This window comes from Lontra canadensis, unplaced genomic scaffold, assembly GCF_010015895.1.
Source record: "Lontra canadensis isolate GAN:19392208 unplaced genomic scaffold, GSC_riverotter_1.0 scaffold2, whole genome shotgun sequence".
NCBI lineage: Eukaryota > Metazoa > Chordata > Mammalia > Carnivora > Mustelidae > Lontra > Lontra canadensis.
In genome coordinates, this window is record NW_022630996.1 from 44,718,950 (window position 1) to 45,007,307 (window position 288,358).

At 38.4% G+C, this 288,358-nt stretch overlaps 2 protein-coding genes, 1 long non-coding RNA gene, 1 other non-coding gene and 1 pseudogene across 10 annotated transcripts; 2 read left to right on the forward strand and 3 right to left on the reverse strand.

The window, feature by feature from the left end:
* The first annotated feature begins 50,843 nt into the window (after positions 1-50,843).
* FAM126A (family with sequence similarity 126 member A) lies at positions 50,844-177,694 on the forward strand. Of its 6 annotated transcripts, XR_004384493.1 has the most exons (13): positions 50,846-51,063; positions 99,892-99,970; positions 107,291-107,392; positions 112,805-112,984; positions 113,802-113,882; positions 114,479-114,594; positions 114,969-115,064; positions 125,417-125,533; positions 128,713-128,800; positions 129,494-129,653; positions 145,705-147,224; positions 150,577-150,659; positions 177,430-177,694. XR_004384493.1 is itself a non-coding variant. In XM_032873434.1 (12 exons), the coding sequence occupies exons 2-11, from the start codon at positions 99,920-99,922 to the stop codon at positions 144,895-144,897; spliced, it is 1,260 nt and encodes a 419-aa protein (XP_032729325.1). In that variant the 5' UTR covers positions 50,844-51,063; positions 99,892-99,919; the 3' UTR covers positions 144,898-144,924; positions 145,705-145,816. The 6 variants fall into 6 exon arrangements, 5 of the variants coding, with proteins under 5 accessions (XP_032729325.1, XP_032729297.1, XP_032729324.1 ...); XM_032873434.1 differs by lacking the exons at positions 150,577-150,659; positions 177,430-177,694 and adding an exon at positions 144,629-144,924 and having other exon boundaries at positions 50,844-51,063; positions 145,705-145,816; XM_032873406.1 differs by lacking the exons at positions 150,577-150,659; positions 177,430-177,694 and having other exon boundaries at positions 145,705-150,566.
* A 37,080-nt stretch (positions 177,695-214,774) lies between these two features.
* On the reverse strand, positions 214,775-218,064 carry LOC116877001. Its single transcript, XR_004384511.1, has 4 exons — positions 217,997-218,064; positions 216,157-216,190; positions 215,324-215,377; positions 214,775-214,943 (listed from the first exon to the last, which is right to left on the reverse strand). It is a non-coding gene; the product is annotated as an uncharacterized LOC116877001 (long non-coding RNA).
* On the reverse strand, positions 216,030-216,100 carry LOC116878931. Its single transcript, XR_004384914.1, has one exon. It is a non-coding gene; the product is annotated as a small nucleolar RNA SNORD93 (small nucleolar RNA).
* Positions 218,065-231,691: 13,627 nt separating the features above from the next.
* Positions 231,692-233,022, reverse strand: LOC116878692 (annotated as a pseudogene).
* Positions 233,023-240,689: 7,667 nt separating this feature from the next.
* Positions 240,690-249,972, forward strand: TOMM7 (translocase of outer mitochondrial membrane 7). Of its 2 annotated transcripts, none has more exons than XM_032873468.1 (3): positions 240,690-240,883; positions 244,142-244,190; positions 249,757-249,972. In XM_032873468.1, exons 1-3 carry the CDS (start codon positions 240,706-240,708, stop codon positions 249,770-249,772), a joined length of 243 nt encoding a protein of 80 aa, XP_032729359.1. In that variant the 5' UTR covers positions 240,690-240,705; the 3' UTR covers positions 249,773-249,972. The 2 variants fall into 2 exon arrangements, with proteins under 2 accessions (XP_032729359.1, XP_032729350.1); XM_032873459.1 differs by lacking the exon at positions 249,757-249,972 and adding an exon at positions 244,391-244,487 and having other exon boundaries at positions 240,691-240,883.
* The last annotated feature ends 38,386 nt before the right edge of the window (positions 249,973-288,358 follow it).

Consider the following 288,358-nt stretch of genomic DNA (forward strand, 5'->3'; position numbering starts at 1 on the left):
ACTTGTGTGTAAAGGATTCATAGGAGGAGCCGTCTTTAGGGATTCCACTCATGACTTTCACTATTTGGAATGTGTGAAATCAGTTTTGGCTGCTCAGAAACCTCTTTTTGCTCACCAACTAATTCCTCACTGAGGTCTATTTAGGCAAAATGACTGTTCCCTTTCTAGCTGCCTTTACTGCCAATGCTGCCTCTCTCCAGTGCAAGAGCCAGAGGACTATTTGTAAAACCAGGACCAAGAGAGATTGTGGTAGTAGGGATTTATTTTTCCTTTTTACTTTAAAAAAAGAAATATTTCTTTATTTGAGAGAGAGAGAAAGAGAGAGCATGAGCATGAGCAAGGGAAAGGGCAAAAGGAGAGGGAGAATCCCAAGCAGACTCCACATTGAGTGAGGAGCCCAACTTGGGGCTTGATTGCACAATCCCGAGATTAACACCCAAGTCCCCAACTGGCTGAGCCAGCCAGGCACCCCCCTCCTTATCCCTGAATCCCTACTCCTAACATAGGGTCTGGCACATAGTAGACATTCAGTAAATAAAGTAAGCATATATAAACTTAACTAGACTATGATTAATGATCTGTCCATGAACTTTATCCAATACTCGAATGTGATGAAATTGGATAAATGGAGTTTGTGAATTACCTGTTCAAATTTCAATATCTTTTCAGAAAGGAGGACATCCAGGTGTCCATCCTAGTAACCTCACCCTTCTTATGTAAAACCTCTTATACATTCATCCTCCTGCATTTGTCAGGCTAAATACCTCAAACTTTTGTCCTTATAAATGCTTTAGAAGAGACAGTAATTTGAATATGTTTCCAAATTTTGTTCTTCTGTGGTTTTTAGAGGATAACTTCTCTTCCTTAGGGGCAATATTAACTTCTCAGTGATCAGGTATGAAACTAGCAATTTGTTGCCTCATACTCGCTTGGTATTTACTGCAAATTGCTCCAGACAAGCAGGGAAGAAGGCCTTTTCAAGAGTGAAATATAATATCAGTCATAGACCCTATAGTATTTCCACAAAGTTTGTAAAAATCATTTGAGTTTATTCTTTACTGGGTAATCTGTGACACAGTCTTAGGAAGAATCTTATTATAATGCAACAACATTTACTTAGTTTGTGTGTTTGCATGCACACAGACTCCTGTCTGTGAAGGAGAGAGAGCGAGCACTTAAATGTTTGGAAAAATCTAGATTTTTAGAGAAAGGTTGGCTAAGGTTGGCTAAGGTTACGTGAGCTCTGTGCTAAGGCAAAATGAATCCATGGTAGCAGAACCCTAATCTCCACCCTCTGGCTGCCTTCCAAGAGAACTGGGAGGATGCTGAGCCCTCTAACTCAGATGTGGTTGTATTTGATGCTTAGATCCCACAATCTCACATTAGTCATGGTTCCTAGCCCTCTGGGTAAGGCAGGATACAATTTGTTCTGATGAAATCTGCACCTAAGAGGAGGAAACTCAATGGGGAGTTAAGCTGGTAAGATGAAAACTCTTTAGAATCAAGTGATACCTAATTTTTGTAGGCAAGCTGAATCCCCCCTTCTCTCTTCCCCGCCCCAGCGGAGTAGAAAAAAATTGTATTTCCTGCTTTCCCTAGAGAAAGCTCTAGGGGTTTGGAAGCCACAGTTACAGTGTCCTTGGAGAACACTGACTTCTCTGTTGTTGTTAAGGAGAAGGTTAAAATGAACATATACTTCATCTAGTTTGGGGACCCAGTTTGAACCCAGAGGAATGGAGATTGTTTGAGACAGAGTATTTGACTTCTTGTTCATGGCTCATATCTTGTCCTCATTTTGTCTCTAAAGCAATTTTCCCAAACTGTTTTCCCTTCTCTGGTTCTATGTAAATAACTACCTAACAAGAGTAGAGCAAGGAAATAAATAGCAATTAAAATACAAACCTTTGTTTTGCAGCCATCCCCCAAACCCTTCCTCTTTGTATCTGGAAACCTATGTTTCTGGATGTTTCTATGGGTTTAACATTTTTTTCCTTAGCAGAACCATGGTAGAATGTCTCAGAGGTCAGTAAAACCATGGCCTGTAAGAAAAGTAGGACATAGTAACTTAATATACTTGGGAAAATCAGTATGAACTCAAGACTTTTTTTTTTTTTTTTTTAAGATTTTATTTATTTACTTGAGAGTGCAGGGAGAAAGCACAGAGGGAGGCTGAAAGGGAGAAGCAGACTCCCCTCTGAGCCGAGAGACCAAGGCAGGGCTCTATCCCAGGACTCTGAGATTGTGACTTTAGCCGAAGGGAGATGCCTAACCGACTGAGCCATCCAGTTTCCCCAAATTCAAGACTTTAAAGAGCTGTGTATTTTCAACTCTGTGACCTCTCAAATGCCCCAGCTGGCAGTGGTGTTTGCTCCTCACCAACTCTCCTCTGTTTAAATGCTCAGATTTGCGTCTTCGATACTTTTCTCCGCTGAAGGAGCCTGGACTCCTTGGAATGTGGCAATTTCCAAGATTGGGGTGTGGGGAGGGGGGGGATTTAATGGATCAGGAATATCCTTCTATTGCCAGAAAACAAAGGTTTCTTTAAAAACACATAACGCGGGGCGCCTGAGTGGCTCAGTGGGTTAAAGCCTCTGCCTTCAGCTCAGTCATGATCCCAGGGTCCTGGGATTGAGCCCCGCTCCATGCCCGGTAGGGAGCCTGCTTCCACCTCTCTCTCTCTGCCTACTTGTGATCTCTGCCTGTCAAATACATAAATAAAATCTTAAAAAAAAAACAAAAACAAAAACAAAAAACACATAGCGCTGGTGCTGAAAGGGCAAAAGAGCCAAATTAAAGGTGTTCCACTGACTAAATGTTGAAAAATTAAAAATGAAATTATTATTTTTAGGAAGTTCATAATAATGCTCAAAAGAAGGTTAAAGTAAATATTTAAAAAGGTGAATAAGGGATGCCTGGGTGGCTCAGTTGTCAAGCGTCTGCCTTCAGCTCAGGTCATGATCACATGATCCTGAGATCAAGCCCCACGCTGGGCTCCCTGCTCAGTGAGAAGCCTGCTTCTCCCTCTCGCACTCCCCCTGCTTGTGTTCCCTCTCTCACTGTCTCTCTTTGTCAAACAAATAAATAAAATCTTAAAAAAATAAAAATAAAAAAGGTGAATAAAAGAATGGTAAAGATGAACAGATTTGTTCAATTTTTACTTTTTATTGAAATTAATTGGTAAAGATAGTTGGTAGTACTTTCTTTCAATTTCTCTGTCTTGCTAAAAGGTAATTTTTTTTTTTTGGTAATTTTTTTTTTGAGATTTTACTTATTTATTTGACACAGAGAGAGATTACAAGTAGGCAGAGAGGCAGGCAGAGGGAGAAGAGGAAGTGGGCTCCCCACTGAGCAGAGAGCCTGATGCAGGGCTTGATCTCAGGACCCTGAGACCATGATCTGAGCCAAAGGCAGATGCTTAACCCACTGAGCCACCCAGGTGCCCCTAAAAGATAATTTTTAAATGAGGGCATTATATTTATATGATTTTCTCATGTAGATATACATAAGTCTATGAGAAAGAATTATTTACTCATTAATTAAAGAGAGAACCAGCCCCATGTTACTACTTGGTCAAAGGAGAATGCGAAGAACCACATATTATAGGCAATAAGGAAAGCTGAAATGCATTTACAGAGATGCAAAATGGGTCTATTTAGAGGTAATAGTAAATTGCCTTCAACTGTTAATTTGCATTTACACAGACAAAAATTATTTGTACTACTATTAGTTCACTGCAATTTACGGAGTTGTAAAATAGTTTGTAGTGGAGGGAAAATATGTTATTCTTCTATCTTTCTAAGTTCTAAGTTCTAAGACCTCTGAAACAAAAGACATTGACAAGAGTTTATTGACTATAAATTCTTTGCAACAAGAGAGACTTCATAAGAAAAAGAAGGCCTGAAGAAATGGTTATACCTGAGGGTTTTAGTGCTGGGTTGATGAAGAGTGAGAGAAGTAGAAAAATGTGGTAGGACAAAAGAAAAAGGGCATGAGCTCAGTATAGTAAACTGTGGTAAACAGAAAGACTTGTTTGTTCAGATTCTTCTTGGAGTCTTGGAGATAAGGATGTTCTTTTCCTCAGTGTATGGGGGGAAGCAGGGAACAACCTCTTACATGAAGATTTTATGACTTGCTTCAGGAGAAGGTCAGAAAGTCCTTCCTACACACACCATTGCTCAAATTCCTCCAGCTTAAAATATTCCATATGTCAAGATGCCCTATTTTGGGGTAGTGTGTCCTGAGCCCCATCAAGTTCAAAGACAATGAAACTTGGAAAAGTATGCTAGACAGGAGAGCCAGTAATTTTTATTTTTTGCCTATTTCAAAGTCTTTTACAATTTTTCCTGACAGTCTGTCTAGAAAGTATACAAATGTCCTTTTTTCTATGTCTACTGTTAACCTTAAAAATAAAACTGTCAGTTATTTTCCAGGAAAAATGGGTTTATTTGGAAAAAGCGGAGAATCGCCATCCAGGACAAGCAAGCTATGGCAAGAACGATTAGCAGGCATGCCAAACAAAGAAGTATACTCTTTTATGGAAGAAAGAGGGAAGTTGAAGAAAGAGGGAAGAAAGAGGGCTGTTATAAACAAAAAGTCCATCTGAGTAAATTAGGAGTTTGAAGTATAGTGCCTTTTCATTGGCTGAGCTGTGAGCTGTGACTGTCTCTCATTGGCTGGGTTATTGCGCAGAGGAGGAAAGCCTTTTTTCCTCCTACTGAGATAGTAAAGTAGCACTGGCTTGTAAGGTACATCTCCTCCTGTTGGAGTTGCAATTGACTACTAGTGGTAAAACAGGAGCGCTCCCTTGCTGAAGCTCCTGATTCTATTTTATTTTATTATTTTATTTTATTTTTTTGCTCCTTCTATTTTAGTGAGGTTTCCCATGATTAATTTTCACATAGTATACAGAAAAGAATATATGCAGGGAACATCAGAGGAGGTGAGGTAGGTATTATTCCTAGAAAGAGAAAAAATTGACCCAAACCACCAGCTACATGGGGTAACAGGAGAATAGAGATTTGACATTTATTCAGCACACACCACAGCCATGCAAGAGGATAACATATTCCAAGAAAATAAAGAAGTAAAATTATCCCAAAGAAGAGAATTAACTAGGTAGGCTTAATCCCTCACCACCTAGAAGAAAATAACTCTACATCCTTGCTCTGCAAGATATGGTTCAAGGGCCAATAGCATCAGCATCACTTGTAAGATTACTGGAAATGCAGAATCTTGGGGCGCCTGGGTGGCTCAGTCATTAAGTGACTCTGCCTTTGGCTCAGGTCATGATCCCAGCGTCCTGGGATTGAGCCCCAAATTGGGCTCCCTGCTTCTCCCTCTCCATCTCCCCCATGCTTGTGTTCTCGCTCTTGCTATCTCTCTCTATCATAAATAAATAAAACCCTTTTTAAAACAATTTTTTTGTCAAAGACTTTACTTATTTATTTGAAAGAGAGCACGAGAGAGAGAGAGCACGAACAAGGTGAAGGCTGGAGGGGGAAGACTCCCAGCTGAGCAAGGAGCCCGATGCCGGCAGTCAGCCGCCGGATCACACAGGTGAACAACTGATCCACTTAGAACCATTCTGCACCCATACAGCTATTCTGTTTTTCAGTTTCTGTATAGTAGTCAATACATTACATGAGACATTCAATACTTTATTACAAAATAGGCTTTGTGTTGGATGATTTTGCCCAACCTGAGGCTAATATAAGTGTTCTGAGTATTATAGGATTTCTCAGCCTTTAGTGCCCGTGGCTCTTGGTCATGCCACTTGGAAGAATGAAGAGGTAGAAGAAGAGTGGTGGGCAGCAAAGTAAAGTGTATTGAGCGACAGTACAAAGCTCCAGGAGAGGGAGGGGACCCAAGAGGGCTGCCATTGGAGTTTCTAAGTTTAGGGGTTTCTATGAGCTCCTTTGTGGAACCATCTTAAGCAGTCGGGGTGTGCTGAGTTGTGCCAATCAGGGCTTTGGTCACGTATCTGTCTACCTATTCGGCTAATGTCTATGTGCTGATGGTCTTTTTTGCTGACATCTGGGGGCTGATGTCTTAACTGCCCTTTGCCCCTGGTAGGGACAAATGCTTTGTGGTTGTCTTATTTTGGGATGTTTTGCAGAAGTCATTTCTGCAAAGGTTGCAAAACAGAATGCTAGTGTGGGTGTGGGCTTGCCTAAGCTGGAAAACAGGATGTCAGTGCTGTTTTATCTTAGTTGTTCTGACGCCATATTTTCTTCTTGGGGACCCTAGCCCTGACTTCGTAACGGTCCAACTAACTCCTAATATGAGTATGATTTTTTTTAATTTTTAATTTATTTTATTATTTTATTTTTTAAGTCAATTTTAAAAAAAGATTTTATTTGTCAGAGAGAGAGGGAGCAGGAAGCCTGATGCAGGACTCCATCCCAGCACGCTGGGATCATGACCTGAGACGATGGCAGACGCTTAACTGACGAGCCACCCAGGTGTCCCGAGTATGATTATTTTTTTTGAAAGATTCATTTATTTCTTTGAGATAGAGAGAGCGAGAGATCTCTAGTGGGAGGGGCAGAGGGAAAGAGAATCTGAAGCAGACTCCACGACTCCACACTGAGCACGGAGCCTGATGCCCACTCGATATCAGGATCTCGAGATCACAACCTTGAAATCACAAGCTGAGCTGAAACCAAGAGTCAGATGCCTAAACAATGGTGCCATGCAGGCACCCCTGTTCTGAGTACGTTTAAAGTAGGCTAGGCTAAGGTATGATGTTTGGTAGGCTAGTGTATTACATGCATTTTTTATTTTTGCTATTTTAAGATGTAACCCTACTGTAAGTTGAAGAAGATCTGTATAATAGAGATTTAATTTTTTTAGATTTATTATTTATTTGACAGATCACAACTAGGCAGAGAGGCAGGCAGAGAGAGAGGGGGAAGAAGGCTCCCCGCTGAGCAGAGAGCCCGATGCGGGGCTCAATCCCAGGACCCTGGGATCACGACCTGAGCCAAAGACAGAGGCTTTAACCCACTGAGCCACCCAGGTGCCCCAATAGAGATTTAATTTAATAACTAGTCTTTGCAGTAGAATCATCTGGACTGTGTGATCAGATTCCAAATCCAGTTGAGAAGTAATCACTTGACTACCCAAAACCTGCAGTGCTGGTAATCAATATAATATTACGCGTGTGTTTTGTTTCTAAGTTTTTTAAAACATTTATATGAATTGATATGTAAAATTTGTGATTTTAAGTAATTATTTAGAGAGTATACTTCAATAAGTTTATAATCAATGTTGGAATAACTGGGAAATTTTAACTTCTTACATCTGTCATTTGGTTTATCAGTTCTATGAATAGTGTGTAAATATTTAGGATAACGTTAGTCACTTAGTATTTAAAGAAATGCTAAGGGGTATCTGAGTGTCTCAGTCACAGTGTCTGCCTTCAGCTCAGGTCATGATCTCAGGGTCCTGGGATGTAGCCCTGAGTTGGGCTCCCTGCTCAGCAGGGAGTCTGCTTCTCCCTCACCCTCTGCCCCTTCCCTCTGCTTGTGCTCTCTTTCTCTCTCAAATAAATAAATAAAAATTTTAAAACAAAATAAATAAATGATAATTGCTTAATGCAATGCATCAGTCAGTTTTCTCCTGCAGTTCTGAGGTATAAAATGTAACCCTCCAATCACTTATTTCATATTCATGGCCTTCAGGTGGGCCGTGTGTGTCTCTCCTTCAGATTGTGAGTTGAGGCTAGGCATGTTCCGTGTGTTTCTATTGTGGCACTAGTAGCTACTCAGGGCTTTTCTTAAGGCAAGTGGCAGAAGTGCAAGGGAGGAGAGAGGAAACATGTGACTACTTTAATTCCTTGGCTCAAAATTGACAGGCTCTCTTTTCTGTCCACATTCCATCATCTAAAGCAAGTCACAGGGCCAAGGCCAATATCAAAGAGGTAGGGAAGAATGCTGTGCCTACAGTAAACTGTGTCAAAAGAGAGAGGGCAGGAAAATTCTGAGCAAATAACATAATCACACTTAATGTATATATTAGATCAAAATATTGGATATGAACCAAAATAGTAGTTATCATTTTCCATGCACAAAAGCCTCTCATAAATAAAAGACTTTAGCTACAACAAAATTCTGAGTAGTGAATAATCATTTATTTTTACGGGGTCAAATGCAATATGATGTGAACTTAACATTATTTGATCTTAGTGTTTTTGAAGCAGGATTGCAAAATTACTCATGACATAGAAATTTAGAAGAGATCTAGTTTCTTTATTCTGTCTATAGTGATTTGGTCTTGTGGCCTGGTAGGTGGCAGGAAAGATAAAACAAAACCAAACAAATTCAGTTTAATCTGGTTTAGAGTGTATTGTGATCTAGTAATTTAAGCTACTTCATTAGGTGATTCTTAGATTCTCATATTTCTCACATTTTTACTCCTCACTGATCTTTTATCAGTGTACATAGGGCCCCTTCTCTGAAAGCACATGGGGAAGGAGTATAGCTTACTGTATTCTTATAGTATGGGTAGGGAGCGGGGTCGCTATGACCTTGTCCCGGTTCTTGATTGTGTACTGGTCTGTTCATTCAAGCTTTAGTTGAAAACTTCAGTAGTTGCTCAAGTTGTCTCTCTTTTCCTGGTTCAGTCAGGCCTCAATACCCTTGTCATTGGCTTGACCCCATTTCAGTTCTCTCTGGCTGTAGAGCTTTCTAAGTCTCCTCCCATCCAGCACCTGGACAGGCTGTCCATCCTGAATACTTCTACTGTGGGATCATCTCTCCCACTGCCACAACAGTCCCAAGGCAGGCTGCAGACTCTCACCTTGGTGTCCATGTCACCAAGGCAGGCTTTGGAGTATGAATTAGGTTCTCTCCTTCCACCTCCCCACTTCTCCCAGGGACCCCAGCACTCCAATTTCCTAATCATGCTGGGGGGATCTCATGCTGAGAGGAAGTCAATCAATGTAGCTCCTCCAGAATACCTCACAGGTAAGATGACCACCTTGGAACATGAGTTTCTCACTTTTATGAGAACGTGAGTTTCATGAGTTTCACCTTTCCCTCCCTCTGACTCCTCTTTTCTTTCTCATGATCCTGTGGATCACAAGAGAAAGGTTTATTTCCAACTTCTCCTCTATCACATTCTTTATCCACCACAGAGTATGAAGTTCCTTGTCACAGTTTTATAGACAAAAGAGGAAAAGCTCTATGATTTGGTGTGCCATATCTAGTTTTTAACATGTTAAGTGGAGCCAAAGAGATGCAGAAAATCTCTTTCACCTTGACAATTTCTCATTGCAAAATTCTAGCTTACATATCAGAAGCTGACTGTTACTTCTTTCCTTCATAATTACTGTCCTCCCCACAACAGGCACCCAGTTGGATGCTTTTAGCTTGTTCAAGAGAAAGTCATGACTAGGAAAAGCAAAAGGGAAAAGCACGTGGATGTTTCACAGGCCCGCTGTTGCCCTGACACTTCATATTTGTCAGGGCTCAAGTTGAGTAATATTTTAGGAAATCAGATCTGTTTCCACTTTTAGATCTATTATCTTCTTAGGCAACATGGTAGAGAGGAATCTAGAGTATATATGACATGAAGGTTGATATTCACTTGTAAATAGTCATTAGCTTTTTGTACGTGTGTAGTTTGGGCGTTGGGGGAGCAGCCAGGGGGTGATGAGAATTATCTAATAGGAAAGAAAAATAAATCGCTCATCTCAAAATCACCTATCATTATAGGTTAGACTATAGAAATCCTTGTCATGTCTATCACTCACCCTTAATCTCCAATCAAAGGAAGTCTCATTTGCATTGTCATGATTACCTGTTCCCTCTCTCTGTGGCCAGACCCTGGGATATGCAACACTGGTACAATGAACTGCTGCTCTGTGGCATTAAGCACCTCTGAAGGAGATCCCATCACTTCCCTTGGTGGGTGGCCCCCTACTATTCTAGCAGGAGCCATACCTCACAGAATTAATGCTACTCCCGCTCTTCAGAGCTTTTAAGAAATAGAAAATGCTTCATAGGTATCATTCAGCTTCTCCAATCCTATCCAGAGTAGAATCTCTTGGAGGAGATTTCACCACAATCCCCATCTCCACCAGGATTTGCTAAGATCTGGAAGATGAACTGATATCTCCAATGAGAAGGAAATACCACATCTACTTCTCTTCTATAACTGGGTTGGCACCCAGGCTAACAGAGACACCCTGATAGCAAGACACTTTGATAGCATCATATCCTGCAGAGTGATACTCTGAGAGTTACAAGTGTCTTAGTAGAAGACAGTACCTCTCTCAGCTATCTCCCAGGACCCTTAAAATCCTTTTAAAACACAGAATCATATTGGTATACACTTTACAGGAAAATCTGGACTCTGAGATTGATTATCCAGTCAACAGAAGAGCTGCAAGTATTTTAGAACCATTCTTGGACAAAGGGAGAAACAGCACTCTAGGGACCACTATCGTATTACTACTCTCTGCAATAGGAACCCAGTTGGCATGAGCACAAGGCCAGTGGGACTGAAGTTTCATGTTCAGATCTCCAGGATACAGTTATCTTGAGCCTACCTCATGGCCTTATATGAGCATCCCAACCTCAAGTTTCTCCTCATAGGGAAAGCAAACAAGTGATTGGAATGATGTCTCAAAGCTCAGGTCTTAACTAATCCTGAGATGGATTTTGTCTAGTCCTATGAACCTAAGGGACCCTAATAGTAGTAGGGCCTAAGAGTCTCAGTATTTTCAGTTTTTGCTGTAAACCTTGTCAAATTCAACCACCATTTATAGCTCACCAAAGTTAGATATTTTATTATATCTGGGAAGAGGTCCCTACTGATCTTTGATTCCAGGCACTGAATTTAAGTGGATTCAATGATGCCTGAAGCCCCAAGAAGAACCTCAAGAAAACTTAATATTTTTTTAATGTATAAAATAGTGATCTTCCTCAACTAGATGGGTATACCCCCAGAAATGGTATTTAAGAGTCTCTGAGAGAAGATATTAATTTTTGAAACTTATTTAATATTCTAGTATACTTTGGGAATTGGATAGTAAGTGAAATTTTCCTATTATTTTTGGAGTTTTAGCGGAAGCTTCAAAGGCCAAAAAGAACATGATACCAAGTGCTCTCACACCTTAAAGAAAAGGCTAGGCTACCTCAGGATGGCCTTATTCTGCTGCCATCAGCTCATGACCCCACTCCCAGACTATTTCAGAACATGAGAAGCGTTCAAGTTTGTGGATACTTGGAAAGAGGAGCAGGAAGCTATGCATTTCTTCTTCTTGCCTCCAAGAAAGGAGGATGCAGAAGGGACAGATTCAACTTTCATCTGAAGCTAGGTGAAATAAGCTTCAGTGGAGCCATTTGTAGCACTTGTCATGTTGGGGTTGGAAGGACATAAGGCTGATGTTGGACTCACAGATGAACAGCCTGCAGCTGAGAGGCTGGGCCTGGGTCTGACAGGGTAGAAAGTCTTCAGCTGGTCAAGAACACCAGCATATTTCCTCTGGGCCAGGATGGGCCCTGCAGATTAAACCTGGGTGTGGGTTACATTTATATCTTGAGATGGACTATATGTCCCCCAAGGCCTCCTGATAAGGGTGAGGCAACCACACCAGAAGGAGCTACAGATGACCCTGGCAGTGGAGGCAGGTAGCCTGAGGAGGTATCAAGGGAAATGGAGACCACTGATCCCAGAGGTAGGAAGGTGCAGAGAAGATAAGGGCTGGAGCTTCACCAAAGGACTCAACATAGTATCCCAGAGACAAAGAGCATGCATTGGGAAACTAGCACATTCAGATTATAACTCGATTGGCCAGGTGGGACCATTTCTGCTTCTTATCTTGCTCTGTACCCCCAGCTCCATACCTGTACTGTATGGGGTGCTGAATGGCAGCCAGCAAATGCGGGAAAGGATAACCTGAGACAGAGAAGGGAAACTGAGGCAGCACCCCTGAAGGTCCTGATGCTAATTCCACCTGAGCTGAAAGGAGGGACGGGAGACGTTCCCAATTAGATGAGAGTTCAGGGTTTAGATATTTCACTGAATTGTATTACTTAAGATCTGAGAGAGAGAGAGAGAGAAAATATTCCTTTATTGCCTGAGAAGGGTAAGAAAATGTATCAGATTTGCTAAAGATTTTATCCAAAGGACAGAAAAGAACAATTTGCAAGGAAAGTGGGGAGAAAAATTATGCTGTTTTCTGTTTGTTCTCCATGGAGTCTGGATTATTCAACAAACATTGTAATTTTATATTTGGAAAAAATTTTTTGAAAGATATTTATTTATTTATTTATTTGAGAGCACATGTAAGCACATAGGCAAATGGGGGGAGGGCAAGAGGGAGGGGGACAAGAAGACTCCCTGCTGAGCGGAGCCTGATGCAGGCTCGATCGATCCCAGGACCTTGAGATCATGACCTGTGCCAAAATCAAGAGTTAGACACTCAACTGACTGAGCCACTCAGGTGCTTTCAGATGAGAAAGCTGAAGTTGAGTGAGTTGTCCAGGGCCCACCAGCTGGTTAGTATAAACTCTTTGAAGATTGATACAGAGTCTTAAAAATCATCGGAATCCCAGTGCATGGCACAATGCTAGATACAGGAGAGGTTATTAGAGAGGATGTGGAATGAATAAACAAATGTATGACATAGGGCAGAGAAGGCAATGGGACGCTGCTCAGCCCACTTCTAACCGAGTGTTCTTTGTGCTCGCCGGAATCTGGATGCACAGTTTATACAGAACTTAAAACCAGGGCTGGTTGAGGCTTTTAACGTTCTTGTGCAATTTTGGTGACCAGAGCTTGTTTTAGGGCCATAGTATGCCTGAGGGCAAATCGGGCTGGGTAGATGCTGGGGTTATCCATCCAGTGCTTCGAGGTGGAGTCGGAACGGAATAGCCCGAGACTTAGTGGCCTGGCTTCCCCCAGGGCTGCTGGCCGGCTCAGAGCGGGTGGGTGGACAGGCTTAGGGAAGTTCATGGCTGTGGAGGGCAGTGGGGCCTGTGAGCTTGCCTGGCTGAATCCCTGTAGAAGGTGAGCTGGTCAGACTTCTTTCTAATTCACTTATTACCTTTATTTGGTAAAACTGCATTGAGAATTCACTACATACCAAACACTGCTTAGGAGAAGGAACACTGTCTAGGATTAGTAAATATTTCTTTCCCTGGCGTTCCCGTCATCTCCATTGTTTCTTCTCTGCTTTTGGCCAGGGAAGATGCGGCTTAAGGCCAGAGGCACAGGTCTTTGTCCCATTTCTGTCACCTCCTCCCTGGGTAAGGCCCTGGGTCAGATTTCTTTGAATGTCCTCTACTGCTTTACTTTCTACTCTCTTCTCTCGGGCTCCCTGCATTGGGAGGCTAGCCTGGATGAACTGCCCTAGAAAGGGCTCCCTTTCTCTTTGGCTTTTGTTGAATTCAGCAAAAACAGGACACTGGCTGGAGATAGGGAGGAGGACGGTGAGGTCGGGGTATTTATTCCTCTAGCCCCTTCCGCCCCAAGAGTCCAAAGCCGACTGGTAGTCCTTTCCACACAGGCCTCTGGTTTTAGTAACTCCTCCCTTTTCTCTCTCCTTCAGAGCCTGGATGGGAAAACTTCTCCATGGATACTGGCTGTGTTGCTTTTCCCAAGTCCTGGCCACAGCTTTATGATAAATAGAGTATGTCTGCCACATTTGGGAGAGAAGGTAAGTCCTGGTGAGGGTTTAGATGTGGGCTGTGGTTAAGATTGGGGGCTGGGGGTAACATCTATCACACGAGGGGAAGGACAGGGAAGGGGATAGAAAGGCAAGAAAGTGGAGAAAGGAGACAGCAAGAAAAAGAGAGTTCAGAATTAGGCAAAGCCAGCAGAAGTCCATGGTAGAAGCCTAACCCAGGAGTCTTTTAAGAACGATGTGCCTTAAAAAAAAAAAGAGAGAGAGAGAGAGAATGAAGTGCCTTGGTGTAAGGTCTCCCTGTCTCCCCTGAAATCTTAGGCAGAATCTACTGTATTCTGGAACATTATATGTGTATGATTTTGGTTTTGATGCTGTGGAACCTAAAGAAGGTCACGGGTTTGACATGAGAGGTAACAAGGTCTCGGGTGGGAGCAGCTCAAGAGGTCACTGGAGACTGGACCCATGTGGTCCTGAGGTGGAAAGTCACTGAAATCCTGGAGAGGGATCCGAGCTTCTCTTGGCCAGGAAGGTGGCAGGAAGGGCTGGGAATACCCCCAGCCATAAATGGAATTGCATGTAAAAATGAAGGATTTCAGTAAGATTATCCCTAAATTGATGAGGGATAGACAGAAAAAGAGGGAGCTGAGGACAAGGAAGGGAGGTCATCTTCTTTTCATCCTTTTTTCATGCTAATATATGAGGGAATTTGGGGTTATATGACAATATTGTTGGGAAGAGCCTAGTTAGATTGTGTACTGCTTATTGCCCTGTAATATATCCTTTACATAGAGGGCTAATTTCACACAAAATGGGTTTAGCTTAGAACCAAATGGATTTTGGCTTGGATTAATTGAGTAGTTGTAAGTAACAGATTATCTGACTAACCATGGCTAAACAATAGGGGTCTTCTATCAAGCATAAAAAGAAGTTTAGAAGTGGGAGGTCTCAGAAAGCTTAAGGATGCTTGAGCTCTTGGTCAGAGAGGCTGCAGTCCTCTTGGCTTTCTCCTCATGGTTACATGATAGCTGCCACTGTTCTAAATGTTCTGCCCTCATCTGATAATACTTAGAAAGGAAAGGGTTTTCTTTTCATGTGACTTTCTCTTTTATCAGGAAAGAAAATCTTTTTACTAACTCCCAGCTGATTTTTAAAAAAGATTTTATTTATTTATTTGACGGAGAGAGAGATCACAAGTAAGTAGAGAGGCAGGCAGAGAGAGAGGGGGGAGCAAGCTCCCCGCGGAGCAGAGAGCCTGATGCGGGCTCAATCCCAGGACCCTGAGATCATGACTTGAGCCTAAGGCAGAGGCTTAACCCACTGAGCCGCCTAGGTGCCCCCACCCAGCTGATTTTTCCTCACAATTAATTAACCTCCATTGTGTTACACTCTCATCCTTAAGCCAATGTAAGTAAAGGGAAATGGAAATGACCATGATTGGCTTTGGCTGCTTATGATTCATTCCTAGAGGCAGAATCCACCTTCCTTGAGCATATTGCTCTCTGGTACTTGAACACATCTGACATTCTGGTAGTGATGAAGAAGGGAAGAATGCAGTTGGATCTCCAGTGTCTGTTATAGGAGCCTATGCCAAAGGTTCATAATGGTGGATCTGTGTGAGCAGGGCTACTCTGATGAGTCACTGTTCTTCTGTGTTCGAAACGATTCTCCTTAATAATTAAGGCTCCTCTCTCATCCCTGCCACAAGGGTTAATGCAGAACATTGTATTCAAATTTCTGAGTTTGCACTTGTGATAAATAACTCTCATTCTTTGGTACATGGTGTTTTAACATAAAGCACACTATTGTTCCAAATTCCCACTCTTTGGTTCAGATGTTTTTGAGAAAGAACAATATGAGTCATTTTTCACAGGATTGAAAATCTGAGTACCTCCCTTTGGAATAGCACATAAATATATAATAAAAATGGCAAACATCCTCACCGTCATGTTTTGTGTTCCTGGTATAATAATAACACAGTAATATAATCACAACAGTGATGATGATGATGATGATGGTGGTGGTGGTGATGGTGATGGTGTGTACCATTTATTGAATGGTGCCAGACACTGGGCTGAGAATATTTATGCATACATGCATTTTAATTCTCACAACAATGAATGTAGGGTTAAATATCCTCATTTTACAGATAAGAGAGCTGAAGGTTAGAGAGGTTGTAGGACTTGCCCAATTTTACACAGCTGGGAGCTAAGCTCTGAATCCTACTGCTGACTCGAGTGAGCCTGCTGGATGACTACGATGTGCTGCATTCACAAAGTTCATGACCTCACCTGCTCCAGATGAACAACTAGGATGGGGAAATGCAGTAGGAAGATAGATGTTTTCCAATGGCTAAAACTAATCCTTACTTAGGAGGAATTCAAAATTCATTTGTAAGAAGATCTTTTTTTTTAAGTTTTTATTTAAATTCCAGTTAACACATGCCGTAATATGAGTTTCAGGTGTACAATATAGTGATTCAACACTTCCATACAACACCTGGTGCTCATCACAGGTGCCCACCTTAATCCCCATCACCTATTTAACCCATCTCTCCAACCTCCCCTCTGGTAACTATTCAATTTGTTCACTATAGTTAAGACCCTGTTTCTTGGTTTTTCTCTATCTCTTTTATGCCCCCCCTTTTCCTTTTTGTTTCTTAAATTCCACCTATGAGTGAAATCATATGGTATTTGTCTTCCTCTGACTGAATGACTTTACTAAGCATGATACTCTCTATGGATCCATGTTACTGCAACTGGCAAGATTTCATTCTTTTTATGGCTGAGTAATATACTTCTTTATCTATTCATCAATCAAAGGACACTTGGGTGATAATCACCATAATTTGGCATTGTAGATAATGTTGCTATAAACATCAGGGTACATATATCCCTTCAAATCATTATTTTTGTATCCTTTGGGTAAATACCTACTAGTGCAATTGCTGGATCATAGGGTAGCTCTATTTTTAGCTTTCCAAGGAACCTCCATACTGTTTTCCAGAGAGGCTGCACCAGTTTGCATTCTCACCAACAGTTCAGGAGGGTTTCCCTTTCTCCACATCCTCGCCAATGCGTGTTGTTTCTTGGGTTGTTGATTTTAGCCATTCTGGCAGGTTTGAGATGATATCTCATTGTAGTTCTGATTTGTATCTCCCTGATGATGAGTGACGCTGAGCATCTTTTCATGTGTCTGTTAGCCAACTGAATGTCTTCTTTGGAAAAATGTCTACTCATGTCTTCTGCCAATTTCTTAACTTGATTATTTGTTTTTTGGGTAGTTTGATAAGTTCTTCGTGTATTTTGGATACTAATTTTTCATCAGATATGTCATTTAAAAATTTTTTTAAAATTTCTTTTCAGTGTATCAGAATTCATTGTTTATGCACCATACCCAGTGCTCCATCCAATACATGCCCTCCATAATACCCACCACCAGGCTCACCCAACCCCCCATACTCAGATATGTCATTTGCAAATATCTTCTCTGTTCTGTGGGTTGCCTTTTATTTTTGTTGATTGTTTCCTTTGCTGTGCAGAAGCTTTTTATTTTGATGAAGTCCCAATAGTTTAGTTTTGCCTTTGTTTCCCTTGCCTCAGGACACATCTCTAGTAAGAAGTTGCTATGGCTGATGTCAAGGAGGTCACTGCCTATGTTCTCTAGGATTTTATGGTTTCAGGTCTCACATAGATCCTTAATCCATTTTGAATTTATTTTTGTGTCTAGAGTAAGAAAGTGATCCAGTTTTATTCTTTGCCGTGTTGCTGTCCAGTGTTCTCAACATCATCTGTTGAAGAGACTCTTCCCGCCCCCTCGCCCACTGGATATCCTTTCCTGCTTTGCAAATATTAGTTGACCATGTAGTTGTGGATTCATATCTGGGTTCTCTATTCTGATCCATCAATCTGATCTACGTGTAAGAAGACAAATCTTGAATTTCAGTTTAAGGGAAGCATTATTGTATTTTCAAGGTTACCTGGAGTCAAGTCCAAGCTTTACCATTTACTAGTTGCAAATTATTTCAGCTGCCAATTCTTTAGTGTCTTTATGTGTAAATAGAGGTAATAATGTTATCTTCTTCACAGAGCTGCACAGAAGATTAAAATGAGTTAATGGATATAAAGCATGTAAAATTGTGGCTGAAACTTGATGAATCATTGAGAGGATGGAGAAATAATGTGGGCTTCAATCACATGGGCTTGGATTTGACTCCTGACTCTGCTCCTAAACAGCTTGAGCCAAAATTCTAGACTCTCTGTGCCTAATATATGCTTGTGTTAATAAATGGGTTTTAAGAATATGACCTGCTTGTAACATTATGTCTACAATACTGCCTCTCCCTGCGTACTCATTTCTTCCTATTTTGATAGGTCTGATTGATAACAAGTGACCAGTAAAATCAGGTTGATGCTGCTTTGAGTATAGTAGCTCAGACTTCTCTGCCCTGAAGATAACTAGACCTGAATGCAGTATCTGAAATTAACATCTTGCTGAAAGAGTGCAGCAAGTAAAACGTGGTTTTAAGAACTCGAAGAAGAGGGAAATGTTGGGTGAGGAGATTGCAGTTACCCACTAGGTATTTTATCTTCTGAATTTCTCAGTAAAGGAAGCTGGTACTAAGCAGGGAGCAAAGATGCATGGCTACTTGCTGCTGCTGCTTGTAAAAACGTCTTGAAACAGAATGGCTGTGACTATGGTGCATTGGGCAATTCTCCAAGGGTCCCAATTCTTTCTTCTTCCAAAATTACTCCTCCTCTCTCTTCAATAGATATATAAGAGATGATTACCCAAAGAAAAGAAAAACACTAATTCAAAAAGTTACATGCACCCTTATGTTGAATGCAACATCATTTACAATAGCCAAAATATGGGAGTTATTCAAGTGTCCATAGATAGATGAATGGATAAGAAAGATATGGTACACACACACACACACACACACACACACACACACACAGGAATGTAACTTAATCATAAAGAAAAATGAGATCTTGCCATTTGTGACAACATCAGTGGACCTAAAGGTTATTATGTTAAGTAAGATAAGTCAGAGAAAGAAAAATGCCGTGATTTCACTTGTATGTTGAATCTAAAAAACAAAACAAATGAGCAAACACAGACTCTTAAAAACAGAGAACAAACTGGTGGTTATCAGAAGGATGGGAGATGGACAAAATAAATAAATAAATGGGATTAAGAAGTTCAAACTTTCAGTTATAAAATAGAAAAGTCACAGAGATTAAAAGTAAACCAAAGGAAATATAGTCGATAACACTGTAATATGTTCCATGGTGACTACACTTTTTGTGATGAGAATTGGATAATGTATAGAGTTGTTGAACCATATGTTGTACTCCTGAAACTAATACATTTTATGTTCATTATACTTCAATAAAAAAAAGAAAAGAGTATGTGATTTCTTTAGGGTTCCATTTCTAGCCAGATGCTACAGAAGAAGGAAATCTGACAAATGAATTCACCCAAGAGCATTAGTGACTTCTATAATTACAATATATAACGAAAAACCAGAAAGAATGGCAATTTACAAAATAAGATAAATAAATGGATTTCTAACCAGAGTTTAGGCTGCCAGGAGACTTTCTAAGGCTCCCTACATCTCATGTGGTCTACTTCTCTTCCAGAAGCCCCGGTAGACTAGGCTTTGTACATGCCCTAGGGTATGCCCGAGCAAGCTAAGTGCAAAGTTGGCCTCCAGTGGGGGCACAGAGATTCACTTCCTTTGGTTTTATGTCTTCATTTGGAACAGAACTTTTTCCTAAGACACAAACCAAGCACATTTAATATCACGAGACCAAAATACTATCTTAACCTGGATAATATGAACAGCTACAGCCATGACCTTATCTTACAATGATTTTTTCCTGCTCACTCAGTTTAGGCCTGCTCGGTCCTGAAGGCAGAAGGTTGTTATTTTGTGAAATATTTATTATCAGACCCAAACTCCAAAAAACTCGGGCCAAAAGACAAAGTTCTTTCTTGAGTCCTTTGCTCAACAAATTCTTTGCTCAAGCCATTTCTGTAAATGCTACCTGCCTTTGAGTTTTATGGAGATGAGTGAAAAATATTTCCCCTTTGGTAAGTATCAGGGGTTCAGATGAGGGCATATAGAAATCCTGATTTGCTGGACTGCCATTCTGCTTTCTGGGATAAAATGGTAATCAATTTTAAAGCCCAAGACTTTTTACAATGGAGCTGACAGGCCAAAAGCAATTTTCGTTTTTTCCCAAGGATTCAGGAAGTAGAACTCCCTACCATACTATTAAACATTTGTTGGCAGGGCCTTGCTAGATGTTCCTGAGAGCTCTTGGCAGAAGCTATAATGGAATCATCCTTTTTCCCTTTATCACCCCAGCAATTCACGGTTGATTTATAGCACTTTCTGAGAAAGGCAATTCTCAGTCCTAAGGGACGTCAAAATGAAAAGCACACCAAATGAAATGTTTAATTTCATCAACCCAAGGATTGAGTAAAAAGTCTTTTTTTCCTTAGGGTTTATAATAACAAAATAAAATAACCTTCTGTTGGAGAGACTTGCTTACACAAACACAAAATAAACTTCTGGCATTGATTATGTGTCATTTAAAATTGTAGCAGAGCAAAACATGGGAATGTAAACCTGTTCGATTCATTCCTCATAGGGTCATATGCATTTTTTCTGTAACAAAGAGATCCTAGAATATGTCTCAATAGATATCAATAGATATCAATAGGATAAAAATTTATTTCTTATTATCTCTTAAATTACTTGGCTATTTTAGGTTTACAGAAAAATCAAGCAGAAAGTAGAGAGTTCTTATATACTTCCCTTCCTCCTTACTAACTCCCTCCTCCTCACAGTTTCTCCTGTTAAGAACATCTTGCATTAGCGTGGCACATTTATTACAATTAATGAACCTATATTGATCTATTATTGTTAAAGTCCACAGTTGACATTAGAATTCACTTTTTGTTTTGAACATTCTATGGATTGAACACACGTATGATGACATGTGACCACTGTTACAGAATCACACAGAATACTTTCACAGTCCTAAAGATCCCCATTTTTCACCTATTCATTCCTCCCTTCCCATTAACCCCTGGCAACCACTAAACGTTTTCTGTCTCCATAGTTTTGCCTTTTCCACAATGTCGTATAGTTGGAATTATAAAGTACGTAGTTTTTTCAGACTGGCTTCTTGCACTTAGCGATATGCATTTAAGTTTCATCCATCTTTTCGTGACTGGACAGGTTTTCTTTTATTTTTTAAGATTTTATTTTTAAGTAATCTCTACATGCAACATGGGGCTCAAACTCACAACCCCAACATCAAGAGCAACATGCTTTGCTGACTGAGCTAGCCAGGTGCCTTGTTTATTTTTATTACTGAATAGTATTTTATAGTGTAGATATGTAAGTTTGTTTATCCATTCACCTACTAAAGGGCATCTTGGTTACTTTCAAGTTTTGGCAAATATGAATAAAGTTGCTGTCAACATTCGCATATGGATTTTTTTTTTTAAAGATTTTATTTATTTATTTGACAGAGAGAGATCACAGTAGGCAGAGAGGCAGGCAGAGAGAGAGGAAGGGAAGCAGGCTTCCCGCTGAGCAGAGAGCCCGATGCGGGGCTCGATCCCAGGACCCTGGGATCATGACCCGAGCCGAAGGCAGAGGCTTTAACCCACTGAGCCATCCAGGCGCCCCCGCATATGGATTTTTGTTTGGACATAAGTTTTCAACTCTTTTGGGTAAATACCAAGCAGTATGAGTGCTTGGTCACACATAATAAAAGTTTAGTTTTATAAGGACTGTCAAACTGTCTTCTAAAATGACTGTAACCCTTCACATTCCACCAGTAATGAGAGTTCCTATTGCTCTATATACTTGCTGTCATTTGATCATGTTAATGTTTTGGATTTCAGCCATTCCAATAGGCACCTAGTGACATCTCACTGTTGTTTTAATTTGTTTACATGCATTTTAAAGTGTCCTAAAACATATTGGTACCTTCTGATCTGGGGTTTTTAACCTAGAATTGACGGATCAGAATCAGACCTTCGTGTGATTGTATGTAAAATTGTGTGTGATTTTTTTCTTTTTTGGAATGTAAGACTTACTATTTTTTAAAGATATTATTTATTTATTTTACAGAGTGAGAGAGTACAAGCAGGGGGAGCAGAAGGGAGAGAGAGAAACAAGCTCCCCATTGAGCAGAGAGCTTGATCCCAGGACCCCGGGGTCATGACTTGAGCCAAAGGCAGATAGTTAACCAACTGAGCCACCCAAGACTTATTTTTATTGTTAGAATTCACAGGAGGTTTAACAACCAAAAAGACAAAGAGAGTCCATTTTAGACATTTTACTATTATTATTTTTTAGTCTAATTAACCCTTACAATATTGCTTTTTAAACTATTAGATTATGGGCAATTATGTTCGTGATCATCCAACACATTTTAGAGCATCTTTAATGTGACAAACACAAATATTAGGCCCTAGAGATAGCTTAAAAACACGTGATCTCTGTTCTTAGGAAATTCAGGCTGTTGTAATTCAGGTTATCAGTAATTATAGAGCAAGACCCAAAACTGCTCTGTCATTTTGATGATCAACCCTGGGTGCTTAGCGCTGGTTGTGCCAGTAGATGTCATTGTGGTGTAGGCCAACTAACTGATCAGCGGGTGTGAACACGTGGAATTCAGAAATGCCTTTTTTTGTCTTGATGCATGATGTACATATATATTAAAAAAGGCATCATGTGGATTTTCTTTTCTCTTACTGACACAGACACAGAGCTGTCATAAGTATAAAATTGTGGTTATTTTGAAAGCTAAAGGAGATTTTGAAGCCTAAATAAAAAATATTTTTGCAGGCCAAACAACAGTATAACATCTAATAGTGTAGTTGGCAGGTTGAGCCTGTTAAGCTTTCAATGTGATCTTGAGGTTTATTACAACCTCCATGTAAAGAAAGCCCAATAATAAACATTACTTACATCTAGTAACATTTGGCTTTTCTCCCATAAAACCCAAAGACAAATTGAACGCTTCTAGTAGCAGTGAAAGATTTACATTTTAGTGTTTATGACATATATGTTGTTTCAAACAGTAGTCTATTGTGAAATGAAAAGAACTTTGTACAAGAAAAAGCTGAACTAAAGATCAAAAGCCTGGTTTTCATTCTTAGAGTGCTCATTCATTTATTAAATAAGTTATGCTAATGTCCAAGATTTTCCAAGCCTTTTATGAGCAATGCAAATACAAAGTGAATAAATTATATGCCCTGCCCATAAGGAGATTTTATATCTAGTGAGAGTGAGTTTTGTTTTTGTTTTTGGAAACAAAAATTAGATTAGCAATTACATAGACCCAGACTCAATCTGATTTAACATGTGTTTTAGCTAGTAAGCCAGTAAGAAATCAATGAGGTACACTAATATGCAATTGTGCTGAGGCTTAGAATTTTTCTTTAATACAGAGGGGTTAGGGTTCTGGAGCCAGTTACTGAACCAATAGGTATGTCTACCTTACTGTTTGGTAGCCATATCTTAAAGAAGTCTTGCCAAATGCACACTCTTTTTTCATATGGAGAGTCACCATGAAGAGGCTGCTATGTTTTAAAATGTTCATCAATGGGGCGCCTGAGTGGCTCAGTCATTAAACGTCTGCCTTTGGCTCAGGTCATGATGCCAGAGTCCTGGGATTGAGTTCCGCATGGGGCTCCCTGCCTTGGCAGGTAGTCTGCTTCTCCCGCTCCCACTCCTCCTGCTTGTATTCTGTCTCGCTTTGTCAAATAAATAAATGAGATCTTTTAAAAAATAAAATAAAATGGTCATCAAGTAAGTGGGTAAAAATCGAAAAGCTGTCTGATTTCTAGTGGGAGTAAGAAATGTAAGAAATGTAAGAAAATTATTTTTTAAAAAGATTTTATTTATTTATTTGGCAGACAGAGATCACAAGTAGGCAGAGAGGCAGGCAGAGAGAGAGGGAGAAGCAGGTTCCCTGCTGAGCAGAGAGCCCAATGCCGGGCTCTATCCCAGGACCTTGGGATCATGACCTGAGCTGAAGGTGGAGGCTTTAACCCACTGAGCCACCCAGACACCGCAGAAAATCATTTTTTGAGGTCAGCATTATCCTGATACTGAAACCAGACAAAACCAACACAAGAAAATAAAAACTAACAACCATTATCCTGCATAAACATAGACCCCAAAATCACCAACAAAGTATTAGCAATCAAATCCAGCAAGATATAGAAAAGATAATGCATTCTGAACAAGGGAAGGCAAGGTGGCTCAAGATTGAAACTAAATCACTGCAATTCACCATATCAATAGACTAAAGAAGGAAAACTATTTGATCATCTCAATAAATGCCCAAAAAAGCATTCAGCAAAATTCAGTATTTATTCATGGTAAAAACTCTGAGTAGAAATAGGAGGATCTTCCTCAGTTTAATAAAGGACATCTATGAAAAACTTATAGCTGACATTATACGTAATGGTGGAAGACTGAATGCTTTCCCTTAAGGTCAGGGATAAAGGAGAACTGTGTGCTCTCACCACTGCTATTTAAGCACCTTATTGACGGTCATAGCCAGTGAATAAGGAGAGAAAAAAAAAAGTAAAGATATTGAAAAGGAAGAAATAAAACTGTCTCTATATACAGATGATATGATTGTCTAGATAAGAAATTCCAAAGAACCTATAAAATAGCTACTGGAACTAATAAGTGAATTTAACAAGATTGAAGGATACATGCTCAATACACAAACCCAGTTATATTTCTATATATTGGCAATGAACAATTGAAGTTAAAATAAAAAATCACTTAACAATAGGACTGAAATCATTAAACACTTATGTATAAATCTAACAAAATATGGGTAAGATTTGTATGCTGAAAATTATAAAGCATTGATAACAGGATAAAAATCTCTAAAGAAAGAAGTATCTGTGTTCATGGATTACAAGACTCAAAAGTGTTAAGATGCTAATTCTTCCCAAATTAATGATCAATTCAGCACAATCCTAATAAAAATTTTTAGCAGAGTTTTGTTTTTGTTTTTGTTTTGGAGAGGAAGAGGGGGAAGGGCAGAGGGAGAAGGAGAGAGAGAATCTTAAGCAGGTTCCATGCCAACCACCCTGCGATCATGACCTGAGCAGAAATTGAGAGTTGGTTGCTTAACTAACTGAGCCACCCAGGCGCCGCCAGCAGACTTTTTCTTTTATAGCAAGTGGCAAGTAAATCCTAAATGTAAATGGAAAAGCAAGGGATAACCAAAACAATTCTGCAAGGGAATGGCTGAAACAAAGGAATGGTGGAAACAATTCTGGAAAAAAAAAAAAAATTGGAGGAATCACTCTACTCCCTGATTTCAAAACTTATAATAATCCTGTTAAAAAATGGGCAGAAGACATGAATAGATATTTTTTTCCAAAGAAGACATACAGATGGCTAACAAACACATGAAGAGATGTTCAACATCACTCATCATCAGGGAGGTACAAATCAAAATTATCACCTCACATCTGTCAGAATGGCTAAAATTAACAGTACAAGAAACAACAGGTATTGGTGAAGGTGTGGAGAAAGGGGAACCCCCTGTTGGTGGGAATGCAAACTGATGCAGCCACTCTGACAAACGCTATGGAGTTTCCTCAGAAAGTTAAAAGTAGAACTACCCTATGATCCAGCAAGTGCACTACAAGGTATTTACCCAAAGGATACTAAAATAATGATTTGAAGGGATATATGCGCCCTGAGGTTTATAGCAGCTTTATCAACAAGAGCCTATTATTGGAAGAGCCCAAGTGTCCATTGACTGATGAATGGATAAAGAAGTTGTGGTATATGTATACAATGGGATATATTCAGCCATAAAAAAGAATGAAATCTTGCCATTTGCAAACATGTGGATAGAGCTAGAGAGTATTATGCTAAGCGAAATAAATCAGAGAAAGGCAAATACTATATAATTTCACTTATATGTAGAATTTAAGAAACAAAACAAATGAATATAGTGGGGGATAAAGAGAGAGCCAGGGGCGCCTGTGTGGCTCAGGTCATGATCTCAGGGTCCTGGGATTGAGTCCCGCATCGGGCTCTCTGCTCAGCAGGGAGCCTGCTTCCCTCTCTCTCTCTCTCTCTCTGCCTGCCTCTCTGTCTACTTGTGATCTCTCTCTGTCAAATCAATAAATAAAATCTTAAAAAAAAAAAAAGAGAGAGCCAAATCATAAAACAAATTGTTAACTATATGGAACAAACTGAGGGTTGTCGAAGGGGAGGTGGGTGGTAGATGGGTTAAATAGGTGATGGGCATTAAGGAAGGCACTTGTGATGAGCACTGACCGTTGTATGTAAGTGATCAATCACTAAATCCTACACCTGAAACTAGTATTATATTGTATGTTAAATAACTGGAATTGAAATAAAAACTTGGAAGAAAAAAAAAGAAAAAAAGAAAAGAAAACCCCAAAACCTTATAGGCCACAGTAATCAAGATAGTGTAGATTGATAAAAGGATAGATATCGATTAATGAAATAGAATACAGCAAGACTGGTCAAATTATAGCCTGAAGGTCTAGTCTAGCTTGTTGCCTATTTTGCAAATAAAGGGAGCCTGCTTCTTTCTCTGCCTCTGCCTGCTTGTGCGCTCAATCTCTCTCTCTGTCTTTGACAAATAAATAAATAAAAAATATATTTTTATTTTATTTATATATAAATATTTTATTTATATTTTATTTATATATAATTTATTATATTATATTATTATATTATATATAATTTATTTTATATATAAATATTTTATTTTATTTATTTATTTGATAGAGAGAGAGGTCATAAGTAGGCAGGGAGGCAGGCAGAGAGAGAGGGGGAAAGCAGGCTCCCTGCTGAGCAAAGAACCTGATGCTGGGCTTGATCCCAGGACCCTGAGATCATGACCTGAGCCGAAGGCAAACTCTTAACCCACTGAGCCACCCAGGCACCCCTGGTCAATTGATTTTTGACAAATTGTTGAAGTAATTCAATAGAGAAAGGGTAGACTTGAAATACATGCATACAATATATGCTGGACATATAAGAATAGGAACCTTGACCCATATGTCAAAGCATTTAAAAGCATAACTCCAAATAGATCATAGATCTAAGTGTAAAACTTGGATTATAAAATCTCTAGAAGAAAACATGTGAAGATCTTTGTGAACTTGAATTAGGCAAACAGATCTCAAATAGCATCCAAAAAGTGCAGACCAGAAAAGCAAAAGTTGATACACTAGACATGATCAAAATTTCAAACACTTATTCTTCAAAAGACACTGCTGAGAAAATAGAAAAAGAAGCCACTGGAAAAAAAAAAAAAACATTTACAAACACTATCTAATAAAAGACTGATTGCTTTAATATGCAAAGAACTCTAACAACTCAATAATAAGAAAACAGAGAATCGCATTAAAAAAATCAACAGCCTATTTGAACAGACATTTCACAAAACAAGAGATACAGATGGCAAATAAACACTGAAAGTATCTTTAGTCATTAGGGAAATGTAAATTAACACAGTGAGATCTTACTACAGTCTTCTTAGTGTTTCCAAGGATTCTGTGCCACTGGAGCTCTCATACATTGTGGGTAGAATATAAAATGGTGGGGACACTTGGAAAAAAACATGTGACGGTTTCTTATAAAATTAAACATGTACTTACTACACAACCTAACTTATCTTCTAGGTCTTTATCCAAAAGAAATAAAAACATGCAAAGACTAGTACGTGAATATTTATAGAAGTAGATTTATTCATAACCAATCAAAACTGTAAACAACCCAAATGGTCATCAACCTGTGAAGGGATAACTGTGGTATCTCCATACTGTATACATCCATACAGTGATGCATTCTACACCACAAATTCCATATGATGCAATAATACTCTGCAACAAAAAGGACAAACCTTAATTGCATTATCCTAACCAAAAAAAGCCAGTCTTATAAGGCTGCATGCTATCTGTTTCAATTTATATGGCACTCTGGAAAATTTAAAACAATAGGGACAAGCATAGGCTGGGGACTGACCACAAAGGGGCACCTGGGAACATTTTGGGGTGGTAGCAATGTTTTATATGGTTATATGGCTGAATGTGTTGGTCAGAATTCATAAAATTATACATCTGAAAAAGGTGAATTTTACTCTACATAAATTACATCCCAATAAACCTGACTTAAAAATAGCTATCAAGGGGTGCCTGGATGGCTCAGTTGGTTAAGTGTCTGCCTTCAGCTCAGGTCATGATCTCAGGGTCCTGGGATCAAGCCCCACATCGGGTTCCCTGCTCAGCAGGGAGTCTGCTTCTTCCTTGCCCTCTGCCCCTCCCCTCTGCTCATTCTCTCTCTCTCTCTCTCATAAATAAATAAAAATCTTAAAAAAACAATAGCCATAATGAGGAACCTGGGTGGTTCCGGTAGATTAAGCATCTGCCTTCGTCTCAGGTCATTATCTCTGAAGTCCTGGGATTAAGCCATGAGTCAGGGTCTCTGCTCAGCAGTGTGTTTGCTTCTCCCTCTCCCTCTGCCTTCTCTGCCCTACCCCACTCGTGCTCTCACTCACCCTGTTGCTCTCTCTCTCAAATAAATAAATGAAATCTTAAAAAAATACCTATCAAGTAAGAAAAAGATTTTGAGTAAAAGTTGAAAAGCCGGTTAACCTGTCCTAGGAGGAAACTCAGCATTCAAGCTAGAAATTTAACTTAGAAGAAATCCGGAACCCACATAAACATTTGCATATTCAAACATTTGATCTGTGAGATCTCAGAGTGTATACCTTGGGAATATTAAGGAACTATGGCAGGTACCATAAAGTGTAAGAGTCTAATAAGAATCTATTTTTCATGTAAGAGACATATAGGCATCCAAGGGAGCAGGTAGTTTACTGTGCCTAGAGTCTCAGGCAAGCCTAACAGATAATGACATTACCTCCTGAGTAGCTTCTTTAAGGATGAGACAGGAATAAGACTGAAGAGACAAACATTCTAGACAGAAGGGACAACCTAAGAAACTAAGACTTGAGAGAGCAAAGCACCTTCTAGGAATAATGAGTGTTTTTGAAAGTTAAAACACCGTTATTCATTGTATCTCACATTTATTAACTTTTCTCTTGCTTCATTTGTTCCCTTCATTTATTCCACACATTCCTGAGAACCTACTTTGTGTCAGGTACTAGGTAAGGCTTAAGGAGATAAAAATAATTTATAATTTCTGTTTTCCAGGAGCTCATGGCCAGTAGCACACACACACTCTCTCTCACACACACATGCGTACGTGGGCACACAAAGAACTGTTGCAAGATTTTTATATAAGGGTATGTGCATGCATCTGCAAGGTGCTCAGAGACTAGAGTCTAACTCAATATGGTGGCTGTGGCAACCAGTAGTGAAGGAGTAAACTTGAAAAGACAAAGGATATTCAAGTTGAATCTTGAAGTATGAGCAAGATTTGTCAAATAGACTTGCAAGGTGGAAGGGACAGTATAGGCAAAAACATAGCTGCGGCGCAGAACATGGCCCTGGGAGAAAATGATGAGTTGTTTAGTATGGCTAGAGCGCAAAGGACAACGTGCATCTGAATGCATAAAAAAGAGGGGTGGCTAGCAGAGTGGACAAGGGCCCGACATGCTAAGGCATTTGGACTTCTATAGACAGTTGGGAGCTGCTGAAGCATTTTACTCGGAGTAACGACATGATCAGATTTGGGTGTTAACAGTGCCGTTTTGCCAGCTTTCTGGAATGTGATTTGACAAAAGAAGAACCCAGAAATAGAGAAACTGGTTTTACAATTGCTGCAAAAATGCAGTTGTGAGTTGCTGAAGACCTGGCCTGTGACAGTGAAAGTCTAGGTAAGGGGCACTTTCAAAAAGATAACTGATGGACATGTGAATCAGTTGCAAGTGCATGGGGGAGTGGAGGGACAAAACAGAACTTGGTGTATCTACCAGAGCTCTGGTTTGAGTTGTGGGATTGTGAAGACATTAACTGGGTTAAGTTATTACAGGAGAAAGAGCAAATACTAAATGCAGTTGTCTAATAAGGATTCATTTTTCACATTTTTCACATTGGAAAATTCACAAGGATTCATTTTACACATCTAAAAACATGTAAATTTGGGACGCCTGTGTGGCTTAGTTGGTTCAGCATCTGCCTTCAGCTCAGGTCATGATCCCAAAGTCTTGGGATGGATCCCTGCATTGTACTCCCTGCTCAGCGGGGAGCCTGCTTCTCCCTCTGCCTGCCACTCCCCCTGCTTATGCACTCTCTTCTATCTAACAAATAAATAAACAAAATCTGGGGCACCTGGGTGGCTCAGTGAGTTAAATCCTCTCTCTACCTTCGGCTCAGGTCATGGTCTCAGGGTCCTGGGATCGAGTTCCACATCGGGCTCTCTGCTCAGCAGGGAGCCTGCTTCTCCCTCTCTCTCTCTCTGCCTGCTTGTGATCTCTGTCTGTCAAATAAATAATAAATTAAAAAATAAAAAAAAATCTTTTTTTTTTTTTTAAAGTAAAAGTGGTATAAATTTAAATTAGGGAAAGATGTAGAAAAATATTCTGGATCCTGTCCTCCTCTTCGTCAATCAAGGACATATTTTTTTTTGCTCATTCTCATTCAAATACAGACTGAAACAGAATGGAATCTGAGACCTCACAAACCATGTGCAATTTACTCCCAAACTGTTTCACTAGTGATACAATGGTTACCTTAGAAATGAGATTAAAAAAAAAGTTGTTTCCTTTTGTGTTCCGAATAATTGCCTTGTTGCCTAGGAAGATAAGTTCTAACCTCGGGCTCTCTGTGAAAGGCTACTACCTTTTTCTTTGTTGGTTCCTTTCAATCTGCTTTGAGATTTCTTTTGAAATCTCTGAATATGTCATTCCAAGTTTCTTTGAAATGCCTGTCTTTAATATTTTCTCTAATTATAATAATAGTTACTGAGTGTCTAGTATGTGTCAGGCACGGTGCTAGGTGTCTTAGAAGTGTTATTTCTTTTAACTAAAAAAATTTTTTTTTTTTTTCAGAGACAGAGCATGTGCATGATCAGGAGGTGGGTGGGGCGCGGTGAGGGGGAGAGGGAGAGACAATCTCAAGCAGGTTCCACACCCAGGGTAGAGCCTGATGCGAGGCTCCATTTCATGATGCTGAGATCATGACCTGAGCCAACATCAGAGTCAGACACTTAACTGACTGAGCCACCCAGGTGTCCCGCGGTATTATTCTTTTAATTCTCAGTAGCATTATGAGATAAAAGGTAGTTAAAAGATGAAGAAGAAGCTCTGTGAGTTTAAGAATCTTGCCCAAGATTCCCTGACTGGTTAGTGAAATGAACCACTATTTGCACCTTGATCTATCTGACTCCAAAGCCCTTGAAATTTCCATTGTGTCATACTGATTCAATCTATGTATAGAAAAATAAAACTTTTTAATGGAAGAGTTTAAACAGAAACAAAAGAATAGGGGATCATGTAATGAACCTCCCTGCACTCTTCCCCCAGCTTATCCAAATATTATCTCATAGCCAATCTTGTTTCATCTTTACCTACCTATTTTTCTCCACTCCCTCCTTCTACCATTGAATTATTTTGTACCAAATCTCAGGCATCATATCATTTCATCTGTAGACATTTTTGTATGGAGATTTAATACATAGGTATTCTTAAAACATCCAACCATTATACTGTTATTACATTTAAAGAAGGAGCCAATAAAGTCCTTAACATCATGAAATCTACAGAAAATTTCCCTATTTCCCTGATTGTCTTATACATTCTTTTAAACTGTTTGTTGTTTGAATTAGGATCATCGGAGCTAATTTTTACTTGAGAAACATAGTTTCTTTAGTTAAAGCACCAGCTTTTTGGTCTATCATTGCATCCACGTGCATAGAAGCTAAGGGGAATTCATTAACAAAATGTAAATGAACTACTGAATCAGTGAGTGATATGTGGGTCTCTATTTCTTTTTTTTGTTGAGATATAATTGACACAATATATTAGTTTCAGGTGTGCAACATAAAGACTTGGTATTTGTATATATTGTGAAATGATCATCACAGTAAGTCTAATTAACATTTATCACCACAGAGCTACAATTTTTTTCCTTGTGATGAAAACTTTTAAGGTCTACTCTCTTAGTAACTTTCAAATATAAAATACACTATTATTAACCATAGTCACCATGCTGTACATTATATCCCCAGGGCTTATTTATTTTATAACCTGAAGTTTGAACATTTTGACCCCCTTAATCTATTTCTGATATAGACCAGAACAGACAAGACTGGAAGTCAATTCCATTTGTGATCTGTGTGAAATGAATCATTACTTTGACACCTTAACCAACATGCAAAGTTTCACAGTGTTTGACCACCTATGACAAATCCAATCATCTTCAATTTCTTTGCTAACTGCCTCAGAAACAAGATGGAGAATTGAATAAGTGTAGAATTTTAATGTAGATCTTCTATCAGATTAAAATGTCACACAATAAAAAAATGTAAGAGTTGTACACATTTAGTTGCTATACCATATCTGGTGATGCGCAGGTATTATAATGTATTTCATGGTGGTCGTGTTTTTGGAATAGATAATGTTTGTCCCTAGTACCCTCCTTCTCTTTTCCCAGTTTCCTTTTTGCTGGGGGTCCATATTTCCCCATGTCTTCCTAGAGATGTCTACTAAAAACAGGCTTGATCTGATTCCAAACTCACTCATTCTCTAATTTGCCAGTACTTTACCTCATCCTCCAGTCAAATGCCCTTTCCTCAAGGAAAAGCAAAAGTCATGGAAAGCCTGTAGGCTTTGGAGTCAGACAGGAATGAAGTGGAATCCCATCTCCGCTACTCTGTGATCTTGGCCAAGTTGGTTAACTTTTCTAAACATGGGTTTTGAGATTAAACATTGGGTTGTTGGCAGACATAGAACTTGCAGGTAGTTCATTCAACCAAACTCTTTTTTGTATGATCAATCAAAAAGATTGGTGGCTCAGTGGATACACAGACTAATGGTAGAGACTCAGAGGTGAACAGAGAGAAGACATGCTATTAACCAGTCTTTCTTCATTTTGTTTTATTTTTTTACTTTTACTTCAATTTTTAAAATACTTTACTTACTTATTTGAGTGGGGGAGGGCCAGAGGGAGAGAAAATCTGAAGCAGATTCCAGAGTGACCACGGAGCCCAACGTGGGACTCAGTCTCACCACCAAGAGGTCATGATCTGAGCTGAAACCAAGAACTGGTTGACTGACTGACCCCACCCAGGTGCCCCTTGCTTTGTTTTTAAAAAGACCAAGACTCATATGCCATCTTCCCACAACTATTTCTTCAAATCACCAAAACAAAGTAGGCTGAACTCCCTTTCCTTGCTCCACACACCCCTTTTGGGCTATATGTTGCCATTTTGTGACTTGTAATCCCTTTCAAGATCCCTTGGGAAGTTCCCTGAGACCTGATTTAGAGGCAGGAGGATGGTAGAGAGCAGAGCACACAGTATGGTTTGCTTCATTTCACCCGCATTTAGAAAAGGTGCTGCTTACAACTATTCATATCAGGAATTAGAGGAAAACAGTCTTTTAAATATCCAGTTAACTGGTATTTCACAGCATGGCCATGGGCAAGCAGAGGTCAATCAGGGGTTGCCTGAGTGAAGTTGCCTATTGTATGATTCAGCATATTGTTCTGGGACCCATCCTATAACATTTGAAATACACCTTCTTCTGGCAGCCACTAAGTGAGACAAACAAGTTCTCTAACATCTTACAGGCAGTTTTAAAATGGTGCTCTGGGAAGGCCTGGAGTTCCAGTGATGATGGAGAAGAGGGTAGGAGAGCAGAAAGGGCTGTGGCACTCCATTTCTGTTCTGTAAGTTCTGCTTTGTTCAGTCTTATTTATTCAGTCTAAAGGAAATATTTGGAAAAAGAACAGAGGCTGCTCTTAAACACACACACACACACACACACGCGTGCACACACACACACACACACACACACTGGGAAACCAGTCTTGGATATTCTGTTCAAGAAGAAGTTAAAGAAAGATAATGGGAGCGGGAGTAGACAAGGAAGAAGTAGCAAAGCCCTGAACTTGTCTTACGAAGAGATTGTATTACTAGTATTAGGTGTTCCCAATGAAGTTAAGAAAATATATGTGTTCATGCTCATGTGTGGTTGGTAGAACCTTTTGTGTGGTTCTCAATTCTGTGCGCACACTGTAATCACCCAAGGAGCTTTAAAAAGAATACCGGTGCCTGCATTTCACTCCACAGAGATTCATAATGCTTGGTTATTAACTCACTTCTGGTGTCTAGTAATTAAAAACATATATCCATATTGTAATATGGATAAACAGATAAATGTATATATAATAATACACACATATAAAAATATATGTATATTGTATATAAAAGTTTTATAGGGAAATTTTACATAATTATAAAGTTGAATTATTAAAAATGACTGCTGATAATGTCATCTTTGGATATTTCCTCAATTTTATATTCTCCTCTGCTCATGAAGACACAAGATAAATGGCCATAGGCTTTCCTGGCATTGTGTTAGATAAAGAGAGGCCATAAAACAAACTTTTATCATTTTGTGTTTTCTTTATCAACCAGAGGGATAATAACATACATTCATCTTCATGATCTATTCCTGACTCCTGGTTACAATAAAGGCATTTTAGAGAGTTATTCTCTGGGTGAATTATCTGATGTCAAACATTTGCCTCAAAATATGACTATAAGGGGTATTGGTCATGGTCTTGGAAAACACAAGTCCATAAATGTCCACTCTGCTTAAATAACTTAAATAATGTTGTAGGAAAATATAAGTATTAAATAAATTCAGAAGCCATTTATCATAAATTTATTCCAAACTCTCTGTTATTTTCAAGATAACAAAATTAAACAGCCCACAATGAACTATAGCATTAGAATATGAAGCAAACATGGATGCTTCTTACTTTTCAAGTATTTGAAAGAGCTATGTTTCCTAAATATATTACTTTTCACCATTAAAAAGGATGTGATGATAAAACCATGAAATGATTTGTCCTGAAGAATCCTTTAAACCTCATATGGGAGTGAATCATGAAATATTTACAACACATACCCTTCTGAACTCAGAGAGTAAAACTCTTCTATCCTTAATGTAGTTGTTTTAAAGAGAGCATTCTATCTTCGCGAGCCATGGACTTTGTTGTCATGAGCCAAATAACTTCCTCCAAACTCTGCCTGTGGGTGCTGTTACCCCTCTATTGCAGGGTGGGTTGGGGGGTAGCTGTGAAAGGAGAGAGTGGACTCCTTACTCCGTGGAATCTGTTCTATTTTGAGATTAACACAGGTTAAGAAAAATAGTTCTGAACTTAAAAATGTTCTTCTAAATTCATAGCCCACTTGAAAAAACTCTGGGAAGAGATTGTTAGGATAGCATGAATATGGGGGTGCTGACAGAAGGTCTAGGATTGTTCTTGTCCTTGACAAGTTCCTCTTACCTGGGTTCTTAAAATGAGAAAAGTTTTAGTCAAGAAGTCACAGATAGAATTTTTCCATTCCTAGTGTTATTTAATAAGGTCACTTTTGAATGAAAATATTTGGGAAAATAAACAAACAAATAAATAAATAAATAATCCAAAATGTTCCTCTTTGTTTAGCAAATAACAGTTGCCATCAAACAATAGGGAGGGGGAGAAAATGTACATTTATTGAATACCTATTGTAATCCAGGCTCCGTGCTAAGTGCTATTGTATGTATTATCTCCTTTTATCCTTACAAAGGTCATGCAAAATGTTATTTTACAGATTGAAAATTAAAGTTTCAGAGAAGATAAGTAACTTTCCCCAAGTCATAGATCAGAAGAGTGGTGAAGCCAACATTCAAATTATAGCCTGAATTCAAAGTCCATTTTCTTTTCATTATACTAAACTGCATCTTTCCTTAAAAACAAAATAAATTAAACCATATGAAACCAAATGAATTATAGTATTACAGAGTTAGTTTGGTGGGGGTAGGGGAAAGTGAGCCAGGGAAGAGTAGTGGTTTAGCAAATGGACTCTGGGACCAGATAGACCTAAATCCCAGATTTTTTAGTCAGCAGGCCACTGAATTTAGGCAAGTTACATACTTCATAGGGGCTAGTCTTAGTATTAAATAATAGATGTGCTAAATAAAATCATTGGCAGTGCATGGCACACAAGTGCTCAATAAATTCTAGCTACAATTATTTTCATTTTCAGGAATTTAAAGACTCTGTTCCAATACATTTAAAGAAGTAAAAGTCGGGGTTCTGAGAGTCTAAGTAAGTTTTTCAAGAACATAAAGCTCATCAGAGGCAAAACTAGAATTGGAACTCTGCTCTTTGGGGTCCTGATAGAGTCTTGCTGTCTTTCCATGTCATGGTACATTCACAGGAGGATTTCACGAAAATGTTTTGAGTTATTTGAATGATGACCATATTTTCTAAACCCCATGGAACAGAATATTGGAAATATAGGAAAACATTTGAAATATTTTCTTTAAAAAACCCTCTGATATGGATACTGTTAATATCTTAAAAAGCATATCTTCCTCATCCTACTTCCTAACATAATGCCAGTTTAGTCCAGGTGTCCATCCCTTTCCCATCTCTTGGGGTGGATTTTACATAGTCTAACACATGGACATGGAATACATGGAAAATGTATTTTATAATATATGGAAGGTTTGCTAAAACTCAGATTCTGGACTCCAACTCCAGCATTTCTGATTTGATAAAGCTGGAGTAAAGCACAACAATTTGTGTTTCTAACAGAGTTCCAGGTTCTCAGAAGCTTCAACTGTGGATGTGGGATGTTTGAGAATCACTGGTTGAAATCAATCAACGTCATTCCTTTTTTCTGGGGATGGGCAAGTGCCATGAGTTGGTCCAATCTGACTAAAGGCAATGATTCATATTCCTTGGTTGGAGGACTTAATTTCTTCTGTTGAAGATTATTAATGAACAATCATTGGTTGCTGGCAGCCATTTTACTACCATGAGGACAGAACCATGAGTAAAAAGGCAGGGCTGAAGAGGGCAGAGCAGAGAGAAGGATAGAGCCCAAGCCTTTCATGACATTGAGCAGCTGAATCAGCCAAACTAGGGGCTTTAATCTTCCTCCTTACTCCCTGGTATGAGAAGTTGTGTAAATCTGCCTTGTTTAAGCTACTCCAGATCAGAGCTTCTGTTATTAACTACTTAATGTCAGATACATTCCTAAAACTCAATAAAATGAAAGTAAATGTATTTGAAATAACTAACATTTTTATTTAATGCCAACATTTCCTTTTCCAAATAACTGACCCCTTTTTTCTTTCATTAATGAGATAATAAAAATATAAATAGAATTTATTACTGGGCTTTAAATCATAGAAAGTGCTGAGTAAAAAGCCTTATTCTTAATGCTTTCGTGATAGACTATTGACAGGAAAACAAATTTTCTTTCAAAAGCTTGGGTGTGATTATTTAGTAGTTGTCATAAGAAACATATTTTAGTACATTTTTAAATTAGGAAACACTTGCAATTCTTAGACAAGATAAATTCCTTCTAAGGGTGTTGATCCACATAATCTTAGTAATTGCAGTTTGTCAGTCTCCATTCTGTTCTCTAAGTCCAGAAAGGAGCAGAAGTGAAATGAATTACTTTACCTTTTCATGTTCAAAAGTCTTTATGTTTTACATTATTACTGTAAATAACCGCAACCGTGATAAGGATGTTAAAAATTAAAAAACAAAACTCTCAAGTAACATATCAACTCTTCCTTTTAGCATCACGGAACTGAATTTTTTCCTTACCCAATTCATCCCTTCCTTGTAGAAACATTCCATTTATTGTTTGTGACTGTAAGCAAACAAACATTTTTGTCTGTGATTCTGATACATTTCCATGTAAGTCTTCTCTGTATGGAAGGTTATTTTATTGTATCATGATCAGTTGTTTCCAGAAAATGTATGTTAACTAGGGACAGAGCCTATCTAAGTCTTGAAGTTATTTTGAAGGGGACCAACAATAAGTTTTAAGTTTTTTTGTTTCCTCTAAACCAAAGATCATGATGAATAGTAATAATAGCATTTGGTGCTACTTACTCTGTGTTAGGCATTATGCTAAGGGCTTTACAGGGATTTTCTTATTTCATTCAATCATTAATTCATCCAACAAACATTTGCAGAACTCCTAACATTTGCCAGTCTGGTACTACAGACTGTTTTTTGCTAGAACCTTCATCAGGGTGGAAAAGAGCAGCAGTCTGATTTCGGATCCCAGGGCAAGAGCCACATTGTTCAGGAGGTAGGAGATGGAGAAGATAGAAATCATATTCTCTCAGGGGTGCCTGAGTGGCTCAGTCGCTTAAGTGTCCAACTCTTGGTTTCAGCTCAGGTCATGATCTCAGTGTTCTGAGATCGGAAGGAAGTCTGGTTCCTCTCTCTTTCCCTCTGCCCCTCCCCCTGCTTGTGCACTCTCTCTTTCTAAAATAAATAAATAAATCTTTAAAAAAAATCATATTCTCTCCCTTTTATTCCCCGAGGTTCTGCTCCTGCTATGATATCTCCTGTTTATCAAAGTTTGTTCCTTGATAGTTCCATAAGAGAATGATAAGTAGGTATTATTTTAAAAGTTTCCGTGACTAAAAATTTTGAGCAGAAACATGGGAATTCAACCATGAAACACAATTCTTGTCTAAAGAAGTTCTCTGTGCCTTTAATATGCTTCAGGGCTGTCAAAGAAGGTGCCTTATTTTTTTGCTTTATGTCCCAAACTTATTTGACCATAACCCCCTCCCATCCCTATCCACCAGAGAAGGCACAGGGTCAGGGTTCCATGACACACATTTCAGGCAAGCCTGAGCCAAGCTATTTTTGCTTTTAAAAGTTTTTTTTTTTCCATTCCTCCCTCCAAGTCAAAGCAGCTCTCTAGTGCTCAAAAGCTCCAGAATTGCGAACTCTCCAATCCCATGCCAATCTTCTGCATCTCCAACACATCTAGTTTTCAGACCTCACAGACATTTCTAGTTACATTTGTGATAGGTATACTAGATGATGCACTTCTCAAATCCCTTCCTTCCTGGATGATATCGTGGCCTTGTTCCACAATGACTAGGGGAGGAAGGAAGAAGAAGACAGAGGGAGGAAGGCTCTAACCAGGAAGGAAAAAAAAAGTACATTTCAGTGAATAAGTGAAACTTGGCATGGCCCTTCTGAAAAACTGCCAACTCCTGACTGAAAGCAAAATGTATAAAAATTAAAGTCATGAATCGTGTTTATCCTGGATGCAAAATGAAAGGGAAAACTTGGAAACTGTCTGCTTAATCTTGTCATGTTTCAAAGTCAAGTCCAATAATTCTTGGAGGAGGAGGTGTGGAGAGGGAGGAAATGGTCTTTGGAACTTGGATCATGTAATTTGGCATTTATGTTCATTAACTAGCTTAACCATTTCAAAACCCGGGTTTCTTTTGTGTGGGGTCTGTAGCTGTATATTGTTGTGAGTTACTGCACTAATGAAGTCCATTTGGGAAAGAGCAGGATAAGTAGCAACAACAGAAAAAGGAAACCTCTTAACTCTGGATATCTTTCCCTCCTCCAAGTTAATACATGCATCAGACCCCACCATTCTCTGGAAATGAGAAAAAAAGTAATAGCCTCAAGTCGGGGAGGGGGGGGCTTGTGAAGTTCTGTAAGTCATAGCTTTCTTTTTGAAGAGAATTTTTTTGCATGAGCCAGGAACCTGGTAGGAAACTGAATTCCCCATCCAAAATTGTTCATTGGAAGAGGTTTTAGAAAAGGGTGTATTTATGAGGATGAGGGTGTGGTTAAGGGCGCCAGCAATGATGTTGTAGTACTCAGGGACTAGCAACAGTGAGAAGTTATTACCATTAGTAGGTCTGAGAGGGCAAGGAAAGCAAAGGTGTTTGCTGGAGGAGGGGCCACCCCATAGAAGCTGGACTTCTAAATATAGGGGACCAAAACAGAAAGGAGGCAGGAAAAGAAATACCTCTATCTCTCTCTTTCAGCCCTCAGTTCTCCTTCAAGTTTCTTCCACTGGCCAAACTCAGAACTAGAGCACGAGAGCAAAGGAGGTCAGGAGATGTAGTGTGAGTAGTGAGACCAGACCAAGCAAGGCTCTGGTGAGGAAACGGAGAGTAACAAGGCCTCTAACCTCTGGGTGAAAACTTTGAGCAAGACCTCATTATGTCAATAAAGAGGAAATTTTACATTTGGATCAGTCCAATTCCCTTATTTTATAGACGAGAAAACCGAGAACTACAAAGATTATTCAAAGTCACACATCTTTTGAGATCAATGTAGGGTTTCCGCCTGATCGTGACTTCTAGGTTTGTAATGCGTGTTTTCCATTCTCCCACTCTACATATTTCAAACCCTCTGTGTCTACTCATTATCGTACTTCTGTCTCAAAATTCAGTTTCTCACATCTCCTGTGTCTTTTAGAGAAGGAAAAATAGAGATGAGGATTTCCTTTCCAGGCAGACATATGCCACCAACACTGGGCTATCCATCTGAATAAGGTGCACAAGACACAGGAATGAAAATATGATTATATTCATGCCCAGCTACATCTCTTCAGGCCATCTGGATGGAAAAGAAAAAAAAAACTGGCTCACCAGCAGAGGTCAATTGATTCTTCCAAATGTACCACAGGTGTGTTGTGTGACAGTCTGAATGGGTAATCAATGTGGTTGAAAGGTTGCATCTATTATTAGGTTCAGTGGTGGCTTTGGCCTTCCAGGGAATGCAGGGCACTTCAGGTTTCAATACTTTAGGGTCAGCCTCAGGGAAATTGGGAAATGGTTGATCTTTGCCTTAGAGTCACCTGGTGCCCACCCCTTTATCCAAGGTTCTTTTTTGCCTATTGCCCTGAGCTAGTTCCCAGCTTAGCCAGGAGCTGGCCCCCCCCCGCCCCCCCGCCTTCCACCTGCACTTTGAGTGTGACTTCCTTGAATGTGGCCCAGCATTTCAGATTGTGCTTGGCCCTTTGTTCAGTCAAAGCCCATCTGTCCTTTATGGTTTCTCTTTCAGTGAGATTTCAAAAGGAGTCTCTAAACAAAGCTTTGTCTAACTGTCCAGAGTTGTAACTTAGTTTTTTAACGTGTTACCCTTCTCAAATACTCTCCCCATATTCTCATTCCTGGCCACTGCTTCCACATTTAGAGAGTCTCCACATTCAGATAGAGTCCATGATGGGGTAATGGGGTTTCATAGACTCCAGTCAACCCATGGCAGAGGCAGCAGGGGGAAGATCATCTAGCTATCACCTCTTGGTTAAGAGGAAAAGGATGGTAATTCGCAACATGCCCCCCCCCCCCCCCCCCCCCCGCTTTTTAAAGTAGGCTTCACACCCAGGGTGGAGTCCAATGTGGGGCTTGAACTCATGACCCAGAGATCAAGACCTGAGACAATATTAAGAGCCGGACACTTAACTGACTGAGCCACCCAGGCGCCCCTCACAGCCTCTTTATAAAACAGAAAAGAGCTTCTCATCAGCTCCTGTTGCTAGTGGGAAAATAGGGGGAAAAAAAAACACTAAAAAAACAAAAACAAAAACAAAAAACCCCACAAACCCCAAACCCCCCAAAACCTCTGTCAGGTAGAATTTGAGGTCAAGTAAACCTTTCTTTGGTCATCAAAGAACATCATGTTATTAGAGGTTCATCTACGTTTTCAGGGAACATGCTTTGTCTACGAGTCATTCAAAGAAAGATCTTTCTGGGAGATCTTTATTTCACAGCGACCAAACACCTGTCAAAGTTCACTTTTCCCTTGCTTAAAAGAACTAGTATTATCTAGACCACTATTAATCATCATCATATTTTATGACTGATAGCTTAAGTTATTTAGTTGGAGAAACTGCCTTCAACTGTTTTCAAGCTATAAAATTTGAAAATCCATCTGTTTTTTACTCTTTGTACTTAACCTCTTTCCCATCCCTCTGTCCCAGCCTCTGTTGGCAGATTCTTCTCCCAGAAGTGTTATCTCAGTAATGTTAGTGACAATATACTGGAGTTCAACAGAAGGACTGACCAGAAATCACCTAGTCTAGAATCTCTCACTGCTACTTTCAGGCCATGTACACATAGTTAACTAAGACATGTAGTCTTTGGTTCACAGTAGGGACTTAATAACTGATTGTTGATCTTGCAACTAGTAGACAAATAGGTCCTGGAGATCTGATACACAGTATAGTGAATATAGAAAATATTGTATTATAATCATCAAACTTGTTAAAAGTCTAGATTGTAATTATCCTAACCACAAAAAAGAAATGATAAGTATGTGACATGATGGAAGTTATAACTGTAGCTACAATGGTCATTATATTACAGTATGTAAATATATCAAGTCAACATGATGTACACCATAATTTGTATGTTATATGTCAAATATATTTCAATTAAAAAAAGATTGTTGATTCTGAATCAGGATGTGGCTGAGCAGTGATTTGCAATGAGACATGCAAGGATGCTTGAAAATTGTAGAGCATGGAAAAATCTGCATTAGTCATCAAGGAAGGGCAAATTAAAACCACAGTGAGATTACTTTTACATATCCACCAGAATGGCTAGAATTGTTTTTTAAAAATTTTATTTTTAAAATAATGGCAGATGGAAAAGCAGGCTCCTGACTGAGCAAGAAGCCCAGTGCGGGACTTGATCCCAGGACCCTAGGATCATGACCTGAGCCCAAGGCAGATGCTTCACTGACTGAGCCCCCCCAGGTGTTCCTGGAATGGCTAGAATTTAAAAGACTGGTAATATAGATATTGACAAGCATGTGGAGCAACTGGAACTCTTGTATTTCACTGATGTCTGTGTAAATGATACAATTACTTTGAAAAGTGGCTTGACAATATGTAAAGAATAGCATATGCTGATCCTAGACCCAATAATTGCACTCTTGAATATATACCACAAAAGTGCACATACATGTATACTGAGAGTCATGTACAAGAACACACCCAGAAGCCTTATTTGTAATTAATTGCCCTTCTCTGAAAACAATCCAAATGTCATGAGCTGTAGAATTGCAGATACCTTATAACATATTCATATAGCGGAATACCATACAACAATGAAAAAGAATATAATTACAACAAGAAATATGGATGGACTCCACAAACATAATGTGGACAGAAAAAAAGACTCAAAGTATATATTCTGTATTATTCTATTTATGTAAAGTGTAATAGGCATAGATACATTAAAGCAATAGGAGTCAAAACTCCTATTTTTGAGGTTGTCTTCAGAAAGGAGGGAGAGAGTAGTAATTGGAAGCAGGCCCAATATAAACTGGATTGTTGTCAACCTTTTTTCCTTTTTTTTTTTTTTTAAAGATTTTATTTATTTATTTGACAGAGATCACAAGTAGACAGAGAGGCAGGCAGAGAGAGAGAGACAGAGGAGGAAGCAGGCTCCCCGCCGAGCAGAGAGCCCGATGCGGGGCTCGATCCCAGGACCCTGGGATCATGACCTGAGCTGAAGGCAGAGGCCTCAACCCACTGAGCCACCCAGGTGCCCCCCCCTTTTTTTTAAGCTTTTTTGTTTATTCATGTGTGTGTGTGTGAGAGAAGGAGAGAGACCACGATTGAGGGCAGGAGCAGGGGTGAGGACCATTGGGAGAGGGAAAAGCAGATTCCCCAACAAGCAGGGAGCCTGATGTGAGGCTCAACCTCAGGACCCTGGGATTATGACACGAGCTGAAAGCAGCTGCTTAACCAACAGGGTCACCCAGGTACCCCTGTTGTCAACATTCTTTATCTTGACCTGGCTCAGTGGTTGCAGGGTTCACCTGTGACAATCTGCTGATGTAACCCTATATTTTGTTTTTTCTATTTTTCTACCAGTATGCTATGTTTCGATTAAAAAAAAATACAATTACAGAACTGGAAGACTGATCCATGTTAACATGGCCTGTCCCTCCTTGATCCTTTTAGCAATCAGTCCCTCTGATTGTTTTCAGCTCCTGACACTGTCTTATAGCTCATGGTCTCCAAAGTGGGACACCTTCCTAGGTACTGTCCCCAGGCTTAGATATCTACATCCTTCCCTCTGTCCTCTCCACTTTCTTTTGTTAGGGGACATGGTCAATTAATTTTTTCTAATTTTCTGATGACTTCTCTTCCTGGTAAAATTCAAACTTGAAAAAAAAAATCCTTAAGAGTGATTTTTAGGGATTAGTATCATGATTCAGCCCATAGAGGTAGAGGTTTTTAGGGGGAGACAACACCATTTAAATAACATAGGGTAATTGGGCCTGGACATGTATCCCAAGCCTCTATTGAAGACTTGCCTCAGGTGAGCAGAGAAGTCCAGACAAGGTGTTCCTTGGTTCTGCCAGGATAACAGGTATCAAGAAAGAACAGCCCAATGACTGTCTAGGTCACTTCAACATGGTGGTAGAGGAAACAGGTGCTGGGCTTGTCCTTGCTGAACACCAGTGATGATGTCGAATTCGCTCACTGGAATTTTTTTCTTTTCTGGCATAAATATCAGGGTGTGGTGCTGATGACTAAGTACAGGAGGACAAAATTGAAAAATGGAAGTATTACTCATACATCAGATTCTCTAAAGCCAAGAGTTACAGACCAGAGTGAATGGGCTGGCAAAACTCCTTGAGGATGTGCCTTTTCGTGCCATTCTTTTTCATCCTTCTTCTTGCAACTGAGCTTCAAGTTCCCAGAATCATTTACCCTTCAACCAGTATTTGTGCTTGTTGAATTGCTTCTGGGGTGCCACTTGGCAAGGAAACCAACAAAGCATGTGGCCCAATTGCTGTTTCTGCTCTCTGGGTGAGAGGTTAAAACAAGGGAAACAATTTTGGAAACATGGGAGGTGGTACACAACGAAGTGTTACATTGAATATGATTGAAATACTTTGTATCTGATGAATACCGTGAGTAGTCAGAAAGGGGAGAAATCATGTTTCCATTTGGTCTATGGAACCTGAAAATAATTCATAAACCAAACTGAGACTGAGGAAGAAAACTGACCACTTTTCATGTTTGCCTTTAACCTGTGTTTCTGAGGTTCCTCTATAGGCCAAGCAATTTTACTATTGCGGGATACCCAAAGATGACAAAACACACTTCCACTTCCTCTGGGGTGGAGTGGTGGTGGGGAGCAATGGGGGACTATCACTGTTTCTCACAGTATTCTACAGATTTTTTTTCTGTGTTTTCTGATCTCCGGGTCTCTGTTTGGAAGAGAAAAACCTACAAAATGTTGTGCTTTTATACTAAATACTAGTGAAGTCTTCTGCTTGTCAGCAGTAAGAAGAGCTTCTCTGCAGAATTTATGACAGCATTTTAAAGAGTTTTGAATAATGCATTGGCTACAGGTAAAGGGAAGAATGTTTGACTGAGGTTTACCTAGGCAGAATTAATAATAGGTAGTGTATAGCCAGCTGCCTATTCATCTTAAAAAATAATGTACGCTTCTTTTCCTTCTTCTTCTCTTCCTCCTCCTCCTTCTTTTTGTCATAAACTCTACCTGTTTTATTGTAGAAGATTTGGTAAATTAAAAACATGTATGAAGAAGAAAAATAAATTCACCCATGATTTCCCCAGGCTTCTGTATAGCTGATTTATCCTTCTGACATGAACATTTGAAAACTGATCCTGTCATCTATGCTGTTTTGTAACCATATTTTTTGTCTCCTTCCCATGTCATAAAATGTTTGCAAAAACATAATTGATAAGAGCTACAGAAGAAGATCCCCCAAACACAATTCTTCTAGAAGACATTGGTTAATAAAATGTCTTAGGAGATCTATGTGGATGTTTTTCATTTCCAGTCACTTGAGTATAGCAGCTACTCATTAGGTTTTCCAGCCCTACCCACCTCTCTGACTTTCTCATAAATATGAGCCAGCTTGGCTCTATCAATAAGAGATAAGAGAAAGGAGACTTTTCCCCTCAAAATATCTGTTATAAAGATACTGAAATTTCAATTTCAATTTGTGACTCTTTTTTAAAGATGTAGAGAATGTTTTCTTCTTTCTGGGATACTATTTCTTTTTTTTTTAAACTTTTTTTTTTTTAAAGATTTTATTTATTTATTTGACAGACAGAGATCACAAGTAGGCAGAGGCAGGCAGAGAGAGAGGAAGGGAAGCAGGCTCCCTGCTGAGCAGAGAGTCCAACGCCGGGCTTGATCCCAGGACCCGGGATCATGACCTGAGCTGCAGGCAGAGGCTTTAACCCACTGAGCCACCCAGGTGCCCCTGGGATACTATTTCTAGAGAAACTTGTAACCTACCGTGAAGGATAAAGTTCTATTCGCAAAATGCAATTGATCTGGCTTCTTTCACTGGGCCCACAATTCTGGGAGTCTACTTATTGGCTTATACAAGAGTGAAAGGTACAACCATTTACTTAGAATATCTTAGGTAATACAGATAGGAATCTTAAAGACTCTGGGAAGAGCTGGGACCTCACAGATGTTGAACACAGATGGGAGTTGGCGTGATTCAGTGCAGAATGGGTTATCGCATTGTCCTCTTGACAGCAGGACTTCATTGATCCCTATCTTTATACAGTGACTCATCCTACTCTTTCTCTACTTCTACTGTCCCTTTGTTACCAATTCATCCTCTCTATTCTTCTTCTCTGCCTAATGGCTTCAGTTCACTCATAACTTGCCCTGCTTAGGGCTTCTCAGTGTGTCTTTCTGCTACCTGACTTTTTAATTTCTGCTCCCATCATGTGATTGATTTTCTCTTTACATTTCTGGTTCAAATTCTTGAAAGAGAATGGGCATAGGTAGCCACCATCCCTGATTGGGTGGAGTGTTCTTATCGGGTCACCTTTTAGGCCTGGCTGCCTGAGGTTCTATGGTTCTATGAAGGGGGTTTTAATGCACAGATCATATCTCAGCCTGCTGCCTCAGCTGGGGGTTCTGGCTGGAGTAGCTCTCTTAGAATGGGAATCTGGCCCAGCAGGACAGAATGGCCTCTTAGGCACATTCTTCTTGTTTGTTGCAAAAAAAAAATTTTTTTTAAATATACCACTAAAATAATATATTTTTCAAGGATTTTTTTTTCCAAGACAAAATTCTCCTGACTCTTCCATTTTAAATAGTCATGTTGCATAGAAACAAAGAGTCAGTTGGTGATTGTCAAAGGCTTGAGGCTGGGGAAATGGGGAAGATGTTGGTCAAAGGGTACAAACTTCCAATTGTAAGATGAGTAAGTTCTGGGCCTGTAACGTACAGCAGGGTGACTTTAGTTAACAATACTGTACTGTAGTCTTGGAAGTTGCTGAGAGAGTAGATTTCAGATGGTCTCACCACAAAAAAACAAAAAAAGGTAACCATGTGAGGCGAAGGGTGTGTTAACTAACCTTATTGTGGTAACCATTTCACAATATATGTATATGAAATCATCACATTGTACATCTTAAAGTTACACAAGTTTCTGTGTCATTTATATATCAATAAAACTGGAAAAAATATTCATGTTACCTAGCTATTTTCCAGCTGACTCTAATAGAAATATATTTGAGCTAAGTCTTTCTTAAAGTTCTTAAATTTAATATTATGGGGAAAATGTTCATACTTTATAATGTTCAACTGGCATTTTAATAAGTTTATTTGTAAGAAGGTAAATGCATTTTAATAGTTAATATAGAATTGTGCCTACAGATATCAGAGATTAGCAAAGATGGGTAGGGAGGGTCTGGAATATGCTGACTTTCATAAAGAAATTTAAAAATATTTCCTTTTTGAAACAACATTCTCAGGCATTTTCCTGGCACTTTGGTGCTAAAATATAAATGGTTATGTGCAATGGTTAACTGCAGACTGTTATTGTTGGAAATTACTTTTATATGCACAAACTGTGGTGGTAAGGAGAGTGGATTGCAAACATAAATTTGTGTTTTGGTTTTATTCTGACTTAGAAGGCAGACTTAACTTAAATTGTCTTCTATATCATCTCACCACTGTAAAACAGGAAGTGAAGTCGGGAAAAACTGCTTCCTGTCTTGTAGAAAGGAAACAAATATGTAAATATACATAGGTGGTTTTCAGTCTCTCTGTGTCTCTACTCAGCAGATCCTATGCACAGTCCTGATTTAGCATGAGTAAAATATGATGTCATTCCCCTATTCTCAACTCTGGCTGTATGTTAGAATCACTTGCAAAGCTTTTTAAATAATCCCTATTTCCATGCCCCACCTTCCAGTTTTCTGATTTATTTGGTGTGGGTGTGGTTTGGGCATTGATATTTTTGAAAGGCATCCTAAGCAATTCTAAGGAGCAGACCGGAAGCCACTAGGCAAGAAAAAAGACTCTGAACATTTGCATTTGCCTTCAAGGTCAATTTCTTATTATCATTTCCCCCCACCTCCCCAGCTTGCTAAGTGCTAGGTAGCTCATCTAGCTTCCCACGCTCTATGTACATTTCTTGTGCTTCGCTTCTTCTATTCCTTTTTACAGGCATTCCAAGAGTCTCCTTCTCACACATTTTTTTCTGATTCAAATTCCTGCCCGTTTTTCAAGATAAGCTCAATTTTTACCTCCTCCATGAAGCCTTCCCTGACTGCCTTTGACTAGAGGTCTTGCTCCCTCTTCCGAACTCACAAAGCAGTTATTGCCTAAAAAATAATCTAAATAATGCATCAGTCATGTTCTGCTTCGTGTCTTCTCTTCTACTGTGTTAGATTATTCTCACTTTTTTATGTTTGTTATCCAGCTACTTACACTGTAAACTTCTAGCATTACTTTGTATCTTTGACGAGCTGAAGGTTTTGCACAGTGTAGGAAGTCAATTGATATTCTTCCCTTCCTTCCATTCTCACTTCCACAGGTGTGGTTCAGGCCTTTGTTTCTCCTGGAGTCTTGCTTTGGTCCTACTGTGCTTTTCTAATGTCAGTCTCTTTGGCTCCTTAAATCAAGCCAATGCACCAGTCACTCACATGGCCAATGGCCAGTAAAACTAATTGTATATTTGTACCCTGCTCATTCTTGCTCTCTTCCTATTTTTTACTCTACATGACCCTTTGGCTTCCTTTCCCCCTCTGTCTCCTAACTCTTCTACTCCCTCTTCTGCCAGGACTTAGCAAAATTCAGTTTCTCAGGTTTTGACTCATTGTGTTCTCTAAGATGTTAGAGTATAACGTACTTCCTGAATCTTCCTGTCCGTATTCCTTTGGGCCAACACTTCCCCTGGCCAGGCTCTGGCCCAGGTGACCTAAATTATTCTGCCAGCAGCCCACATTTGATTTGTCAAGATTCCCCTCAAAGAGAATAGACACTCTATACACTGTTTTTAGGATTCTCACTCTTTAAAGAAAGCTGATTGAGTTGTCTGCATGATTAAAAGCTTCTGTTTGTCCCTTATTGCCTAAGAATGAGGTCTAAACCTGGGATGTCCAATATGGGAGTGATTCACACCCAGATAAGAAAAAGTGAGTTCCTAATGTCAGAACAATCTGGCTGTGACATCTGCCATCCCACTGATTGCTAGGGTTAATTTGGCCGATCTGTCTTCCCGGGTGGGTGTCCTCTTCCCCTCCCAAAGCTGAATGTAGGTCAAAGAGGACAACTTGCACTGAGAGAGGAAGCTCATTCTTCCAGTAGCTGTGCTCCCCTGTTAGAACCTACAAACAAGCTCTCAAGGTCCATTTATAGGAGAAGGGAAGGTAGTCAAACTTCTAAGACTCCAGACACATCCAAATGAGGTGCAGCAGGTGGCAGTCTGTCTTTCTTAAAAAAAAAAAAAAAGTTCCTCCTAGCTATGCCATAGGTAAGTGGCTAGTGGCTGTCATATTGGACAACACAAATACAAATCATTTCCATCACTACAGAAAGCTCTGTTGAACGGTGCTCTTCTAAATACCTTAGTATATAACTACACTTAGAAGTGTAGCTCATGAGGCCTTTTAAAATCTCATCTCAACCTTTTGCTCTACCTTTTTGGCTGCTACTTACCTTCAGTCCTACCCACTTTCTCAGTGTTCCCCAACACCTAAGTGCCCTTTTACAATTCAATGCCTTTGAACATGCTGTTCCTTTTTACTGAAATGCCCTTTGAGTTTCTTTTCTGGCAAACTCCTATTTACCTTTTAAGATCCAACTCAAACATTACCTTCCTTGTTAAATTCTTTGACCTTCCCAAATACAATAATTTCTTCGTGTTTCCCTTGCTCATTAAACCTAGTTTTATTGCCCTCTCACTATATTTTGTTATTTGCTTATAAATTTGGCTATGCTCTTGGAAAGGAGATGCTGACTGCCCTAATGGTTACCTGAAATTGTTTGCTTGATGCCTGTTTGATATCAAGTATTTTCTTATTTATGTGCTTGTTATTCGTGTATTTGGCGTGCTTAAAAAGATCATTTGGTGCTTGCTTTAAAGTCTTTCCTCTTTGTGGTATAAACCCAGAATGACTTGCCGTCTTCCAAGTTGAAGTCCATTTCTCTTCTAATTAATTCTGACTGCACTTGAGAGGGATGTGATAGGAGGAGTTGACAAGGTCAAAAAGAGGATCCATATATGTAGGAGCTGGTTCACATGTGCTTAGGTTCTGGTAGCCACACAAATATTTAGTATGTGTTTGGAATAAGGGTGGGGAGGGAATATGGAGAAAAACAGCCCATGGAGAGAAAGTTGGGGAATTGTGCTTGACTTTTTTCAGGTCAAGGCCAAAAGCAATGTATAATAAGGTGGGAAGAATTTTAAAGACCATTTTGCAAAAGCATACATTTTTTTCCCTCTTGGTATTTGATAAGATTTTAATAAATTCTTGTGACTCGAATTACTGGGAAGTAAATCCTCCCGACCAAGAAATTAAAATGTTAGTTTATCTTCCGTGATTAGGGTTAACATCACTCCGAAAGGCTTATTTTCTTCTGAGAGGGCTATAAACCGCTTGGCTCCGGGTCTGAGAGACCCGAGTTGATCACTCTCACTAGCCTTGCCGCAAATCCTACCGTCGATCATTTTCCCTTTGGCACCCCGACCACGCCCAGTGCTCAGACCACGCCCATCTAAGTCGCCCTCCCTCCCACCTCATGGCTCCGCCCCAGGCCTAGCAGAGGAAGATTCTCATTAGTTAAGAAGTTGTCCTGGTCCCGCCCCAGGACACGGCGATAGGCCGAACTGGAGTGGGGCGGTGGTGGTTGGCTGCCTGGAGACGGGTCCCTCGCTCTGCCTGTCAGAGTGGCTGGCGGCAGTGGCGGCTCTCGGGGCTGGCTTGTCAGTCAGTGAGCTGAGGGGGAAGATGGCTCGCCGGGACGCGTTCTGTTAGGAAGAAGGGGGGCAGGTGGTGCTGCTACTCGGGAGAAAGCAGAGCAGCCGCTGTCGCTGTCGCTGCGAGCCAGACAAGTCGAGATTCTGGAGGTGGAGCTCGGGGAGCCGCTCTGGTGAGTCCGACCGAGCGACCCACGCCGGGCCCCCAGGGCGGCCGGCGACGGATAACTTTTTTGTCAGGGAGGAGCCGGGGCGAGGCGGCGGCGGGGAGGGGACCGGGACTTTGTCCCCGGGGCGGCGCCTTCGTTGGGGGTAACGGCTCCCTCGCGAGGCGCCGCGGGTGGGCGCGAGAAGGCACTGGGCGCTAGAGACGTCGGAGGAGCTGGAGCAGCGGGGTCCGGTGAGTGGGCTGCGGCCGGCGGCTGCTCGCCCCGAAGTTGAGCTCAGCCGGTTTGCTGACTGGGCGGCGGCAGCTTTGTAAGCGTGGACTCGGGTCTTTCTTTTTCCCAGCAAGAAGCAGTCCAGACTCGGGGCGTGTCCAGGGTGCAGCCGCCTCGGCCGGACCCGCCGCCCCTCTGCCGGTGGGGGGGGCCACCCCCATCCCGCCGCGGCTGATGCTCCGGCCTGGCCTCTCCCACTTCAGGGAGGTTACCGCTATCCGTCTAGTCTAGCGACCAAAATGGTCACCGTCGACACCGCCCCCCCCACCCCACTGCCCCATCTTTAAAAGCAGCTTTCGCCTGGGTCTTTGGTGTGTCTCCCAGGGCGGTGAGATTCAGAAAGCAGCTACGATTCCTTCCTTGGTTATTACACTGGAGATCCCCTCTTCAGCACTTGCTCCCGTCTAGGAGTTATTCCTCTCCCGAGGTTGATTTTTAACGTGCTCAGGAATCGTCGGGGTTTTGTCTGAAAATGGTTGCTTTAAAAAACCCCAAGTTTGCACGCTTCAGCAAAACTGCGTATCCGCCCTTCAACGTGCGCAACTGTGCTCTGTGCCCCTAAGTTCAGGCATTCCTGAAAGATTTGAATTTTGCCCTAGTGGTTTCATACTGCACAGGATCGAGTCTCTGGTAAAAACGTTATCACACGCCCGGCAGGTCTCCGCTCTTCAGGTAGGGGGAGTTTGTTCCACAGGCAGCTACTAATTTCAGACACCTTACGAGAGGCAGTAGGACCAAGCTGTCCTTTTACAAATTATTTGTCCTTTGGGTCACACAGTAGTTTTGGGAGCCGATATGCCACATCTTTGGTTCGTGTAACACTTGACAGTTTGAGGTTTTCAGCTTTTAAAATCTTATCTGCATAGAGTCGTAAGGATCGGTGTAACCTTGAGTCAATGTGATAGACCCAGGAGGGTTGTTTTCCGTAAGAACATTCTCCTAACACCCACGGACTGGCTGGCCCTCCCTTCAGTTTCTAAGCATCTTTTGTTTGGGTTAATACATTTTAAGGTTTACAAGATGAATATTAGTCCCAAACACCTTTTTTTTTTTTTTTTGAAGCGCAGGGAAACGCAAGGAAAAAATTTTAAGATCTGCTTGGCCAATAGTAGCTTTAAAGTCATTTATTCAAAAAATAAATAAAGTGGCTAAGGGGAAAACCATCACATATTTAGATTAAAAAATTCTGGATTTGGCTTATTTTATTCTTTTTTTTGATTTACTATAATTTTTATTGTAGAGGAACTATAAAACCTCTTAATTATCAACATTAACAGTACTTGGATATAGATACCCGGATAAGGTGTTGGTTAGGTCAGTATGTTATTCCTGCTATACTTTCTTTGTTGTGTTTCTATTTTATGAAATCTAATCTTGGTTGCATTTCTTAGAGTGGTGTTGTTTTGACAGAGTTTAAACATATCTTTTAGTTAACTGTCTTGTTCAGGATCCTGTTGCATGATATTTATTTTATAATGAATATTTAAAATCTTTGAAAAATGTTAGTTTTAGTACCATTTTGGGGGTATCAAGTTTACGTTTTGTAAAGAATTGAAATTATGTCAAACATATATTTATTTTACACTGCCCCAGGCTGAATATGTTCTAGGGCAGAAATGAATGTCATAATGCTTGTCATCAAGAAATTTACTCTTTGATATACAAGACAGATCAAGTAACTGTTATAATACCATGGGATAAATGTGAATTGAGATATGCTTAGTGTAGTAAGGGAGCAGAGTAGGAGATAGCTAAATCAGTTTGGATGTAGGGGGAGTCAGGAGCACACAGTGCAGTTTTGAAATATAATTTAGCCAAGTGTAGGAGGTCAGTAACTTTCCAAGAGGAGAGTAAGTGAGAAGGCAAGAAGGCATGAGAAACTATGGCAGTTTGGAGAAGTCATTGTCAATGACATTGACATTAACATGACCTGAATGCAGGGGTTAGATAAGGAAACAGTGGAAGATGAGAATAGTGAGGATGGTAGACCAGGGCATGGTTTCCTTGGCTATAGGGATTGGATTGAGGGCAATGAGTAAGAAGCCATTTAATGAATTTTTGTTTGAGATTCTTACCCTGGCACAGTGAGGAAGAATCTGATAGGTTTTGTCACCTTTGGAAAGAAAGGAGAAGTCAGGACTCTGAGGATTTTACTTGGTTCTAGTAACTGGAAGTGAGGGAAAATGGTTTAAGTTCTATTTGCAGTTTTTTGAATTTGAGGAAGCTGTGGAGCATTCAGGTCAAGATGTCGATTAGCTGTTGGATCCATGGGTGTGGAAATCAGGATTACAGGGCAGATTGGGGGTTGAATTGAAGCTGTATTGATTTGGTTATATTGAAATGATTCAGAGAAAGCTTTTCGTATGATCAAAGCAGCAGCTGGAATACAGACTGATACAAAGCAGAAATGGGTAGAGTAATAGTGTGAAAGAGAAGAGTGGTAGTTAGAAAGGTAGGAGGAACATCAAAAAAGGTGCTAAGGAAGGGGAGAATTTCAAATAGAGAGGGAATGGGTCAACAATTTTGAATGCTGTACAGAGGTGTCAAATAAGGAGAGGACTCCAGGGACCAGGGAATTGGTCAGGATTCCATAGGTGACTTTAACAAGTACAGTTTTTGACTGAGTAGAGGTTCAGAAAGCAGTCTTGGGAAGATTGAGAGGGATGGGTGATGATAAGATAGACATACTTGAGTGAGGTATTTCAAGAAAGCTGAAGAAGGAAGAGAGTGATTGCTATAGAGCAGTGGTTCTCATTCCTAGCTGCACATTTACAATTATCTGGGGAGCTTTTAAAAATCTTCATTTCCAGGGGAAAGCCCATCCCAATTTAGGGTTGAGGTGGAACCCAATTGTTATATTTATTTCAACAGCTTTGTTGTAATATAATTGGCATGTAATAAACTACACATATTTAAAGTGTGCAGTTTAATGTTTGACATAGGTTTTCATTTCTAAAACTATCACCACAATCAAAATAATGAACATATCTATCACCTCCAAAAGCTTCCTTGTGTCCATTTGTAATTTCTCCCTCTCATCCTCAGGAAACCACTGATCTACTTTTTGTTACTATAGACTAGTTGCACAGGTATATTAAAGTTCCCTGGATAATTGCAAAGTGCAGGCAAGGTTGAAAACCACTGAAGAGGGATATAAGTTGAAGGAGTGTTACGTTTGTTTCTTTACATGCATAAAGAAAGTGAGAAGTAAGAAATTTAGGGAAGATGAGATATTTACAGGAACTGAATCCCTGAGGAGATGGAAATGGATGACACTCAGAGCTTTGGTAAATAACAAAGGAAGACAATTTGGAAGCAATTAGAATATGATGTTAAAGATAGCACATTTCTTTGTTATTAGCATCCACATTGTCATCATGTAGTATCAAGACTGATTTTTTGAGTACTCAAAAAAACTAGAGAGCATCTTAATATTGTGGAAATGGATGCTGCTCTGGAAAACTCCTTAAATGGAGCTTGGGACCCCTGGCACCACCATGTAAGGCTTTGTCATTTTTTTGGAGGGGAGCAGATGGAATTAACAGTTTGACTATTGCTTATTATGGAGAGCCAAGTACTGCCAGAGTGTTTTTGGTCCTATTGGAGTTAGGCTGCATATCTGCACTGACAAAGAGAATATTTCACATTTAAAAATCATCTTTATCCTCAGAAGAAATCCTGTTTGCTTGCCCTTTGGATATATGCTTTTTAAATACATTGGAGGGTAAAATCATTGCTCTGTCTCCCAAATGAGACTATGAAGAGTTGTGATTAGAAGTTGTCAAAGGCCCATACTTTCTATGCTAAGGAAGATAATATTTATATTTCCCCACCCCTCCCTCAACTCCCTTCCTTTCCCCCCCTCCTTCCTCCCCCTTCCTCCTTTCCTCCCTCCCTCTCTCTCCCCCCCTTCTCTTTTCTCTCTCTCTTTATTATTTCTGGCTCAGTGTTTGGATATATTTAAAAGTTGAACTCTACCAGTTCTGATGTCTAGGGCTCATTCCTCCCTTTTGATTTTTACCTCTGGCAGGGGGCTGAAAGCAGAATGGTTAATTCTAAATATTGTACATTGTACTTGATCATAAATAAAATGGAGCAAACACTTTTGTCTGATTTTTAAAGTTCTGAAAATTTCTTTCACTATGATTAGAATATCAAAGTATGATCTGACCTAGATAGTAGACATCCCTAATTTTTGTGCAGCTTAAAAGAGCGGGAATATCAATGTTAGCATGATTTTAGATACAATTGTTACTAGAGTGACAGCAGTTTTGTAAACATTCTGTGTTTTCCTAATTACTAATGTAAGATATAATAACTGTAGGAAATTTGGAAAACTTAGGGATGCATACATGATAATGTATGCCTCTACCCTATAATGCCTCTACCCAAAGATAATTATTAACACATTAGTGAATATCTTTATAAGTTCTTTTTAATGGGTATTTACATTTTTTTGTTAAAAAAAAAAGAAACCATAGTGTATATACTATGTTTTTTTTGTTTGTTTGTTTTTTGTACATGCTGTTTTGTTACTAGCTTTTTTCCACTTAATTGAATGAATGCTTATCTGAGTCAATAAAATATTCTTTTATGGAAAAAGATCATTTTAAATCTATGGTTAATATTCCAGAATATGGATTTACTATCATTTATTTCAGGTGTTGAAAATTTAAGCTCTTTCCAATAATTTTGAATGAATAGTGTAGCAGTTAGCTTGATAGATTAATCATTGCCCGTATCTTTATTTCCTTAGGATAAATTCTGACATCAAAAGTTATGCATATTTTAATAAATAGTAATAGATTGCTTTCCAGAAAGGGTTAATATCCATTTTTTTGGTTATGCTTGAGAATGCTGACAACTTCTCCATTTTCAGCACTATGAAGTAAAAAAGTTTTTGATGTTTTTGACATGAAAAACTGTATTTTATATATTTTTAAATCTCATTAATTATTAGGGACATATATATATATGATTTTTTCCTAGGCTTAGTGATATATATATATATATATATATATATATATATATGTAATTTTTTTCCTAGGCTTTCTATTCTACTTCTTGGGGCTGTTTATTTTTTTGTTCCAGTAATTTCAAACAGTCTTACTTTATTGTAACTTTTTAATGTACCTTACTGTATGGTTGTGGGAATTCCTATTATCTTTCTCAAAACATTTTTTAGCATTTCTCATATATTTCTTTTTTCAATTTTGCCTTTAATTCATTAAGATCTCAAAAAACCCCAGTGGGATTTCAAATTAACTTTTTTGAGGTAGATGTGATATCTTTACAATATTTTCATCATTTCTTCAAGTCATTTTTTAAAAAATCATTTTTTTTTTATTAAGTAAATTCTACCCCCAACGTGGGGCTTGAACTTATGATTCTGAGACCAAAAGTCACATGCTCTACTGAGTGAGCCAGCCAGATGCTCCCAGTCATTTTTTTTGTTAAAGATTTTATTTATTTATTTGTCAGAGAGAGAGAGAGAGGGAGAACACAAGCAGGCAGAGCAGCAGGCGGAGGCAGAGAGAGAAGCAGGCTCCCCGCTGAGCAAGGAGCCTGATGTGGGACTCAATCCCAGGACCCTGGGATCATGACCCGAGCCGAAGGCAGCGGCCTAACCAGCTGAGCCACCCAGGTGTCCAACCCCCAGTCATTTTTAAATGACTCTGTGTTTTATAGTTTTCTTAATGCGGTTCTGCCTCTTTTTAAAGTAAATTTTTTATTTTTTAAAACTTGCTTTTGCCAATGGAATCCTTTTTCATTGTATTTTAAAGAGGATTGCATCTTTCCAATGCAAGATAGAAAAGTTGGCGATTTATGTATATTATTTTCTAACTGGTCATTTTATGAAATTATTAATTCTTACAGTTTTTTAAAAAGATTTAAACTTATTTATTTGAGAGAGAGCAAGAGAGAGAGAGCAAACACAGTATGGGGATGAGGAGCAGAGGGAGAGGGAGCGAATCTGAGGCAGACTCCCTGCTGAGTTAATCCCAGAACCCTGAGATCATGACCTGACTTGAAGTCAAGAGTTGGATGCTCAACTGACTGAGTCACTCAGGTTCCCCTTAATTCTTAGGTTTCTATTGGATTTTGTAATACAGCAGTTATAGCATTTGTAAATGATGATAATTTTGTCTTGCCAATATTTAATCCTTATTTCTTGTTTTACATTAAATGTCTAGAGTAGGGCGCCTGGGTGGCTCAGTGGGTTAGAGCCTCTGTTTTCAGCTCAGGTCATGATCCCAGGGTTCTGGGATCGAGTCCCACATTGGGCTTTCTGCTCAGCAGGGATCCTGCTTCTCCCTCTCTCTCTGCCTGCTTCTCTGCCTACTTGTGATCTCTGTCTGTCAAATAAATAAATAAAATCTTTGAAAAAAATGAAGAAAAAACGTCTAGAGTAATGTTAAATTTTATTAGTGAATAGCGAGCATCTTTGGCTTATTTCTCCTTTGAGTGAGAATGCCTTCAGTGTCTCACAGTTGTGTATTCTTTACGAAAACTTTCTTCTTCTTCTTTTTTTTTTTCATATTAAGAAATTAGTCTTCCTTAACTCCTTTTTGGAATTGAGATTTAACTGGAAAAAGATACTAAATAATCACATACCCTCGTTGATATACATTGAGATGATCATATAGTTTTTCTTCTTTTACCTATTGGTTGATGAATTATGTTGGAGGACTTCCTAATAGATTTCACCAAACATTTGCTGTCTTTGTAAAGACAGAGTTGTCTTTGTAAAAACAACTTGATAATAGCATTCCTCTTTAGAATAGTGCTAGATTTGATTGCTATGTAAGATTATCTTTAATATTCCTCTTACATTACCTTTTTCAGGTTTCGGTTTCTGAATGTACTAACTTTGCAAAATAATAAAAGGGAGGGGCACCTGAGTGGCTCAGTCAGTTAAGCGTCTGACTCTTTTTTTTTTTTTTTTTAAAGATTTTATTTATTTATTTGACAGAGAGAGAGAGATGACACATAGGCATAGAGGCAGGCAGAGAGAGAAGGGGAAGCAGGCTCCCCGCCGAGCAGAGAGCCCAACGTGGGGCTTGATCCCAGGACTCTGAGACCATGACCCGAGCCGAAGGCAGAGGCTTTAACCCACTGAGCCACCCAGGTGCCCCGAGCTTCTGACTCTTGATTTCAGCTCAGGTCATGATCTCAGGGTGATGAGATTGAGCCCCAAATATGGCTTCCCACTATGCAGGAAGTCTACTGGAGATTCTCTCCCTCACCCTCTATCCCTTCCCTCCATCAAATAAATAATAAATCTTTAAAAGAGAGAGAGAACTGTATGGTGACTAACATAATGTAATAAAAAAGTTATAGAAAAAGAGAGAGTCTTTCCATCTTTTGTATGCTCTGGCAATTAATCTCTTCCTTAATGTCTGAAATAATTTAGCTATAAAAATGACTAGGCCTTTTGGATTGAATACAATTTTTGAGACTTTCATATGTGCTACTTTCTAAGTACTTTGCATAATTAATTTCATTTAATCTTTGCACAGGTTTGTGAGATATATTATTATCCTTAGTCTATATAGATAAAGAAACTGAGACTCAGAGTGGTGAAAATACTTGTTTAAGTTCAGCAACTAGTTAGGGGTAGAGAGTTTAAGCTAAAGTCCTATCTGATACTGTAGCTCATGTTTTTAGTACCCTAATTTTTTTTTTTTAAAGATTTTATTTATTTATTTGACAGACAGAGATGACAAGTAGGCAGAGGAACAGGCAGAGAGAGAGGGGGAAGCAGGCTCCCTGCTGAGCAAAGAGCCCGATGTGGGGCTCGATCCCAGGACCCTGGGATCATGACCTGAGCCGAAGGCAGAGGCTTAACCCACTGAGCCACCCAGGCGCCCCAGTACCCTAATTTTTTCCTCATCATATTCTTTCCTTATTCTCAGTTACTGAGAAATAAATCTAATTATTTTATTTGAGTGTCTTATTATTTACCTTTTTTCCAATTAATTTCAGTTTTTGGTAAACTTGTCATAATTTTTACTGGTCTATTTTATGTGATATCATATCTTCTGCTATTTTCTAACAAATACATCCAAGTATGGTTATGGTAGAAGGTTCCAGAATGGGAATGGGATGATAAATGTATAATGTATAATTTACATTTTAATTTGTTGGGGATTCAAGATCAATTTGCATTCCTGAATCTAGTTTGTACCTTGTAAAGAATGTTAAGTGCAACACAGATAAAATTTCCAGAAATTGTGGAAATAGTACTTCTCCATTTTAGTTTAAATATTTGTCATTATTGAGGCTTGCATCAGGATAGCCTTTTAGTAGTAAATGTTAAGTGGTATTTGTTTGGTGTGTGTTTTCCTGAACAAAGAGTCTTTTTCATTAACTGTTGAACATTAGTTGCTTTCTCATACAAATGCATAAGGATTCATTCAGTTATTTGTACTTGACTTAATGAAAACGTTGTATATGAGTTCTTAAACTGTACTATGAAGATTATTTGAGGCTTCATCTATTGGAAAATTTACATTTACTCTTTTATAGAATGATGTTTAGGCTTGGAAATTTGAGAGAATAATGTAAGCCCTAAAGGTGCTTAAATTGGGCTAGCAGTTATGAACTCTATTTAAAAAAAAGAGAGATTTTTAAAAATTTATTTGAGAGAGAGAGAGAGAGAGAGAGAGAGAAAGAGTGAACCATGGGGAAGGGCAGAGGGAGGGGGATAAGCAGATTCCCTGCTGAGAAGGAACATGGGGCTTGATCCCAGGACCTTGGGGTCATGACCTGAGCCAAAGGCAGATGCTTAACTGAGCCACCCAAGTGCTCCTTATAAACTCTATTTGAATCTTTTTTAGCTTGCCTGGGTTTTCTTTCCCTTTCAAATGTAAAGGATTCATTTAGTTTAGGATATTGATTGTGATCCATGTACACATCATGTATTCCCCACCTCTGCCCGTGGGGCTATGAGAAGTTGCCAGTCTGACCTCTTTAAACTTGCCAGATATATATATTCCCTTTTGGACTAAAATTTCAATGTTCTTGCTGATTTGTTAATCCATAGATATTACTGTGGTGGATGGAGTGGCAACATAGCCCACCAAGCAGTGTATACTTTAGTAGTGTAGAAGAGGGAGAGACTATTTTGGGAAATTATGAACCTTCAAGTGGGTCCTGATAAAGGAATGGAAGGGAAGGTGGAAATATTCTAGAAATGAGTTGGAGAGAGAAGTGTCTAAGTAGGGGAGGTAGAAATGTGCATATCAAATGGACTGTTCAAGAAGTACAGAAACTCAGAATGGTTATGTGGGTGATAGAACCAGGATATTGAGGACAGTGAAGTCTTCTTAGAGTTTTAGAAAGGAAGATGCTTGTGGCAAGGTTAAAGAGAGAGAATATTGAGGAAAAAAAGCCCAATAGATTTGTCATTTCTTTTTTTATTTTTTAAGATTTTTAAAAAAAGATTTTATTTATTTATTTGACAAACAGAGATCACAAGTAGGCAGAGAGGCAGGCAGAGAGAGAGGGACTGAGCAGAGAGCCCGATGTGGGGCTCAATCCCAGGACTCTGAGATCATGACCCAAGCTGAAGGCAGAGGCTTTAACCTACTGAGCCACCCAGGTGCCCCAGATTTGTCATTTCTAAGGTGATGGAAAGTATGGATGAGAACCAAATACATACTGTAAAGTGGGATAAGGAATAAATTGATGGTGAAATAATTGGAGGCAGTGGCAAGAGATTAGGCTACTAAATCAAAAGTTAATCAGTGAAGAATAAATAAGGATGAAAGTAGCTGGAGAGCATTAGAATATAATGAAGCCTTCCTCCTAACCACAGCCCTGCAATCTCCCCTCTTAGGAACTGTAAGCTTCTGAAATGCATTCTCAGTTGTCCAATTGATAAATCCTTTGTTAGTAATAATTAGAGCTATGATTATTGAGCCTCTGTGGTGTGCTTTATTTGTATTATTTTTAATCCCTAAAACATTCCTGTGACGCAGACATTATCACTACTTTTCACAGTGGAGAGATTGAGATTGGAAAGTTTAAGTAATTTGCTGAGAATGAGCACAAGTGTTTTGGACTGTTTGTTGTGTCATGTTGCTTTTTTTATTTGTTGAGGTGTGTTAAAGCACTAGAGGGGAAGGGTGCAAAAGGACTATAAGGTATGATTACTCTCCAAATAGAAAGAAGTGGAAGAGAAATTTTAGCTATGTTGCTATAATTTGTGTTAACAGCATTTTGTATTTAAAATGTTTTATAAAAGGATTCCCTTTTTAAAAAAAAGATTTCATATATTTATTTGACAGAGAGCGAGAGAACACATAAGCAGTGGGAGCACCAGGTAGAGGCAGAGGCAGAGGGAGTGGGAGGAGCAGACTTCTCGCCAAGCAAGGGCCCCCATGCAGAGCTAGATCCCAGAACCCCAAGATCATGACCTGAGCTGAAGGCAGACACTTAACCAGCTGAGCCACCCAGATGCCGCCCCCCCTTTTTTAAAAGATTTTATTTATCTGTTTGAGAGAGAGAGAGATTGTGAGAGAAGAAGTAGGGAAGAGGGGCAAAGCAAAGGGAGAAGCAGGCTCCCTGCTGACCAGGGAGCAGACATGAGGCTCCAACCAAGGACCCTGGGATTGTGATCTGAGCCAAAGGCAGACGCTTAACCAACAGAGTCACTCAGGCACCCCAAAAGAATTCCTTTCAATAAGCTTCTCTACCATATGTGTAACATTTAATCTTTAACAAGTCCCTTTCTTTGGGAAGATAAAGTGCTTTTTTTATCCATAATATGATAGGTTGAGAGGAAAGGAAGAACTGGCCAAGAAAGGTGACATCAGGAAAAGTAAGGGTAAAACTTGTTCTTTTCACTATGAGAAATATGCTACACAGGTGTATGTTTTAGGTTGCACCTCAGGAAGTCCAGCCTCTTCATGGAAATGGTGTTGAGCTGGTCACTGATGTAATCAGGGTAGATACTTTCCATGTCAACAGACTGTAAAGCTCCAGAGTTCATAGTTATATAATGTGATTTATGGCACTTAGATTCCATTGGTCAGGAATTGGTTATTGGTGAAAGGGTCCAAACAGATGTTTAGTTTTCTGTTATAAATCCTTTCTTCAGAAACAATGCATAATTGAAAAAGAAATGCTTAAACTACTTTAGGGATTCTAAACATTCTTACAGTACTTTTCAAGTACTTGGGGAGGAACCAAGATAGAAATTTTTGTTGTACTACTTTTAGTTTCATAATCAGTTGCAAAGCAACATCTAAGCTACATTTTGTTAAACTCATATAAAACTTAATATTATTGAAAACTTAAAAAATGTATAATTCAGCCTCTGCTGGAACAAATTCACTGTTACCCCAGTTAGTATGAATCAGCATGATCATACTGAACTATTTATTGCAGATTTGCATCCTGTAATTTTTAAATCAAGATAAACAACTATCTTAATAAGATCCACTAGGTTTCTGACTGAGACTAATTAAGCAGAATTTTATAGTACTGTCAAGATCTGTTGCTTTTATTATTATGGCTCGACTACTACACATTACCTTCATTGTGTTTACTTGTATTTCTTCATTGCACTCTCCCTTTGCCCCCATCATTTTCGAATTGAACATCTGAGCCTCTATTGGCAGACTTTATTAATGGTTGAGAGTTTCATTCCAGTTCACAAAAGGGCAGTGACTCACTCTAAGACATCAACTCAACCCACAAGTCAACTGGAATTTGGTTTTCTTAACATTTCTCTCTTCCTTTGTTCCGAACATTAGAACAGGGAAAACTGCCACTTAGAATGCAAAAAGCTTTAAAGAAATTAAAGTAGAGCTGTGCTTTGGAAAGTGTATGTCTGTATGCTATAATTTTGGGGAAAGAGAGAAGAAAAAGGGGCAAATGATAGCAAAATGATTGCAAGATAAAGTTTACATTGGGCTTTCTTTTGCATTCCTCCCCATTTCCTCAAAACATTTGTTTTTATTTGCTTATACCCTGATTTGCCTTGCTTTATTTCATAAGGGATTAAAGGACACTTAATCTTGCTATGTTTTAGGTTTAATTTGTCTCCCTTAGTGGACTATGAATCCTTTAAGCCAGGGACTATGTCATATTCAGCTTTGTAAACCTAGCATCTATGACATAGTACACATTCAATAGTTTATGAATAAATGGATAATATTTAGAAACCTCTAGAACAGGAAAAGAGTGAGATTACTTGCTACAACCCCAGTTTATTACAGCTGAATAAACTGCATCATGGGCTGAATCAGGTCTCCTGACCCCCTTTTTATATGTTGAAGCCCTAATGCCCAGCACGTCAAATGTAACTGTAATTGGAGATGGGGCCTTTATGGAGGTAATTAAGCTAAAATGAGGTAATCAAGATGGGCCCCAGTCAAATTACTGGTGTCGTTATAAGAGGAAATTGGGACAGGACTTGGACAGACTGAAGATGATGTGAAAACACAGGGAGAAGATGGCTACAAGCCAAGGAGGAAGGACTGGTGCAGATCCTTTCCTTATGACTCTCAGTAGGAACCAACCCTGCTGACACCTTGAGCTTGGACTTCTAGCCTCCAGAAATGTGAAAAAATAAATTTCTGTTGTTTAGGCCACAATCTGGTACTCTGTTACAGCAGCCCTAGCAAACCAATATGGGTGACTTGTCTGCTTGGAAGTAGCAAAATTCCAAATACACTTAATTTACCTATCCCCAAGGAACAGTTTGCAGTGCTCAGTGCCAAAACCTTAAAACTAATTGGGATGGTTCAATGGAGAAAGTAATAACTATTCATCTCTTTTTCATCTCCCCCCACAGTACAGGAATGGCAAGCAGCTGGCTTATTCTTTAGTTCAACTGAATTTGTTTGGTTTGGCAAGGAGAAAGTGTTTATGGAGTATTTGTGTTCTTAAGTGTTCAAGAGCCTCTGCCAGTAGACCTGGTTGCTTTTTCAAAGTAGAAACTGGAAGAAGACTGAATAAAATGCTTTTTAATACAATGCTAATTTGAACTAATTGCTTGTTGCATAATCTTAGCAACATTACTTTGCCTGTGTTGTAATCAACAGGGGCAGAACAGTATATCTTTTGGCTGGTACCTATTGCTTTGATAGTTGCCATATCCTCTGATCATCAACCAATCCTGCTGAGTTGCCTTAGTTATTTTCAACATTTTTCACCACATGCTTTAGCCATAATATAGATAGATATGCATTTTTTTTGGCCATTTATTTCTTTTTTTTAATTGGACTAATATTAAGTAGTTCTGTGTTTAGTCAACTCCTTTATACTGTTTTGAGATACTTTGCTGAAAGAGAAAAATTTTGAACATATACACAAGTAGAACACTTACTATTTCATCATTTGGAAGCAGTTATCAGAGTTTTGAGAATAGGATTAACTAAATTAACTAGTGAACTGTGTGTCACTCTGCTAAAGATGATTTTGCTTAGCATCCTATAATACTGTGTGTGTCCATCAATCCTAAATTCTGGCCAACAAGCTATATGTGTATATGTGCTGCCGAAGTGAGCACTACTATGTATGTAAGTTAAAAGGGGCCCAGGAGAGGAGGACTCCTTAAAAGAAAGAAGGAGAACATCCTCTTTCCTCCTTAACTATTTTCCTGGAATGTAAGCAGGATAGCTATGGTAGCCATCTTGAAATGTGAAGTAGCCTTGAGGATGGAAGGAAGGATTTTTCTAGGATAGTAGAACAAAACAGACAGCTGCTACCATACCAGCCCTGGATTGCCAGCCTCTTCCTATTAATTTTTAATGAGAAGGAAATAAACTTTTTGTTTAATTCATTGTTATTTGGATTTTACTATACTATGCACTTAATTTCTAGCCAATAAAATCACTTAAATTATAGTAATTAAAAGTGTGGTAGGAATAATAAAAAATAATAATAAATAATAAAATAATAAATAATATAATAGGAATAATAAAAAAGATATTGAAATAAAGAGTCCAGAAACAGACCCAAGTATATGACAATTTAATGTATATTAAATATATTAATTCTTACCTCTGGGAAATGGTTGAATAAATGGTGTTGGCATAACTGGTTATTCATTTGGGTAGAATAGGTTAGATTCACACTGTGTGTGTGTGTGTGTGTGTGTGTGTATTTAAAAAATCCAGAAGAATTAATGATTTACCACATAAAAAATAAAACAGTAATAACTTTAGAGGAAAACATTGGAGAAGATTTTTATGAAGCAAAATTCAGTATTAATAAAGGAAATAATTATCAGACTTGATTATGTAAAAATATATAACTTTCTATACAATGAAAATACCAAAAACAAAGGTAAAAGAGAAATGACAAAACTGGGAAAATATTTGTAACATTTAAAAAAGATAGTCTGTGATAAGCTCTATATTTAATTTATACATTTATTTTTTATTTGTTTAAAATCAATTTAATTAACACAGAGTATATTATTAGTTTCAGAGGTAGAGTTTAGTGATTCATCAGTTGCATATAACACCCAGTGTTCATTACATCAAGTGCCCTTCTTAATGACCATCACCCAGTTATCCAGTCCCCTATCCCAACTCCCTTCCACCAACCCTCAGTTTGTTTCCCATACTTAAGAGTCTCTTATGGTTTGTCTCCCTCTCCAATTTCATCTTATTTTACTTTATTTTTCCTTCCCTTCCCCTATGTTCATCTGCTGAATAGGGAGCCCAATGTGGACTCAATCCTGGGACTCGAGGATCATGACTTGAGCCGAAAGCAGTCGCTTAACCAACTGAGCCACCCAAGTACCCTCTGTTTTGTTTCCTTAATTCCACATATGAGTAAAATAATATGATAATTGTCTTTCTCTGACTTATTTCAGTTCACATAATACCCTCTAGTTCCATCCACATCATTGCAAATGACAAGATTTCATTCCTTTTGATGGCTAAGTAATATTCCATCATCTATATATGCCACATCTTCTTTATCCATTCATGCGTTGATAGACATCTGGGCTCTTTCCATAGTTTGGCTTGTGGACATTGGTGCTATAGACATTGGGGTACGAGTGTCTCTTCAAATTACCATGTTTGTATCCTTTGGAAAAATACCTAGTAGTGCAATTGCTGGGTTATAGGATTGTTCTATTTTTAACTTTCGAGGAACCTCCATACTGTTTTCCAGAGTGGCTGCACCAGCTTGCATTCCCAACAGTATAAGAGGGCTCCCCTTTCTCCACATCCTCACCAACATCTGTTGTTTCCTGACTTGTTAATTTTAGCCATTCTGATAGGTATGAGGTGGTATCTCATTGTGGTTTTGATTTGATTTCTCTGATGCCAAGAGATGTGGAACATTTTTTCAAGTGTCTGTTGGCCATTTTTATGTCTTCTTTGGAGAAATGTCTATTCATGTCTTTTGCCCATTTCTTGATTGGGTTATTTGTTCTTTGGGTATTGAGTTTGATAAGTTCTTTATGGATTCTGCATACTAGCCCTTTATCTGCTAGGACATTTGCAAATATCTTCTCCCACTCTGTCAGTTGTGTTTTGGTTTTGTTAACTGTTTCCTTTGTTGGGCAAAAGCTTTTTATCGATGAAGTTCCAAGAGTTTATTTTTGCTTTTGTTTCCCTTGCCTTGAAGACATGACTAGCAAGAAGTTGCTGTGGCTGAGGTCACAGAGTTTGCTGCTGCCTGCGTTCTCTAGGATTTTGATGGATTCCTCCTCACATTTAAGTGTTTCATCCATTTTGAGTTTATTTTTGTGTATGGTGTAAGAAAATGGTCCAGTTTTATTCTTCTGCTTATGGGTTTCCAATTTTCCCAACACCATTTGTTATAGAGACTTTTTTCCATTGGGTATTCTTTCCTGCTTTGTTGAAGATTAGTTAACCATAGAACTGATGGTCCATTTCTGGCTTTTCAGTTCTGTTCTATTGATCTATGTGTCTGGTTTTGCTTGTTTGTTTGTTTGTTTTTTGTTCCAGTACCATACTGTCTTGATGATTATAGCTCTGTAATAGAGTTTGAAGTCTGGAATTGTGATGCCACCAGCTTTGGTTTTCTTTTTCAACATTTCTCTGGCTATACTGGGTCTTTTCTGTGACCCAGCATAGCTAGATTTTAGGATTTAAGATTTTCCAGCTCTGTGAAAATGTTGATGATATTTTGGTAGGGACTGCATTGAATTTGTAGATTCAATGCGGGGGCGGGTGGAGAGAAAAGGAAAAGGGGTCTTGCAAGGCTCCTGTCTTTTGCTGGGGCCCTGCTCCAATGATAGTCGCCCTACCGTGCCAGGGTTTGTGGTTTATGGCATCACAGAGCATAAAGCTTGTGCCTAGACTTGCAGTTTTCAGTCAGCTTTCCCGCTCTGATGCTTGGGAACTCTGCCTCAGTCAGGCACCTCCATTCTTTTTGTCACCCTGGGAATACTGAGACCACACTGTCCTATCTGGGATTCTGCCCTGCTTAGCCACCTGAGCACCTTTAGGCCAGAGATGTCAACAACTGTAGCAGACTTCTAACAGTTCCGATTTTGCACACCACTCCTTATCATACTTTCTAATAGCCTCCTAATGCAAGCTCCCTACCCCCAAGGTTTATCTTCTAATATATTGCCCTGGATTCATGTCTCTGCTCCTCCTACCTTGCAAAAAGTGGTTGCTTTTTTATTTGCAGAATTGCAGTGATTCTTTTCTCAGATCGCCAATTGATTTCACAGGTGTTTAGAATGATTTGATAATTAGCTGAATCCCTGGGACCAGAAGAAATGAGGGTCCCCTACTCCTCCATCATTTTAACTCTTCATGTACATATAAATTTAAAAGAAAACGTAAGCAAAGTATGAGTAGGAAATTCACAGAAGAGGAAATAGAAATAATAAACATTTGAGAAGATTTTCAAAGAAATGCAAGTAGAAGTCTGCACTGTGACTTTTTTGGCCCATAAAATTGGCAATAATTAAGAATATTAATAATGTCTACAATTGTTTAGGTTGTAGGGAAATGAGCACTTTCATCTATTCTTAGTGATATGTAACATGATATAACCCTTTTGGAGGGCAATTAAGAATTTATTTATTTATTCGATGGAGAGAGATCACAAGTAGGCAGAGAGGCAGGCAGAGAGAGAGAGAGAGAGAGGAGGAAGCAGGCTACCTGCCGATCAGAGAGCCCGATGCCGGACTTGATCCTAGGACCCTGAGATCATGACCCAAGCTGAAGGCAGAGGCCCAACCCACTGAGCCACCCAGGTGCCCTTGGAGGGCAATTTTAATCACAAGTAACCTTTGATCCAGCATCCTTAGTCTATCCTATAGAAGTACTTGCAGAGATATGAGAAAGTTTATCACAGCATTGTTTGAATAGCAAAAATTGGAAACAATCATTTTAAAGGACTGGAAAAAAATTTGAAGATGGGTACTAACCCCTAACTTACTAGATTTAACTTAAGTTTTAATATTCAGACTTTTTTTCCCCAAAAGATACCAATTTCTCTATGTATGTTCTATTAGTTATCTGTTGCTGTGTGACAAATTACCCCAAAACTTAGTAACTTAAAAATGACACAGATTTATTATTCTTGCGATTTTATGGGTTGACTGGGTTCAGTGGGGGCAGTTCTGCCTCTGTATAGCTGAAATCAGTCTAGCTAATCACTTGTGCAGCTGCATTTACCTGGGAGCTTACATGAGGCTAAAATCCCCAAGATGGCCTCTCATTTTCCAAGATCTTTCTCCCTGTGGCTTCTTAGCCTCATGTCTGTCCCTGAGCTTTTATAGCCTGGTGGCTACCTTCTAAGAGGAAGTATTTCTAGAGGGCATACCCCAAGTGCAAGCACTTACTAAGCCTCTGCTGGCTTATGCTTGTTAAAGTCCTTTGGCCAAAACAGATCACATTGCCAAGCCCAGTATCAATGTGGGAGAGAACTGCATGAAAGTGTAGATAGTAGAAGGGTATGTTTGTTGAAAGCCATAAATACAGTGGTGATAGGCTGCCACACATGGAAAAAATAAAGGTAAAAAGATAAATTCTTGGTGGAGAGTGATTCCTTTTTTTGGGGACGGGATGAAAAAAATAAAAAAACAAATTGACTATCCTATTATATACCACTCTTCTCAATAACTTTGTAGGAAAATTATTATATTTATTTATTTATGATTATTTTTTGAGTATAGTTGACACACAATGTAACATTAGTTTCAGGTGTAGAACTTAGTGATTTGACAACTTTATTCACTATGCTATGTTCACTGCAAGTGTAGTTACCATCTGTCCCTTACATTGCTATTACAATATCACTAACTATATTCCTTATACTATGCTTTTTATTCCCATTATTTATTCATGGAAGATTTTTTTTAAAAATATTTATTTATTTATTTATTTGACAGAGAGAGAGAGAGAGAGAAATCACAAGTAGGCAGAGAGGCAGGCAAAGAGGGGGAAGCATGCTCCCTGCCGAGTAGAGAACCTGATGTGGGGCTTGATCCCAGGACCCTGAAATCATGACCTGAGCCAAAGGCAGAAGCTTAACCCACTGAGCCACCCAGGTGCCCCTAGTAAAAATGTATTATTATGTAGACATGACTGGGTTTATAGTAATAAGTGTTTAAAATTTTGTCATTAAAAATTTCAAATATATTAAGTATCAGTAAATATAACCACCATAGTCAAAAGCTGTTTGGAATTCTCAGTAAGTTTTAAGAGTAAAGAATTTTCATAACTGTCGCTTACATGGTATATGCATGGAAAAGAGTTTGAAATAACTCAATAGTCTGACAGTGCTTTCTTATGAAGAGTGGGATAGCAGCATTGAGAAGAATGACATTTCTTTTAATTATGTGGAAAAGATGCATTTAGCAATTTAAAAAATCTCCAGTATAGAAAAATATTAGTGGAGATGAGAGATTAATAGTCCACCAAAGTGTTTATAGTTTTTTATTGTTTTCTTTTTTAATAGAAATTCTGAAGTTTTTTTTCCCTAGTTGCATAATAAGCAGAACCCTTGTTTTAGCCTCTGCATTGCTGATTTTGTATATTTCTGATGATTTTATCATGATTCTAGCACTTGTAATTATTCCCCTGGAAAAAATAAGGTGCTAACTTGATTTAATTTCCCCCTCATCTATCTTCCTCACTTCCTTTGCCATCTGGATTATAGGCTTCTATAGACACAGACCATATCTTACTGTTCTTTGCTATTAGTACAAAGTAATGGACATGGTTTGCATTCTACTCAGTAGGCATTCGTGGCTTATTGAATTATTAATGTTGCAATTTGAATACATAGGAATATTAACTTTATGCATAAATAAAAATATTGAATGATTTATCCACATTACCTCCCATTCCTAAATCTGTTTTTGCCTAGTTTTGTTCTCTTTCTTTGTTGCCTCTCTGGCACTGACTGGCCTATAGTCTGGATAAATTGTATGAGCTAGACTATAGACAGGGCTTGAATATTAAATTTGCCAACTTGAGGTCCTAATTTACTAACTATGTAAAAAACATTATTTAGCACCATATTAACTGCTTATACAGTATCATGAATATTGATATTGAATGTTCAATGAATTGTATTGAGGTAAGTTTTATAATTTGAAATGTTTATACTTATCTCTTAAAATCTGTCAACACAAATTTTGTAATTTGTATCTTAGTTATTAGAGTTTCATGGACTTTGATTTACTGAGGTAATACTTGAATCATTTAGTATATACTATATATTTTGTTAAAGATGCTACAAACATTTTGGAAAATCTTATTTCAGCCAATAATTGCACTTATAGATTTCTATCCAATATTAAATGTAAAATCATTCAATTTGTGATACTTTTATTCTTTTTTTTTTTAAGATTTTATTATTTATTTGACAGAGAGAGATCACTAGTAGGCAGAGAGGCTGGTAGAGGGAGAGGGGGAAACAGGCTCCCTGCCGAGCAGAGAACCTGATTCAGGGCTCCATCCCAGGACCAGAGCCAAAGGCAGAGGCAAGCTTTAACCCACTGAGCCACCTAGGCGCCCCTGTGATACTTTTATTCTTAATGAAATGCATACCTTGTATTAATGGGTGCTTCAGAATTCTTATAAAAATCTAGTAAAAGATTTTCTAAGCCAAGATCAATCAGTTAATCAGTCTCTGAAACAATCAATCATATTTTGCTTATGTGACTCACAGTACAGTGCCATAGTTCTCTCCTGACAATCTGCTTTTCCAACCCATATACTTCATCAGCACGAGTCCTGAGTTTTTCCTGGGTAGGTTTTAAAAAGCAGAGAAGTGAAAGGAAAATATGGTAGAGAGGAAAAGAACAGGCAAAGACATGAAGGTTGGGAAGGCATGATGTATTTTGGAGAATAGCAATAAGTAAAATTTAGATAGGTAAATTATGGCCATATTATAAGAGGAATTTAAGGTGGAAGATCTGATAGAAATGATGTGGAAAATTATCTAGTATGTTTCTGGAGAAAAACAGTGTTTTAGGAAGATTAGTCTGGCAGTAATTGTGCATTGTACACTGGAGAAGACACAGGATCAGGAACACTGTGTGAGCTGAGTATACTGAGGCAATACAGCCTCCGACTGAGGATGTTGCTGTAGAGATGAAGAGCAGATGTTAAATTTGACAGGCATTATGAAGGATGAAATGGATTCCTTTATTCAACAAATATTTATTAAATACTTAATGTATATCTATTTATGCTTCTGATATCTGGGTTGAACTTTGCTGATAATCACACCAATTTATTTATTTATTTATTTATTTATTTATTTGAGAGAGCATGAGAGAAAGAGAGAGATCACAAAGGGAGAGGGAGAAGCGGACTTCCTGCTGAGTGGAGAGCCTGTTACAGGGCTTGATCCCAGGACCCCAGGATCATGACCTGAGCCAAAGACAGACCCTTAACTGACTGAGCCACCCAGGTGTCCCATCATCCACATTTTAAATTTTAAAATTATGAACACTGATGGTGAAGTTCTTAACATTCTCTTTTCTGATGATTTGTAATTTAAAACAATTTTTTTTTTTTTTTTAATTTTAAGTGGGTTCCATAGCATGGAGCCCAGTGCAGGGCTTGAACTCATGACCCTGAGATTGAGACCTGAGCTGACATCAAGAGTTGGATGTTTAACTGACCGAGGCATCCAGGTGCCTCTAGTGATTTGTAATTTTAAAAATAATTTTATAGACATTTTTAAAATCAATGGCAAATATTTTTTTCCTAATCTTCCAAAAGAATTTGTACTTTGTTTGATTAAATACATTGGCCAAATGTGGAGAAAGCCAAGTTGCCCTTCAATAGATGAATGGATAAAGAAGATGTGGTCCATATACCCAATGGAATATTACTGAGCCATCAGAAAGGGTGAATACCCAACTTTTGCATCAACGTGGATGGGACTGGAGGAGATTATGCTAAGTGGAATAAGTCAAACAGAGAAAGTCAGTTATGTTATGGTTTCACTTATTTGTAGAACATAAAGAATAGCATGGAGGACACTGGGAGAAGGAAGGGAAAAACGAAGGGAGAGAAATCAGAGTGGGAGATGAACCATGAGAGACTATGGACTCTGGGAAACAAACAGGATTTTAGAGGGGTTGGGTATTAAGGAGGGCCAGATTGCATGGAGCAGTGGGTGTTAAATGCAAATAGTGAATCATGGAACACTACATCAAAAACATAACACAATAAAAAAAAAGGAATTAAAAAAAAAATAAACACATTGGAAGGCAGCTACTTAATATGAGAAATGCCCTGGCAAGGAAATGGGCTTTTCTTAATTAGAGTGCTTTATTTTTAAAAAATTATTAAAGAGATTTTTTATTTACTTATTTGAGGGATAGAGAGAGAGTAAGAACGAGCAGGGGAATGGCAGAGGAAGAGAGAGAAGAGAAGCAGACTCCTGGCTGAACCAGAGCCTGATGTGGGGCTTGATCCCAGGACCCAAGATAATGACCTGGGCCAAGGTTAGTCACTTAACTGACTGAACCACCCAGGCACCCTGAAGAGTGCTTTATTTTTTGAAATATCTTACATTTATATTTGTACATAATTAAGAATGTTCTAGTGCCTACGAAAGTCCTTTCTTTACAGTCTTGTAATGCCAACATCACTTTGTGCCATACTTTTAGCATCTTGTGGATCTGATTTCCACATCAAGTAATACTTAAAATAAGTTGTTAGTTTAAAAGAAACTGAAAAGTTCTTTAAGTTCAAGGCCATTTTCTCTGGTAAAGCCAAGAGACATGAAGTATAGATGCATCCACTCAAAGAGCCACATTAATTATCCTTATAATATAAAAGAACACTTTCTTTAAGTAATGTAGCTAATACATAATAGTTTGCATGCCGGAATATAAATATAAGGACATTGGGACGCCTGGGTGGCTCAGTGGGTTGGGCCGCTGCCTTCGGCTCGGGTCATGATCTCAGGATCCTGGGATCGAGTCCCGCGTTGGGCTCTCTGCTCGGCGGGGAGCCTGCTTCCCTCTCTCTCTCTCTCTCTGCCTGCCTCTGTCTACTGTGATCTCTCTCTGTCAAATAAATAAATAAAATCTTAAAAAAACAAACAAACAAATAAATAAATATAAGGACATTGTGAGGCATTGGAGATAAATCATCATGTTATAAATAATTTGCATCTTAGTTTGCTGATGCGGAAGTCAGATGTGAAAATTTAAACTTAGTGGTATTGTCTCCATTTTCAAGAAGTAAAAATATTTTGTCGAATTATCTTTGTAACTTTAAGTATACTGCCTACATCATTGCTTTTCTTTTTCTCTCCATTAGATCCCATTGAAAGCCTGGGCTTTCAGTGATTCATTCCATTGGAATTAAATTGTTTTTGGTTTCATCTTCCTGAACCTTCATCAGATTCTTTGTTGTAATTCTTATACATTTTTATTGCTTTCCTCTTTGATATTTCTCCTGGTTTTTGTTTTAGAGATTTCTATTTCATTGGCCCATTTGGAACCTTTCTCAGCCTAGACCCCTATTCCTTCTCTATACTAAAAATGGCTTTCACCATGAATATTGACTTAGTTTGGGGCCTCCTATACTTAGCCTATGTCCACTTTGGGAAAAGTCATTTATTGTTATTTCACTCATAATTACTTAACACATGGACAGCTTTACAACAGATCTCTAGCTCTGATTCCTTACTTTTTCTTTAGTACAAAATTCCTTCCATTCAGGATGACTTACTGCATACTGCATATCATAATGTCAACTACAGTCAATGTAGAATTCAGGGCCCAAACGAGTAGAGATTCACAAGTTTGTTCTCTTATTCATTTAATGGGCAAATGTTTATGAACCTGTTATGTGTGAGCCAGTTTAAAAAGGCCAAATGTGACTTAGGTTTTTAAGAATTGGTTGGGTCAATATGAAAAAGGTCTTGGGGTTTGGCTGACTAAGCCTAAAATGAGCTCTTTCTGTTAGACTTGATTGCTAAGGAAAGTTAAAAATATTGAGGTTTTCCTGATTAAAATGTTGTGCCTTATATTCAGTTTGTTAGATTTCTCCTGGGATATTATATTTATGGTAGATACTAGATATGTTTACTATTTCTGCCCATGCACAGCCGCTTCTAAGTAAACCTGTATCTACATGAGTCTCTATCATTGATCTCAATCCACTGGACCTAGGGGAGGTATCTGTTCCATGGATGGTCAGTCTCTGGGCTGGCTAGTGAGTTGTAGTCAGGATCAAAGTCAGGATCTGGTACAATAAAAGGTTTATTTAAAGAATTTAGATTTTGGAAATTGAGAAATACAGGTTTGGGTGCAAAGGAGAGTGTATGTACACTTGGAGCAGAAAAATCATGATAGTTGGGACTAGAATAGCCAAAATGGACCGTAGTATGAGTAAGTTAGGAAGCCATTCAACAAAAAAAAGAATGGCACTGAGAAAATCAGAGAAATGAAAATAGACTGACAGCCTTTAAAGATAAGGATTTAAGTTAATAGTTTCTAATTTTTAGATTCAATTTTCTTAAGCCCCTTTTGTGCTACAGTTCTTTCCCTTGGATTTCTTCAGGATTTTCTTTTTTTAAGCTAGCATGAAAAGAGCCTTGACTAAAGTAACGTGTAATTTATTGACAAATTGGATTTCTTTTAGGTGAGAGCAGACAAGATGGTAAGATCTTTGAGAACCCCATCACTGGGATGAGCCTTTTGACAATAACCTAACACATGCCTCAGTGGTGCAAGATTATTTTTAAGTGTTCTGTTTTATACTGTGGTTTGTGATGGTTTTTATGACCTGTGGCTTCCTGACAGAGTGAAAATATGTTTCTTGGTGGTTTTATTATATAGTTACCATTTCTGTAGTCTATCTTTCCTCCCACCTTTTGTAGAATGGTAGAGTTTGTAAAACTCCAGTATTCAGGATTATTCAGTTTAAAGGCATTTTACATAGAATTATGCTCTGCATTTTGCCATCCAATTAATGAAAATCATACCTTTGGAAAATAGCAACATTATATTACTTTTATGCTTTGAGATATGGGTATTGGACATAGGGGTTCTGTGGTCTTCTACATATATCCCTATCTAACATTAAGATAGCACATTATCTGAAAATGTCTAACAATGTAACAACATTTTACTAAACTTTCTTTTGAATAATTTATTTTTATATATGAATGTGAGATGAACAGGGACTTAAGAATCTTTTAGATTATTCCCTAATTTTCTTTTTAAGATTTTTTATTTATCAATTTGAGAGAGTGTAAGATTGAGACCATGAGCAGGGGGGTGGGTCAGACGGAAAGGGTGAAGCAGACCCCCTGCTGAACGGGGATCCCGCCTGATGCAGGGGTCGATTCCAGGACCCCAAGATCATGACCTGAGATGAAGGTACCAGCCAGGCGACTAAGCCACGCAGGTACCCCATCCCCTAATTTTCATCATAAGAGTTTTACTTAAAATTTCTAAAATTTCTAGACATAGGAAAGATCTATCACTCTCTTAAAGAATTTTGGAAATTTTGTTTTCTCTCAGGAGGCTTTTATATTGAAGTTACCAGTAATAGAATTATTAATTATTCTGCCAACCCAAATACCTTAGTGTATCACTTGCCTTAAAAAATTTGTATTATATTAATTGTCTCAAAATTTGCAAATATCTTACACTATAAAGCAGAAAATCAAATGAAACCTCATTTTTCTTAACTGAAAGTTTCGATGGAATCATTGACATCTCAGGAAAATTTTAAGGTGCTGGCATCAGGATGTTTGCAAAATAAGATTGTTTATACCTAATGGATAAGAGGAACTTATTAATAGAGTGGCAGCTCTGATGGTTACTATGATATATTGGTTTCATTGATTCAGCATAGCATTTATGATAGGGTCAATACTAGTCAGTAAGTTTTATTTCTCCACACTTAAAATTCTAGCCAACCAGTGCACCATATCTGCTGTTCTTAACAATAGGATCAGGCAAAAAGTTATATATACACAGAATATAATCACATTTGTTGAACATTCATAGGTTATGTCCTATTTACGATAGATTTTACTAATTTCAGAGAAAATTCTAATTCCTTGATGGCAGGGACCATGTTCTGATCAAGCTAATATTCTCTGATAGGTGGTAGCACAGTGCCTTTCACTAAAAAGTATACCCTAAATGTTTGATTAAGACAGTGTTTTGGTTATCCATTGCTGCCTAACAAACCATCCCTAAACTTAGTGCTTTCAAACAGCAAATATTTTTTATGTCTCACAAATCTGAGATTGACTTAATTTAGCTTGGCAGGTCTTCTGCCCTATGTTGTCAGCTGAAGCTGCAGTCATCTGGAGACTTGACTTGGCTGGAATGTCCAAAATGGCTCAGTCACATGACTATTACTTAGTGCACTCTCAGCTAGTGTTCTTTTCCATGTAGATGTTCATGGTAGTTTGGGCTTCTTATGGTATGGTAGCCTGATTCCAAATGCATGAAAGTAGAAATGGCATTTTTCTTAAGGCCTAGCCTCAAAGTTTTACAGTATTTTGTTTATTCCATTCTTTTGGTCATAGCAACTCATAGGGCCAGTTAAGATATCAAAATGGTTGTTGACAAATAGTTTTTTTCTAACTTCTATTATTTTAGTTCAAATCAAATATTCCTTCTCTAGATAAAATATTCTCCTGAAGTCCAGGAGGATTTGAGAAGAATAATAAGATGGAAATAGGAAAGGGGGAGAGGGATTGCTATATTTCTTCTAATTGTCCTAGCTTTTCCAACAGAAACACCCTGGCCTGGTTGTCATAGCACATTGGTATCCCAATACGATTTTATTTGTTCTTGGAGTAGAGAAAAGATGCTTTAGTCAAAAAACATTTCCCATAGGAAAAATCTCTGCTCTGTTTTTGATAACCAGACATTTGTTTTGTGATTTATGGGGAAAATAGGCCTAAGTTATAGGTCTTTGGAATGACTTCCCACACCTGGTCCCATAAATCATATTTCTTCTCCCGTGCCTTGAGAGGAAGTTTTATTCACTTGAGGTAGTGAGGCAATGGACAACACTTCTTTTTAAGCAACAGCATAGATACCCTATTTTTTCATAGGATATTCTAGCTGACTGGTCAGTTTCTAAGCAGTAAAATCCCTAAGATTAAATTAATTTTATTCTGTAACATAATTTAAGCATTTCCTTCTGCTCTGTTTTCCTGAAATTCAGCTAACTATATTTTTTTTAAAGATTTTTACTTATTTATTTGACAGAGATCACAAGTAGGCAGAGAGGCAGGCAGGCGGGGGAAGGGGGGGAAGCAGGCTTCCTACTGAGCAGAGAGCCCGATGCAGGGCTTGATCCCAGGACCCTGAGATCATGACCTGAGCCGAAGGCAGAGGCTTTAATTCACTGAACCACCCAGGCGCCCCATCACCTAATAATCTTCATAATCTTCTGGTGGTGCTTAATTTACTGCTATGACTTCATTTCCTAAGACAAAAGTTTAAAATTTCATGATGTGTTTTATAGAAACTTGATTTGTTGATTTATAGAAAGATTTGTAGAAACTTGATTTTCATAATGATATAAAAAAGAAATGGTTATAAATGATTTGGTAGTAATTTACAGTTAATACTTCATGATGAAGGGGATGATGTAAAATAATAGTAAGGAAATTAGAGTTTTACAGTGAACATTGTAAATACATTTTTTCTTTTTTTTAAATTAGAGTGTAGTTAACATATAATAATATATTAGTTTTAGATATACAACATAGTGATATAACAGTTATATACATTACAATATGCTCACCATGATAAGATAATTATCCTTTGTCATCCTAAAGAGTTGTTACAATATTATTGACTGTATTCCTTATGCTATACTTTTCATCCCCATGACTTATTTATTTAGTAACTGGCAGTTTACATCTCTTAATCCCCTTCACCTATTTCACCTATCCCCTCCACCCGCTCTCCTCTCGCAACCACTAATTTGTTCTCTTATTTAACTGTCTGTTTCTTTTTAAAGTTTGTTTTGTTTTGTTTTTTAAATTCCATATATAAATGAAATCATATCATATTTGTCTTTCTTTGTCTTTCACTTAGCATAATACCCTTTAGGGCCATCTGTGTTGTCACAAATGGCAAGATTTTATTCTTTTTATGCTTGAGTTATATTCCACTGTACATATGTATGCCACATCTTTATCCATTCATCTATTAATGGATGCTTGGGTTGCTTCCATATTTTGGCTATTGTAAATAAGGCTGCAGTAAACATAGTGGTGCATATATCTTTTCAAGTTAGTGTTTTAATTTTCTTTGGATAAATGCCCAGAAGTAGAATTATTGGGTTGTATGGTATTTCTATTTTTAGTTTTTTGAGGAATTTCCATACTGTTTTCCATAGTGGCTGCCCCAATTTATAATCCTACTAACAGTGCACAGGGGTTCCCTTTTCTCCACCTTCTGCCAACACTCATTATTTGTTGTCTTTTTGTACATTTTTTTTCTTTTTATGTTCTTCCATAAGTGGATTATAATAAGAAATTATAATAAGTTATATGTCTCTGATGATAGCACTTTTGTGTATGCTTTCTGGAAAGCTTCTTTGGGAATCTGGGAATTGTTGTTAGAGTTAAAGTAAAAATATAACATGGGGACTAAAGAATAAGGCACTATATAATATATATATTATATAACATAATATATATTAATATATATTATGTTATATTATATTATATGTTATATTTTATATGTTATTTATATTATATGTTATATATTATATGTTATATTTTTAATATATATTAAAAATATATTTAAAAATTCACAGACTGTCTGCTTGTGAAATAGAATCCTAGAAAGCTTTCTAATATAATTTTAAGTATTCTAATCCAAGATATATTTGATAAAGATAGGAAGTTAGTTACATAGCAGAGAAATCTATGATGTTTTATTTATTTAAAAAAAAATTTTAAGGGTTTTATTTATTTATTTGACAGAGTCAGAGACAGCAAGAGAGGGAATACAGCAGGGGGAGTGGAAGCAATTATGGAAAGAAGGGAGGGAGAAGGGAGAAGCAGGCTTCCTGCTGAGCAGGGAGCCCAATGCAGGGCTCTATCCCACAGCCATGGGATCATGACCTGAGCCGAGGGCAGATGCTTAACGACAGAGCCACCCAGGCACCCTTATGATGTTTTAAATATGAGAGTGTATTTTGAATATTACTTGAGACATCTAATTAGGTTTATAAAGCTGCAAAGTTACATAATCAAGACTGTCATAAATGTTAATAGGTTACATATTAGATATGAAATGTGGGGTGGGTTAGCAACTATAGAGAGCCTCTTGCTGAGTGTTGGTAGAGAGAAACAGTTTTTTAAATCATAGTTTCTATTTTGTGGACACTTTGCTTCTTGCCCTACCTAGTCTTTAGTGGTACCTTTAGTCATAATTGTTATTTATCTTGGAGACTAGGGCTAATGGAGAGAACATTTTTTAAAATAACATTACAAAGTGGTAAGGACAAAGAAAAGCTTTATCACCTGGGAAACAGTTTTTCACCTATCTCTTTAAATCCTTATCCTACACTTTATAAAATTCCATTGTTCTGTTTCCCATATAATGCATTGATATTTCCAGTCACATTAAAAAAGTTTTTTTAATTTAAATTTTTTTTTTCTTCCAAGATTTTATTTCAATTCAAGTTAGTTAACATATAGTGTAGTACTGGTTTTAGGAATAGAATTTATTCATCACTTACATGTAACATCCAGTGCTCATCACAAGTGCCCTCTTTAATGCCCATCATCCATTTAGCCCATCCCCCCATCCTAACTCCCTTCCAGCAACCCTCAGTTTGTTATCTCTCTTTTAAAAGACTTTTTATTTCTTTGAGAGAGGGGGAGAGAGAGCATGCACGAGTGGGAGGGGCAGAAGGAGAGGGAGAGAGAATCTCAAGTAGACTCCATGCTGAGTGTGGAGCCTGATGTGGGGCTTGATCTTATGACCCTGAGATCAGGAGCTGAGCCAAAACCAAGAGTCAGGTGCTTAACTGACTGTGCCACCCAGGTGCCCCCTTCAGTTTGTTCTCTATAGTTGAGTCTCTTATGGTTTGCCTCCCTCTCTGTTTTTATCTTATTTTATTTTTTCTTCCTTTCCCCTATGTTCATCTGTTTTTAAAATTCCACATATGAGTGAAATCTTATGGTATTTGTCTTTCCCTGACTGACTTCACTTAGCAGAGTGTACTCTAGTTCCATCCATGTTGTTCCAAAAGGCAAGATTTCATTCTTTTTTTATGGCTAAGTAATGTTCCATTGTGTGTGTGTGTGTGTGTGTGTGTGTGTACCACATTTTCTTTATCCTTTCCTCAGTGGATGGAGATTTGGGCTCTTTCCATAATTGGGCTATTGTTGATAGTGCTGATTAAGGTACATCTGCCCCTTCAAATCAGTATTTTTGTATCCTTTGGATAAATACCTGATAGTTCAGTTGCTGGGTTGTAGGGTAGTTCTATTTTTAGTTTTTTGAGGAATCTCCATACGGTTTTCTAGTGTGGCTGCATGAGTTTGCATTCCCACCAATAGTGTAAGAGGGTTCCCCTTTCTCTGTATCCTCACTCACATCTGTTGTTTCCGGAGTTGTAATTTTCAGCCATTCTGGTGAGGTGTGAGGTGGTATCTCATTGTGGCTTTGATTTGTATTTCCCTGATTATGAGTGACATTGAACATTTCATGTTGTCTGTTAACCATTTGTATGTCTCCTTTGGAGAAACATCTTTTGCCCATTTCTTAATTGGATTATTTATTTATATTCCAAGTCACATATTTAATAATTATTCATTTTATATTTTTCTTAAGATACTTTTATCAAATTTTAAAAACTTGTCATTTGAAAGGATTTTTGGTAAGTTTTATCATATTTAGATTTGCTTTGAACTACCTTGACTTGGTAGTCTAAAATTATATATCTAAAATTGACTTGGTAATCAAAAATTATACTAAAATTATATTATAAATATAATATAAATTATATTATTTCACTTATTAACATTTTATGGCATAGTTTAAAATTTCTCTGAAATTGTAAATTTAATTAAAATATTTCAACATTGTACTGAAGATTTTTGACTCACTATAAAGACAACTAAAATGCTTAAGTATGTTGCTGTCCTAAAAAAGCCAACTAGTGACAAGTCAGCATGACTTGATTTTTCATTCACATTTGTAAATCAGTACTATAATGATTTTCCTTTTTTAAATTACAGCAACAACTGGAAAAGAACTAGTGTGTCTCTTTCATAAACTTGTTTGTCACCTTAGTTTAGTGCAGAGAGTAAGGTAAAATGGAAAATAATGTGCCCCTTTGGCAATAATGAGCTCTTTTGGCAACAGTGTACCTCTCTAAGAAGCCCTTGTGTAATCAAATATCATGGAAGTATTGAAATCCAAGCTTTATGTGTTCTTACATATTTTTTAAAATAAGAATGATATAGAATGTTAGCAGGGGACATGAATATCTTTGAAGTGATCTTAATCCCATTTTTGGAAGGTGCTTTCAAATTACATTTGTGGCAGATAATAGGCTACATTATTCTATATTTGCTACAATAAATTTACCTTTAAAAATTAGAAATGTCTATACTAATTTTCACTGCCCTATATTAGCCACTGCCCTTTACAGTGGCTAATATCTTTCTGCAGATTTAGAAATGAAGATCTTGAGTATGATCTTGCAGTTAAAACATTATGCAGACAGTGAGCATCAAATCAACTAGTCATTAGAGAAGTGCATATTAGGACTGCAGTGAGATAGAACCACATGCCCATTAGAACAGGTAAAATGAAAACTAGTGGCTACCACATGCTGGCAAAGATATGGAGAAACTGAATAATTTGTACATGATTGGTGAGAATGTAAAATGCTATAGTCTGGAAGAGTTTATATCTGGATAATAGCTTGGCAGTATCTCAAAAAACTAAATTTGCAACTATCATATGAACCAATAATCACACTTCTGGACATTTATATTATGGAAATGAAAACTTTTATTTGCACAAAAACCTGTATAAGAATATTCATGGCAGCAATAATCATAAAAAATGAAACAACCCATATTTCCTTTAGTAGGTCAATGGTTAAATAAACTGTGGTATATTCATAACATAGAATACTAGTTTGCAGTAAAAAGGAACAAAGTATTGATACATCTAAGAACTTGGATGGATCTTGAGGATACTATGCTGAGTGAAAAAAGACCATCTCAAGAAGTCATATAATATGTGATTGTATTTATATATCAGTCTCAGAAAGACAAAATTGTAGAGATGGAGAACAGATTAGGGCTTTCCAGGAATTAGGGATGATGGAGATGAAGAAAGTAGGTGTGACTCTAAGGGGGATAGCACGAGGTAGATCTTTGTGATGATGGAGTAGTTGTGTATCTTGATTGTGTTGGAGGTTACAACAATCTACACATGATAAAATGGCATAGAAGAAAACACTCTCTTTGTACCAGTGTCCATTTCCTAGTTTTGATATTGTATTATACTTACCTAAAATGTAACCATTGAGGGAAACTGAAAAAAGAGCACAAGGGCCTCACTGTACTATTTTGTTAATGAAGTAAAATTTCACTTAAAATTAACTGTTTCATATTGTACAATTCAGAGACACTTAGTATATTTAGTCTTGTGCAACCATTAGCTCTATCTAATATAAAAACATTTTTATCCCCCCAAATGGAAACCCATACCCATTAAGACTCTCTGCACCCACATCTTCTTTGTCATAGGCTCTGACAAACACTAATTTGCTTTCTATCTTTATGGATTTATCTATTCTGAATTTTTCATATGAATGGAATCATATATGTGATTCTGGGTTTGAATTCTACTATTTAGTATATTTTTTTGAGGTATAATCATGTTGCTCATGTGTCAATCTTTCATTTCTTTTTATGACTGAATAATATCCCATTGTACAGATATTCCACATTTTGTTTATCAATTTATCAGTTGATGGATATGTGGGTTAACACCTTTTGTTTATTGTGAATGGTGCTGCTGTGAACATTCGTGTGCAAGTTTTTGTTTGAACATCTACTTTCTTTCTTTCTTTTTTTAGGATTTATTTATCCAGGGTCACCTGAGTGGCTCAGTGGTTAAGTGTTTGACTTTGGCTCAGGTCATGATCCCAAGGTCCTGGGATGGAGCCCCTCACTGGGCTCCCTGCTTGGCGGGAAGCCTGCTTCCCCCTCTCTCTCTGTCCCCCGGCTCGTGCTCTCTCTCTTTCACATTATCTCAAATAAATAAATAAAATCTTCCCAAAAAAGATTTATTTATCCATTTAGAGACAGCAAGGTGGGGAGAGGGGCAGAGGAAGAGGGCGAGAAATCCCCAAGCAGATTCCCTGCTCAGTGTTCAGTCTGATACCTCGGTCCCAGGACCCAAAGATCATGAAATGGCACCCCTGAACATCTACTTTCTGTTCTTTGGGGTATATTCCTGGGAGTGGAATTGCTAGGTCATATGGTAATTCTATGTTCAAATTTTTGAGAATTGCTAAACTGTTTTCCATAGTGGCTAAATCTTTTTACTTTCCCTCTGACAGTGTACAAGGATTATAATTTCTCTACATGCTTGCCAACCCTTGTTATTTTACTTTTTGAAAGAAAGCTTGTTACTGCATATTTGAAAGTTGCTAAGAGAGTAGATCTTAAAAGTTCTCATAATAAAAACAGTTTTTTGGGGGGCACCTGGGTGGCTCAGTGGGTTGGGGCCTCTGCCTTCGGCTCGGGTCATGGTCCCAGGGTCCTGGGATCGGGCCCTGCATCGGGCTCTCTGCTCGGTGGGGAGCCTGCTTCCTGCCTCTCTGTACCTGCCTCTCTGCCTACGAGTGATCTCTCTCTCTGTCAAACAAACAAACAAACAAACAAAACAAAACAATTTTTTTGGTAACTACTAATGGTGATGGATGTTAATTAGACTTACTACAGTGATCATTTCACAATATATACAAATATTGAGTCATTATGTTGTATACCTGAAAGTCATATAATGTTATATGTCAGTTATATCTCAAAAAATTATTATGGTCGTCCTCATGGATAGGAAGTGGTATCTCATTGTGGTTTTGATTTGCATTTCACCATAGACTAAAGGTGGTGAGCGTCTTTTCTTAGGCTTGTTGGGTATTTGTATATTCTATTTAGAGAAGCATCTATTCAATTCTTTTTCCATTTTTAAGTTTGGCTGTCTGCCTTTTTTGTTGTTGTTGCTGAGTTGTAAGAGTTCTTTATACATTCTGGACACTAGATCTTTATCTGATACATGATTTGCAAATTTTTTCTCCCATTCTTGGGATTGTCTTTTCACTTTTTGATAATGTCCTTTGATGTGCAAAAATTTTAAATTTTGATGAAGTCTATTCTTTTCTTTGGTTGCTCTTATTTTTAGTGTCATATATAAGAAATTATGGCCAAAAACAAGGTAATGAAAATTAACCCCAATGTTTTCTTCCAAGAGTTTTAGCTTTTATATTTAGGTCTTCAATTTATTTTGAGTTAATTTTTTTGTTTGAGGTGATGTAAGGGTGCAGTTTCATTCTTTTTCATGTGGATAGTCAGTTGTTCCAGTACCTTTGTTGAAGAGACTATTCCTTCCCCATTGCATGGTCTTGGTAACCTTGTTGAAAATCAACTGAACTCTCAGTTCAATTCCACTGATCTATATGTCTACCCGTATGCCAGTACTACAGTGGTTTTAGTTGCTGTAGCTTTAAAGTATATTTTGAAATTGGAATGTTCATTCTCCAATTTCATTTTACTTTTTCAAGATTGTTTTTACTATTTGGAGTCCATTGAAATTCCATATGAATTGTAGGATCAGCTTGTCAATTTCTGTGAAAAGGCATTTGGGATTTTGAGAGGGATTACATCTAAATTGCTTGGGTAGGTATTGTCATCATAATAATATTAAGTCTTCCAATTCACAAACATGAATAATTTCCATTTATTTATGTCCTTTTTAATTTCCTATAGTAATGTTTTATAGTTTTCAGTGTACAAGTCTTGAGTTTCTTTTGTTCAATTAATCCCCGTTTCTTTTGTTAAAAAATTTTTTTTAAGATTTTATTTATTTATTAGACAGAGAGAGCACAAGCAGGGGGAGCAGCAGGCAGAGGGAGAGGGAGAGGGAGAAGCAGACTCCTCAATGAGCAGGGAGCCTGATGCGGGACTCAAATCCCAGGACTCTGGGATCATGACCTAAGCTGAAGGCAGATGCTAAACCTACTGAGCCACTCAGGTGCCCCTCTTTTGTTAAATTAATCCCAAATTATTCTTTTTGATGGTATTGAAAATGGGATTCTTTTAATTTCATTTTCAGATTGTTTATTGTTATTGTGTAGAAATAGAATTGATTTTTTTTAGTCTTGATCTTTTATTCCAAAGCCTTGCTGAATGCATGTATTAGCTCTAATATTAGCTTTTTTGTGTGGATTCTCTAGTGGATTTCCCTACATAGGATCATATCATCAATGAATAGAAATAATTTCACTTCTTCTTTCCTAATTTGGATGCCTTTAATTTCTTTTTCTTTTTTTTTTTAAATATTTTATTTATTTATTTGACAGAGATCACAAGTAGGCAGAGAGGCAGAGAGAGAAGAGGAAGCAGGCTCACCGCGGAGCAGAGAGCCTGATGTGGGGCTCTATCCCAGGACCCTGAGATCATGACCTGAGCTGAAGGCAGAGGCTTAACCCACTGAGCCACCCAGGCGCCCCTTAATTTCTTTTTCTTGACTAGATGTTCTGGGAGTAATGAATGTAAATGACATTTTTGTCTTGTTCCTCCTGATCTTAGTGGAGGATTTTTTAGCCTTTCACCATTGAGTATGCTAGTTGAGGTTTTTTTTTTTTTGTAGATGCCCTTACCAGGCTGAGGAAATTCTCTTCCATTCCTACTTTGTCAAATACTCTTTTCTTCATGAAAGGGTGTTGAATTTTGTCAAATGATTTTTTTTTTTTTGCACTAACCAAGGTGACCTTGTGTTTTCTTTTCTTCATTATATTAATGTAATGTGTTATATTGCTTGATTTTTGTAATGTTGAACCTCTCTTACATTCCTGTATTAAATCATACTTGGTTATGATATATCATCTTAAAATGCTGCTGGATTTGGTTTGTTAATATTTTCTTGAAGATTTTTGCATCTATATTCACAAAGGATATTGGTCTAGAGTGTTCTTATGATGTCTTTGTCTGGCTTTGGTATCAAGGTAATGCTGGCTTCATAGAGTTAGGAAGTATTTCTTCTATTTTTGGAAGAGCTTGAGATGGATTGCTGTTAATACTTTAAATGTTTGGTAGAATTTACCAGTGAAGAGGGAGCATTTAAAAGCCCTATCTACCCACATATCTCCTTTCTCAACAGCTTTCTTCCCAGTCTTTTTTTTTTTTTTTTTAAGGTTTTACTTATTTATTTGAGAGAGAGCAAGAGAAAGGGAGAGAGCATGCACTATTGGGTACTCCTCCTTCCCAGGATTTTTAGTCTGGCTGTTGCTTTTCCTGACCATTATCCCTAGTTCCAGGCTGCTCTGGTCCAATGCTTTTGCCTTTAAATGCTTCCAGCATATGCCACTTAGGAAGCTTCCTAGCCCAGGGCATATCACTATATATTGGGCAAAACAAAAGGCAACCCTTTGTACCAGTCTTTTAAGGAGCCACCAGACAGATTGAAGCAGTTACAGTTCTTTGAGAATAAGGTCCCTATTGCTTTCTGTGTCACTAGCAACCTGCACCAAGAATTCAGGCTTCTCTGTCTTCATGGCCACTGCTGGTTGGAGAAGTTTGGGATTGAAGATGAGTGATTTAAAATGTCCCAGTGCTTGCTTACCACAATACAGAAGCTTCTTTCTTCACCAATCTTAAGAGAATTCTACAACAGTTTATTCGACAGTTTTTGGCAGCTTATTAGTTTTTGTGGAGAGATAGAGCTCTGAAATTCTCCACTCCTCCATTTTTGGTGACATTATTTCTGTACTATAGTTTGCAACTTCCTATAAATCTATGGGTGTTTTGAAATAAGAAGTTTAAAAAATTATCCTAATTCTCTGACCTTCTAAGGGAACAGGCTATGATAAATTCATAGAAAAATAGTCTTTGTGGTTGTGTGCAGATATTAGCTATAGAAAGTACTTTCTTCTCTTCTGAATAATTTGGTTTAGAATATGACAGCAACAGAGGAATTGATAGAAGGAGGTAGAGATTATTGGGACTATTGGGTGGCTCAGTCAGTTAAGTGTTTGCCTTCAGCTTCGGTCATGATCCCAAGGTCCTGGATCTAGTCCCATATCAGGATCTAGTCTCCTTACTCAGCAGGGCAACTCCTCCCTCTGCCTGCTACTTCTCCTGCTTGTGCTCCCTCTCTGTCTGATAAATAAATAGAAATAAAATATTAAAAAAAAGAAAGAGCTAGAGATTATTACCCTAATTTGAAGATCTCTAAATTTTAGTGTGTCCTTTCTTGTGTTCCTAGTTCTTATCATATTTACATCTCGTTTTGATGAGATTAATGTCAGTCTTCTTTGTCTTAATTTGGGCATCACCTGGATATACCCTTTTGTGGATCTTGAAGAGGTAGTTATGATATGGTAGAATGGAATTTGAAGGATATTTTATGACTATCTTCTATATTGAAAGGAAGGTAAATAGATATGACTAGCTAGTCAGGCAGATACAATTGGATTTAATTAGAACCCAGCATGGGGCACCTGGGTGGCACAGTCGGTTGAATGGGAGACTCTTGGTTTTGGTTTAGGTTGTGATCTCAAGGTCATGAGATCGAGCCCCATGTGGGGCTCTGCACAGTCTGCTTAAGACTCTCTCCCTCTCTCTTTGCCCCTTCTCCATCCCTGATGTTCTCTCTCTTCCCTATCCCCACAAATAAATAAATAAATCTTTAAAAAAGAACCCAGCTTAATTACTTTTCATTAGTGATTATCCACATTTTTTTTTAACTTATCTTCTCCCTTAACACTTGCCACTTCTTTGTAGAGAATAAAGTAAAAGTCCATAGTTATTCATTTTGGAATTAGCTTTCAAATTCTTGGTTCAAGTTGGAGTCAAGAAATCTGAGCGATTTTGAAAACTTGTTGAACTTGCTTAACTGATATGTGTCAGCTTTATTATATTGACATTAGCTATAAAATATGCATAAAATATGATAGATTTATTTTTAAAAAGAGCTTGCAGTGTATGTAAATAGGGACTATTCATTAACTTAAGAGATCTTTCTGGAATATCTCCTACCTGACAGGTACTGGACTAGGTGCTAAGAATAGAATGTGGGCAAAACCAGATTTAGTTTCTGCTCTTAAAACACAGTACAGGGGTACCTGGGTGGCTTAGTCAGCTAAGAGTCTGCCTTTGGGTTGGGTCATGATCCCAGGGTCCTGGGATCAAGCCCTGCATTGGGTTCCCTGTTTGGCGGGGAGCCTGCTTTTCCCCTCTCCCTCTGTGGCAACTCCTGCTTGTGCTTGTTCTCTCTCTCTCTCTCAAACAAAATCTTTAAAACAAAAACAAAACAAAAATAGTACATCTCTGCTTAGTATACTATGTTACAAAAACAGAGGGCCCATTAAGTCTCTCCAGCAACAATTTATTTCTTGCCTGTATTACCTGTAGGTGATTGTTAATTAGTTGTCACTTGGTCTACATGCCTCTCATTCCAGGATAAATAAGTAGCCTTTATCTGGGACATTTGGGTGTTCCCTCATTCTCTGCTCTCTAGCCATATGGATTTCTTTATTTTCCTTGAACAAACCCAATGATTCATTCTCCAGAGCCTTTTCCTGTAACATTCAATTTGCCTGGCACACTTTATTATACACCATACAACACCATCTCATCATGTCCTAGTTAACTCGTACTTAGTTAAATCTCAGCTGAAGTGTCAGTTACTTAGGGAAACTTTTACTGACCCCCAAGTTTGTCTGCTTACACTAATTCAAAGTGATCAGCCAGTAATTGAATTGATTATTAGAACAAAAATCAGTACTCTTTAGAGGATTGTAACACTCTTTAGAGGATTACAACAGCTCTATAATTTATCATCCATAATGTCCAGTTTGTAAGCAAAGTTCATAGTCATGCAAAGGAGGAAGAAAATGAAACTCAAGAAAAAAGAACAGCCAATAGATATCAACTCCAAGATGGTTCATAAATTGGACTTAGCAGAGAAAGTTTTTAAAGCAGCTATTATAAGTATGCTGAAAAAATAATGCTTAAAGATTTAAAGGAAGATAAGACCTTAATGAATTAATAGATACGGAATATCAGAAAAAGAGGAAAGTGAAAAAAGAAAACAAAATGGAAATCCTAGGTCTGATTTCCAGTGAGAAATTCCTTTTATGAATGTGAGGGTGATCTGGTTGTGACTAGGCTTGATTTGGCTGATCTGACTGGCTAGGCAGTGTCCTTTTCTTCCCTTACTGCTCTGAGTGCATCCCTCACAAAGCTGTGTGCTCTGTCGAAGAGGACGACCTTCCCCAGTAGTGGAGGACCATTCTTCTGTCAAGGGTATACAAGTAGCTATGCTCCCCTGCTAGAAGTTCCAAATAATCTCTCAAGGTCCATTTGTAGGAGAATGTAGAGTAGTCAAGTTTCCAAGACTCTAGACACATACAAATGAGGTGCTGCATATGGCATTCTTCCTTTCATTAAAAAAAAAAAAAAAAAAGAAAGAAAGAAAGAAAAGAAAAGAAAAAGGAAAAAAGAAAAATTTCTTGTATGAACTTAATAGATTGGAGATAGCAGAATAAAGAGTACACATCAGTAGAAATCATCCAATTTAGGAAACACAGGAAAAAAAGATTGAAGGAAAATTAACAAAACCTCTGGGATCAGTGAAAAAATATCAAAGAGTCTTACATATGTGTAATTGGAGTCCCAGAAGAGGAGAGTGACAATGATAGGAAGTATATTTGAAGATATAATGAATGGGATTTTCTCAAATTTGATCAAAAACATTGCTTTACTGATCTAAGGAACTCAGCTAGCGCCAAGCAGGATGAATTTAAAGAAAAACACACATAAAGGTGCAGCTGGGTGGCTCAGTTGGTTAAGCATCTGCCTTCAACTCAGGTCTTGATCCCAGAGTCCTGGGATCAAGTCCCCAGCTGGGCTCCCTGCTCAGCAGGGAGTCTGCTTCTCCTTCTGCCCCTCCCCTACTTGTGCTCTCTCTTACAAATAAATAAATAAAATCTTTCTAAAAAGGAAAGAAAAACACACAGAGGCTTGTCATAGCTAACCTGCTGAAAACCAAAAATAAAGAGAAATGTTGGTAGGAGCCTATTTCAGATATTCCATGGCACCCGTGTATTAGATGATTCACTGGAACTCAGAGGACTCAGAGGCAGTTATACCTGCTATATTCTATTACAGTGAAAATATGTAAAGCTGGATCAGTAAAGGGAAAAAGATGCATCAGCTAAAATCAGAAGGCAACCAGGTGTAAACTTTCATAGTTCTCCCTCCTGGTGGTAGCATAGAACACACTTTTTTCTCCTGCACGGTATTCTAGCAACACATAGGAAGTACTTGTCCCCAGATCACCAAAACTGCCACAAAAAGAAATAGAAAATTTTAAATAGCTCTACATCTGTTAAAGAAATTGAATTCTTTGCGTAGGTAATGATGTTTTAGATAAGACCCAGAAAATACTAACCATGAAAGAAAAAAAATGACAAATTGGACTTCATCATAATTAAAACCTGCTGTTTTAAAAAACACCATTAAGAAAATAAAAAGGCAAGTCACAAGCCAGGAGAAAATACTTGCAAAATAGAATTCATTTTATATTAAGAACACTTAAAACTCAATAAGACATATAGTCCAATTAACAAAAAGTCAGAAACCTGTAAAAACACTTCACAAAAGAAGATAAATTATTGGCCAATAGGTACATGAAAAGATATGCAACATTAGTCATCATAGAACTGTAAACTAAAACCATGAAACACTAGAATAGTTAAAATTTTAAGACCAAATATTGAGGAAGATTAGAGGTATTGAAAATCTTACAGTTTATTGCTGGAAGTATAAAATGGTAGAGCCATTTTATAGTTTGGTACAGTTGGCTGTTGGTGGTGTTGTGTATATGTATATAAAGTTAAAACATATGTTACTATATGACCTAGGAATTTTACTCATAGGTGTTTCACCATAAATAAAAATGTTTCCACAAGATTTGTATATAAATTTTTCCAGTTGCTATTGTTGTGTAACTGTCACAAATTTGACATAAATAAAGCCATTTTGTCACACTCACGGATTCTATAATTAAGAATTTGAGGAAAGACAGATGAAGATGGCTTTTCTCTTTTCCTCAATGTCTGTGGCTTTAGCTGAGAGGGCTCAAAGGCTAGGGATGGCTGGGGGCTGGAATTACCTGAAGACTTGCTCACTCTTAAGTTTGTCTGCCAGTTGATGCTGACTGTTAGCTGGGATCCAGTAAGATTGTCAGCAGAGAATAGCTACATGTGGACTCTCCATGTAAGTTAGTCCTTGGGCATTTTCATAATACAGTGGATAGATATCAAGAATGATGGTCCCCAGAGAATCAGGTGCAAACTCTATCAACTTGTATGACCTAGCCGTAGTACTGAGCTTACTTACATTCAAGGGAAGGTTACATTGATTCCACTTCTTGATGAAAGGTGTGTCCAAGTTATCTTTTAAGGAGATTATGTTGTGGTTATCTTCAGAGAATACAGTCTGCCACATGAATGTTTATAGTAGCTTGATTCATAATAGCCCGTATGTCCATCAGGAGGTAAATAGGTAAAATTTTGTGGTATAGTCATGCAAGTCAGCAATGAGAAAGAACAAGCTATAGATACACTCAACAGCATGAATAAATCTCAAAAACAAGCTGAGAAGATGAAGCCAGAATCACATGTACATCGCGTATGATTCCATTTGTTTGAAGTTCTTGTGCATGCTGAGTAATCTATAATGATAGAAATCAAATCAGTAGTTCCTTGGGATGGGGGTTGGAGGATTGACTGGAAAGGATGGATATATAGAACTGAATGTTGTAATGTGTATATTTTATTATATATAAATTATACCTCAAAGTTGATTTTTAAAAACTAAAAAAAAATTGTAAGGGCAGTTAGGAATTAGAAATGAGTATACAACTCTTTTGAGGAGTTTTAATGTAAAAGAGGAACAGAGATGTGAAAATAGCTGAAGAGGAAATGAGGTAGAGAGGGAGAAATTTAGGGAGGAGAGGCTTGTTAAAGTGATTTTGTTAGGTAGGCAAGAGAGGATGTTTGTAGTGCATCTTCAAAGGCTTGGCCTCAGGATCACGGACAATTCATTTAGTTAACAGAAGGGAAGATGGAGTGTAAAGATACAGATGCTTTTAGGTAGGTAGACATTTGAGAATTCGTGGAAGTTCTCTTCTGATCAGTGAGTTAGGAATTAAGATTATCATCTGCGAGTAACAATGGGAAGAAGGTTTTAGAGTTTTGAGTATCTGGAAGAATGTATTAAACAATTAAGTAGGAAAATGGGAAAGTGAACAGACTGTAGGGAACTGCATGATTGCCAGGCAACATTAAGGGTATACTTAAGGTTCTTGGTCATAACTTTTTAAGTGTTGTTTTAGTTGTTTTTTCCACCTTGTTCAGCTGCATGGTTGCTGACGTGCACCACGTGGAGAGTTGCATTTCACCAGGGTTGTATTTTTGCCAAGGGAATAAAACAATCAAGGGCAAAGTAGTTGAAGGAGTATATTCAAATGGTGATTAGAATTAACCAAAGAATTTGAAATGGGCAAGGAGAGAAAGGAGAATATTGGGAAGTGACATTATATCCTGGTATGGTCAAAAGTTTTTGGGGTCTGAGTGCATAAAAGGATGTATTGAAAAGATAGGAAAGGTCAGAGGTCAGCGGGGGAAGACAATGGTTTCTCAAAGTATCATTTGGGGACTTTTGGGGGTCCCTAAAATCCTTTCGTGTATTCTATAAGCTTAAAACTATTTTCATAATATTAGGACTTTTATTTGTCTTCTCACTCCTATTAATGGGTATACAGTAGTGCTTTCCAAAGGTTACATGGTAAGTGATGACTAATGGGATATATGCTTATAAGTTCTTGTGTTTTAAAAATTTCTGTTTTATTTTTGAATGTAGTAAATACCAATAGATATTAACCTACATAAATAAAAAGCTGTTTCAGAGCCTCAATAATTTTTAAAAAATAACTTTATGAACAACTTTAGATTTATAGAAAAGTTGCAAACATAGTACAGAGTAGTCCCATATATCTCATACCCCAGTTCAGTTTCTCTTAATGTCATTCAAAGAATGTGCATTTGTCATTACTAATTACATTGCTCTTAACTAAATTCCAGACTTTATTAGGATCTCACTAGTTTTTTCATTACTGTCTTTTTACTTCTAGGATCTAATCCAGGTTACCATATTGTATTCAGTTGTTTTCATGTCACCTTAGTCTCTCTGGTCTATAAGAGTCTCACAGTCTTTTTCTGTTTTTGTTTGTTTGTTTTTTAGGACCTTGTTACTTTTGAGGAATATGTATCAGATATTTTTGTAGAACATCCCTCAAATGTTTCTCTAATGTTTTCTCATTATTATACTTGGTTTATAGGTTTTTTGAAAGAATACCACAGGGGTAAAGTGCCCTTCTCATCATATCAGGGGTACATAATATTCACATGACATCTCAGGTGAGGTGAATCTTGATCAAATCAGTGTTTGCCAGATTTCTCCACTATAAAGTTACTATTTTCCCCTTTTGATACTCTATTCTTTGGAAACAAATCACTATGTCCAATCCATTGTCTGTAGGAAGACAGGGACTAAACTCTTCCTGGATATATCTTTTGGAATTCTTCTGAGAGGAGAACTTGTCTCTTGCTCTCTAACTTTTGTTTATTTATTTATTTCATTGTGGACTCATGTATGTTTATTTTATACTGTGGGTAATAATTCAGTTCTATGTTATTTGTTATGTTGCTCAAGTTATTCCAGCTTTGGCCATTGGATATTCTTTCAGGTTGGTTTAATATCTTAAAGTGTAAAATGGCCCTGACCAAGTGTTTGAGAATAGCTGGTCTAGGTCATGATCATAGGGTTGAATAGCTGAGGCAGGGAAGAAGACAATGTGGTTGGAAGAGATTTTTAGGAATTAAGAGTTCAGGGTGTGAGAAAATAACCAACAAGAATTCCAATTTCTATCTATCTATCTATCTATCTATCTATCAGAGAGAAAGGAAGAGAGCACAAGTAGGAGGGGCAGAGGGAGAAGGAGAGAGAAACTCAAGCAGACTTCTCACTGAGTGCAGAGCCCGACTTGGGGCTGGATCTCATGAACCTGAGATCATAACCCCAGCCAAAACAGGAGTTGGATGCTTAACCAACTGTGCCACCCAGACACCCCAATCACCAAGAATTTAAATAGGAGTAGTTTGAAAGATGGACAGTGAGCCAGAGTTAAAGTCATTTAGAAATGAAGGGGAGGTGATGGGGCATTTGACTGATAGATGCAGCTACATGAGTTCAAAGCAACGTTGGGTGGATGGTTTGAAAAGAGAGAGGAAGAATGATTTGAAAATGATAATAAGGAGAAAGAAGGAGGACAGTTACTTTACCTTCAGGCTTAGTGGTTTCTTCCGGGGCTACCTGAGGAAAAGCAGTCACTCTGAGAAGATCACAGGGAAAACTGTTTTCAGAGAAGAACTGGGTTTCATATTAGAATAAGAAGAAAGAAAGAAGGAAGAAAGACATTTAGAGAATTGTTGAGGACACAGAGGATTTTACTGCTAACAGATTGTCAGTTTCAGAAGGCACAGTGAAAAAACCTTCCAGAATTTGAATGGGATAGGAGAGGAGGGTAAAACAGATGTGCAAGAGTTATGTAGATTAGTGTGTGAGGGCTGAGTGTAACCTGGGAGCTGTAGTGATGTCCAACATAAACAGGGATCGGGGGTGAAGGGAATGATGACTGCCCTTGGTAGACCTGAAGCAGATAGTGGTGGTAAGGCTGTGAAAGTTTCAAGAGTAGGGAGGTAGTTTTAAGCCTCTCTTTTGAGCTGTGTGGAAGAAGGTAAAGAGGTATGGGCAGGGACAATTTTACTTGAGCTTGAATGCATGCTGAACAAGTGAGTATTCAGATTAACTCAGCTATGCAACTGAGGATTCCTATATGATTTCTGTCAAGTGGAAGAAAAGAGGCCTGGAGCTGTTACTATTGTATAATATACACACAGAAAAATGCACAAATCAGTGTGGAGTTTGGTGAATTTCCACCAAATGAACATACCTGTGTAACCAGCCCCTACATCAAGAAGCATAACATTACTAGAACCCAAAAAGTAACTCCCTCAAGGGCGACCGTTATCCTAGCTTTTAACACAATTGATTAGTTTTGCTTGTTATTGAAGTGTATACAAATGTAATTACAGGAAAAAATATTTTTCTGTCTCCTTTTCCCCAGTATTGTGATATTAATATAATTATATTTTGATATAATTATATATATACACAATTATATATAATTATATATCATATTATTATCATTGTTGTATAGAACTCCACATACGGTATACCATAATTTATCTATTCTACTCTTGATGAATATTTGGTTTGCTTCTACTTTTAACTATTTACAAAAACTGCTGCTGTGGAAATTCTTAAGCACATCTTTCAGAAAACATATGTTCACATTTCTATATGATATTATTTTTTATGGGTGGAATTGCTGGGTCAGTGGAACATAAATGTGTTCAAGTTTAGAAGATATTTGCCAAAGCATTTCCAAGATATTGTACCAGTTTATATCCACATCAACTTATATGAATATTCTGTTTGCTCCGTACCTTTGCCTTTCACTCTAGCCTCACTTGATCCCAGTATCCCAAGAGCATGACCTGAGTGTGTGTGTGTGTGTGTGTGTGTGTGTGTGTGTGTGTGAGAGAGAAAGAGAGAGAGAGAGAGAGATTTTATTGTGGATTTTAATTGACTAACAAATTCGAACACTTTGTTTTTCCTATTGGGATTGTTTGCCTTTTTCTTAGTAATTTGAATTCTGTACATATTTTGGATATGAAGCTCTTGTCAGACATATGAAATGCAATATCTTTTCTGACCCTGTGGCTTTGCTTTTTCATTCTCTTAGTGGTAACTTTTGATGAATAAAAGTTCTTCCTGTCTTATGATTAGTGCCTTTGTGCCTCTTGTTTAAGAAACCTATGCCTACTCCAAGGTTATGAAGGTATTCTCTTACGTTTTCTTCCAAATGGTTTATGTTTTACCTCTTTCACTTAAATCTGTGGATCCATGGAACTGGTTTTTGCACATGGTATGAACTAGGAGGTCATGGTTCTCTCCCCACTTTTTACCCTATGTCACTGTCCATTGACTTAGCCTCATTTAATTTAAAGACTGTTCTTTCCCTTCTGAATTGGTGTCACTTTTGTCATAAATCAGATATATATATTTCTGGCTACTCTGTTTCTTCTTTTTTTTTTTTTTTCCGGCCCTTATGATAATACCAAACTGGCTTAACTACTACGATGTTTATTTATTTGACAGACAAAGATCACAAGTAGGCAGAGAGGCAGGCAGAGAGAGGAAGGGAAGCAGGCTCCCCACTGAGCAGAGAGTCCAATGCAGGGCTCCATCCCAGGACCCTGGTATGATGACCTGAGCCGCAGGCAGAGGCTTTAACCCACTGAGCCACCCAGGTGCCCCCCTCTTGATTCCTTTTAACCTTCTAAAAATTAGTCTCAATTTTAACTAGAGAGTTATTTTGAATTTTTGTAAAAATTTTACCTCCCCCAATTTTCTGTAATTTGACGTAGCATGGTTTTATTTGTGATAATTTTCTGCCCTACTAGATAAACATTGGATAATTTTTTTAAAACCCTTATTTGCATTTATATTTACTTTGCTTCATTTTGCTTCACAAATAAATATAATATAACAAGAGAAAAGCAAGTAGATCCAGGGGCAGGATCTACCTAGTGGATGGCTTGGTTGGTTAAGTGCCTGACCGGCTCAGGTCATGCTCTTGGGATACTGGGATCAAGCCCTGCATCAGGCTCCTCTTGGCCTGGGAGTCTGTTTGTCCCTCTCCCTCTGCTTCTACTAACCAACTCTGCCCCCACCAACTCATGCGCTCTCTCAAATAAATAAAATTAAAAAAAAAAGTAGATCCAGGCAGAAAGAAAATAAGAGTATAATATGAAACAAGAAAAAGGATTAACTCAGGTCTGCTTTTTTTGTGTGTATAGAATTAGGGCAGAAACTGTGACTCCCACTTTATTAGAATCAAAGTAAAGAGAATCTGTTATGAGAGTCACAGTATCCATATGTAAAAGCAAACCAGTTACTCTAAAGGAGAGTTTTTCCTGGTAGTGAAAACTGAAGATGTGGATTTTCTCTTCTTTTGGATTTTAAAGGTGGTAACGTGATCTAGCAGGATTTTTGGTAACATTTGGGACACAATTCCAAAGCCCAGCTTATTCGAGTGGATAGTTCTATAAAATCAATAGTATGGTACAAACATGTGTTTTTTGATAGTTTGACTTGACTCAAGGATAAAATTTGGATTAAAAAATAAATGGGCTATTTTTGTTCTAAAAAAATAACATGCATATCTCTCAATTCCTAATGAATGAATGAATGTGTATGTATACACATTGTGTATGTATATGTATACACATATTTTTTCTTAACTGTGGTTTTATTTTTTTCTCTATTTTTTTAACCATGTTTTTAATGGCAATTAGACAATAAAACTTTTTATATTCTTAGGCAAGAACCTACGTTGTTCATTAAGGCATGTCTGTATGCTTTGATAGACAGCTGAGCAGAGGCTATGTGAGTTGATATTCCTCAATAATAATATTGCATAGTATTGGGTGCCTAGGTGGCTCAGTGGGTTAAAGCCTCTGCCTTTGGCTCAGGTCATGATCCCAGAGTCCTGGGATCAAGCCCTGCGTCCAACTCTCAGCTCAGCAGGGAGCCTGCTTCTCCGTCTCTCTCTGCCTGTCTCTCTGCCTACTTGTGATCTCTGTCTGTCAAATAAATAAATAAAATCTTAAAAAAATAATATTGCATAGTATTAAAACTTTATTGCCAGGTACTTAAATAAGTACTTTTATTTGCACTTTTTAATTTAACCCTAAATCCTAACAATAACCCCTTGAAAGTAGGTGCTGTGGCTATCTGTATTTCACAAATGAAAAAAGTAAGATAAATAAGTTGCCCAAGGTTGTACTACAAATAAGTAATAGAATCAGGATTCTGTTTCTGGCAATTATGCCTCTCTTTCTACTATACTATAAGGCTGATGAAAATTAAGAAGCCTAATGCAGGATTTGTGCTTGAGTTAGGAGGTTAGGAAATTCAGATAGAGCTAAGGTTTTCCTTCAAGAAACAGTTTTTAGGTCTACTCTCATACAGATGGGTGAAGAAAACTACTTTGTACATTCACAGAAGTTTTGCTTGAGATAAGTTTGTTTTGCATTTTCTTTAGCTTCCTTTTCTCCTCATTTTTACCTAGCTAAATCCCATTCTTCTGAATATCTATTGTTGAATATGATCATTATCTTGAATATTATCACTTTTATTCTTATTTTATGATTATTAAGCTTTCAGGGAACAAGTGGCTTGTCTAAATAGATTATAAAGAATCAAAATATAAGCAAATAGAATTATTTAAATACTTTCTATAAAGTCAATTTTGCAGCATGTCTTTTTATATTTTTACAATTTTAAAATATCTTCTGTAATTTTCTTAAGATGCATGATATTTTGGAATTATTTCATTGAAACAAGGGAAAGTGTTCAGTATGTTTTGCAGCTGGCATTCCTAAAAGCTGAATGAAAACTGCAGAGCCAATTTCATTATGATATTTATACTTTTATTAAAATTCTTGTGTTTGAATGCTTGTTTATGCACACTGTTTTGAAATGAGCCTAGTAATTTATGTTTGAAACTGCTTTAATTTCACAGATAAGAAGTAACTAAATTTTATAGGACTAATTCTATTCATAGTAATCTGACTTTAACATATGTTCAAAATTTTAACACTTTTCTATGTTAACTTTCAGGTCGAAGGTCTAGAACAGATGTGGAAAGATGTTCACTTCAGAGAAAGGGGCTGTGGAGGAATGGTTGTCAGAGTTTAAGGTAATATTTAGTGTTTCAGTATAATAATTATATTCCAAAGAAGTTTTGTTTGGGGTTTAAATCCCAGTGGCTGTTTTTAAAATTTTGTTTTACTTTTTATAATTTTTATTTTTTATGACTGAAAGTCTAAGTATCTATGGAAGCAGAAATATGTTCCAACAAATCTTAATAAGGAATTTTTACACATAGTAATTCTTTCCAGGAAATGAATTCCTTTTTCTCCCAAGTGGTTAAAAGAGTTTGTTTTCTCCTTTTCATAGCAACCTCACAAAGAATGGTTAAAGTTTCTGAATGTTAATGTTACCCCCTCCAACCATCAAAGATTCAGTGTTAAAATGTTTCTCCCAATTTGGAGGGGAACAGGAGTGGGTATGATCAACAACGGGGAGAAGATGGGAAGATATTTACCCACCTTTCTACCAATGGATCCTTCTTTAGGTGGCTAACTTTTGTTTTCTTTTCTTATGAAGTTTTCTGTATAATAGCTAAAATTGTGGGGTTTTTGGGGGTTTTTGTTTTTTGTTTGGTTGGTTTTTTTTTGCCCGGGGGGTGGTACAGAGGGAAAGGGAAGGAGAGAGAGAAAGAGAGAACCTTAAGCAGGCTCCACGTCCAGTGCAGAGCCTGATAGGGAGCTCTATTTCACAACCCTGAGATCAAGACTGAGCCAATATCAAGAGTTGAACCGTTAACCAACTGAACCACCCAGGGACTCCTCAAATTATATTCTTTAACCAGTAAATTACCTTATCCTTGTCCTTTAGATCTTGTTACATAATTATGTAAACTTCATGATCCTAAACTATAGGAATGAAGGGTTTGGGCTGTAACTGTCACTTTTTTGTCCAGCCTAATCAGTCCATGACTTTCAAGGACAAATGTATAGTCTGAAAAAGTCAGACTTACTGGCTTGTTTCAAAGAGGGAGACTACAACAGGCACTATGTGAGCATCTCACCAAACAGAAGAAAAGATAAAATCATGGGATTTGGAGGAAAGGTGAAGTTTAGGTGAAATTTAAATGAAGCAATATTTTTATGGGCTTGATCAAAACAAAGCAGAGCTGTATGTAATGGATTCAAAATCTGGTGTGGACTTCAAAGTGGACCCAGGGTCATGTTGTCTTGGAAACTACAAAATTAACATCTATGTGGAATGTTATGCACAGAAACCCTTTATCTGAAGCTCTGGCTCTGTACCTTGGTTGAAAATCAAACCCGCTTCTCTGTGTCAAGGTGACTTAGATCCTCCAGGCAAGAGTGGGATGTTTCATTCTTAATGATTCATGTTTATACAGCCACGGTTTTGATATCTGTGATTTTAGATAACAAGCCTTCTCAGTGAATAAGAATATAGTTAATCACTCAAAAAGGGAGGTTGTTATGAAACTTAAGCTGCAGTGTGTCCTTGAGAGAAGCAATGTTTCCTGTTAATTTTGCAGCTTGCCTTATTAGTCATTATTATCTCATCCTGACAAATGCCTGGGCACATTTTCACTTTGTCAGTTATTATAGTCATGAGTTGAGTATCCTTCTACAGATCCCCTAAGTCATCATAAGTGATGTAGAATCTTATAAAAGTGCACTGTATATAGTGCCTTCTACATATTTTAATGATTTGATTAAACATTCTGCATATGTTGTTTTTCTAAGTGTTCGAGTTGTTTTGAAGCCTTTTTTTGCTTCTGGAGTATTTAACATGGTTCATTATATCATGATTTTAAAAAAATACTTATTTATTTGAGAGAGAGAGAGCACAAAAGGGGAAAGGAGCAGAGGGAGAAGCAGACTCCCCACTGAGCAAGGAGCCAGACGTGGGGCTTGATCCCAGGACCCTGGAATCATGCCCTGAGCCAAAGGCAGATGCTTAACTGATTGAGCCACCCAGATACCCCATGATGATTTTTTTGACAGGTTGATGGAAATGGTGAAGTTTAAGAGTTGAGTACTACTTCTAGGGCATTCTTATGTTTAATAGTGAAGTGAAATTTGCAAAAACAAATACAGCCAGCCTATTAGCTGTTTTTTAATATGGGAGTTGTGGAAAGGGGGCATGTTAAAGATGGGGGAAGGGTCAACTATTAAGGCAAATAATCGAAAATCATGACTGATCCCCTTACCTTCCTGTCTGTTTATTCCCTTTCTCTCCTAGCTTGGATATGTAGCACTCTAGCAAGTGTAGCAGTGAAGGGTAAGGGGGCAGTGCAGTAAGTAATATGGGCAACAGTATGCCTAGTGTTTGAGGAAGTGGGTAGTTGGGCAGAGGGTTGCAGAGGTGACATGCAGAAGACTCAGCCAGACTGGTTACATTGGTAGGTTGGTTACTTTGAGTAAATAAGTAAATACATGGAGGATGATAGTGAGAGTTAGGTTTCTCTATGTCTGAGAAAAGAATTAGAAATATGGAATGAGGAAATTCAAGAAAGAACACTAAGGTGTTAGCTTAGAATTGAAAGAATCAGTATGAACTCATGGATCTAAATATGTATATGATAAATTTATATATGTAAAACCGTAGATAAAGGCATCCATGTATTTCCCAGCTTTATTCACTGGGGAGGGCCAAGAAACAATGACACCCTGGTAGTAATGAGTACACCATGCACCCAGATCTTGTTTTCTAAATACTGTCTTCCATTAAAAGAAACTAGGATGTGAATAAAGTATTATCTGAATAATATTTTAGCAATATAACATATATTATGTGGGTAGCACTATTTTATCAAAATTTTTATGAGTTTAATTCAAGGATAAGGAAACTTTTCCATTGGAAGAAGGGAAGTAAAATCCTGGGCCCCATGAATTAAAAAAATAATTTTCCTCTGGCCCCCCCAAGATTAAATTTACCCAATTTTCTTTTCTTTCTTTCTTTCTTTTTTTTTTTTTTTTTTGAGATCTTATTTATTTATTTGACAGAGAGAGCATGAGCTGGAGGGAGGGGCAAAGGAAGAGGGAAAAGCAGGCTTCCTGATGAGCAGGAAACCCATCCCGGGCTTGATGCCAGGACACTGGGATCATGACCTGAGCCAAAGGCAGACGCTTATCTGAACAAGCCACACAGGCACCCCTAAATTTAGCCAATTTCCAATCAATTTAATATAATGAATGTTTTAAATTTACATTATAGCTAAAGAGAAGATACTTTCTATTCGTTGTTTAATTTTGTAAGTGTTCCTGAAAATTATTTTAAGTGTATTCTGAATTCTGTTAATATGTATTGAATTCAGCTCTGTTTATGTTTGATAAACAGATTAAGCTTATCAGGCAAAATCAGCAGTATATTAAAGGTAATAGAAAGTAGAGAAGTGTTGAGAACATATTTTAAGTACTTTTTAAATTAGAGTGTCTTGTCTTTTGAGATGATTTGTGATGTTAGTTACATGTTTTGGTTAAAATATTTAAGAAAGGAAGTTTGGATGTATACACACACACACACACATACATACACATAATAGAGAGAGAGAGAGAGAGAGAGAGAGAGAGAGATTGAGGGAGAGAAGAGGGGGGAAGCCTCTGTTTGGTTATTTAATTTGATAACCATGATACTATTAAAGCTATAAGATCATCAGATTGATGAAGTAGTCCAAACACATAGGTACTCAGAAACCTTTTGATGTAATCATTATTATTCTGCTAGGTGGTTTTATGATGTTGGAAAAATCACATTAACTTTTTTATGTTTCAGTATCCTCATCAGAAAGAGTGAAGTGAGCGGTCTGTGAAGATGATTTTAGTTCTACATTGTTCTATGGTCACAGTCCGAACTTCCAGCCCTATATTCGCCATGCTCACAAAAGCACAAGGACAACACAATTTGTTTTGTGCAGTTTTTTTTTTTTGCCTTTGGAAAAACTACTCATACCTACCCTAGCTATGGGTCCTCATTAAATATTCTCTTTGTATACCAACAAAGTGATTAGACTTGAGACTTCATTATTTTAGTATTTCATTAATAGTTCAGTTTCTTTTTTTTTCAAGATTTTTTTCAGGATTTATTTATGTTAGAGAGAGAGTGAGCACAAGTTGGGGGAGGGGCAGAGGGAGAGAGAAAGCAGCAGAATCCTGGCTGAACAGGGAGCCCCTTGAGAGCTAGATCCTAGGACCCTGAGATCATGACCTGAGTCGAAAACCAAGAGTTGGTTGCTCAACTCACCCAAGTGCCCCTAGATTTTATTTATTTATTCATTTGAGAGGGAGAGAGTACACCCACATGCATGAATGGGGGGAGTGGTGGGGAGAGGAAGAGGGAGAGAGAGAACCTCTCAAGCCAACTTCACTAGAGTGCAGAGCTGAGAGAGGGGCTTAATCCCAGGACCCTGAGATCATGACATGACCTGAAACCAAGAGCCGGCTGCTCAACCAACTGGGCTACCCAGGCTCCCCTCAGAGTCTATCTTTTTAAAGATGTATTTGTAAAGTATTATCTTTTAGATTGCATTGTGTTTTTCTTAATGTTATATGTAGATTTATCTAGCAGATTTCTAGACTCCTAATTTTTTCAATTTTCTGGTAATCATTGAATCTTAAAATCTAATCTATGTAGAATGTTAAATCGAGTTGTTTTATTTATTGGCTCTCTGTCATCTGTCTTCATTAATTCTCTTCTACCCAACCCATATAACCTCCTTATAGTTTTAAAAAACCATCTGCCAAATGATACTTTAGTATGAAGCATCTGTCTTCTTCAAATTTTGCCAAGACTAATTTCCCATTATTTTATTTTATTTATTTATTTTTTGTCTCCACTTCTGCCTTCTGAAAAGTGAGCAAGCTTAGGTGGTATTTAAGAAGGGCAGTACAGGGGTGCCTGTGTGGCTCAGTGGGTTAAAGCCTCTGCCTTCGGCTCAGGTCATGATCCCAGGGTCCTGGGATTGAGCCCTGCATCAGGCTCTCTGTTCAGCGGGGAGCCTGCTTCCCCCTCTGTCTCTGCCTGCCTCTCTGCCTACTTGTGATCTTTGTCTGTCAAATAAATAAATAAATAATTTTTAAGAAGGCCAGTCAGTAACTTTGAACTAGTACAGTGCAAGAAAATATAAAGGTTTGCTGTAATAGTATTTAAATCCATTGGGCTCTGTCAGATCTTAAGTTTTTCAAAGCACTGTTCATAAATGCAGCAATTATATTTTCTCCTTCTTTAGACAAAAATGGCTTTTCCACATTTACAGAATGAAATAATGACAGAATTGTGCACTAATTTTTAGAAGACCCTTCCTTATATTTAGCAGCATAGTGTCCTAGGCCCAGGGTATTTTCTGGGGTTTGTCAGAGAAGAGCTATTCTTTTGCCTTCAGCTGTTCACAGAAAATATTTTACCTCATAAGGGTTGATTGGTACATAAACTGAAAATTGTAATTCACATTTTTAAAAAGATTTTATTTATTTATGTGTGAGAGAGAGACAGACAGATGGAAATAGTGACAGATAGTGAGAGGAAAGATTGAAGGAAACTTCCCGCTGAGCAGGGAGCTCCACATGGGGCTCCATCTCAGGACCCTGGGATCATTACCTGAGCTGAAGGCAGACACTTAACCAACTTAGCCATCCAGACCCCTGTAATTCACATTTTTAATGAATGTTACAGTTTTAGCCTAGATAGTATATGTAATATTATAATAATCTTTCTATTCACTAATCTTTTTTAAAAGATTTATATTTCAGTTCACTAAGTTTTAAATTTTATATTTAGACACACACACACACACACACACACTAGTATATTTCATATATATAACTCAGGTTCATTTTCATTCAGGGAGTTAAAAATCTGTTGTTTATTTGGCCGTTATTCCCTTTTATATAAATTCCCCTAGTATTAGGTTACTCTTGATCAAATAACGGAATTGAAATGTTGCCTGGAGATCTTTTGTTACATGCTTTTGAAATATTGAAGAATGCCCTAATCTCCTTTTTATGTAAGCAGTTGCAGTGAAACTTTTTTTTTACTCTGGAGAATGGTGGAAGGTTTCCAGATAGTTCACATTTACTTACCATTCTGGTAAACAAAATATCTTATTGACTTAAAAAAAGAATCTATTCAGTTATATATCTTAAAATGAAATGTGACCTATTTTTAAAGAATCTACTGAAGTGTAAACAGTGGCAGTGTTTGTTTCTTATTCTGCTCATCTCTATTGAATCCCTTCAGCAAAGGTTTGAGTATGAGGGCTTATTCTGAGTGCCATAAATGGAGAAATTATAAAATAGTTCTTGCCTTTAAGGAGCTCATGGTAAAGTTAGAATGAATCATATATCCTTAGTATAAACATTTATGCTGTTGAATTTTCTGTGTCTTTTTATGCACATGTACACCTATATACATTAACCGTAACTGTTTTAAATTACAAAATACTAGGAGATGGGACATGTAAGAAATAGTGTGTATCTTGGAATGACTTTTAGCAATATCTTGAGACACTATGTCTACTGCAGGGTTAATATTTGTTCATTGATTGAAGTAATTTGCATGAGAAAAAATAATGACTTGGAGACAGATATTAAGGAAGGGATATCCTCTAGAAAGGTAGGTTTTTATCATTTGTTATGGTCAAGTGTTTTGTTTTGTTTGTTTGTTTTGTTTTGTTTTCAGATTTCCCTACTCCTTATACCCAAAACTATCTTACTGGAGTTTTATCTCTTCCCATTCCTTTCTGGTTGTGAATGAATGAATGGTACTGGCAAGCTGTAATTAGTTGTCCATATTTTAAATGGCATTAGGAAAGTTAGTTTGCTGGTAGTGTGGCTATCTTTTTCTCCAATTCTGAGAAGTCTACAAATTTGCCCCCAATTCCTAACTTAATAGTCACTATATGTAACTCAGGAGTTACTTTGATAGATGATCTGTGGCCTTAAGGTTTGAAACATTATTCAATCCTTATACAACATGTTTATTAAGAAATAGGATCAATACCACTAGTGAGATTTGTAACTTCTATAATGCTACCAAAAATGTATCTCTGGCTTTACACATGTTTTTTATCCTATTTCTAACCTGAGACTGTGATCAAAGATGAAATGTTAATGTTAATTTATATCCTTGTTCATGATAAGAAAATTAAATATATTTTTGTTGAGATATAATTCACATGACATAAAATCCATTGTTTCAGAGGGAAAATATAGTGGTTTTTGGTATAGTTACAATGGTGTGCAAATAACACCAGCATCTAATTCCATCACACCAAAAAAAAACCTCTATGCCTATTAGTCACCCACAATTCCTCCTCTCCCCCAGTCTCTGGCAACAATTAATCTACTTTCTTTTTATGAGTTTCCTTATTCTGGACATTTCATAAAAATAAAATCTTTTTTTCTTAAAATTTATTTAGACACTACCAGAAACATCTTTATCAAATTATGCCACAAATTTGAAAGACAAGAGTTCTTTAGTTTCATCTCTGTATAAAGTTATCCAGGAGCCACAAAGTGAGGTAAGTACTCTTAAAGTTTATTGTGCTAGTAGCATTCAGTTGGTTGATTTTTAATTTTTTATTGTGAAATATAACACATATATAAAAGAGTAAGAAAAAGTATATGTTTAAAGAACTTTGGTATATATTATGGATTGTTTATCTGATTACATTTGAGAAATGGGGTGGTGGGGGGGGTAAGAGTAGAATACTATATGTTCAAAAAATGGTAGAGTAAAAAAAAAAGAGCTATAATAAAATGAACTTCACTGTACCATCTCCTAGGCCGAGAAATAGAATTATTACCATATTCTAAAAACCATCTCTGAACATGTTCCTTCTCTTCCTTTATCTGTTTGTGTGTCCGTTTATCTCTCTTGTTAGAAGTAGCCTAGAAAGTCAGGGCCATTATATGTATTGATTGATCCAACAAATATTTGTTTGCTCATTATGATCCAGCTTCAACACTAGGCAATAGAAAGTCAAAGATAAGTAACACATCGTCTTTATACTGAAAGAAGAAAGGGAGAGAAAATAAGTAAATACATACATTCAAGGCAATGCCTAGATGGATATGCACAATTCCAGGTATGCAAAGTGAGAGGACATTCCAAACTGTTGGGTTAGTGTATGGAGGCCTAGAAAATGCAAAAATATTTAAGGAATGGCAAGCAGTTTGGCCCAGCTGTTGTTTCTCTGTCCTTCTTTTCTCTTACCCCCATCTTCTTTTCTTTTTTTTAGAAAGAAAATTTAGTTTGAAGGTGATAAAATGATCGATACTCCAGATTCTGGTGCTTACAAACCCCATCATTCACAGTAGAAATAGAAAAGGGTTGGAAATAGTGTGGAAAATAAAAGCCATGGTACTTAGAAAAAAAGCGAATAGGCTAATGCAATAGTTAACAAGAGAATAAGACTGGTACTGAAGCTGGAAAGATTAGTTTAGTCTGTAACCATGGTGAGTCCTTCATAAGCAGTTTAGACTTTTTTTGCACTGAAGGCATGAGTTGGTCAGATTATTGTTTCAGGAAGTTGGCTATGTGGGGGATAGATTGGAGAATAGAAAAATTGAAAGCAGCAGATGCTGGGACAATAGCCTGGGAGGGAGCTGTTGAGAATGGAAAGAAGTGGAGTAGAGGGGAGGGATATGAGGTATGTAGTTTTTTTTTTTTTTTTCTTTTTTGTTTATTGGGTTTCTTTGTACCTTAGTTTGGTAGATCACATGGCAGCTCTAACACCACTAATGTTATCATTCATTGGTAAAATAACTTATGCCCTTAGTCCGGTCCTGTGTAGATCTATGTGCCTTTTGGATGAAGCTCTCAAAGCTTCTCAAAGCTTTGGGAAAGGATTCTGGACAAATCCAGCTTCTGATTATGCTATAAAGTACATCGTGACTTTTGCACGCTGAAGAAAAGATTGGGGGTGAAATTGACAAGCCCCAAACTTTACCTGGAATCACTGAATAAAGCAATCATATTTTGCCTCTCCCTTCCTTCTCCCCAAAGCTTTCCAATTTCTATAGTATGTGTAGGAAGCTTGTTTTCTTGAAGGGTGTTAGTTTTTAAAGTATTTGGATAGAAGGTATTTTAAAGTTTTCCACGTTTGAGAATTATTTCACCAAATAGAATAGGTATAGGTATACGCTTTATTTTTAAAAACAAGTTAAATCTTGTTTCTAATTTACTGTTTAGTATTTTGAAAGTCTTAAAAATTATTCTGTGATGAATGGTGTTTTAACCAGCCTACTTTGGATATAGTTTATAAGGTAAATTTCTGATAGACTAGTTTGGTTCATAGCATTTCTTTTGTTCAGAGTGATTACAGCTCTCATGGTTCAGACCAGTATTTCTCAAAGTGTTTGTGGTGAAGAACCAGCCTTTTAAAAAATTGTAGTCTGTCACAGACCAATATGTGTACATAATGTACACGATGAACATGTAACTCACATCATATATGAAGTACCACACAAATTTCATAACCCCTAACTGATCTATACTATATCCTGTTCAGTAAGTCTGCTGATCACCTACTTGAATGTTGTAGTAATATCAAGTTGCTGCAAGTTTCTAAATGTTTCCAATTTCTGTATTTACATTGTTGGGCACTGGTAACATTTGTGGATAGTCTTTGGTCCATGGACCACACTTTTAGAAGTGCTAGTTTAGGAGGTTTTGCATGTTAAGTTTGTTTTATGTTTTTAGCTTGATTCATGTGGTAAAGATAATGTGTATTCTGTATTCTTAAAACACAACTCAATCTTTAAAAATATACTTAGAAGCGTTTCTAAAGTATAACAGTGTAATTTACTTCAATATCATAACCCACCTTTTCCTCTTTATTTTGTATCTTAATTTGGAGATATTCTTAAAATGTTGATATCATCCATTTTCTTTTGGCATTTTTGAAATTTGGGCAATGGTTTGAGTGTTATTTGAAGCTTGGTAAATTTGTTATTTGGATTTTATTAAGAGTACTTTTTCATTATTCAGTTTATTTCATTTAGTAAGTATTGATTGAACCCATATAATATGCCAGAAATCCCTTAGAAATGTAGCAGTGAACAAAATAGACTAAATTCTTGATCTTTTGGATTAGAACTTGTATTCTGGTACGTGAAGTAGACATTAAGCAAATACCTAAATGAACAATACAGTGTTAGTTAGTGATAAAACTATGAAGAAAAATAAAGTGGAGTAGGGAGAGTATGTGTTGAGATTCTGGAGGTATTGGTTGAATCAGCTCTGAATGAACAAGGGGGGAAACATAAAACTCAGGGCAAGAGTTTTCCAGGAGATGAAATAGTAAATGCAAAAACCCTGAGATAGAAAATGTGTGGTATGTTCAAGAAATTGTAGACAGTTTATGGGTACAATGCAGTTTGCTTGACTAGTCCTTTTAACTGACTATAACTTTAAGACATCCATATGATTAGAGGCTAACAGAGCTCAACTGTGTTATGAAACCAGCTGTTTTGTGAAAGAGCCATATAAAATCTCTTTGGTGCTCCTAGGCATAGGGAGCCCAGACTAAGGAGAGATCATTCAGGGGATACTGACACCTGAACAGTGGTGTCCTTCCAACTTTTCTGTATCTTTTTTCTACCTATGCTCCTGAGTAATAGTTAAAAGTAAAAAAATTAATTTGCAAGATTTTCTTGTAAATTTATGCAAACTAAACTCTTTTCCAACTTCTATCCCTGCTTTAATCATTCAAAGGCATTTTAATGTCACATTTCTATTACCATTAGAAATCTCTCTTAGGATACAGACTTCTTACTTACAAATGGATTTTTTTAAAAGTTTATTTATAACTTACTTGCTTTAGAATCCAAAATGTATTTTAGAATGGGAAAAAGGTACATGATGATTAGGTTCTTATTAGACCCACAAAAAGCCCATTTAATACTTGAAAATATACTTGAGATACAATTCTCTCTTAATAATACTGTAAAATGTACCCACCAAATATAATAAGTTCATGAGAAAATACATATAAAAATTCAAACCAAACACTAGTTAATACAGCATGTTCCAATGCTCCATTGCTTGTCTCAAATATATTCAAGTTAGATATGTCAAATACTGCCTGTATTTCCCATGTTATGTATTTGTCTATGCTTTTCTGATATTTTTCAGGTATGTTTGTAAAGGAGTCAAAAAATGTTAGCTCCAGTTCTTACATTTGTGAGCTGCATAATTTTGGCCATAGTAGATAGCCTCTGTCTCAATTTCCTTGGATAATGATATTCTACTCTACAGTGGTGTGGGAATTGAACAGGTTCAAGTCCTTTGAAAGTACTTTGCAAGTTGTAAAACACTGCACAGATATTGGTATATCTCTCTCTTGGTTTGACATGCATAATTTCATCTAACCTCATTGTAACATGATTTCTCCACCCCTTTGAAGCTGTCTTCATTTGGTCCTGCTTTCATAAAGCAAAAACTCTTTTAATTTTGAATTTTAAATTGGTTGTAAGATTTTTTGAGGGTGTTTTGATTAAAGTTGATTATGTTTCATGCAGACTATTGAATCAATTTTCAACATAAGATTTCATAATTTTGCAAATTTTGTTTGGTTATATAAATTACTTTAACCAAAGATTTCCCAGGTATTTAAGGATGAGGGCTGTTACACAACAATACAAGATTGCTGACATTGGTCCACAAAGAAATTTTAAAGACTCTACTCTGAAAGCCAAACATTTCCTTGCCAGATTTTCTTTTTTCCTACTACCCCCAACCTAGTTATTTCAAATTCCTACTTTAAAAACATCTCTTGTTATCTGTGAATGGGGTTACTTTGCCTCTAGCTGTCCAGTTTCCTGTTACCCTTGCCATGCCCTCTGACAACCATTTTGGGAATGAAAAAAATATTCCTTAACTGTCAGTAGATAATTTTTCTATAGGAAAAATTAATTAGACAATGTTTATTGCAATGTAATTTCCACTATACCTTGTATATATAATACTGACTTTAATTATACCCAGTATATTTTACATATTTAGCATATTTGAAATCAGAACATCCACCATATGTTAGTTTCTGTTCATTACAATTATTGGAAGTAGAGATTTTGTTTAGTAAATTAACTTAAATCTATTGCCTAAGTTAGTGAAGTGAATGAACTCTAGTTCATTGAAAATATAACAGCCTGAAAAATTTCTGAAAAATCAGTACCCTGTGAATCTCTTCATATATTTATGACTTGTGTGTGATCATTGTATATGCTTTAAGATAATCCTTACATATAAGAGTATCTTAGTTAACTTTCTGTTTTTAAAAAAGTGTCTATGATATAGATACAGTTACCTCTATTAACTGGGTAATGCTGGCATGTGGTGGGAGAGGAAAAGGTTATAGATAACTCCAGATTGTGTTTCAGATAAAATGATAGCAATGTTTAGATTATCCAGGGACAATGAATCATGGTTACAATAGAGATCTAGATCTAGGGGTGCTGTAATTACTCAGCTATTCCACACACATTGCTGTGGGGTGCTGCCTAATTATAAGCTCAGGAGGGTAATGTGATGATTCCCATTTCAATTTCTCCAACCCTGTATGTAATCATGTATATATTGGCATGTTTTATCAGGAAAATAGGAGATTAGGGAAGAAACTTCTTACAACCTAACTATTTTAATAAGTTAAAAAGCTGGTATGATAACAATACCACTTTAGAGTTATAGATTATTTTAAAGTTTACAGGTGCTTCCAAATACATTTATTTTGAACTGTTTGGCCTTCCACTAGAAGTAAACTTTCAAAGGTTTGCTAAATAACTTAGCAGTGAATAGTTTTGCTTTAAAAAAAATGAAAACATTTATATATTTCAGTAATTACCAATCAGGGAAAGCCATTTTTATTTCGTGTGTCAGTGTCATTCAAATACAGTCTAATCCTTGAATTAACACTTCATCTTTTTTCCAGTTGCTAGAACCTGTCTGTCACCAGCTCTTCGAATTCTATCGCAGTGGAGAAGAGCAGTTGCTTCGATTTACGCTGCAGTTTCTTCCAGAATTGATTTGGTGCTACCTTGCTGTCTCAGCCAGCAGAAATGTGCATAGCAGTGGATGTATTGAAGCTCTTCTTCTAGGGGTTTACAATTTGGTTTGTATTTAATGTAATTTGTTTGTATTTAACAAATGTTTGTCAAAACCAAATATATAACCTTTTCAGCAAACGTGAATACATAATATTAACTACTTTTCATTGTAGTCAAGCTAATATTTGTTTTTCATACATCAAATGATGCATAGCTCATTCTCCTAAAAATATCCTTATGGAGGTTGAAGGCCATACAGGCATACATATAATTATGTGAATATACCTTTTTGGATTGATCGAAGACTAAAAATCAGACCATTTCAGTTCTTTTATAGATCTAAAAATATCAATGTTGAATTTTAAATTTTCTAAATTTAAAATTTATTGTTTATAAATTGTCTTTTAGTGGCCTTCACAGAAAGCTGAGGAGATCTAGTCTAATATGTACCTCTAATAATTTCATAAAATCTGGACTGTTTCTGGATTTACATACCATTGATTTAACAGATAGTTTTCATTCTAGATATTTAGGGTTTCTACTTTTTAAGAAGGAAAAGAAATTTAAGGGCCTTTTCTTGACATATTTCATAACTATATTAATTGATTTAGAAAATAGAACTTTTTGCATAAGGATAACCAGTGATTATTAAGACATTACACATCTCTATTTCAGCTATCCTATGTTATTTACATCTTAAAGAAGAAGGTTAACTCCTGGTGTTTAAAAATATTTGATAACTGATTATCATAGTTTATGATTTTAGTTGGCCTTAAAATTCCTTTCATTTCAGGTCTTTTTTTAAGACTAACAGCTTATAATTAGTTTTTAAACTTTTGTATAAGAAATAAATATTTTAAGATTTTTTTTCCACTTTTATAGGAAATAGTTGACAAACAGGGACATAGCAAAGTACTGAGTTTTACGATTCCATCTTTATCCAAACCATCTGTATATCATGAAGTAAGTGACTTTTATCAAAGTAAATTTTTTGGTTCTAAGATTTGAAATAGCTATAAATTAGGGTCTGGTTATTGAGGGCCCCCCAAATTGATTAATTTATTACTACCTTAAAAAGTATAAAACACCAGACAAGGTATTTACTATTCCTAAAGTGAAATGAGAAATCAGAATTATAAAACTTTAAAATCTGATTGTTTAAGAGATCTACTGAAAATACTCATTTTGAAATATTTTTCCTCTCTTTCTGATGGATAAAACTAGTCTAATATTTTTGTATGTGGCAATTATGTATTTCTGGGGTAGAACTTTTTTAAGTTCTTATTTTAATTCCAGTATACTTTACATACAGCATTATGTCTGTACAATATAGTGATTCAACAGTTCCATACATGGCCAGTATTGGTGTAGAATTTTTTAAGTTAAACTAATTTTATTTTTATTTGTGGTTTGGTTTTTAATTAATTGTTAAAACTTTGAGCAGTTGCAATATTTTTAAGATATATGATGTTCATAGTAATCGTTCTTAGTGGTTTATAAAATTTTATTATCACATTTTCAATAGAATGGCTTTTTCTTCTTTATTCAAATGTCTCTAGCCTTCCACCATTGGGTCCATGGCTCTGACTGAGAGTGCATTATCCCAGCATGGTTTGTCAAAAGTTGTGTACAGTGGACCTCACCCCCAAAGGGAGATGCTGACAGCACAGAATAGGTATACTGTGGAGACATAACTTACCACACTGATTTTTTAAAAAATTATTTCAGCATACTTATAAATAATGTTTATGAGCTATATGTACACTTTTAAAAAATACTTGGTCATTTTATACAAGAGAAAAACACATTCGTGTGATTTGTTACTTTATACTTTGGTTCAGATGTCATCTGGAGCATTGAAGTTTTAAGATAATTTGCACATGACTGTGACTTGAGAAGTCTTTTCTTTTCAGTTTTGAATTGTTATTGATATGGTTATATTGTATGGGTCTGTTCTCTAACATAATATCTTTCCATAATGCCTGCCTAATTATGGTTGACTTCTTAGAATTCTAAAGATTTGTAAATATTCTTTTGGTTTGTTTTTAGGTTTGAAGTGTTAACATTCCTTTTGTTGTGTTACAATGCTGCCTTAACCTACATGCCCAGTGTTTCTCTTCAATCATTGTGTCAAATTTGTTCAAGGTAAATAAAAATTCAAATGTTTTTAATATTGAAATGTATGAATCTAAGATTGTGAGTTTGTTACATACCTAAATTATTTTTATTTTGTTTAATCATTTAAAACATTCAAGAAGTTAATAAGAAACTCAGCCTACCCAGCATTTAGAAAGCTCCCGATAAGTGACAGTTCCAAAAAACATAATGAAGAGGGTAAAGCTGAATTACATTTCAGTGGAATATTTAATCAGAAAAGAATCATACTGCATAATTAAAAAGATGGAGCTGTTAAAACCTTTTGATTTTTGGCATGTGGTTTGTTTCTGTTTTGTTTGTTACTTTGTTTTTATTTATTTTTATTGTGCTCTAATTTGGTACCAAGAAACAAGTGAGAGATACTGTTTTTAAATTCTCCTTGTTAAGAAAAAAAATGAACCAAGAGGCTGATTAAATAAATTACAATAGTCCTTAGGTATGCTATGTAAACATTTAAAAATTATGATTTAAATTAAATTAAATTAAATTTATATTTAAATTAAATATATACTACTTAGTGATAGTATATATGGTATGATTCCAGAATTGACTATGACTAGAATATTAATAATACTTATGTCTAATTGGTGGAATTATGGTTTATTTTAATTTTTTCCTGTGTGATTTTTTGTCATTCTTTAAATTTTCTATGATGAATATATTACCTTTGGAAAAAAGAAAACAAAACAGAAGACAGAGAAAATGCCTTTAGTAATACAAGTAAATAAGGGGAAATGGAATTAAGAGATTCTAGAATAATTTAGATTTGGGGAACTCATTTAGAAGATGAAACTTTGGAAAGTTAATAAGAGGGAGGGTATCTAGAGCAATACTTAAATCAACTGCAATTGCACTACTGGGTATTTACCCCAAAGATACAGATGTAGTGAAAAAAAGGGCCATCTGTACCCCAATGTTCATAGCAGCAATGGCCATGGTCGCCAAACTGTGGAAAGAACCAAGATGCCCTTCAACGGACGAATGGATAAGGAAGATGTGGTCCATATACACTATGGAGTATTATGCCTCCATCAGAAAGGATGAATACCCAACTTTTGTATCACCATGACAGGACTAAAAGAGATTATATTGAGTGAAATAGGTCAAGCAGAGAAAGTCAATTATCATATGGTTTCACTTTTTTGTGGAGCATAAGAAATAACATGGAGGACATGGGGAGATGGAGAGAAGGGAGTTGAAGGAAATTGGAGGGGGAGATGAACCATGAGAGACTCTGGACTCTGAAAAACAATCTGAGGGTTTTGAAGGGGCGGGGGGTGGGTGGGAAGTTGGGTGGGCCTGGTGATGGGTATTACAGAGGGCATGTACGTATTGCATGGAGCACTGGGTGTGGTGTATAAACAATGAATTCTGGTACACTGAAATTAAACAAAACAAAACAAAACAAAACCCAGAAAAGCAGAAATTGATACTAATAGGATAGAAAACCATGCAGGACCAGAGGAAGAAAGGAAGTAACAAGCCAGGGGGGTTTCTTAGAGAAATAAGGAAGTGGAGCATCTTTCAGGTGATTCCTGAATTAGAGTTTAGTTATATTTCCTAGACCTTGGAAGATGGCACCAATGTGCCCTCCCTCCCATTTACTGAATCTTTCTAACGTGTTTCTTATTTTAATATTTAAAAGCAGAGATGTCCAGAATTTTGAATTTCATAGATCTGTAAAATTTCAAAAAAATTAGAGTGGGAGGGTATCTATATAACATTGCCAACTTTTTGTCAAATTATCGTATTATAAAATGTATCTACTGTGAACATTATTTAACAAATAGAAGACTATTTTAACACCAAAAGAGGTATGTATGTGGAAGTAGAAGTGAGGGATAACAATTTATAAGTTAAAAATGGGATGTTTAGCTTTTCTTGTTTCTTATTTCACTGTGGTCCAGTGAAAACTTTGTTATAGACTAAAATGAGTGTGAGGACCAACCCTTCATAAACATTTATTTAAGGAGTGACTTGATGCAGTAACTTTTACCTGTAGAACTTAAAACACCCTACAAAGCCCACGTTCTACTCTAAAGCAGTGTCTTACATGATAGGACCCAGGAATAATGTTCTAATATGTTTGAAGTTCTAATGTTCTAATATAGATAGATGTTCTAATACAACCTCCTAACCAAGAATAACTATTGATGTTTTCTTGAAACTACTGATGGAAAAGTTAGGAGAGAACATGTGTCACTGGTTTCTGTCCTGTGTGGCCCCCATGGACTGCCCTCTAATATAATTACTTTCACATTCTTGGTAGAAAATTGCTAATATACCAATTTTAATTAACCAGGGAACTGGGTAATCCTTCAAAAACACAAGTAATATGAGGTTTTAAAACCAAAAGAAATACAGATTAAAAAGTAGCTATAAGATTTTGGCCAAGGAATTTTTTGGTAGAGACATATTAGATTAATTCTATGCCAAGGAAAAATTGAAAAAAAGAAATTTTAATGTTCAGCATCTGTAAGAAAATGAGGGAGGAAAAAGATCTAAATAATTCAAAAGACTTAAGCTATTTAAGTAATTCTAACTCTTAAGCCACAGAAGATGATAGAAGAGGAACTCTAACAAATTTGTCATTCGTATCTTTTTTAGTTTGCTTTTTTTAAATTCTCAGTGGCTTAAAATCCAGTTATTCATTTCTCTTAATTCCTGATTTCCTTAGTCATTTATCAAGTATTCTAATTAAAATATTTTGTACATTTTTAAGACTAATAGAAAAGAATTAGAAAACACTTGTATTTAATCAAGCAAAGCTAGTCCGTATCTATAGAAAGAAAATTGATTACAGAATTGTGATGACAAGTAAGTTATATTTGGTTATGTTAGTTAAAGAACAAGAACTTCCTGATGATTTTAGTCCTAGTGCAGGTTTTTCTGCAGAATCAAGTCACCACACTGTTTTATGGCTAATCCAGCATTTTGGCCACGTGGCAGTTGTTTTAGTTTGCTGCTGGATTTAGTTGTTGATGATGACTATACCAAAATGATTGACTGGGTCATCTAGGAGAAAGGATACATAAATACAACCAGAAAAATTTCATGGAATATTTGAGCTAGATTCAGTGACAAATGTATCCCATTCTTTTCTTAACTTTGTTAAATATTGTAATGAATTGTGGAAGTAATCAAAACAGTGTTGGACACTTCTTGCCCTCCACCCATACATATAAATCCATTCTACTCAACAAAAATCTGGTTGTACTAAGCTTTGCTTCTCTGAATCAGACTTATGGCCAGCTTGATAGCTGTTTTCCTCCTGTACGGCGTGTATGGACCACTCAAAGAAGAGACCTGAAGAGAAGCAAGGACTAGACCGAATGAGTTTTAGTCAATAAGTTTTTATTTTTGCTAGTACTAAACATTATCTACAGCCTTCCTGAAAGGAATATAACCACCAGTACTTCAAATAAACTTTGCTAGTGTATACTGAAGTCCTCTAAACTGTGGGAAATAATTTTCTTTTTTTACTGTTGATTTCTCTTTTAATACAAGGCTGTTTAATGGGTGGCTTATCTTGCCTTTTGGTGTGAAGTATAAATTTTAAAGATCAAACTGTACTAAGCTAGTAAGGTAAATTCTTTCCCATTGTCTAAGGGAGTCTCTTGATTTTGTTTACCTGGTGAGTCTTCTAATTGACGGACTTAGATATGTACTACTATGGATTATTGATCAGTGTATTTGTTCCTGTGTATCTATAGTGAAACCCATCCCTCTCCTCACTACTAAATCCACCTTCCTGACCACCTAAACAGATTTCTTCTAATCTTGTCTATTAAGGATATCCTTTGTGCAATTTGGGGATTAATTCTTCTGACTGATTAAACTATATATTTATATTACATATAATATATTTATGTGTGTATACTTAACACAGCGTATGCTACCTTGTCATCATCCAATAAATGACAGCTATTATATATTGTACACTAATAATGAACACACATATTCACAATGGGTGCATAGTATTTTTTTTTCTTGCCTGTTTGCTACTACTACCAAGAGTTCTGTAGCATTATCTTTTTTTTTTTTTTAAGATTTTATTTATTTATTTAACAGAGGGAGAAACAATGACACAGGGTACACAAGCAGGGGGAATGGGAGAGAAAGAAGCAGGCATCCCACTCAGCAGGGAGCCTGACACAGGGCTCCATCTCAGGACTCTGAGATCGTGACCCAAGTGGGAGGCGGACACTTAACTGACTGAGCCACCCAGGAGCCCTCTAGAGCATATCTTATACTAGATCATTCCTTGTTGAAAAAACCTATAGTTGACTTTTCATTTCTTCTTATTTTAATTTGTAAACTTTTTTTTTTTTTTTTACAAAATCTAAATCTTATCTAAATCTTCTCCATCCTTTACAACCCAATTAAAATAATCTTTTATCTTCCAACTTGAGCACAATTTTTGTGTGTGGTATTCTCTTGAGGAAAGTGCCAGAAAATTCAGAATTTATTAAGCTCCTAATTTCAAAAAGCAGAAGCATGAGAACAAAAAGTGCCCATTACTGTATAGGCAATTATTCTATTTTTCTTTTTTCTCCTTACTTCCCCATTTTCTGTTCACCTGAACTTCTCCTTAACTCTCCTCTCCTTACTACTTAAGAAGCAGAGCAGAAAAGGAAGAGGATTTCATATCTATGTCTGATTATTTCATATCTATGTCTGTTACCCAGGTGGATAGGAAGTAGAACTGGACCAAATTTTAAATACTTCTCAACATTTTTTCCCCTTTTTTTCAGTTAGTTTTTACTTCCCAGTCTGATGATCTGGTAATAGTTAATCTATTTTTTTTTTTTTTTCCTGGTTTAGGTTCTGGTATATTCATGAATCAATATTCTCTCCAGTTAGCCTCACTGGAATTGTGCCTTCTGATTATTTTGTGGCTTGTAATTCAAAGTATTTGGACAACAATCTCAAAAGTTTACTTTTAGGCTGGGAATGAGAATAGTGTCTTTTAACAGAGAATGAGAATCATGGCAAGAGTTTTTCTCACTTAAAAATGGATACTTAGAACTTCTCCAAGAAATGTATTTACAAAATATGCCTTCCAAAGGATTTTTATTTTATTTATTTAATTAATTTTATTATTTTTAAAAATATTTTATTTATTTATTTATCAGAGAGCACAAGCAGGCAGGGTGGCTGGCAGAGGCAGAGAGAGAAGCAGGCTCCCTGCTGAGCAAGGAGCCCGATGTGGAGCTCAATCCCAGGACCCTGGGATCATAACCTGAGCTGAAGGCAGCCGCTTAACCGACTGAGCCACCCATGTGTCCCTTTTTATTTTATTTATTTTAAAGATTTTATTTATTTTATTTTATTTTATTTGTCAGAGAGAGAGAAAGAGAGAGCACAACAAAGGATTTTTATTTTAATGTGGTTTATAAATTTGGGAAACATCTATATGTGACCAGAGGGTAAATTTAATACAGAAATAGGAGTTATACCACTCAGCTGCTCTTTGGTAGATTTGGGTCCCTGTGTTTTGAATTTGTAAAGCAAAATAGAGAACTTCAGGATATTCTTCTGATGAACAGAGGAATTGGGCATTCATGGGGAATTGATACTCTTACTTTGTTCTACATTTTATTTAAATTCAATGAAGGATCTCTGAGAAAAGAATATCCTTAAATAGAGAGATCAGAGAACTGAAGAGTAAATCAGAGAATTCTTGATTATTAAAGGGAATGGAGAAAAGAGGGTCAAGAGGTACTTTCATCAGTTAATGATGCAGCTGGTTAGGACTAGATTATTTTGGGTCTCAGCTCAAATGTCATTTCCTTGAAGAGGCCTTCCATGACCATCATCTTTCTAAAGTAGCACCTTCTCACCCCAGTTTATTTTCTTTTAACATTTATAACACTATAATTACCTGGTTGGTTCATTTGGTATCTAGTCTATCAACTGCTGGAACTTCATGAGGTCAGGAATTTTGACGTTTTATTCAGAGTGTGGAGAAGTGCCTGGCATATGGTAGAAACCTAGTAACTATTTGTTGAATGAATGAAAAATAGATGATCTCTTCAACTTCAGATTTATGATCCATTAAGTACAATTAAGATTAAAGGAAATAAAAAAAAGATTAAAGGAAATAGTTCTATTTTTGCTTTTTTTAAAAAAAGATTTTATTTATTTTTTTGACAGAGCACAAGTAGGCAGAGGGGTAGGGGAAAGCAGCCTCCTTGCTGAGCAGAGAGCCCAATGTGGGGCTCAATCCCAGGACCCTGATATCATGACCTGAGCCGAAGGCAGATGCTTAACCCACTGAGCCACCAGGTTCCCCTGTTTTTTACTTTTTAAAAAAGTCTTATATTGATAAATGCAAAATTCCTGCAGTCAATTGCCACAAATGTGTAAAGTTTTAGTAGTTACGAAAAACTAACTGCTATGGTTTGTTTGTGTCCCCCTAAAATTCATATGTTGAAATCTTAATGCCTAATGTGATGGTATTAGGATGGTATTAGGAGGTGCCTTCATAGCCAAGAGATGCCACAAAGTTCCCTGTTTCTTCTGCCGTTGAGAATACCATGACATTGTCTACTTCCGATGAACTCAGAAGAACCCTTTCCCTGTTTTACTGTGAAAAACCAGGCAGCAAAAACACTTTGTTGTTGCCAGCTGGAGGCCTCTACAAACCATCTGTGGTCATGTTTGTTAGTGTTATTGGAAGAGTACTTAAATATTGGTTTGGCTGTTAAAGATAAATAATGATAACTTAAATGATATTTCTTTCTCTTTCACATAAAAGTCCAAGCTGGTAGATGGTCTGGGGGTAGATTGGCTCTGTTTCTAAGGTATTCAGGCTCCTTCTTGATTGAGATTCTGTCATTCTCTAGGATGTTCCTCTTGTCTGTATGGTGATGGATCACTATTTTTTAATCTACCTTCCATATCCTGCAAACAGGAGGAAATAGAGAGTGGGAGGCATGAAACTGTTTTTTAAGGGAGCAACCTGGAAGTTGCACCATTTCAGCTAGCAGACTGTTGTCCAGAACTAGTTATATTGTCACCCTTAGATGCAAGGAAGGCCAGAAAATGTGATCTCTAATAGGTGGCCATTGTTCTCGTTAAAATTGGTTGGGGAGAGTGGAGGAGAGGGTACCTTACATATGTTATTAAACGGAAGAAGGGAAAAAATAGATGTTAGGGTATTGACCTCTTATCACAGGTAGTTTTTACCACAATCACATGATTATACTTGATGACATAGAGGAAGACCAGTTCCTAAAGGTAAGAGGGATAGAGGTGCTATTAATAGAAGACACTGGGGCGCCTGGGTGGCTCAGTGGGTTAAAGCCTCTGCCTTCGGCTCAGGTCATGATCCCAGGGTCCTGGGATCGAGCCCCACATCGGGCTCTCTGCTCAGCAGGGAGCCTGCTTCCTCCTCTCTCCCTCTGCCTGCCTGTTGCCTACTTGAGATCTCTGTCAAATAAATAAAATCTTAAAAAAAAAAATAGAAGACACTGGTGACAGGGAAAAGTAACATCTATACCATGTACCTACAAACAACATATCAGAAACTTAGCATCTTCCAAAACAGTATGTCTTATTTGTCCAAGTTCATTTAATACCACTATCATCCAGCCACCTATCCAAACTAAATGTGGTAATAATTTTACACTCCTCTTGTTTCTTCAGTATCACCCAAGATTATACTTCCTAGGTGGGAGTTTCTCCTTCTCCCCATAATTACTTCTTTAGTTCAGGTCACCTTCATCTCAGTCATGGAATATTTTGACAGTCTGCTCTCCAGTTGCAGGGCCCTGTTCTAATGTAGCCTGAGTGATATTATTAAAAGACCAATCTGATCATGTCATTCCCTTGTTAAAACAACAAAACAAAAACTTTCAGTTGCTTTCCATTGCCTGCACGATGAAACCTTGCGGATTATAAGGTTTATTATAAAATAATATATTATTTGTATTAACATATTATTAGTTATTTTATTTGTTATAAATAAACAATTATTTGACCCCTACTTAGCTTCTCTGTTATTTTCTAGTGTCTGAGCATTCTATCCTACCATTATTGTCCCAGTCTCTTTGGTGTCATGCTGTTTTATTAAAAAACTTCACTGTTTTTGCCCACTCCTGTATTTTCACCAGGAAGCCTTCCCTAACCTTCTACTTCTTCCACTAGAGTTTACCACTGTCTCCTTTTGCTACCTCCGTAACTTATTCATTGTAGGTATTTGTTTACTCTGCCGTCTCCATGATTAGATTGTGCATCCCTGAGGGAACTACAGCTTTCATCTGTATTCCTAGTGTCTGACACATTATAAATCTCTAAAAATATTTACCGAATGAATAAAGGAATTAATTGAAAAAATCCTATCTTTTATATATCGGTTCTCTGTTATTTACCATCATCCCTATCATAAAGGTATACAGGGTGTAAGAAAATGAAATTTTTCTGAGTTGCCTTTTTTAGATAATAGAGGAGTTTCTAGGCTAGTTTGGGAACAAACAAAATTCAAGTTGGTTTTATTTTATATACAGTTAATTTTTTTTCCAGTTTTTATTTTAGGCATTCAGGCTGCTATAACACAGTACTGTAGGCTAGGTAGCTTAAACAATAGATGTTTATTTCTCACACTTCTTGCTGAACAATCTAAGATCAGGTGACCAGCAGATCTGATTCCTGGTGAAGGCCCTCTTCCTGGCTTACAGGAAACTGCCCTCCTCACTGTGTCATTCACATGGCAGAGAGTGAGATCTGGTCTCTTTTCCTCTTTGACTAAGGGCACTAAACCCACCATGGAGACTCCCATCCTTGTGACCTCATTTAAACGTAGGGTGCCACCACCAAATACCATCACACTGAAGTATTAGGGCTTCAGTATATGAACTTGGGGGAAAACACAGATATTTACTCCATAAATATCCCTGCTCCTTTTTGCTCTCTCTCTCTCTCTCTTTTTTAAGATTTTATTTATTTATTTGACAGAGAGAGAGAGAGGTCACAAGTAGGCAGAAAGGCAGGCAGAGAGGGAGGGGGAAGCAGGCTCCCTGCTGAGCAGAGAGCCCCATGTGGGGCTTGATCCCAGGACCCTGAGATCATGACCTGCACTGAAGGCAGAGGCTTAACCAACTGGTCCATCCAGGCGCCCCTCCTTTTAACTCTTGATTCAAAAGAGTTCTAAGATCTTCTCAATATCAAATAAATTTTTATTTTTACTTCAAAGTTACTTTGAATTAAGGATATTCTTGAGGGCCTGTTTTTGAAATGATCTGTGGTATACTTGAGAATGTTTAAATGAAGGCTTAGATTCAGTCTATTGACTAATAATATGTTAAGTGAGGTTTATTATATCAATCACAAGACATTATGAGAAAACAGCTCTTTCCCAGTTTTATTAAAATTAAAAACTTATTATTTAAAAGCAGTGCATGTTGGTCATAGAAAATTTAGAAAATATATATAAAGAAGAAAATAAGTCTATAATCTCACTCTATGACTTTGTATATGATGTTTTTGTAGTGACAAACAACATTCACCTATTTGTTTATTACAAAATGGGAGCGGGTTTCATGCCCTACTTTGTACAGTTTTTCTCCCGGTGCCATTTAAACAGTCTTTCAAAACATCATGTTTAATTGTTTCATAGTATTCCCTGAATTATTTATATAATTGGTCTTCTGTGTTGGACTTTAGTTGGCTTCCTATTTAATATAGTAAATGCACCTTAACATTTGTACTCCTTAAATATCCTTCACTATAATAAGTACTTTAAATTTCAATTGTGTTCATGGTAGTTTCTTTTTAAAAAATTAGTAAGATTTATTGGTCTTTCTTTAGGACTCTACCTTTGATGTCATGCAAAGATATGTAATGATTTTCTTATGTTTTATTTCTTTTTAACATTAAAAACTTCAATCTATCTGAAATTTATTAATGATGTATTATGAGAGACTTGAGTCTAATTTTAGAGTATTTTCTTGGAGCCTGCACTTTGTGTCAAGAACTTTGTCAGCAATAGAAGATCAGACCATAGATCTATTATGATAATACCACAGTTCAGGTAATGGATTTTATGGTAACTAAAAATTATTATTTATTCAATAGACTGAAATTAGTGAACCAATTCTGAGAATCTGGTTCACTTACTATGTAATAATATACCTCTAGCTTTATACATTTCACCCCCCCCCCCATTTCTCTTGCTCAGGAAAATGTTACAGATGGATGTTCTGTTTGGAAAGATTCTATGTTTCATAGCTGTTAGGTTTGTTATGAGAGCATACCTAGTACATTGTTGGCTTATAAATGTTAAAAAATAAATTACCAGAATTTTTACCAATTTTGCAAACATATTTTGTTTTTTCTAGAATCTGTATTTGTGGCTATCCCCGACAACATGTAAGAAAATACAAAGGTATAAGTAGCAGGATACCAGTTTCTTCAGGATTCATGGTGCAGATGTTAACAGGGATTTATTTTGCCTTGTAAGTTTATTTAGTATGCAAAGTCAATCTTTGATCTCTTTGAAAAATCATAGTCTGTTGTTTTATTGTTATTATAAACTTACTGGTTAGGTAATCAGCATCTTTTTATGAAAGAATATGAATCAAAATCTTTTTTTTAAGATTTTATTTATTCATTTGAAAAAGTGACAGAGATTGCAGGTAGGGCAAGGGGCAGTGGGAGAGGGACAAGCAGACTCCCTGCTGAGCAGGGAGCCTGACACAGTGCTCAATCCCAGGACCCTGAAATCATGAACTGAGCCAAAGTCAGACACTTAACTGAGCCACCTGGGTGCCCTGAATATGAATCTAGATCTTGATAATAATTTTATTACTTAAAATATATCTCAATGTTCTAGAGAATTTGTAACCATCTATAAAACATTTTATCTTTATCTCAAGGACAGAATGAAAATTAGCAACACCCACATATACTCACAGTTTCTTTCTTCATTACTCTTTCTTTTTTGCTGTAATTTCTAAATAGTTTTTTTTCCCAATGAAGACCTTTTTCCATTTCCAGAAAGAATTAAGACTCTTGAAAAACATCTTAGGGCCTCTTTGATCACAAGTAGCTTATTATTACTATTAATTTCTAATATTAATGCTCAGTCTTACTTAAAGCCTTAGATACTAGTATTTTTCTTTAAACCCTATTTTCTACTACACATATCTTATTATACTTTGCCTTATATTCACTTGATACCTTAACTTTTCTTAGTAGATTATAAGCTTCCTGATTGAAGGTAGAATTAATGATCTTTAGACTAAATATGGCCTGCTGCCAGGTTTCTTACAAGTTTTAACAACATACATTTATACCTGTTCACATAATGCCTATGGCTGATTTCGTGCTACCATGACAGAGATGAGTAGTTGCAAAATAAATTGTATGGCCCTGAAATATTTATTGTCTAGCCCTTTAAGAAAAAGTTTATTGACCCTCATGTTAGGCCATTAGTATTGTCCCACAGCTCTTGGATGCTCTAATCTATTTTATTTTCTGCCTTTATTGCTTTGTGTTTCAGATTTAGTAATTTCTGTTGATATATCTTCACATTCATTAATTCTTTTCTTGATGATGTTGAGTCTATTAATGAGTCCACTAGCAGGGTTCTTCATTTCTGTTACTGTGTGTTTTATTTCTAGTCTTTTCATTTGACTCTTTCTATGGTTCCCATCTCTCTGCTGAAATCACCATCTGTTCATACATGTTTTCCATCTTTTCCGCCTTTAATATATTAATCATAGTTATTTTAACTTCCCTGGTAACTATAAAATCTGAATCATTTCTGAATTTGGTTCTATTCTTTGTCTCTTGACAATGGATTGTTTTCTTCTTGATTTTGTGTGTCTTGTAATATTTGATTATCATTTTGTTCATGGATAGAGCAGTAGTGACTGAGGTAAATATTATATATGCCTGGAAATGGCACATCTCTTTTCTTCTAGGCTTCTAGTGGAGTTATAGGCAGGAGTGAGCTGAGGGTGGATTTTGTTGTTGCTATAGTTACCATCATGGCACCACCTATTTCAGATTCCTCTCCTGGTACCTGGCAGTTAGGGTGTAAGCTGGATTGTTGGAGGGTTTTTCTCAATGTTCTTGGTTTCTCCTCAGCTTTTAGCTTTCCCTGTGTGTCTGCACCAAAGAAATGGTCTTTTTCCATGTTCTTTTCCCTCCTTCAGCAATAGAGTGCGGTTGCTTGTTTCTGAATGTGTACTGGTCTGGGTGGGGTGTTTGGGGGAAGTGGTGTTCCCTGCTGTCCTCGTCCAGCCTCAGTTATAAGCAGGACATATGTCCCAACATCTGGGGTTGGGGGAATGAGGTAGCTTTTCAGGGATCCTGTCTCTCCTCCAGTGGTAAGAGACCTCTAGTGGTCTCAACATAGGACAGTTTCCTGATCCTTTCCCACAGGTAGAGGTGTTTTGTTTTGTTCTGTTTGTTTTTTTTTTTTTTTTTTCTTTTTCTTTCCCTCACAGCCGTAGTCAGTCTTCACCTCTGCCCCTTGGGGTGAAAGGGTTTGCTGCTCTTTCCCCAAAGGCTTTAAGACTTTTGTTTCACATGAGAAAACGGTCTGGCTGGATCTTCAGGCCTTTCTTGCTCAGGTGGCCATTCTCCTTTAGGCCTGAACTACCAAGAGCAACTTTCTTTGGTCCCTCGCCTTGCCCCCAGTTTCTCTTATGAGTGCCTAGAGGTTGTTTGTGGAAAAGAGCTTGTAAGTAAGTGTGAGCTCCCCTATGTATCTGCTCCTAGACTTTCTTTACACTCATGCTGGCCCACACTGGGCTTTTAACAGTTTGTTTAAAAGTTTTGCTGAAGTCTTCTTTCCTGCTTGCATTGTAGTCTATCTCTCCTTAGAGGCATCTGTCTGCCCTTAGGTTTCAGGCTACTTGGCTACCTTGTGATTTTAGTTCCTTGCTGAATTAATGGAAAGCTATGATTTTATAGATTATCTGACTTTTCCTTATTTTTAGGGTGGGAGCAATGCTCTTTCCATTTTTTAGGCCTCACTTGCACTCTTGATATAATTCATTTCTTTTCTTTTCTTTTTTTGTTGGCAGATGACCAAGCCATTATTTATCTGTCCATTTTTATCATTTGCCTAATTTCTAGAGTTTTGCCATATCTTTGAAAATTAATATACATACACACTTCCCCCCTCAATATCTCTCTGATATTTGCAGTATATATCATCTGTACTTCTAAATGACTGTCAGAATGCAAAGAAGTTACTACTTAAGATACTGTAAGCCACAGTAGTTGTATATTCTCATGAAAACTGTGGGAGTTACAGAGTAATTTGACCATTAAATGTTCTGAACATTATTCTAAGGTATATAATTTATTATGCTCTGACTTGCTTTGAAAGTGTAAAATCCTTTGAGATTGCCTCACTTTTTTGATATCTGGTCTATAAATAGACATGTTCTTTAGAGAAGAAATATATACCTATAAAATTTTCCTTGCTATTAATATTAATAGGCTTTCAGATGCAATTGAAAGGAATTCAAATATATAAAAATATGTTATTAAAGAGAGTGGAATGCTAAGCAATGTGCTAATGTTATCTACTACTTTACTCAGTAAAGAGTTTCTCATTGTATTTTGTTCAAATATATAGAATTAATTGAAAATAATTATACTTTATTTAATTTTACAGTTATAACGGAGAATGGGACCTAGCTCAAAAAGCACTGGATGATATTATATACAGAGCTCAGCTAGAATTATATCCAGAACCATTGTTGGTAGGTGCCTCACTTTTTTATGTAAATTTTATAATTTAAAATTTCTCAATTTAGAACTATAAATTGAGAAGTAGCCATTCATAGTGCATTAATGTCATTAAACTCAGTGATTTATGCTTCTGTTATACTAGGAAAATTTTATCCTTGAAAAGGTATATATAATTTGAGAATTTCATTAAATTAACTTCTTGGATACTTTTAAATTTATAAGAATGTTTTCCTTAACACGCTAGAACTACATTTATTAATTAGCGTTAGGCGTTTGGAAACATAATTTCAATATTTTGAAATTTTAAATTTCATCATTTACATATTTTTTTAAAGATTTTATTTATTTATTAGAGAGACAGAGAGAGAGCACAAGCAGGCAGAGCAGCAGGCAGAGGGAGAAGCAGGCTCCCTGCTGAGCAAGGAACCCGATGCAGGGCTTGATCCCAGGATTCTGGGATCATGACCTGAGCCGAAGGAAGCCGCTTAACTGACTGAGCCACCCAGGCGCCCCTACATATTATTTTTAACTGTAGTTACCTTCTGAGCTCTTACTCCTTATTCTAGAAGATTTATATTTCATCCTATGAAATACCTTGGAGAAAATATTCTTCTTAAAAACTGTTTAAATTTGGTATTTTGTTTTACATAAGCGTGTAACATATCTGTTAATACCAGTCTTAAACCATATATTTTTTTTCTTAGGTTGCTAATGCCATAAAAGCTTCATTGCCTCATGGTGCCATGAAATCTAGTAAGGAGGGTGCAAGATGTATTCAAGTTGAAATCACACCAACTTCCTCTAGAATATCAAGAAATGCAGTAACCAGCATGTCAATTAGAGGTCATAGGTGGAAAAGACACGGTAAGAAATAAAAAAGTCTTCAAATAGAGGATTGTTGATTCTATCACATTTTTGTCTTTACTTACAGTGCTATACCTTTTAATTTAGTAAATAATATTGTGATGGCATGGAAGAAAAAGCTGTTGGATCACCTTTAAGCCCTAAATTATTATCCACAAGCGATAAGCAGTAAGGCAAATATAGCCCCTTATGTTACATATATGAATGCAAATTTATTCAAACATTGTATTGGTTTTTAAATTTTATTTCAATAGAATAGGAGAATAGGAAAATGAATGTTAAAATTATTCACACATGGGTTTCTATTCAAAACTATCTGCAAATATTCTTTAGTGTTTCTTACTTCTCAGCAAACTCTTTGGCAAGGAAACTTGCATGTTGAAGTAGAACAACTGATAGGGACTTTAACATTTTCTTTTGTACTTCCTGGTTAAGAATGCCATCATATTGATGGCAACTCTAGCTAGGCCTTTCTATTTCCTGGATGTTAATTTTCTTTCAGGACTTTTGTTTTAATATTCCTCCTTGACTGCTTCATTTTATTACTGAAAAATTCTATGGTAAATTAATTTTATGTATCATGGCTTTCTCAATGCTTTCCCACTTCTCTCCCTTTTCTTAATAATTTATTATTTTTATTTAATTCCTTATTCTTTTTATAACTCCCCTCCTACCTACAAGTTATTGTAGTGGCAAGAATCAGTGTAAGATTACCGTCATCTACCTCCGAAGGTAATCAATAGTAGGAAAGAAGCAAAAAGAAGCCAAAAAGCCACTTTTTTGCCCCAAGCAAACACGTATATTACTCTATTTTCTTCTTCCTGTAAACTGGTGAAAATGTAGCTCCTTTTGGTGTATTTGGTTTCCATTGTCTCTATGGTCTCTGCAGAGAAGATGCAGAAGTGAGAAGAATATTATTCATGGTGATAGAGTTGATGAGAACATTGTTCCTACTTAGGAGTTCTAAGAGATAATATGTCACAAGGGAATGATAATGGAAAATTCCAGTTTAACCGATAATTGTTTTTAGTCTTATTTTTTAAAGTAGTATGACAATTCTTGAAATTTCTTTAGGAAGGAATAAAAGAGGTGGTAATGTTTACCATTAGCAAGGCAAATGATGCTATGATTTAAAACGTTCAGAGTCTAACCATACTTCAGTTTCTTTAGTGAAAATATGTTACTGAATGGGACTAGATTATAGGCCAAAAGTCTTTTAATTAGTATGGTGGCATCCTAGAGATCAGTCTTCTGTTTTGGCATTAAGATGTGAAAATAGGCACAAAGGCAATGAACCAGATCATATAGGTCACTGTGGCCATAATTCCTCCCAAGCTACTACGGAAAATGCAAGAATGAATTTTAATTTCTTTCCCACATTTCCTTCTTGCTCCTTAGGTGAATATAGGGGGAATTAGAAAAAAATATATAGGTTATGCAGTTAAAAATGTGAAATATTGAAGTTCGATTAAATTCGTGTATGTGTGTGAGAGAAAGAGGTGTGTGTATGTGTCCATGCATGCATTTAACAGAATAAGATGTTTACCCTGCAGTAAAATAGAAGCAATTTTCTAGAAGTAGTTTATAGGAATAAAGTACAAAAATAAGAGAAAAGACTACTTGAATATGTTGTATTTATTAGATTCTTACGTATCTTCCAAATTCCATTTTGGCTACCACTTGAGGGGTTGGTTCTATGTCTCAAGGCTATAGCCTCATTAAAGTAATCTTCCTTATCTTCCTTATCACCTATCCCCTTACACTCATTCAACCTTAAAACTCTAACACTTGGGCAATTCTGCGGTGACAAAAAAATCACAGATGAGGATTTAGAATAGAGTGAACTATAAAAAAAGCAAGTCAGGTTCATGGAACAGAGGCAGAATATGGCTTATCTTCCTTTTATCCAATGACCAAAATGCTACTCTAAGATACTTACTTATCTCCACAGGTATGTTGCATTCTCCTTTTTTATGGTAGTCTTGGTTTTCCTTCCCAGAGCAGTATTTTTCACTGTTATCCTGTCCTGTTGAATTAAAAGCTACTGTTTTCCATCTTTCTGATCCTGTTTACTACTTTGAACACCTTATTATATTCTGAGCTAACCAGCACTGGCTTCTTGTGGGGAAGATAGGTAACTTTGTGATAGCTGTTAAATACATAGACAATTCTCAAGTTATAAATGGATTTTTAACTTTGTTTATATATAAATTATATTTATTCCATTTATATGTTAATTATATAAATTTTAGCAAAATTTTATTAATACATTAATTTTTGCAGAAATAATGTTAAAGGGTTTGCAGATCCAGGGTGACCCACAAAAGCCTTTCATCCCATAATGTTTCTGAAGCATAGGATGTAGGTTTAGTTTGAGTATGTGAAAACACATTTGGAGTTTCTTTATTTGATGAACCTCTACATTGTTTCCTGTTGCACCTATATCCTTACCACTTCCTTACTATACCAACCCTCCCAGGAGGAAGGATTTCTTCTCAGATGCTGAACTGTATCACTCAGTAGGAACATGGAATATGCAACTTTAAGACTGGTATTGAGAGCTGGGGAAGGAGAAGGGAAAAGAAACATGAACTTTAAGGAATATTCCTTTTATCCACTTGTCTCTTTTTTTGTTATTGACAGTTGCCAGGAAAGAAAAAACCTATTTGTCTTTTTTTCTTTCCTTGGGTCTCTCTCCTTTTTCTTTTTTCTTATATTTATGTCTTTTTTAAAAATTGAGATATAATTGACATACACTATATTAGTTGAGGGTGTACAACATAATTATTATATATATATATATTTATATATATAGCAAAATGATTACTACTCTAGAGTCTATCAAGTCTAGTTAACATCCATTGCCGCACAGTTACACATTTTTTTTTGTGATGAGAACTTTTAAGATCTACTCTGTTAGCAACTTTCTTTTCTTTTTTTTTTAAGGTTTTATTTGTTTATTTGACAGAGAGAGATCATAAGTAGGCAGAGAGGCAGGCAGAGGTTGGGGGAAGCAGGCTCCCCGCTGAGCAGAGAGCTCAATGCAGGGCTTGATCCCAGGACCCTGAGATCGTGACCTGAGCTGAAGGCAGAGTCTTAACCCACTGAGCCACCCAGGCGCCCCAGTTGGCAACTTTCAAATATACAGTATAGTATTATTAACTATTATATATCACCTTATATCCTAACATCCCCAGGACGTACTTATTTTATAACTGGAGGTTTATACCTGTCCACTATCTTTACTATCTTTACCATTTTGCTCCCCACACCTTGCCCCCTACCCCTGCCTCTGGCAACCACTAATCTGTTGCCTGTATCTATGAGCTTGGTTTGTGTGTTTGTTTGTGTTCTACATATAAGTGAGATCTATGGAATTTGTCTTTTCACTTCCCTTAGCATAATGCACTCAAGGTCCATTTATTGCAAATGACAGGATTTCCTTCTTTTGTATGGCAGCATAATATGTCATTATATATATGGTGCATTTTCTTCATCTAATCATTGACAGACATTTAGGTTGCTTCCATATTTATGTGTATTTATTGCCTGTCTTCTTTTTTCTCCTTTTTCTAGACTATCTGGGGAGAAGAGGGAAGGAGTAAAAGAGGCTCTCGCGAGCAGAACTTTCTTTTTTTGTTTACTTTCTTTCCATCTCTTTTTATTACTAAAGAATATAATTAAGCCATATGAACATATTAGTATGTTTGCATATCTGATCACCCAAAATTACAAACACAATAAATGGAACAATTAACAATTATTGTGCTAACAAACACAATAAATGAAACAATTAATCACATATATTCTTTTATTTGTAACAGAAAAAACTTGTTATCCTTATGGCAAAAACTAATTAATACTTTAGTGGTTTTAAACTAATTTGGGGGGTGCCTGGGTGGCTCAGTGGGTTAAAGCCTCTGCCTTTGGCTCAGGTCATGATCCCAGGGTTCTGGGATCGAGCCCTACATCGGGCTCTCTGCTCAGCGGGGAGCCTGCTTCCCCTCCCCTCTCTCTGCCTGCCTCTCTGCCTACTTGTGATTTCTGTCAAATATATAAATAAAATCTTAAAAAAAAAAAGAAATAAAACTAATTTAGAACAGTTTTTATTTCTTTTTTTTTTTTTTAAGATTTTATTTATTTATTAGACAGAGATCACAAGCAGGCAGAGAGAAGGGCAGAAGCAGGCTCTCTGCTAAGCAGAGAACCTGATTCAGGGCTCAATCCCAGGACCCTGAGATCATTACCTGAGCTGAAGGCAGAGGCTTAACCCACTGAGCCACCCAGGCACCACCAGTTTTTATTTCTTACATTAAATTTTTTTTCTGAGCTCTTTTAGAATGTGTTGCATATCCACTATTCTTTTCTTTAAGAATTGTCCAAAATTTATATTTTAATAGAAAGTATTCTTTTGGAAAGTAAAAAAATTATTAGCTTTAACACTTCCACACATTTCAGAACATGCATTCCTTGCCATGGTCTTATTACTATTGAATAACAGCCCAGATTTCTAGGATTATATTTTGACCAGTTTAATTGCTTGGCCCTGTATTTATTATATAATAATGATAGTAGATTTATTTTTTAGAGCAGTTTTAGGCTCACAGCAAAATTGAATGTAAAGTACAATACTCATATACCTTCTGACCTCACCCTCCCAATACACACATATATCCTTCTCCACTATTAACACTATGTACCAGAGTTACATTTGCAAAGCCCTGTAATTTTAATTTGAACCAGACAGTGTATGCTCATATCAACTAAAGAGGGTGGCTTTTAAAGAAAATTTGGTTTCTACTGAGATACTAATTTAGAGAGACAGTTTGACAATTAGTATGTTTGCCTAATTTTCCCTACTTCTCACTTGATTATCTTAAGATTGTACTGACATGGCTTAACTTAATGGTGTGTCTTCAAACTTTTTAAACTTGAGTATAAATTTCTGAGAAAAGTGTAATGACTTTATGATTTCATGCCAATACAAATGGAAAATGAAATTATAGTGTATAACTGCTGCTTTTGACTTTTAAGGATCACAATTTCAGAGATAGTAGTTTTATTTATATATTACTAACTATTTTAAGCATACCATGTTTCACTTAGCGTATAATTTTTTTAAACCTAGATTTTCAGACCACCTAGAGATTGAAGGCTATTTAGAAGTCATAATTTGAAGGTAAAATGCAACTATGAAAGGATAACAATAGAATAAATATTTTAAAAGCATTAAGTTAAGGGAGGAATGAGTAAATTATGACCATAACAAGAATCAAGATGAAATTTCTAATAAGAAAAAGAAGATAAAATAATGAGATAATTTATTAATTTTTTAAAATTAATAACAAAAATGTAGTTCTATTAAACATTTCCTTTTAAAAATAAACAGAAATAGCTTAAAGGAAAACAAAGTATTTCTCTACAATTATGCTTCAGTTCTATAGTCATTCTTAAATGTTACTTCTAAAAGCTATCTTCATCATCCACCATTTCACCTATAGCCCTTTTTTAAAAAATTTAATTTAATTTTTTCAATGTTCCAAAATTCATTGTTTATGCACCACACATAGTGCTCCATGCAATACGTGCCCTCCTTAATATTCAGCACCAGGCTCACCTGTCCCCCTACCTCCCAGCTCCAAAACCCTCAGTTTGTTTCTCAGAGTCCACAATTTCTCACGGTTCATTTCCCCGTCCGATTTCCCCCAATTTACATTTCCCTTCCTTCTCCTAATGTCCTCCATGTTATTCCTTATACTTCACAAATAAGTGAAACCATATGATAATTGACTTTCTCTGCTTGACTTATTTCACTCAGCATAATATCCTCCAGTCCAGTCCATGTTGATATAAAAATTGGGTATTCATCCTTTCTGATGGAGGTGTGATGTTCCATTGTATATATGGACCATATCTTCTTTTTTTTTTTTTTTAAGATTTTTTATTTATTTGACAGAGAGAGAGAGAGATAAAAAATAGGCAGAGAGGCAGGCAGAGAGAGAGAGGGGAAGCAGGCTCTCCGCTGAGCAGAGAGCCTGAGGTGGGGCTTGATCCCAGGACCCTGAGAACAGGACCTGAGCCAAAGGCAGAGGCTTAACCCACAGAGCCACCCAGGCACCCCTGGGCCATATCTTCTTTATCCATTCATCTGTTGAAGGGCATCTTGGCTCTTTCCACGGTTTGGTGATTGTGGCCATTGCTGCTATAAACACTGGGGTACAGATGGCCCTTCTTATCACTACATCTGTATCTTTGGGGTAAATATCCAGTAGTGCAATTGCAGGGTCATAGGGAAGCTCTATTTTTAATTTTTTAAGGAATCTCCATACTTTTTTCCAAAGTGACTGCACCAACTTGCACTCTCACCAACAGTGTAAGAAGGTTCCCCTTTCTCCACATCCCCTCCAACACATGTTGTTTCCTGTCTTGTTAATTTTGGCCATGCCAACTGGTGTAAGGTGATACCTCAGTGTGGTTTTGATTTGAATCTCCCTGATAGCCAATGACAATGAACATTTTTTCATGTGTCTGTTAGCCATTTGTATGTCTTCTGTGGAGAAGTGTCTGTTCATGTCTTCTGCCCATTTTTGACGTGATTATCTGTTTTGTGTGTGTTGAGTTTGAGGTGTTCTTTATAGATCTTGGATATCAGCCCTTTGTCTGTAGTGTCATTTGCGAATATCTTCTCCCATTCCATGGGTTGCCTCTTTGTTTTGTTGACTGTTTCCTTTGCTGTGCAGAAGCTTTTGATCTTGATGAAGTCCCAGAAGTTCATTTTTGCTTTTGTTTCCTTTGTCATTGGAGACACGTCTTGAAAGAAGTTGCTGTGGCCAATGTTGAAGAGGTTACTGTCTATGTTCTCCTCTTGGATATTGATAGATTCCTGCTTCACATTGAGGTCTCTTATCCATTTTGAGTTTATCTTTGTGTATGGTGTAATAAGAGAATGGTCGAGTTTCATTCTTCTATACATCGCCATCCACAATTTTCCAGCACCATTTATTGAAGAGACTGTCTTTTTTCCACTGGGTACTTTTTCCAGCTTTGTTGAAGATTATTTGACCATAGAGTTGCGGTTCCATGCCTGAACTCTCTAATCTGTTCCACTGATCTATGTGTCTGTTTTTGTGCCAATTACCATGCTGTCTTGGTGATCACAGCTTTGTAGTGAAGCTTGAAATCAGGCAACGTGATGTTTTCTTTTTCAACATTTCCTTAGAGATTCAGGGTCTCTTCTGGTTCCATGCAAATTTTAGGATTGTTAGATCTAGCACTTTGAAAAATGCCGGTGGAATTTTGATCGGGATGGCATTGAAAGTATAGATTGTTCTGGGCAGTATAGACATTTTAACAATGTTTATTCTTCTGATCCAAGGGCATGAAATCCTTTTCCATCTTTTTGTGCCTTTTTCAATTTCTTCCATGAGTGTTCTGTAGTTCCTCGAGTACAGATCCTTTACCTCTTTGGGTAGGTTGAATGTCATAAGTCTTGAGATGGAACATTTATTTTGCAAATCTGATTTTATGACTTACTGAGAAAACTATTAAGTTGAGAAACAAAATTGCTGATAGTTATAAAAGCATTTTGAAAAACACAGAAATCATAATTTTAAAACTCAAATGTGGTGAACTTTTAAGAGTTGGCTATTGGAATTTCACATCTGCAAATAGAAATGTATAATACTTAGGTTTTTATTTTAAAAGTTGTCTTACTTGTTAAGGAAATTTAGAAAAAATATTTGGCAGTTTTATAAAAATGTTTAAATGTTTTTAGTATCATTTTGAGAAGCTCCATTATTTTCAGATTCTAAAATGGTATTTGAGGAACAAATTTTCCTTTCCCAATATAGATGGTAAAACATTTGGACCAAAAATAAGCATTTGTTTCTGACCAAAGTTAGCATTGCATGAATTTTAATGGGCACTCCTGATATGGAACTTTATAATCATGGAGGACAAAATAAAATAGGAAATAATAGATGACTCAAAGAAAAAGGACATATTAACCAGAGCTAAAATATCACATTGTCCAATTGATACATTTAAACATTAAACTAAAGAGGAAAGTCTCAGAATCCTGGCTTAGCCAACTTTAGAAGAAAATAAAACAAAACAAAAAACTAAGTTTATTTCTAGGTAAAATACTTTTCTACATAGAGAAGCAAAATATTTCCGAATTATTGATCCTATGAGACAAAAACACTTATTTATAAATTATTGTGTTCTACATTTTTTATTAAGAAGAACTTATATTAAAGAGTTTTTGCTATGGTTAAGGAATTTATTATTTATTATTTATTGTTACTTATCATTGAGCACTACCCTTTCTCCTACTCCCCAGCTACCACCTTTGTAGGAGCATTTGTTACATGTTGCACCCAGAAGAAGAAATAAGCTTTTGTAGATAGTTTTGTAATAGCTATTGCTTACCTGTTTTTGGTCTTTCTGGCTGTGAAGATCTTTAATCATCGTGAAGGATGCCAGCAGGTCCAGCAGCATCCGTATGTTGTAAATATCAACGTTTTTTGTTTTTTTTTTTTAAGATTTTATTTATTTGTTTGACAGAGAGCGAGATCACAAGTAGGCAGAGAGGCAGGCAGAGAGAGAGGGGGAAGAAGGCTCCCCATTGAGCCGAGGGCCCGATGCGGGGCTCAGTCCCAGGACCCTGAGATCATGGCCTGAGCCTAAGGCAGAGGTTAACCCACTGAGCCACCCAGGCATGCCCCCCCCCTCTTTTTTTAACTTGAGACTTAGTAAAGATGACGAAAGAAGTTGTTGAAAGTGACTGAATCCACCTCAGTAAGAACTGTTTCGTTTTTTATATATACAACAAATGCTAAAGACTTGACTGATCTTTACTTAAGGAAACTGGGAATAGCTCCTAACCAATATGTTTTATAAATAAAACATTCTAGTCCATACTGTGTTTTTCTTTGTGCCCAGGTTGCTATTTTCTTACTTGGAAAGTCTACTTCTGGCTTCAGGACTTGTGTTTCTCAGTCCTAGTGTTTGTTAATGTCCTTGCTCAGAGTGCAGTCCTTTAACTTTGGGGGGTCCTTACTTTGTGTTTCTGTGGCAGCTCTGATTTCCTCTAATCTGCCTTGCAAATTACTGGCCCAGGCTATAGATTGTTTAGAGTGCTGTTGTTTTTTTCCAACCCAGGACACACTTCATGCTCAATATTTTGTGTTACACAAATATGACTTCTGTTGCTAAGAAATGCTAATAAAATACACACAGTTTGTGTACCTGTTGTTGGCTGCCCATTGCAATCAGAGCAAAAGCCAAGCGCCATACTTTGGCATAGGTGGCCCTAGTGATAAGATATCTTGCCTATCGCTTTTACCCCCCTTGAAGACCTCTCTCACCTTTCCTTCTAACCTTCAACATACTGAGCCATTTCCATTTTAGGGGCTTTTCCTAGCAACTTGAGATAATTAAGCTGAGATTTGAATGATGAGAAAGTGGCAGCGTGGACTGTCTTCTTCCACATCATCGTGTAGCCAGTACTTTATCATCATTCAGATCGCAGCTCAAATGTCCCTTCCTCAAAGAGGTCTCCCCAGACTACCCATCTAAAGTAGACTTTTCCCTTACCATGCTTCTTACTCTTTCCCATTATACTTATTTCCTTCATTGCATTTTGCACGGTCTGAAATTTTGTTGTTTCCTTAATTTCCATACTGCTGTGTAAGCTCCATGAGGGCAGGTTCTATGTCTGTCTGGTTGGCAGTTGTATCCCCAAGCACCTAAAACACTACCTGGCATATAATAGGTGCTCAATAAATAGGAGTTAAATGCATGAGTGAGGGAATGAATGATAAAGAAATTTATAATATAGACTGAGCAGTTCCTTCTTTTTTTTGAAAAACACTGTAACAAACATGATAGTAAACTGGGTAGAGGGATATTCACTTATAATCCCAGTACTTAAAGAATTATCATTTTATATGTTTTACCCATATGTGTATCTATTTTTCATACATGTACTCTACTTGAAAATTTTTTTTTTTTTTCGGTTAATGTTGTTAAACATTTTCCTAAATTCTCCTAGTAAGTCCAGTTGTTTTAAAGGCTATGTAGTACCACATTGAGTTGATATTCCATTGTTTAACCATTTCCTTAATATGCCAAATAATTTATTTCTAACTTTTTGCTATTATAGATAACACTGCAATGAATAGCTTAATGAATATAGATAGCATTTTTCTTCCACTGAATAGGATAAGTTATAAACATAAACTGACTGGATTAAAAGGTATGAAGTTGTTCAGATATATTATGACATTTTAAATATTTATATCTTATAAATTGTAAAGGAATGTGTATCACTTTTCTTTTAGAGTTTACTCAAATACTTTTCATAATGTCAGAATTGTATGATGCAGACATTTAAGGATTAGATTAATTTTTTAAAGCTTTGGCTTATTTTATTAATTTCATAAAGGAATTTTTAAGTACCTTGTATCATAATTTATTCCTTTAGATTTACCAAAGAGTCTGAGCTCAGAGCTATGTAAATTCTATGAATAAATAAATTATTCCTATATTAAGTTTCACTTTTAGTAAATAAGGTAGCCATAAAAAGAAAAAAAAAAACTATAGCTAGAATAAGGAGTTTCATGAGTGATGTAATAGAACAGATAACTGGGATTATAAAATTACATATGAGGGAAATCATAACTTTTCATGGTGAGTTTTAATGATATTTGCAATTTGTTTTACCTTTTTTTTTTTTCTCAAAGCCAGAAGAAATTTTATAGGGAGAAATGATTTGAGTACCTTTGAGAACAAATTTGGAAATGTCTATTAAAAAAGTATTCTTTAACTCTCCTAATTTCTCTGTGTGGAGAGAAGGTTACCTGTTTATAGAGGTCACACAAATAAAATACTCTCTGAGACGTTTCTCTTTGGATCTTTTTTGAACTTTTCGAATTGTTTGAAGTCAAATGTAAGTATTGTTTTTTATAGGTATAGAACAACCATGACATCTCTTGCATATATTTAAGTTCAAGGGTTTTGAACAGGTTCTATTTTCTATTTATATTCCCTTATAATATCTCCTCTATAATTTTCTTTTTAAAAAAAGATTTTATTTGTTTATTTGACAGAGAGAGAGAGATCACAAGGAGGCACAGAGACAGGCAGAGAGAGAAGGGGGAAGCAGGCTCCCCACTGAGCAGAGAGCCCAATATGGGGGCTCAATCCCAGGACCCTGAGATCATGACCTGAGCTGAACACGGAGGCTTAACCCACTGAGCCACCCAGGCTCCCCTCCTCTATAATTTTCTTAAAGAAAGATTAACTTTTTCTCCTTAGCTATGTTATCCAGAGGATAGCAAAATAAAAGAACTGTAGATTTAAACATATATATGGCATTATTAAGCATTATATATATATATGGCATTATTAAGCATTTTATGAAACCTGCATGTAGAGATGGGTACTTTACTTTTCCAAAACAAAGAGACTTTATTTTCTCTGCCATCTAAAAATTATTATTAGCATAAGCTCTATATTATTTTTTCCTTTTTACCTTGTCAAGTAACACATTCCCAGATTACCTTTCTCATGTCTTCTCCATGTTTTCTCACCTTCATTTATTTTAATAATTTTACCATGTAACAGGAAATTCATTTACTTTATCAGATAAATATTTGTTGGGCACCTACTCTATGCAAACAACTTTTTCAGATATTAGGTATGCAAAAATGGCCAAAAAATCCATGCTCTTGTGGAACTTACACATCCAGTGGACAAGATAGAGAAATAATTGTAGTTTAGAGAGTGATAAGTGCTAAGAAGAAACAAGGTAGAGAAGGGAATTTATGAAATATATTTTTAAAAGATTTTATTTATATATTTGACAGAGATCACAAGTAGGCAGAGAGGCAGGCATAGAGAGAGAGAAGGAAGCAGGCTCCCCAGTGAGCAGAGAGCCTGATACGGGGCTCGATCCCAGGACCCTGAGACCATGACCTGAGCTGAAGGCAGAGGCTTAACCCACTGAGCCACCCAGGTGCCCCAGGAATTTATGAAATATTGAGGATATGGAAACTTGATGGGGGATGATCAGAGAAGGTTTCACTGAGAGGGACATTTTTGAGAAAAAAACTGAAAGAAGTAAGAAGGTGAGCCATGTAGGTAGCTATGTGGGGAAGAGCATTCTAGTCCTAGGGAATAGCAAGACCAGTAAGAAGGTGTGTGCAGGGAGATTGGGTCATATATAGGGGAAGAAGTTGAAGAAATAATAGAAACCAAGATCATGTAACAAATGTTTGAGTTATATAGTTACCTTTATTCTGTAATTTTCCAGAGAATTATATTCGTTCTTTCTAGCTCTATACAGAATCATGTTTTCTTTTTATAAATTTACCTTAATAGCTTAAAATCTTGCCATTTTTACCACTTTCGAGTGATAACATATACAAATTACTCAAAAATTTGTGCTTGAGGAAAGAAACACAATCTCATTTTTCTACTTGCCATTTATTTTAATAATTTTTAAAAAATTTAATATCATTGTTTTGGGGGCTGCAGATGTTGACTAATATCCCAGTACATGTGACTGGCAAATCCCATTGCCTAGTGCTACTTTATAGAATATTCCTCTTGTCATTTTCTTGAAAAATTTTCATCACTGCAACACTATTTTAAATTAATAATTTTCAATGGTGTCTTTTAAAAGCTAAACCTAATTAAAAAAAAAATAAAAAATACTAACCTTGAGAGTTATTGATCTGTTTAAGTTTTCTTGGAGACCTTTATCTGCTCTTGCTCTCTATTCAGCCACAATAAATTATTTGCTTTCTATGAAAAGACCACGCATCTAAGCAAATAAGTTAAACCTAATGGAAGGATGTCAGAGTATATTTAACTCAAAGGACTTTAATGAATTGAAGAGTTTGACTTTGTAATGTGTTAGAATGGACATTTGAAGTCAAAAGATTTTGCTGTTTAGTTCACCCACTGAATAGTTGTTAACTCTTTCTGAACTTCAGTTTCCTTGTCTGTAAATGGGAGTTAAATTGCTTACTTCAGAGAATGTAATTTAAGAATATATATGAATGCTTTTAAAAAAAACTGTTTAGTACCATTCAGTGTAAGTAGTGTTGCTTTCTATTCTATTAGGCCATCTATGCTTACCTTTTATGTTCTTTGGCTTTGCTATGTGTGGATAATTTCCACAGCTTATAATTTTTTTTGGACTGGATGGTCTCTTCTAATAGATCTTTTTTGAAACTGCTTCTGTAGGTAAAGGGACAAGGCTTGCTTGTCACCCAGCAATGCGGTGGTGATTTTACTCTCAGTTCCAGCAGCCTCTGGCATTTTATCTCAGTTAGATATTTACTTGCCCTCACTCTGAAGACATCTGTTAGCAAGGGGAAGTCGGCTTTGTTAGAGCTTTTGAATTTCATTAAACCTCTATTAGAGGTGATACCACCGAATCAACATCCTTTGGCCTGTTTAGGAAGTAAACATTTCACTTAAAGAACCTTCGGTCAAAAGTTTATGAAGCACTAAGTAAATGGGAAATTACTGTACCAGCACATTGACCGACCAGCCCAGGGCAATGTGAAGCTTTCAGGGCCTCCTGAAGTGCATATTGCTGCTAGGTATGGAGTACCCAGGGCATTCATAATAACTTTTGCTTTAAGTTTTCAAAAGTTGAAAGAATTTGAATAGAGCAGTGGTTCCCAAACTTTGCTGCACATTAGTCACTGGGAGCTTTTAAAAATCCCGATGTCTAGGTCATACCTCATACTAATTAAATCAGAATGTCTAGGGTGAGAGCCAGGTATCAGTAGTTCTTCAAGGTTCCCAGGTGATACCAATGTGTAGCAAAGCTTTAGGAATATGTGGCTCTGGCCTTTGTTCTTTTGCTACCTATTACTGTTTCACATGCTTAGCACCACGAATGAGAGCTTGATAATCCTATCATAAGAAACACTTGAAAGTAGTAGGTAATGTCTGTCAAGCAGATTTGTGTTCTACATTTTTTGAGACGTATACTGTTTTACATAGTCTTATGTTGTTTTGAACTTTAATTTTCATTACTGACCCATGGTAGATGTATTTATGTTATTTTTCCCATTTATTACAGATAGTTCCTTGATAATTTTAAATAAAACCATGCTTTGTGACTTAAGATACAGAGTAAAATATCTACAAGTATTAACTAGTTAGGAGTTTCATTCCTTTGTTTTGATTATAATAGCTGCTTTCAGAATAAAAGACCAACAGCCAAATTGTTTTCCAAGTCCATTTTTATTTTTCTCCAGTTTAGTAATAAACTGTTATAAGCTGGCCTAAATTTATGGTATGATTATGAATCTGAAGGAATAGACTATTTAATTGTGTCACAGCTGCATTAATATTTCCTAATATACACAATGATTGGTGTGTGAGATAAAAACTATGCTTGCAGCATTACTAACTGTGATATTATGAGTGAATAATCATTTTTCCAAGATGGTACTTCATTAAGCCAGCCTCAGTATAATCTAATAAAAAAATCGAATTATAAGTGTACAAGGAGAGTTCCTAAGTGTCTTGGTTCCTACTGTTGACAGGAGTTAGATTTTTGGCTGTACATCCTGGAACATTTGCCCAAGGTTTGACCTAAGTTCAAATGGCCACAATGTTATCTTAAAAACAATAGAAATTCTGTTTTGATTTGCAAAAAAATTTCTGTTTCATGGTCCATGTCAAATATGTGTGTGAAAAAATGCAGAACATGAATTGATGCTCTGTGAGTTTTTTCATTGTCATTTAAAATTAAAGAATACCTCCCTACCGTCTCCAGTGTTGTCAGAGCAATGTAAACTATGAAAATGTCTACAGTGCAGATATTTGGCTTAATTCATAACATTCAGTCATCCAGTTTTTGTTTTGGATCTTTTGTTTTTCTTGTTTTGCATTTTTATTTTGTTTTGTTTTCAGCCATCATTTTGTCTTATCATCTTCAATTCTAGAGCAACCTGACAACAGTAATGATACTACTGAATTGGGCATCCTTGTCATTCCTGAGATTAGTGTCACAAATGTGGCCGGAGAGAGAACCGGGAATGGGGAAAAAGGCAGAACACTAGGAGAGATTGATGCTCAGCATATACAGGGTGTGCAGGAAACAGCCACAGATCCTAGAACTGAGAGCAAAAGCTTGCCAGAGATCAGGAGGCAAAAATCTGTAAGAAAAATGATGGAGGATGGAATAAACTCACCTGGCAGAGTGCAGTTTTAGCAGAGCACTTTCTAGCTGCCCTCTAAGGTATCTCATGGCAAAGGGCCACTGCTGCATGTCTTAAGCCACAGTTGCACAGTCACAAAAAATTTGCATGTCATCTAATAATCAGAATGCATGAATTATGCACCACAATTTCTCAATGATCTAATGCTCTTTGGAATGGTCATACCTATATTTTCTCTGAGTAAATTGTTATGAAAACTAAGGCAGAAAATTACTTCCAAAATAATTTTCTGCTTATGTTTTGAGATCTGAAATTATTTTCTTATCTTTGCATTTTTGCCATCCTTGATTTGAACGATAATGTATATAGAATTTTAGCAAGTTTGAGCTTGTGATATATATGTTCTATTTTTTTAATCTAAGTAAAATAATCTAGAATGTAATATGCAACCTTTAAAAAATATTTAAAATATCTTTATACCATTTTTTTAAAGTTACTTAGTAAAAGCTTTGCTACTGGGGGAGAGTTTACCCCTGGTTTTTCTGTGTGGTATTTTTCCTAATTATTTCTGATCTTTTGCATGAATAGTAAGAGAACTCTTCCTAAAAACACGGGTTGCGGGGGGGTGGTTCATGGCATGCTTTTTGTTTAATACACTCTAAATTATTCTTACTTAGTTACAATGAACTATTTTTTCTATTTTATAGAATGTTTTGATTTATCCTTTAATTTTGGTCTATAATCTGTTGCTTTATGTAATTATGCTAAAGTTTAAAATATCATTGATTTGGTATCAATCATGAAACAAGAATTATTTAAAATACTTAATATTAATTAATCTTTGTTATTTCTTTGTTTAGGAAATGCAGAATTAACAGGTCAAGAAGAACTGATGGAGATATCTGAAGTTGACGAGGGATTTTATTCCAGGGCTGCGTCTAGTACCAGCCAGTCGGGTTTATCAAACAGTAGTAACAATTCTAGTAACAAGACAAGTGTAGGAAAGACTCAGAGGCGGTCAGCAGGAAGCAAAGCTGGAGGAAAAGAAAAAGAAACTCCAGGGGAGTCTTGCAAAGATCACTTTGCCCGAAAACAAACTCAGAGAGCCCAGAGTGAGAATCTTGAGCTTCTCTCTCTGAAGAGACTGACGTTAACTACCAGCCAATCTCTGCCTAAACCTTGTAGCCATGGTTTGGCTAAGACTGCCGCAACTGTTTTCAGTAAATCCTTTGAACAAGTCAGTGGTGTCACAGTCCCACATAACCCATCATCTGCTGTTGGCTGTGGGCCTGGGACAGATGCCAATAGGTTTTCTGCGTGTAGTCTCCAAGAAGAAAAGCTTATTTATGTTTCTGAAAGGACTGAACTTCCAATGAAGCATCAATCAGGTCAGCAGAGACCTCCTAGTATTAGCATTACTCTGTCCACAGATTAATTAGTAATCGTTTTCTCACCTAACCAGCGAACCTAGAGGGACAACTTTGCTTCTTTATGAAAGTGCCCAGGGTCTGTCATCCCTATTCCAGACAGGAGCCCTGATGGCTTAAATTCTGAAGGCTACCTTGACTTTATGAAGGGAATAATATGTAGGTTGCAACAAGTTGAAATATGGTTTTGTTATTTCTTGGGTGTATTTTCCCCCTTGATTTGAGTCCTTTTTTTCTTTCTTATTTGTTTCTGTTGCTCTAAGATTGTCAGTTTAACAATACATTTTGGCAGATTGTCTGATCAGATTGATTACATCTCATGAGAGGTTATGAGTTCTTTTTTTTAAATAATTCCTACTTTGGTAGTTGTATGTTTGACCTTCAGAGTCAAAGGGAATCTCCATGTATGGGAACTGTTTCTGAAAGGAGGCAGAGGTGCAGCTCCTGAAGTCTCCAGCTGACGTGCAGCGTGGCAGTCTGAAAAACAGGCACATGAGAAAACAAAAATGATGTGTATGAAAAGTGCCTGATAAAAATGTTTGTAATCAGATTATCTTTGAGATTAGTAGAATCCTTGATATAAAGCACTGGAAAATGCCTATTAACTCGGCACCTAGACTATAATTCCAGGGCCTGCGTAGAGGGATTTCTGTTGTTATCTATGGAACATTTTATATCAAAAATCAGATTGCTAGGAGATGTGTTGTCTTGAAGTATTTGATCTGGATTTAGCAGGTGAAAACCCCCTTCAATTCCTAAAATGTAATAGGCTATGAAGCTCACTTATCCTGCTGCTTGACTTTGGAAACCTAGATAGTTTGGTTTCCCATAATTCAAAGAACACATCATTGAAGACTTCCTGGAAATCAATGTAAATCGTGCAACGCAGGTCTCAAGATACCAGTGTCAACCATATAATACTGAATTATTTGTCTGCAACTGAAGGATATTAGGTAATTTTTTTGTCTATAAAATATTGTGAAAGAAAATATAGAGAAATATGGACAAAGGACATTTATATATTAACTAATTTTGGTTATTTATGTTTGTGGTCTTAAATTTAGAATTATAAAATGTGAAAAATTTAAAACTTTTTTTCTGAATAGGCCTATTTTAAATATTCTTTTTATGATAGAATAATCAATGTAGTTGCCCCCAATTGAAAAATAAAAATTAAAAGGCAGTATGGCAGAAGCTAAACAAACTTGTATGTAGCTATGGAGAACTATGTGACCTCTAGGTAGATGTAAAATTTGGTGTTTGCTAGTGGTAGTTGTTTTGACTATGGTTGAGGTTCCCTGTAAATCAAGTATCCTTAACTAATAATTCAGAGGGAGAGAGAGAAAGCAAGGCTGAGGATGAGAGTAAGTTGACTGAGAAGGAAGGCCTGGGGAGCAGTCCCCTCTTTGTGTCTTTCAGTGTTAGTATATACATAGTGGTTTCCTTATTTGCAGTCCCTCGCTCTGGTCACACAGAACATACTGGTTTTCCTTTTGTACCTACTTATGCAGCACTCAAATGTGAGAAATTCATATGTCTTGAGGAGTGTTAAAGCATACACTATGAATGCAGTTTTGACTGTTAACTGCTTTGGCTACCATTTTAAATTTAATTCTTCAAAAAGCATGAACTAGTTTTCATTCATTAACTCTGAATAGAGTATGGTTTTTAATATAAGTGAATTTGAGTTTTTTAGTTCCAGTAACAGAAATGGAATTAGATTTATTAGCATAAATTGTAGTAGGAAAAAAAAAGACAACCAGACAGTAAAAGTTGATATTGTATTAATTTAAAGGGAATCCTGTGTACAATTTAAAATATTTTAAAATGTCACTGTGAATTTCCTATTGTCTTTTTATAATTCTTTAACAAAGAATTTCCCCTAGGCATGTAGCAACTAATAGTATTAATAGTCTTAAGAACTACTTTAGAAGATTAGCATTTTAAGCAAGTTAAGGTGCTTAGGAAACTTGTAGAAAAAGTTTGAGGAAACAGCTGGCACAAATGAGAGATTAGATTTTAATCATCAGCTGATATAATGGATCTTCATTTTGGTATTATTCTAGATTATTGCTACTCCTGTAGTCTGAGGACCAGTACATAGCATTGGCATCACTAGGCATCTTGTTAAAAATGTAGAATTTCGGAGCCGCCTTTGATCTGCTGAATCAAACCTGCATTTGAACAAGATCCTCAAGTGATTTTTGTTCACATTAAAGTCTTACCTTTATTTACCAATACTAATTTACCAAATTACTTACCTAGTATTTAGAGTTCTCAGTGGTCTCACAACTCTAGATCAAATATGTTAGATACTAAATATTATAATCTTCATTGTTTTTAACAGCTGATGAATTTTTTTATAGTGTCCATAACACTTATTAATCCTCTAATTCTAAATTTCTAATGATTTTCATTTATTTTTACAATAAAAATATAACATTTTGTATTTTTCTTGTTAACTGTAATTGGAATCAGCGCTGGAGATGCCACAATTTTACGTATGAAAGGGGTACCATCCTTTTATACAATGCACAACAAATCTGCATGCATATATTCTTTTAAAAACTCTGAAGGCTTACTCAGTGGAGTGGATCTGAATTTATGCTTCAAATTATTTGCACCAGTTGATTTTCCAGGGTGTGAAGTTATGTTAATATAGTAAAATTATTTATAGTACTTTTGATACTGTTTCAAATAAGGATTATACATTTGAAAATTTTTATAAAAATTATAAATATTGGATAATGCTAACTTTGGTAACAATTACGGTGATCCCTATTGCTCTCTTCCTACTCATCTTTTCAGATTGAGTTGGAGTCACATTTGTAGGTTGTTTTCTCATTAAGATCCTGATGTAACCATTTGGTCACAGGTCTCCTGCATATCCAGAATAATACCCTTTACCACAAGAAGGATTCTGCCCAAATGGGTCCTTGTACCCAATACTTCAAAGGATCTGAACAGAAATTGTAGTTCCATTCCAAATTTTAAGCCCTTAGAGGTTCTTGAACATCTTCCAACCTCTCCCTCTTCAAAACCCAACTTACCTGAGATATTCTGATGAAGCTGGGTCCCAGCATTTGCCTTTGGAATGAAGTGGGGGAGAGAAACAAAGTAGACTTTCCAAGAGGACCCAGGACAAGTGAGCACCATGGAATCCCTTGTACACCACTGTGGAACTTTTTAAGGCAGCTCTGTAGGCTTGAAGGTTAGAAATCCTGAGTCCTTAAATGATGACACAGTTTGTTTTGAATAAGCAATGTTTCATTGCCCTTTTCAATTATGAAGCAATTGCTTAGCAAACATTACTCACATAAAAACAAAAAGTTGAATTAAAGGGGAATATATTTTTTAAACCAAAATAGATAAAAATGATCTCAGTTCTAAGGGATTTTTTCCTGTTTTGGAAGAATATAATTAAAATACTAAAACCTTTACATTTAAATTATAGAGAAAAAGTGTACTCTGAGACATAATTTTAAACAAATATTTAAAATAAGGCTGTTTAAAATTTGAGTCTATAGGCACAATAAATTTATACTTTATTAAAGGGAAGCACACATCAAGGAATCTTTATGATAAATAAGGTGAATGAGAAAATGTTTTTTAAAAAGCCATTAAAGAGAAGAAGAATTTGATGGGTACATAAATTAATCATTGTAGATAGAAATTAATGTATAATAGTGTATTCCCAATCTTTGTATGAAAAATAAAAACTCTCTATTTCTTTAATTAGCATGAATTTATACTTTTAGAATAGTTGCTTAGTAAAATTATACTAAATACTTTGATTGTTCACATTTGTTTAATTTTGTTAAATTCTTTATCAGAACATAAATACATTGTCCTCTGTACTTTGTAACTTGTATGTATCTAAAAAGACTAGCAGTGAACATTTTGGAAGATGTTTTTGTGTTTTTTAATAGTAGAGTTCTAGAGTACCTGTGTCTTGATATGAAGTTTCTATTAGTAAACTCAAGATCTTATTTTGCATACCTTTGCTTCCTCTTACATGGAGTTTTTTGTGTACCTCTTATCTTTTAATCATGTAGTGATACTAATCTTTTCATAGTAAATATACTTGTTCCTAATTGTATTCCTAGAGTTTACATTCCTAAGAATAAACTATGACTTTGCATATTTTTATGTGCTCTCTACCTTTGTAAGGCTATGGAAATAAACTGGAGTTTAGTTTTTTGAAGTTTTGTATATTTGTGTAAATGTTGTCCATATGCAATACTTTATACAACAGTGTTGCCTCTTGTTTTATTGAAATAAAAACTGAAAAAATATTTTTTCCAGATCATTTTACTCATTAAAAACATCATCATAAATTTTTGCAAAAGTCATGATATGGAGGAAGAAAGTAAAAGAGGAAGATTTAGGTGAGTTGAGCCATTGAGAACTTTTGGGAGTAAGCCATAGGATAATAACATCTCATTTTTGGCTTTGTTTTACCTGCCCCAGGGATAGGAAGTGTGATAGGTCCACTGATGTCCATTCAAAAGAAAATGAGCTCCATCGTTCATAAGCTATTGATGCATTATTTATTATACACAAAAAAATATAAATTTGCACAGGCAAATTTAGGTAACAATGCTTTGCCCTTTTATCTTTAATATGAGTCATGAGTCTTGATCTTTTGAGTGCAGAGATTCTATGCCCCTAGTTCTTAGCATAGGACTTTTTGCACAGTAGGTATTGAGACATTTAAGGAATGAGTGAATTAGGCTGATGTTAGTTTTGGGAAAAATCAAGAATAGAGGGTCTCCAATATATTATATTACAGTAAAATTTTAGAATTTCATTTATTGGGTCTAGGAAATCTCTGTGGTACTACTTGAATTGCTTTACTGTGTCTGCTTAGAAACAAGACCCTCTTAGAAACTTGAAAAGAAATTCCTGGTATGTAGTTGATTATATATTTGGATAATTCCATTTAATCGAAGGAGCTAAGTAATTTGGGAAATGTTTCCTGAACTACTATTAGAAGAGTATTCATAGAGAACCACAGCAGTGGTTTTGTGAGCAGTATATTAGCCTTATGAAATACACACTCTTGTAGTGACTTTAGTAATCCCAATAAATAGTTAACTCACCTCCTAGAATCTGACTATACCAACATAATTATTTCTCTAATTATTAAGAAAGGCTTTTAAAAACAATTCTAGTCATTTGCTAATTTTCCATGCATTATTATGGTGGTGGTGGTGGTTATACATAGCTAATATATGTAATGAAAAATATAGTCTTATTAATTTTCAAAACAATTCTATAAAATGAGTAGAATCTCCATTTTACAAAAGAGGAAACTGAAGCTTTGAGGGCAGGCAACTTGCCCAAGATCACATAGCTGCTGGGTGCAAAGCCAGGGCTTGAACACAGGTATTATGGCTCTTACTTTCCTTTTTTATTACTTGGTGAAAGGAGGTACTAAGTAGATACTACATAGTGGACATATATATGAAATTCAACCATCCCATCTGTCTCATAGGTGATAGAGTTAAGTTTTAATGCAAAAATAAAAGTTTTCCAAAAATAAATTATGTTTTGTAGAACTTTAGATAATTATGTTTCAGTAGTAAATTGAATGCTGGCTATTATATTAAAGACATGGTAAGAAGGCAAATTAAGGGGCTCCACCTTAAGGGGCTCCTGGGTGGCTCAGTGGGTTAAAGCCTCTGCCTTCACCTCAGGTGAAGGTCCTGGGATCGAGCCCCGCATCGCGCCCCGCATCGCGCTCTCTGCTCAGCGGGGAGCCTGCTTCCTCCTCTCTCTCTCTCTGCCTGCTTCTCTGCCTACTTGTGATCTCTGTCTGTCAAATAAAGAAATAAAATCTTAAAAAAAAAAAAGGCAAATTAAGATTTTATTAATTTTTTTTTTACCTGCCAGAAAGCTAAAGATGAAAGAGAGTGATACTAGTATAGATGTGGGAAAACATTAATCTCCGAGATAATTGGCAGAACAATTAAGGCAGCTGAGTTGGTGAGCAGTTCAGCAAGATCTATCAAATTTTAAAGTGCACATACCTCTGACCTAGCAATCCTATTCTTCTATATCTATTCCATTCTTTATATTCTATAGAAATTTGAGCATAAATGTGTGAAGGTATTCATTGCAGCATTGCTTATAATAGCAAAAAAAAAAAAAAGGCAATCTAAATGATCATTAATAGAAGACGATAATTACAGTACATGCATACAGTGGAATATGATGTAGCTATTAAATATAATGCAGATCTGTATGTGATGATTATTTAAGATTATATAATATTATATAAGAAAGATTATATAATGTTCCCTGAAAAAATTGTCATTCATTATATGTATGTGTTTGTGTGCATGTGTGTGTGTATATCTATATATATATGATCCTATTTCCATAAGAAGTGGGTGGAACATTTAATATCAGTATTATTTTAGCAATATGCTTCTATAACATATATAAAACATATGTATACATATAATATGTATATAATATATGTGTGTATGTATAATATATACATGTGCACAAACATGTTTGCTGGTATGCATGGAGGAAAGCATTATTTTTCTAAGCATGAGCTAAATATAGCCTGCATTAGGTAAAAAACTGGTGCTTTTTAACATAGAGATTCCTGAACCTTGTGCTAATCCCCCTAAATCAGGAACACTGTGAAACATGAAATATGGAAACCTATATTTCCAACAAGTTCCTTAGTTAATTCTATATGAACTTAGTATTTGGCCTAGTAGCTGATAGCAATGAGTTGATTATTTTTGTATATCTGGTAGTAGTTTGTAGTTAGAAAAGACAAACTTCTTTTTAAAAAATAATGAATTGAGGTGAAATTGACATATAATGTTATATTAGTTTCATCTGTAATGTAATGATTAAATATTTGTATATATTGAGAGATGGTCATCACAAGTCTAGTTAACATACATCACCATACCATAGTTACAATATTTTTCTTCTCTTGTGATAAGAACTCTTAAGATTTACTCTGTTAGCAACTTTCAAATATGTGGTAGAGTATTATCGAGTATAGTCATCATGTTGTACATTACATCCCCAGGGCTTATTTATTTTATAACTGGAAGTTTGTACCTTTTGATTCCCTTTCCCCACTTTGGCCACCCTCTCTCATTCCCACCTTCTGAGTTAATTTCACCTAGCATAATGTCCTCACGGTCCATCCGTGTTATGGCAAATGGCAAAATTCTCTTCTTTCTTTATGGCTGAATAATAATCCATTGTTGACCACAGTTGGCCCTTGAGCAACACAAGTTTGAACTACATGGGTCTACTATATGCAGATTTTTGTCTATAAATACAGGGCTGTAAATGTATTTTTTCTTCCTTACTATTTCCTGAATATTTTCTTTTCTCTAATATTATAAAAATATTGTACATAATACATATAACATACAAACTATGTGTTGACTGTTTATGTTATTGATAAGACTTGTGGTCCACAGTAGGCTAAATGTGGGGGAATTCAAAAGTGATATATGGATTTTCAGCTGCATGGGGTGGTCACCATCCCTAACCCCTGCGTTGTTCAAGTCAGCTGTATATGTTTTCTTTATCCATTCATCCATCAATGGACTCTTAATATTTTATTTATTTATTTGACAGAAAGATCACAAGTAGGCAGAGACAGGCAGAGAGAGAGAGGAGGGGAAGCAGGCTCCCTGCCAAGCAGGGAGCCCAATGCTCCCAGGACCCTGAGATCATGACCTGAGCCGAAGGCAAAGGCTTAACCCACTGAGCCACCCAGGTCCCCCATCAATGGACTCTTAAGGTTGTTTCAGAAAGGACAAACTTCTTGAAGAGATCTTGTTAATAAAGCAAAACTAACTATGAAAACTTTCTGCAGTAGCTGAGTTCACTGCCTTGATGTGCTTAGCCATATCTCAGGACCAGAAAGTTAGATGTTAAAGGTTTGGGAATCTGTGCTCAAATGGTTTAAGGCATATCTGTCAAGAGAGGAAACTGATCAGATTTGACTACATTAATGAAATGGGTTAGGACTCGTGGACACAGTAAGCAAGGACCTTGAGGAGTCTTGTTTGATGAACGAGCTGGATGCCCAGGTAAGCAAATTATTGTCTTCATCCTATCGGAATTTAAAGCAAACAAAAAATTAGGGACTGTTTTGGTTTTTTGTTTGCTTTGTTTACAATCCTCTCCTAGACAAAGATTTCCTGGAATAAACAACTAAATCATATTGACACAGGTGAGCTAAAGTCTTACCTAAATCATATTGACACTGATGGTTTCAGGTCTGTTTCTCTCCATTCAAAGATTGTAAGTCAATATTATAAATACAACATATTGATAATGTCTCTTAGTGACTTCTTATGGTTCTACTGAAAATTTATAAGATTTCTTCTGAAGCTTCTTGACCCCTTTATCACGCTTGGTTCCTACTTGGTAAGTGCTCTAATATAATCTACATCACAATATATTGTGATTATCTTTCCACACTCTCTTCCACACAAGACCATTGCCCTGTGTGTTAGTTTGGTATAATACCTATTACATAGTAGTAAATAAAGATTTGTTTTACTAAATAGAATGTGAATCCAATCCAGAAAATGGCTGGCAGATAGGAGATCTATGTTGTTCCTCTTCCATTCAAAAGAAGTCAGGGAAACTCCTTTGATTCTCCACCATACATCCACACAGAGATAAACGTGAAAGTTGTAAAACCTGACTACTTTGGTTCTTTAAATTGTATCTGCATAAAAGTTTCTTCAGAAGCAAATTATGATACATCATGTTTTGTTTCATTTTACTTAAAGTAATGGATAGCATGAAGATTTTCTGGGCTAGCATTTGAAATTTATTTTTTTCTTCTATCATATTCTTTTCTGTGTATCTATGGTGTACATGAGTGATATCTATACTCACCAGAAAACAAAATAGGAAAGACCGAATTTCAACACAATAAATCCTCATTTCTTGTTTCATTGCTTCCTTTTATAGAGGCTACAAATATATTTAAATTTTATATCCCCGGTCCACTACTATCTAATGAAGGTTGGTAGTATATTTATCTTAAAACTTTTACTTATTTAACTGAGATGCTTCTACTTCTATCTTACTCTGCATACTATAATTTTTACTAATATTTTCTTCTCTAAATCTCTTAATATATAATCTTAAGAATCAACATGTCACCAATTCCTCTTCTGTTTCAATTCTACGCTAGTGTAGAATCTTGTTTAAATATCCATTTATATCCATCAAGTTGAATTTAATGAGGCGGGATGTCTGAAAGAAAGAGAAAACAAATGAGCAAGCCAGCAAGCCCATGAACTATATTTATAATAGGAGAGACTACTGTATTTCCCAGTTCATAGAGGAAGAAAAAATGAAGCCTTATTGTACAAGCAGTACAGAAAGTGGTACTATAACCCTACTCAATGATGGTATGGAAAACAGTAAGGAAAGGAACTCCTTACAGTGAGAATAAATCTAAGCAGTATTTCTTGTCTGTTTTGCACAGAAGGTGAGATTTCTAGGTCTACACCATCTTATGACTCATAGTTGGTGAAGGACATGAAAGTACTAAGCTAGGAAGATGAATGATAAAATTTGGGAGCTAAATGGATAGTTGAATTTCTCAAAATTGTCTCAGATGGTAAGCATAATTGTTTTCCACATAAATACTGCACAAAGGCCCTACTGCGAAGGAGATGCTAAATAACTAGATGGTCAAGTTGATTCTGAAGGTGTTGACAGATCTTTTTTTGATATCACAGTCCTTGCTCAACCACATTATGAACAAAGTGGCTATCCTGGGAAGATTGGGACTATACATGGACTTCAAAAATATGGCCCTGTAGTTAGAAAAGACATCAACTTTTCATCAAGGCTACCCTGGTTACTTCCTCTGCTAAGAGTCCAGTCAGTAAGCAGGGGGACCAATCCTGAGATGTCATGCCCTAAGGTGAGCAAATAGTTGGTTAGCTCCAGGTTTATGATATTAAATCTCTTTTCTTATGAAGAGGCAGCTATTTTTCCTCATAGAATGGGCTATGTGAATCTGGATTTAGACTTGCCTTCCCTATATGCTGTGCTTATGTGTGCAATTTTAAACACTCTATTCATCATGATTTTCCTCAAAATGTTGCACTTAAGGAGCTTATTTTATAGTGTATGAAATAAGGTAGAGGAGGAATTCCACTTCCAGTAATGACAAACTATGTAGTGTAAACATCAAGATTTCCATGGACAACTAGATAATCTGAAAACAATCTTTAAAATATAAAATTCTAGGAAGACAAGACCAGCATTAGGGCCAATTCTTACCTGGAGTTGTTGGCTGATTCTAGAAGAAGCACTTAAGGGGACAAACAGGGTTTTTACTACGTCTGGGAAGAGAGGAAAATAAAACTTGAATAATAGTGCCAGCTAAGTCATGGGAGCAAATGAACTGAAGATACACTCACCCCCCTACACACATACACAGGACTTCAGTGAAGCCTCAAATCATCCTGGTTCCTGAAATTAGATTAAAGTAATCCTTTAGGTGCTGAATGATAAACAAATGAATACTCCATGGTGGAAAAAATCTTCATCGTTGTAAGCCTCAAATTGTATAATTTTTCAAATTAAATTTCCAGCAGAGAAGAAAAAATAGCCAGACACTTGTGGAGCACAGCACAACTCAATGATAACAGCTGTGACATGGATTAAATTATTTAAAACCAGTGTTTGAAGCCATGAAAGAACTTTTAGACAAACAGGACTCTAAGAGCAAAAATCCCAGAGAGAAGGTGTGCAGAAAAGAATTAACACAGCAGGCCCGAGACACTACTCTTACAAAGCCCTGCTTGTCAGGGTGGGCTGTCGCTGGCATCTGAAAACTTGGATTATGAGAATGTTCCTACCATTCTTTAACTGATAAGGTAGCTTACTATGTATAAACTGTTTATACAAACAGCAAGCTTATTCTGAACACCTACTTTCCTTCTGGCAGTCTGTAATTATGATACGTGCTAAGTAGAAGGTGCCTATCACCAGCTTCTAATACAAACCCGTGGGCAATAAATCTAATGAGTGTCTGTGGTCGACAACATTTTACATATGTTGTCACAATTCAGTACTGGAGAAATTAACCACATCCTGTGTGATTCCATAGGGAAAGGATTCTTAGAAGCTTATGCCTGGTTTCCTTCGGATTTCATCCCATGCACTTTATCCCTTTGCTGATTTTGCTTTGTACTGCTTTGCTACACTAAACTAAACCATACCCATAAGTATGACTATACGCTGAGCCCTGTGAGTCCTTCTTCTGAATCATTGAACTTGTGAATTTTCTTGGGGATTTGCAACACAGTAATCAGAGAGGTGAGCAAACATGCTGCAGCTACTTCTTCCTTTATGGGATTGCCAGTTTTTGACACAAATCTGAGTAGAAAGCCCCAGAAAAAAGTTACTGCTAAGAATCAGAGATGCAAACAAACTCTGGGAACACTAGACTGGAGAGACAAAAAGTTTAGGGTCACTTAGCCAATGAGCATTTGGGAGACCTAAGATCCCAATAAAACAGGAAAGTTCAGAGAAGTGAGTCTGACATTCTGCTGATTTTCCCCTTGGGTATTTCTGAATTCTTGGATTGTTCAGAGCAGAAGGACTTTAAAAAAAAAAAAAAGGCAGAAACCTGAAAGCCAAAGTAAAGATTTTTTTTTTTAAGATTTTATTTATTCATTTGAGAGAAAGAGACAGCACAAATGGGGAGAGGCAGAGGGTGAGGTTCGAGAAGCAGACACTCAGCTGAGCTAGAAGCCTGACATAGAGCTCGATCTCAGGACCTGGAGATGATCTGAGCCAAAGGCAGACGTTTAACCATCTGAGCCACCCAGGCACCCTAAGATTTTTTAATGTATATTGCATCATGGTATTGAAGAGGCAAAAAACAGATTTCAGGACCTATCAAGAAAGACCCTAGAACATACCCTAGAATCTCATTTAAGAATTCTGAGAGTTACACTGTAAGAACAGGAGAGAATCTGAGTAAATTAAACTTTATAAAATTGCAACCTAGTTTCACATCCACTGAATTATAGATTGGATTAATGTGATCTGCCTACACTGTCTTCCTAGCAGGGAATAGGGCGATCCCTTTCTGTAGGAAAATAACATCCAGAGACTGTACAGTGTGTCATATACAATACCTAGTATTAAGTAAAAATTACTTAATGATGCCGAACAGCAGAACCATGAGGAAAAATAGGCAATAAAATTGGACCCACAGATGATCTGGTTATTAGGGTTATCAGAGATGGACTTGAAAACAGCTTTGATTAATGAGTCAAGATGGAAAATTTCATGAGAACCAGAATCTGTTTTTTAAAAAATCAATTTGAAATTCTACAATTGAAAAATGCAAACTCTAAAATTAAAAACTCAATATATATGCTTAAGCAGATTGGGGAATGTATTAAACAACCCATTTTAAACAAAAGAGGGAGATTGTTAGAGTTGATTTTTTAAAAAAAATTCTAACTACATTATGACTACAGAAGATCAGCTTTTAGATTCAAAGACACAAAAAGATTCAAAATAAGATGATCCAAAAAGATACACCATGCAAATAGAAACCATAAAAAAACTAGAATGGTTATACTAATACCAAACCATTAGATGTTAAAACAACAACAAAATGTTATGAGATAAATAAGTCATTTTATAATGATGAAACTGTCAATCTATCATGAAGCTATAAAAATTATAAACCAACACTAACAACAAAACCCCAAAATACATGAAGTAAAAACTGGCAGAATTGAAGGGAGAAATAGACAATTCAATAATAGTTTGTGTCTTCGATACCCACCACTTTCTTTTTATTTATTTATTTTAATTAAAGTATAATTGACATACTGTGTTATATTAGTTTTAGGTGTATTCAATAGCCCACTCTCAATAAGGGATATAATGATGAGGCAGAAGATCAACAAGAATTTGCCTTAATAATTCACTGTTGGTGTGTTAATTTCTTAGAGCTGCTATAAGAAACTACCAAAAATTCTGTAGCTTAAAACAACAAAAATTTGACTTCCAGAGGACCCTATGCTACCTTGTCTCACAGATACAACAAGATAACAATTGCATCAGTGTAAATAACCTAGAGAATGCCCTGAAGACTGACAGAACAAATTCCAGAGCGAAATGTAGAGTCGAGGCCACATTGAAAGGGTAGGAGGGTTCTTTCCACAGTTTGGCAACTGTGGCCACTGCTGCTATGAACATTGGGGTACAGGTGGCCCGTCTTTTCACTACATCTCTACATCTACTACATCTGCTACATCTTTGGGGTAAATACCCAGTAGTGCAATGGTCATAGGGTAGCTCTATTTTTAATTTCTTAAGGAATCTCCACACTGCACTCCCACCAACAGTGTAAGAAGGTTCCCCTTTCTCCACATCCTCTCCAACACTTGTTGTTTCCTGTCTTGTTAATTTTGGCCATGCCAACTGGTGTAAGGTGATACCTCAGTGTGGTTTTGATTTGAATCTCCCTGATAGCCAATGACAATGAACATTTTTTCATGTGTCTGTTAGCCATTTGTATGTCTTCTGTGGAGAAGTGTCTGTTCATGTCTTCTGCCCATTTTTGACGTGATTATCTGTTTTGTGTGTGTTGAGTTTGAGGTGTTCTTTATAGATCTTGGATATCAGCCCTTTGTCTGTAGTGTCATTTGCGAATATCTTCTCCCATTCCATGGGTTGCCTCTTTGTTTTGTTGACTGTTTCCTTTGCTGTGCAGAAGCTTTTGATCTTGATGAAGTCCCAGAAGTTCATTTTTGCTTTTGTTTCCTTTGTCATTGGAGACACGTCTTGAAAGAAGTTGCTGTGGCCAATGTTGAAGAGGTTACTGTCTATGTTCTCCTCTTGGATATTGATAGATTCCTGCTTCACATTGAGGTCTCTTATCCATTTTGAGTTTATCTTTGTGTATGGTGTAATAAGAGAATGGTCGAGTTTCATTCTTCTATACATCGCCATCCACAATTTTCCAGCACCATTTATTGAAGAGACTGTCTTTTTTCCACTGGGTACTTTTTCCAGCTTTGTTGAAGATTATTTGACCATAGAGTTGCGGTTCCATGCCTGGACTCTCTAATCTGTTCCACTGATCTATGTGTCTGTTTTTGTGCCAATTACCATGCTGTCTTGGTGATCACAGCTTTGTAGTGAAGCTTGAAATCAGGCAACGTGATGTTTTCTTTTTCAACATTTCCTTAGAGATTCAGGGTCTCTTCTGGTTCCATGCAAATTTTAGGATTGTTAGATCTAGCACTTTGAAAAATGCCGGTGGAATTTTGATCGGGATGGCATTGAAAGTATAGATTGTTCTGGGCAGTATAGACATTTTAACAATGTTTATTCTTCTGATCCAAGGGCATGAAATCCTTTTCTATTTTTTTGTGTTCTTTTTCAATATCTTTCATGAGTGTTCTGTAGTTCCTTGAGTACAGATCCTTTACCTCTTTGGGTAGGTTTATTCCCAGGTATCTTATGGTTCTTGGTGCTATAGTAAATGGAATCAGTTCTCTCATTTCCCTTTCTATATTTTTATTGTTAGTGTATAAGAAAGCAACTGATTTCTGTACATTGATTTTGTATCCTGCCACATTACTGAATTGCTGTATGAGTTCTAGCAGTTTGGGGATGGAGTCTTTTGGGTTTTACATATAAAGTATCATGTCATCTCTGAAGAGAGAGAATTTGACTTCTTCACTGCCAATTTGAATTCCTTTTATTTCTTTTTGTTATCTGATTGCCGTTGCTAGGACTTCTAGTACTATGTTGAACAAAAGTGGTGAGAGTGGGCATCCATGTCATGTTCCTGATCTCAAAGGGAAGGCTGTCAGCTTTTCCCCATTGAGGTTGATTTTCACTGTGGGTTTTTCATAGATAGATTTTATGAAGTCGAGGAATGTTTCCTCTATCCCTATACTTTGAATCGTTTTAATCAGGAATAGTTGCTCTATCTTGTCAGATGCTTTTTCTGCATTGGTTGAGAGGACCATGTGGTTCTTCTCTCTTCTCTTATTGATTTGTTCTATCACATTGATTGATTTGTTAATGTTGAACCCTCTTGCATCCTAGGGATAAATCCCGCCTGGTCATGGTGGATAATTTTTTTAGTGTACTGTTAGATCCTATTAGCTAGGATCTTGTTGAGAATCTTGGCATCCATATTCATCAGGGATATTGGCCTGAAATGCTTGTTTTTGGTAGGGTCTTTGCCTGGTTAGGGGATCAGGGTAATACTGGCTTCATAAAAAGAGTCTGGAAGTTTTCCTTCTGTTTCTATTTTTTGAAACAGCTTCAGAAGAGTAAGTATTATTTCTTCTTTGGATATTTGGTAGAATTCTCTAGAGAATCCATCAGATCCTGGGCTCTTGTTTTTTGGGAGGTTTTTGATCACTGCCTCAATCTTGATACTAGATATTGGTCTATTCAGGTTGTCAATTTCTTCCTGATTCAGTTTTGGAAGTTTATAGGTTTCCAGGAATGCATCCATTTCATCTAGGTTGCTTAACTTATTGGCGTATAACTGTTGATAATAATTTCCAAGATGCCCTTCAACGGATGAATGGATAAAGAAGATATGGTCCATATGTACCATGGAGTATTATGCCTCCATCAGAAAGGATGAATACCTAAATTTATATCATCATGGATAGGACTGGAAGAGATTATGCTGAGTGAAATAAGTCAAGCAGAGAGAGTCAAGTATCATATGGTTTCACTTACTTGTGGAGCATAAGGAATAACATGGAGAATATTGGGAGATGGAGAGGAGAAGTGAGATGGGGAAATTGGAGCGGGGGATAAACCATGAGAAACTGTGGACTCTGAGAAACAAACTGAGGGTTTTGGAGAGGGTGTAGGAGGTTTGGGTGAGCTTGGTGTGGTGGGTATTAAGGAGGGCACGTATTGCATGGAGCACTGGGTGTGGTGCATAAACAATGAATTTTGGAACACTGAAGAAAATTAAATTTTTTTAAAAAGGGTAGGAGGGATAGAGATCTGGTAGCTAGATGGAATGAATAGTAGACTTGAGGAAGCAGAAGAATGAATCAGTGATCTGAAGGACAGAGTAATGGAAAGTAATCAAGTTGAGCAGGGGAGAGAAAAAAATTATGCAAAATGAGAATAGAATTAGGGAACTCAGTGACTCCATCAACTGTAATCCGAGAGGAAGAAGAGAGACAAAAGGGGGCAGACAATTTATACGAAGAAATAATAACTGAAAACTTCCCTAGTCTGGGGAAGGAAACAGAAATTCAGATGCAGGGGGCACAGAGATCCCCCAACAAGGATCTCAAGGAGATCCACACTAAGACACATAGTAATTTAAATGGCCTAAAGTAAGGATGAAGAGAGAATTTTTTTAAAGAGATTTTATTTATTTGTCAGAGAGAGAGAGAGAACATGCATAAACAAGCAGAGTGGCAGGCAGAGGCAGAGAAAGAAGCAGCCTCCCTGCTGAGCAAGGATCCTGATGTGGGACTCAATTCCAGGACTCTGGGATCATGACCTGAGCTGAAGGCAGCGGCTTAACCAACTGAGCCACCCAGGTGTCCCTGAAGAGAGAATTTTAAAAGCAGCAAGAGAAAAGTCAGTTATGTACAAGGGAAACCCCATAAGTCTATCAGTGGATTTTTCAGCAGAAACTTTGCAGGCCCAAAGGGAGTGAAATGATATATTCCAAGTGCTGAAAGAAAAAAGTCTGCATCTAAGAATTCTCTATCCAGCAAAGCTATCATTCAGAATAGAGAGAGTTTCCCAGATAAACAAAATCTAAAGGAGTTCATGACCACTAAACCAGCCCTACAAAAAAAGTGTTAAAGGGGACTCTTTGACTGGAAAGGAAAGACCATAAATAAAAGTAAGAAAAGTAGAAAGCACAAAATCAGTAAGAATAAGTATATCTATAAAAATCAGTCAGGGGACTCACGAAATAAAAAAATGTAAAGCACGACATACTATACCTAAAACATGGGGAGGAAAGGAGTAAACAATGGGTTTCAAATTTAGCAACCATCAACTTAAAGAGAAAGACAACTATCATATTATCTCCCTGATATGAGGGAGAGGAGATGCAACATGGGGGGTTAAGGGGGTAGGAGAAGAGTAAATGAAGCAAGATGGGATTGGGAGGGAGATAAACCATAAGTGACTGTCAATCTCACAAAACAAACTGAGGGTTGCTGGGGGGAGGGGGGTTGGGGGGGTGGGGTTATGGACATTGGGGAGGGTATGTGCTATGGTGAGTGCTGTGAAGTGTGTAAACCTGGCGATTCACAGACCTGTACCCCTGGGGAAAAAATATATGTTTATAAAAAATAAAATTAAAAAAAAAAGAAATATGTTGCATTTCTACACACTAATAATGAAATAGCAGAAAAGAAATTAAGAAAATAATCCCATTCACAATTGCACCAAAAATAATAAAGTACCTAGGAATAAACTTAACCGAAGAGGTGAAAGACCTACCCATACCCTGAAACTATAAAACACTGATGAAAGAAATTGAACACACAAAGAAATGGAAAGATATTCTATGCTCATAGATCAGAAGAACAAATGTTGTTAAAATGTCCACACTACCCCAATCATTCTACAGATTTAATGCAATTCCTATCATAATACCAACAGCATTTTTCACAGATCTAGAACAAATATTCCAAAAACATATAAGGAACAACAAAATAGCCTAAATAGACAAAATGACCTTAAAAAAGAAAAGCAAAGCTGGAGGCATCACAATTCCAGGCTTCAAGTTTTATTACAAAGCTGTAGTAATCAAAACAGTAGGGTAGTGGCACAAAAATAGGCATATAGATCAATGGAACAGAATAGAAAGCCTAGAAATAAACCCTTGTCTATATGGTCAATCAACTTTGGACAAAGGAGACAAGAATTGTATATGTCAGATTGTACTTCTGCACTTATCCTACTTTGAGTTTATTGAGTTTCTTGGATATGTAGGTTAATGTTTTTTCAACATATTCGGTACATATTTAACCATTATTTCTTTAAATTTTTTTTCTGCTTTCACTTTTTTTTTCTCTTTCTGGTGCTCTCATTACTTGGAAGTGTACTTAAAGTTGTCTCATCTTTTTTGAGACCCTTAGTGTTTTCCATTCTATTTTTCTGTTCTTCTGCTTATACAGTCTCTATCAATCTATCTTCAAGTGTACTGATACTTTTTTTTGCCAATTCAAATCTATCATTGAGTTTCTCTAATGACTTCACTTCAGTTATTCTACTTTTCAATTCCAGAATTTCCATTTGGTTCTTTTTTTATCGTTTTCCCTCATTGATATTCCATATTTGATGGAATATTGTCATCATAAATTCCTTTACTTCTTTATGCATCATTACCTTGAATTCTCTGAATATATTTATAAGGGATACTTTGGAAATTTTTGTCTGTTAATCTGACATCTGGTCTCTCTCACAGGCAGTTTCTTTTGTTTCCGTGTGTGGCCCATACTTTCCTGTACCTTTGCATGTCTCAATATTTTATTTGAAAACTGGACATTTTAGGTAGTATTTTGTGGCCATGGATTCTGATTTCCCTCCCCACCCTCCAGGGCTTACTTTTGTTGTTATTTATTGGTGGTGGTGGAGTTGGTGGTGGTGTGTGTGTATGTGTATATGAGATTCCTCTAGATTATTTTAGTAAAGTCTGTTCTCTCTCACTGTGTGGTATCAGTCTTTGGAGGGCACTGACTTTGGCATGGACACAGTCCCTCTGGAAGTGAGGAGCCTGAAGCCTCTGGTATTAATCACATTGTTGGACTATCCAGGATGCTCCAAGGCCCACGGGTAAACAAAGACACTCTTATTAGGCAGGGCATTTCAAGGGCTTAGAGATCAGCTCCCAGGAGCTCAGGGCAAAGACCAGACCTCTCTTTGGGTAACTCAATTCTTTACTACTGTAGGCATGAAGATTCCATGCTGGTGGGAATGCAAGGTGTAGTAGAGGGTGGAAAGATGGCTAGTGGCAGGTTAGAGAATTACTGATGCAGTGACAAATGGAGAGGGGGTAAATGCCATTAACACAAGACATAGATCAAAGACATGCATGGACTTAACTAGCATATTTAAGGAATGCGCTTTTTGTCATTACTTCCTTTAACATAGTGCCAGGAAGACCACAATAGAGATATAACAAAACCAAAATCATAAGTAAAAGAAAAGCTAAGTTATGTCTGTGTGCTGGAGCATTGGGTTATGTTTTACCACAGTGCCATACCAGAATATCTAACCAAGGAAAGCTACTTAAAATGAGCATAAAGGGAATTTACAGCAAAAAGTTACAGCAATGGGCATTGAAGTTTTGTTATCTAATAAACTCTAACCAAATCCTCCAAAAGAAATCTGTCAAATGGACCTTTGTGCTACTACACTAGACAGTAATAATATGTCTTACTCATTTCCCCATTTTTCATCTTAAGCTATTTCCAAGTTTTAAATTATTAAAAGCAAAATTTTAGACTCAAAATTGGGGGCAAGAAATATCTTAAAGATCAATGAAGTGTAATGTTTATTTTAAAGGTAGCACTCAAACTGCCTGCATAAAAATCTTCTGGGCAGATTTCCCAGCCCAGAAGTTTCAGCAGATGAGAGGGGTTGGGAGTGGAGCTGAAGAATCTACATTTTCATAAGCATGTCCTTCTGGATCGGACAGTGTGTCCTTCAAAAATGTTTTGCACACACAATTACTTCCTCATGATGATTTGTTTAGATAAGTCCCAGGAAAGCATTTGTTTCAATGAAGTATCTGACACCTAGAAAGCCCTCAATTAACATCTTTTAAATAGTTAACTCTCCTAACAGATCCCTAGATTCAAGAATTCAGATGGAAGGGCTAAGGGTTTTTGTATTGAGGCCACCTGGACAGACTAATGAGCCAGCCTTAGCTGGTTTCTGCCTAGATGTCACCAAGTGGGGATACTTTTTTGTTGTTGTTATTTTTTACTTTTGTTTCATAATAAAAGTTTGTTTTAACAAGCCCAGGCATGTCTTACCTAAACTGAGTAAGGAGATAAGGGAAGTTTCCTCACCTCTCCTAGATACCCTTGTTCTTTGTTGGGAGCTTGGACCAGATTTGGCCAGGTGATTGACTTGCAAATTAATGTGAGAACCATTTCCTTTTGGAGCAACACATCACATATAGTTAAACAAAGCCAAGAGTTAAATGACTTGTCCAGGGTTATATCAATACTTTGAACACACTGGTTCAAATTATTACCTGTATAATTCCCTAAATGGAATTACCAACTTAAAGACATTAGTTCTTTTATGGTTTATTGCTAGGTAGATTTTCTGAATGATGAAAAAAAATTGCATTGCTCCAAATTATGCATTACATCTAGACATTAGCAACTATGCGTTCCTCCCCCTGCCCTCCAACCCCACTTCTATCAACCAGTGCTTCCAATCTTAAGCTTTAATTCATTTCTAATCTTTTAAAAAAGAGTTATTTATTTATTTCAGAGAGAGAGAGAGAGAGAGCATGCACACACACTGTGTGCAGGGGGGAGGGGCAGAGGAAGAGGAGAGAGAAACTCAAGCAGACTCTGAGTGTGGAGCCCAACCTGGGGCTTAACTGCACCACCCTGAGATCTCAGACCTGAGCCAAAACCAAGAGTCGGACACCTAACCAACTGTGCCACCCAGGTGCCCCTAACTTACTTTTAAATTTTAACAGATGTGTGTAATTGTGCCCTAGAATATCATTTCCTTATTAAAGAAACACAGAAAGATGGTGCATTTTTCATTTTGGTAAGTTGATGTCTGCCAGTTTCTATGTGTAAATGATTTGTTCCTGTTGACCATAAATCAGGTAGAAAAAGACACTAATTTTCGACATTTGAAATTATTGCTCAATAACTTGGATAGTAAATTTTTTTTTAGATTTTATTTATTTATTTGACAGAAAGTGAGTGAGAGAGCACAGCAGGGGTAATAGTAGAAGGAGAGGGAGAAGCAGACGCCCTGCTGAGCAAGAAGCCCAATGCTGGGTTCAATCCCATGACTCTGGGATCATGACCTGAGCAGAAGGCAGTCACTTAACCAACTGAGCCACACAGGCAACCCTGGATAGTAAACTTTTATCAATAGCTTATTATGCATTTATCTCTTTGACTTTCCTTTAATATTGTATAATTTTATAAAAGCTTTATATTTTATATATATCTGAAAATGGCCTCCATTTTGTCATGCATTGGTCTTCACTAGCTGAGATAAATACACCAATTTTTTCCCTTTAATATAAAAAGAATGAGCACTGAGTAATACATAAAAGTAATGAATCACTGAACTCTACCTCTGAAACTAATAACACATCATATGTTAATTAACTGAATTTAAATTCAAAAAATAAAAATAATATTCAATGTTTAATACTAGCCTATTTGGAATTCTTTTCAAATTTTGATGTATTAAAAAAAATCTCTTCTCTGTCTTCTTGAATTGTTTCTGCCTACACTGCCTCTTTGTTTAGAGTGGTATGTGAATTTTCTCTTCTTTACTAAGGAGTCAGTGGAGATGGAAACTTTAATTGATCTGAGTCAGTATCAATGTCATTCTGGAATAAAAGGATGCTAGCAATAAGATTATGAAGATAATATTGCTATTACTACTACTATGATTATTAATCATCATCATCAAATTATAATGGTGCCAAATGATAGTCTTGTTCACTATTCTTTCCAGATAAATGTCATTGTTAATTTATTAAGAAAGTGGGCTGGAAAGTACAACTGGTATGTAATTTAATCTAATTTAGTAAGTCTGTTAATATTTTACTTAGCTTTCTTAGACAGGAACAAGTCATATGTCTTCATAAATTTATCTTTCCTCCCCTCTATTAGAGTTTTGTATTTTCCTGTAAACAAATCCCTTCTATGAGATGGTGAAATTATTAATCAGATTAAAGAAGACTTCCATAACTAATATATTTCATTTTTATTAAATAATGTGTAGAAATGAAACATATTCGATATCCTATGTGAAAACCCAGAATACATAATACCATGTAAAAATATATCTGCATTTGGGGAAAGATTAGAAATAATGATATGAAATAAAGATTTATTTAGGAGATTATGGTAATTTTTTCCTTTTTGGGAAATTTCCTTTAATGATATTATTAAATTCTTATGAGAAGAAATTAAACAAGATGATTTTAATAAAGTCTTTTCTTTTAAAATATGACTTATACCATTTTCCTCTTGAAAGCATGATAAAGCCTGCTCTATTTCACTTTGCATTCCAGAAATAAGCACTATGAGGTCCCAAAGACAAATTATTTTTCATTTTCAGTTACTGAGTTTTCTTTAGGATTTGGAATTTTTACATCCTCTATGTTATTGGTCTTACTATGTTTATTTTCTTGTTTTTGTTTTATCAGCGTTAATATTGTATTTACAATATCCTGGCATTATAGGTAGTAATAAAAAACTTTAGTTAGAGTATAAGAAAATAATGTTCTCCTAATTTTTCTTCTAAGATTTTACAATAAAAATTTCAAATATTAGAAATGTTGATTCCTAGAATCGATGATTATTAATACTTATGTTCACATTATATATATTGCACATGTAAGTCATATTTCTCCTGTTTTAACTCTCTTGTATTTGTTGTCTCTTCTTCATTAATTTGTTCTTAATTAATTTAATTAATTAAATTTTTGTTTTTAATTAATTTGTTCTTATAACAAATATTTACTAAGGCAGCAGTTAATTTTACTGACTGGTGTTTTCTTTTTCTTTTATTATTTGAGTTAATTGTTTTATATCAATTTTTTTTGGCAGAATCAACTATTGGTGCTATTAATTTTAGTTTTCCTTCTCCTCAGAATATGTTTATTCTCAGTTTTACTATTTCCCTTTTCTCTTGGCTTGTTATTTAGTTTGTTTTCTTTCTCAAACTAATGTAGAAAACCAGCTGATGTTTCCCTTTTTTTATTTCTTAGTACTGGAAACCTCTAAAACAATACAGTCTTCCGTAATGTTCTATTTCTACAATATCCCATAAATTTTGACATAATGCATTTGTGTATTGTGTTATTTTATAATTTAACTATGCAGTAGGAAAATATATAGAAATATAATTCTATTTGGACACTTAAAATAAAAAGATTTTATTTTTTAAGTAATCTCTACACTCAATGTGGGCCTTAAACTCACAACCCTGAGATTAAGAGTCACATGCTCTACTGACTGAGCAACCCAGGTACCCCTTCTATTTGGACACTTTTAAATTCTCCTGTTGTTGTTTATCATTTTGTTGTGCTCTGAGTATGTGGTTTGCTGAATTTCTGCTGTTGTGCATTTCCTAGTTATGTCATTGTTCCCCAATATGGCTACTTTTTGTGAAAAACCCACAATAATTTGAATATATATTCTTGCCTTATCTTTAAGTTTTTTATGAGCTAAGTCATTACTACCTAATGTATTATTTTATTCAACTTTTAATTTTTAAGGAAACATTTATGTGTATGTTTTGTCATATTCTTTCCGATAATGGAGTATTGAGGTTTTTAAAGTATATTTTTATTTCCATTTCTTTTTGTACTTCAGGCCTTTCCTAGTTTATGTCTTTTGTTGCTGTATCCTTTGGGTTATATAATATCAATATTGTTAGGTTTTCTCTTTTTATTTTATTTTTTATTTTTTCAAGTTTTTGTTTATATTCCAATTAGTTAACATACAGTGTAATAATGTTTCAGGTGTAGAATTTGGTGATTCTCACTTACATTTGACACCCAGTGTTCATCACAAGTGCCCTCCTTAATGCCTATCACCCATTTAACCCATCCCCTGCCACCTCCCCTCCAGCAACCCTCAGTTTGTTCTTTGTAGTTAAGACTCTGTTTCTTGGTTTGCTTCTCTTTTCCACCCCCTCTCTTTTTTAACCTTATACAATTATATAGGGAGCTTGTTTACTTCATAATGCTTTTGGTAAGAAATCTGTTCTATTCACTATCACGGGTATAATCCCTACTTTTCCTGTATCAAAAAAATTCAATTTTCTTCATCCTCAATTTAGATCATCCTAATTTTTAGTTCGTCTATGTATTTTTGTTTTTAAGATGCCATTTAAAAGCATCAGATTTATTGGATTTCTTTTTAATCCAGATATTTATCTTTTTTAATTGAAGTATAGCTGACACAAAATGTTACATTAGTTACAGAAATACAAGATAGTAAATTTGACAATTTTATACATTATGCTCTGCTCACCACCACAAATGTAGCTACCATCTGTCACCATACAATGTTATTACAATACCATTGACTATATTGTGCTTTTATCCATGTGACTTACTCATTCTATTACTGGAAGGCTGTATCTCCCAGTCCCCTTGACCTATATTGCCCATCCTCCCACCCCTCTTCCCTCTGGCAACCATCAGTTTGTTTTCTGTATTTAAAGGTCTGTTTCTGCCATTTGTTTTGCTTTGTTTTGTTTTTTTAGGTTCTGCATATAAGTAAAATCATATGGTATTTATCCTTCTCTGACTTATTTCACTTAATGTAATACCCTCTAGGTCCATCCATGTTATTCCAAATGGCAAGATCTTAGTCTTTCTATAGCTAAGTAATATCCCATTGTATATATACATATATAACATCTTTATCCATTCATCTTTTTTTCTTTTTTTAAGGGAGGGAGAGCAAAGGGGAAGGGGATAGAGGGAGAGGGAGACAGAATCATAAGAAGACTCCATGCTGAGCACAGAGCCCGATAGGGGTGCTCTGTCTTACAACCCTGAGATCATGACCTGAGCTGGAACCAGGAATAGGGTGATAAACCTACTGTGCCACCCAGCTGCCCTGATCCATTCATCTAGTGATAGACGCTTGGGTTGTTTCATGTTGGCTATTATAAATAATGCTGCCATAAACATAAGGGTGTGAAATATTTTATCTTTTTAAAAAAAGAAGTTTAGCCAAATCACATTTCTTATTTTAATCAATTCCTTTGCATTCACATTATTCCATTATTACAGAAGCTTAAATATTGTTATTACACCTCTTTTTTTCCCTTAAAGGAAACGTAAGCAATTTTCTTGTACCTCTTTAATTTTTTTGAAGATTTTATTTATTTATTTGACACACAGAGAGAACACAAACAGAGGGAGCAGTAAGCAGAGGGAGAGGGGAGAAATCTCCTTAGGATCAGGACCTGAGCTGAAGGCAGCAGCTGAACCAACTGAGCCACCCAGGCATCCCTCTTGTACCTCTTCAAAACATATTCCTCCTGGAATTCTTAGCTGGCTCAGTGGATAGAGCATGGGACTCATGATCTTGGGGTTGTGAGTTTGACCCCCATGTTGGGTGTAGAACTTACTTAAAAATAAAAAAGAGAATCTGAAAAAATATAGATATATATATCTCTCTCTCTCCAATTCCATCAGGAGTCAGTCACTAGTCTGCTTTCTGTCACTAAAGATTAATTTCCATTTTCTAGAATTATATAAATGGAATCATAAAGTACATACTTTTTCTGGCATCTTTCATTCAGCATAATTGTTTTGAATTCATCCATGTTATGGTGGAGAGTCAATAGTTTATCCTTTTTGTAGTTAAGATAGCTAAATAGTGGGGCACCTGGATGGCTCAGTCGTTAAGCCTCTGCCATTGGCTCAGGTCATGATGCCAGGATCCTGGGATGGGACCCTGCATTGGGCTCTCTGCTTAGCGGGAAGCCTGCTCCTCCCACTCCTACTCTCCCTGCTTGTATTACCTCTCTCACTATCTTTCTCTGTCAAATAAATAAATAAAATCTTATAAAAAAAAAAAGATAGCTAAATAGTAGCTGAGTGTATGGGTATATCACAATTTGTTTATTATCTCTTTATAGATAGACATTTTGGTTGTTTCCAGTTTTTGTGTATTACAAATAAAGCTGATATGAATATTTGTATCCAAGTATTTATGTGAATATATGTTTTCATTTCTCTTGCGGATATACATAGGAGTATGTCTTGGTTTGGGCTGCTATAACAGAATACCACTGGCTGGGTAGTTGATAAACAATAGAAAATTATTTCTCACAGTCCTGGTGGCTGGAAGTCTGAGATCGGGATGCCAGCATGGTTAGGTGAAGGACTTCTTCAGGGTTGCAGACTTCTTATTGTGTCATCACACAATCAAGGGTCTTGGAAGCTCTGTGGCATCCCTTTCACAAGAACACTACTATTATTCACAAGGGCTTCACCTTTATGACCTAGCCACCTTTCAAAGGCCCCACCTCCTAATACTATCGTATCAGGCATTAAGATTTTGGCATATGAATGGGGGGGGCAGGGGAGGTATATAAACATTTAGATCTTAGCTGAGTGGCATTGCTGGGTTGTATGGTAACTCTATGATTAACCTTTTGAGAAATAACCAAACTGTTTTCTATGGTGGGGGCACCATTTTATACACTTTCCAGTGGTTTATGGGAGTTGCAATTATTTCACCTTTCTACCAACACTCGTTATTGCTTTTTTTGTGTGTGTGTTTGTTTTTGTTTTTGTTTTAATTCTAACCATCCCAGTTTATGTGAAGTGGTATCTTTCTATGGTTTTGATTTGCAGTTCCCTAATGACTAACAATATTGAGCATCTTTTTATGTGCTTAACGGCCACTGATGTATCTTCTTTGGTTGTTGAAGTACAATTTTTTTTCCCTTTATGATCCATATTTTAGTATTTCTATCTGAGAAACACTGTTTATCCTGAGGTAAAAAATTTTCTCCTTTGTTTTCATCTAGGAGTACTATAGATTTAAGTTTTATATTTATTTTCTGTGATACAGTTTGACTTAAATTTGTGTGTAATTTGAAGAGAGTTGATGTTTATTTTTCTCCATATAGATATATAATTGTTCCAATACCATTTGTTGAAAAGATTTTCCTTATCTCATTGAATTACTTTAACACTTTAAAAAAATCAGCTAACCATATATGTATGGTTCTATTTCTAGACTGTATTCTGTTCCATTGGTCTGTATGCTAGGTCTTTGCTAGTAGCAAACAGTCTTGATTACTGTAGTTCAGAGCTTTTTAATCTCAGCACTATTAAAATTTTGGCCCCAGTAATTCTTTGTGGAAGAGGTAAGAGTTATCCTGTGCATTGTAGGATTTTTAATGGCATTTCTGGCCTTTATCCAGTGCTCTGCAACTACTGTAGATAGTATATAGATAGATCATGTTCTTTTATTCACTCTGCCAATCTTTATTTTCTAACTGGCATGTTTACACCATTTATATTTAATGTAATCATTGATATGTTGGGACTTAAGTCTGCCATTCTGTTTGTTTTCTATCAGTTTCTTGTTTTTGTTTGTTTCCGTTTTTTTCTGACTTAGTCTGAGTTGCTTAAACATTATTTAAGACTTCACATTTTTTAAAAAATTTCTGTTTTCTTTCAAACATATTTGTGTCTTTTTGTTTAAAGTATGCCTTTTGTAGGGAGCATATAATTGAGTCTTGCTTTCTTATTCACTCTGACAATCTTTGCCTTTTACATGATATGTTTAGAACATAAACCTAATATAATTATTGATATGGTTAGATTTAGTTAAATTTCAATATCTCATCTTTTGTAGCCTCTGTTTCTTGTTCTTCTATTCTCACACTTTTGGTTTTTAAAAAGTTTTCTTAGTATTTCATTTAAATTTATCTGCTGGTATTTAGGCTGTACCCCTTTATGTTATTGCTATTTTTAGTCATTGCTCTTGGCATTACAATATACATCCCTAATCAGAATTTTTTTTTTAAATACAGTGGATCAAAAGCTATCCTGGAAGCCCACACAACAGATGTTCATTTATATCTCATTGACTAAAACTGGTTCTTATCTAAAACCGGTTCTTATATTTACCTTTATAGCAAGATAGTGACTGGGTTAGACAAAATAAGATTCATATTCTGGAAATGGTGCAGAAATCCAACTACATTGAAATAGAGGGGTCTCTGCCTGCTACCTGAATGAATTGGCATTTGTTAACAGAGAAAAGGGGAGTGAATATAGGATAAACAACAGTCAGTGTCTGACACAGTGATTAATCTTATATAATATACCTAGTTTGCCAAATTTTAAATCTCAGTACTTTTTAACACAATTCTTTTTTTGTTATTTTTTGTTATTAGTAATTTATTTTACTAAGGAAAGCTACCCCCTTCAAAGTATAACAGTCTCTAGCTGTTAGTATTTGTTGCTACTATACCTCCCATTCCCATTTTGTTGTTTATTTGGGTTAGGAGTGCCCTTTAGGACAAAGTTTGTACAAAAAAAATTGGCCTTTGGTAGATAATAATTATAATCTATTAATGAGTGAGTGAATAATGAATGAAGGCATAGAAGTAGCTGCTTTCTGACTGTAAAAATAAAATTTGATAAAAGATCAGTTCAAATTTATCCTAGAGAATCAGAATTTCTTCCAATGAGATTATTTTGCCATAAAGGAGATAATCACAATTAAAGCAAAATAGAAAAAAAAAACTTAATTTGTACCAGTGGGTTGTTTCCTTTCCTATTTTTAAAGGAAGGTAGGTGTCATAAATAATGTTACCTGTGAGTTTGTTTCAAAAAGGTCACATAGCCTTTTTAGTATCTTTTATTTCATATGTTTTGGTACAATATGGATATACCCGAGAAAATCAGCTTAACTGGGGGGAAAGGAATTGGCATTTGCAAAGTTTAATTAAATATAAAATGCTTGACTTGTGAAAATCAGGCCTGTGGTTTTGAAAACACATTTCCTACTTTCCTCTCTAATGGGATCTTGCAGCTCTTTATTAATGATGATTGAATTATAAATTCTCTAGGGCAGAGACTGTATTTTCTATCTCATTAGCAATTTGTGCATGCAGAGAGACAGGTTGTTCAGCCTCAGGATGGTTTAAGATTTAATAAATGCATACACAGGCCTTATCTTACTGAATTTCCTTCACCTTCCAAGGAAGTAGTCAAGGAAAATTCTTCCGCTTTATGGATATGGAAGCTGAGTCTTAACAATAAATGGAAAATTTAAATCCACATGACTTACATTGTTCTAGCTGAGACTGAGATCTTCTCCTCAGCCCAATGCTCTATCCTCTACACCAGCTTCCTCAGGCCACCCCTCCCAGTGGCAAACTTCCTTGGAGTTGGGCTGCTACAATTTGCATGGAGACTCTCCTGCCACCTACGTGTTTCCCAAAGCAATAGCATGGGCAGTTTGGGTAGGAAATCATTTATTGTGTAGAGCTTTCTTATTTAGCTTTGCTGGACCTCACCCACTCAGTGCCAAGACTGTCTCCCTCTCATTGTGACATCCAGAAATGACCCCCACATTACCAGATGTCCCCTGGGAAGCAATACTGTTCCATAACACTCCACCAGGCTGCTTCTCTGCTGTTATAAATGGCAGGACTGGCAACCACAATGAATAAAAATAGCCTTGACAAAGCATTTTGAACATCTTTGACCAAACACATATACCCTCCTGTATGCAAGGCTGCTCTAGGACACAGGAGGACACGATTAGAGGGGATAAAGAGTATTTGAAATCCCTCAAGCAAAGGGAGTGCCAAAGATTAGAAAAGGAACTGACAGTTGGAGTTGAGGAATTGCCCCCAAATAATCCTGATGATGACAACAATAATGCTGGCATTGAGTTATTGCTATGTACTGGTGCTGTGGTGAGCCACTTAGATGTATTTTCTGATTTCATTCTCCCAGAGGTGCCACGCAGTTGTTGCTGCCATTATCCTCGTGTTATAGATTAGTGGACTACCATCATCTCTTGCCGTAGCCATTACTATGACCTCCTTTCTCCTCTTTTCTGCTTCCATGGTTACTCCCATGTAGTTCATTCTCCACAAAATCAATCTGAGCCATTTTTATAACATGAAATCAGATCACGTCACTCCTCTGATAAAACTCTCTCACTACTTCCTGAGACAATAAAATCTAAGGTCCCACAGTGGTCCATGGGCACATATGCCTGCCCCGCACCCCTCCCCATCCTCACCTCTTGCTCTCCCTCACACGGACCGCACTCCAGCCACACAAGCTCCTTCTACAAAGCTTTGTTCCTGTCCGCAGTTGCTGTTCTCTCCCCAAGACTTGATGCCCTCCCTTCCTGCATTTAGACTCTAACCCAACCTCATACCCAACAGAGCCCTTTCCTGATGGCGTCCCTTCTTCACACTCCTCCCATTGTCTTGCTTTAATCTTCTTCACGGCTCTTGGTGCCACTTGACATTATATTAACTGCTGCTTTATCCAGCCACCCATTGTTTCTTCTTTCATAAGAATGGGAGCTTAGTAAGTGGGGGCTTTGTCTTGCTCACCCTTTAGAAAATTAGTTGGCATATTAGTATGTTAGTACTTATTAGTATATAGTATATATATATATGTAACTCAGTATTTGTTGAATACTCGTGGCTTAGAGAAGTCAAGTCACTTGCCAGATAGAGCTATTAGGGGCGGATTTATACTGTGAGCTCCCAGAATGTCAGAGAAGACTCTTCTTTGGGAAGGGAAAAACTACAGATGGCAGAGAAGCTTTGGATGGGAGATGGGAACAAAACAAGAACAAGGTCTTTCTCCTCTCTGCCAGGGAATGTTCAGAGGAATTTTTTTTTTTTTTAAGTCCATGCAATAACCAAAGAAAATTTTACAAAAGGCAAAACTAAGGCGCAGACACTTTCAGAGACTTCCAAGTCAGGAGTCTCCAGGTAAACTGAAACTAAAGCCCATTTCTCTCTCTGGCTGTGCATTTTGTTAGATGGTTGTATGCTTTAGCCTTGCTGCTTAATTGTTATATGAAAGTAATGCATGCAACTGGGAGCCGTGTGCCCTTAAAACAGCTCTGTAGGGGTCATTTTGAACAAATTAATTCAGGCTTAGTTCAAGAATAACCAAACCAGAATTGCAGTCTGCCCATTAATTTTTGCTTTGTTCTATTGCTTTAGAGTTATATTCAGTTTATGAATTTTTCTCTTCCAGTTCTTGGCATTGTATCTTTTTGTCCCTTTCTCCTTTTATACCATGAATCCCAGGGAGTCTAAGTAGCTCTATGTTGAATACTTAAAAAAATTTTTTTTAATTTTACAAATTTTTAAATGGTTTATCTTTTTGGCTAGGGGGAAGCAAGGGAAGTCGACAGAATAGATCCTCAAGTGATGTGGACTCAGTTTCTTGCTGGAATTTGCAGAGCCGATTTAAATATGATCTTAGTTGTCAGAAGATTGCTTTTAAAATGTAGAAATTCAAGAAGACAGCCTCTGAGAATGCAAATTTTGAAGAACTTGGAATCTTTTTCATTTCAAATATAATATTAACCACAGAGCTCATCTGGCTGGATATCACAGAGCGTACAACATAAGGAAATCAAAATAATAAAAACAGCCTCTCTACCTTGCTGGTGTTCGGTACTATCTTTGCCCTACACCGTCTCCTGCATGTTACTGTTTAGAGAAAGAGCAGTGATCATAAGAGATCTAAAGGGTAGAATATTAAGTCACAATGACTGGCTCAGAAGCAATGAATGGATTTCAGCATTCACAATATGAGGACTTGCAATATGGAAATGCTGCTTCCGGGGTTTGCCTCACTGTGGGGCAGGGTGGGGGGGTGGGAGCAAAGTTTGTGAGGGGAAAAAAAAGTGATAAGAATGCCTGAAAGTCACAGAGTGTTTAAGAGAAAAATGCAGAGCAGTTCATAGGGAGGGTTAAAGAAGTAAGGAAAGCCTTTGATCTGAGGTGGCCCACACATCTGTGGGATTCAGGGGTCTGGGTTTACAAAGGGATGACCTGGTGAGCTTCAGCACCTGTGGGACTGTTTGCAGAGTTCTCACATTTCTGTCATTTCCCCAACACCTCTGGAGATGTCTTGGCAAGAAGGCATTTACCTAAATGCCTCAATTTACCTAAATTTTTTTTACCTAATTTTTTTTTACCTAAATTTACCTAAATTACCTAAATAAATGCCTCAGATAGAACTACATTTTAACAGACTGGTACTGTGGAAAGGGTTGCAAATGAATAAAAATGAGGAAGAAGTAACATCAGACCTGTTAGTTAATTTCACATATTCATCTTTCCATCATACCTAGAATGCTCTATTTAGTCACAGGGGAAATGAATTGTAATTCTAAAGAAATTATTAAATACACAACACACAATATAAACATGCATTTTTAACGATCTAAAATGAAATTTGTTTTCAGTAATTCAAATAGTTTCACTTAGAAGGGTAATATCAAGATTAAGCCAGTGAGAGCTTTTTCTAACATGAAGTTAATATGAATGGAATGGTTTCTCAGAAAAGGAGTGCATAGTGTACATATGGAGTATTTTTGAGACTATCAGTCTAACACAGACATAGTAGTTTTAATGATTGCTTTTTAAAGTCCTGAGTATTTTTGCTAAGGTATCCATATAATACATTTTAAAAAAATATTTTATTGAGAGAGAGAGCAGGAGCACAAGTGGGGGAAGGGGCAGCAGGAGAGGGATAGAAAGTATCCCAAGCCGACTGTCCGGGTGAGCTTGGAGCCTGACAGGGGGCTCGATCTCATGTCCCTGAGATCATGACCTGAGCTGAAATCAGGAGTCTGACCTTTAATGGACTGAGCCACCCAGGCACTCCATAATAATCCCATTTTAATTTGCTGATGATTTGCTTTCAGTTTACATAAAAGATCATTTAGAGCTTGCAGTCCATTCTATCTTGGGGAACTACAGGCAGATAGCAGTTTCATTTCCTGATTTTAGCCCTCAAGTTTTGAGAATGAAAAGATTTATCAGGGAAACTTACAGAGTAATGAATTTCCATTATTAGCAGGGCAATGTGGGGAGATTTGCAGTGCTTCACCACCTAAAATACTCCCAACTCTTTTGTACCTGTTAGTGTTTGAAATATACAATTAAGGACAAAATTTTAGAAAACACTGTTTCCTCTGGGGACCCTCCTCTGTAATGGCACTCCTGTGGGAGGTGTAGGAAAGGCCTCCATTCCCAGGGCTGGGAGAAGTGGGTGTCTGTGTGTGTGCCTTCCTTTTCTTTGTGGTCCAGACATGATCAAGGGCCCTGGGAAGAAGCACTGTGATGACTTGTGAGGCTGAGAGGGGTCTTCTACCTCCAGGGGCAGTGGGACAGCACAGAGGGAAGTCACTGCAAGGGAAAAGGAGCTACAAAAAACTATCCAGTTATGGGGCTACCTTACTGCTTTGCCTAAGACTGGCCTTGATCTCTGCAGGCTCTAAACTTGTGAATAGTGCGGGGAGGCTGTGGGATGGTGGGGGGGTTTGGGGGGAAGGAAAGGTTTGCTTAGTTTTTATGGATTTTGTGTTTATTTAGCCTTCTGTGAAAAAAAAATGAGGGTTTATTCCAATGCTCATTTAACAATAACTCTGTTTGATGCAGGGAGTCTACGGGCTGAAGGCTAAGAAATGAATTCTTTAGTCAACTAGAGAAGATGGGGTTGACAGGTTCTGTGCTTTGTTTCTCTATCTCCACTGACGAGGCTGATCCTGGCAATAAAGTAAGAAACAAGTTCTGGAGACATTAGTCTTGGAATTCTGGGACTACATTTAGGGAGTGGGGACACAGTTGGGGATGTGAGCTGGTCCAACAGAATACTGGAGGAGTAGGGGACAAAAGGGTGGAACTTAGCTTCCCTGATGGCTCAGCACCAGGGGCTGTCGGGCAGGTTATACTAAGGACACCCTAAGTCTTTACAACCAGCTGCAGTTCAGAAGATAAAGGGAAAAAGATACGTGATGGTTTGCTGAGTCTTTCTCTCCCAGTCATCTAACATTGCAGCCCTCATATTCAACCTCCTCACATACTCCAAATGTTATCACTGCTCATCCAGGCCATTGTAGGTCCCAGTTTTCTGTTTTCCAGTGAAATATAATATTTTTGGTGTTAATAATGATATTTGCTTTATGCATTCCAGAAACCCTGATAGTAATAAAATGGTTATTGTCAACCATCCCTCTCTTCTCTACTGATTTAAACATTGATGGTTGAGTTGAAGGGAACCCCAACAAAAAGACATGCTTTGGGCACCTGGGTGGCTCAGTGGGTTAAGCCATTGCCTTCGGCTCAGGTCATGATCTCAGGGTTCTGGGATCAAGCCCCGCATCGGGCTCTCTGCTCAGCAGGGAGCCTGCTTCCCCCTCTCTCTCTGCCTGCCTCTCTGCCTACTTGTAATCTCTGTCAAATAAATAAATAAAAATCTTAAAAAAAAAAAAAAAAGACATGCTTGAGGTTTCATCTGAACCATCTAGCAGGAGAGTATCCTGGTGATGAACTGGAGAGCAAGAGAATTACTCCATAATACACACACCTTTCAGGTGAGGAACAGGCACTGGCTAAGATTTTGGAAGCACAAAGGCTAACAATCTTGGTTCTTTGCTTTAATCTCCTCACCACTGGACATGGTGTTCATTACCTCTTGACTAAATGAACAAACCTTTTTAGGGTACTCGAATCTCACCCTTTTAGTTCTCACTTCCCCATACCTGCCTCTCACATCCTAATTCCATCTCCAATAAGCAACCCAGATAAAAATACTTTCAACCAAATTCTACCAGAATAATTTGTGTATGCATGACTACTCAAAAATATCTTGACTCCCGTGATGTCAAACAAAGCCCACATACCATTGAGTAACATGTGTGCATTAAAAGAATGAGGGAAACCAGACTCTAGTTTAGGAAGGGTCCTAACTTTGTGGAAAGCATATACCTGTTTGCAGGAAGAACTTCTTCAGAAATCATCAGCTTTTGCCCACTCCCACAACTTTTCTCATTCTGATACTGGAAGAAATAGATTTTCTGTCCCCGTGCCCAAAACCCTGATGATTGTAGCTATACTGGAAATTAGAACCCATGTAATTAAATTCTTTCATTTGATAGATAAGGCACCTGAAATTCAGGTTGCCTTAATAATTATGTTAAGGTCTCACTTCCAGTTAGAAGTACTAGAACCAAAGAACAAATCTCCAGACTCTCAAGCTAGGGTCATGTCTCCCACAAAGAACAGAGAAGGGGGCAAGAGATGGGCTGTCGTCAGACCTATTAAAGCAATCCATTCAGTTATTAGGAACAGATACACACTGAGAAGAGTGAAAAAGGTAGAGCTATTTATATGTGCTAACATGGAAACATCTCTAGACATTATTGAATGAAAAAAGCAGTTGCCAAATGGTACACAGATTATGAGTTCATTTGTGGGAACCAGAATGAATAGTGCATTCTCTATGGACAAAAGTCTGAAGGGTACATTTCACCCTGATAACAGTACTTACCTCTGGGGAGGGCCCTAGAAGCAGAGGATAGTGGTTAAAGGAAAGTTTTTCTTTCCGTAAATGTATTGTTTGAATTTTTCTGAGGAGAGACTATTTCGGGAAGAATTACTTAAAAATTAATTCCAAAGAGTAAAACTACATTTTTTTGTTGTACTCCACGTCACCTTGATAGCTTTGTTTCTACCACTACGGATCATGCTCAGAGGGACTCAGTTTGTTTCCCTAATCCCAGTGGAACACCTAGATTAATCCAAACATTTTAGAAAGGATGGTCTGATGTGGGGAAGGAGAGAGTGTGGATTTAATTTAACTTTCCTCAAAACTACTCATTACCTTCTCCCTCCTAATGATTGCCATTACTCACCTTTACCTCAGGTCAGACCAAACTCCTTGAATATAATGATGATGATGATGATGATAACTGAATAACGCAAATCCTGCTAATAATAAATGACAATAGTTATGCTCTTTTGAACACGAACTCTACCGCAGGTACTCTTCTGTGCTCCTTCATGCGTTATCATCTTTTTTTTTTTTTTTTAATCTTTATCACCACTCTGAGGTAAGTACTATTATTATCCCCATTTTAGAGGTGATAAACTGAGGCTTGACGAAGAAATGAGGGAGCCCAGGCAGTAGCCTGGCTGGGGAGTGGAGGAGGCTGGACGGAAACGCAGGTTGTTTGCCTTGAGTCTGTGCTGAGGCTCCCGCACTGGGAGGAACGCCGAGGGCCAGTGTCTGCCGAAGGAGGGCGTCCAGGTTGGAAATTTAACTGGACTGAACTAGAATGCGCTTGACGTTGGACAGACTTTCAGTGTGATCTGGTTCTCCATGGCTTCCACCTCGTGCTCCTTTGAGCCTTTCCGTTTGAGGTGTCAGCTGCCGCTGGGTTACCACATGAAGGGCGTGATGCTGTCGGGCAGTGTGTGGTGAGGGGGGAGATAATCTCCTGTGGAGCGTAAAAGCTCATCCGCTAGCACGTACAAGCCTCCCAACGATTTCGCAATAGCCAGCGCCTCTCACTTAAAATGGCCGCAACCAGAAACTTCTCCGGAAAGAGAGAAGGGCTGGCTTTGTGGGGGTCAGTGACTAACCCCTTGTCTCTCTTTTAAAATATTGACTGTGTTTATGTCAGTTTTGTTCCTTAACGGTGTGAAAAGCCAGCGAGTGATAAATTTTGGGATGATTTTTGTAATTTATGGGGAGAAAGGTACTTCTCAGGAAGCGAGTTATATCTGCCGCTGAATCAGGAACCATTTTTCTCCCCTCCCCTGACTTCTGTCCAAACTTTGGGAATTATTCCCCTCTTTCTCTGCTGGTGACTGAAGCGTTTCTAATTGATCACAGACAGTTTGAGGTAAGTCACAGGCATCTTTGTTTAAATATATATGGGTACACTGATGCTTATACAACATATGTATATGCTACTATATTACACTTGTAAATACAGCAAATGGGCTCGTTTCTCGGTGGCCTCTCTGTGCCCCGCACCTGGGATGGGGTTGCCGAACACAGTGGGCACGAGCCCTGACCTCATGGGGTCTATCTAGGTGGTCCCCCACCTCCCCCAGCCCGCAGGACTCTCAGCTCTGCTGAGCTCTCCAGGACGATAAGCACTTTCGGAGGGGTGGAGAGTTTTGACATATGTGTGGTCCCATAATGTTTCTACAAGCAAAGCCATTTATTTCAGGCTGAAGCATTTGCAGCAAAATTTAAATAATGTATCTGGAATGTGTCAGATTGAATGTTTTATGATATGTTTTTTGCTTTCTTCGGTAGAACGTTTATCAAGTAAAAGCTTTGTTATCTCGGATTTCTCAACTGAGTGTCATTAACTGGAACAAGATGTATGGGCTAAACATGGAGGCAGGCTGGAGAAGTTGAGCTTATCTTAGAGAAATATTTTAGATCATCACAGAAGTGAATCAGAGCCTCAAGGCTAACCGATACTCTAAATTCTTGGAACTGAAGAAACAGAAGAAAAGATTTTGTCAGCGCACGGGGAGGAGTGGGGGGAGTCCCCTGTCTGGCTCAGTGGGTTAAGCGTCTGCTCAGGTCATGATCCCAGGGTCCTGTGGTGGAGCCCTACCTTGGGCTCCCTGCTCATTGAGAAGCCTGCTTCTCCCTCTCCCACTCCCCCTGCTTGTGTTCCCTCTCTCGCTCGTGCTCTCGCTGTCAAATCCTGCTTGCTCTCTCTGTCAAATTAATAAATAAATAAATAATCTTAAAAAAAAAAGGATTTTGTTGGGCCACAGCTGCTACTAAATGTTACGCATTATGTTATGAACCAAAGAACTGGAAACCTGCCTGATCCTACCCTTCTCTACCCCAAATGAAAGACTGATTCCTGAAATTCTTACTAAAAAATTGAACCCTGGGGGCACCTGAGTTGCTCAGTTAGTTAAGCCTCTGCCTTCGGCTCAGGTCATGATCCCAGGGTCCTGGAATCGAGCACCACATTGGGCTCCTTGTTCAGCAGGGAGCCTGCTTCTTCCTCTCCCTCTCTCTGCTACTTGGTTTGCTTGTGCTCTCTCTTTGTCAAATAAAATTAAAAAAAAAAAATAGACCCCTTCTGGTTAGGTTGGCATTGCTGTTGAAAAGAGGGTCAGTGAGGGCACCTGGGTGGCTCAGTTGGTTAAGCCACTGCCTTTGGCTCAGGTCGTGATCCCGGAGTCCCAGGATAGAGCCCCGCATCAGGCTCCCAGCTCCGCAGGGGAGTCTGCATCTCCCTCTGACCTTCTCCTGTCTCATGCTCTCTCTCACTCCCTCTCTCTCTCTCTGAAATAAATAAAAATAAAAAAACCTTAAAAAAAAAAAAAAAGAAAGAAAGAAAGAAAAGAGGGTTCAATCAATCCAGGAGGACCAAACTTGCACTTGGCCTTAACCATCAGCAGGATTCATCTGTGCCGGGCCAGCAGTTTGCTGAGGGAATGAGGCACCACAGATGGGCATCAATGCCTCAAAGCCTGGAGGGATAAAGGTCTGGAGAGCCACAGCCCTGAGGGGTGCTCTCTAGCGGGGAGGTGGGCCAGCTCTGCAGGGAGCCAGCTCTTGTTTGCTTCTAAGTGATTTATGACCTATTTCAAAGGGAAAATAAAATGTCCTTCTTTATAATGAATGTTAATGCATCTTGTCCCAGGTTCCTGCATGTGTCCTCAGGGATGCTTTGAACGTCTCTGGTCCTTATTCAAGCTGAGGTAGGGGAGGTGGTGTGTCTGCTTCTCTTGGTACCGTGACCTATAGGCCTGGAAGGGCTCTGGGCAGAGCATATTGTATTGGGAGGTCACAGGTAGCCGAAACTGCTGGCCTCTCTTTCAACAGCCCACAGGGAACATTTGCACCTCCAGCACTTTCTGCACAAAGCAGTCCACAGTAGCAATGCCTGTGTGGAGTACAGAAGCTCTTCCCTGCCCTGCTTTGTAATTCACCTTTCTATAAGGCCTCTGCGAGTCCAGAGAAAGATCCAAACCTTCCTGCTGTCTCTGTTCAGTAAGCAAGATGTTGAAGTTGTAGAAATTCCTTTTTTTTTTTTAAGTCTATTTGGAAATATAATAGTCATTAGCAGAAGCCAGCATTTGCTCTTGTGGATATGTGTTCCTGAAAATGTATCAAAGCTTTTCTTTATGATTTGCATCAGTTACACCAAGCTTTGTAAATTTGCCCTTTTGAAAAATTTAAGTTGGAAAAATCACGTGTTCAAGGAGGACGAATTATTTACGCCATTGTTTCTGAGTTGAACCACTGTTTCTGAGTTGAACAGCAGCACAATATAGTCAAACATCGCTTTAACCATTTTTTGTGTGTGATAAATTTGTGAGTCTCTGATTATAGCTGGCTGAATGTTTCCCCCCAGAGAATTGGTTTTGAGCATTAATAATAAGCCTCTGTCAACAGCAATTGTTATGACTTTATTCATATGCAATAAAGCCTTGATAATAACAGATTACACAATTAATTTTCTGCCATTGAAATAAATGAAATATTAGTGGTTTAAGAGAATCCAATTGGAATTAAGTTAAAGCACATTAACTTCTTTCAGTTTATGACCATACTATACTCGTTTAAGTGTATTTTTCATTATTTGAAATCTTTTTCTTGCAGCACACGGTAAAGGTGGAAGAATTAAATGACACTGAAAATTCTAGAGAAGAGGGGAAACAGATTAAAACTGCAAGCACCAGATGAATGAAGAAAGAGAAGAGTCATTTAGGTAAGTCTCTGGTTAGATGTTCTCTTAGTAAGCTCAGCTGCAGAAAGGGTGCACATTGCCTCCGGGGGTTGTAGTGGGGGATGGGGAATACTGCAGCAGTCCTCAATCTGAAATTGCATAGTTCCTCTGAGCCATAGTGGTTTCAGTTAAAATGGGAGGTTAAGAAAATAAGCAAAGATAATCAAGCAATATTTTTCCTTTTATATAAGAGTGTTCTACAAAAATCTCAATTGATTTCTCTAATTTAAATGTCACAAAACAATTATCTTTGCTTTCCCATCTCTCTCTTCCAGAGTGTGGGTGCATCTTAATTTTTCCTAATCATGTTTATAAAGAATGTTGATATTTCAAGTACACAATTAGTGTTATAATTACCAGCACCGTGGATAAAAAAAAAGTCATCTCCTGTCCAGTTTTTACATTTACATGTAAATTGTGGAGTGGATGTGTAGGATTATTTAGGAGAGGGGGCCTAAAGTTAGGTCCCCAAACTAGAGAAGCTTGCCCCGCAGAGAGGATGCTTTACTCCATACTAAATATTCTAGTCCTTTGCCTCGCTAATTGAGGAGAGGATTAGTTCACCAGGAGCTCAATCCCAAATAAGTTCCCTAATGGGAATTCTTACAACACTTTGGGCTGAGGCTTTTAGGTGATTGGTTATAGTCTCCAGAGCTTTCTTTGCATCTTCCTAGACTTTATTCATATCTCCTGGGCTCAGAAGCCATAATGGGCGAAACAGTGAAACTTTATTTTTATAAGAGAAGGAAGTGGTAAGTCTTTTTTATTTAAAGAAGAAAAAGTAAAACAAAATCCCAGTTTCCATTTGTGCCATTTTTTTTTTTTAAGATTTATTTATTTTATAGAGAGAGAGCACATGAGCGATTTGGGGGAGAGGCAGAAGGAGAGGGGGAGACTCTCAAGCAGACTGTGTGCTGAGCACAGAACCTGACTCGGAGCTCCATCTCAGGACCCTGGGATCATGACCTGAGCTGAAACCAAAATGCTTAACCGATTTACTGACTGAGCCACCCAGGTGCCCCCACTTGTACCAATTAGATGGAAGTTTTCTCCAACTACAAGAAGAAAATAGTGGAAACTAAATATGGATGAACACTCAGATGATACCACAGAATTGGTAATATTTTTAGGAGGGATAATGGTATTGTGCTCATGAAGGAAAATGTGCTTATTTTTAGGAGATATGTGGTGAAGGGGTAAAGTGCTATGATGTTATAACAAATTATTTTCAGTTCATATTGGAGATACCCAAGAGATAAAGCAAACGTAAATATTAGCAAGTAGTGAAATATAGATACCCAGTATATGGGCAGTCATGAACCCGTAGTTAAAGGTCTGTGTATCAACTCAAAATGTTTCTGGCTGCTCATTTAAAAAAACTCAACTGACAAAGGTTTAAATTTGAGAACACTTATTCCTTACTGAATAAGAACTCAAGAAGTCCAGCCACTCAGCAATGGCTGCACAATCCAAGCTGCCCATCTGCCTTGTGACTCTCTGCCAGCTGGTTTCCAACACTGTCACTTCATGACTACAAGGCAGCTGCTGGGGCTCTAGGTGTCACAGCCACATTCAAAGGCAAGGGGGTGTGTGGGAACAGCAAACACAAGCTCTCCTCTTGCACTTGCCTCTTTTATCAGCATACTGAATCTTTCCCAGAAGCCCGCCCAGCAGCTGGAATGGTCAGAGACCAGTCTTAGCCGCAGGGGGTCTGGGGAATGGCATCACAGTGAGTGACTTCCATCTGTTGTGATTCATCCCATTGGCTATGGACGCACTGTCTCCCTAAACAAAACCGGTGTATTGTAAACAAGAAAAAAGGGAAGATGGCAGCAACTCTCTATTTGTTAAACAGATGCCCTCTTTCTCTAGAGGGCAAAGTGCTCTGTTTGAGTAGGTAACAGAAATGATTTGAGATGAAAGTAAAATTATAACTCACTCTTCACTCTATCGTGTTGCTATTTAAGATAAAGATGACTGGTGTCTAAAAAGAGACTTCAGGTTTCTTATCTTTCTGCACATGCTGTCTTCAGCCCAGTGTGATAGAAACATTTTAACCGTACATGAAAACTATCTTTTATTTCATTTTCAAGTTTGATAATGAATTTTAATGCACAGTTGACTTTTATAGGTTGTTCTCATTGGATAGACACTGCGGCAGAATAGAGTATTGACTACTTGTTGTGTTATTACCCAGGGTTGACCCAGTATCCTCTACGTGGCAGGCCCTATAATGGATGGGCCCCATGTTCTCTCATTCATGAGGGAAGGATATGCCTGGCTGTTATGAAAGGTCCCAATTGAGTCCAAGTTACCAGGCTTAAGAAAGAAAGAGAAAACTGAAAGCTTTCTGCAACTCTTCTAATTTCTACTTTCTTCTCAGTCTGTGTGAGGCCAGTATATAGGATACTCTTTACATCTGGGTTCTTCAAATGGAAGCCCATTTATTGGCCATAGCAAATAATAGTCGTAACTTGAGTTCCCTCCTGTCCCCTTCCCTATCCCGTCATACATAAGAGTAAGCTTTCTTTTTAGGAAGGATGGGCATAATCCTCATTGTAAACGTATTGGAATGAGTTCCCAGACCAGTGATATCCACTTAACCATCACTGGCATCAATCGTCATGCATCCTTGGAAGGTGCAGAATTGCATGGCCTGGGCTCAGAAGGTGTTTTAGTGTCCAGAAGTCCCTCTCCACTACAACAGCCCATTTGTCTGGTGATTAACATTTGATATTGATGGCTGGCACTGTGTTCTCTGCCACGTGACTGTGACATTGACAGCTACACAAGGGTTCTGCTGTGGGGCTGGCTTGGAGTAACCCCAAGAGCATCCATCTCTGCTACACCAACCAGGCCTGTGAGGTGCCCTGACTCAAGGATCTTATCGGGGCTGCACCTGTAGCCTGTGGCTTGCCCATCTCCCTGCAGTGACCCCTTGGAGCTGTCCTGTTTCTGATAGAAGCCATGTGACTGTTCTACCTCCAAACTTAGATTTGACCCATAGGATAGATACTTTAAGGATTGGCCCCCCCAATCTTTTATATGAAACATTTCCTTTTAATTTAACCGTAATATAATACAAATATATCACTTTTTAACTAAGGGTTGATGTCCCAGAGAGGAGAGTAAAGGGGTGTGGTGAGGAGTTGACTTTGCTGGGAGCTGACAGGCATTCATAGGAATAGGAAGGAAGGCAGAGCACAGGTGTGGGCAGGTGTGGTGCTGGGAGCTCTAGGAAGTCCTCTTCCACAGCTTTTGTATCTTTAATGACATAGGAAGCAAGGTCACCAGCTCAGAGTGAGGGTGGGAATGAAAAAGGAGAAGTTAGGAGAGTGGGAAAGTAAATGTACAAGAGAAATGCCATATGAGGTTGAGGCAGGCAGTGGACCTGCTTATGGTTAGTGATTTGAATTTGAAGTGAGATCAGCCAGGCACAGGTAATATACCACTGCACAGACTCTGTCTCCTGGCTGGGCCAGATGGAAGATCTGCAAACATTCCAGAGAATTCCTGATGTGAGAGCAGGTCAGCTCCTAGGAAGAAGTTCTTGTTACCAGCTCAGGGCCATGGGCCTGGCTTGGAAAAGGCTGTGGGACCAGCCAGAGACCTTGCTCTTCAATGCATTTCTTATCACTAGAAGATTTGTCCAGGGCTGGGGTGGGATATGAGCACCAAAATCCTGGTGCTTCAGGCATTGCTGAGGTGTTGAAGGACTGGGATGAACCTGGGGAGAGGCAGCAGGGCTGGTGGTCTCTGAGGTGTGAAGGCTAAGGTACTAGTCTTCCAGCTTTGGGGTGTATGGCTGGGTAGTGTTCCTGTGTCAGGAGATGGTGTGTTGAACTTTGATGTCTTCTCAGTGCCTTATGCTGCCTTTGGGTTCCAGAGGGCCTCTGAAGTGACCTATCATAGTTCCTCCATGATTAGCTTGTGGGGTGACTTTATGGTACCCAGTCCCATCTAACACAAAACTCATCATAGTGGGTTATAATTCATTGTCTATTGTCTGTTATCCCTAAATAACAGGAGAGTAAGAACTCTACTTTTTTTTTTTTTTAACCACTTTGTCCCCAGTGCCTGGCAAAATACCTGAAAGATAGTGGATGCTCATTACATTTTGAATGCATGAATACATAGAAGAGGGCAGGTATGCAGGCGGGCAGGAATAGATGTGGAATCCTTCCACTGTATCTGTATACCCTGGGTGATGTTTGCAAAGATAGATGAGTTGGTGGTAGCATCTATAGAAAATACAGCAGTACAGGTAGGTAGAGGGCTGGTGGGAGTTCAAAAGAGCTCTCTAAAACAAAGAAGACACACTGGAGGTTGTAGGAGGAGACCATAAAGGCTGGGCTGGGGGATCAGGTGCCATTTTGGTAAGAGTGTCAGACAGGCCAGAATGAAGAGTGACGGTCAAGATGGGGAGAAGGGAAGTGGAGAGAGTTACTGGGTAAACTAGCTGAGAGAAGCTCCAACCTCCAGCTCTGTGGACGTAGTGGATGTGTTTAAAAGGCCCAATATGAGGCGCCCTGTAGGTGAGAATCCACAGTGGGGCACAGTGGATGATTCGCTCCTCCTCCCTGTTCCTTTTGGGAAGGAGGGAGCCTCCCTTTGGGCTGCTCCATCCTCCTTACTTGCTACTCTAACTTTCATGCTTTGCACCCCAACCTCTGCATTTTCTTGTTGGCAAGACTCTCATTCCCAGCTCAGAAAGCTCTCTCTACCCCAAACCTCCTTATGAGCTCAACTCTCATTTGGCACTCAGATTTCGCTCAGGAGTGACATCCACTCAAAGCCGCTGTTCTGCCTTCCTATCTGGAGGTGCTGCCATTGCCATGTTCTTCCATTACACTCTGGGCTACTCACTTTAAAGCCTGGATTGCAGTGTGAAGTCTTGCTTCCTTCTCTGCCTCCATTTCTAGACTTAAGAAATGGGATGTGGCTAACTATTCCCATGGTGGTCACTCAGGAGAATGAAGACTGCTTTGAAAAACAAAATGGAAGCCCTGAGAATCCCCTAATGTGTTTAGTAAAACCATGAGCTTTTCTGTTGCCTGTATTTTTAGTTGGCACGGGTATGCTCTCAAAGAAAATTCACACCAAACAGGAATTTACTTTCTCTGAGTTAATGGCCGATATTATTTAAAGAAATATATATACATATTACTACTTAATAACATTTATCATTTGGATATATGTGTTTTAGGAGCAACTTTAATCTACCTCATGAGTCAAAGATTTTTGATTTATGTAAGCTGTGCTTTTTCAATAATGGGTAAGATCATTCAAATTGAAATTAATGTATTTTGAATGGTTATGAGAACTGGAATAGGCCATATTCTAGAATGTCTCGACATATCTGATACAAGATGCCTGTATATTTTCGTTAAAAAGTGTTTTGAATTACCAACTCTAGCACAGAGAGAGAAAGGTGCATAAAACATACATGTGTCCGGAATGCTTATAAGAAATAAAGTGAATACATGAAACCACCACCCAAGTAAAAAACAAGGATGTAGCCCACACCTAAGATTAATCCCTCATGGAGCCCTTCTCAATCGTGTTCCTTCCTCACCAACGAGAAATAGCCATGAGCCTCACTTTTCCTTGCTTTTCACTTCTTTGCTCTTCAGTGTGATTTTGCCACTGCTGTAGGCATCCCTAAATGAGTTGAGTTTAGTTCAAGTTTGGTTTGAGCGTTCTGTAAATGCAGTACTACCATATATACTGTACTGTGTCTTCTTTTGATTAACATTATTTTTGTGATATCCATGTTGTTACAAATAGCCCTGGGTTGGTACCTTTCATTGCCATAGAGTATTTCACTATATAATAAACCACAAGTTATTTTATTCATTTTTCCAAGGAGTCAAATTTTGGCTTTATTAAGCATTTTTATTGTACCTTCATTTTTCTCGTTTATTAATTTCTGCTCTTTATCATTTTTCTTCTATTTTCTTTGGGCTAAATTTGCTGTTCCTTTTCTGACATCTTAATATAGATACTTAGCTCATCAAATTCGCCTTTCTTTTCTATATCTGTATTTAAGACTGTAAATTTCTCTTTAAGCAGTATTTCAGCTGCATCTGACAAATTTTGATGTGCTTTTTAAAAAATATTTTATAATGTCTTTTGTGATTGCTGGCTTGACCAATGGATTTTTTAAAATGTATTTTAAAATTTACAAACAGATGAAGAATTTCATATTTTTTTCTTACTGACTTTTAGCTTAATTGCCTTGAGGTCCGAGAATGTCCTCTGTGTGGTTCAATACTTTGAAATTAAGATTTGTTAATATGATCTATTAGGTGGCCAGTTCCTACAAATGTTTCACATACGTTAAAAGTCTATGTATTCTGACATTGCTGGGTACAATTTTTTTTATAATCTTTAAGTAGAATATACACACATACACACACAAACACCCACACACTATATTTTTCTTCTTCAATCAGTTACCAAGAGGCAGGTTGTGAGTTAAAATCTCCCACAAAGGTTGTCTTTTTCTTCTTTTAATTCTACACATTTTTGAGACATGTATCTTGAGTCCTTGTTATTAAGTACATACAAAACTGGAATTTTTATATCTTCCTAATGGATTGAGCCTTTGTCATCATGAAATGATCCTTTTATTTTAAGCAATGCTTCCCCCCCCCTTAAACTCTACTTTGTCTGATACTAATTTAGTGAATTCTTTTTGGTTAGTGTTGGCATAGTATATCATTACCATCTTTTCAATCTGATTTTTACTAATTATTTTTATTAATATATAATGTATTATTTGCCTCTGGGTCAATCTGTTTTTTTTTGTTTTAATATGTCTTTTGTAAATAGCACCTAGTTGTGTATTTTGTTTAATTATTTTTGTTTATAAGATTTATTTTTATTTATTTTAAAGAGGGACAGGGAGGGATGGAGGGAGAGGGAAAGAAGGTCCTAAGCACACTCTGCGTAGAGCACTGAGTCCAATGCAGGCCTCATCCCATCACCCTGAGATCATGACCTGAGCTGAAACCAAGAGCCAGATGCTCAACTGACTGAGCCATGCAGTCACCCCTCTAGTTGTATTTTAAAATCCAGTTTGTTAATCTTTATCCTTTAACTGGAACATTTAAATTCATTTATATTTAATGATGACTAGTTATATACTTAAGCTAAACATACCATGTTATTTTGTGTTTCCTATTTGTCTGGCTTATTATGGTTTTTTCTTCTTTTTTATCCTATGTTCTTACCATTTTCCCCCTCGATTTATCTTTCTGTGTTCTATTGTGGATTTTTCTTTCCACATATCTATAGTTAACTGATTTTTCTTAAGTTATAATCTGCTATAGAACCTATCAAGTGTATTTTTTAATTTTTAAAATTAGCATATAATATATTATTTGCTTCAGAGATACAGGTCTGTGAATCATCAGTCTTACACAATTCACAGCACTCACCATAGCACATACCCTCCCCAATATCCCCAACCCAGCCACCCTATCCTTCCCTCCCCACTCCCCCAGCAACCCTCAGTTTGTTCTGAGATTAAGAGTCTCTTATGGTGGGCGCCTGGGTGGCTCAGTTGGTTAAGTGACTGCCTTTGGCTCAGTTCATGATCCTGGAGTCCTGGGATTGAGTCCCACGTCACGCTTTCTGCTCAGCAGAGAATCTGCTTCTCCCTCTGACCCTTCCCTTCTCATCCTCTCTCTCTCTCTCTCTCTCTCTCTCTCAAATAAATAAATAAATAATGTCTTAAAAAAAAAAAGAGTCTCATGGTTTGTCTCCCTCCTGATCCCATCTTGTTTCATTTTTTTCCCTCCCTTCCCCCCATGACCCCCTGTCATCCCTCTCAAATTCCTCATATCAGAGAGATCATATAATAATTGTCTTTCTCTGATTGACTTATTTCACGCAGCATAATATCCTTTAGTTCCATCCATGTTGTTGCAGATGGCAAGATTTGGGGGTGTTTTTTGATGGCTGCATAGTATTCCATTATATACCACATCTTCTTTATCCATTCATCTGTTGATGGACCTCTAGGTTCTTTTCTTTTTGATAAGTCTGGCCAGGGTTTTATCAATCTTATTAATTCTTTCAAAGAACCAGCTCCTAGTTTAGTTGATCTGTTTTACTGTTCTTTTGGTTTCTATTTCATTGATTTCTGCTCTGATCTTTATTATTTCTCTTCTCCTGCTGGGTTTAGGCTTTCTTTGCTGTTCTTTTCCCAGCTCCTTTAGGTGTAGGGTTAGGTTTTGTACTTGAAACCTTTTTTGTTTCTTGAGAAAGGCTTGTATTGCTATATACTTTCCTCTCAGGACTGCCTTTGCTGTGTCCCAAAGATTTTGAACAGTTGTGTTTTCATTTTCATTTCCATGAATTTTTAAAATTCTTCTTTAATTTCCCGGTTGGCCCATTCATTCTTTAGCAGGATGCTCTTTAGCCTCCATGTATTTGGGTTCTTTCCAACTTTCCTCTTGTGGTTGAGTTCTAGTTTAAAAGCACTGGGGTCTGAAATATGCAGGGAATGATCCCAATCTTTTGGTACCAGTTGAGAACTGATTTGTGACCCAGGATGTGATCTGTTCTGGAGATTGTTCCATGTGCACTAGAGAAGATTGTGTATTCTGTTGCTTTTGGATGGAATGTTCTGAATATATCTGGGATGTCCATCTGGTCCAGTGTGTCATTTAAGTCCTTTATTTCCTTGTTGATCTTTTGCATAGATGATCTGTCCATTTCAGTGAGGGTGGGTGTTAAAGTCCCCTACTATTATTGTATTATTGTCTATGTGTTTCTTTGATTTTGTTATTAACTGGTTTATATAATTGGCTGCTCCCACGTTAGGGCCATAGATATTTAACATTGTTAGATCTTCTTGTTGGACAGACCCTTTAAGTATGATATAGTGTCCTTCCTCATCTCTTATTACAGTCTTTGGCTTAAAATCTAATTTATCTGATATAAGGATTACCACCCCAGCTTTCTTTTGATGTCCGTTAGCATGGTAGATGGTTTTCTACCCCCTCACTTTAAATCTGGAGGTGTCTTGGGTCTAAAATGAGTTTCTTGCAGACAGCATATTGATGAGTCTTGTTTTTTTATCCATTCTGATACCCTGTGTCTTTGAATTGGGGCATTTATCCCATTTACATTCAGGGTAACTATGGAAAGATAATAAATTTAGTGCCATTGTATTGCCTGTAAGATGATTGTTACTGTATATTGTCTCTGCTCCTTTATGGTCTGTTACTTTTAGGCTCTCTCTTTGCTTTTCAGATCCTTTTCAGTATTTCCTGTAGGGCTGGTTTGGTGTCTGCAAATTCTTTCAGTTCTTGTTTGTCCTGGAAGTTTTTATCTCTCCTTGTAGTTTCAGTGACAGCCTAGCTGGATATAATATTCTTGGCTGCCTATTTTTCTCATTTAGTGCTCTGAATATATCATGCCAGTCCTTTCTGGCCTGTCAGGTCTCTGTGGATAGATCTTCTGCCAATCTAATATTTCTACTTTTGTATGTTACAGACCTCTTGTCCTGAGCTACTTTCAGGATTTTCTCTTTGTCACTGAGACTTGTAAGTTTTACTATTAGATGACAGGGTGTGGACCTATTTTTATTGATTTTGAGGGGTGTTTTCTGTGCCTCCTGGACTTTGATGCTTGTTTCCTTCCCTAGATTAGGGAAATTCTCTGCTATAATTTGCTCCAATATACTTTCTGCCCCCTCTCTCTCTTTCTTCTTCTGGGATCCCAATTACTCTAATATTGTTTAATCTTATGTTATCACTTATCTCTCGAATTCCCCCCTTGTGGTCCAGTAGTTGTTTATCTCTGTTTTTCTCAGCTTCTTTATTCTCCATCATTTGGTCTTCTATACCACTATCTCTCTTCTGCCTCATTTATCCTAGCAGTAAAAACCTCCATTTTTTATTGTACCTGATTAATAGCTTTTTAAATTTCAACTTGGTTAGATTTTATTTCTTTTATTTCTCCAGAAAGGGATTTTCTAGTCTCTTCCATGCTTTTTTCAAGCCCAGCTAGCACCTTGATAATCGTCATTCTGAACTCTAGTTCTGACATATTGCTAGTATCCATATTGATTAGGTCCCTAGCCATTGGTACTGCCTCTCGTTCTTTTTTTGTGGTGAGTTTTTCTGCCTTGTCATTTTTTTCCAGATAAGAATAGATAAATGAGAGAACAAAATACTAAAACGGTAGAAATAACACCAGAAGAGACCCAAAACCGGGGGGAGAAGAAAGGAGGAAAAAAAAATATATATATATACATATATATAATAAGTTATATTTATATATATATATATATTTTGTATATATATATATAAATATATACATAAACACATGAGTTTGGGTGTATATTGGTCTGTTAGGAGAAACTGCCTCCCCCCATTTTTTTTTTTGCCTCCCAAAATTTTAAAGAAAGAAAAACTTATATATATAGAAAAATAAGGGTAAAAACATTGAAGGGATGGAATATGACTGTAAAGATGAAAATTTAAAAAGATTCTAAAAAAAAGAATTGATAAGAAGTTGGTTGAAAAAAGAAAAAAGAGGGAAGAATGTGATCAGGCTGGAGACTAGAACAAAGTCATGCACTAGATTTAGGGTATATTTTGATTAGAAGAAACTGTATCCCAAAATTTTAAAGAAAGAAAAACCCATATGTATATAAAAAATAAGGTTAAATACAGTGAAGGGTTAGAAGATGACAATAACAATGAAAATTTTAAAAGATTTTTAAAAAGATACTAATAAAATAGTTTAAAATGTTAAAATAGGAAAGAGGAAAAGTTTTAAAAATAGAGTGTAAAAAAATAAAATTTAAAAAATTTAATTTTGAAAGACTAAAGAATCATGGGGGGGGAAAGCCATGAATTCTATGTGCTGTTTTCCCATAGCTCTGAAGTCTTACAGTTCTCATTCATCAGTGAACTTGGTCTTGGCTGGATGTTTTTGCTGATCTTCTCGGGGAGGGACCTGTTGCCATGGTTCTCAGATGTCTTTGCTGGAGGTGGAATTGCACTCCCCTTTCAAGGAGCCAGGCTAAGTAATTGGCGTGGGTTCCTCTCATGAGCTTTTGTTCCCTGAACACTTTCCGTAGACTCTGAAGTACGGGAATGAAAATGGCGGCCTCCCAATCTCTGGCCCCATGTGAGCCGAGAGCTTGGGGCCCCACTCCTCAGTGTGCCCTCAGAGAAAAGCAGTCAGTCTCTCCCATCTCCCTGGTCTCCAGCCACACTCCTTGCTCACCTGGCATGTGACCGAGCATTTCTGTCTCTGGCTCAGGGCCCCATTTGGAGTCTCCAAACCCAGCAGATTCCTGCAGCACAATCCTGCACCACTCCTCGCAGAGGAGGAAGGTGAGTCTCCCCGGATCTACCACTTGTGGGGTCCCTGCTCGAAGAGCAGTGACCCAACTGTGCCTCAGATCACGGTTTAAGGTAACCCTGAGCTGATAGCCCGCTCTTTGGCTCTGTCTCTGCAGCCAGCTTCCCTACTCTGATACCTGGGAGCTCTGCCACACTCAGACACTCCCGGTCTTTCTGTGACCCCGAGGGACCTGAGACCACACTGACCCCGTGAGGGCTCCACAACCACCCCCAACCCCTCGCACCCCCCATTCCCCCCTCCCCAGCTTAGCCTCTGGAGCACTGTCCGTCAGTGGAGCAGACTTCTGAAAGTTCTGATTTTGTGCTCCACTGGTCTACCGCTTGCCGGGAGCCGGCCCCTTCTCCCAAGGTCTCTCTTCCCGTATATTGCCTCGACTCACTTCTCTGCACATCCGACCTTCCAGAAAGTGGTCAATTTTCTGTTCCTAGAATTGCTGCTCTTCTTCTCTTCAATCTCCTTTTGAGTTTGTAGGTGTTCAGAATGGTTTGATAATTATCTAGCTGAACTCCTGGGACCTGATGATATTTAGGTCTCCTCCTTCTCTGCCATCTTGCTCCTCCCACTCAACTGCATTTTAAATTTTAATTTCTATTGTTATATTTGTCTGCCTTAGAATTTCTATGTAGTTCTTTTTCAAACAGGCTCTGCCACTTTTTATAGTTTCCAGTCCCCTGCTCAGATGATGAGACCTGGCATTAATTTATTTAAATATAATAATGATTATTATTTTATAGACTATGTCTGATAATTTAAACGTCTGAAGTCTCCATAGGTCTGTTTCTGTTTCTGTTGTCTGTTATTTATGTAGATCTTGCTCATGGTATTTCATTTCCTTGTATGACTGGTTATATTTGATCATGTGCTGGGCATTGTATTTAAAAATTTTGAAGCCTAAGATGATAGTATCTTTCTTTAGAGAGGATTTTAACTTTTACCAGATACATGGTGGGCACCAGCCATTTGGGACCAGTTTAATCCAAGTTCAAGGATTGTGATTTCCTGGGCTATCCTGATGAAGTAAGGCTGGACTACAAGTCCAGGCACAGGTTGGCTTACTTGTGGTTTACCCTGTCTTACCCTTAGGGTAGAGTTGTACAGGGTCTCAGCTTAAAGGGGGAACTATTTTGTCTCTGTCTCACCTTTGGTGGGCATGGATTTCTAGCATCTGACTTTCTGATATGACCCAAACTGCAGATCTTACAGATTTTACAGTTCATTCTTTGCAGTCAGCAGATGTCTCAGGGTGACCTGGACTTGCTTCTTGGGGCTATCCTGTTCTCAAAAGTATTTATCTGATATTTTGTCATGGGATTCTTGGCTCTTTGAAGCTTTTAAGATTTTAAAATATATTCTGTCTAGCTTTTTAAAATATAATTACATTGCATTGTAAAAATGTTGCAGCTGTACTGCATAAAAGTAGAATTTTGACATTCAGATTCTACATTCTGCACACTACATGTCCTTTGGGAGAAAGGCATCTTCCTGGATTTTAGGTTTGTTCCATCTTTTAGGTCAATAATTAAAACATGCTCTGCTTCATCACCTTGCAGGAGGATGGAATGCGGAACTTTGCCATTTCTGTGTTCCTGATAGAATTATATGGACACAGTCTTCTTCTAATAGCAATATTTGGCTTAGTGGTGCTGGCTCTGTGTTAATATTTGAGGTCTTAATTGGTGATTGGATTGGCAGGGAACCAAGAAACAAAGGTAATGTTCTTAACTATGACACATACTTATAAGGAAATTTATGATCTTACTAGCCTTTTTGATTTATTTAGTGAAATAAAATGCAGATAGAACCTTAATAGAAAGAGAGCATAACTTTTAAAAAACTAGAAAAAGCACATACAGCTTTGTACCCTTCCTCAGTATTATATTTAAGACATTGTAGTTTTTAGATTCTTGCCCATCACAGATTTTTAATATTAAACTTCTGAAAATACACTTTCTTTTTAATACTCTGATATTTCCTATGTATAATATTCTTGTGTTATTTTTTTTTAATTAAAGGCAGTTTCTATGTGTAAAAGATATCTTTTGTACCAAGTAATCTAAATTAGGAACTAGTATCTGGAGACTTAGTCATTCAAATGTAGACTATTTTTAGCGTTTGGCTCTAAGATCTTGTTAACCCTCTTATAGCAAATAAGGATGTAAGATTTTTTTCTTTAAGAATGTAAGATTTTTTAAGTTTTTCCTATTTTGATTGCTCATCAACATTTCATTCCAGCTAGGAGGCTTGGAAAGACATTGTCTGAAGCCATGCCTTTGGAAAAGTTAACTTATGTAAAGTTGGTCCTTTGACCATATATATATATTTTTTTTTTTTAAAAGATTTTATTTATTTATTTTTTATTTATTTGAGAGCATGTGCATGGGGGGGTGGGGAGAGGGCAAAGGGAGAAGCAGACTCCCTGCTGAGCAGGGAGCCCAATGTGGGACTTGATCCCAAGACTCTGGCATCATGACCTGAGCCAAAGGCAGATGCTTAACGGACTGAGTCACCCATGCCTGCTCAGTTTGAAGAATTCTGTGAGATAAGGGATTTGTAAAGCACTCAGCCCTACATCTGTACACAGGAAAAAACAAATGACGTTGCTGTTATCAAAAAGATATATAACCTGCACTTTCAGAACACGGTACAGAAGTTCCATGGCAATGTTAGACTTGCAACATAGGTGAATTAAGAGATTATCGTGTTTTTTTTTAAAGATTTTATTTATTTATTTGAAACAGAGAGAGAGAGATGACAAGTATGCAGAGAGGCAGGCATAGAGAGAGAGAGGAGAAAGCAGGCTCCCCACTGAGCAGAGAGCCCGATGTGGGCCTCGATCCCAGGACCCTGAGATCATGACCTGAGCTGAAGGCAGAGGCTTAACCCACTGAGCCACCCAGGCGCCCAAAAGATTTCTTAATTCTGGCCAATGATAAGCTTCTACTTTCCCTGTAAAAAACGCATCTGCAAATGTGACTATGGATTATCACTTATCACGGATAGTGAGAGGTAGAATTTTTTTCAACAATGGAGCTAAATGGAGGAATCTGGCATCTTCTTTGTTTTTTCTTCCATTTATAAAACTTGGATCATTCACGTTGTGATACATTCAAATTGCCAACTTAAAAACTGGAGATCTTGTCCAACCCTATATTTGTGGAATTGGTAGTCTCTGCTAGAAAACGTTCGTGAGTTGGTAGCCAAGATAAAGGAAGCTATCACGGGGAAGTCTATTAAAATATACTCCTTAACAAATAGTAGAACCCCCTTATAATCATGTCTTCTCTTAAACTACACTTATTTGGATGTCCTGTGGTTTAAATAACACTACTCAAAATAAAACAGCTCTGTGGATAAAAGCTGGTTAACATGTGTTGAAAGTGTCCTCTATCTCTAGGTAAAAGAAAATCTTGCTAGCCTCTGTTAATTGCTTTTAAAGAAATCTAAAATAAAACATAGATTCTGTTTTGAAACTCACTATGATTTTTTTTAAGTGATCCTACAAATATGTTCTTCAGTAATTGTGGAACAGTTGAGAGAGTGAGCTTTCGGGTCAGCCTACCTGGATTTGAATCTCAGCTCCCCCCTCACCTTCTCTGTGACCCTGAGCAAATAAACGCACCTCTTTGTGCCTCTACTTCTTAATTCGTAAAAGGAAGCTACTGTCAGTCTCTAAGAGTTGTTGTGAGGGGTCAGTGAGCCAGATGTATGGAGATGGCTTAGAAGTAGGCACCTGGCACTAGGTAGTTTTCAACTAGTTTTGTCCTTCATCCTCCTCCCCCTCATCAACATGTTAGCCATGATAACATTATGACTAGTTAATATCATTGTTATTGTTGTTAGGATAGCGGGATGTGATAGAAAAAGAGAAGACAAGAGACAGGAGTTAGAATAATTAGCTCCAAGTAATCTTGTCCTCAATTTATTTATCTCTTAATTGTTCAAGTTCAACAGAACTGATCTTGAAGGCTTCTTTCAGGTTAAAAATCCTGTGATGAATTCATAGTTAGCCTGAAAAGAATTCCTTTCTGTTTCCACCACAGTTCACCCCTTGCAAGGCTAGCCAATCTAGCAAATGGATCCTGTTAAATTCGCCAGGATGAAAGAAGGACTCAACCACTGAGTTGTAATCTTCCCTTCCCCTCACTTATGGGGATGAATGCAGTGTTCTGACAGCTGGACCAGATCATCAGTATATTTGCTCCCGTCTGTTGACCAGGTGTTGACATGGGCATCTCATGTGATCAGTTGTGGTTTCATTCTTGGATAGAACTTGGTTTCACTTCTTGTGGAGTTTCTATTTCTGTCCAGGGTTTATCAGCTAGCTCCCCAGTTGGCTGTAAAACCCCAGCAACAAAGAGGGGAGCACTTCCAAGAAAGGCAATGGGGCACTTCCAAGAAAGGCAACGGGAGGCTGTGAAGATTCAAAGTCAGATGAACTTAGAGACAGCAATTGTCCTTTTTTCTCCTTTATGTCAGTATTTCATTTCTTCTTTCCAGAGCTTGTGTCTGATTTTAATCTCCACATTTTGTCTGCAAATGTGCCTTAGAAACCGTGAAAAAATGAGAAGGTTCCAACTGTGCGATTGGTCATATAGTTCATATGGCTGATCTCATTGGTGGGGGCAGAAGGGGCCATCATGTGCAGTCACACAGGTTGTACACTGCCCCATTCCAGGGGCTTTCGAGAGACTCTGATGTGAGTAGCACTCCCATGGGACTGTGCAGTATTTGACCTCTACAATCTATTTCATGGTCCTGGAGGCAAATTTCTCTTCCTCTCTCACTCATAGTTCTCCTCCTTAAAGATGCTAAGTTAGAAAGACAGCCATCTCAGAGAGTATGGGCTGCTCTTTGGCCAAGACAGTGTCATGAACTAACCATCTCTGCTCTCTGCAGTGGGGTTTTCCTGTTTTGTTTTTGTTTCTTTGTTTGTTTAAGTAGGCTCCACACCCAGCTTGGAGCCTGATATGGGGGTTGAACTCAGAACACTGAGATCAAAACCTGACCTCAGATCAAGAGTCAGATCTTCAACAGACTAAGCCACCAGATGCCCCTCGGTAGTGTTTTTTAAAACAGAGATTCCTTAACATTAGGGTGAGATGGGAGGAAGGGGGACATGCCAATAAATATGACCTCAAGATGAAGAGCTCTCCCTGCCTGCTTACAGTGCTGCCAGTTTGCCTGGCACGGCAGAGTTCAGGCCTTGCTTCTGAGATCAGTGTCTTTTTCTGGACTTCTTATAATTAATTATCCTTTCTTTCAAGCTGTTCTGCAATTGAAGCCTACCAGATCTCATTGTATGAATAAAATATGTTTATTTATAGAGATAGATACATCCATTTAGATGACGGATGGGTAGGTAAGTAGTTAGAAAGATAGATAAGTAGATAAATTGTGCTGTAGCTTTCCATCTGTCCCTTTTAGCTGTATAACCAGGCAGAGTCATTTGACTCAGACCACGTGTCACTGTCTGTACAGTGGGGGTAACAATGGCTGGAATGCTGTGGTGAAAAGATCGCTTCTGCAAAGCCCCATTTTACTTCCTGACATGTAGTGAAACAAGTCAGTGTTGGCTGATTTTTCATCAGTGTAATTGTTGTTATTTTTATTTATTTATTTATTTATTTATTTATTTATTTAAAGAGGATCTGGCAATGAATTCTTTGCTACAACTGAGAGCTAGCTCTTGGGTTACAGTGGGTTTGGCCTGATTCCCTCTCCTTCCTTCACAGCCCTCTTTGATTCCCATGTTTTTTGTTGTGTGTGTGTGTGGTTTTTTTTCCCCCAGAGCTTGTCTTCGTCTGTGCCAATGCCAAACGCCTCTCACAAAGGCCTCTTTCTTTTTAAATCTGCTTACAGCCATTGCCGATTCCATGCTAGAAGACCGAATGCTATTATCATTTTCTTTTCATGAGTATCTTTTTTTTTTTTTCAGAAACCTAACCAAAGGAAGTATCCATCACTGTTTTTAAAAGTTCATTACCGTGTTTCAAGCCTGTGAAAATTTGTCTTTCACTCTCTGCTGTATTTTCTCTCCTGCCAGTGACCACCTTCCTGACCTCACTGTGTGCCTTAGTTTGGGTTCTCTCCAAAGCAATTCTTGAGAGGAAGATTTGGGGTGAAAAGTAATCTATTTGGCAGGTGATCCCGGGAAGCATGGCAGTGGATGGGGGGTGGTGGATGGGAAATGAGGCAGGGAAGGGAGAAGAGCCAATAAAGAACGTATTGGCCTACAGGTTATTGCGATTGGCACTCAGTCTTGCTAGGGCCCTGTGAGATACTGTGTAGGGTTTACCTCAGCTTTGTCCCACCAAGGACCTAGGGCATTTCTCCACCAAGAGGTCTGATGCCTGGGCACATCCAGTATAGCCTGCCCTTGTGTTTCTGGGGCTGGAGAGACTCTCTGTTAGAAAGACATGGTTGCTTGGGACAGGAAGCCATTGTCACCCACAGGAACTGCTCAACAGAGAAGTAGATGAGGGTGGGGATGGGCTGAAGGCATTGGGGCAGGGCACTGACGTCAAGCTTACTGGATTTTATTTTAGGTGAAATGGACTCTCAGGAAACCACAGATGGATTCATCAGCAAACCCAAAACTTTGGGAAGGTTCAAGGATCACAAGTCTAACCTTGAAGGACAACAGGCCAGAGCCACAGGGCTTCCCCTCTGCCTCCCAAACCCCTGAAGGTGGCTGTGCACACGCTGGGATGGGTGGGAGGTGTACTCCAGGCAGACTGTCTTCCTGGCGGGCTTGGGCTTGGCCTTCCTCTACATGATGGTACTGGGCTTTGACTGCATCACCATTGGCTACGCCTACAACCAAGGGATTGGAGTCTCCCTGCTTAGCCTCCTCACGGCCCTGTCAGCTTTATCTGGCCTGGTGGACACCATGCTCTTCCCCAGGCTCAGGGAGCACTCTGGCTTGGTCACCACAGGAATCGTATCCAGCTGGCTCCATGGAGGCTGCCTGATATTCTGCGTCTTTTCTGTCTTTGCTTCTGGAAGTCCATTTGATGTGGCTGTTTTCTCACTTTCATGAAGCAAAAACTCTTCTTCAAACCATGTGTTACTAAAAGAGAACCAGGTACATGTTTATGTCTTTGAAAGAAACATGAACCAATCTTTCCTCCCAGATGGCTCTTCTGTCCACTGGACCAATAGCACATTTCTCTTAGAAGGCAAGCAGGACCCCAAGGCTCCTGAGCTTTACATCTCCATTGTCTTGCTCTTCTCGGGTGTGATCCTGGCAAGAATCGGTGAGTAGTGAGTCCAGTGTGACATGGCATTCTGCAGACTGTGATGATGCTAAGAAATCTTGATGGTCTCATCATGGTGTCACTGTGAGTTTTATCATTCATTCACCTAGAACATGTTATATGAAAAGAGCTGTCCTAGACACTGGGGATAAGAGAGTCATTTCATCACACAAAGGCTTAGCCCCATGGAGCATAGAGTCTGGATGGCAGACCATTGAGTAAATAGTCAACAACTGGCAGTAATACAAAGTGAGAGGAGCAAGGTGAGGGAGGGTTAGAAGAGGATTGAGAATGTGTATGAGGGACACCAAACCTGGTCTGGGGAGTTAGAGAAGCCTTCCTAGAGGGAGGCACAACTAAGAGATTCCTGAAGAACAAACAGAGCAGGTGACATGAAGAAAGAACACTCTAGGCTAGACAGATAGTTGTACAAAGGCAAAAATGCGAAGACATGGAAATTTGGAGAAGTGAAAGTAGTTCTTTCCTAGGCGTCAAGCATATCAGTGCTACAGAAGGCATCTAAGTTAAAGGAGCATTTTAACCTGGATCCTTTCTCTATGGAACTGGGATGGAGAGACAGGAAAGAGGACAGCTCCGTGGGACCCAAACCTTCCTCAGCTGCTTAGGGGAGGGGATGGAAATCATTTCCCAGGATGAGGTGCCTAACTTTGAAGGTCTACAAGCTTGTCTGCCCTAGGAGCTTGGTCTTGGAACTTTGCCACTAACTACATGTCATTCATCCATAGCAATGAGAACTTGCCTGATTTAGTAAGGGTGTTTAATTGTTTCTGGAGTTTTTGTTTGTTTGTTTGTTTTAAGTTTGGTCAGTTGATGCATGGTGAATCCAACAGTGACATGCTGGAATCAATGGTGATGGCAATAGAAATCCCTTAACAGCTTATTGGCCCCAGTGATTAGACCTTAAGATTCCCAACCTGGGCAGAATCTGGGCCTTGCTCTGAGACATGGAAACCCAGAGATCAGATTTCAACCCAAGCCTTGTTCCCTACCCCAAATCCAAAGTCACCACCTTCAAAACCCCTCCCTGAGGCCTCAGAACCAGTGGATTCCCCAAGCCCAGGTCAGAAAGGGAGGAAGTGGAAAATGTGGTGGTGAGTGGTGGGAGGTGTGGATCAACAACCAAATCTATCTTCTTTGTTCATCCAATAAGCCTTCCTGTACATCTCCTCTGTGCTCTATGTCCTGGGCTTTGGCAAGGTCCCTGACCTCTAGGGGCTCAAAGCTCTACCTTCTCACTGTTGGAGCACAGTGGGGTGAGAGCATGGGGGTAGGAGAGTATTTTCCTTATTTCTGTCATGGAGACCCAGAACCCCTTGGTTCACAGAAGCTTTGGAACATTGGGAGAGGATAAATGAGAGTTTTGTAGATCCAGATTCAAGAGGTTATAGAACCATGGGTTGGCCTGGGAACCTCATTCCTCTGATGAAGTGTGTGTGTAGGAGAGAGAAATTGTGCTCTGAATTCTAAATGACTAAAAGAAACACGTTCTTTCATCTGGAGTTCATCTCACTTCTAAAATACTTTAAGTGAAGTACCTGACAGGTAGATTATTTTCTATTAGGATATTTGACTAGTACTTCCAACCTTTAATTGCATGAGCAACTGAGAGCAGATTGGCCACTTATGATTTATGCAATTCACAGTCTGATCATAAACTATTTAGTTCAAAAGGGGGGAAAAGTCCACCTTGACGCTTCCTGACACAAAAGGAATGATCACATATGGAGAACACAGAATGTCATCGGCAATGCCTGTAATCCAGAGAAGCATTCAGCATGACAAGCTTCTCGCTTTTCTCTACTGCAATAGCAGTTCTTTTTGCTGATCCTTGATGAGGATTCCAAAGACATAGAACACTAATGAAGGAGACAGCTCAGGACCTGGAGCCAGGCTGCCTGATGATGTCCACAAGTCACCTAAGTTCCCTGCTCACCATTTCCTTCTCTGTAAGACAGGGTCATAATGAGAATGCCTGCCGGTTAGGGAAGTCACAAGCACTGGGGCTCCTTGCTAGGGTGAATATTAACTCTCATCCCCAATTGTCGTCATTATTCTCTCTTGGCTGTACTTCCGATGCTTTCATGACCCTTGTGTGAGGGTGGGTGTGGCAGTGACACAGAACCACAATGCCAAGCGGCATGGATACTGCATATTTCCCACACACCCACTGCCAGCAGGTGCCCTTTATCTTTATCCCCGGCAGAATTATACATGATCTTGGGGTCGTGTGCTGTTGACACTGCTGACAGTGCTGTTGACACTGACACATGTCCAAAGCACCAGTGCTCATAAGGATATCTTGTGTTGACATGGTCAGCATGGTCATGTCTGGTGGTGGTGGTGACTGGTCCTCTCCTCAGGACGGGTGGCCAGTGGCCTGCCTTGGCATTCCACCAGGCATCCCCAGGCCAGGCTCATCTTGGGCATTGGCTCAGTAAATAATTGTTTCCATTTTGAGGGAACCTAAGTGATAGAACTCTGGTGACAACAAGACTTGACACATTGCCCAAAAGTCACTTTGCCTTTTAAAATCTAAAAACTTTAGGGGTGCGTGGGTGGTGCAGTCAGTTGAACATCTGACTCTTGGTTTCCAGTGAGGTCATGATCTCAGCATCCTGGGATCGAGCCCCACACTGGGCTCCACACTCAGCGCAGCGTCTGCTTGAGATTTTGTCTCCCTGTCCCTCAGCCCCTATTTCTCATGCTCTTTCTCTAAGATACATAAGTATTTTTTTTTTAATCTAAGAGCTGTACCTCTTTATGCCTTCAATATAGAAATAATTCTGTCTTCTTAAATAAACAGAGCCTCCTTATGTGGCCGAAAGTGTGGGGAGGGGGATACAGGGAGAGAGGAGGCTAATTCCTGCTGTGCTAAACCGGGAGCAAAAACAGAGAGTCTGGAATTGGAACCAGATCAGAAGCTCAAGATACTTCTCTCTGTCCTAAACATTTTTGGAGCGGAGGCAAAAATACACCCTGAATGAAGTTATATTGCTAGGTCGTAATGCTGTGGTGATGATAACTCAAAAAAATACTTAATAAACTTATAATACCACAAATTATGACAGTAACTACCATGCACAGAGGGCCAGGCATGATGCTACACACTTCACAACACTATCTCATCTAATCCTCCAGTGAGGTAGTGCTCTGAAGATTTTATTTATTTATTTTACAGAGAGAGAGAGATCAAAAGTAGGCAGAGAAGCAGGCAGAGAGAGAGAGGGGAGGAAGCAAGCTCCTCACTGAGCAGAGAGCTGGATCCCAGGACTCTGGGATCATGACCTGAGCCAAAGGCAGAGGCTTTAACCCACTGAGCCACCCAGGTGCCCCAAGGTAGTTCTCTAAATATTCCCATTTCACACATGTGGAAACTGAGCCCCAGAAAGCTTCATTTACCCAACTTGACAATGCCATTCGGTACCATAGCTGAAATTCTCACCAAGGTCTCTGATACCTATTTATACTTATTCTAGACCAACACTGCTGCCCTGTAGGTCTCTGGTCCTTTGACCTGACCATGACCCAGCTTCTTTAGGAGAACATTCCAGAGGCAGAGGGAGGGGCTGTGAACCATGTGCAGTGCTCCTTGAACTACTTCATGGACCTCATCCATCTTGTCCTTGACATACTGGCCCTGCGGACTCAGCGGTTTGGCATGTTGGTCTTCATTTCGGTACTGTCTGTAGCCACAGGGCACGTGCTGTGTTTCTTTTATGTGAGAAAGTATCAGATTACAAATGGCTGTTCTCTGAAGTCAGCAAAGGAGGGCACTTGAATCTGATAGGTAGGCAGCACCTCTGACTGCTCAGAGCTCCAGTAACCCCCGCCCCATCTCGCATGGAGTGTTCGCAGCCTTAGCCCCACATTGCTACTGGGAGCCTTGTTCTGCTGTTCCATCTCACAGCAACTGCGTTGAATGCGTCTTTGCAGTGACAGGTAATTTGAAAGGGCTCTGGCTTATAGCAGGCTCATCAACTGAACCCAGACTCCACCCCAGACAACTTAAAGGGTCTTGCTTCACTTTTGGCAGGAGAGTAATTCAATGGTTTCAGGTTTTTTTGTTCTCTGGGTTCTAACATTAGACAGAATATTTTGGTCAAGGTTAAAATTAGAGAGGGTGGAGCATGGTCAGTGATGTTTGATATCAATTCCTTGGATATGGGTTTTTGTTTTACAGGTGAATCGAGAATGTTCTTTTGACATGTTAAGGGCTCCTCAAGAAGTCTTGAGTTATTTCTCGCAGAAGTAGATAATGTGACCATTTTGGGGTGATTTATGCATTCTAAGGCTTGGTTAGGGATCTGATAGACTTGGGCAAGTTCTGCCTCAGTGATCGAGTGAAGACTTGCAGTTCGACCAACTCTGGTTAAGAAAACCACAAATTTGGGGCACCTGGGTAGTGAAGTTTGTTGGACATCTTACTCTTGGTTTCGGTTCAGGCCATGGTCTCATGGGTTGTATGTTTGAGCCCTGTGTCAGCCTCTGGGCTCAGCAGAGAGTCTGCTTAAGACTTTCTCTGTCTGCCCGTACCACACCGCTCCCCGCATACATATTCTTTCTCTCTTTAAAATAAATGAATCTTTTAAAAAGAAGAAAGAAAGAAAAAAGAAAAAGCAAGCCACAAGTTTGTTGAGTTTCTGGCCACTTATAATCAATGTTAAAACTAGAATTTTGAGAGGCTTAGAATAAAATCCACATACATACAGCTCCATGCTTAAGATAATAATGAACTACTATTTTGTAAGTGCTGTGATAGATAAGTTCACACGGAAGAGAAGACAACGAAGCTAGTGAATAAGCCTCTGCAGGCCTCAAAGCCTGTGTGTGGGTAAGTCACGGTTTGGGACTGGCCTGGTCATATTCCGTACCACCTTCAAGGTGGGCATTGTTGGGAACGGCATTTTCTAAGACAGAGTTTCTAACTCTCCACACTACTAGCATTTTGGGTTAGATAAGCCTTTGGAGTGGGGGTGGGGGTGCACTGTGCCTTTGGATTGGGGGTATTTTGCAGTATCCCTGACCTCTGCTCTCAAGAGGCCAGTAACACCCCTCACCCACCCAACTGTGAGAATCCAGTGTGTTCAGAGAATACAAAGGTCCCTGAAGGACAGCAAAATGGCCTCCAATACCCCATCCCCTCTAAAGAATCACTGCTTAAGAGAAATGTAAAAACTAAGGGAAAAATCCACCACTTACTGTTCAAAGACAAAATGATAAACCTCAACTCTATGGTCAACTAATCTTCGACAAAGCAGGAAAGAATGTCCAATGGAAAAAGTCTTTTCAAGAAATGGTGTTGGGGAAATTGGACAGCCACATGCAGAACAATGATACTGAACCATTTTCTTACACCATACACAAAAATAAACTCAAAATGGATGAAAGTCCTAAATGTGAGACAGGAATCCCTCAAAATCCTAGAGGACATAGGCAGCAACCTCTGTGACCTCGGCCTCAGCAGTTTCTTGCTAGATATGTCTCCAAAGGCAAGAGAAACAAAAGCAAAAATGATCTACTGTAGCTTCACAAAGATAAAGAGCCTTTGCATGACAAAGGAAACAGTCAACAAAACTAAAAGGCAACCAACAGAATGGGAGAAGATATTTGCAAATGTCTTATCAGATAAAGGGCTAGTATGCAAGATCTTTAAAGAAATTATCAAACTCAACACCCAAAAAAACAAAACAAAAAATCCAGTCAAGAAATGGGGAGAAGATATGAACAGACATTTCTTCAAAGAAAATCCAGATGGCCAACAGACAAATGAAAAAATGCTCAACATCACTTGGCATCAGGAAAACACAAATGAAAACCACAATGAAATAACACCTAACACCTGTCAGAATGGCTAAAATGAACAATTCAGGGAGTATGGGAGTATTACTCAGCCATCAAAAAGAATGAAATCTTGCCATTTGCAACCATGTGGCTGGAACTAGATGGCATTATGTTAAACAAAATAAGTCAGTCAGAGAATGACATATACCATGCGATTTCACTCATATATGGAATTTAAGAAACGGATGAACATAGGGGAAGGGAAAGAAAAATAAGATAAAAGCAAGGAGGGAGGCAAATCATAAGAGACTCTTAACTATAAGGAACAAATAGGGTTGCTGGAGAGGATATGGGGTAACTGGGTGATGGACACTAAGGAGGGCACTTGATGTAATGGGTACGCAGTGTTATATGCAACTGGTGAATCACTAAACTCTACCTCTGGAACTAATAATACACTATATGTTAACCAAATTGAATTTAAATAAAGAATTTTTTAAAAAGACAAAATGATAAAAAGTCATTATTAGTAGTAAGGAAACTACAAAAGGGGATTTTACATGGACCTGCTTTTTAGACCTAAGTGAAATGAGGGAAAGGAAGAATGTTGTGGAACATTTTGCTTAACATAAGGTAGTTTTTAAAAATTGTGTTTTATGTAAGTTCTGGTAATACTTATGGTGCCACCTCCCCAGTCTTTACCTTCCATTGAATGTGAAAGACAGATTACTACAGACACACACACATACACCCCAAACTAACTAGGTCAGGAAATCAGAACTGTTTTTCATATGGATTCTTCACTAAGAAGGCTGTATTTTGATGAGATGTAGCAATACCAAGTCCTTTGGTCCCTGGTTCTTCTAATGAACACACAAGTACTTGCACATAGTCTTAAAACAAAAGAGTGTTTAATAAATACATCCTGAAGCCTTTTATTTTATTTGTATTTATTTATTTTTAAAGAAAGATTTTATTTATTTATTTGACACAGAGATACACAGCAAGAGAGGGAACACAAACAGGGAGAGTGGGAGAGGGAGAAGCAAGCATCCTGCTGAGCAGGGAGCCTGATGTGGGGCTGGATCTAAGGACCCTGGGATCATGACCTGAGCTAGAGGCAGATGCCCAATGACTGAGCCACCCAGGTACCCCCTGAAGCCTTTTATTTACAATCCCCAGAAGTGCTAGCTGCTTGAGGATAGAATTTATGTCAGGTCTTCTAAGCATCCTGAAAAGAAGAGCTGTTTACCTAGGAATGCTGTATTGTGAGTGCTAATCTAATTTTACTCTTGCTTCTCCTTCAGGTCCTATAGTATGATGGCAACACCTTTCTCTCTATGGATTGGAACCACTATCTGCCTGTTTCCATGAATATTTTGATTCTTGTTTTAGATTAGTACTGACCAACAGAAATATGATGCAAATTGCATTTATATAACTTTCATATTTCTTTTAACCCAGTATCCAAAATATTATCTAATATATAGTCAGTATAAAATTGAGATATTTCCATTCTTTGTTTATATTAATTCTTTCAAAGCTGGTATTTGTTACACCTCAGTGCATGTTGGTTTGGAGTAGCCAGGTTTCAAGTGCTCCAGTGACTTGTGGTCATTCAAGTGCTCCAGTGACTTGTGGTCAGTGCCTACTGTGTTTAGGAGTGCAGTTTGACCCTGTGATGATTCCCAAAGTTGCACATATTTCTCTACCAGAGAAGGTCTGTAAATGATACGGTGTGCTCTATTCTGCATGGAGGTAACATGCTACGGCATTTGTCCAAGGGAAAATCAATGGTATTAGGCTCTGCTCCTAGAAACAAATCATTATGACATAGATCAAACTGATTCAAGTGGACTTTATCTCTGCAACAGATTGATGTGGAGCTGTCCCTCTGGAAATGCAGATGGCAGTGGTGGAGAGTACAAGAAATTGGCCCCTTGCAGTGTAGATAAGCTCCACATGGGGGCCCTCTAGTCATGGTTGCATAGTCCCAGATTGTGATAATATAATATTGGAATCAGAACTCTTCAGTTCATGAATATGCGGTAAATTTTGGAAAGACAACTTTGAGTGCAAAATGAAAATAAGCCTTTCAAACACATATCTGGTGTTTGTTTACACAATCTCTGCATGGCTTTTTCTCAAGAGGTGTTATCCCTTTGCCTTGATAATGAGCTGGGGTAACTGGCAGACCAACCTCACTATTCTGCGTCAAGTCCATCAGTTTCCATGATCTCTAGATCCTTGTTTAGTCATATGGACACCTTTTCTGTACTACTTCTTCCTTCAAGGTGCTTGAGATCATGAAGGGGGAAAAAAAACTTCTTTCCACTTAGGTTCTAGGGCGCTGAGAATGCAAATTACCCCACTTCCTCCTTCTTTTCCATTTTAAATTCATATTCAAGGGCCTAATGACAAATTTACCAACAGGCTCTTTTTGTCAGCTCCCAGGAGGCTCAGAGCCAAATTGGCAAGAGCCTAATGCATGAGGACTAATGGCTTGGTTTTATAATCCTGCTCTCCTCTTGCTGAGCTTTTATCCCCTCTTCTAATTATTGTATTGTTTACTGTTTGTTAGAAGCCCTAAATCATTCTGGGAATGCAGTAGTGATGGTGTGTGTGTGTGTGTGTGTAAAAATAGTCTCTTCAGAGTTTGTCCTAACAACTGGATCTTTCATGTACTGACTCAGATACTAAGTGAAGTTACTCCTTCTAACAGAAGTTGATGGGGACATATTCTGTCCCTGGCTTCATCTTACATAGTGATGTGTGTAAGTCACACCATGCAAGTGCTGTACAGGGAGGAGTTGTCTGTCACAGGACTTAACACACAAGAGAAACAAACACAGTGAATATTTGCCAAATTATGAAATTTTAAGGTTTTAGAAACCTCAAAAATACTTATTTTAAGGGCTGGCTCAGCCATTAATTGTGAGTGGCTTAGTTGTTAAGTGTCTGCCTTCGGCTCGGGCTTCTCCCTCTCCCACTCCCCCTGCTTATGTTCCCTCTCTTGCTGTCTCTATTAAAAAAATAAATAAAATCTTTTAAAAAAATACTTAATTTTAGTTTGGAATAGTCACTTGAACTACAGAGTTTCGCTTGCTTTTTAAGAACCATAAACTACTTGTAGTCAGGACTTAATACTGTAGAGTACCTCTGTCAAAAATGGGATATGCCCATTCTTAACCTCTAATTATGTGACTCAATCTACCTGAACCAACATGAGCAAGAGCATAACCATGATACTGGGCAAGTCACATCTGGGGAAGATAGTGACTGGAGTTCTTAAGATTTTACATTTTCAATGAAATCATAACCATTAGCATAAAGTCACATTGCAATCACATTTTCTTTTATAGTCATAAAGATTCTCTTTAAGCCCAACCTCCTCAATCAGAATTAATAAACCCTCTTTGGAAACATTTCATTCAACTCCAGATCTGCTTCACTTCTCAGGGCACCTGTGCACAAAATGACAAGTAGTCCTATTGGCATCATCCCAGTCTCGCCTTAGCTCTGCTCAGCATGCAGGCATGTGCTATGCCCAGGAGGGCAAGCTTACACTGCGGGACTGTGGGGCAGGTTCCAACTCCTAATCCCATCTTTGGCGTTTGCTGGACTTAATTTAACTAAGGTATCAGGCAACAGTATTGCCGTCGTAGAGGGAAGGGGATTGGGGGAGATGGACCAGGGTACATATCCAACCCGGAAGCACAGAGGCATCTGAAGGGGGTTGCTTGCGCCTGCGGCAAGATGGCATCACGCGGCCATCAGAACACATGGTCACAGGGCAGGGCTCAACAGGCTCTGTGGTTAGACCTACTTATTACCTACAGTAGAGAACAATGACTCACAACCAAACTTGGTCCATGCTTCCTTGTGAAAGCATCCTTGAATATCCTGAGTTCAGGCTGATTTTTTTTTTCAGGAGGAAACCATGTGGCTGATGCATCAAGCTTTGAAATCAACCCAAGCCCAGTTACTCAGCAGCTAAAACCTCACCTCATTGCTCCAACTCCCTGGCTGGCGTCGGTTGAAGACATTTTACATTTTCTTGGGACGCAGAAACTGGTGATGTGGAAAACAAAGCTACGAGGAACCCAAAGCAGTGCCAACCCAGTTACAGGGCATAGAAAGGTAACAGAAATTCCACACTCCTGTGTTCTGTCACCATGTGGCCACTAGAATGGACTGTTGAGATTGAGGGCAAAGTGCCTGGCAGCTGACTTAAAATGCAGCTGTCAAGACCAGAGTATGTGTTGTTGCTTGAAATACCAATAGAGAAATTTTATATCCTCGATGAGTAAGCCAACATAAACCTTTTGGTTCCATTTTACTTGGATATTTATTGTGTGCACGAGTTACTTACGTGACTATATCCCCAAAATGATTTTGATGTTTTGCCATTTTTAACCCCTCAGGAAATCATTCAACACTGATCCAAAACTGCTTTGCCATAGATTTCATTGGGAAGGTCATTTAGATATCAGAGAAGTTTCTAAAGTCACATTTATTGATGTGTAATTTACATTTAGCAAAACTCACCCCAAAATTTGACAAATGTAATCACCACCATGAACAAGATATAAAACATTTCCTCAAAACTCCCTCATGCTCCTTTGCAACCAGCCCCTCGCTGATCCTTAAGAATCCATGTCTCCTGTCAAAAGGATCAAATGTAATCATTAAAATGATCTATTATGGAAAAATTTATAAGCATATAAAACCAAGTGTTTTTTTTAAGATTTTATTTATTTATTTGACAGAGCGAGATCACAAGTAGGCAGAGAGGCAGGCAGAGAGAGAGAGAGGAGGAAGCAGGCTCCCTGCCAAGCAGAGAGCCCGATGCGGAACTCGATCCCAGGACCCTGAGATCATGACCTGAGCCGAAGGCAGAGGCTTAACCCACTGAGCCACCCAGGCACCTGCAGGTAGATGTTCTTAAAGCTATTTGGCACCTGCTCAAAATTCACCTCTGCTACTACCATGAAAGGGACAAAGGAAGGAAAAACATTTTATATATACACACACATATATTACCACATGTGCAAATACACGTTATCTACGTGAAAAGCTTCCTTCAGGCCAGCAGCCCTGTAAAAGAAGTATCACAGCAGGTAGTTAGAGCAGCAAGTACTAAATGTGCTAGTAAGAAATAACCAGTGGTTTCTAGACCATGTTTAGAAAAATTTTCAAGTAAATAAATAGAACACCCCAACATACTATCCGTTGTCCAGTCAGCAATGTTCTGATATAAAAGCGCATGCTTAACTCAAACCCTATTTTACTAAAGCTAACAATCTACCTCAACCTTCTGGAAGACTCAAATGCAAAATGGCCACCACTGGAAAAGATACTTTCAAAGATTAAATGTCAAATACTTAAAAATCCACTTAAAAAAAAAAAATAACCTTTCTGGGGCCCCTGGGTGGCTCAGTGGGTTAAAGCCTCTGCCTTTGGCTCAGGTCATGATCCCAGGGGCCTGGGATGGAGCCCCGCATCAGACTCTCTGCTCAGAAGGGAGCCTGCTTCCCTCTCTCTCTGCCTATCTCTCTGCCTAGTTGTGATCTCTCTCTCTCTCTCTGTCAAATAAATAAATGAATAATAAAACCTTAAAAAAAAAAACCTTTCTTGGCATAATAAAGTATTACCTATATACTAGAGGCTTTCCCCCTTTCTAATTAAAATATACTTTCAGCAGAGAGAAGGGATGTGATCATGTAACCGTAACCAAGTCCTATTTTGTTGGCCTCAGGTAAATCCTTTAACCCATCAGAGAAGCATATCTAATCAGATTAGGGTTCTCATCCTCGGCCAAGAATTCCATTCAGCATTTAATAACTCAAGCCAGATTCTCTTCATTTGGTCCATACCTGAAGTTTGTCAACATCTTGAACTGGACTGAGCCTGGGAGAAAAGTGAGAAGAACAACATTAGGAATATCATGTCCCTTTTTATGGGTTGGGGCTTTTTGTTTTGTAGAGTGTCTTTAATTGTAGTTATCTACTAGCTACATTTGATGAAGAAAAAGCTTCCTTTGAATAGAACTTCTGTAAAAAAGTGATATTCTCCAAAATTTCCTCACACTTGGGAACCTCCTTGGTAACATTCAGCCAGGAGTAAAATGAACAGTGAATTAAGTTTTCCTATCCTCTGGGATTCCACAGAATTCATGTCAGTGACAGCTTGATCTCTTTGTTACATTAGCCTGGAATAGTAGCAATTTTAGAAAAATAGTAAATACTACTGGCAACAGTTTGTACCTAGGAAACATTGAAACAAACTCCAAACAGATTTAAAAACCAAAGGAAGCCTGGAACTTGTTTACGCAGAGGCAGAGAGCTAGCAAGTTGAGAACAGTCTCCAGCTCCTGTTCAGTTTCCACGGTCCTTAAATAGATACTGGCTCAAGCTGCTGCTTCCTTGTCATGCTGCCTGGCTCTCTGGCCCATGTTTCTGTCTCAGATGGAAATGTTGAAACAGTTTGGCTCAAGAGGAAGCCCCAATACATAAAGCAATTGTAAAACAAAGCCTGACCACTGTATTTGCTGGTGTGGCAGTGCTAGTCACCAGATGGGGGGATGCTGCGCAGGGAACCCTGGCCATGTGCTATGGACTCATATATATGGCCGCAAAAGGGTCCCTACAGCACAGCTTGCAAAACTACCCACCCCCCTCTAAAAGCATGATAAAATGGATGTCCCACTGGGTTTCCTAATCAGTAAAATTGAATTATTTTCTAATAAGTGCTAAAGCCTTTCATAACTCTAGGGCAAACATGTGAACCTCACAAGCCTCATATTTCAAGGGGAGATTCCTAAGTGATACCTAGGATATCTACAACGAGTTCTTCATTCATTCAACTCTAAATTTAGATCTCTACAAAATTCGGAGACTAACCCTTTCTACAGCAAGGTGTGCCAGTGTCTTAGTGGACACAAATCAGAACCCCAATGGTTCAGATTTTTCCCCCCAGGACAGAAAACCATAACTTTGGGGGAGAGCATTGCAGGCTCCTTGATGAGGGCTCACAGCAGTTATCAGGTTTGGCAAGACTCATCCCAGACCTTTGGAAAAGCCCAACTACCCTGCAAAACGGCAACGCAAAGGCGTTTGTAGTGAGCGTTTGCGCGTGCGGAGTCCCCTCGGTTTGTGGCTGGCACTGTAACCACGCTGCTCTGCACGGAAACCGCAAGCGCTCATATTCACGATCTCGCTCACTCTCCAAACTGGCAATGTCGGGAGTCATTGCCAAGAGCCGGCAGGCTGGAGTCCCGAGTGCGGCGATAACGCGGACACCCAGCCGGCTCAGCTTCCCGGCCCCCAGCTGCGTTCTCCGATAGTTCTCTTTTCGTTGAAATAGGAGGTTGAAGCTTCTGTGGCCTGGAACCCTTGAGCGTCGGGGCCACAGGCACGAGACGTGCGGGGACTGGGGGGTGTTTAGGCGCCACGAGGGTGCTTCTCGGGGGCTAGGGTCCCCGGATCCCCGAGGACGTGCCCACCTAAGAGGTGGTGCCCCCCGCCGGGGGCTCCTTCCCCGGGATCGGGGGGCCTTTCCCATGGGGCACCTAGCTGAGGCCGAACCGGGGTCACGGACACCCGGACGGGGCGAGCATGGGGACAAGGAGGGAAGCGTCTAGTAAGTGCCACCAGAGAACACCCCCCCCCCCCCACGTGGCCTATTTCGGCGTCGAGCCGGCCGTAAGGTACTTACCGAGTCGCGCGCCGCGGCGGAAAAGAGAGGGCGTTGGAGAGACCAAGTTTAAAAGGGGCCTGGGCGATCGGGCACCCTGCGGCAACCAACCAAAAAGTTACCCGAGCGCCCCTCCCGGCCCTGTACCCGCCCCGCTGGGGGTGCCCGGTGGCTCTCGCACTCCCCCTGCCGGCGCCCGGGGCTCGGAGCCTGCGGACTCTGGGGCACACCTGCCGGAACACCTCTCTGGGTGTGGTGCGCATCTACCTCGGGGCATATTAGATGAAATTCCTGGCATCAGATAATGTTAGGTACGTACACCCCCCCCCCCACCACCACCAAAGTATTCCATGCCTTCCCTCAGGGTGGTCTGCAAGCCACAGAAGCACGGCTGCCCAGGACCCGCTCTCTCTAGCCTTGTCCTTAACCTGCTTTTGGAATTTTGAGATTTGGAGCTTCCTAGAAACTGGGACACTTGAGATTATTTTGGTTGGAGGGAGTGTTTAGCTTGACAAGTATTTTCTGAGTGCCGACCATCCCAGGCAATGTGATTGGTGCTGGGGGAATAAAGTGGTATGAGAAACTGCACCTGCCCTCAAGGAATGGAAAGTGCCGTTCTCCTGGGTGATGGAAGCCCAAACAGTGTGCCAAGGGCACAGCACGAACGACTGAGCCCAGCAAGCTAAGGGGTCAGGGAAGGCTCCTTGGAGGAGGGGTACCTGCAGTGAATCTAGAATCACCAGCAGGAAGCTCACCACACATCAAATAGCCGAGAGGTAAAAATCAGAGATGGAGAGAATTAAAGTGGAATTCTAGAGTAGAAGGTACTTTATAGATCAACTAGAATTTTCTCTGGTGGAGTAGAACCGGCCTTAGGGTGTTCCCCAAAAGCAGAGTTGTCATGGTGGTGGAATATAAGCACCATTAGGACTCTGTTTCCTTCTCTGCTGGCTCCCAGAACTCAATATAGTGCCTGGAATATGTTTGGGTAAGGATAAAATGACTGCAGAAAAAGATACTCACCATTTACCCCCCAACGTAGTTGGGTATTCACGCTATCAAAGTCTCAGAGGCTCATAACGGTGGCAGTGATGGGGACTTATCCCAGGCTGTAACTTTTCTGGGTCACCTTGAGTGTGAATTTATCCCTGCAGTACCTGGCCGAGGCCTTGGTGCACGGTAAGGACTTGAAAAAACCTGCTGGATTTCCTTTCTTGGTCTGCCTCTCACTCTGCCTCTCTGCCTGCAGAGAAGGGATCCTGGGGCCTCGGGAGGTGTTGGGCATTTCTCTGGCTAGTTTTGCTGCTGCTAGAGGGGAACTTTACCCTGCCTCCCCCTTTCTCTGTGAAGGAACTTCTGCTAGATAATGCCTCTGCCCACCATTTCCCCATGGCCTTCTAGAAGAGGAAAGAATTTCAATAAAATCCAATGCTAACATGAATTTTGAGAGCATGCAATCCAAGGTAGGCTTGCGACCGTCCATTCTCCACCTGCCCCCTCTTCTCAATAGAAGAGGATAAGATTATCTTCTCTGATGAGAGGGGGATGGGTGGGAAGAAGGGACCACGTGGAAGCCATTGAGGGTTTTCTTGGTTCAGTACACAGTTGGGTACATTGTAAGTGGCATTACCTTTATCTCTGGTTTCTCGATAGTCCTAACTAAATGAAATATAGTATTTCTCATTAACTGCAAAAACATGATCCTGCATTTTACTCATTTAAAATTTTGGGCCCCCAAGTACATCATGGTGGGTGACAGCCAATGGCTCATCTTCCTCAAAGAAGAGCAAATCCACTGGAAGGCTATAAACTGAGGATTCCTGTTCTCTTGCTTCCCTCACTGCACAGGATCAGTGTAAGGCTATGGTGACTCACAGTCTAGACTGGGATGGGACTAGAACAGACTGAACTCCAAGGATACAGTGTTACCAGTAGTAAAGCGAACACTTCAATTTTCATTTTGTGTTTTACCTCTGTGTTGGTTTTGGATGTGAAAGGGAAAGAAAGCACATTGTTTATCACCTTCCTCCAAACCCTGCTATTGCCCAAACCCTATACCCTAGGAGATCCTAAGCCTCATTTGTTCTTAATGAACTGACATCAGACACAGATCTAGGGCATTTTCTTTCATGAATTAATTGGCCCATTCATTTACTTTGTCTCTGTGTTGAGTGCATATTTTATTGTGTTGTTGTAGTGGAGAGTCAGAAGCTAAAGGACCTGTAGACATTAGTCATAATTTAAATGATCACTCCAGTCCCGTAACAATTTAATTGGTCATTGGGCCATTTGGCATGTGCAGGTCTCTGCCCAGCAGCCTGCCTTTTCCAAGCAGCTGTAGACTTGTTTTCAAGCCAAGAGAGAATGTCTGCCCATGCTGAAGTCTGTTGGTTTCATCTGCCTAAATAAACTTGTGTGGCTGATTTTGGCAATTAGAAGGTGAACCTGTATGTGTCCTGGGAGCACTGGGGTGTGGATGTGCTTCTTTCTGATCCCCATGTGGGTACAAAACAGATGATTAAAAAAAATCCTCTTTTGGGACACCTCTCGTTTGCTCTGACAAATAAATAAAATCTTTATTTATCAGAGCCAGAGAGAAAAAGAGAGAGAGCGAGTGAGCAAGAGCAAGCAGAAGCAGGGGGAGTGGCAGGCAGCGAGAGAAACAGACTCCCCATTGGGCAAAGAGCCCAATGCAGGACTCAATCCCAGGACCCTAAGATCATGACCCAAGCCAAAGTCAGATGCTTAACCAATTGAGCCACCCAGGCATCCCATACATAAAATCTTAAAAAAAAAAAAAAAATTCCCACGTGCCTGGGTGGCACAGTTGGTCATGATCCTGCAGTCCGGGGATAGAGTCCCTGCATCTGGCTCCCTGCTCAGCAGGGAGTCTGCTTCTCCCACTGACCCTCCCCCTTCTGATGCTGTCTCTCTTTCTCTCATACGCTCTGTCTCTCAAATAAATAAATAAAATCTTGAAAAGAAAAAAATTCCCTTTCAGGTTTATTTACAAACTTTAGCAATTTTCACCATACTTCTGGGAAGTATATGAATAAAGATATAAAATAGAATTTTATTTGGTTATATAGCAGTATATCCAAAGTGTCACCTTTATTGGTAAGAATGATCTGGTTTGTTGCAAAACAAAGAAAAGGAAAACATTGACTCCACAAACTTCTACAACTAACCTCTCAGTTCTTTGCTTCTCTTTAATAACAAAACTCCTCCAAAGTGTCTATATTTGTCTTTAATTCCTCTCCTCCCCTCATTTCTTAGTTTAATTATGGTGGTCAGCCCCTGAGGTGACCCCATCTCCTGCTATCCATGACCTCGTGTAGTCCCTTCCCCTTCAGTGTGGGCTGGACCTAGTGAATTTCTTCCATTGAATAGGATACAGCAAAAATTAGGGGTTGGCATGTGGCATATGTCATTAGGGAATTGCAAATTAATACAATGAGATGCCATTATATATCTACTGGAATGGCTAAATTTCAGATGGTGATAATACCCAACGTTGGTGAGGATGTAGAACATCAGGAATTCTTCGCTACTGGTGGGAATGCAAAACAGCATAGCCATTTTGGAAGACAGTTTGGCAGCTCCTTACAAAACTAAACATACTCTTACCACATGATACAATCATGATCCTTGAAAGGAGTTGAAAACTTATGTCCACAAAAACTTTAATATGAGTAACTTTATTCCTAATTGCCAAGGCCTGGAAGCAACTGAGATGTCTTTCAACAGATGAATGGATAAATAAATTGTAGGGCATCCAGACAGGATCAGGAGCCTGACATGATGCTCAGTCTTGCAATCCTGAGACCATGACCTGAGCCAAAATCAGGAGTCAGGTGCTCAGCCAACTGAGCCATCCAGATGCCCCGCACTTGGGTTTCTAAAAGGTGTCTTGAAATTAACTTACCTGAAACTCAACTCTTGATATCTCATCCCTCAAAATTGAGTTTCTCACCATTAATCCACTTGAGTACATAGCAATTTTATTCTTCCAGTGCCTATGGAAAAATCCTGGAGGTGTTCCAAACTCCTCTCTTCTCTTGCACCTTTGTTGATCGATAGCAGATCCCATCATCTCTCCCTTTATAAATCCCAGATCTGCCCACTTCTCAACTACACAAGTCCAAGCTCCATCATCTCTCTCCTGATTATTTTAACAGCCTTCTAACTGATGTTTTGCTTCCATCCTGGCACTTAGAGTCCATTCTCCACACAATGACAGAGAGAACTCTTTAAAACATTAGTAAGATCATGTTGCTCCTCTGCTCAGACCTCTTGAGTGGCTCCTCTTCTCTCTCAGTGTGAAGGCCAGGTTTTTTAATGATCTACAAGACTATCCAGGATGTGGCCTCCATTTCTTCCCCATCCTTCTCCCTGGCAATCTCCCCCTTGTTCACTTGCGCAGTTGGGCTGATCTCCCTGCTGCCCCTTGGCCATGCCAGCATTCTCTGCCACACAGCTTAGTGCTTGCTGTTCTCCCGCCTCAAATGCTCCTCCTCCAGGCTTCAGTTTGCCTTCACTGTCTCTTCCTTCTGATTCTGTTCATAAGCCGCTTGTCATAGCTGAATTGTGTTCTGCTAAGATCCATGTTGAAGCTCAGATCCCCAGTGTGACTGTATTTGCAGGTAACGCCTTTAGGGAGATAAATGAATTAAATGAAGCCATGAGGATGAGGCCCTAATCCAAAAGGACTAGTGTCCTTATAAGAAGAGGAAAAGTCACCAGATCTCCCTGTTTCCCTCTCTAAGTCTCCATGAACAGAGGCAAGGCTTTGGGAGGACACACCAAGAAGACATTGTCTATAGCCTTACTGGAAATCAACCCTGATGGCACTTTGATCTTGGACTTTCAAGGACCTTCCAGAACTGTGAGAAAATACATTTCTGTTGTTGAAGTTCCCCAGTCTGTGGTAGGTGGTTATGGTGGTCCTCCCAGTGACTGCACCCCCTAGAAGGGAGGCCTTTCCCGACCCGGCAGAGTGCTGCTGCCCCTCCTCCTTCCACCCTTCGAGTCTCTCCTCCTTACTCTGTCTGTTCTTCACACTACTCTAACCTCCTTTTCTTTCTTGTTTGTTGTTCTTCTAAGATGTGCATCTTAGACCCTCACAAAATTGTTGTTTGATGCTCAAGATTGAACTGAACTGGGGCAAAACTCCGCCCGTGCTAACGTTATTCCAAATTCCCCAGAGAACTTCCAGTGCTCAAAAAAGGAAGAAAATACTATCAAAAAGGGAGCTTTAGTCACAGTGGTGCCCTAACTTATACAACCTCACCTGTACAACGCTTAGAACCAGTCAGGGTTCTAGGGGTCAACTTTATGGCAGTCTTATTTTCCTCACATATCAATTCAAACTGGTGCAAAGAGACCCCGTTTCTTTCTATGTTTCTGTTTAGCATCCTTAGGCCGTGACTTTGGCCCTTCTGAATGACCCCTTGTGGTCACAAGATGGCTTCTGCACATCCAGCATTTCATCCCCTTTCCAGGCGAGACGACTGGAAGGGGAGAAGGCAAAGGCAAAGGCCAACAAAGTAGCTCTTTAAAAAAGCACTATCCCACAAGGCCTATGTGGTGATTTCCACTTACATCTCATTGGCCAGAAATGTGTTACATGCCCTCCTCTAGCTGCAAATGATAGTAGGAAATGCATTTAAAAAAAAAAAAAAAAGCTGGGTATGGCAGAATAATGGAAACTGTGTAGGTATTCAACAGTGAGAGCCTCTTTCTTTTGCACAAGAAAAGCAATCTCCCCAGTATTCAGTCCCAAAAGAATATAGCCCCAACCTGATGTTCCATGTTCCTACTTTAACCCAGATGGAGTTTTAGGTAGCAAGAACAGCAGGTACAGAATCCCCAAGTGGACAGTGAGAAAGAGCCACAGAACAGGAGCATGTGGGACAGAGAATAATTGCAGATGAGTCTCGTTTCATTGTATTTTTAGGTGATTGCTCAAATTAGCATTGGCAAGCTTAGATTTCGAGAGGGTAGGGACTATGACTGCTTAATTTCTGTATATAAAACCCCGGCTGCCTGAACCTCGTGCAGGCAGTTGCTAATAACTGCCTTTCAGAGAAACAATGATGAATATGGGAAGCCACTCAGTCGCATTGTCCATTTTGATGCACGTGTGTTCATGACCCACATTCGGAAGCCTGGAAGTAGCTGCTGGGTTCGTCCACATTTGTGCTGGGTAATTGCGTGCAGCGATACCGCAAATGGCTTCTCCTAAGTCACGTGTAAAGCTTTCCAAAAAATGATAATGAAACAATGAATAATCCTTTTGTTCTCTCCAGAGATGCATCTAATACATGCGTTTTATTCCTAACCCTCGATGTAACTAACCATCTGTGCAGCCGGAACTGTTCCGCCTTGAAGGGAAGTGACAGGATCTGTTTAGCTTCTCTTGGGATCACCCTTCGTCCTTTCTTCTCTCCGTACCAGATGTAGCCTCTATGGCAAGCAGTGACATCACCAATGTCTGTGCGTGCTGCTAGATAGGGCCTGAGGTGCCCAGAGGGCTTTATGCTTAGCAAGTCAGGTAAATTTATTCAGGTTCCATTATTTAAATAGACCTTGGAGGTAAACGTTTAGTCTGTTTTTGTAAAGGGCCCAGTCTTTGGGGTTCCTGCTCCCCTTCCCTTCCCTTCTCCATGGCATCTGGTGAGGGTACATGGGAGGTACTTAGGGCACCTGAGGGAAGACAGGCTGATCCTGCACCGAGGATGACTCAGTGCAGCTGGTCTTTGCCATGGCGGGAGCTGTCCTGGGACAGTGATGGCTGAAATGTGACTGCTCCTGTCCTAGCTCTTCTCTGGGGTTTGTGGCTGAAACCTGGGGCCTAGTCACTCATGCACACACTTGCTTTTGGCTTGGGCAGGCCTTGGAAACCTGCCCTGGGTGATGCCAACGCCACCTGCCCTGGGCAGCCTGCCTACCCCATGCCCGCCCCATTGCTTTCTTCATAGCATGTACTCTTGTGCCCCTCTACCTGGCTCTGGACTGACCGGCTTTCTCTACTAAAACGTTAAGTCCCTTTCCAGATTACTTACTTAGGGGTCTCCCATCCCCTGGGAATGTGAATGGTTACAGCCTTCTCTAGTTCTGTCTGTGTCTCTATCCCCCCAGCTCCAGGCCCAGACCCAGATATGTGACAGTCTGTATCGATTAAGATTATGGACTCTAAAATCTTCCTTCCTGTGTTCAAATCCTTGTTTTGTTACTCTTAGCTGGGCACACCCGGCAGGTTACTCAGCCCACTGATGCCTCCCTCTCCTAATTTGTAAAATGGGGAGGATAATAGTAGCATACTATATCTATACTACATATGCTACAATGGTAACACTGTGAGAAACACATGAGTTCCTAAATGGAGGGCCTGACACACAGAAGGCACCAAGGAAGTATTCGCGGCTGTTTTACCAACTGCCTTTCCTATTAGGACATAAAGTTCGGGCAGGCCAGAGCCTTACCTGTCTTTTTTATCTCTCTATCTCTAGTTCCCCATGCAACAGAGAGGCACTTAATTGCCTTTTTTTGGATGAATGGATAAACGAACATATCAAGAAACAAAAAAGAGGAGGTGCCTGGGTGTCTCAGTGTGTTGAAGCCTCTGCCTTCGGCTCAGGTCATGATCTCAGGGTCCCGGGATCGAGCCCCAGTGTCAGGCTCTCTGCTCAGGAGGGAGTCTGCTTCCTCCTCTCTCTCTGCCTGCCTCTCTGCCTGCTTGTGATCTCTGTCTGTCAAATACATAAATAAAATCTTAAAAAAAAAAAAGAAACAAAAAAGAGAAAAACACAATATATTCCCCCAAATATTACCACACTATCACACTCTCTCCGTTAAGATGTATGTCACCCTCAAGATTATTTACCCTGCTTACGGTTCTCCTAGGAAGGTAAGAACTAGGTTTTAGAGGTTAATGAATTTTTCTATCTCCAAATTACCCTTCCCTGGGGCTTGCTAGCTGGCTGGGCAGCCTGGGGTCGGGGATGTCCCACCCCCTGCTGCTGAGCCCTACTCTTTCTGTTACAGCATTTCTCAGCTTTTAGTGCCCGCAGTTCTTGGTCATGCCACTTGGAAGTATGAAGAGGTAGACCAGGCGAAGAGTGGTGGGCAGCAGAGCAAAGTTTATTGAGTTATAGTACGAAGCTCTCAGAGAGGCAGGGGCTCCAGAGGGGCAGGGGACCTCTTAAGAGGGCTACCATTGGAGTTTCTAAGTTTAGGGGTTTCTATGAGCTCCTTTGCGGAACCATCTTAAGCAGTCAGGGTGTGCTGAGTTGTGCCAGTCAGGGCTTCGGACACGTATCTGTCTACCTATTGGGCTAATGTCTATGTGCTGATGGGTTTTTTGGCTGACATCTGGGGGCTGATGTCTTAACTGCTCTTTGCCCCGGATAGGGACAAATGCTTTGTGGTTGTCTTATTTTAGGACGTTTTGCAGAAGTCATTTCTCCAAAGGCTGCAAAACAGAATGCTAGTGTGGGCTTGTTTAAGCTGCAAAACAGGATGTCAGTGTTCTTTGATCTTAGCTGTCCTGACTCCATGTTCTCTTGTTGGGCACCCTGGCCCTCACTATCTCACGGTCCAACTAACTCCTAACATTTCCTCACACAGTGTGAGCACTGTTCTGTCCTACTGTGAGGGAGGTGGGTGCATAGTGCTCAGAGTGTCACATTTTGCTCATGCACATCTGTGCCTGTGTATTAGGGAGGGAAGGCAGAGGACAACGAGCAGCTCTCACTGCTTATCTGCAGCCATTTTCCCAACCATGCCATCTTTCCCCCCTGCCATGGTCTCTAGCTGCTTTCTGGGTCTTCTGGGTCGAGCTAGAAGATTTGGTTCTGGGCGAGCTAGCTCTCCCCCTGGGCTCGGTGGCACCGACCCCTGTGCCTTCAGAACATCCTAGCTACTGCATTGTGGGCTGGAGGCTTTGTTCCAAATATGCCCCAGGTCACCCCATTAGTGGCAAGAGTTGCTGCTTGTGGAAATGAGCTTCCTTTTTGCTAAGAGGCTCAGAATCCAAAGCAATCACTGAATTTGAACCAAATTTGAACTGTGACGAATCCTTTAATCATTTAATCATTCCTCAGTCTTCTTTGTGTGGGCTTTCCTCGGGCTGCTTCCTCAGGGCCTCTCACACCCCTCTGCACGACTTTGTTCTCGATGACTTGGATGTAATTTTTGGGCTCCTGGGTGGCACAGGCAGTTGGGTGTCAGACTTGGTTTTGGCTCAGGACATGACTTCAGAGCAGGAGAGCTGGTTTCTTGTCTCATGGAGTTGAAGAATGAATCTTCCGGACAAAGGAGAGTGAGTAAAGCCATTGGATTTTTATTAAGCAAGAGTACAGAAAAAAAAAGCTCTCAGGAGTGAGAGGGGTCCCAGTAGGGTTACCAGTGAGGGCTTTTAGGGTTGGTCTTTTATTGAAAGCTAACCAGGGAACTTAAATCTTTTTAATTTGTTGACTGACAGCACCTTTGTGTAAGCAGGACTGGTGATAACATCTTTAACGGCTTACTTCTTTTTAGGGTCTGTTTATGTTCTGTTTACCACAGGAGACTGTCATAAATAAGACCCTCCCCCACCCCACCCAGACACCTAGGGGCAGGGTGGTCTGATGTGTTCTCTTATCTCTGGTTTCCTTACACCTCTGCATTTTTGGGATTTCTGTGAGCCTGAACACAGAGCCTTCTATCTGTCTTCCCTACCTAGCCCTGCCTATCCCGTCCTCGATTTTAGGGTCGTGAAATCCTGCCCTACATGGGGCTCCACGTGAAGACACTGAGCTCAATGCGGCATCTGCTTAAGACTCTCTTTCTTCTGAAACCCCCCACCCCCAAATAAATAAATAAATAAATAAATATTTTTAAAAATAAAGTAGGAGTTTGTAATCAGCCCACAGGGCGGAGAAGTCAGGGGAGGGTTTGACTATTGATCCCACCTGAGTGAAGTGTTAGGCTCCACCCCTTTGGGTATTAAGGATCCTGATTCTGGTCAGGAGTGAACCTGGGGCACCAATGATGTGTTCCCATGTGAAAATTTGGAATGACTCAGCAAATTATTGAGGTGTAAGTGGATTTTCTTCTGCTGGGAAAACCACAGGCATCCATCAAGCCCCTGTTGACAGAAGGCTGTCACCCCCACAGCAAAGAAAAGAATGATTACATTGATTTTTCCATCCCTGTGCTCCCAAGGTCATAGGCTGATCTGTAGATGCTGGCTTGGTGTTTAGGTTCATGTGGCCAGAGATAGGGAGCATCTCTTCTCCTTGCCAGATTTTTTAAAAAAATCATTCACTAATTGGTTCTTTTTAAAAGGCAGTAAAGAGAGGGATTCTCTCTGGGAGAGAATACATTTCATCTTTTAAAAAAAATTCCACAAGTGGCCTCATGAATTAAAATTTTCTGCAATTAAAAAAATGGTTATTTTTTTCCCCTGAGGGATTGTACCTACTTCCTACTGTGAACTACTTCCATTAGAAATCAGAGTAATGGTTATTTAATAAGATGTTAACCACACTGATTCTTTGCGCCTTGCTGAGGTCACTTTGGTTTCAAAAGTCTGGACAGTGGAGAATCGCTGCTCTCCATCAGACCTGTCTCTCAGGAGCGGCAAACAGAGGGTCTTCCGTGGGCTAGGTCTGTGGATGTGATTTGGCCACTGTTTCCAAAAGGACGAGGTGACCCAACCTTCTCTTTTAAAACCCAAGTTACTGTCTGCAGTGACATCTAATTTCAGCTTTGCTTTCTTCATCTGAGGTCCTGAAAGGGGAACTTCTACCTTCCAGTGGAAATATAACCCTGTAGCAAGCTTACAAAATTCCTTAGAAGAGAGCAAAGGGTGTAAGAGATATGGCAGAACTTTTAACCTTTTTGTTTCTTTCTCTTACCATTTTCATCAGGAAAAGAAAATCATAGGAATTCTGGTGGTCAGTATCCCCTGATGTGTACTGTATGCTTTAGGAAAGTAATTAAAATCAGAGAGATTGGGGAACGGAGTTCGTATTTTAGATAGAATGGTCAGCTATGAGAGGCTGATATTCCTGAGGAGATGTGAAGGTAGTGAGGGGCTGAGCCATGGTAAACCAGCCAGAGGCAATGTAAATGCAAAGACCCTGAAGTGAGAAGGTGGGAGCTTGGAGATATCCTGATGTGACTCCCCCAACCTGGAGCCTTGGAGCAGGCACACTTCTCTCCAAATCAGGGTTCTAGGCCCCCATCTCTGACCTCCTTTTCTACTCCATGTACTCCCCCAGATCTTCAGGAAGCAGGGGCCTCTTCCTCCTTTTCTCTCTCCCAGATGCCACTGCTTTGGTGTGAGCTCTGTACCTTGCTTCCCCCCTCCTCCCCACCCTTGAAATTTTAATTCATAAGGTCACTGGTGGACATTTTTTTAAAAGATGAAATTGTTTCCATGTCTTTTCATTTCAGCTGTAACAATCCTGCTTCTCTTTGAGGCAGTGTGGATGCCTCTGCCTCGCTGTCTGTAGCCACATACAAGGGAGAGGGTGGGAGAGGGGGTCACAGAGAGTAACAGCACATTGTCTTGGCTATTCCTGGCCCCCAGCCAGTTGCTGGAGATGTGCTCTGTGTACCTTTAATTGGACAAGTCTGCCTTCAGATTTGCCCCATGACTTGCCAATTTTCTAGTGACTTGCCTTTGTTCCTAGTCCTCATCTTCCACTGATTTATCGGCAGAATCTGTCACAATGGGCCACATAATGCCACCGGAAACAGACTACCCCATGAATAACTCACTCATTATTTCCAAGTGCTTGCACTGAATGCCAGCCACGGAGAGGTGCCACGGTGGGGTGGCCTTTGGGGGTGCCAAGGGTGCTACGGGAGTGTGCAGGAGGGGCTCCTCGCCTGACCTGGGGCTGGAGCTGGAAGAACTTCCCTGGACATCTGAGTGTGAGCGTGCTGACTCTACTTTCACACTGTGCTGGCTTTGTCCTGCCTTTCGGCACCACCTGCCTGCCTCTGCCATCTTGTCCTACTCTCTTGATCAGGCACTTTTCCCAATTGCTTTTCTGGGCACATTAGCTCTCCATCTTGTCTCCCTCACAGGTTTTCTCTTTTCTTAGACTTCTACCATAGATAAATCCCACATCCCTGTCTTCAGCCTCTCTTTGGCCCTTGACTTACCTGCTCTTTCCAGCTCCTTACTTTTGGACTTCTTGGAATTGCCTTCCCTCTGATATAGTTCAGCCTCATTTGTGAATCAACCTTGTCTAAAGTTTCCCTCCTACTTTCAAAGTGCTGTTGAGAGAGACAGACTGCATAGCATTGAGCATCTCTGCATGTTCTGAGTACACCAAGAATGCATGGCCCCGATGGCTCTTCACCCCAGCCATTCAGGGCTATGTTTATAGCAAGGAGCCTTGAGGAAGGATGTAATGCCCCCTCCCAGATGAAGACCAAGCTTGCTTCTGCTCGTGTAATAAGAGTGATTTCCCCAGTTCAGCCTCCCTCTCCCATAACATGTACAGGCATCCTAGATGGGTCTGTTGTGTCATCAGTATGAAGTTTGAGGGGCATAGGGAGCCCCTGCAAACCAACACAAGGCTCTGGCTACTTCTTTTGCCACATATAATAAATAACACTTTGGTTTCTGACCCAAGGGTCTCCTGAGTTTTCGCCAGCATTCATGAAAGACTAACTTCAGAACTAATTTCAGAACCTGCCCAGTTCTTAGCAAGTGTCCTCTCCAAGACACTAACTCCAGAGGACCATTTGGTATTGCTAGGCAACCAAGTTGCTTCTTAGGCCCTGAATGGCTCTTGAGCACTGGTTTTTCTCCATTATGCCCTTTCTCACCATCGTGGACCTGCTGCAGCTCTCCTGTGGGCTTATGATGAGTGTTCCCCACTCAGTTCTTGTCCTGGCATTCTGTCCCTTCTTGTTATTCCTGTGTGGCACACCTTCTGCCCATGATTAATGACTGGATTAGAAAACAGAAGGGCCCAGAAAATCACTCTGTCTTAAATGAAAAATAAGGTGACTTAGGATGCAGCTCTGTTTGACACTCAGAGATTGAATCAGCCATGAGAGAATTCCTTCTGACTGTAGACAAAGGCTTATGATATAGGCTGTAAGTGATAGTTGCACTTGCCAAACCTTTTATCTGCACAGTGGGTTTGACTTAAGTAAGTAGGGGCCCATCTATTATCTCATCTTGCCCTCAAGATAATTGGGAGGTAACTGGGGGCAGTAATCCCAATGTTGCAGATACGAGAGCCAAGACCCGAGGATTAAGGTCAAGGTCAAACCACTAGGACTAGGATGAGAGCTGGGTGCTCCTCATTGGCTGGCTGGGCCTTTCCCACTGAATCTTTATCATGGTTACATAGGGCATATAGATCACTCTTAACCATGGAGCCAAGGACTGCACACACTCAGATGGACACTATTAATTTTTAGTAATTTTATCTGAAATATTTAGCCTTCCTAGAGACAAGTAAAATAAATTATTAAAATGCTACTATGCCTCTATAAAAAGGAAAGTTATTTGTGTACCGATATGTAATGATCACTATGAAATAATTTTTTAAAGACATTTATTCAGCCTCATGATCAGACTATTATATTTAGCAATCAACAGCATGGGTGCAAAAAAAAAAAAAAACCTACCTTAAAACCCTTTGTTGGAATGCTTTACACTTTGCACAGGACAGAGACTAGGATAACCTGTTATACAATTAGTCACAAATCCAGTCCTTGAGGTTTTTGCCTGTACACACGAGTATTGTCTGAAACATGTCTTCTTTGCAGCAGTGAGGTCCGGCTGGCACTGTGCTTGGCTGAGGTTACAAATCTGCTGTAACCTGGAGCTTCCCTGTCACTCTCTGGCTCTCTTCTCCTGCTCAGCTTTGCTTCCTGACAGCAAGGAAAACCTGTCACTGCTGTCACTACTGCTTTGCTGGAACTGCCTGAGCCATCCTGGTTCCGTGGTGTGACGAGGTATTGGACTCCACCACCACAGGGGCCCAAGCTCCTGCCTCCAAACTTTCCTCCTTTCATGGGTCCAAAATTTGAAGTTTGATAGTTGTAACTGCCAAAGTCATGACAGCTTCTGCCACCTCCAGAGTTGCTTCCATCATTACCAAATCCGTGGTAGCCATCCCCACGGCTGCCATAGCCACCACCACCTTACCCAGGGCCACCCCGCCCACTGAAGTATCCTCCATGACCAAAGTCGTCATTCCCACCAAAAACCATCTGCAGAGATTTCTCAAAATTTCCACAACCACTTCGACCTCTTTGGCTGTATGAAGCACTAGCCATCTCTTGTGTAAATAGGGCTTTCCTTACTTCACAGTTGTGACCACTCACAGTATGGTGTTTTGTTTTTTTGTTTTTTTGTTTTTTTTTTGAGACAGAGAGAGAGGGAGGGAGAGAGAGCACTCAGGAGTGGGGAGGGGGAAGGGCAGAGGGAAACACGGATTCTTAAGCAGGCTCTACACTCAGGGTGGAGGCCTATGAGATCCTGAGATCATGACCTGAGCCAAAAACCAAGAGCCCACAGCTCTACTGACTGAGCCACCCAGGTATTTTTGAATAACAGCCTTGTCTACAGAGTCATGGTCATCAAGTGTTACAAAAGTAAAGCCTCTCTTCTTGCCATTGCCTCTGTCAGTCATGATCTCAATCACTTCCATTTTCCCATACTGTTCAAAATCATCTCTTAGGTAGTAGTCTTCTGTGTCTTTCATGCCACCAACAAAAATCTTTTTCACAGTTAAGTGGGCACCAGGTCTTTGAGATCTTCTCTTGAGACAGCCCTCTTTGGTTCCACAACTCTTCCATCCACCTTGTGTGGCCTTGCGTTCATGGCTGCATCCACCTCTTCCACAGGGGCATAGGTGATGAACCCAAAGCCTCTGGAGCGCTTGGTGTTTGGATCTCTCATTACCACACAGTCCGTAAATGTTCCCCATTGCTCAGAATGGCTCCTCAGATTCTCTTCAGCTCAGACCTCTGATAAAGAGCTTCCGCATCTGTTCAGGCTCTTTGGGAGACTCTGACTTAGACATGATAGCGGTGGGAGCGGAGACTTTAACCATGCTTACTTGGCGGCGTCCACAGACATAAGGGAGTTATCTAATGAACATATCTCAGGAATATTCTTAATATTTCTCATTTTTGACATAATTTAAGACTACAAAAAGTTTCAAAAATTGTACAGAAAGTTCCTGTGTGCCAGGAACTCTCTCTTCACCCAGTTTCCCCAATGATAGCCTTATACATAACTGTAAATGATAGCTTTATATAAATTGACATTGGAACAATACTATCAATTCATATAGATACTTCATTTGGATCTCTAAGAAATAGTTTTGAATATCTGAGATAGTGAGTGTATAGTATGCATTCTGTTTATTTTAAAGGAGAGGGGAAGGATGTGTATGTATTTATTTGCTTCCAAATACCTAGAATATCTCTTAAGGGTTATATGTAAAATCAGACACATTGTGTTGCCTCCAGGAGGAACTGGGTAGGTAGTAAAGTGCCCAAAAGTAGAGGATTTGAATGTGTGTTCTTTGATACCAATCCATCTATTTTTAAAAAGGAATTGAGAAATCTTTTTGTGTATTCATACAAAATAATCTTTAAGTTACATTTTTAAATGATAAGCACAAGGTAGGGATGCCTGGGTGGCTCAGTCAGTTAAGCGTCTGCCTTCAGCTCAGGCCATGGTCCCAGGGTCCTGAGATCAAGTCCCACATTGGGCTCCTTGCTCAGCGGGGAGCCTGCTTCTCCTTCTGCCTGCTGCTGTCCCTGCTTATGCTCTCTCTGTCTCTGACAAATAAATAAATAAAATACTTAAAAAAAAAAAAAGAAAAACACAAGGTAGATAAGTGTGTATGCATCCCTTCTACAAAAAAGGAGAGGGGAGGAGCCGTGTGTCTTTGCCTCCAAGTGCACAGATTTCTTTGGAAGGATATATATGAAACTGGTATAACATTGGTTTGCCTCCAGGGATTAAAATGGGCAGACAGAAGTGGGAGGGAGACCTTTTGTACCTTCAAATTTGTACCTTTTAAATTTAGACATTGTGAATTTATTTCCTTTGTGACAAAATAAAGGAAATTGAAAAAAAAACCCTAAAAATAAAATGGTTTTACCTTGTAATTTTTCCCCCCTCTATAATGCTTAGCAGCTTTTCAGCTACTCTTTGGCTAAAATCCAAATTTCTTAACTTGACATTTAGGTTCTTTTTATAACTTGGTCTCATTATTTCCTGCCTAGAGCTTTCTGTTTCACCTACTGTGTTTCATTTTCTCTCCTCATAATCATGCACTTTCTGGCATTTCTTTATTCTTCTCTTCCTACTCCTGAGCCATCAGAAATCAGCTCAGGCTCACTTCTGGTGCATTGTCCCCCAACAGTCCAGCCCTCTGGGATTTCTCTCTCTTCCAAATTCCTATAACAATGTTTTGTCCTCCCTACACATTTCCCTTTTTTTTTTTTTTTTAAGATTGTATTTACTTACTTGACAGAGAGAGACACAGCAAGAGAGGGAGCATAAGCAGGGGGAGTGGGAGAGGGAGAAGCAGGCTTCCCACTGAGCAGGGAGCCTTATATGGGGCTCGATCCCAGGACCCTGGGATCATGACCTGAGCCCAAGGCAGATGCTTAACAATTGAGCCACCCAGGCGCCCCCACATTTTGCTCTTAACCCATACTCTCTTGTCTTATCAAGAGGATGCATACTCTGTTTGCAAATAAGATTACGAAGTCTTTGAGGACAGTGGTTAAGTATGTAAGTTTTCTGAAATCCCCTTTTCCAGGCAGAGTCTTACACTAAGGTGATGGCCCAGTGATGCCTTTTTTTTTTTTTTTTAAGATTTATGTATTTATTTTAGGGAGAGAGAGAGAGAGAACTCAGGAAGTTGGGGGCAAAGGGGGAGGGAGAGAGAGAATCTCAAGCAGACTCCATGCTGAACATGGAGCCCATTGCAGGGGTTGGATATCATAACCCTGAGATTATGACCTGAGCTGAAATCAAGAGTCAGTGACTTAACTGACTGAACCACCCAGGTGCCCCAAATATGGATATATTTTTAAATATAACGTTTCTGGAAGACAAGATACATGATAAAAAATGGTTTTTCTTTTTCATTTTGGCTCATATATTTGGCTGCATTTTGGAAAACAGGCCCTATTTTCCTGGTAACCATGGTGAATTAATTAGCTTTTCTGAATGTTGTCAACTGGTTCTTGAGGTTCTCATTTTGAGTTAAGTGACAGAGTTGGATTCAAATCCTGGCAGGTCGCAGCTTGGAGCTGCGTGACTTCTCGCCTACATTCTTCTCTTCATAGCAAGAGATGTTTGTTAGCTTCCCTTCATTACAAAGCACTGTATTTAGATTTAATGGAGATGCAGTGTACAACATATTCCTCCAGGAGCTTGCGCTCTACGGCGTGTTGCATCCATGTGTCCCTTGCCCACTTTAGGGCTGCCCATGTTGTAGGTGCAGCCAGTTCTCAGGAGGCTCCTCATAGGTAGCCTTAGAATTGGAGAAAAAAGCTTCTAGAGAAGATGGATCTTTGAATCTGAAGCCAGTAAGAATGAGGAAGCAAACAAAAAACAAACAGTAATAGCTTATTTTTTATTTTATTTTTAAAGTTTTTATTCTTATTCATTTGACAGAGAGAGAGCGCGCGCACAAGTAGGCAGAGCAGCAGGCAGAGGCAGAGGGAGAAGCAGATTCCCTGCTGAGCAGGGAGCCCGATGGCGGGCTCGATCCCAGGACCCTGGGATCATGATTTGAGCCAAAGGCAGATGTTTAACCAATTGAGCCACCCAGCCTCCTCAATAGCTTATTTTTTAATGAAATCTTCACTAGACACTGTATTTCAGCCATCTCGTCTCTATTATCTTTGCAATAACTGACTAAGGTGGGCACTCTTGCGACCCTCTTTTGCAGATGAGATAAGAGACAAGAGGTGATCACACAGCCAGGGGATAGAGCCAGGATTCAAGTGCAGAGCTGTGGTCCCTGGGTCCTTATATTTAATCTTGACTCAATGTTATTCTTTTTCCAAAAATTAGCCACGTGGACAAGTAACTTGTTAATATTTTCGTCTTAGTCTAACTAGATTATAAAGTCTTAAGTGGAGGGCTGTACCTTATTTTCCTGTTTCTCCACACATAATTATCCATAGCAGGGGTTACTGTACACTCTCTGTACTCAATATGCCAGAAAAATATATGGAAAAATATATGGAAAATATATAAAAAACACTTATGGTTTATAAATGTGATGTGAATAAGACTTTGATATTAAGATTTGAAATTCCACAAACCAACTATGTACCAGGCAGTATGGGAGGGGGAGTTTTGCAAGACTACAAAGGAGGTCTGTGAAATGCCTGGCACGAGGAGGAACCCAATACATGGTACTTGATTAATACATTTATACTATCTGATTTAATTCTCCCATAGACAACCCAATTAGGTAGTGTATTAATCCGTTCAGGCTGCCATACCAACTGCACAGACTGGGCAGCTAAAACAACAGAAATTTATTTTCTCATAGTTCTGGAGGCTCCACAGCCCAGATCAAGGGGCAAATAGGCGAGGTCTTTCTTCCTGGTTTACCAATAGCTCCTTTCTCGCTATGTCCTCATGTGGCCTTTCCACTACACTTGCACGTGGAGAGAGTGCTCTGGCATCTTTTCCTCTTAGAAGGACACCAGCCCTATCAGACAAGGAGCCCAGACTTTAATTACATCGTTAAAGGCCTTACCTCCAAAACCCTTCACTAGGGTCGAGAGGCTTCAACATAGGAATTTGCGGGGGAGGGGGGATACAGTTCGGTCCATAATGATAATGACTCTTCCCATTTTTACTAATGTGGAAATAGATATTCAAAGGAATGGTCCTGTTCTTCTAGAACGCCTGGTTGTGCTGTCTGATGCTTTTTGACGACCCATATTTCCATAGGTTTCTCCATCCTTGCAACCAAAAAAACCTTAACCAACTAATCCTTTTTAGAGGTTTTTTGTTTGTTTCCCCCTAAGAAAAGTCAGTAGAATCTTTTCTTTGGATGGCGCTGGTGAAACCCTGACAGTTTTCTCCTCTTATTTTCTTACCTTTATAGCTTCACCTCTCTTCTGTTATTTTATAATTAGCTGAGGCCACAGGGTTACAATGTAATTGATTAGTTCCATTTTCCTCTACATCATAGAACAGGAACCATGACATAGCCAGGTTTACCAACTTTGAAGCAAAGCTGGGAATGGAAGGTTGTTTGGTATACAACAAACTCTAGGTGGCATTATCTTCTTTCCCTCTCACCAGAAATCAAGTTCTTCTTAAACCGAGGGCTGTGATATTGTTATAATTCAACATTTTCTACTTCATGGCTTGCCATGCCTTCTGCTTCATGTAATCCATTCTCTTTCTCTTACCAGCTTCAGTGAGAATGTTATTTCTTTCCGTCTGAGTCAAATCTCACTTAAAGAGGATCTGATCTGGTTCAGCCAGTCACCATTCCTTTAGGATACTGGTCATCCCTCTAGGTTTTGGTCTAATCATATGTGTTGCTTCAGTACAATGGAAAGAATTCTTTCATCTGTCACAGCTTGATGAGAATATTCTTTGTGAATATACAATGGCTCTTCTTTCTAGTATTTTATTTATGTCTCTTCTATAAGGCAGTCCAGTGTGTGGTTGACATTCAAGTTCTGGATTTAGAGTGTCTGGGTTTAGATCCTACTTCTACCACTTACCAGCTATCTGGACTTGGGGAAATTTACTTCACTCCTCTCTGCCTCAATTGCCTCATCTATAAAATGAGAATGAAAATACAGCCTCATAGAGCTGTAAGGATTCAATGAATAAGACATGTGAGCACTTAGCACAGTGCATGCGTATAGTAAGTGCCTGGTAAGTATTAGTTATCATTCTTTTTTAAGTAAGCACCACACCCAGCGTAGAGCTCATGGTGGGACTTGAAACTCATGACCCTGAGATTGAAACCTGAGCTGAGATCAAGAGTCAGATGCTTAACCAACTGAGCTACCCAAGTGCCCAAGTTATCACTTCTAATTGATTGTCTGAGTATTCTTGCTCACTAGCAAGGAGAATGTGAGTTCTTTTGTTAAGGATATCTCTAATTGTAAATTTACAAATAAGCCTTTTAGATACGTGCTCTGTGGTGATTAAGCAGCGTGATTAACTAAGACTTTTAGTTCCTGATGAAATTAATTCACCAATTCTACAAGTGTTTATAAATACAGTCATTGGGAATATAAGATTAATGAGACAGAGTTTCTGCCTGTAATCTACTTTGGGAGATAGGCATTTAAATAATAATAAATCAACTCAAAAGTGGCAGCACAGAGAAACAGAGTGTTCAACTTGCCCTAGACAGGAGCAGGAGCAAGTCAAAGATTACATCTTGGAGGAGATACTTGACTGGCTTTTAAATAAGAAAAGGGTGTGGGAAAATATGTCTGGCAGAGGTAACAGCAGAGATGAGAGATAATATACTTTCAAGGACCATATACCCTGTGCAGTGGATCTTTAATCTTTTAGCCTAAAGGCAGTGGGGAGTCCTTGGGGGGCTTTATTTTGTTTTAAAAAATGCCTTTATTGTTTTTGTTTTTTTTAATAAAAGTTGAATGTACACATTATGAAGAGCAATTAACACATACAGAGATACATACATGGAAACTGCAGATTTCCAATAATTTCTTCCTTGTCCCCTGAAATAATTATTACTACCAAGAGTTTGGAATATATTTTTCTATTTCTCTTTCCCTCTATGCACATCATAAAAAATAGATGGTGACTATTATTATAATAGGAGAGAAATCTCTTATGTGTGCTTTTTATATATCTTTTAATGATTTAGTATTGAAGTTCTGCAGCAGGATATTAAGTTTGGAGGGCAAACTGGAGGGGCCAAGGCTAAAGAAAAGGAGTCAATCTCTCCCTCAATAGATAAAGTAGAGTTTCTGGACCTGTAAACACTCATCAAAGCCAGCTAAGTTCCATGCTCTCTATGAAGTTTTTTCTGATCATCTCAGCTCACAGTGCTCTCTCTCCCCTCCCCAGATTCATCTGCTTTCCCATCACATGTTGTGTACAACTTTATTATGGAACTTAGAACATTCACATTGCATTGGAATCATATTTACTCTTGACTTTTCCACTCAAACATGAAATTCTTAAGTGCAATGCCTTTAAACAAAATCTTATATCTCTAGTTCCTAGCATATAGTAAGACTCAATGTATGTTTGATGAAGGCAAATGACAGTTTTGTTCAGCTCAACTGACAGAAATGTATCCTTACTATGTATCAGGCATTTGGATAAAAAGATTAGAAACAGTTTCCTTAACTGTAAAATGCATGTATGTATATATTGTAGTTCTCATTTTATAGATACAGGAGTCATAGGTTATTATCATGAAGATGAAATCAAGTACAGGAATAGCCATAAAGCCAGGGAAATTTTCAGGTGCCACTGGGCACCTTACGAATTTGACAGAAAACATTATAACATATCTTGGGGGATAATCCAAGAAAAGCTTCAGGGACAAGGCCTTAGAAATCTCTTACAGCCTTAGAAATCGAGAAGTCCTATCTAAGATCAACAGCTCAAATAACAACAGTGGTCAGTCAGTTACTGAATCACAATTTGGGAACGCTGGCTTCACAGTAGAATCACCAGGGAAAGGGTGCCTGGGTGGCTCAGTGGGTTAAAGCCTCTGCTTTCTGCTCCGGTCATGATCCCAGGGTCCTGGGATCCAGCCCTGAGTAGGGCTCTCTGCTCAGCAGGGAGCCTGCTTTCTCCTCTCTGTCTGCCTCTCTGCCTACTTGTGATCTCTGTCTGTCAAATAAATAAATAAAATCTTAAAAAAAAAAAAAAAAAGAATCACCTGGGAAACTTCAATGGCAAACCAATGGCCAGGTCCTATCCCTAAAAAATCAGAATTTCTAGGAGTTTGTCCCAGCCCTAGTAGGTCTTTAAATCTCCTCAGTTGAGTCTAATGAGAAGCCAGGGGTGAGAACCCCTGCAATTCTAAACCAATGAGGACAAGATGGTTGAGTAGGTTTGTCATTTCCCACTTACTCCTGTTGATTGTTGCAATGGGATCCCCCAGCTTCTTTGTAAAAGTGCAGATTTCCATGTGTAATTTCTCAAACTTTAAAATGCTGTCTAGTAACCTATAATGTTAAAAAAAAAATGAGAAAAACAACCAAACAGCGCGGGAGTCAAAGAAAACATGGATAGGGGCCCTACTGGACACCAGTTCGTAACCTTCCTTGCAGTTCAGCATTCGCCTGAAAAAATTGATACTGAGAGAGGTTAAGTAACTTGTCCAAGACTACACAGCAAGACAGCGTAGAGTCAGGACTAAAATATACTCCTTTCGAATTTAATATTCCTCCTGTATCAGGCGAGGAACACTTGGAGGTGCACTTTAACAAATGGATAAGACTGTGGGAGGAGAAAGGGCGTTCAGGCTGAGGGAAGCTTAAGAACACTGCCTTCGGTATCTCACAGTCATCAAAAACGGGATTCCTAAAACGTAAGGAAAGTTAAGGACGAGACTCCGACCCGGGAGAACCAGACACGCATGCGCCATCTGTAGGTGGCGCCGTAGAGGGGAGAGGTAGGTCAGGACCAGCGGTGAATTACGACCTCTGCTGGCGACGCTCACGACTCCTGCCGTAAATGCCATGTTCGGCGCCTGCGCATGTCCTTTCTTTTTCGGATTCTCTACGCCGCGGCTGGTGCTGAGGGTTCTCGCTACGCCGCCCCGGTTGTCGCAATGGTGAAGTTGAGCAAAGAGGCCAAGCAGAGGCTGCAGCAGCTTTTTAAGGGCGGCCAGTTTGCTATCCGCTGGGGCTTTATTCCTCTCGTGATTTACCTGGGTCAGTAGGAGAAGAACGTGGGAGGAGCCGGGAGGGAAGGGTGTGCGGAGGCCTTGTCTCCCATTTTTGGCTTTCTAGGGCGAGAGAGCTAGACCCAACCACGCCGTGCACGTCCTTTGATGATGTTTAGTCAGTGGGGTCGGTCTAACCCGAGTTAGAACTCTTGGTCTTTTATTTACTGTTTTTTATGGTCTTTAACAAATCACGTAATCCCTGTTTTTCCATCTTTAAAAATGGAGGTGACCTTTGACGATTGTTGGGAGAGTTAGACGACATGATGTATTTGAAAGCGACTTAGTCACACTGTCACTAGGTGGGTTTTCGGATATATTTGTTCTCATCTTTTCAGGTGGTCCTAAGTGGAAAGAGGTCTGTAGATCTCTTCAGTATGCCACTGCGTTGAAGTATGATTTTGACATTAGTTTTTGCATTTTTCTGCTGCTCCAGCTGTACGATGAAGGATTTGAATGATTTTTTTATAGATCCCATTTTATAGGTGAGGAAATCGAGTCATAGAGAAATATTGTTCATTGCTGAAGGCCACACAGCTGTTAAGTGGGGAGCTTTGAACTCAAGTAATGGTCCCTACTCTTAAGCACTATGCCATGCCCTACCGCACACATTTGTAAGGTTCCCGGCAGATATTTTCAACTAAGCCTGCACACTGGAACTTTATCGCATTCCTTGCCAGAATAGTTTTTTCGTTGTAATTTTTTTTAAGTTGATGTATAATTGACACACAGTGTTTTAGGTGTACAGTGGAAAGGGAAAACGCCAGCTCCGTCATTTGGGCATCAAGTTTGAAATTTCCTAAAACTCAGTTTCATGCTTTAAAACCCTTTGATTTTAACAAGGTGCTGCTTCCTATTTATTTTAGGTGTCATGTATCGGTTCAAGATAAAGTATAGTCCCTCTTAGTCTTGACAGAGCCTTTGATTTTGCTGGATGTTTTCCAGGTAGCTGTGGCTCTGATTTCTCCATGAAATGCAAGCCAACTGGTAACCTGGGGATACTTGAGTATAAGGACTTAAAAAGATCTTTTTTCTTATCTCTTTCATATGCTTTTTTTTTTTAAAGCATATTCTCCCAGATTTTAGCAATCTTGTGTAGGTGTCCAAGATTAGAGCACATAATTATGATACCCTGCTCTTATAGGCTCTGTTTCCCTTTCTCCCCTCCCCCAAGCTTTCACATAATGGTAGAAGGGGCTGTTTCAGCTAGTCAAACACCAGGTCTAGTTCTCCTTTGAGTCAAGAAAGGTAACAGACTTCGATCCTGCCCCATCTTTGTGCTTCTTTTTTCCGCTGTTGTGTGTGGGGGGACGGGAAGAAGTCCTTCTTTAGTCTAATCTTGCCTTTTTGGTCCCTTTGGCTTCTTTGCTGCTCTATAATTTTTTACATCTACCTTTCCCTCCTTCTCCTTTTTGTGTGATTCCTTTTCACAAAGCCAGAAAGCAGAAAGGTGTAGCTGTTTGCTGCATTCTGTGTATCAAGGGCTTTGGTTTGAAGAGAATGTTTTTTTTTTTTCCTTCCACCCTAGAGTTTTTCTTTTTGTGCACGCTGGCTATATTCTCTTTCTTAGGACTATCATTATGGTGATTTTCATCCTAGCTTCCAGCTCGGGTTGAGAGTAATGTTAGAGCTATCTTTTTAGTACTTCTTCCTTGTTAATCATTATCTTTTTCTTTTCACGTCATAGAAATTTAATTTCATGTCTAGTTCCCAGGTAATTTCTTTTTCTTCTCCACCTCAACGCTCACAAAAGCCTACAACTGGTTTGAATTTTGGGGGTAATTTAGGTTTATACATAACTTCTAGGGCTTCAGGGCATCTGTGGAGATATAGTGGTGTAAAGCAGAACAGATGGTAACATAATTAAAAAATGTTTGGACATTGACTAACACAAGGTTTTAATGAATGACCTCTTGGAAGACCATTCTCCATGGTGTCTTGAATGTCTATGAATCTTGTGAGCAGAGGTTCTGACCACCCTTTGTTCCACATTCTTTTTTTTTTTTTTTTTAATTATTTATTTATTTGACAGAGAGAGAGAGATCACAAGTAGGCAGAGTGGCAGGAAGAGAGAGGGGGAAGCAGTCTCCCTGCTGAGCAGAGAGCCCGATGTGGGGCTTGATCATGACCATAAGGACCCTGAGGTTATGACCTGAGCCGAAGGCAGAGGCTTAGCCCACTGAGCCACCCAGGTGCCCCCCTCTATTTTTAACATTTATTTGACAGAGACCGCAAGAGAGGGAACACAAGCATGGAGAGTGGAAGAGGGAGAAGTAGGCTTCCTGCTGAACAGGGAGTGTGATTCGGGGCTCCATCCCAGGACCCTGGGATCATGACCTGAGCCAAAGGCAGACACTTAACGACTGAGGCACCCAAACACCCCTTCTGTATTATCTTCTTAAGGATGTTTGTGGAGTGAACAACTTTTGAAAAATAGTATTTCCTTTTAGAGCAAAGGGGAGAAGGGGAGACAGTGCTCACTGCCCGTTACAAAAGACTGGTTCTCTAAACTCAGAGTTCATCTAAAAATTATGACATTCTGACTATAGTTACTGCTGGGAGTGATAAACTCTCCTCTCTGACTCAGGATGTTGTGTCTCCTACCAGCATCTGTGAAACTGGCAGCCTACTTTGTTGTCTTGAGAATGGAGTAAAATTTCATATCCCCACAGTTCTTGATGCTAATTTTAATCAGCAAATTAGCCTATATGTTATCCAGTTAGTGATAAAAGGCTTATTTAATCATACTTGTAATAGAAGTATTGATTTAATTAGGTTGTTCAACAATAACTTCGTTTTTTTCCCCCCACTCTTTTTCCTCCAATCTTTGATTGCTTTATAAAAAGAGGTTTGTAGGCAATAAAATATTCTCAGTTTTTAAAAAATGTACTTCTTAAAAAAATCTTTTTGCTCTTTGTAGTCTTTTATCCAGGGTGATTTAGCAGTTGTGTCATGTTTTTTCTGGGTGATGAGTAAGAGTGACAGTGCATGCTAAGGGCTATAGTGCTAATTGTGTATGTAATCAGAGTAAGGTTATTTGTCCTCCCTACTGATTAGTCCTGGACATAATCTCGTATTCTAGTTAAAATTCAAGACTGTTCTGTAGTACACAAGTATATTTAGACAGTGCTAGTAGATTATTCTAGCTACCCTAGGTTGATTTGAAACGTTTTGGTGATAAATGTTTTGTCTGCTAGGGTTTTAATTGCTATTTATTCTCTTTCTCCTCCTTTCCTTTCTCCCCCAGGATTCAAGAGGGGTGCAGATCCTGGAATGCCTGAACCAACTGTTTTGAGGTACTGCTCTTACAAATAAACATTTCAGGGCAAATGTTCATCTCTTAGTCCTGAATCACCGGGAAGCAAAAGAGTCGTAGTGGTATTTGTTGTAATGGAGCTATACTAGTCGGTATGGTTTTGGGCTTTTGGGGAACTGCAGTCATTGCACACCAGTCTAGTTTGTGTTAGCAGGTAATTGCTTTCTCTCCCCTTCCTAGTTTGCATTTGCTGTACCATATTATAACCATAATGAAACATATTTACAAGAAAAACAACACATTTATCATCCTACCGCATTGAAAGGTGAATGAATTCTTTTTAATTACCCATATTTCTGTTTTATCTTCATTCAGATAAGTACAGCCTTTTAGATGATTTTAACAAGAATATGTAGGATTTTATTTTCTTCACCTAAAATTACAGTTGATATCCCATATATTTTTAACTTGTTGATCACTTAGGTTTTTCAGTAGTTTACATTACAGTATAGTGAACATTTTTAGATAGTTTTTATAGGTTTTGATTTATTTCCTTATGAGAAATTCTCATGGGGATAATAAGTCAAAGTATGTGGACATTTATGACCCTGAAAATGCACTGTAGAATTTCTTTTTCAGAAGCAGTCTTGCCAGTGTTAGATAAACACTTGTGAAAACTTCAAACACACACACACACACAGGTACACACACTGTACATAGTCCTGTACTCACAAGTATATGTATATATGTGTACTTGTGAAAGCTGTATGTGTACCTGTGTGCACATACATACATATAAAGGCAGAATCTGAGCGGGCAGGGTTGCTCTTTAGGAAGGACTGATTATTTGTGGCACAGTGATGACCAGGACCTGCATGGGTGCTATGTGATTTCATCTTGATCCTCTGTCTTACAGACCTTGTGGATTGCCCTAATAGACTTTGTACTGGCTCTTCTAGGTTTTGTTTCTTCCAACTCCTACTCAAAGCCGCTTTTTTCTAGAATGGGCAGAAAGTAATAGTAATACCTGTAACAGTTACCTATGATAGGTTAGCAACTATTTTAGGTGCTTTATACCCAGTATCTCTAATTGTCACTTCGATACCATGGAGCAGGGTGGTGAAGTATGTCTGTCTCCGAAGCCTATACTTTTTCCACTGGGTCATGTGGGCTCCCCTAGCTAATCCTACCTTTTTTCTTAGCACAGTGCCATCCAATACAAAATTTCCTTCACCCCCTCTGCCTTACTGGCCTCTCCTTTCTCAGAGGAAGGGGTTTTTTCCTCTTGTAAGTTTCCACTGTATGTGCCCTTGATTTGTCCATTTCTAAACTTCATTTTTTTATTTTTTTTTTTTTTTTAATTTCAGCGTAACAGAATTCATTGTTTTTGCACCATACCCAGTGCTCCATGCAATAACGTGCCCTCCTTAATACCCACCACCTGGCTCCCCCAACCCCCCCGCCCCTTCAAAACCCTCAGGTGGTTTTTCAGAGTCCATAGTCTCTCATGGTTCACCTCCCCTTCCAATTTCCCTCAACTCCCTTCTCCTCTCTATTCTATGTCCACCATGTTATTTGTTATGCTCCACAAATAAGTGAAGCCATATGATAATTGACTCTCTCTGCTTGACTTATTTCACTCAGCATAATCTCTTCCAGTCCCGTCCATGTTGATACAAAAGTTGGTTATTCATCCTTTCTGATGGAGGCATAATACTCCATAGTGTATATGGACCACATTTTCCTTATCCATTCGTCCGTTGAAGGGCATATTGGTTCTTTCCACAGTTTGGTGACTGTGGCCATCGCTGCTGTGAACATTGGGGTACAGATGGCCCTTCTTTTCACTACATCTGTATCTTTGGGGTAAATACCCAGTAGTGCAATTGCAGGGTCATAGGGAAGCTCTATTTTTAATTTCTTGAGGAATCTCCACACTATTCTCCAAAGAGGCTGCACCAATTTGCATTCCCACCAGCAGTGTAAGAGGGTTCCCCTTTCTCCACATCCTCTCCAACATACGTTGTTTCCTGTCTTGCTAATTTTGGCCACTCTAACTGGTGTAAGGTGGTATCTCAATGTGGTTTTAATTTGAATCTCCCTGATGGCTAGTGATGATGAAATTTTTTCATGTGTCTGATAGCCATTTGTATGTCTTCATTGGAGAAGTGTCTGTTCATATCTTCTGTCCATTTTTTTTATATGATTATCTGTTTTGTGTGTGTTGAGTTTGAGAAGTTCTTTATAGATCCTGGATATCAACCTTTTGTCTGTACTGTCATTTGCAAATATCTTCTCCCATTCTGTGGGTTGCCTCTTTGTTTTGTTGACTGTTTCCTTTGCTGTGCAGAAGCTTTTGATTTTGATGAAGTCCCGAAAGTTCATTTTCGCTTTTGTTTCCTTTGCCTTTGGAGACATACCTTGAAAGAAGTTGCTGTGGCTGATATCGAAGAGGTTACTGCCTATGTTCTCCTCTAGGATTCTGATGGATTCCTGTCTCACGTTGAGGTCTTTTATCCATTTCGAGTTTATCTTTGTGTATGGTTCTAAACTTTAAGTAGTATCCACACCCAGTCGAGGCTTGAGCGTACAACCCTAAGATGAAGAGTTGCACACTCTACCGACTGAGCCAACCAGGTGCCCCTCAGTTTGTCCATTTCTGAAATCACTCTTTTTCCCTGATAAAGTTCTTCAATAAGTGATCTTTGCTCACTGCTTTCTTCACTTTCCTCTCCCTTTTAAACATTTATGGTGTGGCTTCTCAAAACTGCTTTCAGAGATCTCTAGTTAAAGTTCCTTTTTTCTTAGCCTCTCCCTTTTGAACTGTAAAATGGGGACTTGAGGTAATGTATCTGCTGTTTACTAGCTGATTGACCTCAGAGCAGTTATTTTCATAGGGAAGTCTTTAGAAAACATTGGAGAAAGGACTGTCTGGTCAAGCAGTGTGAACATTTTCCAAGTACTGGAAATTATCATCAAATACCTCCTTCTAGAGTGAAGTTTCCTCTTATAAGTTGGGTATAATATCTGCTTCATAAAGTTTTCATGAGGATTGAGGAAGAACATTGTATATGAAGTAAAATGAGTACTTGACAAGTAATATGTGAGCAATAAACTGTTAATAGTAATTTTTAATCTTTTTCTGTGTCATCTTCTTTAGCTCACTTCTTTCTCCTGTGAGAACTTGCTCCAGCTACAAGATAGTGCATGCTAATCCCAGAATAAATTGTATATTTTCGTGCCTTTATCCCAGTGCTTGTGCTCCCTTAGCCTGGAATGCTCTTTACCTTGTTTCCATTTGATGAAAACTCAACATCTAGAAAAGCCCAATCTCAAATGTCATCCCTTCCTTAAATCTTTTCCCCCTTCCCCTAGCTGAAACCTCTCCAGTTTTTGTGTTCTCATAATACTCATTTGTGTGCATTGTTCTCTGCCTCATATTGTGCTTGTTGCTTATTTACATAACGTTATATCCTGTAAGCACCTAAAGTAGCTGCCAACAAGAGTTGAATTAACTTAACTAAATGACTCTGACCTCTTGGTGGATTTTTTGGACAGGAATTAATACAGCATTGCATCTTATGGTAGGACTTCTAGGCTGGATCTGCAAGCTGGGAAATAGCATTTTTTGTGCCCCAGGTGATTCAGGATCTAGAGGTGGGGATAAAATGTGCCTTTCTGTTGTACTTCTTTTGGGCTTCACTTTTTCCAAGAGTTGACCCTTCAAAGTTGCCGTCTGGATGGAACAGCCACCTCCTGCTTTTTCATTTCTTCATCGTATGTCTAGTGGTGCTCTCCTCTCTGGTGCTTCTTCATTCTTTCCTGTCATTAGGGGCATCTTCTGGTTTCCTTCCAGAAATATTTGCAATTTAGGGAATTATTGATTGAGTGCCTGGAAAGGGTTATTCAGCTCTAGTGTTTCATATACCATACTACTTGTGCTGTGGAGGCTGACTGGAGATGCCTTCTTGGGTTGCTTGTACTGGACCCTAAAAGAGAGAGAATGGTATCTGGTAGGATTTTTATTAATGTGAGTGTTTTGTTAATATAAAATTTATTGTTCATTAATGCCAAGTTTATTGTTTATATATAAATTTATTTAACCCACTGAGCCACCCAGGCGCCCCTATTGTTTATATATAAATTTATTTATATGATTCTTACCTAAGTATAGTTCATGATTTACTGGTATCTAAATATAGTTCATGATTTACTGGTCTGCTTCCCTTGCTAAATTGTTGGGTTCCTGGGGATTAGGACCATATTGGTCTTAGTGTCCTCTTTCACCCAGGTAATGCATTATCTGTGGTCAACAAATGTTGGTTGATATGAGTCCATATACAAAATGCAGTACTTTAATGAACACAGAACAGTAATTAGTAAAACATTATTTAGGCAAAATATATGAACACTGAGGTTAATTTAGAGAATCATTGTTCACATTGTGTAAGGCCAAGGAAGATCTTCCTTTTATTTTGGATGCTCATTACCACTGAGGAGGAGACCTTAATAGATGAATAGTTCATTTTTATTTCTTAACTGTATGCAAAAATTACTTGGCACTTAATGGGAGATTTTAATACACTTTTGAAAATTGGAATTAGATGGATTCTGGGCTTTTTCCCAGGCAAAGGCAAATACTTAAAAAAAAAAACAAACTTCATAGAATGTTCAGGTTATCATTTTGTAATGCAGTTTTATTTTATGTGACATATTACTAGAAACCACATTTGTTTTTTGTTTTTTTTGTTTGTTTGGAAACCACATTTGTAATCAGCAAGACAGAAATGAAACACCTCTAGTCTTCTTCCAGAATCCTGTTACTTAGTCAGGAAATGGTTTAGTAATTTGGGCCTAGTTAGTGGCTGGAATGTTTGAGGTAAGAGTTGAGGCTGAAATGAAGACTAATAATTGCTCCTGGGATGTTTGTGTTGTAATGGTTAAGAGCACCTGGGTCAGGGACACCTGGGTGTCTCAGTCAGTTCAGCATCGACTCTGGATCTCATCTCAGGTCTTCATCTCAGGGTCATGAGTTCATGTCCGACATTGGGCATAGACCCTACTTAAAAAAAAAAAACACCTGGGTCACATCACATTGCCGCTTAAGACGGGTAACCATCACAAAGCCTTAGTTTCTGTGTATTTAAAATAAAGGTCATAATTGGGAGTTGGGAATGTTCTACATGGTACTGACCCATTGAAAGCATTCAGTAAATGTTGTTTTTAGCTTTACTGATGTGGTATCTAATAATGATAGGGTTTTATATTGTGGGTTCATCAGTCCTTCATGTTAATGAAAATCATTAATTATTTACCTTTTTGACAGACTTCAACTTATATTTTCCTTTTTGTTTGTAATAGGTAACCACACTCAAAAGTAACAAACCTGTATTTCCTTAAATATATATCTCTTGGGTTTTTTTTTGTTTGTTTGTTTTTTGTTTTTTTGTTTTTTTGCTCCATGAGAATGATCCTTGTCTTATAGTGTCTCTGAATTTGATGAGTATAAACACAAACATAAATGTATAAAATCTTCTAGTTCTTAAACTGTATTTAAGTTTTTACTTTGGGGTTTAATTTATTTCTCCTCTTCACAAACATTTTAGCTTACTTTGGGGATAAAGGTCATCTGGATTTTGAAGCAATCAATGGACAGGAACAACATGGAAGGTGTGCACTCTGGCTGGGATAAGAGATGGGACGGCGTTCAGACATTCACCAGTTGAATGACACAGGGCTCTTCTCAGATGAATCTGTGGCAGAGTGGAACCTCTACTGACTTATCATAGACTGTATCAAAATAAATGTTTTTAACAATGTTATGTCTTGAGTCCTTTTTGAATCAAACATAGTGGTCTATTAGGTAAAAATTTAGCCTTCTATAGGTTTTAAAAAAAACAGTGAAAAAAAAATATATATATATATGCCTAGATGCAACCTTAAAAAGTAGAACTTTCAAGTTAATTCCTGGCCATTCACTTAACAAGTGGATTCCACTTCCTTTTGCGTTGAATTAATAACTCCCCCTGGGATTTTCGAAGGTAGTAAAAGTAGAGACACTTCTCAATTTGTGGTGAACTAGCCCTTTCTGCAAGTCATTGGAGTGAAGTTGCCACTGAAAGAAATGCATTCTGTGGCTCTCTTGGTAGGGGATAGGGATGGCTTTGGGGAGTTGTGTGCCTGACTTATCTGTCAGTTAAACGAGTCCCAAGATTTTCCTCACTGGTGTTGGGAATTTAGAGTGGTCTGGGCAAGAGCTCATGGATAGTTAACACAGAATATTAGTACTTTCTACTAAATTCAATAATGGGAGTTAGTTTTCAGTACCAGATCTTGGTTTGCTGGGACCTCTACCTGTATTTGCATGCTGCATGGACTGAGCCAGCTAGGTGCCCCTCTCTACCAGTATATATCTGAATCCTATTTTAATTAAGCTTTTTCCATAAATATAACAAAATAGCTCTATTTGCTTAGTTTTGAGAATTTTTTTTTTTAAGATTTTATTTATTTATTTGACAGCGAGAGAGAGGGGACACAAGCAACAGGAGTGTGAGAGGGAGAAGCAGGCTTCCCGCTGAGCAGGGAGTCTGGTGTGAGGCTTGATTCCAGGACCCTGGGATCACGACCTGAGCTGAAGGCAGACACTTAATGACTGAGCCACTCAGACATCCCTAGTTTTGAGAATTGTAGTTAATGGAGGAAAGTAGGCCTAAAGTAAGATATGATAGGTTTGGGGAGGAGCCCATTGGCTTGAATGTTTTAAACATTCAGTGTTTAAGTAGAGAATGATCATCAATGTAATCTCAGGTGACTAGAGCTGTCATTCCTAGAAAATTCTTTCTTATTTCTGATGTAAAACCCTCAGAACGATTTAAGCTTATTTCCTCAAGTTTTGTTAACTTTACCATGGAGACATAGGAGACAATTATGGAGGCTTATTGCATAAGGGGATTTTAAAGTGAAATTCCTAAGAGGTAACTGCAGGAAAGTCATTTTTGGCAAGCACTTGATGTAATTGTTTCAGCATCTCTATGAATTTAGGCACTTAATGATCTTTCTAAAAACTCTTAGCAGTTTTTAAATCCCATAGAATTGCTTAAGAAGTTACCCCCTGCCCCAACCCTGGCTAAATTTTAGTGTTGTTTGTGAACTTCTGTTTAGTTAGAATTGTGGTGCACATTAACTTCTCTTTGTTTCTCAGGAGTTTCAGAAATTGAGAACTTAAAATTATGTTAGGTGTCCATTTTGATAAAATACTTGCATGGATAGCAAACAACTGATTTTGTGTTCATTGAGGGTTAGCTTGTAGCTGTCTTTAAAATCCCAGTAGAGGGGCGCCTGGGTGGTTCAGTGGGTTAAAGCCTCTGCCTTCAGCTCAGGTCATGATCCCAGGGTTCTGGGATTGAGCCCCGCATCTCATCAGGCTCTCTGCTCAGTGGGGAGCCTGCTCCCCCACCCCCACCCCACCAGAGGCAGTAAGCAGCACTGCCTCTGCTTACTTGTGATTTCTGCCTGTCAAAAAAATAAATAAAATCTTTTAAAAAATTAAAAAAAAAAGTTCCAGTGGATTTTAAAGTGAGGAGTCCAGAGTTAAGTAGGAAGGGACTACTAGTTCCTTGATCTTCTATCTGGGGAAACTAAGGAACAGAGTTTAAGCACTTGTTCAAAGTACAGGTAAAAGCTAAGACTAGTACACACCTGAATGTGTGTGTATATCTTAAAGTTTGTGAGATGTTTACAACTAAGCTACATTTTATACAGTTTTTGTTTCTGGGCAGTGCAATCCAATAATTAAGATTATTTCTGACCTTGATTTGCTTAGGCAAAAACACTGAGCTGATAGGATCTGGTTTGAGTCCTGGTCCTGCCACTTAATTCCTAGGTCTTGGTGAAGTCACTTATTCTTGAGGCTTCAGTTTCTTCCACAAAATAAGAATAACAGTACTTGCCCTAAGGTGTTATTTTCTAAATTGGTGGTTCTCAAAGTGGTTCCCAGACTAAGATCACCTAGAAACTTGTTCTAAGTATACATTTTCAGGCCTTGGTGAGGCCTGGCAATCTCTCTGATTTAAGTACTTAAGCCATTGTTTTGAATTGTTAACCTGTTATTTCCAGATAGTCGTGGAGTTGCATGCTGTGTTAGAAATGTTACAGAAAGATCCCTGTACCGCTTATGTAGTTCCCTCAACGAGGACATGTAAAACTATAGTGCAGTATCAGGGTATTGATTATTGATGAGTCAATTTTTCCACCCCAAGGATGCCTCATGTTGCCCTTTTATAGCCAACCTTCATCCACAACTCACCCCCTCAACCCTTCGCAACTAGTGGTCTGTTGTCCATAGCTATAACTTGGTCATTTCAGGAAAGTTAAAGGAATGGAATTACACAATAAATAACTTTTTGGGATTGGCTTTTTTCACTCAGCATATTTATTTGTTGAGTCATTTAGGTTGTGTGTATCAGATTATTCTTTTTTATTGCTGAGTAGTATTCCATGGTATGGATGTACATGGAGGACATCTGGGTTCTCAGTTTTTAGCGGTTAGGATTAAAGCGGCTACAAATATTTGTGTACAGCTCTTTGTGTGATCAGTATGTGTTTATTTTTATTTTTTTTTAAAGATTTTATTTATTTATTTGACAGAGATCACAAGTAGGCAGAGAGGCAGGTAGAGAGGAAGGGAAGCAGGCTCCTTGCCAAGCAGAGAGCCCGATGCGGGACTCAATCCCAGGACCCTGAGATCATGACCTGAGCCAAAGGCAGAGGCTTAACCCACTGAGCCACCCAGGTGCCCCCATCTTACTTTTTTTAGAGAACTTTTTTCCCACCTGTTTTTATATGTGTGTGCATGTAAATAATCTTAACTCCTAGAATGTAAACTTTGTAAATGCAGGGCTGTGTTTGTATCTTTAAAGGCTAGCACAGGTCCCAATAAGAGTAGCTATTCAATAAGAATGATGAATGAATTGTAGGATTGTATGTATGAAGTTTAAAATGCCTTGAGAAGTGGAAGCCTGCATAACATGGATCATTGTAAAGAACCATTGTTTTTTCTCTGTGTTAGCCATAATTGGTAATACAGTCCTGGCCAAGGACTTGACATCAAAAGATGTTGGGAGGAGGTAACTTGGGAAAGGGAATGTTTGCTATGCCTTGGCACTTACTCAGCTGCCACAACAATCCTGTGAAGTAGGGCATTCTTTCCATTTTGCAGATGAAATGGGCTTGGGTTGTTTCCCCTAAATTACAGAGAAAGCTTGGATTTGAACCCAGATTTGCTAACTAAAAGCTTATGATTTTAGTACTGATATATGCCACATTCAAAAATAATTTTTGCAACTGATAAAATGCTACAGTAGACAATTACAACAACTATAAAATGTTAACATTTCAATTTCTTAATATCCCGGGCCCTGTACACAACAGCACATGGAGTAGTCACATTCACGTCCTAAATTTAACTTATTCGAAATTACCATTTCAGCTATAACAAACCTTAAACATTTCTTTGTATTATCTTTCCTTGAATGGCCATTTCTATTGAGGTAGATTTTACACACAATAAAATGAACAGGTCTTAAATGTATATTTTGATAAGTGTTGTCAATTATATATATACCCTGTAACTACCACACCAAGGTGGGGACCAGGACCTCCTTGAACCTGGGATCCTTAGTGTATCAGATGTGGTAGGTGCTCAACAAATGTTTTTAAGTAAAAGGTATAAAGGTTTTTCGAGACTGACAGATGAATTGTAATAGGAAAATCTGAATTGATGTTCCCTTTCTTTCCTGTAAGAAGCAAAGATATTAAAAGATAAATAATAATCAGAGATTTATTCAAAACTGGGATGATGGAAAAGAAAGGTCTGCAGCATTTTCTTTCCTGTTGTGTCAAGGATAGTCCAAAAGATGAAGTAAGGAAGAGGGTATGGAACCAGAGAAAAAAGAACATTTTTTTTCCTGAGGAAAATAGACTTGTACTGTTAACAGAAAATAAGCTATGAAATGTCAGCAGCTCCCTGGTGTTCCCTAGTACATTTTGAGGGTGAGACCAGAGACTAGAAAGAAGCACACCCTAGGGAGTTAAACTAGAGGCTCCAGAAGGAGTTTCCTAGAAAGCAGAACTGAGGCCCCCAGAAAATACCAGGAAAGGAAGTTTCTATTTCTGCCTGGTGGAATTTCATATTGCTGCAGACCAGTGACCACAACAGATTTTCCTTTCTCCCTTTTTCTGAATCACAATTTTAATGTGGTTATCTTGGTCCTATGCCACCTTTTTGTATGTTGGGTAACTTGGGCAGTTAACTTGCCTTTAAGTTCTTAGATTGCTGGACTGTGGAGAGCTATCTGGAGCAGATGGGAGGTGCACATTTCCCACACTTTCTGAACTTTGACTTGGACACAAGGTCTAGATGAGATGAGAGGATTTACTGGGTTTTATATGTGAGAATTAGTATGTATAAATATTTGGTCAGCAAAGAAACGTATCAGAGAATGCTAGTTGTCTATCAAAGATGCACGTTATGTTTCAGATTGTCACATGTAGCTGCTCATGCAGTCAAGCTGAAAGGGTCTCAGACTTCTTTGCAGTTAGTTGTGACTCCATAACTAATATTTGATCATTGAGATGTAAGCAGAAGTGTTGTGTGGTACTTTTGAGAAGTCTCCTTAGTGAGGTATGTTTCTTGGAATGGACATGAAAAGACAGGCTTGCAGCTACTCTGGGCTATGAAGATAAAGGCCAGGCCCTAGAAATGGCAGAGTGTGTGCTGTTAGGGGTCTAGGTCTCTGAAGATGTATTTTCACACTTTCTCTGACTCATGTGTCACCAGATATCCTGGTCTTTCCAAACAAATGAAACACGGTGTTTTGTAGGTTTAATTAGCATTTTTCTTATGAGTTGGGTAGAACATATTTTCATATATTTAAGGACCATTTGTGTTTCCTTTAGCCCATTTTCCTGTTGGAATATTGATTGATCTTTTACATACTGGCTTATAGGCACTTTATATTTCAGGGAATATGTATCTGTGGTATGAGTTGTAGATATTTTCTCCAGTTTGTCATTTGAATTTACATATGACCATTCTCATCAAACATAGAAGTTTTTGAATTCTGTTAATCAGATTTTTGACTTTTTTAATTGCCTCAAGAACTTTATATCATACTTATAAAGTCTTTTTCTTCTTGAGATTAGAAAAGATATTTTCCCAAATTTTGCTATATTTTGGTTTACATTTCTATTTTTCTTTATTACTTGTCAGAGAGAGAGAGAGAGCACTAGAGAGGGAGCAACAGGCAGAGGAAGAAGCAGGCTCCCCGCTGAGCAAGGACCAGGAAACTGGGATCATGACCTGAGGTGAAGGCAGATGCTTAACCAACTGAGCCACCCAGGCACCTCATTTTTGCATTTTTAATTTATAACTAAGACAGTTTCTCATTTTACTTCACCATAACTCCCCTTAATGATCTTTATCTACTACCTTGACTCCTGGTTCCAGGGAGGACATAAGATCAAATAGATCATCTAGCATAGATAGGATCAATTAGAGAAGGTGGTGGGCGTAGTGAAGTGAGAACAAGTTTTAGTAATAAATTTCAGAAGAATCAGATTAGTTTCTTGTGGGCATCATACTGTCTCTTACCTTTGGGCCTCAACAAATGCCATTAATTAATTCTTTCTCACTATTCCTTATCCCTCTCCCAACCCTACCCATTTGCTTAGATTTCTAACCATAATGGTCAGACCTAGCCAATTTTGTTTACTGCTGTATCCCTAACACCTAGAATAGTGCATGGCACATAGTGGGGTCTTAATCTTTGGTAGGCAAAGAAGTAGACATGGCATGGAATATAGTTGCCTACTGAAAATCCATTTTTGTGTAGTCTCTGAAATCTTTGCTCAGCTCAGTTCTCTGGTATCCCAGCAACTGTTCTGTGATGGGCATCTAGGAGTCTCATACAGCTCGAGACCAAGGATTGAAGTCTCTATAAAGATTCATCGTTGAATACATTTTTTTAAATGAGTAGTACATGCAAGAAACAGGTGCAGTGCTAATGTGAGGAGAACTGTATATGGGGGTCTATAGTTAGAGACACCTGGGTGAGTTAGATGGAAGTGGAAAATGGGGAATCTAGGAGTGTGGAAGAGTCTGGATGTCTTCTGAAAGGCATTGGAGAGCTATTATCTGTTACAAATTTTAAAAAGCTGCAAGGGTGTTTTGTTAGAACTAGAGTAACTGTCCATGAAATGCTTTGTTCAACAGATTAAAAGTACTTATTGTCTTTGTAGAACTCCTCCACTGTGATAGGACATTAATATTGAATATCTTTAATAGGACCAGTTTCCGGAGTTTGTTTATTTTATTTTTTTTATTATTTGGGTCTTCTGAATATTAGATTGAAGGAAGGAAAATGAAATACCTAAGATTATGCCATTTACATTTTTTCTGATATTAGTTCAAATGCCACATGGATCAAGATTTTATATGGATTTAGCATAGTGAAAAAGGAAGTATTGTTACTAATTTTATTATCATTCTCATCCTTATTACCATTATTATTTAAAATAAGATTTCTATATTAAAGTTTTGCCATCCTTTACTGGCATGTCTCAGAGTATCAAATTCCAACCTCAGTAATTTACTCCTCTAGGTTATATACTGTATTTTCAGGTTTGTCATGTTAAATGATAATCTATAGGGGCTAATAGGCTAATTGTGTTACGTTAATTAGGATAGCCATTTGCTAAATATCCAAAACTTGAAGGAATGTGATACTGGATGGGCACCTTTTTATTTATTTATTTTTTAAAATTTGTTTTTATTTTTTAAAGATTTTATTTATTTATTTCACAGACAGAGATCACAAGTAGGCAGAGAGACAGACAGAGAGGGCGGAGGGGCAGTGGGGAAGCAGGCTCTCCACTGAGCAGAGAGCCCAATGCGGAGCTCGATTCCAGGACTTTGGGATCATGACCTGAGCTGAAAGCAGAGGCTTTAACCGCTGAGCCACCTAGGCGCCCCTGGATGGGCACCTTTTTAATGGAAGGTCTGAGACCCAATTTTGGGAGAGCAGGCAGCCCAGTAAAGGACCGGAGCCTGATGAAGAAGAGGGAATGGTTTGGCTTCTGGATGTGGAAAGGGTGGAAAGAGGGAGATTTTGAATTGTTCAGGCACTCTTTCAGTTTAATTCTGTGCCCAAGCCTAATTCTTTTCTTTTTCCTCCCCCGCCAATTTTTCCCCATCACGATTAGTGTATTCTTTAATACTCATTACCTATTTCACCCATCTTCCCACCCACCACCCCTCTGGTAACCACTGGTTTGTTCTCAACAGTTAAGAATCTGTTTCTTGCTTTGTCCCTTTTTCTTCTTTGTTTGTTTGTTTTATTTTTTAAATTTGACATATGAGTGAGATCACATGGTATTTGTTTTTGACTGACTTGCTCTGCTTAGCATAATACTCTCTAGCTCTATGAATGTTACTACAAATGGCAAGATTTCATTCTTTTTAATGGCTGAATAATATTCTATTTATATATGCCACATCTTCTTTAACCATTTACCTATCCATGGACACTTGTGCTGCTTCCATAGTTTGGTTATTGTAAATAATGCTGCAATAAACAGGGGTGCAAATATCCCTTTGAATTAGTGTTTTGTTTTGTTTTTAATAAATACCCAGTAATGCAATTACTGGATTGTAGAGTAGTTCTGTTTTTAATTTTTTGAGGAACCTCCATACTGTTTTCCAGAGGGGCTGCACCACTTTGCATTCCCACCAATGCTGCAAGAAGGTTCCATTTTCTCCACATCCTCGCTAATGCTTATTTTTTGTATTTTTTATTTTAGCCATTCTAACTTGTGTGAGGTGTTACTCATTGTAGTTTTCATTTGCATTTCCCTAATGGTGATGGTGAGTATCTTTTTATGTATCTGTTTGCCCAGTATGTCTTTTTTTTTTTTAAGATTTTATTTATTTATTTGACAGAGATCACAAGTAGGCAGAGAAGCAGGCAGAGAGAGGGAGAAGCAGGCTCCCTGCTGAGAGAGAGCCCGATTCGGGGCTCGATCCCAGGACCCTGAGATCATGACCTGAGCTGAAGGCAGAGGCTTAACCCACTGAGCCACCCAGGCACCCTGCCCCATATGTCTTCTTTGGAGAAATGTCTGTTCATATCTTTGCCCATTTTTAATTGGATTATTTGTTTTTTGGGTGTTGAGTTGTATCAGTTCTTTATATATTCTGGCTATTAAACCTTTATCAGGTATGTCATTTGCAAATGTCTCTCCCATTCCTCAGGCTACCTTTTAATTTGTTGTTTCCTTCACTGTGCAGAAACAAGCTAATTCTTAATTATTATGTTAGGTATTTCTCTTACTAGGTAAGTATTACTTTAAATCCACTCCTAACCGTACTTTTTCTTTTATTAGAAGAGTGACTGGTTTGGGAGCAAGGGTAAGAAAAAGAAAGGTAAATAAGAGAGTATTTCCCCAATAATGGATTTAAGATGACTTGTTTTTTTCTATTACTTTTTTTCTCTCTTTGCTTCAGTGTGGATATATTTTATTGCCTGTTTTCAAATCTGTTAATTATGTTTTCTGTTGTACTGCTCACCCATCTGATAAGTTCTTAACTTCTGATATTTATTTTGCAATTATTGGATGTGTACTTGGTTTCTTTAAAAAATATTCTAGGGATGCCTGGGTGACCCAGTTGGTTCAGCATCTGACTCTTAGTTTTGGCTCAGGTCATGAACTCAGGGTTATGAGATTGAGCTCTGGGTCTCTTCTTAAGATTCTCTCTCTCCCTCATTCTCTGTTCTTTGCCCCCCATCCCTCCACTCATATACACATCCTCTCTCTCAAAAAAAATTCTAATTCTCTTTGATGGATTCCATCTTGTCATCCTCATTGTCAGTCTTTACTTCAATTTTCTTTAATATTCATTACAGTTATTTTGAAATCTTTTCTGCTAACAACGTCTGGATCATTTCTGTACCTTTTTCTAGCTCTTGGCTATTAGTAACTTTACTCTGACAATTCTTACCTGGTAAATATTTTTTTTCATGGTAGATATTGTGGGTGATACTTTGTAGAAGTTCTGGATAATGTTCTCTTCTTCTAAAAAGTGTTGAATTTTGTTCAAGTGGCCCGTTAAATTACTGGCAGTTCACTTAAATTCTGATGGAGATTGAATTTAGACTGTTCTGGGCGGTTTATTTCAGTTTCGACTTTATTTGTAGGGTATAGCCCTTCCTCCTAGAGCATGATCTCTATTTCTAGGGCATGACCTTTTTTGCGACTCATCTGAAAGTCTAGGAATCACTATCCCTCTACTCTGGCTGGATTTGAACTCCATCATCTTCCCAGCACTGTGCAGCCTCTGAAATTTCTGCTTAGCTCTCCAGGCTCTCAGCAGCTATTCTCTGGTAGGCCTCTGGAGTCTCCCCCTTTGGTCACACAGCTTGGAACCAAGGATAGGAGATTTCTGTAAAATTTCAGGAGTTCCTCTTCTGAAGTCCTCTCCTGTGTACCTCAGTACTCTCCATTACCTGACCTCCTGATCCCAGCCACTGTGGCAGTCTCAAACTCCAGTCTGTTTCCTCTCCCTGATGAGGATGTAACTTTATTCTTGGACTCCACTTCCCAAGCAGGGTAAATGTAAAACTCACTGTGTTTGTTTCTTTCATGTATCATGGCTCTGTTTTGGTTGCTGTCCAATCCTGAGAATGGTTATTATAGTTGTGTATTTTGTCTGTTTTATGTCAGGAAGGCTAAGTCTAATACCAGCCATTCTGTCACGGCTGTAACCAAAAGTCCAAGACAATTTAAATTTCGGTTGATACAGTTGTCAATGAGAGGTGGAGTTGGTATGTATGCTTGGCTGAATCTTATTTTTCTTATGAATTTTTTAAAGTTATACTTCCTTTCAAGTATAAAGAGGCTCTAATTAACAGTGTTGATGTGGGTGGGTAGCTGGATTATTAGTTTTCAAATGCTTTCAAGAGTACTCCCACAAGTTATTTTACATTGAAAAGGTTTCCATAGAACTGTTAATTTCTTTTTCTTACAGAGCAAGACTCCTCTCTGAAAGATGGTAGCTGTAGGATATTCAGCATATGTCAATCCTTTTTTAAAAACTCAGCTGGAAGCAAGCATCTTACTGTGGTTTTGCTTCCTGATTAGATCAGAGAATGCCTAGGGTATGCATATCTAAGAATGATGGCAAATGAAATAGGTCTAATCTCAAAACGACTTTTTGAAATATAACAAATCAGGACACACGGGGGTGAAGCTAAAAGTCTTTTTCACGTTCTGTTCTCTGAGACGACGTAGGTTCTGAATGTTTAAGAATCTTAATTCTAACAATTGACATCTCTGCAAATGACTGTGTAAATCACAGAGCTTACAATTTCCTGAGTACAGGTTAAGATTGCTTTAATGGCTGTCAGACTCCTATTACGTATTAGAGAATGTCAAATGTGTACTTTTCTGCAAAAGCAGAAGATCCTCCTGAAAGATTATTGCATAAAAGGGCTTTGACTATAAACTAGTTCAATATCCTCTGCAGCAGGTTCTGAAATGGCTTCTAATCAATGATCCTGGTCTCATGGTATTCATGCCTATATTAGTTTGCTTGGGGGTGCCATAACAAAATACCACTGACTGGATAACTTAAACATAAAAATGTATTTGCTTACAGTTATGGAGGCTAGAAGTCCAAGATCAAGGTCTTGATAGCTTTGTTTCTCCTATGGCCTTCTCCTTGCCTTGTTGATGCTATCTGTCTTCTCAGTGTTTTCATAGGGTATGTTCTCTGCCCATTTTTCCTTGGTGTCTTTTCCTCTTTTTATGAGGATACAAGTCATATTGGATTAGGGCCCCACCCATAACATTTAACTTTATTACCTCTCTAAAGGCTCTATCTCCTAATACAGTCACATTCTAATGAGGGTTAGGATCCAATTTTCAGGTGACTCAATTCAGTCCGTAACAGTGCCCTTGTATAATTCCTTCCTCTTGAGTGTTGGATGGACCTAGTGACTTGGTTCTAACAAATCAAATGTGGCAAAATTGATATGTCATTTTTGCATTTGGGTACAAAAGACTACTGCTTCTATCTTGCTCAGTCTCGCTCTTTGGCTCTGTTTGCTTGCTTGTTCTGGTGGAAGCAAGCTGCCAAGTTGAGAGCTGCCCTGTGGAGAGGCCCACTTGGCAAGGAGTGGAGGGTATCTTATGGCTAGCAGCCAGCAAGGAATTGAGGCCCTCTGTCCAGTAACCCAGTAGGAACTGTATCCTGCCAATAGTCACATGAGTTAGCTGGGAAGCTTAGATTCTTTCCCAGTTGAGCCTTGAGGTGACTGTAGGCTTGGTAACAACTTGACTACACTTTGGTGAGAGACTGAGCCAGGGGACCCAGCTCAACTGCACTGAATTTCTGACTCATAGAAACTGTGAGACAGGGGCACCTGGGTGGCTCAGTTGTTGGGTGTCTGCCTTAGGCTCAGGTCATGATCCCGGGGTCCTGGGATCGACCCTGCATCAGGCTCCCTGCTTGTGGGAAGCCAGCTTCTCCTTCTTCCACTCCCTCTACTTGTGTTCCCTCTCTCTCTGTGTCTCTCTGTCAAATGAATAAATTAAAAAAAAAAAAAATCTAAAAAAAAAAAAAAAAAGAAACTGTGAGACAATAAATGTTGTTTTAAGCCACTGAGTTTTGTTATACTCATAAAATAATACATATATTTTGTTATACTCTCTATAAACTCTATACAATGAGAGAAGCTAATACACTCTCAAGTTGAGAATAAATAAACTACCACTTCTGGACTAGCCATGTGTGGTACAATGCTGTTTCTTTCCATGTATCATCTTCTTTATCGAATAACCTGTTTTTAAAAAATGACCTTTTTAAATGATCAGAATAACCTCATTGTATAGGAAAGAAACAAGGTTTAAAACCTTGTCATACTCCTAAAAGGTGGTAGGTTAAGTGGGGATCCGAACCCATAGGCCCACTCCAGACCTGGCACCAATACAGGCTCTATAATTTGTGTGGCTCTGTGAAAAACAAAAATGTGGGGTTCCTTTTTAAAAATTGTTAGGAATTTTAAGATGGTAACTGCAGAGCATGAAAGCAAGTTCAGGGCTTTTTTGAATGTAGGGTTCTGTGTGACTACACAGGTTGCTTGCCCATGAAGCCTGCCCTAGCTAACACTCTTACCTAGTATGCAATATTGATTCCACCTCTCAGTAGGAAAATATTCTAGATAAGCACACCGAAGCCAGTTAGACAAAATGACGCAGGATCAGGTATCCACATTCTGAGCCTACAGTTCCCTTTTTCACATCACATTGCCTTCTTAGGGCAGTAATCTCATGTTCTACCCAACACCTTACCTGGGCTTTGAAGCTTCTATGAAGTTCTCTTAACACAGAAGGATTCTTCAGCAAGGATGACAGAAACACTAATGCCATTCCTGCTTGACTGGCCATATTCTCGTATATGTTCTACTGGGGACATATTGCCTCAATGGGAAGGGGGCACACACAACCAGGGAGTTCTGTGCCTAATTCAAGTAGTATCTGATGAGCTTCTTCCTAACTAGGCAACTGTTTCCTTGATGTCTTCTTGTGTGGTAAAGGGTTAACTCCTCAGGTCTGAGTTGTCCAAACCCCACACCACCAAAGGTCTTTAGGACTGACCCTTGACTATCCCCTGAGAGATAATCTCTAAGCCCTTGGATTATCCTACCTGATAAGATTGTATTTGTATACTTGGGGTTTTGGGCCAGGTCAGATAATTTATACTAGCAATGTGATGTAGTATCTGTTTTTTTCACCTGGGACCCTGGGCCTCACTGTATCAGTTTGACCTCTGGAGGGGACTGGAAACTGAGTAGCTAAGGTCAGTCATGTGGGTGCTCCATCAAGATTCTGTATATCAACCCTTGCGTGAACTTCCCTGGTAGGCAACACTTCATACATGTCACACATTATTTCTGAGAGAATCAAGCACTGTCACGCTCCACTGGGAGAGAACATCTGGAAGTTTGTATTGGTTTCTCTTGGACTGTCCTATGTGCTTTTTTCCTTTGTTGACTTTAATCACTATACTTTTACTGTAATAAACCATAACCATTAGTATAATCGCTTTTCTGCATTCTATGAGTCATTCTATTGCGTTTGGGGTCTCCAGCACTCCCCCATTTTATTACTTGCTTGTATGTGTTCTTTTCCTCTGACTTCTTTCAAGGTTTTCTCTTTGTCTGATTTTCTGCAGTCTGAATATGATATGCCTATGTGCAGGGTTTTTAAATTTACCCTGTGGTTCTCTGAGCTTCCTGGATCTGGGTTTGGTGTCTTTCAGTTTGAAAAATATCTCAGCCATTATTGGTTCAGATATTTCTTCTACACTCTTTCTTCTCCTGGTATTCCCATTACATATATGTTATACCTTTTGTAATTGTCCCACAGTCCTTAGGTAATCTGTTCCCTTTGTTTCGTTTCTTTTTTCTCATGGATTTTCATTGTGAGGGGTTTCTATTGACATCTTCAGGCTCAGTGATTCTTTCTTCATCCATGTCCAGTTCATTGATGAGCCCATCAAAAGCACTCTTCATTTCTGTTACAGTGTTTTTGAAGTTTTTTTTTTTTAAAGATTTTATTTATTTATTTGTCAGAGAGAGAGAGCGAGCGAGCGAGCACAGGCAGGCAGAGTGGCAGCAGAGGCAGAGGGAGAAGCAGGCTCCCTGCTGAGCAAGAAGCTGGATGCGGGACACCATCCCAGGACGCTGGGATCATGACCTGAGCCAAAAGCAGCCTCTTAACCAACTGAGCCACCCAGGCGTCCCTGTAACAGTATATTTGATTTATAACTTCTGTCCTAGAGTCTCCATCTCTCTGCTTACATTACCCATTTGTTCTTGCATGTTGTCTACTTTTTCCATTAGTGCCCTTAGCATATTAATCATAGTTATTTAAAATTTCCTCCCTGACAATTCTAAAATTACCCATAAAATCTGCCATATCTGATTCAGATCCTGATGTTTGCTTTATCTCTTAAGACTGCGTGTTTTGCCTTTTAGCATGTCTTCTAATTAGTTGATAGTTGGACATGATGTATCTGATAAAGGGAACTGGGGTTAACAGGATTTCAGTGTTAGGTTTGTTTATCTTGCTGGAAGTTAGACTGTGTTTGACTTTTTTTTTTTTTTTTTTTTTTTTTTTGAGTGGGAAAGTGGGAGTTGGGGAGAGGCAGAGGGAGAAGGAGAAAGAGAGAATCTTAAGCAGAGTCCAAGCCCAGCGAGGCTCCATCTCACAATCCTGAGATCATGACCTGAGCCAAAATCAAGTTGGACACTTAACCGACTAAGCCATGCAGGCACCCCTGTGTTTATTATCTTTAACCTGAACTTCTTATTGGTATGCCACATATACATATATGTTTGTATATACATGTATAAAATCTGATCTTAACATGCTGCTTTAAAAAGGACAGGAAAAAGACTAGAAGGAAGTGTACCAAATATTAGTGATGAATGCATATTGATCATGGTATATGGGATGATGCTTGTTTTTTTCCCTTATTTTCTACATTGAGCACATATGACTTTAAAGAAGAAATTGCAAAAAATTGAAGAGTGTGATTTCCTGTGGAGTTGTTATGGAATAAGCAACCAGCCATCTTAATTTGAGCCATATGCTTAATGAGATGGCTTATTTTAATACCTGTTAATTATTGCTACCATGTTAGACACTGTGCTGAAGAAGTAAGAGCTTCTTGCTGTTATAAGGTGGTCATTTCATATAGTGTTTGTCTTTGTTTTTGGAATTTAGTCAGTGGGTGAAGAATATTTGATGCAGTGAGAAGGTTCGGCTTGCATTGGTTGTTTTCCAGTCACTTGGAAAAAGCAAGGTAAACTCATTGTGTAGGATGATCGTGAGAGCTACAAGGCAGATATGCAGCTCCTCTCATGTAAACCTGTTTTAAGATGACATAATTTTAGGACCCTATGGAAATTTTAGTCAAAAGCAGGTATCAAAGTCATGCATATTGCTGAGATTTATTTGTGAAACTCACCTACACAGATGCTAAATAATTCTACCACACTCCCTATTGTGTCCTATTAATTCTAGAAACCTGTAGAGAAGCACTTTATAACTTCATCTCACTCCTGTCTTTTGTAGACAGGATAATTTGAGCTCATGAGATCTTTCTGATTTTTTTCTTTGGTATTTTCTTTTCTTCTGATCACTGTTTTGGTAAAACTGAGTGATAATATGTGGCTCTGTCTTCAATACTGTGATTGTTATGTCTTCCATTTACATTTGTCCGTTCCTTTTAATCCCTTCTTTCCCTTTGCCCTTGCTGAATTATTTCAGTTCCTCATCTTTCCTTGTCCATCATGATTCTTTCCATCTCATCCATCCTTTGTCTTCAGTAAACTTCCTGAGACATGCTGCTCACAAACCCTAAATGGCTCCTCATTGCCTGGCCTACAGGCAGAACCCTATATTGTTCCAATCTGTCTCTGTAACCTTGTTTTCTGCTGTGGTGCCTCATCCCATGCTGCAGCCAAATTGGAGTTCTTAGTGTGCCTAGAATTCTCCATTCCTCTGCACTTTTGCACTCACTCCATCCTGAGTATGGGAGGCCCTCTCCTCATTTCTGCTGCCCCCAAACTTGTCTCTAGAACCTGGTCCAGTGTTAACACAGTCATGAAGCCATCTGTGATTCTTGTCCCACCCTCTACCTTAGACAAAAATCAAACCGCCCATCCTATTGTTCTTTTTCTGTGAAACTAATATGTCACTCAGTCTCTACTTTGAAGCATAGTTATCCTTGTAAAGGCTCTTTTCCATCCACAAATTTATAAAACTCCACAAGATCAAAACTAGATCATCAACTTCATCTCTTCAAAATGCCAGAAGGTGGTGTTGTCACTGATGAATTAATTAGCATATCACCACATGGTTTACAAAGTTTTTTGACATACATCTGTTCTTTCATTTGGCCCAGCCAACCCTCATCAATAGACTGAGCAAGTATTATCATCATTTCATAGATAAAGTCACTGAGGTGCCAAGAAGTTAGGAGCGATTCAAAGGTCATGGGAGAGAAAAACAACTGGATGCCTGCCATAGGCCAGGGACTATTGCAAATACTATCTCATATAATCCTCAAAGCAACCATATAGGATGTGTATTATCAGACATATTTTAGAGATGAGGAAACCGAAGCCCAGGGAAACTCAGAATAATTTAGTATCAGATAAAACTAAAAAGATACCTTTTGTCTAACAAATGGTTCATGCCTTTTTCCATTGTGAAGTACTCCCTTTCTCTTATATGGCATTGAGGTTAATGAAACATGATTAGCAAGTATGGCTTTAAAACAAATTCTTTTACAATTTGAGGCGTAAATGGTGTCAGATCAGCCTAGGGCTGTGGACTTAACGGTAAGTTGCTGCAGGACCTGGTTGTCCAGCAGAGGGAGTGGGAGAGCAACATCTGCTTAGTGAAAAGGTCTGAGCTATAGATACAAGATCACACAGTGTTGTTGCCTTTTCCTGTTCTAGTATTTTACTTGGCTGCTTGTGTGTAGTTCATGATCACTGCTTTGCCTTTTGGTGAGAGAATTGCCTCTGTCGCTGTTGTTAGCTTGTCTAAGAAGGGGGTAAGAATTGATGTCATAGAGAACACAAAGTGTCTTTGGACCCCATTATATGCTTCATGGGGCAGATAGAAGACCAAGGAAAAGCCACATGGGTTAAGAATCCATCTGACAAAACCTGGTAGGATCAGAGTATATGTTATCTTAAGTCATTTTTAGAACAAGACAAATAATAAATAAATAAAAACAGAAAATAGGAGATAGTATAAAAGAATGATTTCCTGGAATGTAGGGAAACTGGGCCCTCCGAGGCAGAGTGTAGAAAGCAGATGGTGGAGATGGGCCAGGGCTACTGCACTGGAGGGTTAGGAGGCAGGCTGATGAAGCCAAGAGGGTCCAAGAGGGTGACAGTGGGCTGAATGACCAAGCACTTATACTGCATGCTCTGGCTGCTGGCAGATCAGGTTTGGTCTGCAGAGATGAGATTGGAACAGAGATCATAGGGATATGGTTGCAGTTGAAAGCTAAAAGTACCTGGGTAAGGATGCAGAGGTGAGCCAAGCTCAGAATTGTGGTTACAGTTGGCTGTGAGGTAGGAAATGTGAAGTCTGAAGAGATGAACTGAGTCTTAAACTTGCCAGAGTAAGGATGGAGGAATATTTATGGAATAGATTTAGGGACTATAATGGGGTATTTATGGAATGTGCTGTGCCTGGATGGAAGGAGCAGTCATATACATTATCTCACTAGGAGGTATTTGGCGATAGGGAGCCATTCTTTATACTCCCTCAACAGTGCACTGCTAAGTATCTTGATTACTTATAGAAGGCTGTCACATGAAGCAAAGGCAGCCCAGACATCTGGTGGCCTCCTTGAATTGTATCCCAGCAAGATCTTTTTTTTTTTTCTTTTTCTTTTTTTTCCCTCCAGTGTTTGACACAAATACATTCTTAACTTGAAGCAGGCTGAAGAGAAATGATTAGGTTAGGGTTAGGGTTAGGGTTAGCGTTAGAGTTAGGGTTAGGGATAAGACATAGTGCCTAGTGCATAGTGCCAAGAATTCATCTTCTGTTCCATTCAGGCACATAGGTTAGAGCTCTCTGATGACCTGGGGAATGGTTCCAGTTATTTAGTGAAAATGGAACAACCATTTCAACTTATGAGTTCTACAGGATTTAAGGCAGGGTGGTGGGAGCAGGGTTTGTGCATAGTGCCAAGACTTTATCTCCAAATAGCTGGTGAAACCATTAAGCCCTTTTGGCTACTGATATTAAATTCAGAACTCACATAAGCCAAGGTTCATCATTATTGGCTCATCAAAATTATAGTTTAGAAATTCAAAGTAGTGAAAAAAATTTTTTGTTAAAACAAAGCTGAAGAGATATGTCTAAATGAATTTTTGTGGTATAAAATTCATGGTGTGTTTTAAAAAATAATGTTTTTCTCATTTTGAAAGTGGTAGATGCTTGTTGAAGAAAAAAATTGGGAAACAAAAAAGTACAAAAAGAATAAAGAAAATATTACCTATAATCCTCTCCTTGGAGATGACCACTTTTTAAAATCAAACAATTATAAATTAACATATAATGTATTAGTTTCAGAGGTAGAGGTCAGTGATTCATCAGTCTTATATAACACCCAGTGGTCATTACATCATGTGCCCTCCTTAATGTCCATCACCCAGTTATCCCATCCCACTTCCCACTCCCCTCCAGCAACCCTCAGTTTGTTTCCTGTGATTAAGAGTCTCTCATGGTTTTGTCTCCCTCTCTAATTTCATCTTATTTTTCCCTCACTTCCCCTATGAGCCTGTTTTGTTTCTTAAATTCCACATATGAGTGAGATCATATGATAATTGTCTTTCTCTGATTGACTTATTTTGCTTAGCACAATATCCTCTAGTTCCATCCACGTCATTGCAGATGGCAAGATTTCTGTTTTTGATGGCTAAGTAATATTCTAGTGTGTGTGTGTGTGTGTGTGTGTGTGTGTGTGTGTATCTACATATTTATTAACCATTCATCTGTTGATGGACATATGGGCTCTTTCCATAGTTTGGCTACTGTGGATATTGCTTCTATAAACACAGGGGTGCACGTGCCCCTTCGGATTACTCCATTTTTATCTTTGGGGGAAATCCCTAGTACAATTGCTGGGTCATAAGGTAACTCTGTTTTCAACTTTTTGAGGACCCTCCATACTGTTTTCCAGAATGGCTGCACCAGATTGCATTCCCACCAACAGTGTAGGAGGGTTCCCCTTTTTCTGCATCCTTGCCAACATCTATTATTTCCTGACTTATTAATTTCAGCCATTCTGATAGGTGTGAGGTGGTATCTCATTGTGGTTTTGATTTGTATTTCCCTTATGCCAAGTGATGTTGAGCACTTTTTTCATGTGTCTGTTGGCCATTTGTACATCTTCTTTGGAGAAGTGTCTGTTTATGTCCTCTGCTCATTTCTTGAATGGATTATTTGTTCTTTGGGTGTTGAGTTTGATAAGTTCTTTATGGATTTTGGATGCTAGTCCTTTATATGATAAGACATTTGCAAATATATTCTCCCATTCTGTTGGTTGTCTTTTGGTTTTGTCAACTGTTTCCTTTGCTGTGAAAAAGCTTTTTATCTTGATGAAGTCCCAATAGTTCATTATTGCCTTTGTTTCCCTTGCCTTTGGGAAGGGAGAAGTTGCTGCCACTGAAGTCTTGGAGGTTGCTGACTGTGTTCTCCTCTAGGATTTTGATGGATTCCTGTGTCACATTTAGGTCTTTCATCCATTTTGAGTTTGTTTTTGTGTATGGTGTAAGGAAATGGTCTAGTTTCATTGTTCTGCATGTGGCTGTCAATTTTCCAAAACCATTTGTTGAAGAGACCGTTTTTTTTCCAGTGGATATTCTTTCCTGCTTTGTCAAAGATTAGTTGACCATAGAGTTGAGTGTCCATTTCTGGGTTTTCTATTCTGTTCTATTGATCTATGTGTCTGTTTTTGTGGCAGTATCATCTTGATGATTACAGCTTTGTAGTACAGCTTGAAGTCTGGAATTGTGATGCCACCAGCTTTGATTTTCTTTTTCAACATTCCTTTGGCTATTCAGGATCTTTTCTCATTCCGTACAAGTGGATTTTAGGATTATTTGTTCCAACTCTGTGAAAAAAGTTGGTGGTATTTTGACAGGGATTGCATTGAGTGTATAGATTGTTCTAGGTAGGACAGACATTTTAACAATATTTGTTCTTCCAATCCATGAACATGGAACATTTTTCCATTTCTTTTTGTCTTCCTCAATTTCTTTCATGAGTGTTCTATAGTTTTCTGAATACAGATCCTTTGCCCCTCGGTTAGGTTTATTCCAAGGTATCCTATGGTTTTTGGAGCAATTGTAAATGGGATTGGCTCCTCAATTGCTCTTTCTTCTGTCTCATTGTTAGTGTATAGACATACAGCTGATTTCTGTGCATTGATTTTCTGTCCTGCCACTTTGCTGAACTCCTGTGTGAGTTCTAGCAATTTTGGGTTGGAGTCTTTTGGGTTTTCCCAAAAACTCTATACATAGAGTATCATGAGAGATGATCCACTATTAGTGGATTCTTTTGAGCTTTAGTATAATGCATGTACTGTGTAATTTACATAGCTGGATTTGTACTTTATAAACCAATTCATATTCTGATCTTTGTTTTTCCCCCCTACAAGGCTATATGGTGAAGAGTTTTGAATGTCATTAAGATTTATAAACATTTTGATGGTTGCATAATCACTGTATGAATATACCATTATTTAATTTTTTATTTTAGAATTGTTCATCTTGAAATAACTTGTCTTACCAAAGTTGCAAAAATTGTATGAAGGTTTTTGTTATACTTTTCCCCTGGCTTTGCAAATGTTAAGATCTTACATAATCATATACAGTGGTCCAAATCAGAAAACTAACTATGATACAGTACTATTAACTGATTTCCAGACCTTATCCGGTTTTACCAAGTGTTCTGCTAATGTTGAGGGTCATGCATTGCATTTAATTTAATCTCCTTTAATTTTGGATAGTTCTTCTATCTTTCTTTTTTTTTTTTAATATATTTTTAAAAATTTATTTTTATTTATTTGACAGAGATCACAAGTAGCCAGAGAGGCAGGCAGAGCGAGAGGAGGGGAAGCAGGCTCCCTGACAAGCAGAGAGCCCGATGCGGGGCTCGATCCCAGGACCCTGGGATCATGACCTGAGCTGAAGGCAGAGGCTTTAACCCACTGAGCCACCCAGGCGCCCCTCTTCTATCTTTCTTTGGCTTTCATTGCTTTGACTTATTTTGTAGAATGTCCTTCAATTCGGATTTGTCTGACATTTTCTCATAATTAAATTCAGGTTTGCAATTGGGCAAAAATACCACAGAAGTGATGTTGTGACCTTCCTAGCGTATCAGTTCAGAAAGGTGAGATATCATAATCTATGAATCCTGTTTCTGAAAATATCATTCTATGGTACCACTCAAAAAAGTGGTACCAGAGATGCATTTTTGGCTGTACATTCATCAAACAGTTTGAACCAATTGTCTTTGATTCAGTTTTTCACTAAAGTCCTTGGCCAATGTCAGTTGTATATAGTTTCTTGGTTTCAGCGACCTGAAGTGCTGTTTTATAAGAAGTTGTCAAAGCACAAATGTTTGTGCATGAAATATTAATCATTTGTCTGTGTCATATTTTTAATCCAGTACTTTTTCCATAGATTATTTTTTTGGCTTTGAACTTATTTTTTTAATGCAAATACCACTTAAATAGGTGGTTCTATTGGTTTATTAGCTATGTTTCTGCAAATAACGTACTGTGGTTTTAGTCCTTGACCATCATTTATGGCTACAAACCATTATATGAGGGATCATATTCCAAATAAAAGAGATACAAACTTTCAACCTTTCTCTTTTTGGAATCACTTCTGCAGTCATCATTTGGTTAATGACTATTGCCACATTCAGAAAAAGTATGTTATTTGAGGGGTGTAAATGTTTAGTGGAGCTTATTTAGCCATAGATTTATAAAAAGGCTTGACTAACATTTAAATTAATTATAAAAATAAATACTAATGATGCTTACATTTTTTAGGTTTTTATATACTTTGCAGTTTCAGTTGACAAGTTAACTTTAAAATAATTGGTCCTACATTTTTTTTTTTTTTTGCTGTACATTCATCAGATAATTTGAGTGATCTGTATAGCTCATGAGACATGCACCTCATCTCATGAATTCACTGACTGGCCCATATCTTTCTCGGAGGAGCCATTGATTACATGCTTGGATGATGCAGCAATATCAAATTACTGTTTTCAAAGGTTTACTCAACTAACTTTGGTATTTTTCTTATTGCATACCTGTAACAAAGAGTTCATGGGCTGGCATCATTTCATAGACCACACTTTGAGTAGCACTGGACTGAAGGAAACGATAGAACTATAGCTCCCATTCGGATAGTACATTGCAGCCTGCAGAGATTGTCACATGCACTGTCTTCTCATTCACATCTGCTGTCAAACTCCCATACCTAGATAGTGGCAGTAGGCAGGAGGGTCTTAAAAACCCCCAGATATTCAGACCCTGCTGTCCATTGTGCTCTCTCATCTACGATTCCTAAATATCTACATAATACCTAAGTACCTAAGTAATATGTTATTACTACTTTTTCCCAGCTAGCTATTTGCTGTGACAACTTGGTCCTGGGTGGATGAAGAATCTCTTTTGGTGATTCATTTTCTAAGTAGATTTGAATTGATTCTATTTGTGATCCTATAAAAAGTTCTAGAGTTAATTTTGTTCTCTAAATTTATTATTCTGAGATTCTATTAGGAAAATAAATTCTGTGTCACTTTTATAAAATGTCATTTTAGAGAACATGAAATCCTTACTCATCTTTCTCAATGTATCTTAAATGTAGCAACCCCTATTTATTTGCATGAATGAAAAATGGGACGTTAAAAACAGGTATCTCAGCATTACTACATTTCCAGCAGCTTTATAGATTAATTTAGTCATTTCTAATTTTTGACCCCCTCTTGTAAAAGAGTTTGAAACTAAAATGCCCATAGGGCCAGGCAGGTTATATAAGGAGGGTAGTTCCCTTTGTGACATGTGCTCTTCATCAATTCTTGGCTTACATTTCTTTTTTCCTATATTGATGTTTTTGCAGTTTTTAATGTCTATAGTTCTATGTTGATTGATATCTGATTATTATACATCTTTGCATGGGTTGGCCCCCAGATGAAGGGAGTGGGTGCAGCAGTGAACTGTGGTGGTCTGTACTCCAGCTTAGGTTTGTTGTCTCAAACATCCTCTCATCAAATTGGTTACTGTCCTCCTTAAAGGAACATTTTCCCTCAGTTGTCTTCTCTCCCCCCGATCTTTTTACTGAGAGATGCTCTTCAGTGGGAAGGTATTATTTCCTCTTTTTAAAAATTATGGACTGTATACAGAAGAATAAATAAGAAATATGATTATTAGTCTCTAAAGGCTAATAATAAAATGTACATTCACATATAAATAGAAGGTTCTGGTGTCTTAGAAATCTGAGTGCCCTGCCCTGATCACACTGTTCTTCCCCTGGTGGTAACCATTTGCTGACTTTTATATTCATTATTTCCTCTCTTGAAAACAATTTTTAAAATCACCTTTGTATGTATGTGCGCCTAAGCATACATGAAAAGACAACTAGTCAGTAGCAACCTAGCTGAATAGGGAAAGTGCTATATTGCTATTGTTAGAAAAAGTCTCCTGGGAGAAAATCAGCTGAACAGAGTTTCTTAGACAAGGTTCCAAGAGACCCTTCTTGAGAAGTCTTTGGGCAAAGGCTTGAAGGAGTCCTAGAAAGTCAAAACATCTGGCAGGCCAGGAGTGTGGGCCAGGGGTGTCCAGAGGAAAAATGAGTAGAGAGAGTGAGATTCTTGTGTTTGTTGCTTCCCAGTTCACCATGATCAACCCCAGCACTCAAGGGCAGGTAAAAAGCAGTGGTTCTCAAAGTATGGTTCCTTGGCCAGTGGCATCAGTATTATCTGAGAACTTGTTAGAAATTCCTAGGTCCCAGGGCAGACCTATGGAAGCGATGTCTCTGGGGTTGGAGCCCAATAATCTGTGTTCCATCAGTGACTCAATACATGCTAAAGGCTGAGATGCAATAGATAGGAGTATGTACTCTGCTTATATCCTCAGTTGATCCAGGTTGTAGGGCATGGAAAGGAAAGAAGAAACTCAGTTAATTAGTATATGGTCAAAACAGGCTGAGTACAGATAACAATAGGAACCAGGCTCACAGGTATTCTATCATGGATCAAAAAGATAATACAGGGGCGCCTGGGTGGCTCAGTGGGTTAAGCCTCTGCCTTCGGCTCAGGTCATCGTCTCAGGGTACTGGGATCAAGCCCTGCATGAGGCTCTCTGTTCAGCAGGGAGCCTGCTTCTCCCCCACCCTCTCTGCCTGCTTGTGATCTCTCTCTCCATCAAATAAATAAGTAAAATCTTAAAAAAAAAAAAAAAGATAATACAAGGCAGCTGCTATTTATGAGATGACAGTCCTCAGTTCGGCTTCTTTTGGTGACACTGCTTCAATCCTGACTGCTATCCTGTAAACCTGGTGCACATTTTTTAACCCAGGCTCTTCCTTCATCAATCTACCTTGAGATTACCTTCAATTCTGTCCTCTTTCCTGTGTTCCGTATCTTCTTCTTGGTTTACTCTTGCTTTAGTGAAGCTCAACATTCAGTAGTTTTCTTCCAAAAGAGTGTATGGGATGTAAATTTTTGGAGTCCTGGAGTATCTAAAAATGTCTTCATTCTTTATCATACTTGTGTATTTGGCTGAATTTAGAGGAATGATGAAGACATTACTTCATTGCTTCTTAATCTTCAGTCTTCTTGCTTCTGGTGTTGCTGTTAAGAAGACTAACACTCATGAAAGAAATTGAAGAAGACACAAAAAGATGGAAGACCATTCCATGCTCTTGGATCGGAAGAATAAACATTGTTAAAATGTCTGTACTGCCTAGAGCAATCTGTTGGAGGCCACGGCATGGTTGGAGTCATGGATCAAACCAGGCCCTGACTTGTGTCTCCTTTAAAGTCCGGACACCTTGATAAGGGGTTAAGGACAGGAAAGTTGAGTAACACTGAGAAATGGTCTGTGCTGTGTGTTGTACACTCGCCTACGTGACTTCCCACACGCTCTCCCCACAGAAGGGAATAATGTGGTCAGGGTCATGAATTCTTAGTTGGTCCTTGTTGTTCCTGTACTTCCCATAACCCATTCCCTGGTTGATTGTCTTGCATCAGTAGTAGCTAATGGCATTAGCCGTGACTACCTGGCATCATGAGGTTTGCTTGTAGTTAATGTAAACTTGTTATAGGAACTTGCAGTCATCTGACTAGATACTGATGTATTACTCCTTCTATTGTGGTCTGCCTTATAAATGCTTGTAAGATGTGGAATAAAATCGGTACTATTGGACATCATCCTCAGTGCTCCTCCTGCCCCCATCTCTTTGTCTCTTAATTTCTTTTCACCATCCTCTTACCCTCACGTTTCCTGGTCGATTTGTCGTGCCGGCTGCGACAGCAATCTATACTTTTAATGCCATTCCGATAAAATTTCCACCGGTATTTTTCAAAGAGCTGGAGCAAATAATCCAAAAATTTGTATGGAATCAGAAGAGACCCCGAATTGCTAAGGAAATGTTGAAAAACAAAAATAAAACTGGGGGCATCTCGTTACCTGATTTCAAGCTTTACTACAAAGCTGTGATCACCAAGACAGCATGGTACTGGCATAAAAACAGACACATAGGCCAGTGGAACAGAGTAGAGAGCCCAGATATGGACCCTCAAATCTATGTTCAAATAATCTTTGACAAAACAGGAAAAAATATACAGTGGATAAAAGATAGTCTCTTCAATAAATGGTGCTGGGAAAACTGGACAGCTATATGTAGAAGAATGAAACTCGACCATTCTCTTACACCGTACACAAAGATAAACTCAAAATGGATAAAAGACCTCAACATGAGACAGGAATCCATCAGAATCCTAGAGGAGAACATAGGCAGTAACCTCTTCGATATCAGCGACAGCAACTTCTTTCAAGGTATGTCTCCAAAGGCAAAGGAAACAAAAGTGAAAATGAACTTTCGGGACTTCATCAAAATCAAAAGCTTCTGCACAGCAAAGGAAACAGTCAACAAAACAAAGAGGCAACCCACGGAATGGGAGAAGATATTTGCAAATGACAGTACAGACAAAAGGTTGATATCCAGGATCTATAAAGAACTTCTCAAACTCAACACACACAAAACAGATAATCATATAAAAAAATGGACAGAAGATGTGAACAGACACTTCTCCAATGAAGACATACAAATGGCTATCAGACACATGAAAAAAATGCTTATCATCACTAGCCATCAGGGAGATTCAAATTAAAACCACATTGAGATACCACCTTATGCCAATTAGAATGGCCAAAATTAGCAAGTCAGGAAACAACATGTGTTGGAGGGGATGTGGAGAAAGGGGAACCCTCTTACACTGTTGGTAGGAATGCAAGTTGGTGCAGCCACTTTGGAGAACAGTGTGGAGATTCCTCAAGAAATTAAAAATAGAGCTTCCCTATGACCCTGCAATTGCACTACTGGGTATTTACCCCAAAGATACAGATGTAGTGAAAAGAAGGGCCATCTGTACCCCAATGTTTATAGCAGCAATGGCCACGGTCGCCAAACTGTGGAAAGAACCCAGATGCCCTTCAACGGACGAATGGATAAGGAAGAAGTGGTCCATGTACACTATGGAGTATTATGCCTCCATCAGAAAGGATGAATACCCAACTTTTGTAGCAACATGGAAGGGACTGGAAGAGATTATGCTGAGTGAAATAAGTCAAGCAGAGAGAGTCAATTATCATATGGTTTCACTTATTTGTGGAGCATAACAAATAGCATGGAGGACAAGGGGAGTTAGAGAGGAGAAGGGAGTTGAGGGAAATTGGAAGGGGAGGTGAACCATGAGAGACTACGGACTCTGAAAAACAATCTGAGGGATTTAAGGTGGGAGGTTGGGGGAACCAGGTGGTGGGTATTAGAGAGGTCACGTATTGCATGGAGCACTGGGTGTGGTGCAAAAACAATGAATACTGTTATGCTGAAAATAAATAAATTAATTAAAAAAAAGAAGACTAAGGCAGTCTGATAGCTGGTTTTTTTTTGTTTTTGTTTTGTTTTGTTTTGTTTTGTTTTTTAAGATTTTATTTATTTGAGAGAGAGAGAAGGCACGAGCCTGGGGAGGGGCAGAGAAGCAGACTGCGCGCTAAGCAGGGATCCCAATGTGGGACTTAGTCCCAGGACTTGGGGATCATGACCTGAGTCAAAGGCAGACACTTAACCTACTGAGTCACCCAGGAGCCCAAACAATTACTACTACTACTACTAATTATTTTTCTTCTTTAGATTTTATTTATTTACTTATTTGAGAGAGAGAGAAAGAGCTGAATGCAGAGCCCGTGGCAGGATCCCAAAACCTGAAATCATGACCTGAGCTGAAATAAAAAGTCAGATACTTAACTGACTAAGCCATTCTGGCACCCCTGATACCTGTTTTGTTTGTTTGTTTTTTTACTGTGCTCTGTTCTTTCCCCTCTGAAGCATGCAGAATCTTCTATTTGTCCCCACAGTTCTGAAATTTCACAAGAATATGCCTTGATATCAGTTTTTTTTAATACAGTGTATTTTTAAAAATTAATTGTTATAACCCTTCCAATTTGGACCTGTACCTTATCATCCAGAGAAATTACCTCAAATTATTTTTGTCAATTCTCTTCTTTCCATTTTCTAGGTCCCTCTTTCTGTAATTTCTGTTTATTTATTTGTTTTAGAAGTTGTATCTCATAGGCTGGTTGCCTTTTATGTTTTTTTGTATGTGTTTTGGCTCCTTTTTGTTTTTGGACTGTTTCCTTTTTTATAGCTTCTAATTCTTTTTTTTTTTTTAAGATTTTATTTATTTATTTGACAGAGAGAGACACAGCAAGAGAGGGAACACAAGCAGGGGGAGGGGGAGAGGGAGAACTAGGCTTCCCACGGAGCAGGGAGCCTGATGTGGGGCTTGATCCCAGAACCCTGGGATCACGACCTGAGCTGAAGGCAGATCCTTAACTGATTGAGCCACCCAGCACCCCTGATTTGTTTGTTTGTTTGTTTTGTTTGTTTGTTTTAACACAAGGCACATGCCTTTGCAGTTTTGACATCAGCACTCTGAATCCCTTAAAAACTTAATGGAGTAGAAAATGGAATAGAGGTTTTTAAGTCCCTACACCAGTCACTAAACTTGTAAAGGATTTGGGCTCCCCCTTTTATATTTTATATAAAATTTTAGGATTTTATATGCTGCTTAGGATTTTATATGCTGTTAAGTCTTTCTCTTTAATTGTGAGAAATCCTGCTCATGGTAACTTCAAAACAACTGGGAAAGGTCATATATGAACCCATATAATTTCTGCACCTCCCTAATTACCAGTTGTGTTTGAATTCATTCTCAGGAAAGAAACTCATACTTATGTCTGAACAGACTGTATACCTCACTTCTGTGGGCCGTGTCTATCCCCAGGACTTGCTCTGACCTAGAGCCCTTGGATAGGCCCTTCAGAATGCTGGCAATTCCTTTAGGAGAATAAGTACTGTGCAGGAGATCCATTCCTCTGGCATCTCCACCCAAACTCCCCAGATTTGGGGCAATGTACTTGTAGCCTGGGGCTGTGTTTGTTTCTCTGCTTCACGGATGATATTGTTTTTTTTTTTTTTCCATCATTTTTTCATCTTTGTTGTTTTAGGAAAATTTGAGAGAGGGCCATGGAATAGAATATATTACTGTACCTTCTTTACCCAGAAGTTCCACAGAAATAGTAGTTTTCAAGGAAGGTGAAGTCAAAATTGGCTGGAATGTTACAGGTTGAGAGTTTACTTTGGCCCCAGAGACTTGTGAGGAAATAGAAGCTATTAGGGCAGGGTGACTTAGAAGGGGGAGGAAGGAAGGAAGCATTCCCAGAAAAAGCAGGGGCTGTGGCTCTTGATCTAGTTTAACTGAGCCTGATTTAGGGTCTGTTTAGAGTACTCTTTTGTTTTCTAAACTTTGAATCATCAGAATCCCCTAGAAACTTGTGAAAAAGCATATTCCTGGGCATCATTCAGGAGGACCCACTCTGGCAAATGCTGGCTGGGAAAAGCAAGCTAGTGCATTATTGTAATGTGACATTTCACACATAGATACAGGTACGCCTCAGAGATCCTGCAGGTTTGGTTCTAGTCTGCAACAAAGTGAGCATGTCAATAAAGGAAATTAAATGAATTTTTTGGCTTCCCAGTATATAAAACAATGTATGTACTTCAATTAAAAAATACTTATTGCTAAAAAATGCTAACTACCATCTAACCTTTCAGTGATTTTTTTTGTAATTTTTTGCTGGTGGAGGGTGCTGCCTGGACATCGGTGGCTGCTGACAGGGTGGTGGTTGCTAAAGGTTGCGGTGGCTGGGGCAGTTTCTTAAAACAAGACAAATATGAGGTTTGCTTCATCAGTGGATTTGTCTTTTCATGGACCATTTCTCTGTGGCATGCAATGCTCTTTGAGAGCGTTTTACCCACAGTAGAACTTCTTTCAGAATTAGAGTTAGTCCTCTCAAACCCTGCTCCTGCTTTATCAGCTAAATTTATGGAATATTCTAAATCCTTTGCTGTCCTTTCAACAGTCTTCACAGCTTCTTCACTAGGAGTAGATTCCACGTCAAGAAACCACTTTCTTGGGACACCTGGGTGGCTCAGTCAGTTAAGTGTCTGTCTTCAGCTTGGGGCATGATCCCAGAGTCCTGGGATCAAGTATCGTGTCAGGCTTCTTGCTCAGCAGGGAGCCTGCTTGTATGTGCCCACTCTTTCACTCACCGCTCTCTCCCTCTCTCTCTCTGACAAATAAGTAAATAAATATAAAATATTCTTAAAAAATAAAAAAGAAACTACTTTCTTTGCACATCCTTTTTTTTTTTTTTTTTAAGATTTTATTTATTTATTTGACAGAGATTGAGATCACAAGTAGGCAGAGAGGCAGGCGGAGAGAGAGGGGGCAGCAGGCTCCTTTGCTGAGCAGAGAGCCCGATGTGGGGCTCTATCCCAGGACCCTGAGGTCATGACCTAAGCTGAAAGCAGAGGCTTAACCCACCGAACCACCCAAATGCCCCTCTTTGCGCATCCTTAAGAAGCAACTCCACATCCATTTAAGTTTGATTATGAGGTTGCAGCAAGTCAGTCTCACCTTCAGGTTCCACATCTGGTTCTAGTTCTTTTGCTATTTCCACCACATCTGTAGTAACTTCCTCCACTGAAGTCTTGAACCCCTCACGGTCCTCCATGAAGACTGGAATCAACTTCTTCCAAACTCCTGTGGTTGGTGATATTTTGACCTTTTCCCATGAATCACAATGTTCTCAATGGCATCTAGAGTGGCACAACATTTCCAGAAGATTTTCAATTTACACTGCAGAGATCCATCAGAGAAATCACTATCTATGGTAGCCTCAGCCTTACAAAATTTCTTTCTTTTTTAAAATTATTATTTATTTAACAGAGAGAGAGAGAGATTACAAGTAGGCAGAGAGGGAGGGGGAAGTGGGCTCTCTGCTCGGCAGAGAGCCCGATGTGGGGCTTGATGCCAGGACCCTGAGATCATTGACCCAAGCTGAAGGCAGAGGCCTAACCCACTGAGACACCCAGGTGTGCCAAAAAATTTATTTCTTTAGTAATAAGACTTGAAAGTAAAAAATACTTTTTGATCCATGGACCGCAGAATGAATCCGTTAACAGTCATGAAAACAATTCCTCTCATTGTCCATCTCCATCAGAGCTCTTAGGTGACCAGGTACGCTGTCAATGAGCAGTCATATTTTTCTAAAGATTTATTTATTTTATAAAAAGAGGGAAATCAGGATGTTGAACAGAGGGGGAGAGAGAGAGAATCTCAGGCAGACCCCCTCGCTGAGTGCTGAGCCAGACTCGGGACTAGATCTCAATGACCCTGAGATCATGACCTAAGCCCAAATCAAGAGTTGGTTGCTCAACCAACTGACCCACCTGGGTGCCCCATAAGTAGTCATATTTTGAAAGGAATGTGTTTTTTTTGAGCAGGAGGTCTCAACAGTGGCTTAAAATATTCAGTAAACTATGTTATAGACAGGTGTGCTGTCAGCCAGGGTTTGTTATACCATTTTTAGAACTGAGGCAGAGTATTTAGCATAATTCTTAAGGGCCGTTGGATTTTTGGAATGAACATTGGCTTCAGCTTGAAGTCACCGGTGTGTTGACCCCTAACAAGAGGCTCAGCCTTTCCTTTGAAGCTTTGAGACCAGGCATTGACTTCTCTCCAGCCTAAAAGGCATCTTCTCCCAATATAAGGCTGTTTCATCTGTGTTGAAAATCTTTTGGGGCACCTGGGTGGCTCAGTTGATTAAGTGTCTGCCGTTAGCTCAGGTCATGATCCCAGGGTCCTGGGATCAAGCCCTGCATTTGGCTCCCTGCTCAGTGGGGAGCCTACTTCTCCCTCTCCTTCTGCCTCTCCCCCTGCTTGTATGCTTTCTCTCTCTCTGTCAAATAAATAAAATCTTTAAAAAAAGGGAAAAGAAACAGAGAAAAATCTGTTGTTTAGGGCAGCCACCTTCACTGATGAACTCTGCCAGATCTTCTGGATCACTTGCTGCAGCTTCCACATCAGCACCTGCTGCTCCGCCTCGCACCGTCATGTCATGGAGACGGACCTTTTCCTTAAACCTCACGAACCAACCCTCTGCTTGCCTCACACTCCTCTTCTGCGGCGTCCACCTCTCTCTCAGCCTTCACAGAACTGAAGAGTGTTAGAGCCTTGCTCTTGATTAGGCGTTGGTTTGAGGGAATGTTGTGGCTTCCATGTAGACCATTAAAACTTCCTCCATGCTGGGAGCAAGGCTGTTTTACTTTCTTATCACTTGTGTGTTCACTGGAGTACCACTTTTAATTTCCTTCAGAAACTTTTCCTTTGCATTCACAACTTGGCCAACAGTTTGACACAAGAGGCTTAGATTGAACTTCTCTTGCTTTTGACATGCCTTCCTCACTAAACGTAATCAAGTCCCAGCTTTTGATTTAACATGAGAGACATGCAACATTTCCTTTCCCTTGAACACTTAAGAGACCATTATAGGGTTATTAATTGACCTAGTTTCAATATTGTTGTATCTCAGGGAGTAGGAAGGCTCGAGGAGAGGGAGAGAACCAGGGGAATGGCTGATCCGTGGAGCAATCAGAACACACACAACATTTATCGAGAGGACACAGAGACATGAAGTGAGCAAATGCTGTTGGAAAAATAGTGCCAATAGACTTGCTCTGTGCAGGGGTGCCATGAATCTTCAATTTGAAAAAAATTCAGTGTCTATGTAGTGCAATAAAACAAGGTATGTCTGTAGTTCCTTTCCTTGGTCTGTAGCATTTCAGAGAAATGTAAAAATTCCTGTAACCTCTTTATCTGCCGTGGTTCAGCTACTACCTAATTAAAATTAATCAGTGCCTTTAAGCATAAAGCAAATCATGTGTTGGGCCCTTACCAGTTATTATGGCTCTTTTCTAAACAGAGTATTTGACTCTTGCTATAAAACTCTTAATTTTCATTTTTCTTTGTGGCTCTTTTTCAAAGGATGGAGATTTCTAAAACCTGATTTATTGCAATGTCAGAACTATGTCTTAGTCTTTATGGCATTTTGTAGTTAATTGTTATTACACTGACATAGAGCTTCATTAACAATTGAAACATTTGTGGATATACTAAACAAAAGTTTCATTAATTTATTTATTAAAATGTACTTCATCTACCAACTCTACTAGAAAACCACACTCTCTTACTTGAATATTTCTGATAATTTGCCAACATTTCTTTGTTATTTCATTATTCTGTAGTGGGCATGAATCTTATGCTCTTAACACAGGTATGTAAGCTCTTTTTTTTTTTAAATTGAACATAAGTTTTATGCCAAGCCCTCATTTTATAGAAGTTTAGTAAGGCCAAATCAACATTTCTTCAGTCAGTTCAGGCCCTTTCTTTCCCTACTTCCCCATGTACCTTTAGGATTGAAAGTCAGTCCCAGGAGTGCCAAGATTTCCCAGTGGGTAAGATGGGTATGGGGATAAGCCATCTACCCACAGGTGATTGTCCTCTGTTCCCAAGGTATTGAATATAAATTGGTCTTCATTCATCAGACACATTATCCTTGTTTCTGTCCTGTCCCAAGGGCTCTCCAGGCTATTCTTATTTGTGACCTTCAGACACACAACACTTAGATGCCTTCTCAGAGATATTTATTAACAAGTAACTTTCTTGTTTTTCTCCATCTTATGACTCCCTATCTCCCACAGCAAGGGAGTCTGTTTCTCCTTTAGGATAGGAAAAACTGGATTTTATATAATCATGCATTTTCTCCAATCCATTTGGTAATGCATCCTTTTATGCCATATCCTCAAAAGATCAGGCTATTAAAACTAAAAAAGAAAATATCTGCTTTTCTACACATCTCTTCTTCTCTTTGGAAGTAGTAGATGCCTTAATCTTCAGTTTGAGTTGGGGAAAGGTCATGGGACAGAAAGGAATTATTAGAAATGAAAAGAACACCAGCTTAATATATGAAATATTCACAATCATTATATTAGAACTTGTAATATATGATGAATACCTATTGTGCAGTATAGATTTTTAATTTTAGTTTGATATTGTTTTTCTACTTTATTAATATTATTTCTATGTGTCCCTGTGAAGAAATAGAAGGCATTCTTCATCAGTGAGAGATGGCTCACTGGCAGGGATTCTGCATGATGAAGATGTGGCCTTGGAAATTTGATTTTGGGTTAAGAACTGGGAGTACCTGATATTACTACACATATTCTGCCTCCGGGAAGATGGAATAAACCTACTCTCCCCTGTTCCTCCTACTAGGTATAACTAAAACCTGGATATTATGTATAAAACAAATATAAGAAGACTCTGTAGAGACAAGAGGCAGGGACTAGGACCTGAGGAATGACATGATGGTGAGTTCCTTGGGTTTTCTTTCTGTCTCATAGATTTCAGACTCAACACTAAAGAAAACAGCAACTCAGAAAATGACAGTGGGTGCAGATTTAAAAAAAAAAATGTTTTGAGAAAGGTATGATCTTTCTAGCCAAAGGACTAGGAAATGGACAGTCTCACAAGACAGAAAACTTCTAGATAATGGCCACTAGACTCCAGTCAAATTCCACAGAAATATCTATGGTCCCACTACACCTTCTCTAGCTGAGAGCAAGTGAGGAGCCTAGGCTTCCGCCCTCACGAGACTGTAATGAGGCCCACAACACGCCCACAGGGAAAGTGTCAGAGAAGGCTGAGTAGGGATCTGGGACCTCCATCCCTGCTAGGCATTAATGAACACCACCCCCCCCCCCCAGCCCTTGCAGTGTCAGTGGATTACACCCAAAGCCTGGGCTGCTTCTCCCACCAGCTGGTAGGGAGATAACCCTTCTCTGCCCCATTAGCATGATGTAAGAGGGGCTTAATGAGAGTCAGAACTTTCCCCAGCCCTCAGTGGTAATGAGGCCATCTTCTCCCCTCACCATGTTAGTGGTATCAAAATGGGTAGTAGTAGTGAGACACCCCTCTTCAGCCAGCGTGGCATCAGGGAAGGCCTAGTGGGAAGGCTGAACTTCCATTCCTGCCTAGTAGTAACAAAGGGTAACTTCCACTCTTGTCAATCAAGGACAAATGAGGGACTAGGACTTCTTTTCCCACATGAAAACTAAAGACAAGGAAAAGTTCTTGAAAGCAGCCAGAAAGAAATGACACATTACATTTGCCTATAGGAAAAACAAAACAAAACAAAACAAAAAACCAAACAATTTAAATGACAAGCAGATTTTTCATTAGAAACCATAAAACACTGGAAGGGAGTGACAGACATTTTTCAAGTGCTGAAAGAAAAGAACTTATATTCAGTGAAAATATCCTTAGGAATGAAGGGGAAGTGAAGACTCCTCAGATAACAGAAAGCTAAGAAAATTTGTTGCCAGTATGTGTACCCTGAAAGAATGGCTAAACAAAAACAAGACAGAAATGGCAAAAGAAAGAATCTTAGAATATAAAAAACGAGGAAAGAATCTGAGAAAAGCCAAAGGAAAAAAAACGAAATGGTTGAATACAATAGATTTTCCCTCTGGAGGTTTTTTTTTAAAAAAAGACTTTATACCTCTAGAGTTTTTAAAATTATGTTGGATTATTGAAGCAAAAATGTTAACTGTCTATGTGGTTCTCAATATATGGAGAGGAAATAATTAAGGCAATTATAAATGAGGGTGAATAAAGGGGTATAAAGAGAAATAAAGTTTTTGTGTTTCACTTGAACGGGTAAAATGTTGACACCAGTGACTCTGATCAATTAGATGTAAATAATGTAATGAATGCCTAGAGCAAACACTAGAAGAGCTCTACAAAGAGATACACTCAGAAACATTACAGGTAAATCAAAATGGAATTCTAAAAATGTTCAAGTAGCTTACTGGAAGGCAGGAAAAACAAAATAGAGATCAAACACAAAGTAAGAAAAATGGCATATTTGAGGCTTAACAAATCAACAATTATATTCAATATAAACAATTTAAACATACCAATTAAAGACAGATTCACACTGTATATTTGAAAATGTGACCCAACTATGTGTTGTACAAGAAACTCACTTCAAATAATTCAAATGATATATGTGAGTGAAAAGGATGGAAAAATACATACCATGCAGATCTTAAGCAAAAGAGAGCAGAAGTAGGTGTATTGATATCAGATAAAGTAGACTTAGAGCAGAGAAAATGACCAAGGACAGAGAGAGTTGTTACGTAATTATAAAAGAGTCAAACTACCAGCAAAACCTAGTAATCCCAACTCTGTGTTCACCCTATCACAGAACTGTGAAATACATGAAGCAAAAACTTAGAGAACTAAAAGGAAAAATAGACAAATTCACAATTCTAGTTGGCAACATCAATATTCCTTTCAACAATCAATAGAACAACTACAGAGAAAATCATCAAAGATATAGATGATTTCAACTAATAGGCGCTAATTGACATATAAAGCATTTCACCTAATAGCAACAGAATATGCATTCTTTTCAAGAACCCATGGAACATATACCAAGATAGACCATATACTAAGCCATAAAACAAACCTCAACAAATTTTAAAGAATTGAAATCACATAAAGTATGTTCTCTGACCACAGTGTAATCAAGAAATGGGTATCACAAAGATGATCTAAAAATCTCAAGCCCTAGGAACTAAACAACACACTTTTGAATAATCCATAGGTCAAAGAAGTCTCGAGAGAAATTAAAAAAAAATACACTGAACTGAATGAAAATGGAAATACAGCATATGAAACTTTGTGGGACCAAGTTAAAGCAGTACTAACAAGGAAATTTATAACACTAAATGCTTGAATTAGAAGGAAGTTCATAGATTATTTGTCTAAGTTCTTCCTGAATGACAATACAAAAGGGCAATGATAGAGCAAGAATTGAGCTTTTGGGATTATGACTCTATCTTATATGGACAATGTTACCACCTGGCATGTTCCCTGATTAAAGACCTGGGTACCAAAGGAAGGTGTGCTACTTAGATATTCTGAATCTGCTCTTGTCCTACACAGTTACCTTGCCTCATGAATGTTTTTCATCCTTGGTTAAGAATAAATCAGGAACTATGTTAGATACAGGGTAAGCTGCTGTAACAGAATATCCTAAAATATAGTTGCTTAAAACAGATGTATATTTCCTTATCATCTTACAGTTCAGTAATTGTTGGTCCAGGTAGGTGAGTCTGCTTAGCTCCATGAGGTCATTTAGTGATCAAGTTTCCATTAATCTCTTTGGTAGGACTGTCCAGTAGAAATGTCTGCAATGATGGAAATGTATTTTTACTGTCCAATATCATAGCCATTAGCATGTTTGAAGTCAGAGGCCATAATTTTTAATTTTATATAATTTTAGTGAATTTAAAATTAAAATTAAATGCACACTGGTGGTTACTGTCTACCACATTAGACATTACAGCTATGGATATTACTCTGTTCAGCAAGATTGAAGCTGATTCACTCCAACATTTGTTTCTAATCCACAGAAAGGTAAAATACTAGAAATGGGGGGCAAGTAATATCTTTTCTGGCAAGTGAAAGTAAAATTACAACATCAATTCTACTCACGTTTCCTTGATGAAAACTTAGCCACTCTGTCGGGGTTTCCCAGCACCACCCTCGGGTTCAGTGATTTACTAGGGAGGACTCACAGAACTCAGTGTGAATGAGTCACAGGATTCATACTCCTGGCTGTGATTTATTACCGCAAAAGCATGCAATGCAAACTCAGCAAAGGGAAGAGACACACGGGGTGAATTTTGGAGGAAATCAGACACAAACTTCCAAGAGTCTTATCCCAGGGGAGCCACACAGGATGTGCTTAATTCCTCTAGCAATGACTTGTGATGACACATGTCTGCCAGGGAAATTCATTAACAACTTGGTGCCCATAGTTTTTATTGGGGTATCCTCTGCTTTGCACATATTAAAATCTCATATTCTCAGGAGGAAAGCAGGTGATTAGTATAAACCATATGGTTTGTACAGTTTTGGCACTCTTATCATCAGGGAAAGTTTTAGATTGATGTAAGGGAGTGTTTACCAGTCAAGTTTCCAGATGCCAGCCAGGGACCAACCTTACAAGCAGTCTTTTCTAATGAGCCATGTGCTTTCCCAGCATAGTAACACCTACCTGCAAAGGAGAATAGGAAATGTAGTCTCTTGATGGGGAGCCACAGGTCCATTTCAAACTATTACTCTGAAGAAGTGGAGAATTGATTTGAAAGGATAACGGTTAATGGAGTTTACACACTTTGCGACTTAACACAAGTTGCTTAGACTCCCTGCTCCTTTGGTTAAGACATGTGTCTCTGAAGTAATACATACAATGAACCATATAGGGCACACAGTAAGTGCTCAGTGACACTTCCACTTCTATTATCATTATTAATAGTCTATTCTTAGAGCATGTAGGCTGGTTCATCCCTTCCTTCCCATTCTTAACCCACCAGAAACTTGGAAGTTTTATTAGAAGTGGAATCTGGACCCCTGCCTTCCTTTTGGCACTCTCTATTACAGATTGTTGCTATCCCTTCTTGCTTTGAAATCTTACCTTGGGTTTCTCCTTCATCACTTCTCTGAATCTTCTTATATTTTCAACCTCCCATTGTCCATTTTCCCCCAGTGGTGAACATGAACTTCCCTGCATTCTTCAGCGCTGGGCTAGCCCAAGATTACTGTATTTGCTTTATGTTCGTGAATAAAGCTTAAATGTCATTTTCTTCTGGGAAGCCTTTCCTGAACCCTCTACTTTTGGCTCTCCTATTGACTGTGTGCTGTTCTTGGTAGCTGTGTTAGTTTCCTATGGCTTTTGTAACAAATTATCATAGATTGGGTGGGTCAAAACAACAGGAA

What these genes read in the sequence shown, in the direction of transcription:
- FAM126A (XM_032873406.1), top strand. Translation starts at nt 99,920, where the DNA reads ATGTTCACTTCAGAGAAAGGGGCTGTGGAGGAATGGTTGTCAGAGTTT. An exon ending in ACAGGGATTTATTTTGCCTT is followed by an intron (nt 125,534 to 128,712) that starts GTAAGTTTATTT and finishes TTAATTTTACAG; the next exon opens with TTATAACGGAGAATGGGACC. An exon ending in TCATAGGTGGAAAAGACACG is followed by an intron (nt 129,654 to 145,704) that starts GTAAGAAATAAA and finishes TTCTTTGTTTAG; the next exon opens with GAAATGCAGAATTAACAGGT.
- TOMM7 (XM_032873459.1), top strand. Translation starts at nt 240,706, where the DNA reads ATGTCCTTTCTTTTTCGGATTCTCTACGCCGCGGCTGGTGCTGAGGGT. An exon ending in TCCTCTCGTGATTTACCTGG is followed by an intron (nt 240,884 to 244,141) that starts GTCAGTAGGAGA and finishes TTTCTCCCCCAG; the next exon opens with GATTCAAGAGGGGTGCAGAT. An exon ending in CCTGAACCAACTGTTTTGAG is followed by an intron (nt 244,191 to 244,390) that starts GTACTGCTCTTA and finishes TCCCCTTCCTAG; the next exon opens with TTTGCATTTGCTGTACCATA.